The sequence below is a fragment of the Microcaecilia unicolor genome, chromosome 7 (genome assembly GCF_901765095.1).
Source record: "Microcaecilia unicolor chromosome 7, aMicUni1.1, whole genome shotgun sequence".
Classification (NCBI taxonomy): Eukaryota; Metazoa; Chordata; class Amphibia; order Gymnophiona; family Siphonopidae; genus Microcaecilia; species Microcaecilia unicolor.
In genome coordinates, this window is record NC_044037.1 from 199,200,001 (window position 1) to 199,443,793 (window position 243,793).

General features: G+C 43.2%; 2 protein-coding genes across 8 annotated transcripts in view; both read left to right on the plus strand.

Moving 5' to 3' along the window:
* The window catches only part of ANKRD44 (ankyrin repeat domain 44), a 477,800-nt gene extending 450,127 nt beyond the window's left edge, over positions 1 to 27,673 (plus strand). For 5 of the 6 annotated variants that reach the window (XM_030208682.1, XM_030208683.1, XM_030208686.1 and 2 more), the window contains 3 exons: positions 1,371 to 1,453; positions 3,335 to 3,426; positions 22,718 to 27,673. In XM_030208682.1, coding sequence (XP_030064542.1) covers positions 1,371 to 1,453; positions 3,335 to 3,426; positions 22,718 to 22,986 — 444 coding nt within the window. In that variant the 3' untranslated portion in view covers positions 22,987 to 27,673. The remainder of the gene's footprint in view (positions 1 to 1,370; positions 1,454 to 3,334; positions 3,427 to 22,717) is intronic. The other variant, XM_030208687.1, reaches the window with a different exon arrangement.
* A 20,840-nt stretch (positions 27,674 to 48,513) lies between these two features.
* On the plus strand, positions 48,514 to 243,550 carry PGAP1 (post-GPI attachment to proteins 1). Of its 2 annotated transcripts, XM_030209280.1 has the most exons (27): positions 48,514 to 48,711; positions 69,556 to 69,709; positions 74,003 to 74,178; positions 79,086 to 79,257; positions 85,921 to 86,081; positions 94,602 to 94,654; positions 94,830 to 94,896; positions 96,171 to 96,276; positions 102,633 to 102,688; positions 111,332 to 111,415; positions 137,701 to 137,750; positions 144,647 to 144,698; positions 164,804 to 164,881; positions 171,075 to 171,150; positions 175,484 to 175,557; positions 177,039 to 177,090; positions 181,568 to 181,634; positions 183,483 to 183,591; positions 192,070 to 192,108; positions 197,888 to 197,981; positions 201,515 to 201,605; positions 202,226 to 202,423; positions 207,923 to 208,058; positions 226,116 to 226,166; positions 228,509 to 228,750; positions 236,970 to 237,074; positions 241,581 to 243,550. In XM_030209280.1, exons 1-27 carry the CDS (start codon positions 48,580 to 48,582, stop codon positions 241,717 to 241,719), a joined length of 2,814 nt encoding a protein of 937 aa, XP_030065140.1. In that variant the 5' UTR covers positions 48,514 to 48,579; the 3' UTR covers positions 241,720 to 243,550. The 2 variants fall into 2 exon arrangements, with proteins under 2 accessions (XP_030065140.1, XP_030065141.1); XM_030209281.1 differs by lacking the exon at positions 202,226 to 202,423.
* Positions 243,551 to 243,793: the final 243 nt, after the last annotated feature.

The following is a 243,793-nucleotide window of genomic DNA, read 5'->3' on the forward strand; positions in this document are numbered from 1 at the left end:
ACTCATGACCCTCCCATTTCCACACCCCCTTTTTCAGATCGCTTGCAAATGCCAATCTAATTGTACCAATAATTGCTTGTTAAAAAGCTAATTATTGGCACTAATTAGCTTGTTATTGAAATAAATTGCATGCACAATTTCTGGCAACTTTTTATACGTGGTTCTGCTCAGCAATTCACTTTTGTGTATCTGTTTTTTTGTCACTCCCCCCCCCCCCCCCTTATGTTTTTACTTAGGGTTTAAAAGCTCCCCTCTTTCCTTTCCTTATATTATGACTATTTGTAACCTGATTTTCCTGTTGTGTTATTGCCCTTTATTTGTTTTATTCCACTTTTCTTATTTGCTATATATTAGCCGCTTAAATATGCATTGACTTTGTGGTACACTAATAGAACTGTAACTGTAAATTATTTATATGGTGGCCAAATGTATTGCTGTCTCTGGAAACTTTTTTAGTGCTGTCCTCACTTCACCCTCCCTCTACCCTTCACTTTCCAGATAGTGCTAGATCTGTATACCCACAGACAGTGGCGTTCCTATGTTGGCCACCTCCCGGTGCAGAGTACTGCTGCACCCCCCTCCCCCCAGTGCAGCACCTCTTGGGGGTGCAGAGAGCAGTTGCACAGCTGTTGGCTCCACCAGTTCCCTGCCCCAGAACAGGAAGTAATGTCAAAGAGAGCAGGAAACCGGTGGAGCTGACAGTGGCACGGCTGCTGTCTGCACCCCCTTGCAGCGTGCACCTGGGACAGACCACCCCTACCGCCACGCCCTTGGTACGCCACTGGCTAGAGATAAGTTATACATATGGAGGGTGGTTTTATAACAGGGCACCTTTAAGATGGTAGGTAGGCACCTACTTGGGCACTATTTCATAGAGACAACTTAGGTGCTTGTGCTTGTCTTTAGAAAATACTAGTATAAGTAGCAGAAATTGCAGCTACCTTGTAGGCATGGACACTTGTAGCTGCCCTGGAGCAGGTGTAAATATCTTCACCTATAATTTGTAACTGCATAGGTTAGTATATTTTAAAACCACATACGTACTTAAGTACTCTGCCCATACTCCACCCAAACATCTCGCCTGTACACACACCTACCAGTAAAGTATGCCCAATCATGTCTTGGCGCATCCTTTTAATCCAGTCAAAAATTCATAAGAGACCACTTAGCAGCATATGTGAGTACATATGTGCAAAGATGACTATATAAAATGGCCACCTTATTAGCTGATGGTGAGTAAGTAACTTCCTTTGAAAATTGTCTGCCATATTTTCAGATTTATAAAGAACTGCCCATTAAGGTGGAGATGCCATTTCATTTGCATAGGTTTGACTTAAAAGGGTTTTTGTTTTTGTGCTTCACATTCTCAGGGTCATGAAAAATGTGCCTTGTTGATACTTGACAAGATACAGGAGCAAAGCCTTATTAATGCAACAAATAATGCATTACAGACGTAAGTAGTAGCGGGCTTCTCTTTCTGTTCAGCTGCTTTTCATATGTGGATTTAAATGGAAATTCTATAACAAGTCTCCTACACTGACGCACAAATAGGGTTACCATATTTTGTCCCCCAAAAAGGAGGACACATGCCCCGCCACACCCCCTTTCACACCCGCCCTGCCCCCTTTCATGCCCTCATTTTCCCCTCCCCCCTGTCAAACACCCCATCACTACCCCACCCCATCACCCCCCTCCCCTTACCTTACTACTGCCCTGGTGGTCTAGTGACCTCTTACGCCTTCAGGGCAGGAAAGAGCCCTGCCCTGCATGCATCCTTCCTGTTGCTGATCTCGGCACCGATTCAAAATGGCCGCCGAGAGTTGCAGTCTCGCGAGGTCACTTCAACTTCGGCAGCCATTTTGAATCAGTGCCGAGATCAGCAACAGGAAGGATGCATGCAGGGCAGCGCTCCGGGCAGGAAAGAGGGGGCTCTTTCCTGCCCCGAAGGCGGAAGAGGTCACTAGACCACCAGGGCAGTAGTAAGTAAGGGGAGGGGAGGCTAGCAATCTGCCCATTTGTCCGGATTTCTGGACAAACGGGCAGGCTGATGGGCGGGCCTGCCCGTTTGTCCAGAAATCCGGACAAACGGGCAGATTTATTTATTTATTGTGAACATTTATATCCCACATAATCCCACCAATGCAGGCTCTATGTGGCTTACAATGTTAAGGAAAAGTACAACATAATAAGTCAAGTGCAAAACCCGCCTGGTTGCCCGGACATGTCCTCAAAAAGAGGACATGTCCGGGTAAATCTGGACATATGGTAATCCTACGGACAAATGACATGCCTATGTGTACAAAATACTGAAATTTATGTGCCTAAATGTACACTTACCTGTGAAAATGCCAGTAGAGCACTTAATTGGTATTCTACAAATATGCACTCAAATGGCATAGCATGTATTTGTAAAGTGGAGAGCCTTCATGTGAGTGGACAACTTATAGAATACTACTCTATGGCAGGTGTACATGTAGGTGCCTAAATGTAAACGCACCGATGCCAGGTTTATGCTAGTGTTCTGTAAGGACACTTCTGTGCCCAAGTGTCCATACAGAATAGGTTGTCACTGTGAGCCTAAATGATGACCAGTTGTAGATTTGCCCCCTTAATGTGTACTGCTGATAGTAACAATTTGAAGAGGTCAAAGTTTGCAGAATCTAAAATAAACCAAAACACTTTGTAAGGGTTTGCATGGCAGAAAACCTTGGGGTAACCCTGGTGATGGGGCATGATAAGTTCTTTCAATCCTTTTAGCAGTTTTGGTTGTGTGTCAGAATAACACGTTGTAAAAAGTTACACAGTGCACAACAGAGAGCTACATTTTAGGTTCATCTAGTTCCTAGAATGATCCAGTTTGAATCGAACTCAGGATTCTCTGACAAATCTCACTGGTCATGCTACTTGCTGACTTTTAGTCCAATTGGTTGAATCATACCTATGAATGGAGGGATGGATGGACAGACAGACTGTTACACTGATGACGGTGCTCAAAAAGACTAGATGTGAGATATCTATAGGGTGGATATTTCTAGGACTAGTAGTCTTCTAGAACAGTGGTTCTCAATCCAGTCCTTGGGACACACCTAGTCAGTTGGATTTTCAGGATGTCCACAATGAATATCAATGAGCTAGATTTGTGTACACTGCCTCCTTTATATGCAAATCTATCTCATGGATATTCATTGTGTATATCCTGAAAATCTGACTGGGTATGCCTCAAAGACTGGATTGAGAACCACTGTTCTAGAGCAGTTGAGATAGCAAGCCCATAACCCACTCTTCCCAGATGTGCCTCCGAAACCCATTTGAATGCACTCCTTTTGTTTTGCAGACCTCTCCATATTGCTGCACGGAATGGCTTAAAGATGGTTGTGGAGGTGTTGCTAGGCAAAGGGGCATGTGTCCTTGCAGTAGATGAAAATGGTAAGCTGTGATCTTCGCCAGCAGTCTCTAACGAGAAACACACCATTTGAAAAATGTTTATGAAACTATTTGCACAGTGTGTGAGAGAGCAACATTTTACAGCCTAGGTGATTAAATAAAATTGGCTTATTTCTGATTTAGGTTGAACAGACCAGGACTGATTATACAACCTGCTTACTGTGCATTTACATAGAACACATAGCACACCCTATATGGTTCAATAAGTGTTTTCCATTTGTTTTTACTAAGTTAAATCGCTCTCTCATGTTGTGTTGTAATTAGATGTTTTTGGCCATGAGCCCTAATTTAGCCCTACTAGAACCAGTGTTAAATATGATCCCTTCCAGCAGAACATATTTAACAGAAAAAATTTGTATCCCAGTACATACTGTGCAAAAAATTTCACAATGCATTTCATATTTGCTTGTGGAATTAAACATGTACTTTACGGTGCTGCTCAGAATGCACTAAGGAGTTTATGTGCCAACGAGCTTTAAAGTCTACATAATAACAGCCGATGTGCAAAAGTTAATAATAGTAAGACAACAACAAAAAGAAACCCCACAGCTTAAATAAATGAAATACCAATATTTAAATGAAAATCAAAAATATTTTAAGTGTGCTCAGAATTAATTGGAGAGATCAACACAGGTAACAAACCCTAGATCACAAGGTCCTCCAGTATTTCAATCCTTGCATACTAATCACCAGTGTGTAATTGTGCTGAAAAACTGTGCAACTGTCCAAATCAATTTTCAGTTTCAGAATTTTCCAAATAAACATCTTTTGTCACTTTTCAAACAAAGGATCAAAAGAACTAGTGCACTTACCTTGCAAAGATTTCAGGGACCTTTGTTTGGACAGTTGCACAATTTTTCAGCACAATTACACATTAGTGATTAGTCTGTAATGATTGAAATACTGGAGGACTTTGAGTCTTGTGATCTAGGGTATTGATACCCATGTTGATCTCTCCAATTAATTCTGAGCACATCTACTATAATAAAACTCACCGTCAACGTTCTGAGGACACTGACATCAGTGAAGCCAAGCCCTGACTTCTTTCAAAAAGGTTCGAAGGTTCGTGGTGGTGAAGCCACCAAAACCGCTCCGGGCCCCGCCCTCAAGGGCAGAGCAATGGCAGAACAACGAACGGGTAGGCGGGGGGTGGATGGGAAATCGCTCCGGGCCCCACCCTCGCGTCAAACGTCATGACGTTGGGGGCGGAGCAATGGCAGAACAACGAAGGGGTTGGCCAGGGAGGGAGGGGGGGTGTTGGCGACGAAAACCTTGCTAGCGCCCGTTTTATTTGCTCTGAAACGGGCCTCTGTTACTAGTTTTAGTTTAAACATTTTTTATTGACATTGCAGCAACACAAACATTGTCATACAGGCTCTGCATATAACGGCCATCCAGCCTCAATCCAAATATACAACAATTGCTAACTAACATACAGCATTTGTGAATTTTATGCCAACATTTATTACCCCATCAAATATACCTATCCTCCCCCCGCCCTCTCCCACTGTTACTAGTTTTAAATATTTTTTATTTTCATTTAAATTTTGGTGTTTTTGTTTATTTAAGCTGTAGGTTTTTTTGTTGTCGTAGTTTTGATAAATTTCTCCCAGTGATATTTTGATAGATATATTTCCCTAAAGATTTTGTTTTGGGGTCAAAATAATAGGCAGACTGCAGCAGTATTAAAATTACCTTGTTAAAGGCAGAGTGGCTTGGTAATGAAGGCTCTGTTGTGCATCAGTGTACCACTGTGCTGAGGGGCCAATTATTTAAGGAGCAATTATAACAGGACAGGCTCTTCATACCCCCCTCCACCTCACTTATCCCTACCCAACCAGACAACCTTTGGGCCGCTCTGGTTCTCTCTCCCTAAGAATTTACATGAGTCATCAGTACCTACCTGGATGAGATATGAGTCGTAGTCCCCTCGGGAGTCAATACCTTTCATAGGTCATCCATTATTTTATCCCCCAGATGCTGTATAGGTCTTTGTGGCCCACAGCAACTCTGTCTCAGAAGTACCCCTCCTCCCACCATTATTCATTGACAGGGGCTTTGTCATTGTGGTTAGAATGTCTGACACCATTTTGAATTTGACAACAATACTGGCTCCTTCCTGCATGCAAAGATTTCCAGAGGTCTGTGGAGAAAAGGGGTTGAAGAGGGCCACATAGCACAAAGGCCCTCATGAGTTCTGAGATAGGGGCGGAGATTATTATTTGTTACATTTGTATCCCACATTTTCCCACCTTTTTGCAGGCTCAATGTGGCTTACATATAACCGTTAACTGTGTTAGCCGATTCCGGTCTGAACAAATACATGGTATGAATGAATACAAAGTGTTCTCCGAGGACAAGCAGGCTGCTTGTTCTCACGACTGGGTTGACGTCCACGGCAGCCCCCACCAACCGCAAGAAAACTTTGCGGGCGGTCCCACACGCAGGGCACACCCACCGCGCATGCACGGCCGTCTTCCCGCCCGTGCGCGACCGTTCCCACTCAGTTTTTTTCCGTTCCGCGCTGGAGAGAGACGTGTTCCCGTCTCTCTCTTAGTCAGCCCCGGAAACCGGATTGCGGCCTAGCCGCGGTTTTTTTCTTTGTTCTGTTCGCATTCGCGTTTATTTTTTCTTTCAAAATAAAAAACGAAAAAGAGTTTTCCTCATCGTTCTTAGACGCGAGGGCGCGTCGTGCGGTCGTTTCTTTCTTTTTCGGGTGTGCTTTTCATCGCCACCATCGACGATTTTGATTTCGCCGACGCGATTTTTCCGTCGATGTCCTTGAAGGTCCCGAGCGGATTCAAGAAGTGTGGTCGGTGCAGCCGGCAGATCTCGCAGACCAATACTCACACTTGGTGCCTCCAGTGCCTCAGCCCGGAGCATAATTCCAAGACGTGCACCTTGTGTCTCGGTTTAAGGAGGCGAACGCAGGTGGCGAGGCAAGTTCTGCGGGACCGTCTTTTTGGAACTTGCGCTGGCCCTTCGACGTCGACCTCGACGGCATCGGTGTCGACGGCCGGGTCTTCGGTGCCAGTACCGATGTCGACGATGTACCTTTGGCCCGCCGCCCAGCCGGTGACGGCGGTGGTGAGCGGCCCTGCGGGCAGTCTGCCCCGGCCACTCCCACTGCTCAGGGCCATCGGGACCGAACCCTGTCGGATCCGTTACCTCGAGGCCGGGGGGGCTCCACCTCCTCCTCGTCTCTTCTGCGGAGCGCCGATGATGGACATCGTAAGAAAGCCAAGAAGCACCGTCATCGGTCGCCCACAGCGCACGGGACTGGCAGCTCCGGGACATCGAGGGACGACTAGACTCCCAAGAAGCAGCAGTGCCGGGAGGAGCGTTCCCCCTCGGTCGAAGAGGTGTCGCTGCGTGGGTCCGCGGGTATTTCGGTACCGTCTCCTGGACCCGAGCAGCTTCCGGCACCGGCACCCACACCGGCCCCCCTGCCTTTCCCGACAGCGGGCCTTGACGAGTGCCTCCGAGCCATCCTTCCCGGGATCCTGGAAGGGCTGATGCGCCAGGCTCTGCCGGCACCGGGTGTGCTTGCGCCCCCAGCACCGTTGATGGAGGCGCCGGTGGGCTACTACTACTACTACTACTATTTAGCATTTCTATAGCGCTACAAGACGTACGCAGCGCTGCACAAACATAGAAGAAAGACAGTCCCTGCTCAAAGAACTTACAATCTAATAGACAAAAAAAAAAATAAAGTAATCAAATCAATTAATGTGAACGGGAAGGAAGAGAGGAGGATAGGTGGAGGCCGCTTGCGGCACCGGTGTCGACCGCCACGCAGGTGGAGTCCCTGTCGACGTCGATGTAGGGAGCTTCGTCCCTCCGGCGCGGGAGTCCACCGCTCGACGCCATCATCAAGGACGTGGTTCCTCGCAGTCGAGACGGACCCGGTTGAGGTCTGAGCTGTGAGAGCTCATGTCCGACACCGAGGAGGAGGCCTCGTGGGGGGAGGAGGAGGACCCCAGATATTTCTCCTCAGAGGAGTCTGTGGGCCTTCCCTCCGACCCCACTCCTTCACCGGAGAGGAAGCTCTCGCCTCCTGAGAGCCTCTCCTTTGCCTCTTTTGTCAGGGATATGTCCATCAGCATTCCCTTCCCCGTGGTTACTGTGGATGAGCCGAGGGCGGAGATGCTCAAAGTCCTCGACTATCCATCACCACCTAGAGAGTCTTCCACGGTGCCGTTGCACAATGTCCTTAAGGAGACACTGCTTCGGAACTGGTTGAAGCCACTATCTAATCCCACCATCCCCAAGAAAGCGGAGTCCCAATACAGGATCCACTCAGACCCAGAGTTGATGCGGCCTCAATTGCCTCATGACTCGGCGGTCGTGGACTCTGCTCTCAAGAGGGCACGGAGTTTGAGGGATACCACCTCGGCGCCCCCTGGGTGGGAGTCTCACACTCTGGACTCGTTTGGGAGGAAGGCCTACCAATCTTCCATGCTCGTGACCCGCATCCAATCATACCAGCTCTACACGAGCCTCCACATGCGGAATAATGTGCGGCAACTGGCGGACCTGGTCGACAAGCTCCCTCCGGAGCAGTCCAGGCCTTTTCAGGAGGTGGTCAGGCAGCTGAAGGCGTGCAGAAAGTTCCTGTCCAGGGGTATCTATGACACCTGTGATGTGGGATCTCGAGCTGTGGCCCAAGGTATAGTGATGCGCAGACTCTCCTGGCTGCGTGCCTCTGACCTGGACAACCGCACCCAGCAGCGGCTGGCGGATGTCCCTTGCTGGGGGGGATAACATTTTCGGCGAGAAGGTCGAGCAGTTGGTGGACCAACTACACCAGCGGGAAACCGCTCTCGACAAGCTCTCCCACCGGGCGCCTTCAGCATCCACCTCAGCAGTTGGACGTTTTTCCCGGGCCCGGCAGGCTGCACCCTACGCCTACAGCAAGTGTAGGTACACCCAGCCGGCCCAAAGGCCTCCTCAGGCACCGGGACAGTCCCAGCGCGCTCGTTCCCATCAACAGCATGCGCCTAAGCAGCCCCCTGCGCCTCCACAGCAAAAGCAGGGGACGGGCTGGGACGGGCTTTTGACTGGATCCATGGGAACATAGCTGCCATCAAAGTATCCGTGCCGGACGACTTGCCGGTCGGGGGGAGGTTGAAAGTTTTCACCAAAGGTGGCCTCTTATAACCTCCGACCAGTGGGTTCTCCAAATAGTGCGGTAGGGATACACCCTGAATTTGGTCTCCACTCCACCAAATGCCCACCGGGAGCCCAATCCTTCAGCACCCATCACAAGCAGGTACTTGCAGAGGAACTCTCCGCCCTTCTCAGCGCCAATGCGGTCGAGCCCCGGGCAGGAAGAGCAGGGATTCTATTCCAGGTACTTCCTTGTGGAAAATAAAACAGGGGGGATGCGCCCCATCCTAGACCTGAGAGGCCCTGAACAGGTATCTGGTGCGAGAAAAGTTCAGGATGCTTTCCTTGGGCACCCTTCTCCCCATGATTCAGAAAGACGATTGGCTTTGTTCCCTGGATTTAAAGGATGCTTATACTCACATCCCGATACTGCCAGCCCACAGACAGTATACGCCGATTCCGTCTGGGGATACGTCACTTTCAGTATTGTGGTGCTGCCCTTTGGACTCGCCTCTGCACCACGGGTGTTCGCGAAGTGGTCTCGTGGTGGTTGCAGCGTACCTACGCATGCTGGGGGTGCACGTGTTCCCGTATCTCGACGATTGGCTGGTGTAGAGCACCTCAGAGGCAGGAGCTCTTCGGTCCATGTAGTGCACTATTCAACTTCTGGAGCTGCTAGGGTTTGTGATAATTACCCAAAAGTCCCCATCTCCAGCCAGTCCAATCTCTGGAATTTCAAAGGAGCTCTGCTGAATTCTCAGATGGCTCAGGCCTTTCTTCCCGAGGCGAGGGCTCAGAATCTCCTGTCCTTCGCTTCCCAGACCAGAGCGTCCTCAGCAGATCACAGCTCGGCAGATGTTGAGACTCCTGGGCCATATGGCCCTCTAGTTTATGTGACCTCCCATGGCTCGTCTTCACATGAGCTCTGCTCAATGGACCCTAGCTTCCCAGTGGTGCCAAGCCACCGGGAATCTAGAAGATGTCATTTGCCTGTCCGTCAGTTGCCGCAATTCCCATGCACTGGTGGACAATTTGGACCAATTTGACCCTGGGACATCCATTCCAAATTCCGCAGCCCATGAAGGTGCTGACGACGGATGCATCTCGCCTGGGGTGGGGAGCTCATGTCGATGGGCTCCACACCCAGGGGGTGTGGTCCCCCCAAGAACAAGAATCTTCAGATCAACCCTCCTGGAGCGCCGAGTGGTCTGAAACGCACTGAAGGCCTTCAGGGATCGGCTGTCCTACCAAATCATCCAAATTCGGACAGACAATCAGGTTGCAATGTATTACATCAACAAGCAGGGGGGCACCGGATCTCGCCCCCTGTGTCAGGAAGCCGTCAGGATGTGGTGTTGGGCTTGCCAGTTTGGCATGCTTCTCCAAGCCACATACCTGGCAGGCGTAAACAACAGTCTGGCCGACAGGCTGAGCAGAGTCATGCAACCGCACGAGTGGTTGCTCCATTCCAGAATGGTACGCAAGATCTTCCGAGAGTGGGGCACCCTCTCGGTGGGACCTTTTCGCCTCTCAGACCAACCACAAGCTGCCTCTGTTCTGTTCCAGACTACAGGCACATGGCAGACTGGCGTCGGATGCCTTTCTTCTCCATTGGGGGAACGGCCTCCTGTATGCTTATCCTCCCATACCTTTGGTGGGGAAGACCTTGCTGAAGCTCAAGCAAGACCACGGCACCATGATTCTGATAGCGCCTTTTTGGCCCCGTCAGATCTGGTTCCCTCTACTTCTGGAGTTGTCCTCCGAGGAATTGTGGAGATTGGAGTGTTTTCCGACTCTCATATCGCAGAACGACGGAGCGCTTCTGCTCTCCAACCTTCAGTCTCTGGCTCTCACAGCCTGGATGTTGAGGGCGTAGATTTTGCTTCGTTGGGTCTGTCTGAGGGTGTCTCCCGTGTCTTGTTTGCCTCTAGAAAGGATTCCACTAAGAAGAGTTACTTTTTCAAGTGGAGGAGGTTTGTCGTTTGGTGTGAGAGCAAGGCCCTAGAACGTCGTTCTTGTCCTGCACAGAACCTGCTTGAATACCTTCTGCACTTATCAGAGTCTGGTCTCAAGACCAACTCAGTAAGGAATCACCTTAGTGCGATTAGTGCTTACCATTATCGTGTAGAGGGTAAAGCCATCTCTGGAGAGCCTTTAGTCGTTCGATTCATGAGAGGCTTGCTTTTGTCAAGGCCCCCTGTCAAGCCTCCTACAGTGTCATGGGATCTCAGCGTCGTCCTCACCCAGCTGATGAAGCCTCCTTTTGAGCCACTGAATTCTTGCCATCTGAAGTACTTGACCTGGAAGGTCATTTTCTTGGTGGCAGTTACTTCAGCTCGTAGAGTCAGTGAGCTTCAAGCCCTGGTAGCTCATGCTCCTTATACTAATTTCATCATAACAGAGTAGTACTCCGCACTCACCCTAAGTTCCTGCCAAAGGTGGTGTCGGAGTTCCATCTTAACCAGTCAATTGTCTTGCCAACATTCTTTCCCAGACCGCATACCCGCCCTGCTGAACGTCAGTTGCACACATTGGACTGCAAGCGAGCGTTGGCCTTCTATCTGGAGCGGACACAGCCCCACAGACAGTTCACCCAATTGTTTATTTCTTTTGACCCCAATAGGAAGGGGGTCGCTGTCGGGAAACGCACCATCTCCAATTGGCTAGCAGATTGCATTTCCTTCACTTACGCCCAGGCTGGGCTGATTCTTGAGGGTCATGTCACGGCTCATAGTGTTACAGCCATGGCAGCGTCAGTGGCCCACTTGAAGTCAGCCACTATTGAAGAGATTTGCAAGGCTGCGACGTGGTCTTCGGTCCACACATTCACATCACATTACTGCCTCCAGCAGGATACCCGATGCGACCGTCGGTTCGGACAGTCGGTGCTGCAGAATCTGTTTGGAGTTTAAATCCAACTCCACCCTCCAGGACCCGATTTTATTCTGTTCAGGCTGCACTCTCAGTTAGTTGTTCTTCGTAGGTCAATTTCTGTTATGCCCTCGCCATTGCAAGGTACAATTGACCTGGGTTCTTGTTTTGAGTGAGCCTGAGAGCTAGGGATACCCCAGTCGTGAGAACAAGCAGCTTGCTTGTCCTCGGAGAAAGCGAATGATACATACCTGTAGCAGGTGTTCTCCGAGGACAGCAGGCTGATTGTTCTCACCTACCCTCTCTCCTCCCCTTCGGAGTTGCATTTTACTCATTCCTTTGCTTGTCATTCAACTGAGTGGGAATGGTCGCGCACGGGCGTGAAGACGGCCGCGCATGCGCGGTGGGCGTGCCCTGTGTGTGGGACCGCCCGCGAAGTTTTCTTCCGGTTGGTGGGGGCTGCCGTGGACGTCAACCCAGTCGTGAGAACAATCAGCCTGTTGTCCTCGGAGAACACCTGGAACACCTGCTACAGGTATGTATCATTCGCTATATTGTGGTAGAATGAGGTACATGTATGGTAGGTACAATTGGAGGGAAAGGGGGAAGAAGAGTTCGGTAATGTCCGTTACATTCTTTGGTTACATTGTGTCGCAAGTGTCCAGGTATTTTTATTTTGGGTCAGTGGGGTCTTCTCTTCTGAACAGGTCTGTCTTTAGTGCTTTCCGAAAATTTAGGTGGTCGAGCTTAGTTTTTACTGCTTTTGGTAATGCGTTCCATACTTGTGCGCCTAGGTAGGAAAAGCTGGATTTGAATTTGAGTCCTTTGCTGCTTGGGTAGTGGAGGTTTAGGTATGATCGTGCAGATTTTGTGGTATTTCTGGTTGGCAGGTCGATAAGGTCTGTCTTGTATCCCGGTACCTCGCCGTAGATAATTTTATGGATAGTTGTGCAGATTTTGAAAGTGATACGTTCCTTGATTGGTAGCCAATGCAGTTTTTCTCAGAGTGGTTTGGCGCTGTCAAAACATGTTTTTCCAAATACAAGCCTGGCTGCTGTGTTTGGACGATCTGAAGTTTCTTATGATTTGATCCTTGCATTCCGAATAGATTCCATTACAGTAATCTGCGTGGCTTAGTACCATTGAGTGTACCATGTTACGAAATATTTCCCTTGGGAAGAATGGTTTCACGCGTTTGAGTTTCCACATTGAGAAAAACATTTTCTTTAAGGTGGAATTCGCTTGGGTCTCTAGTGATAGGTTACGGTCGATTGTTACTCCGAGAATTTTCAGACTGTCTGAAATAGGGAGGGTGTATCCTGGGGTGTTAATGTTTGTGGGTTTGTATGTATTGTATTGGGATGAGATGATAAGACAGTGTGTTTTTTCAGTATTGAGTTTTAGTTGAAATGCATTTGCCCATGAGTTTATGATGTTTAAGCTTAGCTTGATTTCGTTGGTGATTTCTGCCAGATCATGTTTGAAGGGGATGTATAATGTGACGTCATCAGCGTAGATTAATAGGTTAAGGCCTTGGGTGGATAAGGTCTTGGCTAGTTGAGTCATCATGAGGTTGAAAAGGATCGGTGATAATGGTGATCCTTGCGGTATTCCACAGCCTGGTTTCCACGGTGATGATATGTTTGTTTTTGATTTCACTTGATATGTTCTTGTGTTTAGAAAAAACCCTTAATCCAATTGAGAGTGCCACCACTGATTCCGAAGAATTCTAGGAGTCCTAGCAATATGTTATGGTTAACCATGCTGAACGCACTTGACATGTCTAATTGGAGGAGGAGAATGCTCTTGCCTATTGCTATTTCCTGCTTGAATTTGTTTAGGAGAGTGAGTAGTACTGTTTTGGTGCTGTGTAGGGGTCAAAATCCTGATTGTGACTCATGTAGTATAGTGAATTTGTGTGTATGTAGTCATTGAGTTGTTTGGTCACCAGGCCTTCCATTAGTTTGACTACTAATGGGATAGATGCTACTGGGCGGTAGTTGGTAATGTCGTTCGTTTTTTTCTTGGTGTCTTTTGGTATTGGGGCGAACAGGATGTTGCCTTTTTCTTTAGGGTAGATACCCTGTTGAAACATGAAGTTTACGTGAGATGTAAGATCTATTATGAAGCGGTGGGGGGCAGGTGTCTAGTTGACAATGGCTGTTGAAGTATTGTTTTATCGCTTGGGTAACTGTGTCGGTGCTGAGGAGAGCAAAATTGGACCATATTCGGTCAGCAGGGTATTCACCAGGGGTTGGGTCTAGGCCATTAATGAAGTTTTCTATGTCCATGTTGTTCTGCGGTATGGTTTTGCGTAGGTTTACGATTTTTTCATTGAAATATTTAGCAAGGTTGTCTGCAGATGGAATGTCAGTGTTGGTTGTGGTGACCGGTGTTGTGTCTAGTGGTTTGTTCACAAAATGGTATAGTTTCTTCGTGTTTTTGTAGTCCGGCCCAATTTTAGTTTTGTAGTACGAACTTTTGGTCTGTCTTATTGCATATTTGCATTTCCTTTGTAGTTGTTTCCATGCGTTGAGTGTGTGTTCGTCTTTTGTTTTTTTTTCCATGAGCGTTCCATTTTCCTAGATTGTGTTTTTAGTTTTTCCAGTTCTTCGTTGAACCACGGTGTCGAGTTATGTCTACGTGAAGTTCTTATTTGTAAGGGTGCTATTTCGTCTAGTATGCGTCTGCATCTTTTGTCCCATTCTGAGAGGTAATATATGGATTCCGTTTGTGCTGTCCGATCGTTGTTGTATATCTGTTGCCAGAAAGTAACCGGGTCTATTTGGCCTCTCGTGGTATAAGTTGTGTGTTCTCGTGTGTGGAGAGAGCCCCTTTTTCGCCATTTTAGGGATAGGTTTAGCTTGTAATGGTCAGTCCATGGTGTTTCTGTTCATCTAGTTTGTGTTATGGTTATGTTCTGATCAGTGGACAGTTTGTATGAGATGAGGTCGAGTGTGTGACCCTTCACATGAGTTGTTTGCAAGTGTGGCCATGTAAGGTTACATAGATGAAGGAAATCCTTGCAATCTCGTGCGTTGGTAGAGTTTGGGTCTTCAAGGTGAAGGTTAATATCTCCTAATACTAGTGTATTGGAGTTAGATACACGTATATTTGAAACGAAGTCCATGAAGTCCGCCTTGCTTTCGTTCCAGTTACATGGTGGTCTGTAGAATAGGACACAATTTAGGTGGTCGAGCAGGGTTTTATGCTGGATTCTGATGGAGGCTATTTCGAGGTGGGTTGTTATAGATTCCGCAGTGGTTTCAATCGTGAGGTGAGATCGTAAGATGAGTGCTATGCCCCCTCCTCTTTTTTTCTTTTCTGGTCCAGTGAGTGATTTTGTATCCTGGAGGACATAGGTTTATGATTATAGGGTCCTTCTGATCATGGATCCATGTTTCAGTGATGAAGAGTAGATTAAGTTTCGCTGACGTGATCCAGTCTGTTGTTGTTGTTGTTGTTATTGTTGTTTTGTTTACTACGGATCTGGCGTTGACGTAGCCTATTTGAATTTTTTGGTATGGTTTTTCTACGTTCGGTGTTATGTGGGCTTTTGTTAGTTGTCATTTCTTGGTTTGTGTGGATTTTTTATGATCTATCTTTTCATTTTGTTGAGGTTGTACTCTTGTTGGTTCTTTTCCTTTATTTTGGTTTATGTCAGTTTGGTGTGATGTGTCTGATCCGCATTCGGTTATTGATTAGTACGGGTATATTGTTGATTTCTGTGAGTGGGATGGTCATTGTTAGGTGGATCAGGAATAAGGAGTAGATTGCAAGGAGCAGTTTGGTGGTGTTCATTATGGTATCATATCAGTAAAATTTTAGAAGAAGATTGTTGCTGTATTCAGTGTTAAAGGTTATTCTCTTGGAACCTTGTATTTATGTAACAGTCTTGTCCTTCTTAAAAGTTGCGAAGTCTCCGTCGTGCGCCTGACGAATCTTGAAGGGGTTTAATAGACTAGAGTGGAAGTGAACCTATCTAGTCCGTTGTAAGCAAGGAAGCCATAAGGTTAATCTCTGTTTCCAGATGATGATACAGTGTTGTAGTGGACTAAAGAGGTGTGATAGGCCTGTCCTGTCAGTGTTGTGCAGTAAATCAAGTCAGATTATTAACACAAAAATTAAAATATACCTTCTGAGGAGTAGATAAATTTTCTTGCATTAAATGGCCTGCATTAACCCATCTGGTATATCCAGTGCTAATACCTATTGAGCCCATTGGAATAAATTTTGATTTTACGGGACTCCTTTGCAGTTATGTTATATTAACTCATAGTAATTCTAACATACTAACAAATAACCCCCTGTTTACTAAGCCACGCAGCAGTGCCAACACAGCCCATTCAGAGTGTATGGGCTGTGTGAGCATTAGCGCATGGCAGCCGCTAGTGCAGCTTAGTAAACGGGGGGAAGGTAAGTTATGTAACGGTATTAGGTTTGTTCTTCTAGTCCAGGAATACAAGGCTTTTTTCTAGCTCGTATCTAGTTTTGTAACATTTAAGAAACTGCCCCCCAAAATTCCTGACTTCCTGAAGAGAGCAGAGGTCTCCTACAGTGACTTCAGAGTAGAAGTGATAAGCTTTGATAGTCTGTTTTTTTTTTTGTTTGTTTGTTTTTAATGAGACTAAAGTATTATATCAGGGAGCAAGCTTTCTGAAGCTGGGGATCTGCAGAAGCCCATCAGATTCCAGCAGCTGTGTGAGGCTAAGGACAAGAAAGTAGCTATTGGTAGATAGACCTCTGTCCTGACTACCAACTTCAGCACTATGGAACTGGAGAAGAGAGCCAGCAATGCTGCAACCCTGATAACTCGGGCAGGTCTCTCTTCATCCTCCATCACAATAGCTATTCACACATACTCCACACTTGGGACCTCTTGGTCCTTGCTTGCATGATGCTATCCACTGCTGTGCATTCTGGTTCTGATGCACGTTTCTCCTTTAACAAATCCATATGTGGCATTGAAGTCACACTTGTATGCCCCCCATGTCTCCTGGGGCACAGATTAGCTCGGTAGTTCTTACTTTGCATTGACCCTGACCACCAAAGGTCCTCCAGTACAGGTATCCCTTTGTCTTCCACTCGATGGGAGAGTTTCCAAAAAGACAACTTGAAGCAAGAAATAAGTCAACAACAATTCCATGATTCACACCAGCCGCATATCGCATACCCTTATTGTCGTGGTGTGCTTCCAGCAAAGCAGTAGAAGTTTCTAGAGCAAGCCTACCGCACAGCTGCATCTTGGTTCACAGTCTATTGATCACTTCCACCACCTCAGTATTGTTGAGCCAACAGTAAACTGCTGTTTGTCAAGTCTGGCCCCAAATTGAGAGTGTCGGCATTATTGGGAACAATTCCTGGAAGGCTGTGCTTCCTGAACTCCCCCTCCCTCCTGCTGTCCAGCCACTCAGCAATACCCAGTGCCCCGACTCAGCTTCCCATATGTATATGTCATTGTGCTGTCTTAGGAATGATCCCGATATATGGAGGTTTTCTCTGATTTCTCGTGTAGCTGTGCCTGCTGTCTCCCTTGCCATCCTTCTGAGAAGAAATCTTCCCATAGAAATCTCTCTGCCTATGGTGCTCAGTAGAGACTAACTGCATCTGCTTTGGTGTCATTTTCACAGACTCCATAGTATGGTCTTGGACAGGCACATCATGGAATCAGGTTCTATGCCAAGGCATGTGAGCATTATGCTTTTACCCTCTCTCTTGGCCTGTCCAAGACATGCCAAAGACACCTTCCATGCCCTAATGCTTCTTCTGTGTCCACCTTTGTTTCCACTGGGCCTACAAGTAAAAAGTCTTCTAGGTAATGGACAGTGTTAGCCTTAAATGAGCTTTGGGCCAAATATGCTAAAGGCTTCTGAGTATCCAGATGAGATTGGCATGTGCTTGCCTACATGGTACTGACCCTGGAACTTGAAACCTAGTAAATAAAAGATACCAAGGTGTACCATATGTAACCAGAAGCAGACTCAATGTCTTCCTTTGCCCCTAGCACCCTTTTCCAACACCCTCCCAAGGCTGACTGGGACTGTTGCATTAGGCATAATTGATTGACCACCACTTGGAACAAGTAGTCATTAACTGGTTCACCTACGGGCTCATTTTCAAAGCACTTAGCCTCCCAAAGTGCTTTGAAAATATGCCTCCTAGTCAGGTAAGACATTGTGAATTATCCAGAACTTTCCTAGTTCTTTCTAGGGCATTGCTGGCAGTGGGCAACCCAGGTTTGGATAAGAGCCATCTATGAATTGATACAGCCCAATCCTAGCTCAGTCTTAAGCCTTCCATACCCCACCTCCGCACTGCCTCCTAGGTTGAGCTCCTGCACTGAAGAGGGACAGGCACAGTATGAGATCCTGTAGCCATATTTTAAAGCCCTCGTACAACATTCAAGCATCTTCTACATTTGATAATTTGCTAGCCATGGGGCCAGCAGTGTAGTTCAAGGAGCTGCTACCTGTGCTATGGTGATTTGACCCCATCCTACCCTGGTGCCTTTTCATTGCATGTCCAGTTCCCCAGGCAGAGTACCATTGCTTGAACATGCCTGCATCTTGGCAAAGGCAAGTCACACTAATAAACTGATACTCTCATTATTTGACCTGATCCCAGTGCCCCTATCCTGATAATCCTACTGCTACATCTGTGTTATAATAAGATACAGGGTTATTACAAATCCACTGGGCGCAAGACCATGTTTACACCTGCCAGTTTCCTCCTTAACCTGCTATAAGCACAATGTCACAACATGGACTGTTCTCCTAGTAATGTGGAGCTGTGCTGAGGGATGGCAGCCCTATCTTGTCAGAGCTCAATGGGTCCCTTGAAGGAGCTTGAAGAAGATATATCAGAGCTGTGAAAGCCTGATGACTCACCACCTGTGTTACTCCTATTCCCAAACCTTGCAAAGCCGGACCCAAAGGGATCTTTTCTTCCCTGGCCTGGCCCTCATCAACCCCCTACCCTTCTTGTCCCTCCAACCTCCCAACCATGGAAGAACACTAACCCACTCCATGGCTTGTTGCAGTCATCATCAGACCCAGCATCTGGGAGTGACCATTTTTCAAAGATTCCACAATTCCTTTTCCAGGGTCCCAGCTAAAGGCAACCTCCTGCACTACGGCCCTTTCATGCCTTGTGCTAGTTGCCCCACACTAGCACCCATGTGAGTGCTATGTGCAATTAGGTACCTCCTCCCTTATGTGATCTAAAATATCCCTTAGGCCCTCTGTGGGCCAGTACAAGGATATTAGGCACCCTAGGCAAATCTTTAATCATGCACCACCTGTCAGTTAACTTTCAGACCCTTGAACCCCTCCAACCCCCAGCAAGATTTGATAATTAAACTCAACAAACCTGATCATATCAACACTATTCATCTCAGAGAAATCTGGTAAACACTTATTTGGATATCATTGACGGGGTCTATTGTTTTGCTTTGGCTGGAACTGTTCTTTGCTGCCCTCAAGATGCTGCTGCCCTTAGGCATCCACCCAGTTTGCCTAATGGTTGGACCAATTTTGGGTCATTCCCAAACAGCCACAGTGTGCATTCTGTCACCAGCAGATGCTTTCCCAGTGGCACTCAAGCTGCCTTCACCTTACCCATATGGATTATCCCTTGGCACTGAGGTTAGTGAGAAGGTACCTGGGTTCCTGAGCCACCATCCACCCCTCCCCCCACCAAAAAAAACCCCCAATTTGTTTTAGGGGGCTTACTGTGGAGACCACACTACTGGAATTATACTTCAGAATATACCTTTACAGCAAGGTGATCTGCTTAATATTCCCAGGGCTTAACTGTTTTCTCCTTCATCAAGCACCTGCATAGGAAAATGTTGTTTCAGTAGTCTGGTCATTTCAGTTACTGATTTGGGCCCTTATTTTACAACCATCCTCATGTGTAAATAGCAACATGCATTAATTGGCATACACATGTAAAACCCAATTTTAAAAGGGGATATTTACATGCAGTAGTGCTTACCACCTTTACATTGCCTGGAAGGTGTGGTAGGGGTAGGGAGAGGGAGTTAGGACATATTGATATGGATTCCCCCTGCATTAGGTGCCAGGTGTCAGTGCTGAATTCCTACTCCCTGATCTTTTTTCTCCAGGAATGGCTCCCCCTAAGATCATCCCTGCAGGCCCTCCAATGCAACCCCCCTCCCCCCCACATACACATAAATTATCTGCTTCCTTACCTAACAACCCACCAACCCAACTGTCCCCCTATCCTACCTAATGCCCTCCCCAGCAGAAATTCCTACTCCCTTGATCCCCATCCCTGGCCTCACCAGGCTCCCTGTTGTGTAGCAGGAGCCGAAGTGATCCCCTACTAACTCCACTATGATCCTCTAGTGGTAATCTTGCAGTATTATTGTTAGGGTCAGGCTTCTATTTCTGAACCTGAGACTGTAAGAACAAGTGAGGATAGCGCTTGTTCCCACTAGACACCAGAGACCCTGGTAAGGCCAGGAATGGGGATCTGGGAATAGGAGTTGGGGTTCTACCATGGGAAGACCTTGGAGGGGGTTCATTGTTGAGATGGGTGGCACTTGGGGGGATAGGATGCGTTAAGGGGTTCGTTATTTCCAGAGGAGGGGAGTTCAGGAAAGTGGATGACTTGGGGAGGCATCAGAAGGCCAGCAGGGGTGATTGGGGTAGAGAACAGGAGTTACAGGATCAGGGCACGTGGAGACAGCAGTGATTTTAAAAAGCTGCTCATATTCAGATGTGAGAATGGGGGTAGGGGTGGAGGTTTAAGACATTTGGTTTCCCCATGTGCAGTGTTGTCAAAAATCAATTGACACATTATTAAGATGGACTTGGGGAAAATCCACTGCTTATTTCTAGGATAAGCTGTATAAAACATATTGTACTGTTTTCTTGCCAGGTTCTTGTAACCTGGATTGGCCACTGTTGGAAACAGGATACTGTGCTTGATAGACCTTCAGTCTGTCCCAATATGGCTACACTTATGTTCTTACCTATTTTACAAGAGGCTTTACATTTGACTGAGCCTTTTCTGAACCACTGTGGGAATTCTCCACTTCCATACTTAGACTTCTGAATTCTCCTCTCCATGTCCTTTCTAAAATAGGGCTCTTGGACACAAAGGAGAGATTTTGTAGCTTCTATTACACAGGGCTAAGACAGAGCTGGGAAAGCACCGTATCCTTCATGCTATAACAGGCTACCTAAATTTAAGCAACATTTGCTCACTTAAATTTATAGAGTACTGCCATTTAAGCAAGTCTAACTGCTGTTCTGTAATTACCAGCTAAAATGGTTTAGTGTGTAATTGCATGGGGGGCATTCGCTGGAGAGGGGCACAGCTATGTCATAGGTGTGGCCAACATTTATATGGGCAGCTAATCGAATACTGTAAGTTACATGCAAAAATGCCACATATAGGCACACCTGTTTACCCCAATCATAGACCTGACCTGAATGTGTGCGCCTACATTTAGGCATGTCAGAGCTGGTTTATGCTTTAAGAACACTTGCATCAAAATTTGGGAACTTCTTACAGGATTGCCTCTTAGGAGACTTGACCACAATATCAAAGTTGGCTCCTTATTCTTACAGACAGTGAACTCAGAGCAAACCAAGTCAGGCTTGTTGCTGCCTCTCCATGCTTTCTACTGTCCTTCCAAGGCAATATAGACCATGGTAACAGAGAGCGTTTTGTGGTTGCTATTCTCCTCTTCTATCCTCATGCTTCCTGTTTACGGCAGAAGTGCACCAGTGTCAAGTCCATTTGGCTCTTGCTTCTGCTGTCTTCTGTGGGAGATGGGTGGGAAAGGTAGGAGAGGAATCTGGAAGCTGAGAGAGGAGAAGTGGGAAGATAAATCACAGGTGTATGGAGGGGAGGAAAATTGAAAGGAGATGGATCATGGGTGATTGGAGGGAAGGAGAAGAGAGAGGAAATAGAAAAAAAAAGGGTTGAGAGATGGGAGACAAAGCAGAGATGGAGTGAGGAGGCCTTGTTGAGCGACAGATAAAGTCATATGTTAGCACTTTGTATGCCCTCATTCGCAAGGACTGCAACAAGGCAGTTTGCAGACTAAATATATAAAGAATGGAATGGTATAGCTTAAGTCAGGAAAGGGAAAGAAAAATGCATAGGGAGAGGCAGAGAAATAGGCCAGGGAACCATAAAGATGTACTAAGACAAATGAACAAGAAAGGAACATATAAACAAAGAAGCTAAAGAAATGAAGAGAGGAAAATGAGAAAAGATGGAATAGAGAAGAAGGAATTAGGAGATAAACAGAACTGTAAGAGAAAATACCAACAAACAGAGAAGATGATAAAACCTACAGAAAATGAGATTTATACAATTGTGCAGCTGAATGCATGCACTTAAGTACATGTGCCAAGACCATGCATGCTTCTAAGTGTGCTGTGTCTAGGCATCCCTTGGAGTATAGTTTGGATGGAGTTGGGACAGAGTTATGGTGTGGACTCCATTTGGTAAGATACGCAGGTACATACAGGGAGTACATGCATATATTTACACCTTCAGAGCAGGTGTGAGAGAATTTGCACTGTATTAGGAATAGTTTTGAAAGCCTAATTTATAAATGAATAGGCATCTGTGTTTCCTTTTATACAATAGGCATATAAGAGGAACTGCTCTTGGAAATTTTCAATAGGCACCCTGTTATGAAATTACCCCCCCAACCTGTGTCAGCTCCTGGAACCCAGCTCAGCTATCAAACTTCCTGCCTTGCCCACGTTTAGTCTTAGGTCAGTTGCAGATGAATTGCAGTAGCCTTGCACTTTGACTGATTATAACTGCTGACCCTCTTCTTGCCCTTTACACATTCTCCAAAACACTAAACAGAGTCATTGTTCTCAGAATGAGACTGACTAGTGCACATTGAGGCTGAACTCTGCTTCAGGTTTTATGATGTCTTGTGCACTTGATTGCTCTTTTGTTAACATTTTATCTTTGTTCTGAGCTGTGTGGCAAAATGTTTTTATTTACTTTGTAAGACTGTACTGTATGCTGCTTTTCCAAATAGAGCCTGTTTGTGATTGTATTACCTGAAAACATTTCATAAAAGCTTCCCTTCCCCCTCCCTCCCTACCTCAGTCCCTACCTTAGCATGCCTGATCAAAAAAAAAAAAAACAAGTATCTGTCTGTTTGCCAGCATGATTCTAGCAGCATGCATCTCCTGCACATGGAGCCGTGTAGAGATGTAATGTGGAATGCTCACGCTCCATTCTCAGTTCCCGTGATACTAACCGTTGCCTTGTCTGCATTTGTGCCCAGGTCATACTCCAGCCCTGGCTTGCGCTCCTAACAAAGACGTGGCTGACTGCCTGGCTCTCATTTTGGCCACCATGATGCCTTTTTCTCCTTCCAGCACAATGACATCTTTCAACTTCGTTTGTTTTAAAAAAGACACTTTGAACAGGACGTACCTCTGCGATGACTCCAAAATGGGTGGCATCCTTAATTCATACAGTAAATCCCTGAATAGCAATGTAGGACCGGAGGACGGGTATAATGAGAATGATTCTGATTCAGAAACCTTTTGACTTTTGTACTGAGAAGCTTTTTATTAAATACTGTATATTAGTTACAGAAGAGAAAATAACAAACAGCTTGAGTCTTTGGCGGTTCAAGTATTGTTGCTTGTCCCTCAGTTCCAAAATATCAAAGTCCAGTATGGTACTGAAAGACTGCACCAGCCTAGGGCCCTTTGGAGCAGCTCTACTTTGTATGTGTAATGACCTCTTCAGCTTTCATCTGTCATGTTTAATTTGGGCCTTACGTGCACCTGCTGAATGCCATATAAAAGTCTACCTCCTACCTTAAGCAGAAAAAGAAATGATAGGGGAGGGGTCATTCTTTTCAGCTGCACAAGAAACCAGGAACTGTTGTGTAAGAGCTGTATATTAATGCACCTTTAGCTACAACAGTGATTATTCAGAAGCCTGACCAGCATGGCTTCCAGAGACCGTAGGGAAAAGAACAGGCGTCGTCTAGTTCTGAATTCCGGGTTACTGTACATGGGTTCTTTTGACGACCATAGGTCACAAGCACAAGAGCCGTCCTGTACTGCTTTATTTAAAGGGGAATGAACCTGTCATTTGCTGTGTGTACAGTCCTAAGCACTTGTAAAAATTAAAGGCCTTTTTTTCCCCAGAAAGGCCTCCTTTGCATAAATACAATTAGAGCTCAAGAGATGGATGCAAATTTTATATAGACATTTTTAATCAGCACAAAACTGTATGGTATATTTGCACTGCGGAGAAGAGTCATAAAGGACTTCTCTTCACCTGAGCCATTAACAACCAGCCCACGACAACTGATAGAAAATGCTGGAAGAGGAAAAGCATTCAGGATGAAGATTACTTCTGAATTTTGATGTTACTTGACAACTTAATTGATCACTGGGGTTTTTTAACTACTCATTTATTTCAGCATGCCCAAATCATGGCAGCTTCTTTCACAGTTGGCATCAGCAGGTTGAAAGCCTAGTGTAATTTTGCTTTGGAGGACATCAGTGAAAACAGGTTAAACTAATTACCTCTGAGCAAAAAATGAAAAATAGTGACACACACTACACAAACAGAACATTTAGGGCCTGATGCCTACAAAAGAAAAAGGTAACAGAATTAGAGAAAAGTCTTAGCTAAACAGACTCTTCATGGGCATTTTGTTAGCATTCTTAGACCCCGTTTTCAAAAGTTTATACAGTGCACTTTTTAAAATTCAAACCAGCATGCTCAAAAAAATCTTCTGTGTCCAAAAGTATGTGAAAATCGTTAACATATCCTCCTAAGTGCATTGCACATGCACAGATATCACTGTTGCACACCCAGATAGGAAAGACAAGGTATTAATTGATGAATTTGGGTCTAAAATGAAAATGATTTTATCAGTGTTAACTTGAAAAATTACATTATGTACAGCAAAATTATCTCCACAATGCACTGACTCACGTTTAAATTAATTTTAAGTCTCTATCAAATAATGTTCACCTTATTTTTTTCCACCTGGCATGAAGACTATATATTCTCCCTTTTTGGCATATTCTGTACTTTATTCATATCATCATCGTTATTCATGCTTGGGATTGGCAGTGTGCATTTATTTTAAACCCATTCTGAATCAGCACAAATTGTGTATTTGGCAAAACGCCTGTAATCCAAAGTGCACCTCTTGGCAACTTGCAGAAGTGTTTCTTTTTAAAATAAAGCCCATTATTCCCATCTGGGTGCAGAACAGCCCACAAGTGTTTAACCACCTCCACCATGAAACTGCAGTGCTGTGGCTTGCAGCATAAGTGAATCAGTTCCACCATAAACTTCATCCAGCAATGTCTGGTTTTTCTTTGTGAGAACCCCAGATGAACACCAGAAAGTTGAACCAGTGCAATAGCAGATAGGAAAGGCTTTGAGGTAGCGTAGTATACTGAGATGACCTTGCTTAGTAACTGTTGTACATTCAGCATTGTGAACATACTGTATCTGCTCCTTCTGCCAAAGTTTCTAGGTCCAATGGACCCCGTTCCACGCCTGCAATGGAATTGCTTAAAGAAGACTGAGAGGTTTTTGTACCTATGTATACTGTAGACTATGATCAAACCAGCTATCGCAAGGACCAAAATGTTCCAGTATCAAAATGGAAAACAGGTGGATTTTTTAATGCTTTGCGAATGAAAAAGTGACTGAAATGAAGATTTTTTTTTTATACAACAAACTTAAACAAATGTCTTTTTCATTTCTTAGGATATTGATTCAAACAGGAAAGCTTGACATTTGTAACTGATGTGTTGATCACAATTTATTTTTTTTTGATTAGAGAAAATGTTGATTATACCTTTTATGTAAATGTGTTTATATTTATTTGAAGTGAAACCAATTCCCAGGAATAATGACTGCAGTCTGCTCTCCTCTTTTTTTATAGGACATTTTTGGCAATATATAAAGTAGAAAGAAATGTGAATCTTTAGGATATGAAGTCTTTCATAAGCTCTTGATCTTTTCAAAATGCATTTTACAGTGTGCATGGGAACATTTAGAAACATAACATTTCAGCAAACAGGCAGAGTAATGATATATCCTTCGTGAGACCCGAGAACCACTGATGTTCTGTCAGTTGGCCAGGACAAGTAACAAGAGTTTTTTGTCATAAAGAATGAGGTTGTTTTGATAGTTCCACAACAATGCAGAAGAATTTAAGGGCTAAGAAAGGGATAAGTAGTGCAGGTTCTCAAAGCCTGTAAATGAGTTTTCAGGCACTCTAGATTGAATATTGTGGAGAGATATTTGCATACATGAGGTGTAAGAATCAGGTTCATTTGCATAGCTTGATGACAGAGAGAACCAAATCTTTTTGCAGTGCTTGAAGGATCTGCTGGGTGCTGTTAATTTGTTGTATGGATCAGTTCCAGGGCTTGTATTTTAGAAACTGCTTTACATATCATAGCAGTGGGAAAATGTGAAACTGGAACATAGCTACAGATCTCACAGGTGACAGACCTCGAATAGGAAAACTGTGGCTATCTATAGCATTCATTACAAAAGAGTGGAATTTTTAGAGATTTGAAGACTTAATAAGCTTACCCTAAAGCCTTATTGCACGACATTACATACAGGATGCTAAAATAATATTGGCTAAAAAGTTTTTAGCCTTTGTATTTCAAGAGGCCTATGGGCCAGGAGCAGGAGAACATGTTGTTGGTTGGTGGCATTGGAGTTATGCCTGTTAGATAGCGTCATACTGATATGGGGACCATTCAAGCAGAGAAGACACTAGCATGGTTGTACCACTGTGGAGGAAATGATCAATCCAAGAAACTTTGCCTGTTACTGATGTAAGCTTCAGTGTCCAGTTATGCTTTTTAATTGTTGTCCATGATTTCACACTCATACACTCATATTTTAGTTTGCATATTGCAGATATACATTCCCTTGTCAGTCCTCCCTATCCCTCTTTCTCTCTCTCTCTCTCTCTCTTTCAGTAAGTGACTACTTCCAGATTATTTAAACTCTTCAGGGCAGATTTAAAGCTTTTCGGTTGGCTCTGATCAATGGCACAGGGAGATTCATTCTCAACAAAATGCCAAATTGGCCACCAGCACCCAAAGTCCCACGTGGACATTATGCACTGACCGAAAAGAATTGAACCAGCTCCTTAGAGCTGTTACTCGACAGTAAGCTAGCTCAGGGGATCTCTGCTATTCACTCTTAATAGAGCACCGCAGTATATTTGGTACGTAGTGCAGTAAATAGCTGCCAGGTTTCTTATGTTATTATTCAGCTGGAACAAAGATGTTGAATGGATTGCTAATTAATTTTACTTTTGAGAAAGTTGGTTACATATCTGTTGGTTTGAGAATTTGTGATATATATATATATATTTTTTTTTTTTTTTTTTTTTTGTCCTGTAAGATGAAGGTTTGAGTGCCTTTTTATACATGTCTGTTCTGGAAACATTCTGTGAAATTTATAATCATGTTTTAGTTCCCTTCCTTCAAAGCAATAGAATACCAGTGGATTTCATTTCAAATGTTTTGTTTTAGAATGTAAAAAAATAAACAATGTCTTTATTGGGGGGGAGGGGTTCTTTATTTAAAAAAAAGTTTCACCTGCATTCAAATGAAAAATGTATATGCTAGATTTAGATAGGACTTCTCTAGTTGGTTTTTGCAGTGCTGAAAACACTTTTGTTTTCTACACAACTGTAAGTCACGGGTCAGTGTTTATAGGGGAGGCGTTATAAAAGTTGTCGTGACAATCTGACAATGTAGAAAATGTAATTCCAGTGAGCTACATATTAAAAGCCAATAACTTATGTTTGATAGGTGTGTCTGCATATCTTATGCTTTAGCATGTGCAATATATCTTGATAACGCACGACGATGCCGATCAGGTGCCAGTGTTATATTTTGTGTAACATATTTGTAACAAACGGCATAAAATATTGTTTGATAGTTTCAGTGAGATGTCGTCTGTAATGTTTTATGTAAACCGAAGTTTCTAACGACTTAAAAAGTGGTTGTCCTGCTTGTAAAAAGGAGTCAAAAATAAAAGACTTTTCCTACAGCAAATGACTCAGAGCTCAACTTTAGTCTTCTAAAGCACAGATCTGCATTCTGTTTTTGTAACTACTGGATGCTGTATTAATGTAATGAAGTACTTAATTGTAAACTAGTATTGAAATGCATTCAGATGGTTATTTTTACAAATAAAAACAGGTACAGCTATTGTTGAAGAGGTGACTGGGTTTTTTTTGCGTCTTATTTGGAATAATGATTAAAACTGGTTTTCTTCCTCCCACACACTTTTCAGTCCTGCCACTTTGTTGGCTGTTATAACCTCCACTGGAAGTCTGCTCCAGTGCTCGCCACTCAGTGGAAAAGTATTGTCTCATATTCCTTTAAAGCAGGGTTTCTCAACCCTAGTCCAAGCTAGTCTGGTTTTCAAGAAATATCCACAATGAATATGCATGGGATGTATTTGCATACAATGGAGGCAGTGCATGCAAATTTTTCTCATGCAGATTCATAGTCGAAATCTTGAAAACCAGACTTGCTGGGGTTCCCCAAAGATTGGGTTGAGAAACCCTACTTAAAGCAGCATCATATGATGACCCTTCATGGCCAGCATTAGGAAGTGGCAAACTGGACAGTTGCCCTAGGCTCCCATTCCACAGAAGGCCTCTTGATTGTCTCAAACTGAATGAGGCATGGCAGGTGAGTTTAGGAGCCCCCCAGTTTGTGCCCTGGGCCCCTGTGTGTCTGACACCAGCTCTGTAATCTTTTATCCTTGAGATATTGATTCTATGGAAAAGTGCTCAAGGTGGGTTTTCACTATTTATTTGTTGGAATTTGTAGAGAATCAGAATCACTTTTTTCCTTCTAGGGACACTTCCTTTATGCACACAAATATGTTATTAGCTTTTCTATGTCACTTTGGTTGTTTTGGAGAGTAATAATTTGCCACTGCTGAAATTATGCCTAGACATTGAATGCCAGGTAGGTACCAGCATTAAATATCTGGGTATGTGTGTCCAGCCAGTATATAACCAGATAACTGCCGATATTCAGCCCTTATTCAGTTAAAGATAGGCCTGCTATTTATGTGTCCCTATGTTATATCAGCACTTATCCAATGAAGTGCTGACTTTTCCCCCAGACCACCCACACAATAGCTGGTTTCAGCTTTAGTGGTTAAAGGGGAAATTCAGGGGCACTGTCTGGATAAGTGCCACTGAATGTGTGTACAATCTGTGTATACAATCTTCTATCCCCCAGTTATCCAAAAACACGTTTTGGTTCAATGTGGTTTACAGTTAATGGGATCGTGGTTACAAATTAGCTGATGGATTAGGGTCCGGACATTAGGCATTGGTGAGTTCTTATGGTGCTGCATTATAAGATCTCGTTGTGCTGTGTTATAAGATCTGGATCTTGCAGTAGAAAATATGAGGGCTGAGACACCATGTTGAGAAGGACTAGGAACCACGGCTGCCTTGGCCAATAGGGAGCAATGAGGATCATGTGTGCTTTCTCTAACTACGCTTTCTGCAACATTTTTGAAACAAGTGGTATGGGAGGACATGCATATAAGAGGCCTTGATTCCAAGAAATTTGAAAAGCATTCTTGGTTTCTCTGTTCTGACCAGGATACTTGGAGCAGAATTTGAGACATTTGTTGTTTTGAGGAGGTGCAAATAAGTCTGAGGATTTGCCCATTTGTCGAATAGGTAGTGAATAATTGTGGTCTTGAGGGACCATTCGTGAAGTGCTAGTTGTCAACTCAGTATCTGCTACCATATTCAATGATCCTGGAAGGTGGGACGCTGTAAGATTCGAGTTGAAGCTGATGGCAAATGTTCCATATCCTTAGCGTTTCTCTGCATAAAGTACACGATCCTGTCCCTCTTTGCTTGCTGACATAATACATTGCTACTTGATTGCCTGTGCATACATGTGTGGTGATAAAGTTGTGATTGAAATATGTGAAGGGCCAGTCTGGTCGCACTAACTCCAAATGGTTGATACTGCATCTTTGCGCCTGAAGAGCAAGTGCCTTGGGTATAAAGGGACGCCAAATGCACTCCCCAGCCTTGCTTTGATGCATCTGTAGTTAGTAGCTCCTTCCAAAAGATGTTGTGGGTACAGTGTACCACTGAAGAGATGACAGAAGGTTACATGTGATCTGTACCTTTGTTGACCATGGCTAAGAATATTGATCTTTTAGATGCCATTGAAGTCTCATATGGAGCCTGGCCAGAGAGGCAACTTGGACTGTTGTTGCTATGTGACCAAGTAATATCAGCAGAGTGTGGGCAGTTATTTACACAGCTGCAAGATGATGAACTAATGCCATGATTGCGCCCTCCCCACACAGAGATCAGCAGCCTGGCCAATGCTTGAGGCAGGATCAAGAGCGCTCTATGAATTCCACCATTTGCACAGGTACTAATTAGGATTTCTCTTGGTTGATGATGAAACAGAGATCTGTTAGAAGTCGAACAGTTGTTTGCTAACACTTGGAAGGTACTCTCTGCTGATGAGGTTGTTATTAATCAGCCATCCAGATATGGGAATACTAATAGACCCTGTTGGTGAAGATATGCCACCACCGTCAGTACACCCTTTGTGATTACTCTTGGTGTTGATGTGAGGCCAAAAGTAGAACCTGGTGTTGGTAGTGTTTGTTTCCCCATTGTAGAAACCGGTGTTAAAGTTCCAGTTCCTTGATTGCATTGACTGCTAAAGATGCCATACCTCTTCCTGCAGTTAGGCCCTCTGGAAAAATGGAACTGACATCGGACGAGGTGGTTTGAATGGTGGCCTGCAGATGAATTTGATGGTAGCCTTCTCTCACAATGCTTAATACCCAGGTATCTGACATTATGGAAGTCCAAGTGTGTAGAAACAACTGTAAATGGCTTCCTACTGGTATCTCTGTAGCGAGGGGAGCATCAAAACCCTGTACTAATTTTCACAGACTGGGGTGGTGCTGACTTTTGTGATTATTATTATTATTTTTTTGTCCTTGGAAGATCTATTATACTGCGCTATCTGTTGACGATTATTCCTTCAGGGCCTGCTTGGTGCCAGATAACCGAGCAAGAGGCTCTCTTACCCATTTATTTGGCTTTGAATAACAACCTCATTGAGGTCATTGGAGATTCTACTTCCAAAAAGGTATTTGGCCCAGGACCTGTTCATGCCAAATGACATTGTGGGCAGGAATGACACTGGTGCTTTCTTGTCATCTCTGGATTGGATTACGAGTTTTAGCTTCGAGTATTCAGTTTTCCAAATCCATTCTCAAGCAACCTCCATTTCCTTTTTTTTTTTTAATTGAAATTAGTTCATATAGTCGATGACAAGAAAAACAAATTTTTATTTGGATTTAGCTCACACCTTTTTCAATGGTAGTTCAAGGTGAGTTACATTCAGGTACCCCCTGTCCTCAGAGAGTTTAGTCAGGTTGTATCTTAGACAATGGAGGGTTAAGTGACTTACCCAAGATCATAAAGAGCAGCAGAGGGATCTGAATTGGCTTCTGTTACTGCCAGTCTGGTGTTCTAACCACTAGGCTGCTCCTCCACATGAAAATGGAAAAAGGTAATAACACAAATACACCATCCAAAAAAAAAAGAAGGATAAATCTATATAGTCTGCAAGTGGAAACACTGAGCAAGAATATACCCACACACAAAACCAAAAGCCAAATTGAGAACCGATAAAAGGCTCAAAGTTAAGGCTCAAAATCATATATACTATACCAGGACTAATTCTTTCAGTCACAGACTAGATAAAGGAAAAACAAGGAAACCTTAACTTACTGAGTAAGGAAATTTATCACAAAACAATTTGTCCAGCTGAATACAAATTAAAAATGTACAGTATTCCCTTAATACAGGATCAGACAGAGCCCCTTATACAAAGGTGTGCTAGCATTTTTAACATGTGTTTAAATATGCGTTCACTAAATGCTAGAGACACCCATATATTCCTATGGGTGTCTCTAGCGTTTAGCATGCGCTAAAAACGCTAGCATGCCTTTGTAAAAGACCCCCTTAAACCTTAAAAGGTTGCTCCTATCTCTAGAATCCAAGCTTTGGAGGGAAAAAAATTCTTCCAGTGAAGTTGTCACTCTAGATCAGTGGTTCTCAACCAAGTGTGTCAGGACACACAGGTGTGTCCCCCAAGAGGTGGGAAGTGTTTCACAAAAAATTAGGTGTAGACAGCAAGCCTGTGTTTCTTTTACAACCATCAGTACCAGCAATCTTGAGAGGTTCTTGAAATCCCTGTAATTGGTCCCTATTTCTGCTTCCCCATGACCCCAATAATAATTTCTGCCACCAGCCCCAATTGAAAATGTTTGAGGCATGATCATTTTGTATATTTAAAAAAATGTAGCTGCTGGTTGGTATTTTGATGTTGAAGCACAACCCCTGAAGAAGCCTAACAGTGAAACAGGCTGGGCCACCATCAGGGATCTGTGTATACTGCTGAGTGCTTCATTATTTGGTCATGCAGACTGGAGGTTTGTGAAGGAAACATGATCAAATATTGAAGCACTTGGCAGTATGCACAGATCCCCTGAAGAAGCTGTGAGAGGTGAAACAGGTCCCCGTATTTGCTCAGTGCAAGCATGCAAAGTTGAATAGAAACATTTTAAAATGTTTAGTGCGAGCATGAAAAGCTGAATTGTTAAACTGAAAATGAAAAAAGATTTTTAATTCAAAAACTGGATTATTGAAGCACAGAATAAAGATCATATTTATTTGGAGGTTTCTTTTTGGCCGATGATAAGATGGAGAGCTGTGAGCAGAGAGAAGCTGGGTTTCAGTGTAGTACCAGCCATTACACTGCATTAGATACAGTCTGAGTCAGTTGAGGTCTTTTTCCTCCATTATCAGTATCTGAAGGACATATTAAGTTCCACTTTAGTGTGTTGAGTATTCATATGATTGCAGTGGAAACATCTTCATTTTTTGTATGCTACTAAGATGACACTAAAATTTGTCCTACAACAAAGCAAATCTGGGACTGATGCATTACATACAGGTTTTTGATATGGGATAGGGAAATTCATACTAAGTTAAACAAATATTTAGGCATGCTTTGTTCAGTTGTGAATTTTAGTGTTTGGTTTGTCACATACATGAAAGTTGTCTGTCAGGTCTATCACAGTATAAGAAAGGTTGAAAACTCTGCTCTAAATACATCAGAAAAAACTGATATTTGTTTCACTCGCTAAAAGTTAACTGACATTTAAAATATTCCTTACCTTTATCACGTTCTTGTGTAAATGCAACTGAATGTGGCCCTTGTAGAAACATTATCAAGACTAAAATCGGAAAGCTCTATCTAGAGAGGCCACCAAATCCATGTCACCTTCACTAGGGCTTAGTGGCAAAAAGGTGCCTCTTTAAAAAAAGCTGCTGCCATAGTCTGGAGGTTTTTTTTATTGGAGCCCTATTAAGTTTTACCTTGCCATTGATTATGAGTATTTTGTGTGATGCAGTATGCTGGTCCCTAGTAAACTCAATCATTTCAGGGTGATTATAAGATGTTGATCTGATGATGTGGCTGACCTGCTGCAAAACTGTGTCTGCTCCAAACTTCTTCAAATTGATTGATTTACCTTTCATATGCATGCTATCTTTTGCCATAATTCCATTTTGCAAATTCCACCTAAACCAGAGACATGCAGTGCTGGACAGATGTGAATAATATTCTCTTTCAATATGTACTTTCCCAAAAAGGCCTAAAAGTTGAGATCTGTACTATTTCATTCTTAATGCAACCACAGGAAGCAAACCACTATGGTGAATCCAGATGGAGAGAGACAAGTAGAGGACACCCAAAACACGGCTCTACACTACGCAGGCCATTTTTCAGTACGCCTTTGTAAAAGGGCCCCTAAGGATTTTGTGGTTAGTTTAGCAGTTACCACCTGGTAACAAGTGCTTTTGTGTTAGGTGGTGTGGTATGGGTTTGAAAGCATTAGGTTGTGTACTGCACTTACCACACATTAACTGGTTAATGCAGGACTATTTGCTACCCATTATCGTCCCCTAGGGCCCGATTCTCAAAGGCCCTCCGGCACTAATAAATCCTAATAAATAAATAAAGCCAACAGCGCAGACCCCATAGCACAAGAACAGTGCAGAAGTTCAGCTCCCCAATGCTCAAAGGAAATGGTATTCAAATTATATGTGCACTGTGAAACCAAAAACAAAGGAATCTGCCTGGTGCATGTGCACAAGAGTTTTGTGGTAAGTGCAGCTCTTGTGTGCATTCCCAGGCAAGACCTGAAGTTCAAGCACATATGGGCACCATTCTTTTGTGCCTTTAACTATAAGCTTTTAAAAAATTGTTTTCATATTGAATGCTTATATTTAAATGCAGAAGAATGGCGTCCATGTGTGCTTGCACTTTCAGTTTTGCTCAGAATCTCGCACATTTCTCACTATTAGTGTTTATAGGCTGCACAGGCTGCCTTCCATTTCTAAAAGAAGACAAAACTGACAGTTTAAAGCGAGAAATTCTGAAGAAAGCCTCTCTTCAAAATCAACACCACCCCTGAACTGGCGGTAAGTGTCTAGTGTTAAGGGCACCATTTGTTTCTGCACTGTTCTCTGAGCATTGGCAATGGAATACCAAATGACTTAATTAACATCTGTTTGAGTACATTTAAATACAATTTGTAGCCCTCGGTGTGCACCTTGTTTCCTGCACAAGAGCCCTTTGAACATTCTGTGCACATTAATGCACGCACTAGTCCACTGCTAATTGCCTCTAACACTGGCGTTAGGTTTTGAACACATTAACTAAAGCCAGGTACTGCTAATTTGCATTTAATACCAGACCAGCATCTAAAAGTGCTGGTTCCTCTCCTACTGGTTGCCCCATAAAATTTGCAGTTACCATTGCAAATTTTACCTCAGTGGGCTCTTTCATATGCTATAAGACAGCAACTGCAGCTCTTGAAGGAGAGCAAAAAGCTTTTTCCATTTTGTTAAAGTCAAATCATCTGTTAAAATTTTACTAGCAATCATCAAAGGGTTTTAAATTTTTAAAATAAATACATTTAAATAGCACTAGTAAACATACAAAAGTTACAATAAAAACACACAAACATTAATTTTTTTTAAATATCATTTAAAAATCCATTCTCTATATGTAATAATATAAGAACAAAAAACAGACATACTAAGTCACATGCATTTAGACCTGTTTTCAAGCTCACACACCAAAGCCCCCTCCTCTCATGCTTGTTGAGAGGACAGAATATTTTTTCCTACTGTGCAGTTGATCTATTCTCCTGTGAAAGCCACTTGGCCTTCCCCAGAAAAAAAAACTCCCTCTCGAAAGTCTCTCACTACCAACAACCCACCAGACCTACCCAAATGATGTCCCAGTGATCCCCAGTCACTGTTTCCCGTGCTGGGTTCATGGTTCTAAATGGCGATCACAAACTCTCGCGAGAGGTTGCAGCCGCAATTTTGAGCTTTGGAGCTGGCATAGGCAGCAGCTACTGGGAATTGCTGCTGCCTAACCTAGTACTCTAGATCACCATGGCATTGTTTGGTTAGGTCTGGGGCAGGGCAGAGTCCCGAGAGCCCTTCAAGAGGAGGAAGAGGGAATGGCATAAGATGCCATTGGGGAGGGGAGGAGAAGGAGGGAGAGAGGTGCTGGACAGGAGGTCAGAGAAGAGAGATCCAATGAGGGGGATGAGGAAGAAAGAGCTGCTGGACTTTGTGGGGGGGGGGGGGGAGGACAAGGAAGATAGAGGTGCCAGCACCGGCAGGAAAAGAAAGAAGAGGCAGAGTGGTTCTGGTCCTGCAAAGGGAAGACAACACAGGCGTGAGGGAAGAGAGAGGAACACTTGTTGGACCCCTGGGTGGTGGATCCGAGGAAGGGAAGAGAGAGGGAGAGATGCTTGCTGGAAAAGGGAGACAGGAAAGAAGGAAAAGTGAGACATGCTGGCAGTGGGGGACACAACAGTTATGTTGGATAGGGCAAGAATAGGGACACAAAGATGGGAGATAACATGGCGGGAAGACGGGTGATGCTGGGTCAGATAGATAGGGATGCAGAAAGAAGATGGATGGTGGACATGGAGAGAAAAGAAATGTCAAATGCAGTGGTTTCCAAACCTGGTCCTAGAGGCACCACGGCTAGTCAGGTTTTCAGGATATCCACAATGAATATTAATGAGAGAGATTTGCAGGCAGTGCATGGAAATCTCTCATGAATATTCATTGTGGATATCCTGAAAATCTGACTGTCCAGGGTGCCTCCAGGACAGTGGTGTGCTGGTAAATGTTTAACATGCTCTCTCAAAAAAAAAAAAAACAACCCACCCCACCCATAGATATGTACGTAACTTGTATTATACATTCTATTGGTACAAATGATATGCGCGGGCAGCAACCAATTTACAAATAATAATAAAACTTTTTTTTTACTGTAAATTTTAAATGGCCAATTGGTTTTTGCAGAATGCTTTGGTTGATTTTTGCTGCACTCTTATTTCTGTAGGCAACCTATGTTTTCTATTCATCCCAATCTGCTAATTCTTTTCACAATAAATGTATTGACATTAAATTTGATATATGATCTACTATCGGACTATTTCTGATCCTATATACCACTATACCCACTACTGGGAAACTAGAACAAGCTGGACTATTACAGATGACTACACAGAGAGTACATGCCAGCAGAATCCATCACCTCAATCGCACATGCAGAACATGGACAGACCCTCAACTGATACAAAATAGGGGGCCACAAAAACATGCAGACAAAAAATGGAGACCCTCCAAGAAAGCTAGATTCTATACGCAGTGAAAATACTGGTAAAAGTAACAGAAATGCATTGTCTACCATAGTCCGCTAAATACAAAATTAGAACATAGTAACATAGTAGATGACAGCAGAAAAAGACCTGCACGGTCCATCCAGTCTGCCCAACAAGACAACTCGTGTGCTACTTTTTGTGTATACCCTACTTTGATTTGTACCTATGCTCTTCAGGGCACAGACCGTATAAGTCTGCCCAGCACTATCCCCGCCTCCCAACCTCCAGCCCCGCCTCCCACTACCGGCTCTGCTATCCAATCTTGGTTAAGCTCCTGAGGATCCATTCCTTCTGAACAGGATTCCTTTATGTTTATGTTTTTATTTTTATTACATTTGTACCCCACGCTTTCCCATTCATGGCAGGCTCAATGCGGCTTACATGGGGCAATGGAGGGTTAAGTGACTTGCCCAGAGTCACAAAGAGCTGCCTGTGCCGGGAATCGAACTCAGTTCCTCAGTTCCCCAGGACCAAAGTCCACCACCCTAACCACTAGGCCACTCCTCCACTCCATCCCACCCATGTTTGAATTCCGTTACCGTTTTCATCTCCACCACCTCCCGCAGGAGGGAATTCCAACCATCCACCACTCTCTCCGTGAAGAAATACTTCCTGACATTTTTCTTGAGTCTGCCCCCCTTCAATCTCATTTCATGTCCTCTCGTTCTACCGCCTTCGTATCTCCAGAAAAGGTTCGTTTGCGGATTAATACCTTTCAAATATTTGAATGTCTGTATCATATCACCCCTGTTTCTCCTTTCCTCCAGGGTATACATGTTCAGGTCAGCAAGTCTCTCCTCATACGTCTTGTTAGGCAAATCCCATACCATTCTCGTAGCTTTTCTTTGCACCGCTACGATTCTTTTTACATCCTTAGCAAGATACGGCCTCCAAAACTGAACACAATACTCCAGATGGGGCCTCACCAACGACTTATACAGGGGCATCAACACTCCCTTTCTTCCACTATATATATATATATTTCCAAAAAAAGCAAACAGGAGTCCACAGAAGTGGAGGAACATGAAACACTATGGACGCAGCAGCAGAAAGGAGAGTAGTGTAACCAATACACTTCCACAAAACACCAGGATGAAAATATATGTCCAAAATAGGTGACTTGATTTCTAAAGACTTAACATAGCACCATGTTTTGGTAATGATGCCTGCCTCAGGAGTCTAAAAACATATATTGCAACTTGTTAAATAACACAATAAGGGCCCTATTTTCTAAGCTGCGTTACAGGCGTGTTAACATTTTTAACGTGCATTAACCATGTACGCATGTTAACCGTGTATGTGCCTACAATATTCCTATAGGCACCTACCCAGTTAGCGCATGCACTAATTGTAGGCGCATTAAAAATGTTAACTCGCCTTAGTAAACAGGGCCCTAAGTTTACAATAAGACATACATTAAAACTTAAAGGATGCTACAAACTCAAAAAAGTCATAAATAAAAGTAAAAGATGACCAGAAACGTGGTGCACATGGAAAAACCTAGAGAAACAAGAATCTATATAATACTTCATTTTTCAAACCTAAAAGCCATGTGTGGTGTAAAAAATAAATGAATAAAATTACAATTAAACTTAATAAAAATAATAGTTAACATAAAAGATAAAAAGATTGAGAAACCAGTAAAAAAACTAAAACAGTGACCTTGTAATGTGAGTAATGATTAATCTAGGAATCTAAATGTTATGTCCAGGCAAATGCAAAATGCTGAGAAATAGTAGTCTGTAAGTAAATAGACAAAAGTAAACCATTAAACTAGAGGAGGATGAGCATACTGTGAATGAACATATGTATCCTAACAACAAAAAAGAAGGTACGTATGCTAAAGGCAGTATTGATTGGAATTGCAGCACTGATGGTTAAAGGGAGAAAGGAGTGAAGTAGGGTATAAAGTGCCTGCTTTTGTGAGAAAAGCAAGACCAAAGAAAACTAGGTAGAAAAAAAACAGGACAAAATGAAAAACAAAAATAAAAATGAAGAATAATAAATGATGGATATAGATACAATATAAAAAAAAAAAGACCAGAAACAAAAAAGTGAAGATACGAACCTGGATGGTATATAGAAAAATAACATATGGTGTAAAAAAAAAAAAGGATATACATATGGAAACATGCCATCTTGACTAGCCATATAAACATGGCGGTCCTTTTACTAAGGTGCGCTGAAAAATGGCCTGCGGTAGTGTACATGTGTGTTTTGGGCACGTGAAAAAAATGCCTGTTTTTGTTTTTGCCAATAAATGGACGTGCGGCAAAATAAAAAATTGTGGCACGTCCATTTTGGGACTGAGACCTTACCGCCAGCCATTGACTTAGTGGTAAGGTCTCACGTGTTAACTGGGCAGTAATGACCTACTTGTGTCAAATGCCACTTGGCGCGCGTAGCGGACCCACGCCAGAAAATAAAAATTATTTTTCAGATGCATGTATCGTACGCATGCCAAGAATGAAATTACCATGAGCCACGCGGTAGCTCCAAATTGGTGCGTGTTGGGCACGGCTTAATAAAAGGGCCCCATGGTGCCCACACAGAGAATGTAAATCTGTGAATGAAAAGGACATGCCACAGCAGGAAGTGCACTATATGGAATAAATTGGAATATGGCTAAATGTGCACCTAGTGATGTATAAAAAATTGTGTGAGAAAAATATAAATAAAATTATAAAGCCAGGGTGCCAAGGTATAAGGAAGTGAGGCAAACACAGCTTATAAGGAGAAAAACTGCAACACAAAAGGGCAAGTAAACAATGAATCCCAACAGAAATATGGCGAAAACTGAGTGGTAGTCAGGGAACACTCGTGAGCCTACCGTGAGTTCCCATGGCAATCTCGCGAGACTGCTACTGAAACTTATGGCAGTCACTTTTTCAGTACGGAGAGTGGAAATTACATGGGCAGGAGTGTAGGAGGATTGCTCCTGCACCAGCTGATCTCTTGCAACAACCAGCTCACAAAATTAAAAAATAAATAACTTACTCTTGTGAGCCGGTGCAAGCCGGCTTCAGCACAACACTACTCCAGGACCAGGTTTGGAAATCACTGTCCAAATGGACAAGGAGAGTCTGGCAAGACAGTTGAGAAGAAAGAGGAAAGCAGAAATTAGAGCCTAGGACCAACATAATAAGAAAAATAAAATGATTAGACGACAAAGGTAGAAAAGGAATTTTATTTTCTATTTATTGATTGGACTATGTCAGTTTTTGGAATGTTCATCTGCCAGAACTAGTTTTAGACAGGGTTGGGGCCCATGAGAAAAACCTCACTCATTGCGGTGGTAAATCTCCAGCTTTGGGATGGGCCACCCTTGGCATCTCTGAAAAAACTTTCATAATTGCAGTTTGCTCCTTTCTCCCTATACTTTTTATTGGATCATTATATAACTTTTATTAAGCATCCTCGAATGAGACATAAGTGACACAAAGCACCATCATAAGTTTAAAGCAAGGAGGTTTAATGATAGGAGATGGCAGGAGCCTACCTGGACCATTGTGTGGGTTGAAGTCAGTGGACTTGCTGCCATGTTGAGGGATGCAAAACATTTGCAAATGCGATTCAAAACAATAGCAAACTTGCGGTGTTCCTATTGTTTTATTAAACCTCCTTGGTTTGCATTCTTTGTTAGGAGGGGTTGGGGGAGTTTCTGAGGAGTCTGTGAAGTGGAAGAAGGGTTATATTCAAAATGTATTTGTCAGTGCTCCAGCGCTTGCTTTGTTATTTGCAGTGCTGTAGTGTGGATTTCAGTTCTACGCTATATGCCTTTATGCTTATGCTGACAATAAAGATATTTCTATATAAAAACAATAGCAAACACTTATGATTGCCTATGTGTGGAGTTTTTATTTCTTTGAAAGCTTCACATATGTACATATATATCATGAAATAACATTGGAAATCACTAAAACAGCATACACATTTTTAGGGTGGATAATGTTCACCGTAAACTCCTTTTATTATCTTTTTTTCCGTGTAAAGTTTTATTAAAGTTTTCAGGGTAATGCTCAAACAGAAGAAGTAGAAAAAAAACAATATGTAAGCATTACAAACCACTATTAGTATAAAAGATATAACATTAACAAGCCCATACCACACCTCCCATCCTGCCCCTCTCACAAAACTGAGAGAACTAAACAATCATAAAAACCAGATTATAAACTGTAAAGTTCCACGCAAGTCATTAACAGGAAGACAAGTAAGACTGCAATGGTGCCCATAAGTGAGCAAATTGTTGATCCTTGTCATTTTTATAGCTGTGAGTTTTTCCATCAGCAGAATGTAACACAAGTGAAACCTCCACTCTGCCAAAAGGCGCTTGGAGTGCGTTCCATAAACAGGCAATTTCACATCTGGCAGCAGTTTGGGAAAAAAATAGAATCCGTTGTAAGGTATCATCCAAAGATGGGAAAGGAGCATTTAGAAGGTACACTGCTGGGGTAAAGGACCAAATCTTAGCATCCAATATATGGTCAATCTCTCCTGACTACAGACCAAAATGGGCATAAAACAACGCAGTCCTACCACATATGGAGATAAGTGCCTGGAGAACCACACTGTCGCCAACATAAAGCAGAGAGATTATGGCACATACAGTGGAGTCAAGAGGAAGTGAGATACCACCACATCAAAACCTTGTAGTTATGCTCCTTAAGTTGCACAGAGACAGATATCTTTTTAGTTGCTACTCAAGACACTTTCCCAGTCTGATTGGTTCCAATTCTGGTTAATATCACACTCCTAAGCAACCATATAGCGAGTCCTCTGGAAAACAGAGGGCTGCAAGATATTATAGAAAGCAGAGATGAGACTTTTGGAAGAAGGATGATGTCAAAGCTGCTCCAGGGGATGCCATGCTTTAGATATAGTGCTTTTCCATGCTGCTACAGATAGTCCATGTCTAACCTGTAGATAATGGTAAAAATCAGAGGACTCCAAACCATACTCCTGCCTTAGCTGTTCAAAAGATTTCAAGCTCTTAGTATCAAAAAGCTGAAATACACTATGTAGAGCCTTGTGATCTTGGCCTTTAAAACCAGCCTTTTGCTGTGCAGGTACTCCTCCAAATATGAAACTCATGGGTGATACCCAAGAAAACCAACCCCTACCCCAAAGTTTAAATAACTGCTTATGCCAGATACGCAATACATTCTTAAAGTATGGATTATTAACCATGGGATATTTTGTACAAGACCCTGACATCCACGGTAAATAATGCAATGGCACAGTGGTAGAGAACGATTGTTCAATCTGCATATAGGGCTTTATCGGAAGTGTGGGTCACCAGTCCCATATGTGTCGAGCCTGGGCAGCTACATAATAAGAATATAAATGAGGAACCCTAAGACTATCCAGCTCTAGTTTATGAGTCAGAATAGCCCATGAAACTTAAGGTGTGTTGCAGCCCCATATAAAATTAAACAAAATCTTTTGCCAGCTAATAATATTTGACAAAGAAATTGGAATGGGTAGAGACTGAAAAAGATATAAATATTTTGGTTGTACGTTCATTTTAATAATGGCTGTGCGCCCAAACCAAGAAAACAGGCCTCATGACCACTTTCTAAGATCAGCTTTAATCTTATACAATAAGGCACCATAATTACCCTCAAATAGCTGATGAAGGTCATGCTTAAGGAGAATTCCTAAATATTTGCGCTTAGTAGACATTTAAAAGGAAAATTCTCCTTCATCCCCTCCAATCCGATTCCTCCATATTGATATTTATAGCCTGTTTTTTTTTATCCAGGTTAGCTTTAAATTTCAGAAATGTAAAGTGGCGCTCCGGCTGTATATTTCTCCCAGAAGGGCCTTCCATATGGGGCTCTCTCCCTGGGGGAGTGCCCTAAATGTCGAGAGCCTGGGGCCACCTTGGGACATATGTTTTGGACTTGTAGAGGTATAATGCAATATTGGAAGGATATAACACAGTATGTTTCAAAAATGTGGACATCAGGGTGGAAATATGATTCAGGTCTGCTATTGGGACACCCGATATTAGTCCACCCCATCCCGACAGGACTAACAGCTTTTGTAAATAAGTCTGTTATAGTGGCTAAACAGGTGATCCTCTCTGAGTGGCTTTCCCGACATTACCCTACATGCTCCCGATGGAGAGCCCGCATGATCACACTTGTGTGAGTTGAAAGTATGGAAGTTGCAGACTTCAAATCTAAAATAGGATTACAATTTCAGAACATCTGGAGCCCATTTCTTAATACGCTGTCCCCGAATGCTAGGAGCAGACTGTTGAACTTCTAATGGGACCTATATGGCTGGACTCAGAAAGACTGGAAGGGGGGAGGAGATTGAGGGGAGGGGGGGGGGAGATTTCTCAAGGGGGGGAAGGGAAGGGGGGATGGGAGGGAGGAGGAAGGTTGGGGGGGGAGTATTAAACGAAATAAGTTTTGGTCATTATGCTTCTGTATTTACAATGTTTTCTTTATTCAATAAAAAAGATTAAACATAAATTTCAGAAACCTGACCATAAGATGACATTTCTCTCATAATTACAGGCAGAGAGGTATGACAATGAGTGACAGATAAAATAATATCATTTGCAACCATAGAAATGTTGTGAGGTGTCCCATTGACTGTAATACCTGCTATATCCTCCAAATCTCTCACTCGTTGAGCAAAGGGCTCCATAACAAGAGCAAATAGCAAGGGGGATATAGGGCACCTCTGCTTAGTCCTACCCAGAAGAAAATTAGCTGTATATTCCCCATTCATTTTTAAGCACATCCTGGGATCAGTATACAATAATTTCAACCAACTTAAGTAGCCCGCTCCCATGCCTAGTTTTTCAGAACCTCAAACATAAATTGCCGGTGGACACGGCCAAAGGCCTTCTCAGCATCCACTGCCAAATACAACGCCGGTTGGGCCCTTGACTGTACCACCCAGTAGATATAAAGTACCCTTTTAACATCTGTGGTTTGTCGGCCTGATATAAACCCAGCTTGGTCTGGATGAATAAGATGGGGCGAGATTACACTCAAGCGATCTGCAAACACTTTGGATAAGATTTTGAGATCAACATTAATCAATGATATAGGCCTATACGATCCACAAGAAGTAGGATCTCAGCCCAGTTTGCACAAGATTGTAATGCCTGCTGTATTCATTGCAGCTGGCAAGGAACAACACACCTCTTTGCATTATTAAACACTTGAGCTAGAATAGGAGCCAAATAGCCCTGGAAAGTTTTGTAAAATGAATTAGAATAACCATCTAACCCTGGAGCTTTGCCTGCTGGTAAATTCTTTATAGTGGAGAGGAGTTCAGCTACCGTAATTTTGAGATCTAAAGCTGCAACCCATTTCTCCTGTAAACAGGGTAACTTAACCTTCAATAGATACTGAGCTATGCTATCAGGGGTTATAGTTTCATCCCTAGCACAAAGCTGTTGGTAGAAATCTATAAACCTTTTTTTTGTATCAGCTCCTTCTGATAAAGCAGTTCACCTTTGTCATTGCGAATTTTCAAGATATGATTGCATAATTGAAGCTTTTTGAGCTTAGAAGCTAAAACTTTCCCTGACTTATTTGCCAATTCATAGTGAGTTTGCAGAATCATCTGCAGCTGAAAAGCAATATTTGCCAGATGAATATCCTGCAAAGTTATTTTACATTTATCTGCCTCCAACTTGTAGGATCGATTCTTAGTACTGCAAAATGTCTCATCAAGAGCATTGATAAGTTGTAAAAGAGCTTGTTCTTGGGCCTCTTTATCCCTTTTAATACATGCCCCCCACTTGATAAACACCCCTCTAATTACAGATTTCAACCCCTCCCAGAGGGTAAGGTCTCCCACATTTCCTGTATCATTGAGTTCCATATATTCCTGAATATTGTATTCTATATCTTGTTGCACCTCTTTATTCTGCAATAAAGACTTGTTGAACCTCCAGAACGTCCTAGAGGGACCAGCTTCCTGCATCACGAAAGCCACCCAATACTGGAGCATGGTCTGACCATGTGATGGGTTCAATAAAACTAGAGGACAGTTGTGAAGCCAGGACTGATCACTAAAAACATGTCAATTCCTGAACAAGAATCATGCACAGCAGAATAAAAAGAATAACTCCTTGCACTTGGATAGAGCGCTCTCCAGAGATCTGTTAATTTAAATTCTTTGATCAGTTGTGTTGAAGCTTTCCTCACTCATTTAGCATGTGAAGGCCTAGAAAGTGATGTGTCAATCAAAAGATTGCAGACTAGATTAAAATCCCAACCCATTAGTAAATGGTCCTGGACGTGGTCCCATATGAATTCCCTAAGCTGCCCCAGAAAAAGTGCTGAATTCTCATTGGGAGCATAGACATTCAAGAGCGAGACTGCCACCCCATAAATTTCCCTATTAAGAGAAATCTACCCTCAGTATCTTTGGTGCTATTCAAAAACTGCCATGGCAAGTTAGATTGCAAAAGAATTACTACCTCCCCCTTTTCTTCTGGCCACCCTTATTTGAGCAGTTATAAACTCTGTATTTTCTGCTCATTTTTCTACACTGTTCTATACAATACAGATGGCCAATTTCAGTGAGGATATCCTGTTTCCTGATGGATTTATCTTAACTGTTGTAATCTGCCTTGGGAAGTCTGGTGTTATAAATATATTACTATATCACAAAAAACGTTCTTCCTTTAAAATATGTAATTTCTTTTATTACAATACATATATCATATAAAACAACTTATGCTATGCAAGTTCCGGAACTTGCCCAGTCACACCCTTCACTTCACTACCCATTCACATAAACCTTGTGTGGACACATTTCTATATATCCACAATCTGTGTATATGCTCCCCAATTGTTGTTTCCTCAATTTCAAATCTTCCACTTGTGTCTTAGATATTGTCCTTAAAGGTTCAAATTATAGTCCTTGTAAATCATGAAAATCTTCTAAATCACATCGAACAGGAGTACAATGTTCACAACAAAGTCTCTCCAGCACTCTTCTTGGAGTAGTGTTATTTCAGCAGAGTGAATCAGTGCAGTGTGTCAAGGGCTTCCTGGAATTTACATACTGTTTCCAGACTTTAAGCACCTTCTAACTCTTCACACCTTCTCTCTTTTGTTCCTCAATGCGAGAGACCGCATTTCGAACACTCCTTCGTCAGGAGGAACATTTCCCTATATCAAAAACAGTACATAGTTTATCTATAACATTTCCCCACTTTCATTCCTATCTATCTCTTTTAACCCCCCTATATAAACTTTTTCAATCTAAATCAAATTCAATAATGAAATCTTTAAACTTTAAATTTTAAGGCAGCCTTCCTTAGGAATCATGAGTCCAGCACAGGACCCTCTGTGAGCGTCTCAGCAACTTAAATTACTAAAGCAGGAAATCACACTGCTTCCTTATATCAAATTTCACTAAATCGTTTTCACCTGAGATAGGAATGAACCTTTAAGGACAAGAACGTTTTTTGTGATATAGTTTTGGGATCTGTTCTTCTAGCTTAAATATTTATCCACAGTAATATATATATAAATATATTACAACAGAAATAGGGTGGAGAGGGCCCAATGTCAAGAGATCAGTCACCTCACACAAGGGTAAGATGCTCCAAAAAACTTTAATCAGGACCCAACACGGTCCGTGTTTCGGCTATATCAGCCTTCCTCAGGGGTCAATCAATTGGGATTCAGCAATACATCAACTGAAGGAGCATTTAATAATCAATTAGTAATGATCACAAAAACCTTGACAAGCACTCCATATAATGCAAACAGACAAAGCTTGTCAGTGTGCGTTATATGGAGTGCTTGTCAAGGTTTTTGTGATCATTACTAATTGATTATTAAATGCTCCTTCAGTTGATGTATTGCTGACCCCTGAGGAAGGCCTTCTCCACCCTATTTCTGTTGTGTTCGATTGCTGTGGAGAGTGTGAACCCCGCTTTGTCTTTCTGTGGTTATAAATATATTGAAATTAAATGGTAGTAAAATTAAACTCTCCTTTCATTGGGGCACAGGGAATCACATTTTCATCTATTTTTAGAAGTTTACATTTTAGATCCACAAATGGATTATTCTGTTTTGAACATGTTTCAGGGACAAGTAGTTTTATAGGTCAAAATAATTTTTTTTCATGCAGATCTCTTCTAAATGGGCTATAAGTCCCTAATACAGTCCATTAGTTTTCTTATATTTTGTTTTTGTGATGACTTATACCGTACCAAAACTGAAAACTCTTATCTCTATCTGGTCCATAATAAAAGGAGCTCATTATGAACACTATCCACCCTAAAAGGTTGTTTTGTGGCTGTACATGAGGAACTGTGATATTGAATAAAGTATATATTTTTGGTCCTTGTCATGCAGCCAAAGGTTATATAATCCTTTCAAGAAAGTCAGTTAATTAACTTATTAGTGGAACATAACCACAGAGGCATGGCATGGCTGCATTTTCAATATTAGAGCCCAGCTAAGGAATGGGTTATTTTGAGTTAGTCTTCACTGGACCAAACTTGCTTTTCTTGTACCATCAACCATCTGGATAGGTAGTGTCGTAAAAGTTGCAGGGAGGATAAAGGATTTTTTAAAAACACTTATATCCCATATTATCCCAAGCAAGCTCAGGTTCAGCGTTGATTACATTTGAAAATACAGTCAAACAGAATAATAGAATTCAGTTATATCATGGGAGCAAGTAGATGGATATGTCTAAAACATTTAACAAAGTTGAGATTAGCATATATACCCAAACTGGCATTTAAAAGTCTGCCCTTTAATGATGCTGCATGTTCAGAAATCATAGCCATAAGTATAAACAATTATTCAAATATTATCACCTGCATACACCAGAATAGGCATCCATACACACATTGCAAAAGTAAACTGCAACTTCTACAGTGTACATCCAAAATTTAATTGTTATTTTCTCAGTTTCATCTTCCAAAATTCTAGACTGAAGATGTACAGATCAGCAGTACCCAAAGCAGTCGGAAACAAGACAGAAACAACAGTTTATACCTAATTGCTCAGTCACCCTTAGGATTTACCTTTGGGTTTAAAAAAGCAAAACCATGTACAAGTAAGAACTGGATAAACAAATTAAAACAAAGTTTAAAGCAAATGCCCTTAATATATAATACTTGGTAGCAATATTGAAACAGTACTGGAATCTTCACATAGCAAGCAGCCTGAGCCAACAGATTTATTTTCCATTGAACATAATTAACTTTGTATGAACTTAGTGGCTAATAGTGTGCTAAACTGGACAATGCTGGCACATTTAGACTGACTCAGAATGTCTACATGAAGGATGCCCATCCCTCATTATTCGAAACCTCTCTGTGAAATAGTAGTAATAAAAACAATGCAAGTGCATTTTTATAATATACCACTGCAATCCACAAAACAAAAGGAACAAGTTCCCATATGTCATATTTTTCATTTGATGTAGGAACAGGAAAACAATTGTTAAATGCGCCTAGGTTTCAACCTAATTGTTTTTTTTTTTAACTGTACTTGTACATTTATTACTATCATGTATTCCATTACCATGCAACCCAAAATCCCTCTGTAACACCAAATGCCTATTCTCTTCTTATTTCCACTATCCATGATGTTAGCCATATTGAGCCTGCAAAGAGGTGGGAAAATGTGGGATACAAATGCAATAAATAAATAAATAAATAAATAAATAGTAAGTTTGATTATTAAGCACCTGATTCTCATAACATGAATTCTGTTTTGGTGGCTCTTTACTAGGTGAAAACAACTCTGCACGAATATAAGGAGTCCCTATAACCAGCCCCTCCAAATGACACAATGATTTAAAATTTAGAACTAACTACTACTCTAACTGATGAAGCTAATACATCCTCTGTGTACATCCGTATGCTGCACAACAAGCCAGCATGTTTAAAAATATAAGTGAGATCAAATAAAAATGCTACCAACGATAACGTGGACAGAGCAGCTCATAGATTTGCTTGCTTTGTTTACAGTGAACAAGGATAACAGTTCCCCCGTTGGAGAGGGAAACGGAAATTAGCCTTCAATTTTTTGACGTCGTCCCGCCTCCAGTTTTCACCCCGCCTCCTTGAGAAAGGCCAACAGAAATTGAAGATCAATGCTGGCCAATCAGACGATGCCGTTGAGAGCTTGTAGAAGGTAACCAATGGGTGACTAGGTTACATGTCACCACCAGGAAGTGCCTGCTGGTGTCGGTGGAGGGAGTTGGAAAGGGAGGGGGTGTGAATATTGAACTCTGACTCAGAGTTCAAGATTTCCCAGCACAGACAAGAAGAGTATGAGGCCGGTCAGTGCCGTCTGCTGGGGTACCTTGCTATGTTTGGTGCTGCTGGGCGCCTGGGACTTGTTCCGGGGCAACGAAGAGAACCGCTGTAGCATGACCTACATGTTCGAGTACCCCGAGTACCTAGTAAGTCGTGCGAGCAGTAGGTGGGGGGTCGGTGGGTGGGGGTAATGACTCGTCGCGGGCAACTCCCCGCTTAGGTGATTCCTCTTAGTCTCCGCCCCTCCTCTCTCTAGGAGCAGGTTATAACTCGTATGAACATCAGACGATTGCTTCTTTTCCTAAAATTCTCCCATTCCCGGGTCTGCTTTTCTAAAATTAGTTCAGAGTAGGACTGAACCTTTTACGGCTCCACTTCTCTGTTGGCCTCGTGCTTTTTCAGCACCAGAACCAGCTGATTCTAGAGTCGACAGCGCTGGCAAAACATCGGGCAAACCAGATGCAGACGACAATATTTTTATTGTTGGAAAAACAAGTAAACGTGCTGGCCACAACTACCAAAAATTGAATGGGGGATGCTGTACATTCCTGCTACCAGCACATCTTCTAAGAAGACATCTGTTGCAGGAAGGATTGTGGAAGGCAGGAGAGCTAGACTGAATCCTGAGATTGTTGATGACTACTGATGAATAACAGTACTTCATAGGGCATATTTCTCCCCTCTAGGGCATTCAAACAGGTTGTGTTTTGTACCCCTAGACATTTTAATAGGGTGGATTAGGATTTCTTGGGGCAGTAGAAGTCCGCCATTGTTGGGGTTGAAGGCTAGAGGGTGGTGGTGGGAGGGTTTATTATAGCTGCTCATTGTTATTATTGTTTTCTATTTGTAATTTATACACAACAGTTGCACAGCATACTGTTCCTTTTTATACTTTAATAAAAAGATTTAAATATAAAATCATAAGTGTTTGAGGCTTCTGCAGATGAGAACAGAACCCGTGGGGATGGGGTGAGGATGGGAACAGAACCAGTGGGGATGGAGATGGAGATGGAGACGGGGCCTGCGAGGACGTGGTAGGGACGGAGACAGAACCCACGGGGACAAATTTTATCCCTGTGTCATTCTCTAGTTCTGACAACCTAAGTTAAAGCATCATCAGCGCAATGGGCAATTTACAGAAGTTTGGGGAATTTCTCATAATCACTTAAAGCATTTTTATTTCATGTGTAAACTTGTAGCAGTTCTTTGATCGTACAATGAATCAAAAATGTATATATGTATTGGGTTTTCACCATGGGATAACATTTATAGGTTTGTTATTGAGAATGACATGGGGGAGGCCACTGCTTGCTCTGGGATTGGTAGCAATGATTGGTGCTACTAATTAGGTTTCTGCCAGGTACTTATGACCTGGATTGGCCACTGCTGGAAGCAGGATAATGGATTAGACGGACCCGGTATGGCTATTCTTATGTTCCCTGCTTTCATAACCCATTTGCCTACAGTGAGCCTGCCCCTCTTTCTCAAAATATAGCCAGAGTCATCCTGGCTGCAAAGAGAAGCACATGTTTGAGCTTCCCTGTGTTCACTACATGGTTTTCTTGGACAATCTGGCCCTGTAATAGAGCTGATTTGTGATCACCCAATAATCCCACCACGTGTGAAAGACTGTCCCTTTTTCCTGGCAAGCCCTTCAGCAATCATCCACACTCCTCCTTCCCCAAACTGGATTTGAGAGTACCAGTCTCCAGTAAATCCTACAAATCAGTTTGTATTGCATTCGTCTACAGTTTGTTATCCTAGGGTATTGTTGACCAACTTTATATATTGCCCTCCACTTCTACTTTCCCAAGAGTGATCTAGCCATGCCCTTTCATGTGTCAATCCCTTTCTCTATATCACTTTATCCAAGCTCTTATATATTTGTGAGAGTAACCCTCTAAAACTCTCCCCATGACAGAGAAACTTCTTTAATTTGTTTATTAGTATTTTTAAATACAATTTTTAAGTACATCTCAAGAATACCACCTTGGTTAAGAAAACTAGCAAACTACAAAAGTAACTAACATTACCTTAGAGAAACAAACAACAAAAAAAAGTAAACCAAGTCTACAAGAATTAGGGCCACCTGAGAGTGGTAAAAAAAAAAAAAAAAAGCAACCCCAACAACAACAAAAAACAAAGAAAAAGATTTATTTTCTTTTTCTTTATTTCTTATAACAAACATACCCTCCCCCCCCTTTTACAAAACTGTGCTATTGATGACACAGCTCATTCACTTTGAATGGGCTGTGTGGCCATTGCTGTGCAGCTTTATAAAAGGGGGAGGGGGTTGGAATCGTAGCCTATCCATAGATACCCCTTCCAGTCCTAACCAGTCTCTGTTTTATATATTACCAGAATCTTCCTCAGTTGCAAAGGTTCAAAGAAGAAGTGGAGGGGCATAATCGAACGGTGCCCAAGTTTTCCTGAGGACATCCTCGCGAAGGGGTGGGGAAACCCATATTATCGAAACAAGATGGACATCCGTCTTTCGTTTAGACAATATGTTCAGGGACGCCCAAATCTCAACATTTAGGTCGACCTTAGATATGGTTGTCCCCGATTTTCGGCGATAATGGAATCCTAGGACGCCCATCTCAGAAACGACCAAATCCAAGCCATTTGGTCATGGGAGGAGCCAGCATTCGTAGTGCACTGGTCCCCCTAACATGCCAGGACACCAACCGGACATCCTAGGGTGCACTGCAGTGGACTTCAGAAAAAGCTCCCAGGTGCATAGCTCCCTTACCTTGTCTGCTGTGCCCCCCCCCCCAAAAAAAAACCCCACTCCCTACAACTGTACACCACTACCATAGCCCTTAGAGATGAAGGAGGGCACCTAGATATGGGTATAGTGGGTTTGTGGTGGGTTTTGGAGGGCTCACATTTACCACCACAAGTGTAACAGGTATGGGGGGTGGGCCTGGGTCTGCTTGCCTGAAGTGCACTGCAGTACCCCCTAAAACTGCTCCTGGGACCTGCATACTGCTGTCATGGAGCTGGGTATGATATTTGAGGCTGGCATAGAGGCTGGAAAAAATATTTTAATTTTTTTTTTTAGGGTGGGAGGGGGTTAGTGACCACTGGGGGAGTAAGGGGAGGTCATTCCCGATTCCCTCCAGTGGTCATCTGGTCAGTTCAGGCACCTTTTTGAGGCTTGGTCATAAGAAAAAATGGACCAAGTAAAGTCGCCCAAGTGCTCGTCAGGGACACCCTTCTTTTTTCCATTATGGGTCGAGGACGCCCATGTGTTAGGCACGCCCCAGTCCTGCCTTCGCTACACTTCCAACACGCCCCCCGTGAACTTTGGTCATCCCAGCAATGGAAAGCAGTTGGGGACGCCCAAAATCAGCTTTCGATTATGCCGATTTGGGTGACCCTGGAGAAGGACGCCCATCTCCCGATTTGTGTCTAAAGATGGGCACCCTTCTCTGTCGAAAATAAGCCTGATAATGTTGCTTTTGAAATCTGACAATACATTTTACAAGGAAATTGCAATCGAAAGAAAGCACCTAGAGCCAAAGAATCCTGGTGCATTGCAAGAAATAATTTCTTCTGCCCCTTGGAGGTTTTATAAGGATCAGGAAAAATCCATATTTATTGTCGAAGAAAACATGTCTCCTCCAAAAATTCAGTCTCATGAATCCAGCAGTGTTCCTGTCTCTAAAGCGTCATTAAACACCTTGTGATGAATGGAAGTCACTAGTTCTTTCAATACTGCATAGTATTCAGTGGAAAACCTTTCCTCACCCATTGCTTTTCCTAGATGGCCTCATCAGTTTCTAACTGAAATTTGTGTCCTGAAAATTGTCGTTTGACTCTAATCCACTTGCTTCAGTACTACTCCCTCCAATTACTTTTCATTAGTTTCCACACCACACTTGAATTTGGAAGTACACAATTTTTGAAAAAAAAAATCCCTGAAAACTTCTTATATTTCTTTTTTCCTCTTTCTCATCAGGCTAGAGCTGTGCGTTTTCCTGAGTTGCCAGTCCAACAGCTTACTAGCGCTCCTCTTATATTGTAGAAAGGCTCTGTTCACCAGTCTCAGCATAAATTCTGTTCTCTGTACCTCTATAACCCCAATTCTACTATAAACCCCCACTAATTTCCTTTTGCCATTTTCATCTTTTGTAAGTCTTCCAGTTTTGAGTATAATCTCTTCTATTCCTCCTCCCTCTGCCTCTTAAGCCTAACTGCTGTCTGGATTAGTTCCCCTCTCATCAGTACTTGTCTCCCATAGGAGTGCTGCACTAATCTCTTCTTTTGATATTTGAATTCAAGGAACTCTTTCCAACTTTATTGAAGTTTCTCCCTTCCCCTTTTTTTTGCAGCATACTATCATTTGCCCTCCACACCCATGCTGACCAACCAAACTCCCAGACTTATGGCTTCATGATGGTTACAAATGACAACTGGGCAAAGGTCCATGCCCACTGCTTTCTCCATGTTGTTCCGTTTGATCTAAAACGTATCAGCTTTGAATATAAATTTTTCTCCAAATAACATGTGTAGTCGCGCGCCCTCCCCCCCCCTCCGATTCTTCTTCCTCCAAATGTGCACCCAGCAAATTTAGGCACTCCCTTTTCTAAGATCACCCCTTCTTCTTTCACCCTTGACCAACAGCCAACTGATCTGTCCTTGTGCCTGTTGTGCAGTTTACATCTTCTCCCACAGTCCCTAGCTGTCAAATGTTTACTTCAAATTCCAGCAGACATATTTCAAGAAATGTTCATTTTGGCCCAATAAGAGCATATACATTTTGAACTGCTGGTTCCTTATCCACTCTCCAAACAAACTGTACCACATCTCCTGACTGTTCTTGCATCCTTATATGTACCCAGGGGTACTCTTTTATGAATTAAGATCTCCACCCTCTATTTCTTTTAATTGAATGTTTATTTTTAAAAAAATCCCTACTTCATCAGTTTAAATGCTAAACAACTACTTCTGTGTTTACGGAAGAAAATCCTGGAAAAGGAACTTGGTTCACTAGCAAAGGTATATATGGGAATGGAGTTGATATACCTTTCATGAAAAATGGAAAGTGGACAAAGCCATGGGGCCAGATAAGATCCATCCTAGGGTATTCAGGGAGCATAGAGAGATTCTGGTGGGTCCTATTAGAGATTTGTTAATAAATCCTTGGAGATGGGAGAGGTTCCTTGAGACTAGAGAAAAGCAGATGTGGTCTCTCTTCACAAAAATGGTAACGGAGAAGAAGTGGGTAACTACAAGTTGGTAAGCCTCACTTTGATAGTTGAAAAAGTATTGGAGGTGCTGCTAGAGGAAAAGATAGCAAACTTCCTGGAAAATCAAGGGAAAATCATGCCAAATAACTCCGATTTCTTTGACTGGGAGACTAGAGAATTGGATCGAGGAGACTTGTTAGATGTAGTCGGCTTGGATTTCAACAAAGCCTTTCACACAGTTCTTCATAGTAGGCTTATCAATAAGACTGAAGTTAGGACCCAAAGTGGTGAACAGGATTAGAAACTGATTGACAGATAACAGAGGGTGGTGGTAAATGGAGTTTGCTCAGAGGACAAAAAGAAGAGTAATGGAGTGACTTAGGGATCGGTACTGGGGCTGATTCTGTTTAGTATACTTGTGAGTGACATTGAGGCATATTTTCAAAGCACTTAGCCTTCCAAAGTTCCATAGGTTTCTATGGAACTTTGGAAGGCTAAGTGCTTTGAAAATATGCCTCATTGCCGAAGAGTTAGAAGTAAAGGTTTGACTTTTTGTGGACGACATGAAGATTTACAATAGGATGGACAACATGAGTAGAAGAAGTAGACAACATGAGCAGTGATCTAAAAAAAATTAGAAAGCCTGGCAGTTAAAATGTAATGTAAAGGGGGTGCGTGAGGGGCGGAGCTAGATGATGGTTGCAGTTTAGCTGACTGAGGATCTCCGCATTTGCCTTATTACTATTTTTCTTCATTCTTTTGCTTTTCTTCCACTCCATTGGGGAAGGAAAGAAATGGTGTAACCTGCCAAGCCAAGAGATCTCCAACATCTGAGAGGGTTACGGGTCCGATGGATACTTTTGTTACCCATGGCTCCAACTGGTTCAAATTAGGAGAGCGGGCCGCTGGGAGAGAGGCAGGAAAAGAAAGTTCTGGATTCTCTGGCCCATGGAGTCAGCTTAAGCCTCAAAGTAAGAAGCCAATCCCCTTGCTTGATTACCTTCTGGAGTATGTTACAGGAAAATCATCTGATTTGGACGATCAAACGGGTGACTAGCACTAACCTTCAGATGAATGTGCAAACACTGACTATTGCATTGGTTGCTGTCTGTGGGATGGTAGTTTTGCTAATGATTGGAAGAAGCTCTGACCAGGAACATATTCAGACCGCAAGGGAGGCAACAGAACTTATAGAGAAATCACAAGTAATAACACTTGAATTATGGCATGCTATTTCTGAACTATTTCAAATGCATGTTAACCAACTCTCTCAACTTTCTGAATCAGTGATATCAAATTTAACTGAGCATGGAAATACATTTCAAGATATCAATGTGAGACCGGAAAAGTTGGCGTCTTCTGATACAACATTAATAAAAGATAACTTGATTATCAACAGAAAACTGGAATTATTAGAAAATATTTCAAGGGCTAAGAATTTAAATTTATCAACTTTCTAAAGCATAAAGCAGTACCTCCTAAAGATATATTACTGAAATGTATGAATCAAGTTTGAAGATTCAGTCATCTTTGATAATTTCTTGGATGTATTATGTTTCACCTTCATCTTCTTTTGATACAGATCAAGAACAGTTAAACTCCTCACTGGACTTGCCTGACAGTTTGAATGTGTCACAAACAAATGAAGGGAAAACCACTGAAAATGTTTTAACTGCTACGCTGATAGCGACCTTTGGGGATATTGATGATAGAGACTGAGGGGTGCTTTTACAAAGGCGCGCTAGCGTTTTTAATGCATGCTAAAAATAAGTATGCAGTAAACGCTAGAGACACCCATATATTCCTATGGGCGTCACTAGTGTTTAGCGTGCGCTAATCAGTGCGCACTAAAAATGCTAGTTCGCCCTTCTGAAAGACCGCCTTTGTTATGAAAAGATTTTACTCTCACAGATCTGAATTATAATGTGAAAATATTGTTTATTTTTCTGATGTTGCGAGGGCAATGCAAACCCATAGAAGGCAGTTCTTGCTCCATAGGCCTAGGGTCCTTCAAATTGGAGCTTTGTATTATTTAAAATTTCCTTCTAAATTTTTTTGATCTAGTATAAGAACATTAAATATAACTTTCTTTTTGAGCCTTCACAATTTTCTTTCTCTCTTCTAAAGGCCTTGAATCACATATGTCAGAGGGCATTTATGTCCCCACTTAGGGCCCTGTTTACTAAGGCATGCTAGCTATTCCAGTCAATCTCAGCTCCCACCAGCCTCTCCTATTCAACCAACATCATCCTGTCCCCAATCCCACAAATGATTAATGCTCCTTGACCTTTCCCAGAGTCTTGATGCAGTCAGGCAGTGCATCTGGGCACACAGCTGTTCAGTTTTCTTTCAGCATCATGTGGCTCTTGGTAAGCCCGATCCGTGTGATGTCCAAACTTCTTCACTGACTACTGTTTTAAATTACTAGTCTTTTTACCACCTCCCCATATTAGTACTCACCAGCCACCCGCAATTTAGAGAGATAAAAGACTAGAAAGGCCATGTGTATGAGAAGAGCAATTCTTTAATTATTTACCAAGATACAGATACAAATTGGTATTTTCTCATATGGGAAAGCAGCACTGTTACATGGAAATGTAATCTGTGACTGTCTCTTCCAACGTACTGCTCTGGTACAGCTGTTTTTATACCTTTTGTGTTAAGCAATGCTTCACATTACTTCAGCACTTATCTTCCTCAGAGATCATTCTGTTCTCACCATCTATTTTCCCTTAAGTTGCTAAATCACATTCTTCTGTCCATCCATAATTGCACCTTTCCCACGCCAGCTTGCCCGTAAGGGTATCATAATAGATCATAAATTCCTGAGTTTACACAGGTTCATGTTCTTTAATAAATTACAGGGTTCTCAATCTGTGATGGATTCCAGAGTCGTACCAGCTTGTCAGCCTCTGCCCTTTTTGACGCGTGCTGGGGTGCTGACCTGTGCTCATGATTTAACACTACACAGTTGCACAAAAATAACATGAGCATTTGTGTTACATATAACTCAAACTTGAGAGCTGCACAGTCCCCTGAAGGAAAACAGAGCAGTTCTTTTGGAGACAGTGTCAGTAGCAAGCAAGGTGCAGAGGGGGGAGTATGTAATGAAAAAAGAGAAAACAATTAGGGAGCTACACTTGGGGTTAGTGAGGGCCTTCACTGGCTCCCAGACCATGCAATGAAGAACTCTCACTTGCATAGCTAACTTTTTCCTACACTCTTCTCAGTGACACTAATCAACTACATTTGTTTACGAATCCCTGAACATGCTGTGATGTACTTTCCAGTCAGCCTTGCAGCTTCTTGGTAGTATAGGAGTGCTGAGGCCCTTACCTATTTTATTTATTTTTTGGTGTATGCCAATTTTTCCAGACCTTTCGCCCTTTGCTCCTTTGTCTTGTTGATTGACTATAGTTCCTTTCTATATTTCTGTAATTTTTTATTCTAAACCTCTTTATCGTCTTATGTAAAGTTGAAATGCAGTATGTTAAGACTTCAAATAAAGTAAACTATAACAAAATATTGGCTATACAACTGGGACACTCTGCAGTGAGTTGAAAACAACGGGGACCCTCTGCAGTGAGAAGAAAATAATGAAAAAAGTCATTCATTCTATGCAAGTCCTGAACCCCTCTTTGCCTTTAAAAGGCAGTGAGAAGGATCATTCCTGGGGCAGAGACACTGTTTATACAGAATTTGCAAACTGATTTTAAAACAAAGTCTTTGTCAGCGAAATTTAAGCTTTCTCTTACTAATGCTAGATCAGTTAGAAACAAATTTTTACTAGGGGTGGGCATTCAGTGCACTATTAATGCGATTAATTTTTATTTTATTTTTTTACCTGCGCTTACATTTTTTAATCATGATCAAAATTTTTAACTCCCGTCTGTTGTCCAGCATTGCTTTCTCTCCCCTGCCTATCCTATTTCACCTTGCCATAATGTAGCAGATGGAAGGCATAGGCATCAGTTGCACGTGGCATGTGGGATTTGCTGCCAAAGACCCTATGATGAGCCAGATAAATGTTAAGATAAAATGGGGGAACTGGACTTGTAGGCTTAGGGGAGAAGGGGGTGTCAGGAGTAGGAGAGGAGAGAAATGGGTGTCTGCGTGTCAGGTTTAACGGTTTAATAGCAGAAGGGGAGACGCTTAGGTGTATGTACAGGGGAAGGATGGTGTAGTAGAGGAGAAAAGTAGGTTTCTGTATGGAGGGGAGGGGGAGCAATATGCTGTGGGAAGGGTGTGTAAGCAACTTTTCATTATACGCAGTGGGAATTTAGTAGTACCAAGCCACCCAGCCCAGAGGTACAACTAATCATATGATTAAAATTTTTAATACTACAATTAATTTTGATTAAAAGTTTTAATTGTTGTCCACCCCTAATTGAATAGGCTATTGTGAAGGATAATCAGCCAGGCTGAGCGTCTGTTCAAAAGGATATTTAGGTCAACATAAAAGAAAAAATTGGAAAAGCATGTTCCCAAAATGTATGCCGTGATTAAGTGCGATTAACTCAAATTCTTAATCGTGTAGCTGATTGCGATTAAACATTTTAATTGCTGCCCGCCCCTAATTTTTACTTTTATTCGATGTTATTCATGATAATTCCCTTGATATTATGTGTGTTGCTGAGTCCTGGTTGACTAGTGAGGACCTTGTATTAGTAAACCAGTTATGTCCTCCCCAATATTTGTCTTGCTCTTGACCACAGAAAGGTAAAAGAGGGTAGTGTCTCAACGATATGAGGGATTGGTTTAATTTTAGTGAAAGACTATATGGATCTTGATGGGATTGAAATCTTGATACTTCTAAGTTGATGAATATTGTAATGTATTGTGCCGCACCAGGTATGTTATACCAGGATTAGCACATAAGCACCGCCATACTGGGAAAAGACCAAGGGTCCATCAAGCCCAGCATCCTGTCTCCGACAGCGGCCAATCCAGGCTTCAAGAACCCGGCAACCCCCCCCCCCCCAAAAAAAAAATATATATATTTAGTAATGTTCAATGGACTTTTCCTTCAGGAATCTGTCCAAACCCCCCTTAAACTCCGTAAGGCCAGCTGCTGTCACTACATTCTCCAGTAACGAGTTCCAGAGTCCAACTACACGCTGAGTGAAGAAAAACTTTCTCCTATTTGTTTTAAATCTACCATATTCTAGATTCATCTTGTGTCCCCTGGTTCTATTATTTTTTGAAAGTGTAAACAAACGCTTCACATCTGTCCGCTCTACTCCGCTCATTATCTTGTAGACTTCTATCATATCACCCCTCAGCCGCCTTTTCTCCAAGCTGAAGAGCCCTAACCATCTTAGCCTTTCCTCATAGTGAAGTCGTTCCATCCCTTTTATCATTTTCATCACCCTTCTGTGCACCTTCTCCAATTCTTTTATATCTTTTTTGAGATGCGGCGACCAGAATTGGACACAATATTCGAGGTGCGGTCGCACCATGGAGCGATACAACGGCATTATAACATCCTCGTGTTTGTTTTCCATCCCTTTCCTAATAATACTCAACATTGTGTGCATTTTTAGCTGCCGCAGCACACTGAGCAGAAGTTTTCAACGTCTTATCAACGATGACTCCCAGATCCCTTTCTATGTCTGTGACTCCTAACGCGGAACCTTGCATGACATAGCTGTAATTCGGGTTCCTCTTACCCACATGCATCACTTTGCACTTGTCAACATTGAACTTCATGTGCCACTTGGACGCCCAATACCCCAGTCTCACGAGTCCTCCTGTAATCTTTCACACTCCTCCTGCGACTTGACAACCCTGAATAACTTTGTGTCATCTGCGAATTTAATTACCTCACTAGTTACTCCCATTTCTAGGTCATTTATAAATATGTTAAAAAGCAGCGGTCCCAGCACAGACACCTGAGGGACCCCACTAACTACCCTTCTCCACTGAGAATACTGAGCATTCAATCCTACTGTCTGCTTCCTGTCCTTCAACCAGCTCTTAATCCATAGTAATACCCTACCTCCGATCCCAATGGCTCTCCAGTTTCCTCGGGAGTCTTTCATGAGGCACTTTGTCAAACGCCTTCTGAAAATCCAGATACACAATATCCACCGGTTCCCCATTGTCCACATGTTTGTTCACCCCCTCAAAAAACAGTAGATTGGTGAGACAAGACTTCCCTTCACTAAATCCGTGCTGACTTTGTCTCATGAGCCCATGTTTTTGAATGTGCTCTGTAATTTTATTCTTAATAATAGCCTCTACCATTTTGCCCGGTACCGACGTCAGACTCACCAGTCTATAATTTCCCGGATCTCCTCTCGAACCTTTTAAAAAAATCGGTGTAACATTGGCTACCCTCCAGTCTTCCGGGACAACACCTGATTTTAGGGATAGATTGCATATTACTAACAGTAGCTCTACAAGTTAATTTTTTAGTTCTATTAATACTTTGGGATGAATACCATCTGGTCCTGGTGATTTACTACTCTTCAGTTTGCAGAACTGACCCATTACATCCTCCAAGTTTACAGAGAATTCATTTAGTTTCTCTGACTCTCCTGCTTCAAATACCTTTTCCGGCACCGGTGTCCCTCCCAAATCCTCCTCGGTGAAGACCAAAGCAAAGAATTCATTTAATTTCTCCGCTATGGCTTTGTCTTCCCTGATCGCCCCTTTAACACCACTTTCGTCCAGTGGCCCAACCGATTCTTTAGCCGGCTTCCTGCTTTTAATGTATCTAAAAAAAATTTTATTATGTATTTTCGCTTCTAATGCTAACTTTTTTTCAAAGTCCTTTTTTGCCCTTCTTATCTCCGCTTTGCATTTGGCTTGGCATTCCTTATGTTTTATCTTATTATTTTCAGTTGGTTCTCTTCTCCATTTTCTGAAGGATTGTTTTTTTGCTCAAATGGCTTCCTTTACCTTACTGTTTAGCCACGCCAGCTGATGTTTGGTCTTTTTTCCTCTTTTTCTAATACGCGGAATATATTTGTCCTGTACCTCTAGGATGGTGTTTTTGAACAGCATCCACGCCTGATGCAAGTTACTCTCCTTTAGTTGAATTTTAGTTGATTTAAATCTTCTAGGCCATAAAATGCTCATTATAGGAGATTTTAATATGCAAGTTGATACTAGTGGAACTGATGATGTGATTTTTAATTTTTTGGTGACATTTGAAGCCTTAGGCTGGAATCAACTTATTGAGGGGGGTCTTTTACTAAAGCTTAGCTCAAGTTATCTGCAGCAGAGCCCATAAGAATAAAATGGGTCCTCAAGCTAAGCTTTAGTAAAAGACCCCCCCCCCCCCCACAAGGCAGCTACTCACTCTAGTTACCTTAGACATATCTGTAGCTTCTGACATGATCATGTAATTTTGATCAAGCGGTTGAAATCGATAGGTTTGGCTCGATCGATTTTAAATTGGTTTTCATCTTTCTTCAGGATAGACAATTCTGTGTGATTAAGAATCCTGATATCTCAGAGGATTGTACTAATCCTATGGGAGTCCCTCAGGGATCCTGTCTTTCAGCTGTATTATTCAATATTTTTCTTTTGCCATCTATGTAAATTACTGGTTTGAATTTGCAGTTCAGAATTTATGTGGATGATATTCATTTTCTAATTCCTATTAATAAATCTGGAAATTTGACACTCAAAGAACTAGGGCCCTCTTTAAGCCGCTCTCTAACTTTCTAGCGCATGCTAATGCTAGAGACATCCATATATTCCTATGGGTATCTCTAGTGTTAGCGCACCTACAGCGCGACTTAGTAAACAGGGCCCTTAGCCTTGATTTATTTACAATCCTCTGGACAATTGATGAAAGCAAATCATTTAAGACTAAATATTGCTAAAACCCAAATTTTGATTCTTTCTTTTTTTTTTAATTACATTTATATTTTATTTCAAGTACAATTCTTGAATTGGAAAAGGTTGACTATGTCATTATAAATTCCTGAAGAAATTAGTTATTACAAACTTATTTTTAAATCTTGAACTATTGCTCATCTTTAGTCCACAATTTGGAGGCATTACACAGTACAAAGGAAAACATAAAATAATCTTCATTGAAGGGAAAAGGCGGCAAAGTGTAGAGCACCATGGTATTAATACTTATTACGGAGTAGAAGTTGTTACATTGCTTGGTTGTGGCGTAGGTGATTGAGCTAACCTAGTTTCCAAAAAAGATTTTAACTGTTTAGAGTCAAAAAATACATATTTGATGGAATTTAACTTTAAGACACATTTGCAAGGAAAATTCAACCAGAATAAAGCGCCCAGTTGCAAAGCTTTCAGGTGCAACTTAAGAAATTCTTGTCTTTTCTTTTGTGTAGTTTTAGAGACATCTGGATACATTCTTATTTTACAGTCCAGGAAATTTTTTTTCTTTATGAAGGAAAAATTGTTTCAGTATCCAGTCTCTATCAGGTTGTAATATGAAAGTTACTTTGTGTTGCTGTTGTCAATCCCACTTTGTCTTCAAGTATTTGAGTTAGATTCATATCTAAGGTCTCTACAGGCACATCCACTCTTTCTCCATGTTCTAAATCTTTCTTTATGAAAGTCAGAATATACTAAATTTTATAGGAGGATGTGACTGTTCAGGAATGTTTAAGACCTCCGTTACATATTTTTTAAAAGTAAGAAGAGGGGAAACGGGCGCGCATGACCATAAACAGAGCCGTCCTCCCAAGAGTTAAGGGGGGACTGGGATTGTTGGATATTCGCTTGTTCTCTGTGGCAAGTAACATGCGCCACTTATCGGACTGGTTTAGATCCACTGACCACTTCTCCCTCGTAGCGGCGGAGACTAGCTGGTTGGGTTCCCTACATTTTTCAAATTGGCTACATCAGGGTCAGAGACCACCCTTGAGTTTGGGAATGGCGGGCCCTGTGCTTTGTCCGTTACGCCAGGCTTGGAGATGGTTATGTAAGTTTTTTAGTCTTAACAAATCGACCTCTCCTTTGATATCATTACGGGGTAACCCGGAGTTCCCAGTGGGAGACACCTCTAGAACATTCCGTGAATGGGAGGCCAAGGGAATTTCCTTTCTGCATCAGGTGGTAACAGATAAGGGCGAGATTAAAACGCTTCCTGAAATTAGCAGAGAGTTTCATTTACACAGGAAAGATACATTTGCATTTCTACAACTCCAACACTATGTACACTCTTTGCCCAAGAAAGATTTATCCATGGAAGTGTATGAATGTTTTAATTTAATGTTTGGACTTGACGCACGACTACGGATCCCCTTGAAGTACTTTCATGCGCACTTGAGAGACCATCTGCACTCTTCGGACTTCGACCGGGTGGCACAGCAGTGGACAGTGGAATTGTCTACGCAAATAACCCCGGAGATCATTAAGACTATCTTGGCTGGAACTTATAAATTGACCGAAAATGTAAGCTGGTGGGAAATTCAGTACAAGTTTATTTTTCGCCTGCACATCTCTCCCAGGAGAGCATTCCGGGCCACTTTGTGTGAATCAGATCGCTGTCGCAAATGTGGGAAGGAAAATGCCCATTTGAGTCACATGTTCTGGTCTTGCCCTGTTATTCAACAATTCTGGATAGCCTTGGCGTCACACATCTCGTCTATGTGGCAGGTGAGATGGCGGCATACTCCCACTCAATTATTTGGAGACTATACTATACAAGGACAATCTAAACCAGGCTTACGTGCCTTCCTACATAGATCTTTATTGATGGGGAAAAAAACAATCTTACCGCACTGGATGACATCGGACACCCCCATGATAGCCCAATGGCGTTCATTCATGATTTATATGTGCTCATTCGAACGCAGTGGGATTGCAGACTTGGCAGGGACTAAGGGAGACCTCTTTTGTACAGCCTGGGCACCCTTTTGGGACACCTTGACTTCAGTAGCCCGCAGCAGAATCTTAAATTCCTGAAGGTGGGGAGGGGGGAGGATGGGATGGGAGGGGGGGGGGGAGGGGAGAAAATGTTGAAATCTTGGTACTTGTATAAGAAAAGACGGGCCATTCTCGTACTTGTTATTTTTCTTTCTCCACGATTTGTGTCCTGTTATTTAACTTTATGTTAATAAAGATGAGTTATAAAAAAAAAAAAAAAAAGTAAGAAGAGGTGAGATTGAAAGTTGCTTTGGAAAATGTATAAGCCTGAGGGTATTTGAACGTTGGTAATTTTCCAAAATTTCAATCCTGTTTTGCAGGTAAAGATTTTCTTTAATCATGTTGACTTGGATTTGTTGACAATTTTGTATTATCTTAGAATTATTTTCAATATCTTTACCCATGTTTGCTACCTTTTTATCCAATATGGGTATTTTTTCAGACATAGAGTTAAACTGTTGATTTAAAGATTTAAACTTTTGTGAAAAAGAAGCTTCCAGACCCACCAGAGCTTCCCATATAGTGTCTAAAGTTATTATCTCAGGTTTGTTAGGCAAAAAAGACTTACTTGGTAAGTCTAACTCAGGAGTGGAATCCACCAATAGCTGTCTCTCCAATGCCAGATGATTTTCTCCCAAGGCATTCTCTCCCCCTTCACCCGCCATTGCCAACGCGGGGAAAGTCGGCATCTCTGCTCTCTGGGGTTTCCTGAGCTGTCCTCGAGGTTTCCGCCGGTATAGGAGGGGCACTTTGCATTTCGGGACTGAAAGATGTCTCTGCTTCCAGCAGGGGAGTATGGCAGACCTCTCCCCAGACTCACCGGCAACTAAGAAGTTCTCGACAAAAGACCCGGTGTCAGGAAGCGATCCAGCGTCCTCACCAAAGGCAGGTCAGGTACCGCGGGGCTGGCGCGTTCTTTGCCTTGTCTTTTAGGGAAGGGGCATAGGAAACACCACCACAGTGGAGTGGAGAATAAGTCAGGAGCAGCTTCTCAAGTTCCTCACTCGGCCGCCATCTTGCCTCCCCCAAATTTTGATTCTTTCTGATTATCCTGATATACCTTTTTGTTTTACATTTGAAAAGGATAACATTTCCATTGTTGACAGAATCCAAAATCTGGAAGTAATTTTAGGGCCCTGTTTTACTAAGCCGCGTTATAGGCACATTTTAAAAAATATATCTTTATTGAATCAGAGAATCATAAAAATGCTTACAACAAAGTGCATCAAGAGCACTACAATAAAACACATTGCATATCATAGCAGAATACACAAAGGCAAAATTCAAACTGAACAGACTCATCCCAATCTTCCGAGGTGCCAAGACAAACATCAACTCCCCCCTCTGATTCACAATTTTTGATTTTATCCCCCCACCTCCTCTACCCCTCCCCCTCCCCCTCCCCCTCCTTCCACACGGACACTCAAAGAAGTGTATCCACCACAGCAGTCTCTGATACATATAAAGAAACATATCTGCTCCATATATCTCGGTACTGACGGTGCCCCAGTGAGGTCGAAAAGAGAAGTAAGCAGTCAACTTGCCATTTCCCGCATAAAACCATGCCAGGCAGCTATTGAAGGAGGAGCCGTATCAGCCCAGGACTGTAAAATGCATTTTTTGGTAAGGAAGGTTGCCAATAACACAAATTTGCACTGCGCCTCTCCAGGACCCTTCTGTAAGGGAGCCGCACTACCCATCAGCACTACTGAGTAAGATCAATCAAATGTACAACACAAAGTGTCTTCAATGACTCTCAATGCTCCCACCCAAAAACGAAGACAGCACCGGGCACTCCATAAAGGAATGCAGGAAGATGCCAACGCTCGCCTTGCATTTAACACACAACACTCTCCCACAGCCCCATGGCCTTCCCCTCTGCTTGGTGATGTGTACTCTATGTAAAACCCTGAACTGAATATTGTCAGCAAGCACCGCTCCGTGCTGTCCGCTCTCAACCCGCACCTCTCCGTGCTGTCTGTCTTCACCCACACAATTGGGGCTAATCCACCTCCTAAGAGGAACTGCTTCTGCTCACTTGCAAAAAGTAATTATTCACAGTAATAAATTTATCCTGCAGCGTACTTTATTCCACTGCGGTACCAGTGGGAAAAACAGTATGATCACTGTACCACAGCTGTTGGTCTCTGTGCACTTTGCTTCACTTTTCCAACACACCAAACAAATAACAGTTCAGTCTTAGAATTAGCTAAAGACTTGGGAAAACCTGTGGTTCAGTCTATTCCTCCATTCCTCTCTGCTACTGCCTAGGAGTTAGAGGCATTTTCACCACCCTCATTTGCCAGACACCAACACTCTGACAACCTCCCACAAATGTTCAGACTGACCTCCTTCAGGTAATTAATTCCCACAGTTCCATGAAGCCAGACCGCATCTAGGCATTGTCACTTAGCGGCCCCCAAATCTCTGGCTTCTCTCTCTCTGCAGTCTCTTCCTTTTCCACCTCTCTTTGTCCTGAGCAAAAGAACTCCATTTGCTCCTCCTCAACCTCTTTCCTTTCGCTTTCCTCTCCTAGTTCAATCTCCTCCCACTCCATGGAGTCTTCCCCCACCCTCTCTCCCAGGTGCTGCTCCTCCCCCTGATTATCCTCCATCTCCCAATCACCCCCTGACTCTACTACCTGCTGGGAGTTGTGGTACTGTTTCTCTTGTTCCCTCCTCCCTTGCAAGTGTTGCTGGGCTCTGTAGTTCTCTTCCCTTTTCATCAGTCTCCTACTCCCTTTTCCCCTCTGAGGGTTTTTCTCCTTTCCTCGTTTACTGTCCCTATCAGCTCTTCTCTGCCTTCCTTCTACCTCCTCCTTACAATATCTTGCAATGCCGCATTAGGTGTCACCTTGCCAACACTGTCAAATGCAGCCCCCAGCTGAGCCTCTGAAACACAATCCACCACATCCTGGCTCCACTCTCCAGTTAATTTTGCCAAATAATAGCCCTTTTGACTTAGATGGCAGGTTTCGAAAAAACAAGTCCGCACATTGGAAAGTCACGGGCATCCTGCAGCGTCGCTCAAGGGTCCGAACATAGTCCCGCACCTAGAGATACGCTTCTCTTAAACAAGATGGCTACTACACGCTGCCTGCTGTTATAGGCGGCAAAATAAAGATCCCCCACCCAGTCCCTTTTTAGTTTAAGGTGTTCTGCTTTCCCCAAATGGCTGTCTTGTAGAAACGCTATATCTGTGTGCAGTCTCTTAAGCGCCTGCAAAATGTTTGCTCTTTTCACCGGAGAATGGACACCATCTACATTCAGCGATACCACTTTAAGAGCAACCATGGAGCACCGTCAGCATTTGAGGATCGAATGAATACACTACTATCCTCAATATGCCCAGGAGACCTCCCAGCTGAGTCCCCCAGACAAAAGTGAGACAGACATCATGAAACAGAGACTTCCCCATCCAAACACTCTGTGGTAGCAATCCCCCCCATACCCTATAGGAGCTCAACAAACAAAACCACACTGATCTCTCCTAACACCCCGCCCCCTCTTCCTCCCTTCCCCCCCAGAAACTAAACCAATCCCTCCCCCTCCCTTCCAGCCAACCCACCGCAGAGACCAACACATAACCCATGGTGCACAACAAGCGTCCCCCTTCCTCCACACCACTAACCTTCCCATGCCCCCCATCCCCACCCCCTTCTATAAGCAGTAAAAGGAAGATTTTCCAAAAAAGTAGGAATTCAAAGGCAGTAACATACTTAGACAAACTCAAACAACCCCGATAAAATCGACCAACTAGGAAGAAAAGAAACAAAGTCCAGTATGTCCTTCAGGCTCACCCAAGCTCCAGGCCCAGGCTTCTAAACAACATCAGGCTCCTCAACAGTAGTAGAGCGCGTGAAACACAAACCAAACCCCTGATCAGCACAGGTGTGGCACAGTAGAGCAAAGTCACGCACCTCTGCCCATCATTGCAACTGGTTCACAAACAAGCCCAAATCTCCAGGCTCCGTAAAGAAGATAGTTTTGTTGTCATGCACCACACCTTCGCCGGATACAATAGTGCAAACTTTATCCCTTTGTCAAAAAGGTACTTACAATGCTGGCCCATCTGCTTCCTCTGATCAGCAACACGTGCCGAGTAATCATGGAACAGCAGCAGCTTATGTCCATTGTAGTCAATCGATTTCTTTCCTCTATATGTATGTAGCACTCGATCGTTATCTGCGTAATTGAGTATTCTAGCCAGCATAGGTCTTGGACACTGCTCCTTCTCATGCAAAGCCCCAACTCGGTGGATCCTCTCGACTCTCATCATCTTATCTGGAAACTGTATGTTTAAATGTTCCAGCAACCACCTCGATAAAGTTCCAGAGACCCGATTCTTTTACAGACTCTGGTAAACCTATGATTTGGAGATTATTTCACCGTCCTCTGTTCTCTTGATCATCGAGTTGCTGCATTAAAAGTGTGCACTGCTTCTCAAGCGCCAGAATCTTCCTGTCTGCCGAAATACCGCCTGCTAGATTCGTGCGACCTGTCGCTCCAAAGAGTCTCGGGTTTGATCCACCAACGATTGCAGCTTAGACAATTTGTCCTCAAGCACTACCGATATCTGCTGCACTAAAGCTTTAGTGGACTCCGCCAAGAGGTGGAGGACTCACTGGCGTCACCGCCAACTTGTGGCCCAAGTTCTGCACACAGAGCTTTCCTGTCTGTGGGGTCTTTGCAGGCATAACCCCTCTACTCCGCCATTAAAATGGGCTTGAGCTCCGTAACAGGGCGCACTGGGAATTAAATCTCGCTATCAGGAATCTTCTAGACCCGCATATGGAAAATCTCACAGTTAAATTTAAAGAATTTGGGGTGGCTGGAGCGGAGCTTTGCTTAGAGATGTCCGCTCAGCTAAAGAGCATCACGTGACCTCCTACAGGCACGTTAACATTTTTAACGCGTGTTAACTGTTTGCGCCTACAATATCCCTATAGGTGCCTACACAGTTAGCGCATGTGCTAATTGTAGGTGTGTTAAAAACACTAACTTGCCTTAGTAAACAGGGCCCTTAATATGAGATTTCAAATTCTGAAAATAATTAGGGATGCTTATTTTAAGTTAAGAAGGATTAGACAATTAGTTTTCAGTTGATAATCCAGAGCATTTTAACTCCTTGCTTTGATTATTGTAATGGTCTGCTTATTGAGATACAAAGAAATCAGCTAAATTCTCTTCAGGTAGTTCAAAATTCAACTTCTTGTTTTACCTCTATTTCTCCAATTTTGAAGCAACTTTATTGGCTTCCTGTAGAATATACAGGATCAAATTTAAAATTTTGTGTACTGTTTTTAATGTTTTATCGAAACAGGTATCTGCAGTTATCACTACTAGGTTGCATATTGATCAATCACTATGAGCACTAAGATCTGCAAATAAAGTTCTGTTGGAGATTCCATTGTATCATGTAATTAGATCAGAAGAATATCAATCATCTATATTTTATATTTTTGGTCCTTTACCGTGGAATTCATTGCCATTCAGAGAGTTTCAAAATGTGGGATAATTTAAAAAGGAACTTAAAACAGTTCTTTTTGAACAGGCATGTCAAGGAGTGTAGGCTTGAAATGAAATTGCTTTAAAGAAGAACTCAGGACTTTTTATTGATTTTGAAGAGGATAAGTTTAAGTAGTCCTAAAATTTGACTGTTATTGTTTGCTTTGTATCATAAATGCTTTAAATAAATGATTAAATAAATAAGGGCCCTGTTTAATAAGCTGCGCTATAGGCATGCTAGCGTTTCTAGCTCATGCTAAATTTTAGTGCATGCTAAAAACCCTAGTGCACCTTAGTAAATAGGGCCCTAAATGTTGCTGTCCTTTCTGGTTGCGTAACCACGTTGCTCCTATTAACTACTATTCAGAAATGCAAAATCAAAGGTAGGCTTCTAAAGGTTGTCTTTGATTTACTGTGTTTCGTATTGTAGAAGATCAAGCTCCCCAAGAGAATTTCCAGACGTTATCCAAGCTATGAGCTGTACCTCTATGGAGAAGGTGTTTATGCTAAAGAAAATGCTAAGTTGGAATTGACTGGGATTCCTATCCTCTTTCTACCTGGTAATGCTGGAAGTTATAAACAAGGTAAATGTTAAAGCATGTCTCATTCTAATTTTTGCATTCAGAGAATTTGGCCAAAGGTTTTGATATGATTTTATTTTTAAAAATGCGTTTATAATTAAAAACATAATTAGTTCAGAAATGAAAGAAGTTGTGATTAGGGATGTGCATTCATCTGAAACAACTTGAAAAATGTCAGACATTTCTCATGTTGTTTCATGTCATTTTATGCCCCAAATAATAAGACCCTCTCCCCCCTCTGAAATATCAGGGTTTTCCTGTGCTGTAATTAGGGCGCACACTCTCTGGAAAAAGTGCATATTATTTCCAATGTTGTCCCTGAAATGAAAAAGCAGCAGCAACAATAAAAAGGTAACCAAACAAATTCCGGTAAATGACACAGGAAACTAAACTAGAAAAAAGTTTTGGCTGCACATCTATAGTGGTAGCAACAGAGAAATAGTTTTAGATAAAAGTTGGCAGTTAAGATAATGAGTTCTGTTTGTTTTTAACTGCACTATAGGTGTGGTAACTTACCACGCTGGCATGACAGCAGGCACTAGTTCATATGTCAGCTGTATAGCCTGGGACTGGGTTCCTTCATTGTGTAATTGGTGAACTCTTGCTTGGGAACGGGTCTTGTTCCTCTTACATGGAAGAATGTGGTGATTTTAAAAAAGCAAAACACTCCTTTGATCCATCACTTTCTACCAACTATAGAACACTGTTAAGACTCCTTTTATTTCTAACTAGTAAAAAAGGCCCATTTCTGGAAGAAATGAAACGGGCGCTAGCAAGGTTTTTCTCAGAGTGTGTATGTTTGAGAGACTGTGTGTGGCAGTAACTGTGTGAGAGGGAGAGAATGAATATGCGAGTGTGTGTGTGTGTGACAGAGAGAGAGTGAGACTGGGTGCGAGTGTGTCTGTGAGAGAGAGAGTATGTGTGTGTGAGATAGAGAGTGTGTCCAAAAAGTGCCACACAAAGTGTGAAGGTACCACACAGAGTGTGGAGGTGCACTTAATCCCCACGAAACAAGTAGAGGGAAAACAAAGGTGGGTGGGGAAGATAGTCTGTTTCCAAACAATGGAGAAGACGTATGATTATAAGTAAAAAATAATGTTTATTACAACAAGTTGACTCAACACAGCTGTGTTTCGGCACCGTAGCACCTTCTTCAGGAATATAAAACATGAATAGTTCAAATAAAAGGCAATCAATAATAAATATTAAAAACATTTTATAAAAGAAATATAAAAAAAGTAATGGAAATCATCATGCATAACATATCAAAGATGCGAAAACAAGATATTAAAAATTAAAATACACTTAAAAACACATAAAACGGTGTTGCAAGGACATAAGAATGTTATATTGTATATAATGTACATATATCATAAATTTTAAACAAGAATACTGTATAATGGTTCACATGTCTAAAACAGTGCAGATGTTCTTCACATAAAAACAATATGTATATGTATTTGACAATATATGACAGCTAGGAGACAATACTTGCAGGGGTTTAAAGTAATTGATTTTAGGATGTGTAACAATAAAGGATTAAAATTCTCATGTCTAAAAAATACTCATGAATAAGAAAGCAATACAAATATTCCTCACATTAAAACAATGTGTATGTAGATTTAGCTGAATATGACAGCTAAGAGACAATGCTTGCTGGAGTGTAAAATCCACCCCCCTTTGTTTTCCCTCTATAGAGAGTGTGTGCCAGGGGCGCCCCCCTCCCCTCCCTCCCAGTTCCAGGGTCGTCAACCTCCCTCCCTCCCAGTTCTAGGGTCGTCCTCCTTCCGAGTTCCCGGGTTGTCCCTGCCCTCCCTCCCTCCGAGTTCCCGGGTCGTCCCCTCCCTCCCTCCCTACGAGTTCCAGGGTCATCGTCCCCCTCCCTCCGAGTTCCAGGGTCATCGTCCCCCACCCCCCCTCCCTCCCTCCGAGTTCCAGGGTTGTCCGTCCCCCCCTCCCTCCGAGTTCCAGGGTCATCCTTCCCCCTCCCTCCGAGTTCCAGGGTCATCCTTCCCCCTCCCTCCGAGTTCCAGGGTCGTCCGTCCCCCTCCCTCCCTCCGAGTTCCAGGGTCGTCCGTCCCCCTCCCTCCGAGTTCCAGGGTCATCCTTCCCCTCCCTCCCTCCGAGTTCCAAGGTCGTCCACCCCCCTCCCTCCCTCCGAGTTCCAGGGTCGTCCCCCTCCCTCCCTCCCTCTCTCTGAGTTCCAGGGACGTCCCCCTCCCTCCCTCCCTCTCTCCGAGTTCCAGAGTCGTCCCCCTCCCTCCCTTTCTCCGAGTTCCAGGGTTGGCCCCCCCTCCCTCCCTCCGAGTTCCAAGGTCGTCGTCCCCCTCCCCCCCAGTTCCAGGGTCGTCCCCCCCCCCCCCCCCCGTTCGAGGGTCGTCCCTCCCAGTTCCAGGGTCGTCGTCCCTCCCTTCCAGTTACAGGCCCCCTCCCTACGAATTTTAAAAGTCATCTTCGCTTACCTCGTTGGGGTTACGTCGGCCGCCAGCAGCAGTAAAAGGCGTGCAGGCTCAGCCCTTCTCTCTCTCTCAGCTGTGGTCCCGCCCTCATTTCCTGTTTCCGCAAGGGTGGGACCACAGCTGAGAGAGAGACAAGGGCCAAGCATGCATGCGTTTTACCGCTGCTGCCGTCCGTGGGCAGCGTGCCAAAGAAGGGTGCTTCTGCTGCTGCAAACCCTACACCAGCTCAAGGCTGGTGTTAGGTTGTGCCAAGGAATAGGGAAGGCAGCAAACCTCCTCATTTTCAAAGATCAGATGGCATCTGGTCAAAGACAAGAGGAAGAAAGATTTTTAGGTGCATTTTAATTGCTATACCTGGCACCCTTAAGTGACTGATCGACAAGACAACTTTTGATGCGACGGAACTGGTTGCTTTGTTTGGGGCTCTAGTTCAGATTCATTATCCTGTAGTCAGTAGTCCGTAGTCCGTAGGGGATTTGCAGCTGGTTAAACTTTAGGCTGCTTTCTATCCTTCATACACATTTGTGGCAGCATCTGTCCCAGTTTGAAGTTTTCTGTACTTGTAAAACGCTGTCGGTACCTGTTCCTTCTCCTTCCCTCCTCCCCTCTAGCGTTCTGGGCATGTGCTGAAGACCTGTGCTTAACGCACCAGACACCATCTTCTCACTGAGCTCCTTAATGCTCAACGCTTTGAGCGTGCCTATATTTGCATCTCATTAGCATTGAGCATTAAGGAGCTGTTGTTCTGAGCTGATCAACCAGTATTTCTCTGGCACTATTCAGTACAATGCCGGAGTCTTGAGCATCTGCACAAAGGAGCGGCAGTGGAATTTGAATCCCGACTTCCCTAGTTCTTAGCCTGTTGCTACAACTCTGAGGCTACTCCTCCGCTTGAGTGAATGTGCCAGTCTTCCTTTATTGTGGAACTCCAATCCACTTGATCCTTGTACTGAGACAACATTCTGTAAGTTCAAGGCTAGACTTAATTTTGCCCAGGGCTTTGGCGGACTGACTTTTTGGGTTAGCAGCTGCAACCATAATTAGGATTTTTTTTCTTTATTTATTCTTTCTATTATTTTCCCTGTCTCTTATTAACCTGTCATTTCTTGTGAAGGGTGATATAAAAATTTTTGGAATAAACATAGCTTGTTATGGAGCAGCGAATGGACTTGGAGTGTGCATTCCAGTTAGCACACAGTACTATATAGTGCACTGTCACTGATGATAGGTAGCACGGATTCATTGCATTTTCCGAATGCTGAACTACTTTTCTGTGTAGTAACTATGGGAAAATGCCAGGAACCCCTCCAGTTAATGCGCAGGCTTTGCACTTACATCACAGTAATTTAGGTGCTTAGGACATGGTTAAGTGTAAATCTTTACTGCACTTTAGCGAAAGAGTCCCCACAGTTTGTTAAGCTCTTCTGCTGAGCTGCTTACTCCTTTGTGGATCTAAATAAAGATCATCACTGTATCATCTTTTCTTTATCAGAACCCTATGCAAACATGATGCTGAGACATGTGACCTTTGAGTATAGGATTAACTATGGAGAAGGAATATTTCTAAAGAGGAGGTATGGCTACAGTGCAAAGTGTGTTCCTTTCCAGAGCTGTGCTGTCATGGTATAAGTAATAAAATGTTATGGCAAGAACAAGGGAGGCATACCTAGGAACAGGAGAATGGGGAAGCAACGTTGGCAAGTTAATTATATTCAGCATGTTATAAGCGTATATATGAAGGAGAAATCTCTTTCTGCTGTGTAAGTATAGACTCTGTGTCAAGTTAAAACGCAGCTGTACAGCGTTTAATCTTAGAAACACTTGCTTTCTCCTTTAGTCCGCTCCCTGGGGTCTATTGCTCTTAGAAAAGCCGAAAACATTGACCTGAGGTTCAACTTCAACTTCTTCAGTATCAGCTTTAATGAGGAGCTAGTTGCACTGTATGGAGGCAGCTTACGAAAGCAGACCAAATTTGTCTATGAGTGTGTCAAAGCAATCCTCCAGCTATACAAGGTAAGAAGTGATGTGTGCCAGTATACAGCATGCACTTCAATTGTTGTTTCCTCCCTTGTCTCTTCCTGTTCTCTTCAGATTGCACAGTGTTCCCTACAGTGGCCTTTCACCAGTGTAATCAACATTTTATAAGAATTCTTTAACCATTTTCCTTCTCCATAGGCTGTTCACCCCCCTCTCCCAGCCTAATTGGTTGCCCATCCCTAATTCATATATAAATATGAAAGAGACTCTTTTTTTTCTCCCACTGTTACAGTACTAATATATGTCTTTCATATAAAAAGTTTTGTGGGGTTTTTTTTTTGTTCCAGACCAAATGTTAACAGGGTACGCTATGTGTAAAGAGGGTGCACTATGTGAAAGAAGGCACACTCTTTTCCTGATAGTGTATTATGTAGGACATTATATATTGGAGTGGAGGAGAGGCCTAATAGTTAGAGAAGCAAGACTGAATCCCACTGCTCTAACTGGTAAGTCACTTTATCTTCTACTGCCCCAGTTCTAACTTAGGGGCCTTGTGCTAACAGTGGTGGCCGTTTTTGCTGTGTGCCAGGGTCCCTTTTACCGCAGCCGGTGAAAATAACCAAAATTGAAATGGCTGTGCGGTAAGTTCACACTTGCCGTGCAGCCATTTCAGGGGGGAGCACTTAGCGCCACCCATTGAGGTGGCGGTAAGAGCTCCCACGCTAAACCGGCAGTGCACAATGCTGCCTGATTACCACGGGTAACTCCTTGTGGAAATATTTTTTTCAATATTTCCACTGTTGCTGGAAATGGAACTACTTCTGGCTCACATGTTGGGCCAGTGGTAGTTCTGGGGTGCTATGCGTCAATCCTTTCGTAAAAGGGCCTCTAAATTGCAAACCTGCTCTGGGGTATGGATCAGAATTGTAACTCACCCGTACCTTGGGTTTAGAAAGGTGGGTAATTAAATCTAAAATCCAAATTCTAAATTGAGATAGGAAAAGGGATCCACTGATATAGAAATGATGCACTATAAAAATGAGGTTTAGATTCGGATAAATTTGTGGGCTTGACAATTTTACATGTGTTGCCAAAATAATACATTTTCTAGGAAAATTTAGAAGGCCTTCCCTTTGCATGTGTTGCTGTAGCCATAGTGCTCACTTCAGTTTGTTTCTGTCTGCTGTAAATCGAGGTTGTCAACCTCTCTCTGTGGCTGTGAATAAGTTTGTTCTTTGTTCTCCTAGGTGTGCCTTTGGCAAGTACCTGAGCTTTCTAGCTGGCATGCAGCGTTTTGTCTTCCTCAGCATTGTGAGCTCATATTGATCTGAGTTGATATTTTTCCCAGTCATTTCTGTGGTTTATCTGTTTATGTTGCAGTTTTCTCCTGGGCTCTGACATGATCTTTTATTCATAACTGTTTGGACGTTTTTCTTTTATTTTGTATCCCTTTCCATTTTACTGTAGCCCATCAATACAAGAGTCCTCAACCCAGAGGCTGTGGACTAGCACTCCTTCCAGTACCCTATAATCATGGGCCCTAAATCTGACCATCATGTTTCGCTGTTGAAGATTTTGGTTTTCCCTACTAGGCCAGTCCTGGTACTGTTCTCCATACTTGGATAAGAGAATTGAAGTTATTCTCACTCAGCACTTTAGGATTGGGGGACATGTAGTAGCCTCTTAGTTTTTTCAGTGATCTGTCCCTTGGAGTCTCACTTTGGAAATATGTGATCATCTCTGGGAATAGGTGACTAAAGTCACCGGCAACAAAAAAAGAGGTTTTATTGAGTCCTGTTAGAGCAAACAATTTATAATACAATGGTCCAAATCCCATCCTTTTATGTGAAAATTTTTTAAAAGTTGCAGAAGTTCAAATACATAAGTTTTTCAGAACCGTGACATGAAAAATCGTCCATTCTCAACATATTGGATCCGTTACTTTAGCCTCCTTTTCCCAGAGATGTTACATTTGCTACGTGCCTTTTACAAAGTGAAATTGCGGTATGACCAAGAAAAGGGGCCTTGAGTGCTTCATGCAAAGAATGGTTAGAGTGGTCCACTGTGGTGTTGGTCAAGCTTATTACCCACTCCCCATCCATTCGCCTGGGCTTCTCTCCCTTCACTCCTCCTACAATCCTTTAATACATTCTCGCATAACAAAGTCTTCAACTTCAAAGTGCTGTACTACCCTCTGGCTGGACCAGATGGGCTGAAGCTGAAAGGTGGAAACATACTTTAGGTACTACTACTACTACTATTTAGCATTTCTATAGCGCTACAAGGCATACGCAGCGCTGTACAAACATAGAAGAAAGACAGTCCCTGCTCAAAGAGCTTACAATCTAATACACATGGTGGATCCTTAGAGGATATTTACTTGACTAGATATTGGCAGTGGGGGTGTTCATCTGCGGTTATGTTACTATGTTATATTACTGTGCTCAAGACCAACTGGTCCATCCAGTCTGTGTAGATATTGGACATTTATTTATTTATTTGTTACATTTGTATCCCACATTTTCCCACCTATTTGTAGGCTCAATGTGGCTTACTGAGTACCAGAGAGGCCTTTGCAGGCTCCGGTGTGAACAAATACAGGGTGATGTGGTAAGATCAAGTTCATGTGGCACAGCCACATTAGGGAATTGGAGAACAGAAGAGTTGTGTTATACTACTACTACTACTACTTAACATTTCTAAAGCGCTACTAGGGTTACGCAGCGCTGTACAATTTAACATAGAAGGACAGTCCCTGCTCAAAGAGCTTACAATCTAAAGGACACATGAACAGTAAGTCTGATAGGGGCGGTCAAATTGGGACAGTCTGGATTTCCTGAAAGAGTTAGGTGCCGAACGCAGCATTGAAGAGGTGGCTTTAAGCAAAGACTTGAAGATGGGCAGGGAGGGGGCTTGGCGTATGGGCTCGGGAAGGTTGTTCCAAGCATAGGGTGAGGCGAGGCAGAATGAGCGGAGCCTAGAGTTGGCAGTGGTGGAGAAGGGTAATGAGAGGAGGGATTTGTCCTGTGAACGGAGGTTTCGGGTGGGAACATAAGGGGAGATGAGGGTAGAGAGGTAGTGAGGGGCAGCAGACTGAGTGCATTTGTAGGTAAGAAGGAGAAGCTTGAATGTTCATTACGTGCTTTAGTTTGGTTATGTTGTAGAGATTAGGCATTTAAGTTGGATTGGTAGGGTATGCCTTTTTAAACAGGTTGGTTTTTAGTGATTTCTCTGATTCTTTACCAACTTGGGTAGACGCACATATATGCCCACTGCTCAAACCAGCACCAGCTCCCTCCCATGTCCCCCACCTGACCTCTTTTCCTTGCTTCTGCCCCCACCCTTCACAACTACCCCAAGCATATCCCTCTGTTATACTTTGTACCAGGTACCCCCACTTACCCAAACAACTATGCTCTGTGTGTGCCCCAAGCAGTAGTAATCATTATTTTTATATACCATTTTAACACTGCTCAAAATGATTTACAGTAAGAGAAGGAAAAAAGTTGTTTTTAAATATTTATAAAAATCCATGGGTTTTAGATTTCTATGTATTTTGATAAAGATGCCAGTAACAATACTTAAAACTAAAATTTGTCATGGCTTTTGTTGCCAGTACCTCTTCCAGTTCGCCACTACTAGCATCAGCCACTCTCCTAGTAAAGAAGTGCATTTTAATGTTTCCTCTATACTCCCCTCACCACAACTTCATGTCATGACTGCCATTGCAGAATGTCCCCTGTCATGAAAAACTTGCCTTCTCCCACCCCACTGAAGCCTGTCGGACATTTTGAAGTTCTACTGTGTTCCTCATATAGCTTCCTCCTCCAGTGAGCATAACCTAAAGGTTCGTTTTCTTTCTTTCTCTCTCTCTCTCTCTCTCTCTCTCTCTTTCTTTATTTGTAATCACTATGTATGTGTTTTTTTTATTTCAAATTTTTATATTTCCCACCAGATTTTCAAGGTCTATGCACAGTAGGCAACCTTGTCTTCTCTACCCTGACCTTCTGTTAAAGTGGCTGAGCTCTGTCACAACCCAGTTTCTGTTGTCAATCTAAACAGTGCAAAACATATTTCTGTTTCAAAATGCTTACTGCTGTGTAATGTATTGAAGCATCTATTTGTCCTTTGTTGTCTCCACTGTTTTGCTTGTTGGGGATTTGCTATGGAATACTTTTCTTCTGTGTTGTTTCCTCTAGCTGTTCTGGTCAACCATGTTGCACTGCCATTTTAAAAACATCATAAGAATCCCATTTCTTATAGCTTCCATAGGGCTTTATTCGATAAAAGAAAATGTCTGTAGCCACAGAATGTTATTTTTTTAAATATGGGTCATAATATTTTCAAGGTTTGCAGTGGTGGGTAATCCTGATTAGAAATCTACAATTTAATTTTTAGAATATGTATAATTGTGTGTATGTGTGTTTTTGATATGTGAGCCAGATTAATTGGCATATTGTGGATATGCTGAAAATTAGAACTGTGTATGATATTCAAATGGCAAAATTGCTTATTTTATTTTATTTTTATTTCTTACATTTCTATCCCATATTTTCCTGCATAGCAGTAGGCTCAATGTGGCTTACAGGTTCCGGAGAGGAGAGTACCATATCCGGGAATATATACAGAGTGGAAAATAGAATAACAGTAGGTGCAAGGAAGCTGATAAGGTTCCAGAAAAGAGAATACAACTCTGGGACGAATATATAGTTGCATATAGAGAAAAGTAATTCCAATGAGGCTGATAAGTCTCCGGGGATGGGACTTACAGCTTCTAGTGAGCAATACAGAGTAGGATAAAGGTAGAAGTACACTTAATTATAACTGGAGTGGTAAAATTCGTACAGTTTAAGTAATAGTAATAGTAATTTTAAAGACAAGTGCATGAAAATATATTTCCTGAGGTGTGCTATTGGGTTTTATGTTTCTTTGCTTGTTTGCAGGGTCAAGATTTTGCCCCACACAATGTTGCAATAATTGGTCATTCCATGGGAGGTCTTGTTGCAAGAGCATTGTTCGCCCTTAAAAACTTTAATCCAGACTTGATAAACCTGATCATAACACAAGCTACACCTCATGTTGCACCAGTGCTACCTGTGGACAGGTTTCTCATTGGTAAGTTGTAGTTTTTCACGTTACCAACATTTCATGTTGGTAACTAATAACATAAACACTCGCTGCAATATGTACATAACTTTTTTCAAAAAACTATAAAATAATGGTACAACCAGAACAGTACAACAACATCATAGATCACCAAACTCTTTAGCTGCAGACACTGGAGTATCTGAGTCTTTTATTTGACACAGCAATAGAGAGGATCTTTCTCACAGAACACGGAAGATCAAAGGTGGTTCAACAAATTCGTCCTCTGTAGTTAAGGCAGACCCAGGATCTGGGACCACATCCAGGTTCTGGGGTCAATGATGGCAACAATGGAAGTGGTGCCATGTGCAAAGGCTTATATTAGGCCATTACAGGAGTCTTTTCTCAGCTGCTGGTTTCTGATGTTAAAGAAGTATGACTTCATGTTCCTTGGACATTGGTTGTCAGAGTATGCAACGGTGGTTTTTGCCCAGGAATTTGACTGTCTAAGCTCCTGTTCCGATAATACAATGGGAGGTGGTGACAACAGATGCCAGCAAGTCAGGTTGGGGAGCTCATTACAAGTTCCATCTGGCACAGGGCACATGGATGGAACAGGCATCTCAGTAGTCGATAAATCACTTGGAGCTCAGGGCAGTGTGGGATGCCTTATGCCAGTGGTTCCCAAATCTGGTCCTGGAGGCATCCCATAAGTACATAAGTACATAAGTAGTGCCATACTGGGAAAGACCAAAGGTCCATCTAGCCCAGCATCCTGTCACCGACAGTGGCCAATCCAGGTCAAGGGCACCTGGCACGCTCCCCAAACGTAAAAACATTCCAGACAAGTTGTACCTAAAAATGAGGAATTTTTCCAGTCCATTTAATAGCGGTCTATGGACTTGTCCTTTAGGAATCTATCTAACCCCTTTTTAAACTCCGTCAAGCTAACCGCCCGTACCACGTTCTCCGGCAATGAATTCCAGAGTCTAATTACACGTTGGGTGAAGAAAAATTTTCTCCGATTCGTTTTAAATTTACCACACTGTAGCTTCAACTCATGCCCTCTAGTCCTAGTATTTTTGGATAGCGTGAACAGTCGCTTCACATCCACCCGATCCATTCCACTCATTATTTTATACTTGGCCATCTAGTCAGATTTTCAGGATATCCACAATGAATATTCATGAGAGAGATTTGCATGCACTACTTCCACTGCATGCAAATCTCTCTCATGAATATTCATTATGGATAACCTGAAAACCTAATCGGCTAGGGGTGTCTCCAGAACCAGATTTGGTAACCACTGCCTTATGCAAATTCACTCCCTTTCTGGCAGGGGCCCCTGTCTGAGTTTTCTCTGACAATTTGATGATGTTGGCTTATATCAACGTGCAAGGTGGGACCCACATTCATCTGATGGCGGTGAGGGCAGCCTCCCTCATGAGTTGGGCAGAGAAAAATCTCTGCTTGTCCGCAGCTCACATCGCTGTGTCCTGGAATGTGGAGGCAGACTTCTCAGCAGGCACTCCGTGGACCTGGGAGAATGGGATCTATCCAGCCAAGAGTTTCAGTTGATAATGGCCGACAGTCACTCAAAAGCGCATGGTTCGGGATAAGGTATCTTTCAAAGATATCACCAAAACAGGGAAGATAGGGTATCCTGATAGTGAGGTTGCAAAAGAGACCGTAGTAGATCAGGTGTCCTTAAATAAAAATAAAAATCAGACAAAAGATTGCAAATTAATACTGTCAAGTACTAAGCATCATGTAAATAGGAGCCTAAGAAATAAGATGGGAGAATATATTGCACTAAATGAAAAATTAGATATAATAGGCATCTCTGAGACCTGGTGGAAGCAGAATAACCAGTGGGACACTGTCATACCGGGGTACAAATTATATCGTAGTGATAGGGTGGATGAATTGGTGGAGGGGTAGCATTGAGGCATATTTTCAAAGCACTTAGCCTTCCAAAGTTCCATAGAAACCTATGGAACTTTGGAAGGCTAAGTGCTTTGAAAATATGCCTCGTATATTAAGGAGAGCCTTGAATCAAATAGATTGAAAATTCTGCAGGAAACAAAACACTTCTTGGAATCACTGTGGATTGAAATTCCAAGTGTAAAGGGGGAAAGGATAGCGATAGGAAAGTGTTACCATCCGCCTGGCCAGGATGAACAGCCAGATGCAGAAATGTTAAAGGAAATTAGGGACGCGAACAAACTGGGCAACACAATAATAATGGGTGCTGGGGCCGCTTGATAACAGTGATCATAATATGATCGGATTTGATATTAGCTTTGAAGTTAGTATACATAGGAAATCAAATACGTTTAACTTTTAAAAAAAGAAGACTATGATAAAATGAGAAGACGGTGAAAAAAAAAAAACTTAGAGGAGCGACTGCTTGGGTCAAAAATTTACATCAGGCGTGGATGCTGTTCAAAAACACCATCCTGGAAGCCCAGGCCAAATATATTCCAAGTATTAAAAAAGGAGGATGGAAGACCAAACGACAGCTGGCGCGGTTAAAAAGTGAGGTGAAGGAAGCTATTAGAGCTAATAGAAAATCCTTCAGAAAATGGAAGAAGGAACCGACTAAAATAATAAGAAACAGCATAAGGAATGTCAAGTCAAATGCAAAGTGCTGATAGGAAGGCTAAGAGGGACTTCGAAAAAAAGATTGCGTTGGAGGCAAAAACACATAGTAAAAGTTTTTTTTTAGGTTTATTAAAAGCAGGAAGCCGGCAAAAGAATCTATTGGACCGCTAGGTGACTGAGGAGTAAAAGGGGCAATCAGGGAAGACAAAGCCGTAGCTGAGAGATTAAATGAATTCTTTGCTTCGGTCTTCACTGAGGAAGATTTGGGTGGGATACCTGTGCCGGAATTGGTATTCGAAGCTGACGAGTCGGAGAAACTTAATGAATTCTCTGTAAACCTGAAGGATGTAATGGGGCAGTTCTACAAACTGAAGAGTAACAAATCTCCTGGACCGGATGGTATTCATCCCAGAGTACTGATAGAACTGAAAAATGAGCTTGTGGAGCTATTGTTAGTAATATGTAATTTATCCTTACAATTGAGTGTGGTACCGGAAGAATGGAGGGTGGCCAATGTAATGCCGATTTTTAAAAAAGGTTCCAGAGGAGATCCGGGAAATTATAGACCGGTGAGTCTGACGTTGGTGCTGGGCAAAATGGTAGAGACTATTATTAAGTACAAAATTACAGAGCATATTCAAAAGCATGGATTGATGAGACAAAGTCAACATGGATTTAGTGAAGGGAAATCTTGCCTCACTAATCTACTACATTTCTTTGAAGGGGTGAACAAACGTGGCTAAAGGTGAGCCGGTTGATATTGTGTATCTGGATTTTCAGAAGGCGTTTGACAAAGTATCTCATGAAAGACTCCAGAGGAAATTGGAGAGTCATAGGATAGGAGGTAGTGTTCTATTGTGGATTAAAAACTGGTTAAAAGATAGAAAACAGAGATTAGGGTTAAATGGTCAGTATTCTCAATGGAGAAGGGTAGTTAGTGGGGTTCCCCAGGGGTCTATGCTGTGACTGCGGCTTTTTAATATATTTTAAAATGATGGGGGTAACTAGTGAGGTAATTAAATTTGCTGATGACTCAAAGTGATTCAAAGCCATTAAATCGCGGCAGGATTGTGAAAAATTACAAGAGGACCTTACGAGACTGGGAGACTGGACGTCTAAATGGCAGATGACATTTAATGTGAGCAAGTGCAAAGTGATGCATGTGGGAAAGAGGAACCCGAATTATAGCTACGTCATGCAAGGTTCCACGTTAGGAGTCACGGACCAAGAAAGGGATCTAGGTGTCGTCAGTGATACATTGAAACCTTCTACTCAGTGTGCTGCTGCAGCTAAGAAAGCAAATAGAATGTTAGCTATTTTTAGGAAAGGAATGGAAAACAAAAATGAGGATGCTATAATGCCTTTGTATCGCTCCATGGTGCGACCGCACCTCAAATATTGTGTTCACTTCTGGTCGCCGCATCTCAAAAAATATATAGTGGAATTAGAAAAGGTGCAGAGAAGAGCGACAAAAATGATAAAGGGGATGGGACGACTTCCCTATGAGGAAAGGCTAAAGCGGCTAGGGCTCTTCAGCTTGGAGAAAAGGCGGCTGAGGGGAGATATGATAGAGGTCTATAAAATGGAGTGGAGTTGAACGGGTAGATGTGAAGCATCTGTTTACGCTTTCCAAAAATACTAGGACAAGGGGGCATGCGATGAAGCTACAATGTAGTAAATTTAAAATGAATCTTGAGAAAAATTTTCTTCACTCAACGTGTAATTAAACTCTGGAATTCGTTGCCAGAGAATATGGTAAAGGCGGTTAGCTTAGCAGAGTTTTAAAAAGGTTTGGACGGCTTCCTAAAGGAAAAGTCCATAGACCATTATTAAATGGACTTGGGAAAATCCACTATTTCTAGGATAAGCAGTATAAAATGTTTTGTACTTTTTGGGATCTTGCCAGGTATTTGTGACCTGGATTGACCACTGTTGGAAATACGATGCTGGGCTTGATGGACCTTTGGTCTTTCCCAGTATGGCAATACTTATGTACTTATGTATGTCTCTTGCGGGTCACCCAGATATCATTTGATTCTTGCAGGGAGCGGGCTGCTTGTGGCCTCCCTTAATTTAGTCCTTTGGGCTCTTCAGAAACCTCCTTTTGAGCCACTCCGGAAGGCCTCCTTGAAAGATCTTACACTAAAGAAGGTGTTTCAGAGCTTCAGGCTCTCTCGTTGGGATTCCTTTCTCTGCTTTTCAGAGGCACGGTTTTCCCTGTGCACGGTTCCTTCCTTTCTTCCAAAAGTGGTATCAGCATTTCATCTCGACCAATCTGTTGAGCTTCTTTCCTTTTGCAGAGAGGATGAAGAGGCTTAGTATTCTTCCTTGAAGCTTGTCGATGTGCATAGAGTCCTAATATCTGGAAGTCACGAATGAGTGTAGCAAGTCAGACAGACCGACTGACTGACTGCTCTTTTGTAAACAGAGGCTTGACCTGATGGCTTTCAAGCCCACAATTGCTAGATGGCTGAAGGAGACTATCATGTCCACTTATTTGTTTGTCGGGAAGTGGGCTCCTCAGGCCTTGTGGGCTCAATTCCATGAGGTGTACAGTGACATCCTAGGTGGAGACTACCTTACTGTCTTTGCCAGATATTTGCAACATGGTGACGTAGTCGATGCTGCGTATCTTTGCCAAGCACTACAGGATGGGCATTGTGGCTCGCTCAGTTTTGGGGCTTTGGTCCTCAGAGCAGTGGCACCAGGATCCCACCTACTTTAAGGACTGCATTTGAATATGTCACAGGTCTGAAATAGTGGGACGCTGCGTAATGGAAGGAGAAATTAGGTTTTACCTGATAATTTTCTTTCCATTAGTCCTTCCCACTATTTCAGAGGCCCGCCCGAGGATTCTGAGATGTTCAGTCGGTGCGAAGTAATGACTGTCACCTTGCATGGTTCTTCATGCATGTCTCTTGTTCTCTATAAATCAGAGTTGAGGGTGGTCCACTCATGTTTGCTCATCTTGTTAGTGTTAGGTTAGCGAGTTGTTTAAGGTTTTTGTGTTTGTTCTCTCCTTACTGCTTGTCTACATAAATTCTGAGGAGCTGGACTGGATTCCAAGAGAGAGTTGTCTCGGCTCAGTTTTAAGTTCTCTATCTCCACCTGCTCGTTGATGAACACAACTATCCCACAGGTTCTAGAATAGTGGGAAGGACTAATGAAAAGAAAATCATCATTAAGACCTAATTTCTCCTTACTTCAGCAGGGTAAACTGAATGAATCATTTAGTCCTTATTTATCCTATCTAAAATTACTGTTTTTTGAAATGTAGTTAATATAGTCAGCAGGTTGTCCTGGGCATTCAAGCAACAGCAATATCCTTCACGGGGGTCATATCTTTTTGCAGTCTGGGCCCCCCTTCTTCCTGCTGCCACTGTTATATCCACAGTATTAATGTATGAATTAATCATGTTGGCTGTAACAAATGTATAAATAATAGGACAGAGTGCAGTAGATTTGTAAGTTAGAATAATAGAACTAGTTCTGCCTCCTCATGATGTAAAGCTAGTCAGAAATTCTCAGTAAAATACACACCTTATCTAGGGGGCCCTTCTAACAAGCTGTGGAAAGCACTAGCATGTTCTTATTGCAGCTTAAAAGGGTTTACCGTGGGGAGTTCTTAGGTGTGCTGTGGTAAGTTCCAGGTTAGCGTGTGGTAAAAAAATTATTTTAATTTTTACTGTGGAGGGGACATGTCTGCGGTAATCAGCACAGCTACATTGCCATCCGCTAACTGATTAGCACGTAAGCCCTTACCGCCTACAAAATAGGTGGTGGTAAGGGCTTACACAGTAATCTTTTTTTTTTTTTTAATGGCCATGTATTAATGGCAACATTTAGCGCATGGCCATTAATACAAAAATTCAAAAAATTGGCGTTAAATATGGCTTTAGTGCATAAAGGCGTGCCAACCTTTTAGTTCTACTTTGTAAGAGGGCCCCCAGGTCTTTTAAACAATGCACTGACAATGTGTTATCTGGTAATAGCATAATGCTACGTGGAGCATAGGGAGGTGCATATATTTTTTGTGACGCTATCATTTATGAAAATCGATTGTACTGTGTTTTTTTTTTTAATTTTCAGACTTTTATACAAATGTGAACAACTATTGGATCCTAAAGTCCAAGGAACTAAGAAATGTTACAATATTATCAGTGGCTGGAGGTTTTCGAGATTACCAAGTTCGGTCAGGACTGGCATTTTTACCAAGATCAAATTCCCAACACAGTGCCTTATCTGTCTTGGTAAAATTTCCCATTTTTTCCCAGTTTGTGTGTGTATATTGGTGTTTTGCTAGAAGTCTTCTAGGTACATATTTTGAACAATTGTAGTTTTCCCTTTGGGTTGGAAAGAAGAGAGGTGTGTTAGTCCACTTTTAGAGGTAATCAATAGAAATCAAACAAAATAAAACATGGAAAAGAAAATAAGATGATACCTTTTTTATTGGACATAACAATACATTTCTTGATTAGCTTTCGATGGTTGCCCTTCTTCGTCAGATCGGAAAGAATAAACAGTAGCTAAGTATCTATCTATATATAGATAGAATATATATATATATATATATATATATATATATATATATATATATATATATATATATATATTCTCATTCTCTCTCTTTTTCTTTATATTTATATATATATACTAGTAAAAAAGCCCCGTTTCTGATGCAAATGAAACGGGGGCTAGCAATGTTTTCTTCTGTGTGCATGTGGGAGTGTGTGTGTCCCTGCCCTCTGGCCTCTCTCCCCTCCCCCCTCTGAGTCCTTCACTGTTACAGAGCCAGCGATTTGATTTCGTGCTCTGCTGTTTTCCTTCACTGACTGTGTTACAGAGAGGGCGGGGCAGACACTCATAGGGAAACCGGATATCTCGCCCCCTTCACACTTCCGGCTGGAGGCTTCATAGAACGTTGGTGTTGCTTTTTATATAGAGAGATAAGTTTTTAATATTTAAGTGTGATGTCCAATTATGGATTTACATAGGATTATTCAGGGATTGAGGTGATCATGCTTGATAAGTTTATCAAAATAACTGAAGCTGAATATTTTAACCTAGGACACCTAATAACCATAGCCATAACCTTGCTTCAGAAGTGCCTCCAATTTCCAGATCTGTATGCAGAATGCTTTTTCCATATCATCAAGCTGATCAATCCATAGACTGGTGGGTTGTGTCCATCTACCAGCAGGTGGAGATAGAGAGCAAACTTTTGCCTCCCTATATGTGGTCATGTGCTGCCGGAAACTCCTCAGTATGTTCTCTATCTCAGCAGGTGGTGGTCACACACAGCAGCAGCTCTGGCTAGGCCTCCAAGCCTAATTTTTAGGTTTTGTTGAGTGCCTGGGGTTGAGGGCTCTTTTGAGCAAGTGCAAACCTGGTGGTGCCAGGTCCCTCCTTTTCTCCCCCCTCCCGCTGGCTCCGTTAAAAAAAAAAAAAAAAAAAAAAATTTTGAACGTCCTTAAAGGCGTTTATTTCGACGTTTATTTAAGCGTCTATTGCAGCTACTCACTGGGACACCAGGTCGTTACAACTCGGAGCGGACAGCAGGTAATTTTTACCTTTTTATAGCGGGCAGGGGGTTCCCCGATTCTTCTCCTCGTGGCATATGGCGTCGGAGGGCGAGGGCGCAAAGGGTCGCTCCCCGGGTCGCTTGAGCGCTTCTAGAGGGGATGCGGGGGTCTTAAAGCCTGATTCGCCCTTGTTGGGTGACAGTTTCGTGACCGATGAGTGTCCCGGTCCTTCCTCCGGCGTGGCGGTTTTTCCCGCCATAAACGCCCATCCCCCGCTCCTCGCCTCCGCCATCTTGGCCGGCCACGCGGCTCGGACGGCTTCTTCTTGGGCCGCCCTTGAGGTTGGAGACATTAATGCCATGAACGCCCTTAATTTGGGCGACGGCACAGAAGCGGCTAAAGTTAAGAGCCGTTCTTCCCGCGCGGCTCCTTCGCGGAGTTTCGCGCCGGACGCCATTTTGGATGCGCAGCATGTCTCTCCCCCGCTATTGCGAGCGCCGGTTGAGGGTGCGTCTAGGGCTGTTGCCCAGGCTGCGGAAGTGCACAGTCTGGGGGGTTTCTCCCCCGAGTTTGTTTTGCTGCTGCATCAGGCCTTCCTCATGCACAACGCTGCCCCTGCTCCCTCGTCTGGTAAAGAGGTTGAGGTTCCCAGAGGTAAACGCCCTCGGGTTGATTCCCAGGCCTTGGAGGAATTTGTCTCCTCCGATGTAGATGAGGGCAGCGTGTCTGAGGTCTCCCAACGGTCCTTTGCGGATTCCTTGGAGGAGACGGATCCCCGCTCGGATGGAGCGGATGACCCCTCTGCAGCGCGGCTTTTTAGCCCAGAGGATTTGCCCAACCTGTTGTTACAGGCCATGGACACTTTCAAGATTTCCTCTCCGGAGGACGTCTCTCCCTCAGCCCCTGTTGGTTCTGCCATTATGCTGGGGACGAAGCGCCCGCCTAGAACCTTCCACGTGCATGATGCCATGCACACCTTAATTTCGGCTCAATGGGATGTCCCAGAAGCGAGCCTTAAAGTGGCTAGGGCTATGTTCCGCCTCTATCCTTTGGCTGTGAGTGAACGTGAGGCCTATCTGTGGCCTACCGTGGATTCTTTAATCACTGCGGTGACTAAGAAAACGGCGTTGCCGGTGGAAGGTGGCACGGCCCTAAAGGACGCCCAAGACAGAAGATTGGAGGCGGCCTTAAGGTCGTCCTTTGAGGCGGCTGCTTTAAGTTTGCAGGCCTCAGTTTGCGGCTCCTATGTGGCCAGGGCGTGCCTGACTATGGTGCAGCGGGCTTCCCCCTCGGATCATTCCTTGAGGGCTGATTGGCCGGCCCTGGAATCGGGCTTAGCCTATTTGGCAGACTTGCTGTATGATGTCTTGAGGGCCTCAGCGAAAGGCATGGCTCAGACAATCTCTGCGCGGCGGTGGCTTTGGCTGAAACATTGGTCTGCTGACCACGCCTCTAAATCCCGCCTGGCTAGGTTGCCTTTTAAAGGCAAGCTGCTCTTTGGGGTCGAGCTGGACAAAATCGTGACCGATCTCGGCACGTCTAAGGGCAAGAAATTACCAGAGGTCAGGGCTCGGGCTAGTACTCGTCCCGGTACCTCCAGAGGACGGTTGCAGGAAGCCCGTCGGTACCGCCCGGGCAAGTCGGGTTCCTCTGCCCCCTCTTCCTTCAAGAGGAATTTCTCCCCCAAGCAGCATTCCTTTCGCAGAGACCGCCGTCCCGGAGGTGCTCCCTCCGGTCCTCCCCCAGGGTCTCGTACCCAATGACGGGGTCTTGGTCCACGCCCCAGTGCAGATTGGAGGACGGCTGTCCTCATTTCTGGGCGAGTGGACCACAATAACTTCAGACGCGTGGGTGCTGGAAGTCATCAGAGACGGCTACAAACTAGAGTTCTGCCGACCCTTAAAAGACGGGTTTGTACTCTCTCCCTGCAAGTCTCCGGTCAAAGCTGTGGCAGTGCAGCAGACCTTGGACAATCTGATCCGCCTGGGCGCGGTCGTTCCGGTGCCAGAAAGTCAGCTTGGCAAGGGACGTTACTCCATTTACTTTGTGGTACCAAAGAAAGGAGGTTCTGTCCGGCCTATCCTCGATCTCAAAGGGGTCAATCGGGCCTTGAAAGTGCGGCACTTTCGCATGGAGACTCTCCGCTCTGTTATAGTGGCAGTGAAGGCAGGAGAGTTCCTGGCATCCTTGGACATCAAGGAAGCGTACCTGCATATTCCCATCTGGCCTCCTCATCAACGCTTTCTGCGTTTTGCAGTCCTGGGACGACACTTCCAGTTCAGAGCCCTCCCTTTCGGGTTGGCTACTGCTCCGCGGACCTTTTCCAAAGTAATGGTGGTCATCGCGGCCTTCCTACGAAAGGAAGGGGTACAAGTCCATCCTTATCTGGACGACTGGTTGATCCGAGCCCCCTCTTATGCAGAGTGCGGCAAAGCTGTGGACCGGGTAGTTGCTCTTTTGAGCTCCCTGGGATGGATCATCAACTGGGAGAAAAGCCAGCTGCGCCCGACTCAGTCCCTGGAGTACCTGGGAGTTCGATTCGACACCCAAGTGGGCAGAGTGTTCCTGCCAGACAATCGGATTGTCAAACTTCAGGCTCAGGTGGACCAGTTCCTAGTAGCCTCTCCCCTTCGGGCTTGGGACTATGTGCAGCTGTTGGGCTCTATGACGGCCACGATGGAAGTTGTGCCCTGGGCCAGGGCTCATATGAGACCACTTCAACACTCTTTGCTGCAGCGCTGGACTCCGATGTCGGAGGATTATGCTGTGCGCCTTCCCTTGGACCCAGCAGTGCGCAAGGCGCTGAGCTGGTGGATGCAGATAGACAAGTTGTCTGCGGGAATGCCTCTGGTGACCCCAGAGTGGATTGTCGTCACGACGGACGCCTCGTTGTCGGGCTGGGGAGCCCACTGCTTGGGAAGGACAGCGCAGGGGCTCTGGTCTCCTACAGAGGCAAAGTGGTCTATCAACCTCCTGGAACTCAGAGCCATTCGGTTGGCGCTTTTGGAGTTCATCCCGGTACTGGTGTTGAAGCCTGTACGGGTCCTGTCGGACAATGCCATGGCTGTGGCCTATGTCAACCGTCAGGGAGGTACCAAGAGCGCCCCTCTAGCCAAGGAGGCTATGAATCTTTGCCAGTGGGCGGAAGCGAACCTGGAGCAGCTTTCAGCGGCCCACATTGCCGGAGTCATGAATGTCAAGGCGGACTTTCTCAGTCGCCATACCTTGGAGCCCGGAGAGTGGCAGCTATCTGCTCAGGCGTTCTTGGACATCACGAAGCGCTGGGGCCAGCCGAGCCTAGATCTGATGGCGTCATCGGCCAATTGCCAAGTGCCGCGCTTTTTCAGCAGAGGACGGGACCCTCGATCCCTGGGAGTAGATGCTCTTCTCCAACAGTGGCTGACACAAGAGCTTCTCTATGTGTTCCCGCCCTGGCCCATGTTGGGCAGGGTGCTAGACAGGGTGGCAAAGCATCCCGGCAGGGTAATCCTGGTGGGTCCGGATTGGCCCAGGCGTCCCTGGTATGCGGACTTGATCAGGCTCACAGTCGACGATCCTCTGCGGCTGCCAGTGGAGCAGGGCCTGTTACATCAGGGTCCCGTGGTGATGGAGGATCCCTCCCCCTTTGGTCTTACGGCCTGGCTATTGAGCGGCAGCGTCTGAGGAAGAAGGGCTTCTCAGACAAGGTCATCGCCACTATGCTGAGAGCGAGGAAGCGCTCTACTTCTACTGCTTACGCCAGGGTTTGGCGTATCTTTGCAGCGTGGTGTGAAGCAGGCTCACTTTCTCCCTTCACTGCTCCAATTTCTTCAGTGTTGGCGTTCCTGCAAGAAGGTCTGGAGAAAGGCCTGTCGCTCAGTTCCCTTAAAGTCCAGGTAGCGGCTCTGGCTTGCTTCAGGGGCCGCCTGAAGGGTGCTTCCCTGGCTTCGCAGCCAGATGTGGTGCGCTTTCTCAAGGGAGTTAATCACCTGCGCCCTCCTCTGCACTCAGTGGTGCCTGCGTGGAATCTCAACCTGGTACTAAGAGCATTGCAGAAGCCGCCTTTTGAACCCTTGTCGAGGGCATCTCTGAAAGACCTGACGTTGAAAGCAGTCTTTTTGGTGGCTATCACTTCAGCCAGAAGAGTTTCCGAGCTCCAGGCGCTCTCATGTCGAGAGCCTTTTCTGCAGTTCACTGAGGCAGGAGTGACTATTCGCACAGTGCCTTCCTTCCTGCCCAAGATTGTTTCTCGCTTCCATGTGAATCAGCAGCTCTGTCTCCCTTCCTTTCGTAGGGAGGACTACCCAGAGGAGTACTCTGCTCTTAAATATCTGGATGTGAGACGAGTCATCATCAGATACTTGGAAGTGACCAATGATTTCCGGAAATCGGATCATCTGTTTGTCCTGTTTGCAGGTCCTCGTAAGGGTCTGCAGGCTGCTAAGCCTACAGTGGCAAGATGGGTCAAGGAAGCCATTGCAGCGGCTTATGTGGCCGCGGGGAAGGTGCCGCCTATCCAGCTGAAGGCTCACTCCACGAGAGCTCAGGCGGCCTCGATGGCAGAGGCCGGATCCGTCTCCTTGGAAGAGATATGCAAGGCGGCAACTTGGGCTTCGGCTCATACATTCTCCAAGCATTACCGTTTGACTGTGGCTGCACGGGCGGAGGCCCGGTTTGGAGCTTCAGTGTTGAGGTCAGGGATTTCAATGTCCCGCCCTGGGTGAGTACTGCTTCGGTACATCCCACCAGTCTATGGATTGATCAGCTTGATGATATGGAAGGTAAAATTATGTATAATCATACCTGATAATTTTCTTTCCATTAATCATAGCTGATCAATCCATAGCCCCTCCCAGATATCTGTACTGTTTTTATTCTGGTTGCATTTCAGGTTCAAGTTTAGTCTTCAGTTACTTCAGAAAGACTTCGGGTTCAAGTTTTTTCACTTGGATTCTTCAAGAGTTAAGACGAGTTTGTGTTACAGTGAGCTGCTGCATTCCTCTCCCCTCCGTTTTACGGGGCTGGATTGAGACTTAAAATTCTGCCGGCACTCCCTCCCGCTTCGTGCGGCTGTAGGGCAGCTTTGTACCCCTCCCGCTTCGGCGGTGTTAGGGTCAGTCAGCTCCTCCCGCGGTTGCGGTTGCAGGATAAGCCAGATCCCCCCGCATCGGCGGGTGTGGTGTCCCTCCCCCGCTCCGCGGGGATGAGCTGGACGGATTCCCCTCCCCCACTTGTGTGGGGATGAGCTGGGTTAATTCCCCTCCCCCGTTTCGGCGGTGGTGAGCTGGGCAGAGTGTCCCTTCGTGGGTGTAATTCTCTAAGTGCTGAGTCCTGCGGATGGAGCTTTGATATCGACATACTGAGGAGTTTCCGGCAGCACATGACCACATATAGGGAGGCAAAAGTTTGCTCTCTATCTCCACCTGCTGGTAGATGGACACAACCCACCAGTCTATGGATTGATCAGCTATGATTAATGGAAAGAAAATTATCAGGTATGATTATACATAATTTTACCTTCTAACTCTGGGCTTACTCCAAGGAAAATCAGGATAATATAGTCCTTGCTGTGACTGAAATCATCTGTGAGAACTAAGATCAGAAAAAGTATTAAAGCTTTCCAAGCTGGTACATCTTTCTGATGTGAACCATGCATGTACTAGTCCTACCATCATTGTGCTAGGCCACCACAGTTCCTTTTCTTCTGTGTCCAACAGCTGCATGTTACTGTGTGTTCAGTGAGCATAGATTTTACACATGAGTAAAACTATCTTGTATGTTAAAAACACCTTACTCTTCACCCACTGTCTTTTCTTACCGAGGCCTCGGATGCACAGAGATGAGCAGACCTTGAACATAGTGGGCTGTAAAATGGTGCTGGCTTATTATAAGAAAAGAAAACAACACATGGCCAGTCAGCTCAACTCTGTGTATCCTTCGATCCTAAGACTAGGAGTTGCAGAAGCTTAAAAACTCCATCCAGCTGTTAGCTTACTGAATTTACCATTGCTGTGGTCTAGCAGTATTGCAGAAATAAGAGTGCAACAGGTTAAAGTCATGGCATTGTCAAATTGTCTAGTTTAACTCATCTTTCAAGAAGTATGTGGAGCTGCAACATGATCATCAGTTCATACCTTTGTATCTCATTACTATCTAGACCAGTGCTTTTCAGCTCAGTTCTCAGGGCACACCCAGCCTGTGAGGTTTTCAGGATATCTACAATGAATACGCGTGGGATTTGGTATGCAAATCTATCGCATACATATACATTGTGGACATCCTGAAAACCTGACTGGCTGGGCCTGGGTGTGCTCTAAAGACTGGGTTGAGAAGCTCTGGTCTAGACAACTGAGGTTGTTTTAGAAGGTTAGTTTATACACATAAATAGGCATACACACGTAAGCACTACTATTTAAACTAGAATGCCCCAAGTGAATCCACTGTTCTTTTTTTTTTTTTTTTTTTAATGTGTATATTTTATTAAATGGCTGTTTCTGCTGTACAGCCTCATACATATTTCACAAAATACATTCAGAAAGCCTTTTTTAAAACATCTTGGATACTTTAGACATCCCCTTTTTGATCTAAGTGTCATATGCAAAATGGGGCTTTATGTGTTTGAAAGAGATGGTGCATTTAGACAGCAGTTATAAAATGTATTTTCAACTAATAATCCACTTCCCTTCCCCCCCCCCAACAAAAAATAACTGTCTAGGTTGCCCTGAGAATCCTAAAGCCAAGCAAAAACATGTGATCTTCAGCTATGAGATTCCTCACTTGTATGGTTAATCCCCTACTTGTTGACAGAGAAAGTAAAGTTGCTCGTCTGTAACAAAGATTCTCAGTAAACATCAGCATAAATCACGCATACCCATCCACCTTCCTAGGGAGTTAATGACTACGCTCCGCTTTAGGCTGAAGGGGCTCATAAGGTTACAACTCGCATATGTTCAGAAAAACCACCTAGATTTTTCTTAGCTTTGAAAGCTAACTGTGTTGATACCCTCGGATGGTGTTGCTCATTTCTCATTTGTCCCACTCTCTGTGGAGAACCCCTATTAAAGGTAAATAATTTTGACTGACTTTGCTTTTTGGTCAATCCTCTAGAATAGTGGTTATGTCCTTAAAAGTGCAGCTACATGGAAAGTTAACATGGAAAGCAAAATCTTTCTACTTCTGTCCAAGCACACATTTGTTCATGTGTGTTCTTGATTGCATTTCTTACATGGTAATCACTGAAGTAACCATACTTCTGTCTTTCTTTCACAGAGCTCTTCTGTGCCTAGATGCTGGGCATCCACAGACCACCTGTCCATTGTATGGTAAGGAACTAGAACAGTAGAATTTGCGGTCACCTCTCTTATTCATTTGTTTTCAGTGACATTCATTCTGAAACTCCTCTTCTTCCAAGGAGGATGACAGGATTGCCATTCTAAATTACATTGGCAAAACATAATGAAATCAAGTTTTTCTTATTTTTGTTTTGTTTTGCTGCAGGTGTAAAGAGTTGATCTTGGCAACCATAAGAGCTTTCTTTGACCTTATTGATGAAGACACTAAGCAGGTTTGCTATTTTTCCTATTTTTAAAAGAACAACATTTTCGTGGTATAGGTACACCTCTTAGATAATTTTGTTTAAATGTATATATTTACATAGCATGTGCTGTCTCCTAGATTTATGCGGGTAATATTTAACCAGTGACTGTTCTAAATTATTTTGATATTGGCGCTGGGTATCGGGTATTTGCTGGCTACCGATGTTATCATGGGACCGCTGATAGAGCTATCCTGGCAAGTTAGGACAGCTGTTGGATTGAACCCCAGTTAACTTCTGGACTGTCCTGTCGAACATTGTCTAGTTTCCATGTCTGTGTCACCTTCGCTGCGTAGTGTGGATCAGATATGATATTCAACGGTATTATCCAGATAATACTGTTTAAATATCATTGCCTGGGTATGCACTGTTTATCTTGATAGCAAGTGCTGCTACCTGAGGGGTCCTAGCGTTTTTAGAGCATGCTAAAAATTTGAAACGTTAAGAGATGCCCATATATTTGTATGGGCGTCTCTAGTGTTTTGCGTACACTAAAAACGCTAGTACGCCTTTGTAAAAGGACCCCTGAATAACCAGCTTTAAATAGTGTCCCCATAGAACAAGCCTTCTTAAACTATGGATTGCAAAACCCGCATTTGGGGTTGTGATCAGGGCAGGCCCTCCATAGAGACGACATCAGCCCATGCCTCCGGAGGGTCACATTGCAACACAGCTTGCTTTATTTTGGTTATATAGTTATCGTTGGTTTGCATGTAGGAATTTGTAGGCTCGTAGGGAACCAGGAAGATGATGGTGGAAAGACTGGATGATCCGGTTAGTCCTTGGTTGCCGTTATCTACTATGTTCCTATAACTGTACACCCTGAATACTCTGAATATCTTCTGTCTAGACCATGGTGAATATTTTATTTTTTTCAACAAACGCTGCCCAAATGGGTCTTTACAAACTTTGCTGTTTACCCTGTAGAGGCAAAAAACAAATTTTACTACACTCAGTAGAGCACAGCATGAGCTGTAGAATAATGATGGAGGAAGAACATGAATACAAGCCTTTATGATGCAAAGATAGCAAGGGCTATGTGTGTGGAGTATGTAATCCATAAATGCAAAAATGGGGGAAACTGTTTAAGTTACATGACTCTAAATTACATCTAGATGTTAGTTTTGTAAGAAATGTTTACCAACAAAGATCAGCTAATGTATAGTAATACAATCAAAGCTGCCAGGTAGTTCTGTGATCTTTTTTTTTTTTTTTTTTTAACTTAGTCCTGTATTCTATTTTAGATAAGTGAAGATCCAGAAAGGAGAATGGCTGTACTGAACCATCACTTTGTGAGACACCCTGCAAAATACTTTGAGGAAAAGGATGATACTGTCATTACATTATCAGGTTTGCAGTTTTAGCATCTATCTTTGTTAACATTGTAGTTTTAAAAAAATCTCTTTCTTAATCTCATTCGTTTCTAGTAGATTTTATCCCTAGCCCTGTACGTGGTTCTTTGAAACATGATGTTTCTCTGCTTCAGGTGACAGTTGTAGGAGAACAGTCCAGGTAAGACCCACATTACCCATGGTTTTCTCCTCTCGGTACGAGACAGACTGTCAGAATTTTGAAGATTTCCATGTATAATCTCTTGCTGCTCATCTAGGCGCATCCTACAGAAATTGTCAGCATTTTACTGCATTTTGAAGCACACTCATTGGCAGTCTTAGGGAACTTTAATTCTTACATATTCCCACGTCATTAGCTACTTAATTGAGAAATCACCAATTATAAGATGCAGGCAGCAGCCTAGCAGCAAGATGGTGGCTATCCAGTCTTTTGCACCGAGTGTCACATATTTCATTATTTCCCAGTTGGTGAGAAGCCATATGTGTTTACAGTGCAAGGAGTTCCTAGCATTCAGGGAATGGGTCTGATCTCTGGAGGCTAGAATAGCAGTCTTGGAGGAGCTGAGGCAGACAGCCTACAGGGACATAGTAAAGTCCCACCTCCAATCTGGCAACCTCTGTGCTGCCATGGAGGAGAAAGGTCTCCTGAAGGGAGAGCATCACCATAGAGAGCCAGGGGCTTCTGCCCAGGAGAGAAGGGTTAGAACAGCCATTGTAGTTGGAGATTCGATCATTAGGCATGTAGATAGCTCAGGGGTTCGTCGGTGTGAAGATCGCTTTGTCACTTGCCTGGTGCAAAGTTGGCAGACTTCACGTGTTACCTAGATAGGATTTAGTGCTAGAGAGAAACCTACTGTCTTGGTACATGTGAGTACCAATGGCTTAGGAAAATGTGGAAGGGAGGTTCTTGAAGCTAAATTTAGGCTCTTAGGTAGAAAGCTGAAATCCAGAACCTCCAGGGTAGCATTTTCAGAAGTGCTCACCATTCCACATGCAGGACCCAAGAGATAGGCAGGGCTCCAGAGTCTCAATGCATGGATGAGGCAATAGAGCAGGGAGGAGGGTTTTAGATTTGTTAGTGACTGGGCAACATTCTGGGGAAGAGGGAACCTATTCCAGAAAGATGGGCTCCACCTTAACCGGAGTAGAACCAGGCTGCTGGCACCAACATTTAAAAAAGAGAGAGAGCAGCTTTAAACTAGAAACTGGGGGGAAGGCTGACAGTCACTCAGGACTGCATGGTTTGGATCAAGGTACCTTTAAAAGACATCACCAAAATAGGGAAGGTAGAGCATGCATGCCGATAGCAAGGTTGCAATAGAGACCATAGTAGACCAGGTGTCTTTTAAATACAGAGCAGACAGGTTTTTTTTTCACTTTAAATATTTTTATTAATGAAGCAACTTACAACATTCAAGACAGTACAGATAATGCCAAGTTGACCTAAAATATTGGACATCCATATAATATAACAGAAAAGAACAAAACAACAACCCAGTCACCCTTATGGTGAAAATTGAACTATCAACTCCCAATCACTATAAACAAGGGCCTACACCCTGAGCTCTGTCCTACCCACTTAAATTTGTTCAAGCATATAATTGCCTCACTTCCCCCTCTAGCCCTCCTCTTCCGTTCCTCCCTTCCTTACCGCCCCCCTCCCTCCCTCCTTCCCTCCTCCCCCCCTCCGAACTATCACCCGTTCCTATCAAAGTTTGATTGTCCCCACCCATTCTTGCAGTTGAGACCGAGCAGACAGTTTTTACAGATTGCAAATTATCAATATCAACTGCTGAACAAGTTGTAAGTAGGAACAAACATTGTTTGAAATGTCTGTATGCAAATGCGAGAAGCCAAAGAAATAAGATGGGTGAGTTAGAATATATTGCACTAAATGAAAAGATAGATATAATAGGCATCTCTGAAACCTGGTGGAAGGAAGATAACCAATGGGACACTGTCATACCAGGGTACAAATTATATCGCAGAGATAAGGTGAATTGAATTGGTGGAGGTGTAGCATTATATGTTAAAGAGGACCTTGAATTGTATATACTAAAAAATTCTGCAGGATACAAAACACATCTTGGAATCCCTACAAATAGAAATTCTATGTGTAAAGGGGAAAAGGATAATGATAGGAGTGTACTATCATCCGCCAGGCCAGAATGAACAGACAGACAGATGCAGAAATGTTATCAGAAATTAGGGAGACTAACAAACTGGGTAACACAATTGTCACAAAATGCCTAGCCATCCGCCTGGGGTTACCCAGCAGCCACGTAGAAGGTCTAGACCCAGCACAGCTCAGGTTCGCCTTCATCTGCTGCTCATGCTCTACACTAGCACCCTCCTCCCACCAGCTAGGTCACAACCGCCTCTGGCAAGTCCCCTGTACTCAAATTATCTCTAGTGATTTCTAGGTTGCTGGCGCCACACTCCCAGTGGTCCCACAGTTTCCAGAAAGCACTCACAGATCCAACACACTAACCGGCAGGATTCTTTATCAGTCCATTGAACAATAAACAGAAAAAGTGCAATCAACAAACAATAACAGGTAACTGAAATATGAGTCAATTATAAAACTAAACATTTGTTTACTTTCTAAAAAGTACCTGGGAAGATCAGGACATATAACTGTTCACGGAGCCTCAGCAAAGAGATCCTACTTTCATTTCTTCCTGGCTAAGACTGGGGCAAAAGCCAGTACATTTCAAATGAAATTATGGGCCAATCAGAGCCCAGAACAACAAGCTTAAAAAAAAAACTGGCCACATCACTGCCAGTTTTTTCTCTGTAACAGCTTTAATCATAAATATGCACCACCTGCTGGCCAAACTAGAGAAATACACTTCAAGAATTAAGGCAGATTTACAGGCTTAAAAAACCCACTGTTCTGTCACATATATTAATGAGACAAAGCCAACATGCGTTTAGTCAAGGGAAATCTTGCCTTACCAATCTATTACATTTCTTTGAAGAGTTGAATAAACACATGGATAAAGTTGAACCGGTCAATATTGTGTATCTGGATTTTAGCATTTGACAAAGTACCTCATGAAAGACTCCTGAGGAAATTAGGAAAAAAACAGATAGGGAAAGAGGAAGGGAATGGGATTTGATATACTGCCTTACAGGTAGTTAGTTTGTATCTGGGACAGTGGAGTGTTAAGTGACTTGCCCAGTCACAATGAGCTGCAGTGGGAATTAAACCTAGGTTTCGGATTCTGCAATCAACATCTGGTGGTTATTCAGTGAACACAATGGCAGGAATCGTGACTTAGTTGTGCCTCCATATATTTATAGGACTGGTATTCAAAACCACATACAGTGAGCACTGTTGCTTTAAGTATGCATTTTAAATCCAGCAGCATTATAGATCCAGCATTTTACATAGAGCAAAAGGGATGTGTCAAGGTTGGTGCTGATTATATGCGTAATCTATACGTATACATTTTGATAGTTGGCTAGACATATAGAGAAGCATAGAAAGTCATGGGATTGGAGGTAATGTCCTGGTTAAAAGATAGAAAACAGAGAGTAGGGTTAAATGATCAGTTTTCTCAATGGAGAAGGATAGATAGTGTGGTTACCCAGGAGTTTGTGCTGGGACCGCTGCTTTTTAACATATTTATGAATGATCTAGTGATGGGAATAACTAATGAGGTAATTAAGTTTGCTGATGACACAAAGTTATTCAAAGTTGTTAAATCGCAAGAGGATTGTGAAAAATTGCAAGAGGACCTTGGGAGACCGGGCATCTAAATGGCAGATAACATTTAATGTGCAAAGTGATGCATATGGAAAAGAGGAACCCAAACTATAGCTATGTGATGCAAGGTTCCACATTAGGAGACACCACCAGGGCTTAATTTGTGCTATAACAATGTTCCAGCACTACTTTGGGCTCAGGAAGTGAAGTCAACACCCATGACTTCCTCCCCCCCTTAAAGTTGTTCTTTTCTCCCTTTTGCTATTTCTTTAATGCCCAATGGTATCCTTCTCTTCCTCTCCCCATCCCACCCACCATACCTTTTCAAAACTGTCTTTCTGTTTTGTAGGTTGCCAGCAGTGAGCAGCAGTTCCCAATGCGCTGCTCGTGCTGATATCGGATCCTTCTGTCTGATGCAACTCTTCCTGTTTCTGCATAGTTGGGAAGGTTAGACAGAAGGCTCCGATATGGGCATGAGCAGCGTGTTGTGAATTGCTGTTTGCTGTCAGCAACCTGTAAACAAGAAGACAGCTCCAAAAAGGTATGTGGGGTAGGAGGGAGGGATGCCATTGCTCATTAGAGAAGAAGCAAAAGGAAGAAAAGCCTGATTGTGGGGGGAAAGGGGAGAGAACAGTTGCAGGACTTAATGGTGGGTGGGAAGGAGCAAAAGGAAGAAAAGCCTTATTGCGGGTGGGGGGGGGGGAGGAGTGAGAGAGAAGAAATGCAGGACTGATGGTGGTTGGGAGGGGGTAAGGAGAAAAGCTGGACCAATGGTGGGTGGGGGATGGCTGCAGGGAGAGAAGAAGGGTGAAGAAGAAATACTGGACCAGTGGTGCGTGGGTAGGTAGGTAGGGGAGGGAGAAGGAGAAAAGCTGGACATATGGTGGGGGTGGGGTGGGGAAGAAGGAGTAAAGCTGGACCAATGATGAGTGGGAGAGGTAAAGGAGTAAAAGCTGGACTAATGGTGATTGGGGAGAAAGGAGAAAAGCTGGACCAGTGGTTGGTGGGTAAGTGGGGGGTGGGGGGGAGAAGGAGAACAGTTGTACTAATGGGTGGGGTAGAGGAGAAGGAGAAATATTGGGGACCAGATTCTTTCAGAATTGAGTTTATCTGATCAGTTCCTGCAAAAAATATTCTTTTTATAATTCCTAGATCCAACAGAATTAATCACATCATGCCACATGGCAACTCTATCTGCTCCTGTGTGTTGGGACCGGGTTATCCTGTTAATGCAATCTCCTGGGTCCCGACACACAGGAGCAGGAGAGAGACAGAACCTGGTGCTGGGCCCCCTTGGAGGCTGGGCCCAGGGAATCTTGCCCCTCTGCCCCCCCCCCCCCCCCCCCCTTCTCGGTGGCCCTGCTATCAAGATGGTAGAGCACAAAGGAGGAAGACAGAAGTGGGTTGCCAGATGGGAAAAATATTTGCAGCCCAACCTGCACCAAAAAGGAGCCCAAAAATAGCCCAAGCTGACGAAGGGCTGAGGAGTGGGGTGAGGGGAGGGGGCGCACTTGCAATGCCTCCTCTCCTCTTAACACATGGCTACTCTGCTGTAACTGTTGTGCGCAGCACTCTCTCCTCCCAATGCTCTGCGCCTGCTCCCCAGTCTGCTCCACTCTGTCCTGCCCTCGCTCCTCCTCCTCCAGAGCATGATGAATCATAATCAGCTGATGACCTTATCGTGCACCTCGCCTTATTGGCCAAATTTGGAACCAAGTCTCATTCTGGCTCCAAATTTGACCAATAGGGTCACAGTAGAGAGAGCCGGAAGAAGGAACCAGCAGTGGCCGCCCAAAAACAGAAAACTGGCTCAAACATTGGCAACCCGCGACTTCCAGAAAGTTCCCATGGCCAGCAGAAAAACCCCGCCCAACTCCATGGAAAAACCAAGTAGTTGGCAACCCTGATGGAAGACAAGATAGTCTTTGAAAAGGGAAAATCTTTCAGGTAGCAACACAATGTCTGGTATCTGGGATGCATCCTTAGCAGTGTAGACAAAATAACTGGGCAGACTGAATCAGTTAGGTCTGTTTTCTTTCCAATACACGTTTACCTTCTCAATATGTTTTTAACATTCAGTAACAATTGTGATTGCCAGATATTTGGTTTAGCTATACAATATCTGCCCATAAAAAAGATGCCAAGTGCTGTTTTTTCCAGAAAGATTTCAAAATGAAGTGCCTCTTAGTAATCTTAATGTTCAACCTTAAAAATATTTTTTGCAGCTAATTTTATGGACATGTTTTTCGCAGTTCCTAATAGGTGTGAAGTACTAATGTAATAGGTTAAACAGAGCCCTGAGCTCTCTGAAGATCTGCTGCACACACCACACAGTACTTCAGTAAACATTAAGTTTACTTTAATTATTTCAGCCAGGACTGAATGGCATGAAGGAGTAGCCTGGTGTTTAGGGCAGTAGACCAAGAACCAGAGAAGCTAACATTGAAATTTCCCATTAATCCTCCTTGTGATCTTTGGGCAAGTCAGTTTGCCCTCCGTTGGCTCAAGTACAGCTTAGATTGTAAGCCCTCTTGAGCACAGAAATAATTACAGTACCTGAATTGTTACTTGGAACCTGGGTTTGGAGAAGGTGTGTAATTTAAATCAAAATCCAACATGAAACATTATTACTACACTTTTAGGGTCATCCATTTGGATTCCTGTGCAGACACTGAAGTGGACCTACACTGTCAACAAGGTAAATATTGCAGTTTTTGGGGGTTTTTTTTGCTAGAGAAACAATTTCAACATGTAGCATGTGGCTTAATTTGTACTAGCCTAATGAACAAAGTTGTGAAGTGAAGTTATAGAAATGATTTCCTTTAGCAAGCAGGATAGAGTCAGGCACAGAAATGAGTGATGTCTTCACATGTTGCTGGGACAAGACATAGTAACATAGTAGATGACGGCAGAAAAAGACCTGCACGGTCCATCCAGTCTGCCCAGCAAGATAAACTCATATGTGCTACTTTTTGTGTATACCTTACCTTGATTTGTATCTGCCATTTTCAGGGCACTGACCGTAGAAGTCTGCCCAGCACTAGCACCACCTCCCAACCACCAGCCTCGCCTCCCACCACCGGCTCTGCCACCCAATCTCGGTTAAGCTTCTGAGGATCCATTCCTTCTCAGCAAGATTCCTTTATGTTTATCCCACGCATGTTTGAATTCCGTTACCGTTTTCATCTCCACCACCTCCCGTGGGAGGGCATTCCAAGTATCCACCACTCTCTCCGTGAAAAAATACTTCCCGACATTTTTCTTGAGTCTGCCCCCCTTCAGTCTCATTTCATGTCCTCTAGTTCTACCGCCTTCCCATCTCCGGAAAAGGTTCTCCCAGAGCTCAGAAGTTTACACTGAAGTCCTGAGCATATCTGGCCCTTCCCACATGCAGCAGTCTCCTCAACTACTCAGTTTTTTTTTTCCTGCTGTGAATGGGTGCTGTATAAATCTCTCCTGATATTTTTTTTTCTATAAATTGCTTTTTTTCTTCCAGTATTGTTTTTCATTGTATTCGTTATTTTTGTTTACTTTCTTTTGTTTCCTTCAGTATGTCACTGAGGTCAGGGTCAGACCCTGCCTGAAGTGTAACAGAAATGACTTCCAGAGCAGGACAGAACTTCACTGGTAAGTTATTTGCTTGGAAATTGCTTTTAAACTTGAGAAAAGGTAGACAGAGTTAAATAGGTAATCTCAATGTCTTTATTTTAAGTTACTCTGCTTATTTAGCAAAGGCAGTTTAAGGAATAGGGTTTTGTTTGTTAGTCTCTATTACAGTTTCATAGGCTAGCAGTTAAGGGACTTTTTTGCATTGAGTGTCACATGTTTGATTATGTGTCAGTTGGTGAGAGGTCTCAGGGCCAGATGCACTAAACTTAACGAGCCATTAACGAGCAAGTAGTAAAACCTGGCATGCACTAAAGGCCATTTTCCGATCGATCACGGTAGCAGCTAACAAAAACAGAATGCAAATGATCCAAAGGAGCTGCACTACCGTTGCAAGGCTATTATAATGAGATGCACTAATGTTTACCAATTCCCCTTACCGTGGAAAACCTAATGTGAGGTCTGCACCTCTCGTTAGGCTGGGGCTGCTGTGAACGGACCCATGGAGACCAGTGGGAAAGCGCCTGTAAAAAAAAAAAAAAAAGAACAAGCTGCGTGTCTCAAGTGCTCGTCAGGGACGTCCTTCTAAAGTGCCTAACATGGACGTTCTTCAAGGACGTTTCTGACGTGCACTTGGCTTTTTTTTCCCCTTCTGACGCTGCCACTCCCCCCTGCATTGAAATGACAGCTTCCCGCAGCCCCTGGCCTCCCCGTTATCCTCCGCACCCCCGTGGCCCCACCCCCGCCGCTCCCCTGAGGTTGTCGCCGCCGCTCCACCCGCCCCCTCCGTCTGTCACCAGGCCGGGCCCTCACAGCGCCTCTCATTTCCGTGTGAAGGCGCTGCAGCAAGCAACAGCTGATCGCCTCCCTTCAGACTTCCCTCCTTTCCTCCCTGGCCCGCCCTCGTCTAGAGCATTAGATAAAAAGCTGCAACAAATATATTTAGAGGAAAGTACAATGGCGCTGAAGGACGTACAATCGACATTGCAGCAGAAGGTGGCGTATTTCGAGGCAAAATTGGATGATCTGGAGAATCGCAGTAGAAGGAACAATTTGCACTTAGTGGGACTCCCGGAGACACTATTGGATTTATTTTATTTTATTTATTTTTGTTACATTTGTACCCCGCGCTTTCCCACTCGCTCAATGTGGCTTACATATTATATACAGGTACTTATTTGTACCTGGGGCAATGGAGGGTTGAGTGACTTGCCCAGAGTCACAAGGAGCTGCCTGTGCCTGAAGTGGGTATCAAACTCAGTTCCTCAGTTCCCCAGGACAAGAGTCCACCACCCTAACCACTAGGCCACTCCTCTTGCCCTCTTTTTTGGAGGAGTGGATTCCGCGGGTGCTGCAGCTTGGAGATCAGTTTCAGCATTTTTGTGTGGAAAGAGCACATCGGATTGGACCAATCAGATCGTCAGCGAACCGACCAAGAGTGGTAATTTTTAAAAGCCCAAACTTTAGACATAAACAGCAGATTCTGAATGAGAAGCGGAAAGGGCGCCAACTTACATATCAGGGACACAATATATTGTGCTTCCAGTACTACTCGCAGCATGTGCAACAGCTACTGAAAGCTTTCACACTGGTGTGCACCGAATTATACAAGAAAAAGATCCGCTTTGCACTCCTTTATCCAGCTAAACTGAAGATTACGGACAATGGCACGACCAGACATTTCGACCAGGTGACGGAAGCAAGAGCATACCTGCAGCAAATTAATACAGAGGCGAGCTAGGAAGAGATCGGGCCGCAATTGCTGCAAAGGCAGTAGGACTGTATGAAACTACATAGGCCTGTTAGGTCATCAGAAGAGGTGGGGTGGCTGCTGATTATGGTAGGGATAATAAGGTGGGAAAGAGATGTGTGTGGGGAACGTCTGATTTCAGGATTACCTATTGAGTTCTGTATTAGAAGACTGTTATATTGGGTTTAGGCTTTACGGAGATAGGAACGATGGGATATTTATGGCATATCACAGTGAAAGAGATGAACATATATGATTTTTAAAAAAGGCATAGAAGGAGAGGAGGTGTGGGTGACGGAGGGTGACTTGTCCTGATGTAGGAAGGGGAAAGACAATGGGAGGGGGGAAGGGGGGAGAGGGAGGGTGGGCATTCGATACAGAGCAAAGAGACGGACATGGAGGATGGATGATGATATGCAGATTTGGGTTTTGTGTGGGAGTGTGAGCGGGAGTATGGGAAGAAGCAGGTGTTCGTTGGATGTATGTGCGGGGATGTTGGAGCTGGGGCAACATGCTCGCTTAATGATGATATATATACTGTTGACAATCAGAGTGTGTGTGGCGATAACGTAATGGGACTGAAAATATACTCTTGGAATGTGAGTGGTATATAATTGCCCATTACAAGAAAGAAAATACTTCAGAATTTGAAGAAGAAGGGGGCGTCAATAGCTATGTTACAGAAGACGCATATCATCTCTGGAACATAAGAAGTTACAAATTTGGTGGATAGGCAATATGATAGAGGCCCCTGTGGTGGGGAAAAAAGCAGGGGTAGTGATCTTATTCCATAAGACTCTTCAGGTGGAAAAACAGCATATATATGTGGATCCCGAAGGGAGATATATTGTGGCTCGAGTAATGATAAATGGAGCATCTTTTCTTCTGGGTAATGTGTATGCCCCCAATGTTTACAATAAGCAATTTTACAGGAACATTATAAGCAAGCTGCGGTCGGCTAACCACACGGAGCTGATCATAGGAGGAGATTTCAATATAGTAGCGGACCCAGTCATGGATAGATCTCACACAGTTCATAGAACATCCATTGATGTTACAAAGGGCATACCGCTGTTATGTGATGTGTTGGTAGTAGATGTTTGGAGGATGCTGCACCCGGCAGTTAGAGATTACACTCATTGCTCTAGGGCACATCACACGCAAGCTCGTATAGATTATATGTTGGTAGATGAGGGGAGTTTTGCTAGGGTTCAGGCAGCGGTTATAGACCCAACAATTATATCGGATCATGCAGCCATATTTATAGAATTGAAAGAGCGGGGTTCACAGATCGCACAGAGAAGGTGGAGATTCCCCCCAGAATTATATTATGATCAAGAATTCCTAGCATTTATAAGGGATAAATGGATGGATTATAAGGTTCATAATGGATTATAAGGTTCATAATGGGGTACATAGCCATAATACAATTCTTTACTGGGAAGCAGCGAAGGCTGTTTTAAGGGGGGAGATAATTGCATATTGTAGTCAAAAAAAGAAACGAAGAGACAAGGATATAATTAGGCTGGGACGACAATTGACTACCTTACGGAGAGCATATGATATAACTTCAACAAACCAAATTCGAGAGACACTTTTGGCTACTCAAGCAGCTCTCAATGAACTGTTGCATCAAAGGGCGATTAAATCGGCTGCCTATTATAGGTATCAACTTTATAGATATGAGGATAAACAGAGTAGGCTGTTGGCCCAAATGGTGAGACAAAAGACAGGCATGCAAAGAGTGCTGGCCTTATGTCAGCCTTCGGGAAGATTGGTACACACTGATGAAGAGATTCAGCAGATATTTTATGAATATTATAAGACACTATATGAGTTAGATTCAGCAGATGAGTTGGACCCAGGGATGTATCGTAGTAACTTAGAGTTACCAAAATTGTCAGATCAACAGAACATGATGTTGAACAAAGCTATAGACCCTGAAGAAATTCGAAGGGAGATAAAGAGAAGTGCATTGAATAAAGCACCGGGCCCGGATGGGTATCGGGCTGAGTTCTATAAGCTTCTGGAGGTAGATATAGCAAAGCCACTGGCAGATTTTTTAAATACATCTGTAGAAGCTGGTAAGCTGACGTCATCATTAAGGTTAGCAGATATAATGGTATTTCTTAAGCCACAAAAAGATCCGACTAGGCCAGAATCATATAGACCTATATCGTTAATTAACTATGAGGCTAAGTTATTTGCAGGGATTATGGCCCAGTGTCTGGCAAGAGTGTTGTCAAAGCTTATAGCGTTGCCCCAGGTGGGTTTCATCAAGGGTCGACTAATACTTAAAAATGTGTGGATGATCTTGGCATCATTAGAGTGGGTACATAACAAGCAACAGGACTCTTTACTAGTAAGCTTTGATGCCAAAAAGGCATTTGATAGGGTTAAGTGGGAATTTCTATTCCAAACATTACGCACATATGGATTTGGGTTTTTTTTTTTTTTTTAAGGCAGTCTCCACCCTTTATAACGGGCCCATGGCTAGGGTATGGGTCAATGGTGTCTATACACAGGCATTTCCAACAAACAGGGGAACGCGCCAGGGCTGCCCACTGTCCCCTTTACTATTTGCTCTAACATTAGATCCATTGATTCGGGAGATTTTCGGGGACCCTGAGATTCCTGGGATCAAAATGGGAATTTAAGATTTCAGCTTTTCTGATGATTTATTCGTCCACATATCTAACCCATGTCAATCTCTGCCGGTGTTATTGGACAGCTTTGCTGAATATGGGGCATTTTCAGGGTTTAAATTAAAAATTCAAAAGTCGGAGGGCTTGCCCACTAACTCTTCGTTGCGGAATCGATGGGGGGGGGGTTCCATTGAGATGGACAGCAGAGGAATTTACTTACTTGGGAGTCCGGTTGACTGCAGATTCTGGTCTATTGTATAGGAAGAATATAGATAGACTTATGCGGGATACGAGACAGCAGCTACTACAATGGCAGCATTTACCATTATCTCTGAGTGGGAGAATTAGTCTATTTAGTATGATAATTTTTCCTAGATGGCTATATGTCCTTAGACAATGGCCATTATACATCTTACAGAAAGATCTTAGACAACTTAGATCAATGTTATCAATGTTTGCTGGGGAGGCAAGAAGCCTAAACTTAAAATAGAATATGGAGGATGGAGATTGAGGGGTTTAGGATTACCCAATATAAGATGGTACAACTGGGCATGCTTGTTGAGACATTTGGCGGATTGGGTGTTGGGTACGGAGATGTTTACACCTTGGGCTTTGGAGAGAGATCTTTTCAGTCCCCTTCACCCACATTTCTTGCTCCACGTGTCTAATAGACGTATACCTAAACTGTGGAGAAAACACATTCTTTTACAGGCCATGAGGCGTACCTGGCAATCCTTACTTTTGATGTTGCATAAGAACCCTTATTGCACTGATATGATACCATGTTGTAAATATGACATGGACGTGTCACTGCTTCATATGCTTTGGACGTGCCCATATATAAGAGACTTCTGGAATAGGATAATGAGATATTGCGGATGCTTACTACATAGCTTCATTTGGCATCCAAGGATATTGTGTTAGGAATGGTGGGGGGTAGGAGCCCACTTAGACGGGCAGAGCGCTCGCTGATTTATAAAGCCAATGTCATAGGGAAGCAGTGTATCCTATAATATTGGACACAGGAGATGGTGCCTTCCTTTTGGCATTGGAGGAATGCCTTTCATGCTATTTTTAAAAAGGAATCCAGGGGTGATCTGGGAAATTACAGACTGGTAAGCCTGACATCAGTGCTGGGCAAAGTAGTGGAAATTATTAAAAAGAATAAAATCACTGAACACATAGACAAACATGGTTTAATGGGACAGAGTCGACATGAATTCAACCAACGGATGTCTTGCCTCGCCAATTTGCTTCATTTCTTTGTGTGAATAAACATGTGGATAAAGGTGAGCCACTTTGATGTAGTGTATCAAGATTTTCAGAAAGCAATTTGAAAGAGTCCCTCGTGAGAGACTCCTGAGAAAATTAAAAAGCCATGAGATAAGAGGCAATTTTATGGATTAGGAATTGGTTGATGAATAGAAAACAGAGGTGGGGTTAAATGGCCGATTCTCTCAGTGGAGGAGAGTGAATAGTGTGGTGCCCCATGGAGCTGTCCTAGGACTGGTGCTATTTAACATACTTATTAATGATCTGGAAATGGGAACGACAAGTGACGTGATTACATTTGCATATGACACAAAACTATTCAAAATTGTTAAAATGCATGTAGATTATGAAAAGTTGCAAGAAGACCTTAGGAAGCTGGAAAGACTGGGCATCCAAATGGCAGATGAGATTTAATGTGGACAAGTGCAAAGTGATGTGCATTGGGAAGAATAATCCAGAGCGCTGTGAGCAAGTAAATAAACTTTGAAGCTAACTGAGGGCCTAAGGAGACGATTGTTTGTGAGAAGTATCATACATGCTTAGACCATTACACTTAACTTCTGAACTCAGGGAGTACTATTCTGTCCTGGCAATGTATTATGACATCACCCACTTGTGTGCCTGATCAATCCTTCTGGCTGTGGAAAACATCCGTTACAGGTCAGCAACGGTGTCTTTCAGCTGAGTTCTTAGGGTCAATATTGAGCCTGTATCAGAACAGAATTTATTTATTAGGATTTATTTACCGCCTTTTTGAAGGAATTCACTCAAGGCGGTGTACAGTAAGAATAGATCAAACATGAGCAATAGACAATTACAGCAGTAAAAATATTCAAAAATAATACAAAGAATTGGCATAACAGTTACCAAAAGACCTCTAGCAAATTGGCTGTTATCTTGCATCCAGCTCTATCATGAGCAAATGAGTACTATGTTAAACACTAAAGTTAAGTCTCATCAAATCAGAGCTAGTAGGGCTGTCCTAAAGTCTGCTTAGCATTGTAAAGCGGCAACTTGATCCTTATTTCAAATCATTTGTCACTACTGCTTGGACTAAGTGACAAAAATAAAGAGTTCCTTTGGTCAAGGTGTGCTGGCCGGAGTGTCTAAGTGATCTGGCAACTCTCAACCTGATTTTTCAGTGGGGGCTGCTTCTGAATATGAAACATTGTGTAAAAACATGAGCTCCCTAAGCTTGAATCACCCGTTTGTATGCCTGACTCAGTGCTGCTTGTCAATGAAAAAAGCGTTGCTGCTCATCTGTAACATGTTGTCCACAGACAGCAGGATTGATCAGGCACACAGTCACTCCCACCTCCCTGAGTGTTGCCTTAATTGTTAAAATTTGAAACTAACTGAGGGCCTAAGGAAACGACTGTGTGTGATAAGTATCATACATGCTTAAACCGTTACACTTAAGTTCTGAACTCAGGGAGAGCTATTCTGTTCTGGCGATGTATTATGACATCACCCACTTGTGTGCCTGATCAATCCTTCTGTCTATGGAAAACACCTGTTTAGGTCAGCAACAGTGCCTTTCAGCTGATCTCTTATGGTCAATATTGAGCCTGTAACAATCAGTGTTTTATTAAACACTGCTCATTGTGGGCATTTTATACCTGGATGTTCAGTGCTGGGCCATACAGCACAATGTATTCTGGGTATAATCTGCCAGGGATTATCTGAGAACTGGTAATATACAGACGAGTAAAACTGCCCAGATAAAGTTAGAGCAGCCTTTTTGCTGTCCTAACTTTATCTGGATAGTTACCCTCTTAGTGGTCTGAGTATCGCCACTATCTAGGTAAATCCTGGTTTCACCCAAACTCCATCCCAAGACTGCTCAGCCCTACTTGTATAGTACTGTGGAAGTCTGGCCAGATATTCAGTAGCACTATCCTGGTAAGTGCCACTGAATATCCAGGTTTGGCCCAGTCAGTGGAAATTATCTGGGTAAGAGCCTCACCTACCCAGATAAGTCCCACTGAATATTGACCCCTGAGCTTTTAAGCCTTTTTTTTTTTTCTTAAACGGTTCTAAATTGAATTGTTTGTCTTTCTTTACACAGGAATCCAATGAAACATTTTTCACTTTTCTTCTCTCAAGCTTCAGAAAGAACTATAGTCATTTCCACTGTCAAAGCAACTTCATGGTAAAAGCAATTCTTTTTTTTTTTATTTAAAAAAAAAAAAAAAAAAAAAAAAGCTTTTTTCAGTGTATAACCTTTTTTCCCCATTGTTCCCACCCTGTATTGGAAACTGATTGCAGCCAGTTCTCCAGTTTCTAGTGTGAAAGGTCTCTGTTTCAATAACCCTTTTGTGGCTTATTGCAGCATGCTTTCATCCTTTTAACCTGTTCTTAATGTTAGTAGTATTGCTAATATCTTTTATTGTTTTTTTTAAGGGGTAGGTAAACTTTTTTGTGGACAGAATTATTTGTAATGTACTTACCAATGGTGTAGCCAGGGTGGACAGGGGCCCATTCAAAATTGCCAGATCATGTCTCAAGCTCGGCAGTCAATGGCAATGTTTCTGGGCTGATACCACGGCCCCCTGTGCATGCTCAGTTTAAAGGTAAGGGCAAGGCAATAGTGTATAAATCTGGGCTGTATGCCCTCAGTGTCATCACTGTTCCTGTGCTCAAGCCTAGCACTGAAAATGCTGGGGAGTGTAGGAGATATCACTTCACAAAGACCAGTGTCTATTGGGGAATGGTCTTCCTCCCACACAGGGTCCCTGAAGCTTTGGTACATCCCACTCTTCTGGACTGGTCTAGCAATTTAATAAAGTAGGTGAAATTTGTTCTTATTGTTAATTTCCTTTCCTTGATTCCTGCTAGATCAAATCAAGGACATGCCTGGGAAGATTGCAGGTGGAGGTTGCCTTTCGATATCACCTAGTGATGTAGGGATCCTTTTACACTTATCCTGGTGGTGATTTCAGAGAGAGTTTCTCAGTCCTCAGAAGGCTATGAGCCTGATGTTTTCTTTATAGTGTTGTACTATGATGTTCTATAATGTAAATCTGAAATGTGGATTTATAGTATGGGTTTATAGTGTGGACCCCTAATGTTGATCCATAGGGTTGATCAAGGGTGCTGAACATAAGAGTAGCCATACTGGGTCAGACCAATGGTCCATCTAGCCCATTATCCTGTTTTCCAAACAGTGGCCAAGCCAGGTCACAAGTATCTGGCAAAAACACAAATCATGGCAACACTCCATACTACAAATCCCAGGGCAAGCAGTTGATTCCCCTGTCTGTCTCAATAGCAGACTATGGACAAAACTGGAATTTGTCCAAACCTTTTTTAAACCCAGATGCGCTAACCACTGTTACCATATCCTACAGCAAAGAGTTCCAGAGCTTAACTAAAGAGTTCCACAGTGTTGATGATCCCTAATATGGTTTGAGTGTTTCAGATTTGCTTTGACAATAAATAGGAGTCCTGCAAGTATGGAAGAAGTTGCCATGGGAATTTTACAGGGATGGAAGAAGTTACTGTGGGATTCCTGCGGGAGTGTAATCAAAATCTCTGGTGGCTGCAGAATGAGGCTTGAAGTGCACTGAGAGAAGCAATTGGAGCATCAGAATGAGGCTTGGAATATATGGAGAGAGGCAGTTGGAGCGCCAGAATGAGGCTTTGAATGCCCACAGAGGCAGCGGGAACACTCATTGGTTGTATACTGATGATCTCCAGGCTTCAGCGCTGTATAATACTGGTGGTGATATCACTCTGCATCCTCCTGCTGATTGAGGTGCATAATCTGCTTATTTGGACTGGTCTAACAGGGCTCAAGGAAAGTAAATTAGCAGGTAAGAACAAATCTAACCATCAAAGTTAGACAGATTAAATATTCAATTTTAGCAATTAAACTTTATATCTATATATACACACACTATATTTAATACAAAAAATTGACAAACACTACATTTAAACTAGTTGCAGTATAAAATGAATGGACAAATAAATAATAGCTTCCAGGTCTACCAGGTTCATTGCAGTGGAGCACTAAGAATACGCACTGTCTCATTTGAAAGTTCTGATTTCTACATTTCAGCATAGTTAAATCCATTAGTAAAATCTAAGGGACCCTTTTACCAAGTTGTATTAAGCACTGACACGTTCCTAAAGCAGCTTAAATTGGCATACTTCAAGTCGCACTTTGACATCCTGTGGTAACTTCCAAAGTAGCGTGCACTGATCCACATACTAAAAAAAATTTAATTTTGGGGGGAGGGGGCAGAGAGTGGGCATTCCTGCACTAAACAGTACATCCATATTAGTGCATACTAACTTTTTATCGCAGGATTAAAGGGTAAAGGTTCATGCATTAACAGTGTTGTGAATGAGCGTAAACTAGCTTGTGCAAATTAACACCAGTGGCAGACATTGTTTGTGATAGTATTCATTGGTCACTATATTATTTTATTTGCATTTAAAAACAATACATCAGGCTTTCTGGGCCAGGCGACCCCGACCCTCCAAGCACCCAGGCTACAAGCGATGACTCCGGTTTCAGTGCTAAAAAATAAAATGGTACTGGAAGATGACAGACAATTTTTTTAACAGACTTGGAGAGGACTGTTTCATGGACTGCCTATTTAGGGAACCTTCTAATCGGTAGCAGCCAGACTACCTTTCAGGATGTCAACTCCGCTGGGAAGCCACCTATGTGGAAGTGAAAGCTGCAGTTCTGGAGAGAGCAGGCTGCACACCCAAAGCCTATTGACAACAATTTCGAAAGGAGTATCTATTACCCCTTGAACTGTTTCCAGTTCAAAGAAGTGGCCTGGAGATGGCTCCAACCAGAGGGAAAGACTTGCCTAGAGATAAGAGTGGTTCTCCTCGAACAGTCCTGGAGGGGCTACCCCAGTCCATGAAACAGTGGGTGAGATAGCACCTTAAATTGACGCCAGAAAGCTCTGTGGAAGCTGCCAAAGCCTTTTATCAAATGTAGCCAGAACCTGAACACTACAAGGAGAGCAAGCAAGCTGGGAGTCCCGGGAAAAGAAGAGAGAGTCAGATCTGAAAACCCAAAGGAGCAGAAATCTCTGGGAAAAGGGGTCAACGATGGAGACCTTCATCCCCACTGTTTATTTATTAGGTCTGCCATCTCTGTTGCGCAACGGAGCCATGGCCCTTTTACTACCCTGGACAGATTTGCCTATCCCCTCTAGATACCCCAACCTGGTATCTGCTGTTTTACTTGAACCCCTCTCCACGCCCCGGGGAGACCCTTTTCCACGGAGGTGTGCAGAGGGTTTGTGCCTCCACAATCTGTTTGCGGCGTTGTGGAGGCATCAGAAGGCTCTGTTCCAATCTAATTCCCATGACCACAGCTTTCTGTCTATCTGGATTTAAATGATTCCTTGGCCATTTGTGTTCCCACATATATTCTATTAGAATCTAACAGTATTTTGTACACAGAATGAGTGTCTGGTGTGTGTATAGCTTAGTTTGTAAAGTAAGTAACAGGTGAGGAATACTTGAAAATAAAGACAGAGATAGGTTTCAGAAAGAAGGCTTTAATCTTACCAAGTGTTCAATCAAGTACAGACATCTAACAGATTCTGGATTCAATTGCACAGAGCTCTGCCGTCTGAGAAGTGTCGGGGAAGACTCCGAAATTAAGCCAAAATCTCCCTTCTTTTATACCCACAGATCTCAATAGAAGTCTATGGCAGGACCTATTTTTTAATAATATTTCACAATTTCTGAGATCATACTTTCGCATCCGGCCAGGTGCTTCCGTTCTTGTAAACAACTTGTTCCTTAATACCAAAAATATCTGTTCTAGCTATTACAAATTATTGTGCAACTTCCTCTTTTGTCAACATGTTTTCTCCTCTGCCAGAACATCTTATTCTTAGCATATCAGTTTCACTTCCCCTTTTTCTATTATCTTATGATCTAAGTTTCATCTTATAGAAAGACAAACTCCATTTTAATAAGTGCTACATTCAATTTGTACCTGATTTTGTTAAGACTCATCTATAAGGCCATTAGTAGGTTATCAGGCCTAGTCAGTTCTTTTCAGCTGCACAAAGCTATGTAGCTTGGCCCACCACTATTCCAGTGGATATATCTTAAACTAGAACGCATATTAACTTGCAGGAAAAGCAAGTCCTTGCTCAGCCAGTCATTGATTTTTAAATCCAGCTGGTATTTTTACAGCCTGAGTCCTAAAATCTGGCCTTCCACCCTTCCGGTGGGCATCCAGTGAGGGCCTCTTGCTGTAGTATAATTATACATTCCCCACTTGTCACCCCCTCTGGAGAGGGGTGACACAAAGCTCGTCAAGCTCGTCATCATCCATTCCAGAAGGTGGCAAGCTATCAAACGAGAGGGGGAGTTTTACTCTTATGGATTGCTAGCAGATATTATGCAAGACAGAAAACTTCATTCTTAGGTGGTATATTTTGGGCATATGGAATTCCCTTTATATTACCCAACCCCTTGGGCCTTAATCTTGATGTTACCCCTCTTGAGGCTTACTCAAACCTGTAGTGAGAGAGGTTTTATGAATGGGACAAATCCATGAGTTCATCTACAAAATCTCATGAAGTATAGGTATGTGGGTAATAGCAATTTAAGGTGGATCGTACTAATAAACACTTTCAGGTCTTTCTATGGCTTCTATTGTATCTGTAGCGTAGTGCATGGGGAGATAATCTAATGTATCTATCTCAGTGGTCTTGGGAAGGAATAGTGGTTTTGATTAAGCATTGTTATGGTGGCTCAACAAATGTATGGTTAGTACTCTGATTGCAGGCTGTTTTAGGTTGTAGGTATTCAGAATCCTTAAATAAGTATGAGGTTGTCTTATACAGCAAAAAGGGTCAATCCTAGGAAAATTTATATTAACAAAGGTCATGCATGTATCTTGACATATGCATAATGACCTGGAAGTATGGGAAGCATTTTATATATCCGTTACCCCACTTGGAGCCCAGTCAAACCTACAGAAAGACATGCAACTTAAGTAAGCCTACACCAGAGTTAAACAATTGCATAACTGGTTGATACTAACAGGGTTTACACCTACATTATGATATCATAGCCAGTATTAGGGTTTGATGTTACCCTTGTATCTGAGCAATATCAACTTCAATTTAAATTACATAAACAGAAATAACGGGGAAACTCTTAGAAAAACAATTAGAACAATAAAGGACATAATAGGAAAATAAAAATAAAACCTTTTCAATATATAGACAGGATTACTGCTAAACTGAAAATAAAACAAAATATGAATCTATAATGTCCATAAACAGCAACAGTAATTCTCAAATTAAGTATCAGTTCTAAAGTCTCTTTCATCGATCATGGTTGAGACGGTGGAAGCGCTGAAGAATCTGGACGGAGATCTGGAAGATCTAACAGGGCTGGATTTTCAGGCTGGCCTGCTGAAGGGAGTGGCTGGTCTTGAGATGGTTAGGCTGGTAACATCTGGTTCTGCGGCTGAGTAAACACGTATATCTTTCACATGGACCCAAGACTTGTGGTCCAGTAGTTTGCAAGGTGTAAAGATTATTGCCACAACCTTAGGGGATCTAACATCATTTGGGCCTGGATAGATCTTGAAGACGTACTTGTGGTGTACAAACTTGGATCCTTCCATGTCTTTATTCTAGGCATGCACCATCATAATTAGTCCATAATCAGAAATGAAAGACAAGGTAAACATGGAGAAAACAGTGCTAATGAAGTGCAAAAGCAAAAGGGAAACCAATTTACATAAATAGCAATAGTATATATGAAAGTATATCTCCTGATTGGTAGGGGTCAACTGCAACCCTCTTAATACTAGGAATTGGGATCTATATAATATATCCCCACTTCTGGCTTGCATAATGTGCGAGACAGATTGGTAATTTTTACGAAGACATGATCAAATAACAATGGTTAAGTATATGGAACAAAAGAAAAGAGTAAAAATTAAAATTTAGAGATGATGTTGATTGTTCAAGTTATTGAGGTATGGAGGGTCAGGATTATGGTGCACAAAAATAGTCAATGCATTGAAATCGATCGCCAATAGGTATGGAATCTTCACCTGCGATGACTAACATTCACCAAGGGTTGAGCCCTCAGCTGCAGGAGGCCAGCAGGACTTACGAGTTAGATGATTCAGAAAGAAGGGTAGAGGCCAAAGCTTGTCCCAACTCCAGTCATTGGAGAGCCTGTCTCTTTCGTTCATGGACCAATTGATGCATCTGTTGAAACTCACACTCAATAATGTCTCGTATCTCACACCGGGTAATGTTGGGGTCTGTGCATCTGCCTTTTAATCTAGCGATTCTTTGCTGTAACATAGCCTTCAGATCAGATATATGATCGGGTAGCTCTTCTTTGCTAGCAGTCTCCTTGGTGAGGGACGTTGACGGAATTCCTGTATCCATTTGGGGAAAGGCAAAACTTAAACAGACCAGCAGTGCAATTTATGTGGTTAATTTATTGAATGAAGTCATAATGCTAGGAGGCGGGTCGTGGGTATAAATGGGGGCCAGGAAGGAGGGATGGTAAGAAACAAAGCATCGAGAATGAAAAAACAAAAAAATTAAAAAAGCACCCTGAAGGGTGTAATGGAAAAAAAGAAAAATAAAAAAAAATAAAACAAAATATGATACATCTGAATTGCAGCAAGGCATATTCAGAAGGCAATGCCAGAAAAAGGTTCCTTGAAAAAGACTAATGAAAAAAAACATTCAAAAGTGCAGACACCATTGATTGACCTTCACATAGAGTTTAAGTAACCCTTTTCAATCAGACAAAGAAGTAGGAAGAAGCATATCGCTTCAAGACAAAACCACCACGTGGCAAGAGTTAGTTGAAGCAAGGTGTTAGTTAAATACAGAAAGCATAAATTCCAGGACCGTTGCACACAAATAATCTACACCAGTTTTTTTCACTAGCACTCGCAGTTAAAGACAGAGAGATAAAAAGTGCAATAGTTGGCATTCAAGGGGTTATTGTGATCACTTGTGTTAAATAGAAAAGAATCAGAAGGTGGAGTGCATAAATTTCCTTATTTATGTCTGAAAGCTTCACCAATTCTCTGTTCAAGAATACTACAAAATCTATGATCAGCGCAAAATGCTTCCCCCAAATGGCCAGTTCAAGGGAGTATTTCTCGCATTTATTCCATAGAACGGATAAGGGCTATTAAATATTGCTTCTTTCTCAGACAAGGAAATAATGAAAAGCTTTCAGATATCACACATACCATAAAGAGATTTCAAAAATAAAGGCTTTATATTCATGGAAAAAAACTAAAGAAGTAAATGTTACATCAATTTAATGAGCAATACATAGCATTTATTTAAAAGGGATCCCGTATAAAGTAAAATGGCATAAATAAGTCAGTTAAGGTATTTTATAAAAAAAACACAAAATGAATATCCTCTGGGGATCGCTCATCCCTGCAGTTGATAAGAACTCCCCAGGGAAGGTATGCATAAAAGCAAATAAAGAACTTGCTGACTCAGTTAGGTCATTTGTATGGTACCATAAATATACACATGCAATTAAACCAAGAGAAATATAAAATAAAAACATGTTACCTGCAATAGAAACAGAAACATCACACCAACACATATACAGAGAAATGGTTTCTGGATACTAAATGAGGAGCTGAGTACTATGAGTAACTGTGAACTACAAAATCAGATCGGGTTCGGAATACGCCTAGTCATTATGGACGGGTGGGGTGGGCGATTTTGATTTCTGGGCCAATGTTGAACTGGCAGAAGACATTTAGATGCATAATGTCCAATTTGACGGCAACGGAAACATGCCACACTAGCACGGCGATAGGGACTAGATTGGGAATCCTGGTTTCCAGCTTTAAGGCCTCTGCGATTGTCAGCATACCTGAATTGGGGGTTATGTTTTTCATAATCTGGCAAATCAGGGTAAACACGAGGGCAAGTAGTAGGTGAACTGGAACTAAGGATAACAGGGTACCTAGTGCCATGAGGAGAGGAAAGCAAATATAGGGTGGACGGGGTGCTAGAACTAGAAGGTGTGGAGGGGCTGATCTTAGAGGACATCTTAGCCTTCAAATCAGCAATCTGCAACATCGTGAGATTCCTGTGCAAAACCTGGTCCCGGCGGACCTCTCTTTGCCTATTCTCAATTAGTTGCCTACAATAGTGAAGGATATGTTCCCGAACCTGTGGCCATTCCATGTGTTGTAAACCTATCGTCTTATCTAGGTTCTTCCTGACCTTAGAGGGTAAGGTCTGTTTAAGTAAGTAATAGAATACAGGGAGAGCATTGTCTGAGTCAAATCTTTCCTCAATCTCATCATGAAACAACTGCTGCATCCTAATTAGGTAAGCTTCAATCAGTTCTGACCCCACCTCCCATCGTTGTGAAGTGATGACGGAGAAATCTTTCTGGGCAGGGAAGGAAGTACGTATCTCTTGAAACAATTTTTCTTTAATCACTGTCAAGGGGGCACTATCATACTGATTCTCAGTCACAAGTTCAGCATAGCCTGCTTGTGTGAACAAATCAGTGATGCTAGCATGGGCGGTCCTGCCCAATATGGCCTTCATATTTCCTACTGAAAGAGCTGTCCCTAGAGTGGCCTGTTGTAGTTTTAGTAGCCACTTGTTCCCTCCTTTAGTAATATTCGGGAGTCGCAGAACAAGGCCATTCAGCTCAGTTGCAGACAGGGGAGTAGTAATATACTCTGTATGAGGAAGACCAGCTGACATTCTATTCAGCAGGGGGAAAAGATTTGCAGCTCGGGAAAAGTTTAGCACCCTCTCCCCAGGAGGGGGTGGTGTGAGGGTGATCATATTGATTAAAATATCCAATGGTGGAATTTCAGCAATGATCTAGAACGTAGGTAGATAACTGTGGGCTAGAGCAAATATACATGAAACCCAGGCCTAGAACCAGTGGTTTGAAGCCATAAGTTAAGGACGGGACAAAATAAGTATCAGTGATAGTTGTATAGTTGTATAATAGTGAAAATAAATTATATAATAATTTTTTTCAGAGCCGCTATAGAACCCGATTTTGAACACAGTCCTAGGACCAAGGTTTCAGAGAATACAGTAGAATTATGAAAAGAGCTAGGGGCGGTACGCCAATAGTTTACAAGAGCATGCGATACTCACGTGTCTTCTATTATACTCAAATTCTGTGTAGGAGGTCTAAAATATAAATGATCAGTCGGCATAAAGATCTACATACTAGTCGACATACAGAGGAGAGGTATAGAGAATTCATATTAAGATAAAGGTAAAGATAAGAATATACGCTAGTGTGTATGCAACTATGTATAAATACTGCCTTCCAGGGTAAGCCTCTGGTCAAGAGCCAAATAAGCGCCTCATCAACCACTCTAGTCAAGAGCCCACTAAACGCTTCATCAACCACCAGGAGCCAAAATACACGCATCCCCGGTGCCAGGAGCCACAATACACGCTCACTGGTAGAGCCCTAAATCAGGGAGTGCACCCATCAAGGGATTCAAGTACCCGTGAAAAAGGTACAGTGAATCCGGAAGGCAGTAACCCAATGAGTTTTCACGTGCTAGGAGCCTTAAACGCATCAAAAACGCATCAACTGTGACAAGAACCCTAAACGCTTCAACCAGCTCCCACTGGGTTTTCAATTAATCAAACTATAAATTTACGACCTCTGATTAGACTAGCTAGTAGGAAACGGTACAGAGGCGTCCCTCAGGAGTACCGGTGCTACAGGTTCTAGCCTAATTGGAAAAGAGGCAAGTGTTATAGACTGGGGGGCCGGGCACACCCTGAAAACTGGGTGGTATTAATGGCCCAATCCCTAACAATTTAGGTACCGTCATCCATCCAAGGGACAAAAATTTTGCCCCGTAGAGGGGTGTAAGCCCTTCCCCTTACCTTTCGCCGGGCATCGGTACGTAAGCCAATGGTTCTAGCGTAACACAAATAGGAATGAGAGTAAGGGTATAGTATGTATCAGGGAAGAGTCCCTAAAATATACTTCAGAAAAGGAAAAGAGGGGTGGGTGTGGATCATTAAAAGGAGTTTAGCCTGTAACAGGAAAAAAACTTTTGGGCACCTTATGGGCGGCGGCCGATCCAGAAGACTTTAAGGATCCAGCCACGAAATAAAAATAAAGTGTACATATTATATGGTAAAAACTGGGCCTACCTAATTTGTAATGTAAGGCCAAAATAAGCTGTAAGGGTAGGTTGGGAGCTGTATATGGAATCAAAATATAGACTTTAAACAAGACATGAAACTACTACATACTATAATAAGAGGAACAGGGGAGAACCATATATGTAACTGGAACACCGATTTCAACAAAAGGCAAGAAAATGTATATTAACAAAGACATTATAACATGTGTAGTCCGGAGCTATACCCCTAGAATAAATGGAATAAAGGCAAATACATATTAAATGCTTTTGGGGCTGGTATCGGATAGGTTGGAAGTAGCATCTAAACAGGAAAATATAAGAGAAGCATATATTATAATAAATTCTCAAACAGGATGCCAGAATCGTGGTGCAAATATGACAGGTTAATTACCCATAAATATGACAAATTAATACCCATACACTCCGAAAAGGAACATAGTAAATAAAATAAACCCGAATGCGATGGCAGGAAGCTTTTGTGGTTAAACAGGTGAAAGGGGAAAAAAAACAAATTAAAACATGTGATTCTTACACCAAGAACTTCCAATGATACGGCATAAAACATACATACTAATCAGTGACTGAAATGATATGTCTAAACGATGACAAGCAGGACAGCTGCAGCATTAGAAGGAAAGAGAAGGTTGGGTTATAAAGAACCAACAGGAAATAACTGAAGAAGTTAAGCAACGCTGTATTCTCATGGTACGCAGCCATCATCTTCTCAACCGGAAAGGTAAAACATATTTTATATGCATCTCTGTTAAGGTAAAAGCAAAGAAATGCTGCTATATAGTACATAATACTTCTACTATCATATAAGTTATACAAGGGGTTATCTAGCTCTTAATGAAACAATACACCATTGTAATTTCATATCTAAGTTCACAATGCTGTCGAGTAAAAACAGAAAACTTGTTATAAAGACTTACACAATTTAAAAGTGATTGTTATTCTCAGGACGTGGAAATTATTCATTAAGAAACATTATAACATAACTCATTACTGCAAGTGTTTAAAATAGGCCAGTCCAGGCTGTATGCACTCGGAGGACGAAAACCACAATGCAAGCGAGGAAGTGCAGTATTTCCTGTAGATAACGTTATAATATAGTCAGGCTCACCGATGATTAAAAAGTATTAAAAAGCATCCTGAAAAAAACTAGTACGGTGCAGGGGCTGTTACTTATATTTCTTTTAAACGAGTACACCATTAAAACAGAGCACAAGAAACCAGAATTATATGAGTATCGGAAATGCAAAGCATATGAGAATCTTATCTAGAGAGTGAATAAGATCCCCCACATATCTAGCGCAGTATAACACAAACAGTAAAATGTCCATATATAGTACAAGCAATAGAAGCTGATGGGCGGGGACAGCATAACCCCTAGCTTATAACGGGAGCAAGATATAATCTATATAGCGTCTAAACAGCAAACTGTAAAGGTATGTTTCCTAATTATGTCACAATAAATACCCATTTCAAACTACAAATTCATGAAAACCTCAGCAATCACATATGAAATTATGCACAGCTTGGGAGAAAGAAACATCGGCTGGCATTGTCAACAACAGGAAACCTTAATATAAAAGCAGTGCTTTTTTTGTGCCGGTACGCAACGGTACGGCGTACCGGCACCTTTTTTTTTTTTTGCTCCCCCCGCCCCGTGAGTCCATGTCCCGCACGCAGTGCCAGCCCCCATTTCCGGCCGCTGCTGCTTCTCCTGTTGAGCAGCAGCGGCCGCTACACAAAGAAAAAGATTTTTTTTAAAACTTCAAACCTGGCTGAAACGCGGCACCCTGGCACTGTAGACAGCCATTAGGCATTGGCTGTTGCCCCGCAGCCGCTCCTCCTCTTGCCTCTACGTCACTGCGCTCCTCCGGGGTCTTCCTCCAGGGGCAGTGACGTAGAGGCAAGAGGAGGAGTGGCTGCAGGGCAACAGCCAATGCCTAATGGCTGTCTACAGTGCCGGGGTGCTGCGTTTCAGCCAGGTTTGAAGTTTTTTTTTAAATCTTCTTTTTCTTTGTGTAGCGGCCGCTGCTGCTCAACAGGAGAAGCAGCAGCGGCCGGAAATAGGGGCTGGTGCCGCGTGCGTCGCGACTTCGCGCCGTTCGCGGGAAACTTGGCAGGGAGAGAGAAACCAACAGAGGGAAGGATTGGGGAGAGAGAGTAAGAGGGAAAACAACAGAGGGAAGGATTGGGGAGAGAGAGAAAGAGGGAAAACAACAGAGGGAAGGATTGGGGAGAGAGAGAAAGAGAGGGAAAACAGAGGGAAGGATTGGGGAGAGAGAGAGAGAGGGAAAACAACAGAGGGAAGGATTGGGGAGAGAGAGAAAGAGGGAAAACAACAGAGGGACGGATTGGGGAGAGAGAGAAAGAGGGAAAACAACAGAGGGACGGATTGGGGAGAGAGAGAAAGAGGGAAAACAGAGGGAAGGATTGGGGAGAGAGAGAGAGGGGGGGAAACAACAGAGGGAAGGATTGGGGAGAGAGAGAAAGAGGGAAAACAACAGAGGGAAGGATCGGGGAGAGAGAGGGGAAAACAGATGGAAGGATGGGGAGAGAGGGGAAAAACAGATGGAAGGATTGGGGAGAGAGGGGAAAAACAGATGGAGGGATGGGGAGAGAGAGAGAAAGAGGGAAAACAACATGGAAGGATTGGGGAGAGAGAGAAAGAGGGAAAACAACAGAGGGAAGGATTGGGGAGAGAGAGAGAAAGAGGGAAAACAACAGAGGGAAGGATTGGGGAGAGAGAGAGAAAGAGGGAAAACAACAGGGAAGGATTGGGAGAGAGAGAGAAAGAGGGAAAACAACAGAGGGAAGGATTGGGGAGAGAGAGAAAGAGGGAAAACAACAGAGGGAAGGATTGGGGAGAGAGAGAAAGAGGGAAAACAACAGAGGGAAGGATCGGGGAGAGAGAGGGGAAAACAGATGGAAGAATGGGGAGAGAGGGGAAAAACAGATGGAAGGATTGGGGAGAGAGGGGAAAAACAGATGGAAGGATGGGGATGGGGAGAGAGAGAGAAAGAGGGAAAACAACAGAGGGAAGGATTGGGGAGAGAGAGAAAGGGAAAACAACATGGAAGGATTGGGGAGAGAGAGAAAAAGGGAAACAACAGAGGGAAGGATTGGGGAGAGAGAGGGGAAAACAGATTGGAAGGATGGGGAGAGAGAGGGAAAAACAGATAGAAGGATGGGGAGAGAGAGGGGGAAAAACAGATGGAAGGATGGGGAGAGAGAGAGGGAAAAACAGATGGAAGGATGGGGAGAGAGAGAGGGAAAACGGAAGGACAGGGAGAGAAAGAGGGAAGACGCTGGATGGAAGAATGCAGAAAGAAATAGGGGAGACACTGGAAGGATGGGGAGAGAAAGCAGAGCTGCTGGATGGAAAAGGGGAATAGAGAAAGACTGGAGAATAAGAGGAAGGGGCATGGGGAGAACAAGGGTGAGGAAAAGATGAAAAGCCACAGGTAGATGAAGGAAATTAAAGAATGGATAGTAAGAATGAATTAAATCTGGACAGAGAGAGAGCCTGAAAAATATTGAAGAAAGCAAAGAAAAAGGGAGACAAAAATGACAAATGGCACAGAAGAGTTAAGCGAAAACAAAGGAAAAGAGAATCACAGACTGGGACCAATATGAAAAGAAAAACAGTCACCAGACAACAAAGGTAGAAAAAAATCATTTTATTTTCATTTTAGTGTTTGTAATATGTCCAATTTGAGAATTTACATTGGCTGTCTTATTTTGCACTGGGTATACTGGAGCTGTAAGAGCTTACAGAGATTATTTATAATGAAAAAAAAAGCACGTTATTTTTTTCTCCTATAGTACTGTAATATTTTCAACTAGTAAAAAAGCCCCGTTTCTGATGCAAATGAAACGGGGGCTAGCAAGGTTTTCTTCAGAGTGTGCATGTGAGAGTGTCCCTGCCCTCCCCTCCCCCCTCCGAGTCCAGTCCTTCAGTGTTGTTTCCTGCTGTGCTGTGTTTGTGTTACAGAGAGAGTGAGGGCATCTCTCTCCTCCCCCCTCTGAGTCCTTCACTGTTACAGAGAGAGGGATTTCGTGCTGTGCTGTTTTCCTTCACTCATGGGGAAACCGGATATCTCTGGCGCTTCACACTTCCGGCTGGAGGCTTCATAGAACGTTGGGGTTGCCTTTTATATATATAGATGATGTCTGTTTATCTGCGCCATGGCTGGTATAGGGGGTGTGGTTAATGTGGGTGTGGCTATCATAGGGGTGGAGCCATATGTGGTGACCCCCGCCCATAATGAGTACCGGCACCTTTTTTTCTACAAAAAAAGCACAAAAAAAGCACTTTTATACAAAGTGAATTTAGAATCGATTACACAACCGAAAGCAAATGTCAAATAGGAAAATAAATGACAAACCTTAAGCATTATTAATTAAAAGTATAACATTGTCCCAAAACAAATTGTAAATTAAAAGGGTGTGATAACAGCTACTAGGACAAGTACAAAAAGATAAAATTACAACTGAAAATAGTAGCCAAGAGACCGTTTGCAAGGAGAAAGTATAGGTGGAAGTGAGATAAATTGCAACAGAATATAACAGTCTTACAGCCGAAGCAGGCAGCTTAAGGGAGACAACAGTCAGGATCGGTGCAGGACTTTTGGGACTTTTAGCAAAGACAAAATAGAACGGTAGAAGACTTAGAGCGCAGTAATAGTTGCATATATAGTGAGTAGGACAAAAAGGTGTCGAAAGTGGCAGAGACGGGGTTTATGCGGAGAAAAGTTAACCCGGAAGTGTAGCTAAAGTGGCTACGGGGAAACTATGCACTTATAAATTGAGAAGGCAAAGATACAATAGTAATTATCTGTGGTTTCCTGTGGTTTCCGGTGGCTATGGAATTATTCAAAGTCAGATCAAGACTAGCAATCACTTGGAAAAAGCACATAAGTTAATGTTTTGTCCGTTTCCAGCTGTACGGCCCTTGTACTGAAATGCTTTTATAGCTCTGAATATGGTTCCTTAATAAGGCTGTGTTATAACAACAGTTTTAGTTAGTAAGTAATAGAAACTTGCATGTTCCTGTTTGACAGAAAGGCTGTTTCAAAGCAGGTTAGAAAAGCAATTTATAACGTGTCATTCTTTCATCATAAGCCTCAAGTTTACAGTATATAACATATTAAATCGAGCAGTCCAAATATAATGCTTAATGATTCTGCTAAGTAATGATTACGAACAGAACAGGCTCGGCAGTTGAGGGAAGGGGGGGTGAAAAGTTACCGTTTTATCCAAAGGCAGAAAACACATTACTGCGAATAAGATTCCGTTTCAGCATGGCTAGTACAGGAAGTCAGCACAGTCTGAGGAAACATTGTGGTTAAAAGACTGCTTCTGAAAAGTAAAGCTTTTAATATGATTTAGCAATAATACTGTAGAGAGTTTAAGAAGAACCAGAACATATTTCAAAAATCAAGGATATATACGGGTTTACAGAAAATTGTTATAAGGATTTAATGTTGATGTAGATGTTATAGGAAAAGGAAAATAAAAACCAAGAGGGAAGAGTGCTTCCTGTGCTTAATTTGAGTTTTACTGCTCACTGCAAGCATTGGACATTACGGCTACTGAAAATAGGACTATACAGCACACTGTAAGTTTAATTTTTCATATTAAAACTTTATGCTGGTATAATTAATCAGGATAGGATTTTATCAGATCAAACGTATTGCAGTTCTTAGGAACTATTGTGTAAGGAACCAGGGAGTTAATGTTTGAGAAAGTATGACAATTCTAACTGCGTTATTACTTTACTTACTCAGATAGACAGCCGTAATCATTATGTGTTCATATGAAAGCTGAAACTGTCAATTCTACACTTAATACGACAGCTCCTTTAAGGCAAAATTTTTTTAATGTCTTCTACTATGTCTTTAAAATAACGGCAATCTAAATTTCATTACTACCAGTATATCGCTTGATTCTGTTAAGTAAGGGTTAATTTTTAGTTTCCGGACTAAGGCTTCCTAGACGATTACAACTGAATTTATGTGCTAAGAAGTATTTTGTTTTGGCACTCTCTTGAGCCTCCCTCTGTTATAGAAGCAGAACAATCAAACTTAGCACGATTTAAAACCCATTTTTATAAAGAAAATGCTTTAAAAGAACAGACACTATAGCATTATAGAATTCTGTACCTTATTCAAAGGGTTAGAAAGCAAAGGTCTAGGGATGAACGGAAACTGTGACATAATCCTAAAGATATAAGCGAGGAAGTAGAGAGAAAGAGAGGCATTTGAGACAGCCGTATTTCTCTTAAGAGAGGTCTGGCCACCATCAAAATCTAAAAAGGAATTCATTACACAGTTGCAACTTATACAGGAGCAATTAAAAAGGACAAGCCCATAGGATAGCGCAAACAGTACAGCAAGGGGGGGGGCCACAGAAATATGGGATAGCAGCCAAGCACACAAAACAGATCACAAATTGTGTAACCTCAGGTGACACAGACACAAATCACAAACACAGGAATATACAAGGAGAAAAGTATATTAAAAGTGTGGAATTAGAAAAGGTGTCTTATCTAACAGCGTTGACCCAGAGGGGGGGGGGGTCACATTAAGACCACAGCGGAGGTTCAACACCCGATTTAAACAAACAGCAGCCGTTGGGACGCACTCGCGTGGCCCAGCCGGTATGCGTCAATCACTCAGCAACCGTGCAGTTACACACACCATGCAAATCAAAAAGGGATAGCAAATAGAAGAACAGTATAGGGACCAGTAATAATTAATAGACCATATCACAAAAGGGACAGAGCAACAGAAAAATATGACAGAAGAGAGAGTGGACATCCGTTCTGGGACGCAACTTAGAAGCTGCGGCTAGAAGAGCAAACCACAGGAAAGAGTGAGACATAGAAAGAGAAAGCAGAATGCTTTAAAGATAGAGAAAAAGTGACAGGTCAATTAGGGACATGAGACACCAGAGAAAAACTTCTGGATCGCAGTTAGCCCACGATCAACAGAATATCACAGAACAAAAACCTGTCTCTGAGTTTAAACGAAACCGGGCAACAGAATAGATTGCCGAATAAAACATCTTAATTCTGAAAGTCTCAGAAACAGTTTTTAGGAAGCAAAAATAAAACAGCAGTTTATAAATTCGACCAAAAAAAATTATGCTATGCAGCGAAAATTAAACTTGGAAGTACAACTAAGGTGGCTACGGGGAACAGAGACAGAATACAGCCCGGGACTTCTCAAGCGGAGATTTAGAATGTCATGAAAGTTTCAGACGTATAAAGCTGCATGACAGGAAGGAAGGGGGGGTTCCGTGGGCTGTCAGTTTTACCAAAATGATTTTAAAGGAAGATACCCTCCTAGTGAACAGTCTCTACAGAAACAAACAGACAGAGGACAGATGGGGCAATCTGTGAGTGCAATGCCGCACAGAAGTTTACCAAGAATAGAACCGATCATAAAAACAGATAAGTAGGAAGATAGACCCTGTCACAAGAACAACAGATAAAGGTGGACAGGAGAAAGAAACGGGCAACCGAGGCAGAGAGTACAAAAACCCCAAATGAGGGCACAGGACGAGAGGGCGGACAGAGTTCACTGACTGCGATAGGAAAGAATAACGGAAGGGAAAGTGACAGTGGCTTAACCACAGGAAAGAGTGAAAACTGAGAGAGAGAAGAGCAGACTGCTATAATAAGGGACATGAGATAACGGGGAGGAAACACTTGATCTTAGTTTTTCTTCCCAAGATCTACAGACAGATAAACATGGGGAAGGCGGCACAGAGAGTAAGCACTGCACAGCCCTAATACAGGTGCATTGGGAGGAGAACAGCGAATAAAGAGACAGAGATAGGGCATCATAGAATATTACAGACAAGAAAAGAACAGGAAAAGACAGAGAGGGCAAGTAGGAAAAGTAAGAACTGCAAGAGTCAGAGAGAGACCTGGGAAGGAGAACAGGGAATAGGACGTGGACAAGAACGCAGCCAGAATGGACAGAGTAGAAAACAGAAAAGGAGAATACTCAGAACAGAAAGGAGGGAAAAGAAAAAAGTAGATCTTGGACGCATAGAATCACCCCTCTTGCGGCCAAGAAAAAACATAAAAGAAAAAGAAGGGGATAGGAAAGCGGCGTGCAGGGAACAAAGGAAGAAGGCAGAAAGATAGAAAAGTATCTGAGGGAGGGGTGAGAAAAAGAACGGACAGAATAATAGTGCCCAATACCCCTCAAGTGGGCAATGTCCGTGAGAGGCAGAAGGAGAGAGAAGAAGAGATAAAGGTCCCCTTCTTGCGTTCAAAGGAAAGAGAATGGGAAAAGGATAAAAAAAAAACACAGGGACAGGTGTCTTGAGAGGAGGTCAAAGAATAAGGAAAGACAAAGATGGGACCCCATAGAACCCTTACAGGTAAGAAAAGGACAGGGACAGCTAGGGGAGTACAGCGAGAAGCAGGAAAAGTTAGGGTGAAAGAGAACAAAGAAAGGAATGGGGAAGGGGATTCAAAGAGGAGGGATTAAGACAGAGCATAGGTGAAAGAAACGAGGCTTTGGACGCACAAACGTATCCCCACTGCGTCCAAAAAGAAGTAGGAGAAGGACAGTAAAGCGTTGGACAGGGAATGGGGCAGCAGACGGTGGTCACCACTATTACAAAATTCATATACTTTCCACAATGTGATTTTCCGGATTTAATTTGTGATGTGCTATCTCTCACTGTTACCAATAACCTACCCTTCAATTATGGGCTGCTCATGTCTTTGTCAGTGGGCAAACTTACAAAATCAGCAAGGGATCAAATACTTATTTCCCCCACTGTAAAGAAACATAGTTTATTAACATTGATATCTCACCCAAATGTAGTACAAGCAAATCAGGCAGTCGTATGGTGGAACAGCATTACACGACATGTCCTCTCTCTCTCTCTGGCCTTCTGGAGTCTTCTGATCTAATACCCCTCAGACTGCACCTTTTATTCTATTCTGGCCCCATTGATTCCAGTGGACCCCAGCGTTCTCACCAGGGCTCTTGGCCCTTATCAGTTGATAAGAAATGACTTCACAAGTTCTCAAGCTCTTAAGTATAAACAAGATATGCTCAAAGCGCATCTTGTGAGATGACTTCACAGGTCATCTCGCTCTCTTCAGCTCGCCCCCTCCCCTTGGGTATTCTTATCCTACGTACATCTAACCCTCTATCAACTTATATTATCCAAAACAATTTGCTCATGACTTCTCACAGGTGCCAGTCCCAGGCTTTGTTTACAAGAGCAAATGCCCCCTCCCTTGCCAGCTCTCTGGGAACTCACTTCAGCAAGAGCTGCAGTGAAATGTATTTTGTATCAGAGATTATTTTGATTTTTAATGGCTCTTTAGCCTGAGCCATTGGTCTGTATTTTACTGAGAGCAAGGGCTAGCATATTTCTACACCACGAATCCTGCACACTCCACTGACCCTGTTGCAAAAAACACACTTTCTCACCTGTTTCAGATGTGGAAAGAGAGGCCACATAGCCAGAGAGTGCCAAGAGCTAGACGAAGAGGCCATGGATGTGAACATGGTAACTACACATTCTTGCAACTTTGTGGAGGCCTCTCAACTTGAGAGCAGGAACTGTGTCATGGAAGTTGAACTGAATGGGAACCCCTACCAGGCACTAATAGACTCCAGCAGCACCAAGACCCTCGCTTGGATAATTACTTGACTGCATGTGAACTGTGAGCAGATTGTATCATTATCGTATGACATAGGTTCGCCATCACTGTTCTAGGCTCTGTTTGGCCCAGGAGCTCAAAATTCAGCTAGGATGTACTGGCTTTTTCTACAGTCTCGACTTGGAAGTAGAGCAAGAAAGACCTCTTTACTGAGACCCTGTAAGCAGTTATATTCTGTAATCTGTGAGCAGCAATATTTCCTGTACTTCCCAGGTACTATTTAGATAGTAAACAAATGTTTAGATAGTCTTATAATTGATCCATATTCAGTTACCTGTTATTTGTGCTGTTTTTTTCCATCTGTTTTTATGGTTCACTGTTCATTATTTTTCATGAGAATAAACAATTTGAGTTTATTGCCTCTGCTTGTCTGGACTGACTAAGAATTCTGATGGTTTGTGTGTTGCATCTGTGAGTGCTTTCTTGGAACTGTGGGTCCACTGGAAGTTTGGCCCTAGTAACCTAGAAATCACTGGGGAACACCTTGAGAGCAGGAGACTTGCCCAGAGGTGGTTGTGACCCAGTCGATGGGAGGAGCGTGCTAGTGTAGAGGACAAGCGGCAGGTTCAGGCGGACCTGAGCTGTACTGGGGGTAGACCCTCTAAGTGGCCATGGGGTAGCCCCAGGTGGGTGGCTAGACATTTCATGACAAGGACTGTCAAAGCAAATGCTGAGGAAGTTTGTGGTGTGGGAAGAACTGGGACACCCTGTTCCCGTACATATTGTTTGTTGCCTAGGAAGTGCTTCAGAGTTCGACAGGTCTCTCCATTTCAACTGATATGGCTGGAGACCTAGAGGAAGCCTGGGTGGAAGAACCTAGCCCAGGAAACAGTTTGCCTGAATAGGTGCTCACCAAGCAGGGAGGGCTGGAGAAAGCAAGCAAGGCAGCCAAGCTGTGCTTAGAGAATGTTCTGGCAGGGCAAGCCCGAGCCTACAACAGAGCAGAGAACCTTCCAGCTGGTAGACAGAGTCTCAGTTTTGCCCTCATCAGAAATGGCATGGGCCTTATGAAATGGTAGAGAAAACAGGACCTGTCAACTATAAGGGGGGCCCAACCAAACAAAAGAGACAAGGCCAAGACTTTCCATATCAATTTGTTCAAGAAGTGGATCTCGGTGACTGCAGCGCTGGTCAAAGAATCCACCAGTAATTGGTCGTCACCCATTGTGCTGGTACTTAAGCCAGATGGGAGCCCCCAGTTCTGCATTGACTTCCATTGCTTACCCGATGCCAAGGATCAATGAACTCATTGAAAGGCTGTGAGGAGTTCAGTTCATTTTGACCCTTGACCTGACCAAAGGGCAGGTACCTCTCACTCTAGCTGCCAAGGAGAAGACAGCCTTTTTGATACCTCAAGGCATGTTCCAGTACTCTGTATTACCTTTTGGCCTTCAAGGAGTTCCAGCTACCTTATAACATCTTGTTGACTGCCTACTTGGACAACATCGTTATCTACAGTAAAGACTGGTAGAAGCAGTACTGGATAATGTGTTGACTGCAAATCCTAAAAAAGTGCTTCCTAGGAGGACAAGAGGTCCAAGCCTGGGGTACTTAGTTGGGCAAGCACAAGTGAGATCCCAGGTCCAGAAGGTCGAAGCAGTTACATAAGTGCTGGTGCCCCAGACCAACGAGCCTTCCTGGTGCTCATTGGGTACTACCGAAGATTTATCCCAGGGTATGCTGAGAAGACGAAACAATTGATCCGCTTGCAGAAGAAAGCCCCTGAGAAGATGCTATGGATGTAAGACCTGGATATTGCTTATCAGATCCTGATGGAGAGCATTTTCATCAAAGCTGGTTTTGGCGGCCTGGATTTCAGCCAACCCTTTGTAATGCAGACAGATACGTCAGATGTTGTGGTCAAGGCCATCTTTGCTCAAGAAGAGGATGGCAAAGAACAATCTGTGGTCTTCATTAGCCATAAGCTATTTCCTAGGGAGAGGAATTATGCGGTGATAAGGATGCCCTGCCAAGTGGGCCTTGGAGATGTTTCAGTATTATTTGCTGGGACGCCACTTCTTGGTCGTCACGGACTACGAACCCCTCAAGTGGATGATTTGCTACAAAGAGACAAATGCCTGCATCATGCAGTGGTTTCTCAGCCTCCTGCCCTTCAGTTTTGAGGTTCAATATAAGACAGGCCAAGACCATGCCAATACTTATTTTTTGTTATAGGAGGTGGACCGTGACATGGCAGGTGCTGAAGTTGGCATGGTTGAGCTGAGGGGGGGGGGAGGGTATGTAAGGCAGTCTCTAGGACACTTCCACTTCCTTTTAAGGACACTCCCACGCACTGTCAGAGCCATCTTAAAACTCTTAGTCCCATTCCAGGGGGAAGTGATATAGGAGGAGTGGAGCCAGGAGGGCATGGTCTAGGAAGTATAAAAGGCTGGGCCAGAGCTAAGTTAAGGGGGGCCCAGAGGGAAGCAACAATACCCACTGCAGATGTCTTTACTCCAAAGCTGAGAAGCTGCAACCAGGTAGACTGGCTCAACTTGAAACCTTGAGTTTTTATTTTGACCTGGCCAGCTGCAGGCCAGTTGACCAGGCTAGAGACCAGCAAAAATTGTTTCTGAGTGGAGAGGAATCCGTGCATAATGTGGCCCTGCAGGAGCAGGCGACCCAAAGACAAAATTATGCATACAGAATTAGCTTGGAATATTGTTTTCTCTCCTCCTGTGGAATGAACAGGAGCACTTCCTGGACACCTTGAAATATTATTTGTTTTCACCATAACTTGTGGAGCGTATGTGGCTTGTCTTATCGGGCTCATGGTACCACCTAAGTTTTTAAGAGAATCTTAAATTTTGGACAGGAGCAGAGATAAGGGGACAGCTCATTCCATAATTTTGGGACCAGAAAAAAAAATAAAGCCATATGCCTAGTAGATTTGTAGTGTACATATTGGGAGGAGGGGGAGGTTAAACAAGGCAATAGATATCCAATGAGCGAAGGAACAGGTAGGAATGTAAGGGATTGTTAGTATGGGCAGATAAAAGTGGGGGGACCCTAAGTAATAGGTTTTATGGGCCAAGCATAACATCTTAAATCAGATTTTAGATATTGAAAGAGAATCAGTGCAATTTGAACAATAAAGGGAAGGGTGTCATGTCCTGAGCATCACATAGAAACAAAGCTGCAGAATTTTGTAGCATCTGAAGACACATAAGCAGGTTCTGAGTCAGTATTGAGGAAAAGCCATGTGATATGCTTTACAACATTTGCAAAGAAACTCATAGGGGACACTGCACACATCTGGGAGAAGGTTGTCTGATAGACAAAAGTGTAACTTTTTGGTCTTAGTGCTAAGTACCATGAAAGAATTATGTGTGGAGGAAAACAGACACAGCACATTACCCAGCCAGCATCATCCCTTCAGTAAAGCATAGTAGTGGCAGCATTACCTTCTGGAGACATGGAGGATTTTGAAAATGAAGGAAAAGCTGAATGGTAGACTGGACAGGCAGGTCTGCCATAGACCTGGGGCTGAAGAAAAGATTCATCTTTCAGTGGGACAGTAATGCTAAGCACAAAACAAATGCAACAATGTCATGGCTCAGCAAGAAGAAAGTGAATATCTGTGAGTGGCTCTATCAAAGTCCATCCTGAATCTAATAAACAATCAGCAGCAACACTTGAAGTCTGTAATACACAGATGATCTCTATCAAACCTAGAAGATCTTGAGCTAGTCTGCCAAGAAGTATGGGCAAAATCTTCACCAACCTGCTGTGCAGAGTTGATGGGTATTTAAGCAACTCATGGATGCTGTAGTTGCAAAAGGGGCTTCAAACAAGAATTGAGTCAAAGGTTGTGAAGACCTTTTGGTTTCTTCATTACTTTTTTGATTCTTTCCAAAAAAAGTTTTTATGTGGAAAGCTTAGATGGTGTTAAGGTAAGTGAAATAAGTTCCTGCATTACTGCATTGCATTAGCGACTGTTAGCTCTTGGGAAGGAGAATGTCCTTTCCCTTTTGACCTGCCACACAATCTTGATGATGCAACTGTTGACTCCTGAGAAAAGTAAAGAGTCCAGGGATAGGAGGCAAGGTTCTGGGGTGGGTTAGGAATTGGTTATTGGACAAAAAACAGAGGGTAGGGTTAAATGGTCATTTCTCTCAATGGAGGAGGATGAACAGTGGAGTGCTGCAGGGATCAGTACTGGAACCAGGGATGTATCCAGACCTTGCGGTGGGAGGGGGCCAGAGCCCGAAGTGAAGGGGCACATTTTGGTCTGCTGCCGCCCCCCCACACCGCCTCGTCACCGCCCTGCTGCTCCCCACCCACTGCTGCAGTAAATGCCTTGGCTGACAGAGGTCCCCAACCCCCACCAGTTGAACCTTTCTCCAGCTGCGCTGGAGACTGGCGCTGGACAAGGCTTCAGCTGTCAGGGGTTGGAGATCCCCGCCAGCAAAACCAGAGGCCCAGAGGAAATTTGGGGGGCCCAGGCCCCTCTGGCCTCATGTAGCTATGCCACTGACTGGAACCGGAGATATTTAACATACCGGTATTTATAAATGATATGGAAATCAGAACGATGAGTGAGGTGATTAAATTTGCTGATGACACAAAATTATTCAAGGCTGTTAAAACGCGTGCAGACTGTGAAATATTGCAGGAAGACGGCACATCCAAATGGTAGATGAAATTTAATGTGGACAAATGCAAGGTGATACACATTGGAAAAAATAATCCAAATCATGGTTACTTGATGCTAGGTCCACCTTGGGGGTCAGCACTCAAGAAAAAGATCTAGGTGTCGTTGTAGATAATACGCTGAAATCTTCTTAGTGTGTGGTGGTGACCAAACAAGCAAACAGGATGCTAGGAAGTATTAGGAAAGGGATGGTAAGACCAAAATTACTATAATGCCTCTGTATCGCTCCATGATGTGACCACACCTTGAGTATTGCGTTCATTTGTGTTCTCCATATCTCAAAAAAGATATAGTGGAATTAGAAAAGGTTCAAAAAAGGGCGATGAAAATGATAAAGGGGATGGAACTCCTCTCATGTGAGGAAAAGCTAAAGAGGTTAGGGCTGTTTAGCTTGGAAAAGAGACAGATGAGGGGAGATATGATTGAGGTCTACAAAATCCTTAGTGGTGTAGAATGAGTAGAAGTAAATTGATTTTTTACTCATTCCAAAAGTGTAAAGACTAGGGGACACTCAAGGAAGTTACATGGAAATACTTTTAAAACAAATAGGAGGAAATATTTTTTCACTCAACAATTAAGCTGTGGAACTCTTTGCCGGAGAATGTGGTAAAAGCGGTTAGTGTACTTGGGTTTAAAAAAAAGATTTGGACAAGTTCCTGGAGGAAAAGTCCATAGTCTGCTATTGAGACAGATGTGGGAATCTGCAGCTTGCCCTGGAATTTGTAACATGGAATGTTGCTAAGATTTAGGTTTCTGCCAGGTACTTGTGACCTGACTTGGTCACTGTTGGAAACCAGATACTGGGATAGATGAACCATTGGTCTGACCCAGTATGGCTACTCTTATGTTCTTATTTTCTTATGATCTCACACAGGATTTGCCACTCCCCACTCTTTGGTGTTTCCCAGCTCCATGCTAGTGTTGCTACATGGGAGATGGAAAAGTGATGTCTGCTTTCAGCCAGCCTGGCTGCAACACCAGCTTAGCCTCTGCATATCTGACAGTCCCAGTAGCCCCAATAGATAGCAGGAGAATGGAGCCATCATTGGGGGTGAGAGGAGAAATCTCAAAGTCCTTTCAAGTGGTGGTTCCCACATCTATGTAGGCACCAGATACCACGGATTACTGTCCGAGACCTATAGATGTCTTCTCTAGGATTGAGGCTTAATGCAAAGATTCGACTGTTGTGAGTTGGGAGGGTTGCCCCTAAATCATGCTCTTCCATTTCCCCATAGAAACCTTTCAGGAAACAAGGTGAGAACAAGGTGGAGCTCCAAACTCTGTGACTCGTCTGTGTTGCCATGGTGGGCTGTTGGTACCATATAAGAACTTTGGCTTATTGGCATTTTCTCCTATATATGTATATTTGACGAATTTTCTATAATCATAGCATTCTAAGCACCATATTTATTTATTTTAGTATAGTTTTTCTGATACACAGGTTAACTGTTTTATACTTGTGGACCAAGATGACATGTTTTGCTTTTAGACCTTTGTTCTCTCACTTATGAATGAGCAAGCTACTGGCTGTGTGTTCATTTTGAAAAGTTTCTTCTTAGGCTGAATTCAAACATACAAAATATCATGTAATTGTTGGCTCTAGCTATTTTTGTCAGCCAAGTGTATTCTAGCTGAGAGCATGCATTGAGCTGTCTACTGTACTGTAGCAGTTCTCACTGTACTGTGTGTGGAGCAGCATGTGCGGGCCCCCTTGAGCTTTAGAGTAAACCTGTGTTATTTATGCCTCCCGCTTCCTCTCACCAACTTTGAGTAAGCACACATTATTTGAGTCAGTCCATTGAAAGAAGGCTCTGTCTACTTGCTATTAAACTTCTAATTTCTTTTACCATTTACTTGATGTATTTTAAACCATTATAGTATTGTAACTAATGTTCCTTGTTTTTGCTTTTAAATTGGCAGTACACAAATAGCTGGATTTATGGCTGTAAAAACAATGGTTCTTTTAAATGGTAAGTGTTTTGACTGTGCTAATGCCTATCAGTGTTCCGTACTTCCATTCTAACAATCCCTTGAAAGACATTTTGGTTTTTCTTTCATTTTTGTGTGAGAAGGAAAGTAGTGGAGGAGGAGTGGTGGTGGAGGAAGAAAATGAAAGAGTATTCTGTTTACATGTGTTCCTAAATTACCCGTAGATATATACATATAAGGTAGGTGGTTTTGCTGACCACTGCCAGCATTAATGCTGGAAATTCAGTGCCGGGCCATGTCTGGGCTCTGGCATTGGATTTCTCGGTTTGCAGAGCCAGTTAATGCAGAGCCGGTTAAGTGCAATATTCAGCACCCTAACCAGCTATGGGCTACCACATAAAGATAGGATTGACTTTTATGAGGTCCTCTTTATGCAGTTACCTTGGCCGGTTAAGTGCTGAATATCTGCTTTTAACCGGTCAAGTTCCGACTCTGCCCCAAGAATGCTCCCAAAATAGCTGGTTTTCAGTTTGGCAATAATCAGTTATTTTCAACAGCACTAACCAGTTAAGTGCCACTGAAAATTAGATGCTAGCTCTGAACAGGCAATTTAACCAGCCAGGAGCCATTTCTAGCCAGTTAAATTGCTTTGAGCATTGACCCAATAAAATATAGTAGCAGGTGCAAGCAAGTAGTTTCTTGTGGGCTGGTTGTTCAAGCACCAAAACTTTTATTGAAGAATTTTTTTTTTTTGCAAAGCTTCTTTATTAAGTTTTATAAACCATAAAATACAGAAGCAAATGGTCATAAAGAGGCAGTAATGAAAAGAAAACCCCAACCCTATCCCTCCCTCAAGCAAATGACATAGAGTACAATAATTAAATCACTATTCACTACAACACATGGAAAGATAATACTAGGAAAGTGGTGCCCAGTTCCACGTGTCAACATTGTTACACATTTGAGAGTCCACTGCATAATCTAGGTGTCATCATAATATCCTTCTAGACCTCCTTGACCATTACGGAATCGGTGGAGCTGTTTTCAAATGGTTCTCAGATTTCCTGAGGTCTAGATCATACCAAGTGAAACAATCAGGTACAATTTCATCAGTATGGTCCCTGTTTGTGGAGTGCCCCAGGGCTCTCCATTGTCCCCCATACTATTTAACATAATATTAATTCCATTAGGCAACTTACTGGAGAAAAATGGTCTGCCAATTTTTGTTTATGCCGACGATGTTACCATCTATATTCCATTCAATAAAGAAATAAATGAAATTACTCATATCATCAGATTAGGTATCTCTCTAATGGAATCTTGGGCATCCAATTTCAAATTAAAACTCAACACTGATAAAACTAAATTGTTAATAGTTACCAAACCTCATCACACTATAAATCTTAAATCATGGGTCAAAGAGATATGTGATGTTCTCAATGGTACCATTGAGAACATCACATATCCGTTTGACTCAACTATGAAAATCTTAGGAGTCAGAATCGATCAATTTCTCACTCTAGAAAATCAAATTTCCAAAGTGGTCTCAAGTGTCTTCAATTCATTATGGACATTGAGAAGACTATGACCATTCTTTGCAAAATCAGTCTTCCGTACCCTAGTTCAATCTGTAGTCCTAATAAAATTTGATTACTGCAACTCTATTTACGCAGGACTTAAATGGATCTTCTCAAAAAATTACAAACCACTCAAAACACTGCTGCACATCTCATATTCAGACTGCCACACTTTCTAAAGCAACCCCCCCTTTTGAACAATTTGCATTGTCAATTAAAGGTAGAATATCATTCAAGCTATGTGCCTTCATTCACAAAATTTTGTATGATTTGGCCCCAGTATACATGAACAACCTCATTGAATTACTCTCACATAATGCCTCTATACAGTGGGGGAAATAAGTATTTGATCCCTTGCTGATTTTGTAAGTTTGCCCACTGACAAAGACATGAGCAGCCCATAATTGAAGGGTAGGTTATTGGTAACAGTGAGAGATAGCACATCACAAATTAAATCTGGAAAATCACATTGTGGAAAGTATATGAATTTATTTGCATTCTGCAGAGGGAAATAAGTATTTAATCCCTCTGGCAAACAAGACCTAATACTTGGTGGCAAAACCCTTGTTGGCAAGCACAGCGGTCAGACGTCTTCTGTAGTTGATGATGAGGTTTGCACACATGTCAGGAGGAATTTTGGTCCACTCCTCTTTGCAGATCATCTCTAAATCATTAAGAGTTCTGGGCTGTCGCTTGGCAACTCGCATCTTCAGCTCCCTCCATAAGTTTTCAATGGGATTAAGGTCTGGTGACTGGCTAGGCCACTCCATGACCCTAATGTGCTTCTTCCTGAGCCACTCCTTTGTTGCCTTGGCTGTATGTTTTGGGTCATTGTCGTGCTGGAAGACCCAGCCACGACCCATTTTTAAGGCCCTGGCGGAGGGAAGGAGGTTGTCACTCAGAATTGTACGGTACATGGCCCCATCCATTCTCCCATTGATGCGGTGAAGTAGTCCTGTGCCCTTAGCAGAGAAACACCCCCAAAACATAACATTTCCACCTCCATGCTTGACAGTGGGGACGGTGTTCTTTGGGTCATAGGCAGCATTTCTCTTCCTCCAAACACGGCGAGTTGAGTTCATGCCAAAGAGCTCAATTTTTGTCTCATCTGACCACAGCACCTTCTCCCAATCACTCTCGGCATCATCCAGGTGTTCACTGGCAAACTTCAGACGGGCCGTCACATGTGCCTTCCGGAGCAGGGGGACCTTGCGGGCACTGCAGGATTGCAATCCGTTATGTCGTAATGTGTTACCAATGGTTTTCGTGGTGACAGTGGTCCCAGCTGCCTTGAGATCATTGACAAGTTCCCCCCTTGTAGTTGTAGGCTGATTTCTAACCTTCCTCATGATCAAGGATACCCCACGAGGTGAGATTTTGCGTGGAGCCCCAGATCTTTGTCGATTGACAGTCATTTTGTACTTCTTCCATTTTCTTACTATGGCACCAACAGTTGTCTCCTTCTCGCCCAGCGTCTTACTGATGGTTTTGTAGCCCATTCCAGCCTTGTGCAGGTGTATGATCTTGTCCCTGACATCCATAGACAGCTCCTTGCTCTTGGCCATTTTGTAGAGGTTAGAGTCTGACTGATTCACTGAGTCTGTGGACAGGTGTCTTTCATACAGGTGACCATTGCCGACAGCTGTCTGTCATGCAGGTAACGAGTTGAGTTGGAGCATCTACCTGGTCTGTAGGGGCCAGATCTCTTACTGGTTGGTGGGGGATCAAATACTTATTTCCCTCTGCAGAATGCAAATAAATTCATATACTTTCCACAATGTGATTTTCCGGATTTAATTTGTGATGTGCTATCTCTCACTGTTACCAATAACCTACCCTTCAATTATGGGCTGCTCATGTCTTTGTCAGTGGGCAAACTTACAAAATCAGCAAGGGATCAAATACTTATTTCCCCCACTGTATCATCTAGAGAATATTTATCCAACATTTCCTGAATTGTAAGAAAGTAACATACAAAACGATCCATACTGCTAACTTTTCATATCAATACTAAAATTTGAACTCCTTACCTAAAACCATCAAATGCGCCGATGATTATTTGTCATTCCGAAGTCTATTGAAAACTCATTTCTTCAGTCTAGCCTTTAAGGAAATAAGCACTCTTCTCAAATAAACTCATGGCATTAAATTTTACCTCATCCCACCTCCCACTACTCCTGTCTATCCTAGTTAATCCTAGCCCTTTGCCTTTTTCCACCATATTTCAAATATCTAGCTTAAATCACTAAGGGCCCCTTTTACTAAGCAGCAGTAAGCCCAACGCGGGCTTACCACTCGCTAAACAGGAAGTACTGCCAGACTACCACAGCAGCCCGGCGGTACTTCCCACCCCTAGTGCACGGTCATATCCAGCACTACAAAAATAAATGTGTAACCAGCAGTAATTGGGCAGTTCTGCACGCTGCCCAGTTAGCGCGGGAGCCTCTACTGCCACCTCAATGGATAGCAGTAAGGGCTCCACCCCGCCGAAATGGCCATGCGGCAAGTGCTTTACTTGCCGCAAGGCCATTTTCTGCAGGAAAGAGAGACTTCCCTTTTACTCGCTGTGGTAAAAGGGGGGTCTTGGCGCCTGAAAAACATGCACCAATGTCAGCACAGGGCCCCCTTTTGCCACAGCTTGGTAAAAGGGGCCCTAAGTATTTACATCTGTTCCTAACTCAAGTTTTACTGGTCTAACATTTTATGATGTATTTTACTTTCTATTAATATATTTAAACATGTTCATACTTTTTTAATTGATATGTTAGCCACATTGAACCTGAGTTCTGCTCGGGCAAATGTGGAATATAAATGTCATAAATAAATACATTTAAAAAATAAATAAATTAAATTTAAAATGTGTGTAAAAATGTAACCAGAATGTACAGGCCTTAAGACAATAGCACTATGCTAAGAGACAGAAGAGAATTTTGGGTGCCTGCCTCAGCTTGGGCCATTAAAGCCTTCAGTCCTGCTGTCTGGACCATGAGGGACTACTTCAGTCTGAGACCACTCCTTCCTATTTTAAGATGGAAGTAGAGAAAAAATAACTGGAGAAAGAGGAAGGAGAGAACAAAAAAAAAATAAAACAGAAATAAAGTACGGATATTGTTTGTTCATGGGGGGAAGAGGGCGTGGAGATAACTTTTGTATAAAAGAAAAATGTTGGAGGTTACAAAGTTCTTTAAGAATTTGACAGTTCTTCATAGCATTTTATTCAGTGTAGCTTTTTGATGTATGATGTACTTTCAAGTTTTGATAATAAGACTTAAAATAAATGAAGTATAGAAACATTTTGCTAACACTAGGGGTATGCAAGACAAAGAATTTTGTTTGCATTTCATTATTTTAAAATTCTGTTCTGATTTAGTTTGTGTCATTCTGTGTTGTTTTGTACTACATTTTATACTGTGTTGTTTTTGCAGTAAATTGAATGAAATATCATATGCTACTGGGGTTCATTGTACAAGCCTATTTTATATGTTGCCTGTATAAAGGCACCTTTTGGACATTTTTACATAGGATCCCTGTTGAGATATTACCCCTGGCTAGCCTGCAAGTTTATATACTATTGCTACAATACTTATTTTTATTTTCTTACTTTGGTGATGGGTTCATTTGTCTTTACAGCCCTAAATTTTGCAGAGGCACAAACGAATGAAGACTGTACGGTTTTTGTTAGTCTGCGAACATTTGTTCATGTTATGTGTGTCTGCATAAGACAATGCACCTGAGCAATTTTATTTTTTATTTTTGTTACATTTGTACCCTGCGCTTTCCCACTCATGGCAGGCTCAATGCGGCTTACGTATACAGGTACTTATTTGTACCTGGGGCAATGGAGGGTTAAGTGACTAGCCTAGAGTCACAAGGAGCTGCCTGTGCCTGAAGTGGGAATCGAACTCAGTTCCCCAGGACCAGAGTCCACCACCCTAACCACTAGGCCACTCCTCCACACAATGAGGATGCAATCAGATGCTCTTCAGCAGGTCAAGTACTTCTGCTGAAATAAGTTGTTTTCCAGAGTTAATGACAGCTAGCAAGATGACTAGATCATCTTCTTTCTCGGCAGACTGATTTTTAAGCAGTTTAGGGGACTTCAGTTACTGCTTGCATTTTGTCTCCTATACAGGTTGCATCTCAAATTGGGGAGGGGGGTCTTCCTTTTTTAAATTATCCCTAGAAGAAAAGGATTGAAGCTCTTTGTCTTTTTCCCTAGTTTTTAGTTGGAACCCAATATGGTGGCCCTTTAATATGAAATTTTGCAACTTCTAATAACTGACAGTTGTTTTTCTTCTTATTTCTACCCTGGACCCCATATTTGAATTTTGCTACCTTTTCCTATAAAATACCTGATTGATTGTATACAAAGCATGAGCAATAAACTATTGTTCACCTGGTTACAAATGTTACATTCTGAGACTGGATTTGAGCATTTGCCTACTTTTAAAAATGAGCTTGAAGTGTTAATAAATTTCTTACTTACTTTCTTAAACATAAGGATACAGTTTTCAGTATTACCACTACATGTGTAATTCCTGTCCTTTGGCCTTTAGAAGGGGAAAAACACTTCAGCCTTAGAGAAAATCTCTTTGCTTGGAGAAAAATTCCTTGGCTGGTATAAGAGAGACAATCAGACTCAGATAAGGCGCAACCAAGTAAAATCTTTTTTGGTATTTCTGTAAGTCAGTATAAAAGTGATTGATCCCTCTGGAATAGTGTTTTCACACAGCCAAACAAGACGCTAAGGCTGAGCAACAAGTCTGCTCAGCTAGGCTTTCTCATTCTGCACTTATATACTGTTTTAAGTTTCATTTCTTCTAAATCATGTGATTTCTTCTATTCTAACTTATTGTTCATATAAGGGAATTTCCTGTTCCTGTTTTCTTACCAACCTCTCCTGCTCCAATCACATGCACACTTAGTGGTCATTGGCTAATCCCTTACCCCATACACGTGATTCCAGCAACAGCAAACAGTTGCATGAAACACCTGGTTCTTCTTTTCCCTAAACACTTACTTGTGGAGGAACATCTCCTTCTTTGGAGGGTCCTCAGTCTTACTTCACCATCAAGGTTATATCAATTTTTATCTGCCATATATGGGCCACATAGCTTCAGTTCCTCATGTGTTTCTCCTTGTCTTGTGATTTACAAGAAGTGTATAACAATATTTTCTATTTACTGATAATCAAGGCTCATGCACTCTGTATACAGGCCGCAGTAGGGAAAAACAAAACTTATGCTGCAGGCCAGGCCTGCAGACCAAGCATAGAGAGGGAGGAATATGCACATGCAATATTTTAGTATACAAATTTTGAACTATCTATAGCTTTTTGATAAATATGACATCTTTTGCAGCCTGGAAGTTGATGATTTATCTTGGAAAACAGAATTACTGCCAACAGTCAAGGTAAACTATAGAATGTTATTACAGTAAATACACAGGGCAGCATTAGAAACTAAAAATGTTGCTGCTGGTTTTATAGATTAATTTGCCATTACGTTTGATATGTATAGAACTAATGACATTTACTAGGTAATTCTATACAGTTTACCTGCCAGTTATATGTGTAAATACTAACATGTGTATGTGCCCACATATATGCACCTATGCGCTATTCTGTAAATACACGAATATCTGCGTGCCACATATTGTACCCGGGGGGGGGGGGGGGGGAGATGCACATGTGCGAGGTGCACATTTACGAGCGTAACTTACAGAACACTATAAGTTACGTGCGTATCACCAGAACTTCAGTGCACACACTTGTGTAAGTAATCGCCCCTAAGCGTGTGCCTGCATATGTAACCAGTTACGCTAGTATTCTTTAAAGTAAAGTAGGTGTCTGCCTTTCATCATAGAATATTCACCAATCAGATGCCCAGTTATATCACATTATGGGAGTAATTCTATATCCCAATTGTAATCCGTTGGGTTGGTCGTGAGCCCTTGGGCCCTGGCCGAGGCCAGCAGGGCGCCGACCCAGGCCAAGGGAAGACCGACCCACCACCACATACCCCAGCTACACAATACCCCTAAGCTACCCCTCCCTGCAGTCCCTCAGGAAGAAGGGAAATAGGCAAACAGGCGGGCCTCGCGGCCCGAACCGGAACCCACGCACACAGAGCCATTCGTGCGGGCCTCACGGCCGAACAGGAACCCAGACACACACAGGAGGGGGTGAAAGAACCCAGAGGGCCCCCGGGACCCCAAGATGCCAGGAACACGCTGAACACCAGCGATAGGGCAGAGGGAGAAACGAAAGAACCAAAGCGGGCCACGCCAACCCAGGGGACTAGCGCAGGACAGGGGAACTAACACAGCAACCTGTAGGAAGCCCCAGGCAGAAGCCATAGGAACCAGACACAAATAGAAAGGCAGAAAGCCTTTGCCTCCAACTCACTGCAGACAGAGGCAAACAGAACACAAAGGGTTAAGCTTGTAGAGCCAGCCGGCACACCAGGGAGAGAGAGAGTTCCATAAATCAACAAACAGAGAGAACGCTTCCCCAGAGGGAGCAGGGCCGATAGAACAAACACACTGGCAGAGGCAGGAACACAATACACACAGTACACAAAGGGTTAAACTCACTGAGCCAGCAGGCTGGGACACTGGGAAGAGAAATCCTTAGAGTAAACAAACAACCGGAGAGGACGCTCTCAGATAAGCAGCCAAGCTGAGACGAGAGCTGAGCAAAGCCCAGCCCCCACTGAGGAACAAGCAGCCGGCTTCCCACAGCCAGCAAGGGAAGCCCAGCTGGAGGCAAGAGAACTAATTATACACACACACCCACTCTGCCCCCAGCTAACCCAAACAAAGGGAAAGGAAAGAAATCCCTGAACAGGGAACTCAGATCAAAGTCAGAGCACAGAGCACATTCTGACCAAGAACTGCGGCTTTTAAGTAGGTTGTTAGGCTGTATAGAGAGAGGTGTGACCAGCAGAAGAAAGGGGGTGTTGATGCCCCTGTATAAGTCATTGGTGAGGCCCCACCTGGAGTATTGTGTTCAGTTTTGGAGGCCGTATCTTGTTAAGGATGTAAAAAGAATTGAAGCGGTGCAAAGAAAAGCTACGAGAATGGTATGGGATTTGCGTTACAAGACGTATGAGGAGAGACTTGCTGAACTAAACATGTATACTCTGGAGGAAAGGAGAAACAGGGGTGATATGATACAGACGTTCAAATATTTGAAAGGTATTAATCCGCAAACGAACCTTTTCCGGAGATGGGAAGGTGGTAGAACGAGAGGACATGAAATGAGATTGAAGGGGGGCAGACTCAAGAAAAATGTCAGGAAGTATTTTTTCACGGAGAGAGTAGTTGATGCTTGGAATGCCCTCCCGCGGGAGGTGTTGGAAATGAAAACGGTAACGGAATTCAAACATGCGTGGGATAAGCATAAAGGAATCCTGTGCCGAAGGAATGGATCCTCAGGAGCTTAGTCAGGATCGGGAGGCGGGGCTGGTGGTTGGGAGGCGGGGATAGTGCTGGACAGACTTGTACGGTCTGTGCCAGGGCCGGTGGTGGGCAGCGGGACTGGTGGTTGGGAGGCGGGGATAGTGCTGGACAGACTTGTACGGTATGTGCCGGAGGCAGGGCTGATGGTTGGGAGGTGGGGATGGTGCTGGGCAGACTTGCGCGGTCTGTGCCGGAGCCGGTGGTTGGGAGGAGGGGCGGGTGGTTGGGAGGCGGGGATAGTGCTGGGCAGACTTATACAGTCTGTGCCCTGAAGAGCACAGGTACAAATCAAAGTAGGGTATACACAAAAAGCAGCAAATATGAATTATCTTGTTGGGCAGACTGGATGGACCGTGCAGTTCTTTTTCTGCCGTCATCTACTATGTTACTACTATAAGAGTGTAAGTAACGCAAAAGCAGAGGAACTCTTCAGCTGCAGGCTAAAGTACTATCCCCTGACGTCAGCACAAACCCTGGCAGCCAATCAGAAGAGACGTCCCCCCCTCTCCCTCAGCCAAACCGGCAGAATCATAACACCAATTTTCATTGAGCAAAGCCTCAGCCCATGCTTGAGGGCCCATTAAAGAAGTTGATTTGCTTCGACTCTATAGCCAGCTGGATTATTAATTCCTTGGTCTGTGATAATTGATGTTGTTCCTCCCACGTTGACGGAGCTATGGCATTATAGGAAGAACATAAAAATCAGAGAGATTTAAGCTAAAACATGGTTAAGATGGTTGTCATAAACAAAGGGTTGAGTTACTTCTGCTCACTAATGTCTAATGCAATAAACCTATCCGAGCATAATTTCTCCCAATAATTAGTTAATTAGTACATTGCTTGGTTATATAAGGTTTTTCCAAGATTTTGTTACCTCTATTTGAAATGACTTGCTTTTGTAAACAAGGTTTGTACTGCATCAAAGAACAAATATAACATGTTTTTTCTCTATCTAGACCAAAAGGTTAACAAAATTTAAAAATACTGTAATCTGTATGGCAGAAAAATATGTTTTCTTCCCAAGTCTTGCCGAGTATCTTTACTTGGTGACCCTATTGTATGACATCTGTACCAAATCTCAGTAGGGCGACATTACTAAAAAAAGTAGGAAAAAATAAAGAATGATATATACTAGCCACCCACCTCTGGCTTATGTAATAGGGCTAATGATGGCAGTAGTGATAGTGCTGATGCAGTCATAGGCCATGTTGAACTTGTTTGTGAAACCACTGCAGCAGGAGATAAACCACAGAAACTATTGAAAAAGTTGAGAGAACCAAAAACTGTTTGGTGGGTTCCTGAAGATGAAAAGGAGGTAATATCCTCTCTTTTTTTTTTTTTTTTTATATTTAAACGTTTTTTATTGAAATTGCAAGAACATAAACGGTGCCATACAAGGTTCTGCATTTAACATTCATCAATCCTCAAACTAATTATACAATCATTAGTCAATAAACATGTATCATTTTTGCTTTTTTAAAATACAACCTGTTTATTATTACTCTCATCAGATTAAACTTATCCAACCCCCACCCTCCCCCCAACCCCCCTCTTCTTCCCCCCTCCCTCCCTCCCTCCCAGACCTGGAGATCTATTCAGTATAATCCATGGAATTATCCTTCATTTAAGAGTAAACTACGACCTCTATGGCTTAGACTTCGCAAATAAGGACCCCAAACAGCCAAGAACGTGACTCTCTTGTTCTTTGAGAGCCGAGATTCTCTAGCCTCCCAAGAAGCCAGCTGGTGCAATTGGTTTCTCCAGTGCCAATATGCTGGAGGATCTTTAATTGTCCAGTACTGTAATATACATTTCCTGGCCAGTAAACTCATCTTTCTAAGCAATATTGTTTCAAATTTATTCAGCCCTCTAAAGGACCCCGGGATATCCAAAAGCAATTGTTCAACTGTCCCTGAAATCCGAAGCCCCAGTCGCTCCTCCCAAAAGCCTCGGACCTGTGTCCAAAACCTTTTCAATACAGGGCAGCTCCAAAACATATGTAGCATTGTGCCAGGATCCTTTCCACATTTAAGACACTCTGGGCTCCGATTCTCTCCCATATGAGCTAGTTGTACAGTAGTCACATATCCCCTATGAATACAGCGGTAGGCACATTCTCTTAAGCGAGCATCAGATACTAACAAAGGTATTCTTGCTATCGATTTAGTGATATTCCATGATATTACTTCAACCCCCAGTTCTTTTCCCCATGCACTCTTCAATTTGCTATAATCCCTGGGGGGTCGCCATCCTGATATTGTTTTATGGAGCAATGATATCGTAAGTTCGCCCTCACCCAAAGAGTGAAAGAAATCATGTACCTTATCCCCCAGCCGGGATCTCAAAGGGTCTCCCGGGAGAGAGGCAATGTAGTGTTGCACCTGTCTTATAGCAAATCTGTTACCCCAGGAATTGCCTACTTTCCCCAGTATTTCTTCTACTGTAAGGGGCTGCCCATCTCCATCCGCCAGGTGTGCCAGACTAAAAATCCCCTTCTTTGCCCAGTCTACAAAATGTCGGCTTGACAGGCCTGGTAAGAATTCACAATTCCCACATATTGTTAACAGATCTGTTATTGCAGGATCCCCCCCTAGATGTCGTATGAGCACTCTCCACACCTCTCTAAGCGGCCGCAACAGCACATTTTTACGTATTCCTTCCGGCAGATCACATGCTTTGTGGTGTAAGAGCGAAAATAGTTGATAAGGTTCCCAGAGTGCCGCCTCCAACACAGTAGGGGTGTATCGCTGTGTTTCCAAGCACCAGTCTCCTAAGTAACGCAATTGGCATGCCTGATTGTATAGTTCTAAATCCGGCATACCCACCCCTCCCCGACTCCAGTTACCCACTAAAGCCGAGAAGCGACTCCGTGGTTTTTTGCCCCTCCAGCAAAACTTTGATGCTAATTTATAAAAATTTTGTAAGTCCTTTCGTCGAAACCACACCGGAATGGTTTGCATCACGTAAAGCCACCTAGGAAATAACACCATTTTAATCAAGTGCACTCTACCTAGCATTGATAACGGTAAATCCTGCCATCCTTGTAACACCTTCTGGGTCTCCTGCAACAGCCGATTTATATTAAGGTCATACAACCGTGCCGGGTTCATAGGCATCAAAATTCCTAGATATTTAAAGGAAGTTTGTGCTTTCCTCAAGGGAAATTCGCCTCTCCACTTATTCCATACGTCCTCCGAGGAGGCCAAGGCCTCTGACTTCTCCAAATTTAAACTAAGGCCCGCGTAGTCTCCGTATTCGGAGAAAATCTCCAACAAAGCCTCCAAAGATTTCTGGGGGTCTGACAAGTGGACCAATATATCATCGGCAAATGCCGCCACCTTAAAGACCTCTCTCCCTATCGGTATCCCCGCTACCGCCCTTTGTTCCTCAATGTCTCTCAGTAATGGATCCAATGTTAGTACAAATAACAGAGGCGATAGAGGACAGCCTTGTCGGGTTCCCCGGCTTATTTCAAAATCCCTTGTTGTTATCCCATTGACCGATATTCTGGCCTTCGGTTTTGCATACAGTGCTTTGATCCCTGACAAAAATCTATCCGTGATTCCAGATTTCTGAAGGACAGCATATAGAAAATTCCATTTTACTTTGTCAAAGGCTTTTTCAGCATCAAAGCTGATTAACAAAGAGTTTTTATTCCCTCGCTTTCTAGCTTCTAATGATGTTAAGACCTTGCGAACATTCTTAGTAATTTTTCGTCCCCTTACAAACCCCACCTGAGAACTATGCACTAGTTTCGGCAAGAATCTCGCTAATCGATTTGCTAAAATCTTAGCCATCAATTTCACTTCATAATTTAGGAGCGAAATAGGCCTATATGATTCAGCTAACTCCGGATCCTTCCCTTTTTTGGGGAGTACTATAATACACGCTGTATTTAGATCCGGAGGCATCCTCTCCTTCTCTATTAAGGTGTTAAACATTGCGGCCAAGGGTTCCGTTATTTCTTCTCCCATGATTTTGTAGAACTCCGCCCGGTACCCATCTACTCCCGGCGCTTTAAGCAGTTCACTTTGGCTAATCGCCAGATATACCTCATCCGGCGTAATAATAGTATTAAGCCCTTGCACTTCTTGAGGGGATAGTTTTGGTAATCTGATCTGATCTAGGTATGAGTCTCCCGACAGGCCGTTATCAGGCGGGGCCTCGTATAACCTTTTGTAATATTGGTAGAAATTCTCACTAATCTCTTTATCCGTATGGATTTGTTCTCCCTGCCCCTTCTTCATAGTCAAGATCCTAGCCTTGCCTTGTTTGGCTGCGATTAGACGCGCCATTAGCCTACCACATTTATTCCCGTGTTTATACAATTGATATTTGTAGTATGTTTGTGATTTCACTGCCTTATAATGAAGTATTTCATTTAATTTCGTCTGCAAAAGCATTAAATGTTGTCTGTTCTCGGTAGAGGCCTGTTGGCCATACCTTCTCCTAGCTTTGCACACTAATTGACTCAGCCTCATTAATTCTCTATTCCGAGCTTTGCGTTTATGTGCTGTATAGCTGATAATTTCTCCTCGAAATACTGCCTTAGCCGCCTCCCAGTACAAGACCGGATTTTCAACATGCACTGCATTGTGTTCTTTGTACTCTTGCCAACTCTGATGTATAAAGGCCTTAAAACCCTGGTCCCGATATAGCTCTGCAGGGAACACCCATCTCCCTTCCGCTCCTTTTTCTTCCTGGGGCGCCCAACTCATCTCCACCCAGGCATGATCAGATATCGCATCTGTTCCTATAATCGATTTCATCACTGAACTGAGCATCTGTTCTGAAATCAACAAATAATCAATTCGCGCCTGTGTGCCATGCGCCCGCGAGAGGTGTGTATAGTCTTTTCCCTGCGGATTAAGTATCCTCCAGACATCCACTAGCCCCACCTGATGGCAAAGATTAGGCAGCCCCCTAGTTCCCAGATTAATCTCTTGCCTCCTAATCCCCGTGCTGTCCATCATGGGGTCCATTACCATATTAAAATCCCCCCCTACTATTATGGGTAATGCATTACTTATTAATAGTTTCGAGGTGATCATCTTGTAAAACTTCCGCTCATATTGGTTCGGAGCGTATACATTGCCAAATAGCACATTCTGGCGCTGTATATGAGCCTCACAAAGTATGAATCTACCACCTGGATCAGTGAAGTGCACTTTCACATTGTCCGCTATTCCTTTTCGAAACAGGATGGCAACCCCTCCTTTCTTCCCCTGTGCTGCTGCATATTCACATTCCCCCACCCACCAAGTTCGTAATTTAGCGTGTTCCCCGGCTGATAAGTGGGTTTCTTGGAGCAGGGCTATGTCAACTTTGTGTCTTTGTAATTGTTGCAAAATTTTTGAGCGTTTTATAGGGGACGAGATCCCTCCCACATTCCATGTAACTACCTTTAGGGGTCCCATTTCATAATCATTGCCTGTTCATAAGATGTATACCAATTATTCAAGGAAAAGGGGTGTCCCAGCCCCCACCCCTCCTCACTCGCCATCCTAAGCCATGTAATATCCTTCCAAAATCCTAATAGTCGTGTCCCCCAGGTCTCCCTCCCTCCCCTTCCTCTAATCCCCCACGCTTCTCCCCTTCTAAATCTCTCTACTCCCTTTAACCCCAACCTCCCTTCTGTAGAGACTAGGTCTCGAAATGAGACCATCACGTATAACGCCTCCTACCCCCTCCCTCTCGTAAGCTAAGGTGTACGAAAGTACTCTTTCTGTCCCCCCTTTCCAGTGTATCTCCCACTTACAATCGCTTAATTTATCAACTTAATCTTGCTAACATCAACAACAACTTCAAAGAGAGACAAAGAAAAGAAAAAAAAAAAAAAAAACACCTCATTTCAAAGACCTCATTTCAGAGTTCTCAAATGTCGCTTCAATCTGCAAGAGGGCTCCTCCCCGTCTCTCTACGGTGGCATCTCAGGGGCTGTCTCCAGCACCATCACTCTGATAGTGCTCCAGGCCTTTCTAGCAAATTGTCACTGCTCTTCAGTATGAAATTATTTTAAAGTCTCTCAAACATATATCTCAATTTTCTGTGATATTCTGTTCAATTATCCCGGTCTTCTCTCAGAATGCGATCTATTACAAATCCCCAAAGGCTTTTAGTTGTTCTTCTAGTTCTCCTAGGAGTTCTCCCGGGATTTTGTCCCTCTTGCCAATCCAGCAATTCCAAGCCCTCAAATTGGGTTCTGAGATCCTTCAAATCAAGTTAACTCTTTGTAATCCAATTCCTTTTGTGATTTACCTTCTGCAATCCCACCTTCCATGGGATGTCTGTATATCCTTCTTATGCCATCACGGTCAGCGATGTTCCACAGAATTCAAAAAAGCTTGTGCCTGCTCTACTGTATTATACACCTGCGTGGTCGCTTGGTAGGTGACTCTTAATTTAGCTGGATACTGCAGTGCAAATCGGATTTTCCTTTCAAAAAGTTTTGAACATTTAAGAGAAAACTTCCTTCTCTGCATCGCCACCGCCGCGGAATAGTCTTGAAAACATAAAATCTTTTTATTCCCATATTGCAGTTCTTGTTCTTTCCGCAAAGCCTGTAGTATGCAAAATTTAAGATACGGCAAATCACCACTCTCGGGCGTGTTGTTTCTATGCTTTTGGGCCCTACACGATGTGCTCTCTCTACCTGAAGAACTCCAAGGTCCTCTGGGAGTTGTAGTTGTTCTGTCAGCCATTTTTCTAGGAACACTCGCAAATTTGTTGTTTCCAGTGCCTCAGGTAGTCCCACAAATCTTAAATTGTTCCTCCGGGATCGGTTCTCCAGGTCTTCAAGCTTCCCTTCATAGCCTTCCACCATGGTTTTGAGCTTAGCGTTTTCCTCTTCCATCTTGAGTACTTTATCTTCAAGGGCCCCGTGTCTTTGCTGATATTCCATCAGGTCTTTAGTAAGTTGCCCCAAATTTTCTTGTACCAAAGTTATTTTGCTGTCTATGGGTCCTAATCGTCGATCTAGCATGGGTTCCATAGCGGCTGTCACCTCCGCCGCCACTTCCGCCACCCACACTGAACTCAGGGCTGTCGCGGCCGGGCTCGATGGAGCCGCCATTTTTTCTTCGCCGGCTCGCGTCTTTTCTTTTTCCCTGCGAACGTTCTTCGCCGCCATGGAGTCCCGTTATGATTAGCGCCGATTTTATACCTTGGCTTCTTGTGTAGGATGGTGTGTTCAGCGATCTTTTTTATCCTGGCAATTTCCGCGATTTCGAGGGTTTAGCGGCAGGCTGGCAGGAGCGGAGGTTTTTTCAACCGCTCCTCGTCATGGCGTCACGTGATCTCCGGTAATATCCTCTCTTATTACACTATAAACCCTGTATTTGATTACAGGGGATATAAAAAGAGGGCTTGCCGGAAAATAGAGGAAAGAGGAAATATATCAGGAAAAGCGGAAAAAGGCACTGATTCCCATCTAAGATTCCTGATTGGACAAAGCTGCAGTACTTACCTGTAGCAGGTGTTCTCCAAGGACAGCAGGCTTTATATTCTCACAGGTGTCACCCGGTCCGAGATTTATAAAAGTATAAATAGAGCTTTATAGAGTGCGAAGCACACTCCACCACTCATGTGCAAGTGTCTTCCCACCCGCCGTGAGAACACTGTGTCCTCATTTTTATACTACAGCAAAAATAAATTAAAAATAACAAAGGAGACAACTCCAAGGGGATGTGGGAGGGATTGTGAGAATATAAAGCCTGTTGTCCTCGGAAAACACCTGCTACAGGTAAATACCTTAGCTTTCTCCAAGGTCAAGCAGGCTTATTAATTCTCACAAGTGGGGAATCCCTAGCATCCTCGCTCACCAAAAACAACAAACATTGGTCAATTGGGCCTTGTAACTGCGAGGATATAACACAGATTAACCTAAAACTATATGCACTCTGAATGAGAGTACAGCCTGGAACAGAATAAAACAGGCCTAGGAGGATGGAAATTGGATTCTAGACCCCAAACAGATTCTTCAACACTGGCTGCCCGAACCAACTGTCGCATCGGGTATCCTGTTCAAGGCAGTAATGTGATGTGAATGTGTGGCCTGAAGACTCGTCGCAGCCTTGCAAATTTCTTCATTGGAGGCTGACCTCAAGTGGGCTACCGATGCAGCCACGGCTCTGACATTGTGAGCTGTGACGTGACCCTCTAGGGCCAGTCCAGCCTGGGCATAAGTGAAGGAAATGCAATCTGCCAGCCAATTAGAAATGGTGTGTTTCCCGTTGATGACCCCCATCCTGTTGGGATCAAAAGAAACAAAACGTAGGTCGGGCTGTCTGTGGGGCCTTGTCTGCTCCATGTAGTAGGCCAGTGCTCTCTTGCATCCAAGGTGTACAAGCTGCTTATGCCAGAATGGGCATGAGGTCAGGGAAATAATGTTAGAAGACAATCAACTGGTTCAGATGGAACTCTGACACCACCTTCGGCAGAACTTAGGGCGAGTGCAGAGGACAACTCTGTTGTGATGAAACTTAGTATAAGGTGCATCCACCACTAAGGCATGAAGCTCACTGACTCTATGAACTGAAGTAACAGCCACCAAGAAAACGACCTTCCAGATCAAGTACTTCAGATGGCAGGAATTCAGTGGCTCAAAATGAATTTTCATCAGCTGGGTGAGAACGATGTTGAGATCCCATGACACTGGTGGAGATTTGACAGGGGGCTTTGACAAATGCAAATCTCTTATAAAGCTAACAACTAGAAGCTATCCAGAGATGGGCTTACTTTCTACACGCTGAAGACAAGCACTGATTGCACTAAGGTGAACCCTTACAGAGTTGGTCTTGAGACCAGACTCTGATAAGTTTAGAAGGTGTTCAGGCAGGGTCTGTGTAGGGCAAACAAGGGGATCTTGGGCCTTGCTGTCATACCAGACGGCAAACCCGCCTCCATTTAAAAGACTAGCACCTCTTAGTGGAGTCTTTCCTGGAAGCCAGCAAGACCCGGGAGACACCCTCTGAAAGACCCATGGAAGTGAATTCTAAGCTCTCAACATCCAAGCTGTGAGAGCCAGAGACAGGAAGTTGGGATGTAGAAGTGCACCCTCGTCTGCATGATGAGGGTCAGAAAATACTTCAATCTCCATGGTTCTTCAGAGGATAACTCTAGAAGAAGAGGGAACCATATCTGTCGTGGCAGTGTGGCGTGATCAGAATCATGGTTCTGCGGTCTTGCTTGAATTTCAACATTGTTTTCCCCACTAGAGGTATTGAAGAATATGAAGATCTTGCAGGCAGTGCCCATTTTGAGAGACCACTCATGTGGTTGTGTTATCCTGCTCACTCTGTCAGGGTGTTGTTTTTGGTCGCCAGATCAGTGGCTCGAAAGAACATACCATGTTGTTGAGCCCAATGCCACATCCAGACGGCCTCCTGACACAGTGGGTGTGATCCGGTGCCCCTCTTGCTTGTTGATGTAATACATTGCAACCTGATTAATTGAATGAGTATAATTTGATGAGACAGCCAATCTCTGAAAGCCTTTAGAATGTTCCAGAAAGCCCAGAGCTCCAGGAGATTGATGTGAAGATTAATTTCCAGGGTGTCCGAAACACCTTGGGTGTGAAGCCCGTCTACATAAGCTCCATATCCAAGGAGAGATGCATCCATCGTCATGGGTGTGAAGCCCGTCTACATAAGCTCCATATCCAAGGAGAGATGCATCCATCGTCAGTACTTTTTGTGGCTGAGGAATTTAGAATGGAAGTCTCAGAATCAAATTGGATTGAATGGTCCACCACTGAAGAGAGTGTACAAGCACTGGGGACATTTGGATGACATCGTCCAGGCTCCCCGTTGCTTGATACCACTGAGAAGCCAGGGTCCATTGAGCTGATCTCATGTGAAGACATGTCATGGGTGTAACATACACTGTGGAACCAACAGTCTCAACATCTAAAGAGCTGTGACCTGCTGAGAGGCTCAAATCTTGGAAGCAAGTGTGAGAAGAGTGTCCGCTCTCGTCTCTGGAAAGTAGGCTCGAGCCCTTTATGTATTGAGCAGGGCTCCTATGAACTCCAGTCGCTGGACAGGGCGAAGATGGTACTTGGGGTAATTTACAACAAATCACAAAAGAGTACAGTATAACTAGTGTCGTAATGTGGTAAATCTATACAAAACAACCTGTGACACTAGTGAAGAATGGCTAATCCACTGTGATTTTTTTTTAAGGAGAGAATCCCTCAGAAACCTAATAGACGTGAAGTCCTAGGTTTACAACGGGTGTTGCTGAATACATGAGACCCGTTGATAAGTTTCTATCATAGGGATTCTAGAAATCTCCTTATTTTTTAATTTTATAGAGTGCTCTATTCTACACGTCAAAAGAATCTTAAAGGCTTGAATCTGGATAGGAAAGCGCCAATGCATAAAAAAGCAACACTTAACTTAGGTCCAACGGCGCCACCGTTTCACCTTAGCGTGGCTTCCTCGGGGACCGGGTGTTGCAGATTCAGCTCTCCTTTTTTCAGGTTTAAATCTCTCAAACAAAATGGCACCAGCCATATGGAAACACATGGACTCCCATTCTGCATAGCGCTGCTGCTGCTGCGACTACTGCTAGACATTTGGTGAAGACTTTGGTAGCTGATGCGAGGCCAAAAGGCAATACACAGTACTGAAAGTGAAGTGTTCCCATCCAAAATCGAAGGTACTTCTGTGGGCTAGAAATATCAAGATGTGAGTATATGCATCTTTTAAGTCCAGAGAGCATAGACAATTTTTTTCCTGAATCATTGGGAGAAGGATGCCCAGGGAAACCATCCTGAATTTTTCTCAGACTAGGAATTTGTTCAGGGCCCTTAGGTCTAGCATGGGACTCATCTCCCCTGTTTTCCTTTGAACAAGGAAGTACCTGGAATAGAATCCCTGCCCTTCCCCCCCTGGTGGAACATACTCGACCGCATGGGCCTTTAGAAGGGCTGAGAGTTCCTCTGCAAGTATCTGCCTTTGCTGAGAGCTGAATGAATGAGGTTTTTGGTGGGCAATTTGGAGGTGTTTGATATCAATTGAGCGCGTAGCCAAGATGGACTATTTGAAGAACCCACTGGTTGCAGGTTATAAGGGGCCACCTTTCGTGGAAATTTTCAGCCTCCTCCAAGTCATGTGGGATGGACATTTTTACTGTGGGTATGCTCTGCTGGAGCCAGTCAAAAACTCGTCCCTTGCTTTGACTGAGGTGCAGCAGGGGCCTTAGGCATACGCTGTTGACATGAACGAGCACGCTGGGGTACTCCTCCTTTGTTTAACAAAAGTCCTCCTAGCTGAGGATGCAGATGTAGAAGGCACCCAGCGAGAGAGAGAAAAGATGGTATCAGTATGTTTTTTGATTTGGTCAGCAACCACTTCAACCTTCTCTCCAAAATGGTTATCCCCCCAGCATGGGGCATCCGCCAGCCTCTGCTGAACAGAATGTTCTAATTCATAAACGCGCAGCCATGAGAGTCTGCTCATTGTTGTACTCTGAGCAGAAATCCTGGATGCCACATCAAAAGTGTCATAAGTGCTCCTGGCCAAGAACTTTCGACACGCCTTCTGCTGCTTGACCAACTGGCGAAGTGACTCTGCCTGCTGTGGAGGGAACTTCTCAGCCAGGTCCGACAACTTGCGCATCGAGTTTTGCAAGTGGATGCTTGTGAAGAGCTGGTATGATTGTATACGGGAGATGAGCATTGAAGCCTGGTACATCTTCCTCCCAAAAGAATCCAGGGTTCTAGCTTCTTTACCTGGGGCACCGAGACATAGTCAGTGGAACTCCTGGCTCACCACCATGGAATTGTGAGGCAACCGAGGCTTATCAAAACAGGTGAACTGTGGATCCGATACTGGGTGCCGATCTTCTTGAGCATGACTAGGACTGACAGAGGGGATTCCTAGTTCCTATCGAGGACTTCCTGGAGTACCTTGTGGAGAGGGATAGTCACAGCCTCCCTAGGAAGTGACGTGTAGTCCACGACCTTGAGCATCTTGGCCCTGGGCTCGTCGTCCACTTCCAAAGGAAAGGGAGTAGCATCAGCCGTTTTCTTAACAAAAGAAGGGAAATAAAGGCTCTCCGGAGGAGACTTTCTCCTTTCAGGTGGAGGGAAGGGTTCAGAGGAAATTCCATAGGACTCATCAGAGGGAAAAGTACCTTGGATCCTCCTTTGAATCCCATGAATGCTCCTGTTCAGTGTCAGACAATACCTCCTGATGGGAGTGTCAAGACCAAACCTTCCTCAACGTGGCGGAACCATGCCCTCGTGAATGGCGTTGAGAAGTCCGTTCCCGCCTCAACTCTGGCGAAGCTTCCTCCATTGACGTCGAGGGAGTGCTGACTTGGGTGGCAGTCAACACTGGATCCGCGTACGGCATTGATGTTGGAGGCCGTATCGCAGGCTGATGGCTAAGCAGGGCCGCAAAGGTAGGCATGGTAGGTGCAAGCACCCCCGTTGCCAATGCAACCCACTGCATGAAGCCACCCAGCAGCTCAGGGAGCAAGGCCCGGATGTGCTTATCAAGAGCCAGCACCGGGAAAGGCTGAGGTGCCGGTGCAGGTTGCAGAACCACTGGTGTCGATGCGGGAGCAGAGTCTTGGCTACTGGGAGACCAGTGCATCAGCACCTCCTGTATGGAGGGGGAGCTGTCCTTCCAGCACCAACACTTCTCGGGTGCTGAATCTTCTGACACTCCAAAGCTCCCGGCACCATGCGTTGAGGGTGATCAGTGACAGTGCTTCTTGGCATTTGCCGAAGTGGGTCACCGCTCCTTGATGCCGATGAGGACGACTTTGAATCCACACGTTGCCTCTGGGTCAGCTCCCACAATGCACAGTCCCAGGGGCCCTGCACAGCAGGAGTCCTCGAGATAGGTGGAGACCCACTCAATGCTTCACTGCTCCCAGTGACTAAGGGCATAGCAGCAGCCATGGTTATTGACACTCCTGATGCCGGTGTAACGCTCGACGTTGATGCCGACGTTGAGGAACCGGACTTGGCTCCAAAACTCGGCTCCAAAACTCTTCTCACTTTGAGCCTCTCTGGAAATCTGGGTCCTCTTCTTCATGCGAAGACAGAGAACACAGTTAGTGGGGCTATGGTTGGGCCCAAGACACTGTAGACACCAAGAATGGATGTCTTTCCCAGAGATTGTCCGATTGCACTGGATACAGGGCTTAAAGTCACTGCTTTTGAGGACATGGAAGGAAAAATTTCCTCAGCTAAATTAATGAATGAAGCAAATGTGCCTGAAAAAGGGACAAAGTACGACAAAAAAGAAAGGGAAAGTTCCCGGCTGAAGTCGAGGCCTAAAAGCAGCCTGATGATGATGAAAAAGAAAGGAAACTTAAACCTGGGGAAAATAAATTAAAATCTTAAGGGAAAACAAAGAAAGGAGGTTCCACAACAGGAACACAATAATGAAAGAAAAAAATTAACAAAAAATAGCCGAAAGGACCGAGCGATGCAAGGAGACAGCAAAAAAACACGCTCTCTCCTCACCATGGTAGTAAAAGAACTGATAAGACCATGTTCTTGTGACAGGCGGGAAGGCACTCATGCATGCATGGTAGAGCGTGCCTCACGCTGCACAAAGCTCTATCCTATATAATAATTTGCACCTCCAACGTTCCATGTCTGGCTGCCTGGGTTCGTAACATCTCCTGGCTGCCTGGGTTTGTAACATCTCCTGATGTCAGCCAGCCTCCAGCATTCCATTCCCCCTCACTGTCCCGCCCTCGCGTCATGATGTCAGAGGGTGGAACAGTGAGAAGAAAGGGAACGCTGGAGGCGAGCTGACATCAGGACGGATGTTATGAACGGAATGGAAGCCAGCACCAGCCAGCCAGAGAACGATCAGGTACAAATCGAGGGGAGGAGAGAATTGCGGGACATCGAGGGGAGGAAGGGGAGGGCAGAGGAGAATTGATGGACATGGATGGGATGGGAGGATAGTAGAGGAGAGAATCGCAGGACACGGATGGGAGGGCAGGGAAGATGAGAATTGCTGGGCATGGAGGGGAGGGCAGGGGAGAGAGAAAAAAAAAAGCTTACATGACAGCCTTCCTAGGGCCCGTTTCATTGTTGAGGAAATGGGCATGGTTCCACTAGTATTTTTATAAATCCTGGACCACAAGAGGCGGGTCGGTGTCACCTACTTGTGAGAATTAATAAGCCTGCTTGTCCTCAGAGAAATTAAAGAACGATACCTGAGTGAGGACTTTTAAAACAGTTGAGCGATGCCACAGAAAGGGAAATAGGGAGAAAGGGGGGAACAAGGAGTATAGAAAGAGATGTGCCAGTAGCAATTGGAAACAGCAACAGGGAAATGATCTGTTCTGGATGAAATGAAGAGAGGAGTTCCAGATATGCAAGAGAGCATGATAAATGAAGGACAAGAACAGAAGTCAACTGAGGAGGAAGAAAAATGCAGGCGAAAGACCCAGAGGTGGAGGAATTAGCAGTTCAGCTGCTGTCCTGTTTGGACATAGACAGATATGCTGGTCTTCAGGAGGTTACCCAAGTTGAATGTAACATCTAGAGCAGGGGTTCTCAACCTAGTCCTTGGTACACACACATCCAGTCAGGTTTTCAGGATACTTACAGTAAATATGCATGAGATAAATTTGCATGCACTGTTTCCATTGTATACAAATTATCATGCATGTTCATTTTGAATATCTTGAAAACCAGACTGGCCAAATATCCCAAGAACTGGGTTGAGAACTCATGTTCTAGAATAAAGAGTATGATACTAAAATGAATAAGGCCACAATCTGTACATAGGGACAGACAACCTCTAGATCGTATAGAAATAAACCAAATGCAGTACTATGTGGCCAAAATTATTGCTGTGAGAGTTTTACCAATGAGGATTCAGGGCCAGAGGAAAACGAGAAATAACTCCTCTTTGGAAAAATCATATTGAAGGAAAAATAAAATCATTGTGGGCAGAGATATCCTTGATAAATAGGGATCTAAAGGGATCAAGATCACCAAAGATAATGAGAACGATCCAGGATATCAAATTGAAGCATACTGCATTAGCGGAAGAAGATTTTAAATTCATATGTTCCAATAATAAATTGAAAATAACAGCTGAAACACACTTTCAAGCCTGCTTGATCTTCATGGCACAGCATACCAAGTTTCTTAAAGTTTATTTATTTGTTGCATTTGTATCCCACATTTTCCCACCTATTTGCAGGCTCAATGTGGCTTACAAAGTTGTCATATTTGCTAATTGTTGGCCACTGGCAACTTGATGGTGAAATGCCAGACAATGTACTTTAAACCAATGGTTTTTGGGCTTCTGGTGATGTCATCTGCCAAGATGGCAGCAGCAGCCTGAAGCTCTGATCAATCCCTGATATATAAAGGTGTAATTTGAGCAGTTATCAAACTACTCAGCTTACCACATTCGGAGCACCAGTACTTCTTGTAACTGAGCACCCAAATAATGTCTTCGCTGAAAAATACTGGTGAAATTGAGCTTTATTTTCTGGCAGCTTCTCGTCCAGATGGTGGAAGAGCACGTGGCGAACCCAGCTTGGAATTGGTCCTCCAAAACAGATGATTCAGCATCCATTATCAAACAAGATCTCTGAGCTATACCTCAAAAAAATTAATAATAATACAAGGGTTACAATTAGCTGTAATTAGTCGCGCTGTATCATCTACTCACAAAATCCACTAATTATATATGTTCTAAACACCTAACACTAATTTCTTCTCTGAGCTATACCTCAGAGATTAATGATGGTGTTACAGAGGGACACAGCAGCAAGGTTTAATGAACTAAAATCTATTCAAGTTGTCTTTGGGGGACTGGAGAATTTGGTCTTCCGTGTTGAATTGACACTCCTTGCAGCTAGATGCTGTGGTGAAACAATTTGACCATACAAATGTGACTTATGAGGCTTTACAAGAAAAGATAGATGACTTGGAAAACCGCATGCAAAAAATCTAATCTACGGATACGCGGTCTCCCGGAACCTGAGGGTGAGGAGGACTGGAGCGCCCTTGTGCGAGAGATTTGTTTAAAAATTCTGAAAACGGATCCCTCTGCCACCCAGAGGATATCCATTTAGAAGGGCATATCGTGCTGTCGGACCACAGCAACCAAATAAGTCTATGGACATTGTTTGTTTCCAGTCCTATGCCCTTAAAGATCGCATTTATAATCTAGCACGCAAATTTGGCATGTTGAAGTATTAGGGCCGTGTAGTGGAGATCTATCAAGACCTTTTTGCACAGACCCTGCAAAAGAGGTGCAGCTTCCATGAGGTGATTGTTCTCCTCCGCAGGGAGCACATCAGATATCACTGGCTCTACCCTTTTGTGTTGATTTTCCTATTTAGTGGGAAGCAATACTGAGTGAAAACATTACCGGTGGCTCGTCCACAATTGTGTGCCGCTGGACTATGGAAGGATCCAGAACATGAGGCCCCAGCAGATCCCTCATTGGTCTCCACCATACCAAAATGGCACAATAACTGCCTAAAACGTCAATCTGCGGAATTTAATGTAGCAGGGGCCCTGCCTCATTGAACTTTGAACTTCTAAGCATTTTTTTTATTTTGCTGGAATATAGTTCATTGCACAGTATTTACATGAGGTTTACAGGGACTGGCCTTTTTGGAACCATGGGCTATCTGTGCTCTCATCAAATTCCTTCAGAGACTAAGTTTCTTTCTGTTTGCTTCAGTGATTTATATTAAAGTTTATATGCTGGTTTGAATGTATGTTAGAATTCTTTAACTATTCTTTCTTTTGCAGTTTATCATTTAGATTGTTTTTTGGCATTAATCTGAAGTTCTTTCCAATTGACGATGGGATTTTTAGGGAAGAGGAGGGTGGGGGGTTGGGTTTCATTTGAGGGAGGGATTGCACTGTTCTCTCAGTGTTAATATATGCTGTTATTCAGTAGCAGGAGTCATGGGTCTAACATATTTCTCCCTTCTCCCCACCCCAAATCCACTCTCTCCCTCCCTTCTTTACAGATCCTCTAAAGTTGCTTCATCCCCAGCGTCAGCTGCGATTAAGGCACACTGCTATGGCCGGGATCGGAGCCTTCCCTCTGCCGGTCCTGCCCGTGTGGAAGATCGGCAGAGGGAAGGCCAGATGCTGGCCACAGCAATGTGCCTTAATTGCAGCTGGTACCGAGGATGAAGCAACTTTAGAGGATCAAGGAGGGAAAGACGCTGGATTTGAGGTGGGGAGAAGGGGAGAGAGGGATATGCCAAGGCTACCACCGCAGGGCCCCCGGGAGGGCAAGGCCCTGTGTGACCGCCGCTGCTTAAGACTGCTCCTGTCTGTTCCCCCATGCCTCTACATGTGCACAGAAAACTGTGCTTTACCATGGCAGTCCTCTTACTCTTTTCCATTTTCTCTCACTGCTGCTGCAGCCCTGTTGTCTCCCCCTCAGTTCCAAATGGAAATTGAAGAGAGTATCCCCCTCCCAAGATCTTTGGATCACAGCCAAAGATAATTTCTTCCTCCTTGGTCCCCATTCTTTGTCATTAGTTGTGAAAATCCATTTGCCCCAGATGAGTGGGTGAGTGGATTTATAAAACCTGGATTATGATGATGACAAAATTTGTGCAGCTCTGATACCTTGTTTGGAATTAATATGTAATTAGTAAAAATACTACTACTACAATTTACTACTATTTAGCATTTCTATAGCGCTACAAGGCGTATGCAAACTATGAATGCAAAAAAGAAAATGATCTAGAAATAATATTAAACGGAGAATCGGTAGAATCAAGAAACCAAAAAAATATGCTGAATCCTTTATGGTATTTTTTAAAACTTACTTTTAGAAATATATAAAACACCACAGTCCTACAACTGGCTATATCACAAGTAACATCATGTAGAATCCTATTTGGTTCCAGTTTTGAGTTCTTAAACTGAAATGGTCTAGAAACTGGGTGGATATAAAATGTTGGTTTAGTTGTAGACTGCATATATATGTTTTGTGGTTATTCTATAAAAATAGTTCTAGACAACATAAATCTTTTTATGGCCCTTTCACATGGAATTGATGGATGTTTGATATCTGTTTCTTTAGGTTGTAACTTTGAAACTTGAAGACTACTCATCCTTCTCCCATGTAGTGGTTCATGTGCCCACAACCAATGGCACTAAGGTAACAACACCAAGACCTGAAATAAATGTTTTTTTTTTTCACTTCATATATTGTGTGTTTGGAGTTTTCAAATCTATAAGATACTATCTGTTCCGTATTCAGCTGGTGGCAGTCAGCATTTCTTTAAATGCTGACCTCTTCTGTCTAGGTTAGAGTTGGATATTCACTGCCAAACCCTATCCATTTTTTTGAAGCACCCAGCAGCTCTCTGGGTATGGTCGATATTCGGTTCTGTATGCGTATAGCAGTGCCAAATATGTTTCTACATCCCTAGTTAGCTATGTGGGAACTGGCACTGAATATCACTGGTGCCTCCATAACCCTTGTCTTCCCTCAGACCATTCCTAAACTAACCAGATAGTGCCATGGTGGTCAGCAGCACTGTCCAGTTTAAGTGCTATTGAACATTGGTGCTCAGCCTACTCAGGGCCTCTTTTGTCTGCTTAAGTTTCACTGAATGCCCATGCCTTTATTTTTAATCAGAATATTCAATAGAGGATGAAACATTTTATGTATGTAATATAGCAGTGGTTCCCCACCTGTTGTGTGACATCACAGATGATCCATAAGACACAGAAAAGGCTAAAAAGAAACATCCTCTGCATAAGACTATAGCAAATTATCTGGATGTTTAGCAGGATCACTGGTGCAGGAACAGGAGTAGCTGGACAGCCCAAAATAGTAGTAGCTAGGACAACAGCAGCTGTACGTTCCAAAGCACTAGGAGCCATTTGACCCGGACCAGCAGGAGCTGTGGTGGTAGTAGTGAGACCAGTGGCAGCCTATAGGGTCAGGTACAGCAGTGCTGCTGCATTGGGCGGGTGGGGGGTCAGAGAAAGGCTGATGGGGCTTAACTTGGAGAGTGAAAAAGAAAGTTGAGGATGGAGTATAGAGGTTAAGGGGTCTGCATATCTAAAAAGGTTGGGAATCTAATATACTGTGTTGTATTGCATATTAAATCTCTTCATACACAAGATTACACATTTTTTTCTGTAGTTCAGGTACATCATCAATCACAGAGCTATGATATTGCTGTTTGGCACATATTTGATCTTTAGAGCTTTCTGGGAAATTTTAACATGTTTTTGCTCCTAGGGGCAGGCAGAATATAGCCATCATCAGACTTGTTACAGTTGTTGGGGGAGTATTATAATTTGTTTGTAACATCTCACAAAGAGCAATCAGGATACACAAAATAAGTATATTGCCTTAAAAAATAGGTCCAGTGAACCAAGGACTAAGCAGATGAACCAGGCTTTGACTCTTGAGCATGGAACTGAACAGCCATGACAACAGTTAAAGGGGGCAGAACACTGGCACTGAATCTTTTCACTTAGAATATCTTGAGAGCAAGGTATTCTTCATTTTAGTTTGATTTTAATTTTGGTTACTAAAGTGTGCCAAGCAATTAGTATGGGATTTATAGCATGCCAGCCATAAGCACTGACCCATGTCAATAGGTATTGTGTGCTGAAAACAGACAGGGTGCCACAAATCTCATGCTAGCTGCATAACATGTTAGGCAAGCTATCATTTATTCAGGCTTAATATACCACCTAGTATGCAGGCATGTCAAGGTGGTTTACAATACGTTTAACTGAATGAAAAGAACTCCATAAATGAATAGGAAAGATCGTAATATACATAAGAGCACAGCAATGTTACGATCTTTCCGTTTCATTTATGGAGTTCTTTTCATTCAGTTAAACTGGCTGACACTCTGGGACAAAGATCCTGAGCTCATCTAGTCAACACATGTCTAACCACTTCAACCATTCTTTTTCTGAAATAATTGGGAAATACTATTTGAAAAAAATGGGTTTTTAAAGCTGATCTAAATTGTATATAAGAGGACTCAGAACATATGGAAAGTGGCAGGGCATTCCGTAATGATGAATGCAGTTCGACTAGTGGACTCCCAGCAAGCTCGGGCGGGGTAAATTAGCACTAGTCTAAAATCATTTATAGAATGAAGAAAATGGGTAGGAACATAGGGGATGGTAAGGGATGATAGGCAGCAGTATCTGTATGCAGAACTTAGTGTGTTGGTGATAATATTTTAAATTTAATTCTGAATTCAATGGGTAACCAATGAAGTTGTTGAAGTAATGGTGAAAGATGATCTCTGCATTTGGCATAACATAAAATACATGCCACTGTGTTTTGCAGAGTCTACAGTCTCTTCAAGTTGCTCTTAAGAAGTCCAGCATAGATAGAATTACAGTAGTCAAGGCAAGATGTGATGAAGGCATGGAATAGATTGTGTAGAAAATTATTGTCCAAGTAACTGCAAACTGATCACAGCTGTTGTAGGGCAAAAAAAGCCATGGGTATGAACATCACATTGCAGTTAGCACACTATACTTACCATTCACTGTCACTTGTACAAGTAGTATGCGTAACATAGAGGGGCATAATCGAATGGGGCCGGCCATCTGTAATGACGGCCCCGTCAAGCGGCGTACCCGACTGTATTATCGAAACAAGATGGCCGGCCATCTTTCGTTTCGATAATACGGTCAGGGCCGGCCAAATCTTAACATTTGGGCCACCCTTAGAGATCGCCAGCGTTAGAGATGGCCGCCATTGGTTTTGATAATGGAAACTAATGGCGGCCATCTCAAACCCGGCTAAATCCAAGCCATTTGGTCGTGGGAGGAGCCAGCATTTGTAGTGCACTGATCCCCCTCACAAGCCAGGACACTAACCGGGCATCCTAGGAGGCACTGCAGTCTACTTCACACATTGCTCCCACTGCATAGCTCCCTTACCTTGGGTGTTGAGCCCCCCAAAACCCACTACCCACAACTGTACACCACTACCATAGCCCTTAGGGATGAAGGGGGGCACCTACATGTGGTACAGTGGGTTTGGGGGGGGGGGTTGGAGGGCTCCCATTTACCACCTCAAGTGTAACAGGTAGGGGGGGATGGGCCTGGGTCCGCCTGCCTGAAGTGCATTGCACCCACTAAAAACTGCTCCAGGGACCTGCATACTGCTGTGATGGAGCTGGGTATGACATTTGAGGCTGGCATAGAGGCTGGCAAAAATGTATTTAATTTTTTTTTTTTTTGGTGGGAGGGGGTTGGTGACCACTGGGGGAGTAAGGGGAGGTGATCCCTGTTTCCCTCCGGTGGTCATCTGGTCAGTTTGGGCACCTTTTCGAGGCTTGGTCGTGAATAAAAAGGGGCCAAGTAAAGTTGACCAAATGCTCGTCAGGGCCGGCCTTCTTTTTTTCCATTATCGGCCGAGGCTGGCCATCTCTTAACCACACCCCCGTCCCGCCTTCGGTACACTGCCAACACGTCCCCCTTGAACTTTGGCTGGCCCTGCGACGGAAAGCAGTTGAAGCTGGCCAAAATCGGCTTTCGATTATACCGATTTGGCCGGCTTTAGGAGAAGGCCGGCCATCTCCCGATTTGTGTCGAAAGATGGCCGCCATTCTCCTTCGAAAATAAGCAGGCTAGTAACGTAGTAGATGATGGCAAAAACCTGTCCGGTCCATCCAGTCTGCCCAACAAGATAGACTCATTGCATATGGTATGTGATACTTCATATGTATACCTGGAAGTTGTCAGACTGTGCAACTGAACCATTTTAAACAGAACAACTTTAAGGGATGAAAAAAATTCAGGAAGACACGCTGAGTTGCCAGGCAGCAATGACATCACCCATTTCACAGGATACCTATTGCAGGCAGGGTACTTTGCTTTCACTTCTGAGACCCCAGTGATAGAGTAGTGCACATAGTAAGTAAGGACTTTATTTCATAATTTTGACATGACCTATCCTTTATGTAGAAGAATGGTAATTGCTGTCACAAGAACATATTGCTTATAGGACCATTTATTTCACCTAGTTTCAAAGATATTCTTAATAATTTGGGGTACTGTTGATTTTAATCAAAATAATGTCTATGAATATATGTTAGAGAAAGTATAATGTTTATTTATCATTGTTCATGTACTACTACTAGTTCTAGTCAAACAGTGCAGCAGGGTTGAAAGAGCAGAGTTGTATGGTACTAAACTGGATGGAGGTATATCTTTACCTGATTTTACACACTTACTATAAGGCAGCCCAGCTTGTATATGGGGGGAGGGAGGCAGCAGCTTCTCAAATGAACGAGTCGACAAGTGGACAGCTGTTGGGCAGGGGGAATGGGGGATATACTACTTAATATATGTCCTGTGGTTGCCAAAAATGGTACCAAAATGGGGTAACACTCTTTTACATGTGACTCCGAGTATGGTCTTTTGCTGGGGAGATTTGCCTCAACATTAGTACTGCTAGATTTCTTGGCAGCTTTTGACACTGTAGATCACAATATTATGCTAGCATGACTGGCAGAAAAAGTTATCGGTGGTACAGTACTTGCTTGTTTCACATCCTATCAGATAGGCAACAGTCCATATTGTTTGGCAGCACCTCAATGCCACCATGGGTTTTGACCTGCAGGGTACCACATGGATCAATGTACTGTTCTGTACTGTTCAATATTGACCTCAACACACTAGCCAAACTAATTCGGTTGATGGATACTCTGTTCTACATCTATGTAGATTTTGTATAGCTACTCATACCCATCGAACCAGACAAACTTGCATCCAATTAAAGAATGGGTTAAAGACAACAAACCTTGCCTGAACCCAAGTAAAACTGACCTCTTGTAGGTCCTAAGTACAATTGGGCATAAACCTAATATCAAAATCTCTTTTGGGAAATATGAGCCCCCTCTTAAATCACAAGTCATATAGCTAGACACAGCATTTACACTGATCCCCTAAGTCCAAGCAATCTTCAGGAGCTGCTTCTATCATTTGCAGCAACTATGCTGCCTTTCTCCATAAATTGAGAAAGCAAGTCTTGTCACAGTAATTCATGCCATGATAACATCGACAGGATTACTGTAATGCACTCTCTAGTGGTGTGACTGTAAAGGGTTTGCACTATCTCCAGTTGATTCAGAATGCTACGGCAAGACTGATAGTATGTTGTAAATGACATGATCGCATCACACCATTTCTGAAAAAATTAACTGACTACCAGTATAATAAAGGGTAAATTTAAAACTCTGTCTGATCTTCAAGGTCCTTAATGGATATGGTCAGTGGTGTGCTGGTAAATTTTTAACAACAGGCTCTCTCCCTGGTCCAGCTCTGCGCCCCCACCGCTGCGCCCCCCACCCCCAAATTGCAGAGCTGGCTATACCTGGGGAGAGAGCCTGGGGAGGGGGGAGCAATGCATTACTCTCTCCAGGAAAAAAAAATGCTCCCAGGTTCCAATCTAATTCATGTTTAATGTGGGATAAAATGCCATAAATAAGTAAATAGATAGAAACTCTGAATGTTGAGCACCTGATTCATAACATGATGTCTGTTTTAGAAGCCCTTTACCAGGAGAAAAAAAAATATCTCTGCACCAATATAAACAGGTTAGGGTGTCCCTATATTAACCAGCCTCTCCAAATGACACACCAATTACGATTTATAACAAATTACTACTCTACCTTTGAAAAGTTATTCACTTATACTTCCTCTGTGTACATCCATATGCACAAGCCGGCATGTTTGAAAAGTTAAAGCTTTTTTTTTTTTAACAGCATCCTCCCCACCCCACCCACCCATTTCCCCCCGGACCCCCGAGCCGCAGGGTCCCACTCCCAGTACATACCTGAAGGCAGCCACCGTAGATTCTTCGGGGCAGGAAAGAATCCAAGTCTTTCCTGCCTTACGCCGGCGCTGAACCTCCTCCTGCCGCATCTTCTTTAAAATGACTGCCGAGACTTACAAGGGCGGCCTTGCAAGACTTCAGTGGAAGTCTCGCGAGGCCGCCTCTGGAAGTCTCGGCAGCCATTTTTAAAGAGTGATGCAGCTGCAGGAGGGTCAACGATGTAACTTTGCCTTACATCTCCTCTGTATATCATCAGAGCATCAAAGGGCTTTGAATGTATTTTTAATTGTTGGGAATAATACCAGATTGTGGATAACATTGTAAGCTACAAAGGTTTATTGGAAAGTACAATTAGTTATCTAGAGATTAATTATGTTTCTAAATTTGTTGACAGCTTGTTAATGAGATTGAAAAGTAGATTAGAAGGGTAGTGGGAGTTCAGCTTGAGTGAGATCCCACTGCTCTTGTCTCTTTCCCCAGTTACTTTTGCAATGAGTGAATATAATGTGTGTGTCAACAGTTTACTATCGACTGTGAATTCTTTAATGAGGACTCCAGGACCGTACATGTTCCTGTCACGCATCTCCTTTCATTTGGTATGTATAGAAACTGAAAATAGCCATTAATTGAAAGTCTTAATCCCCTTTCTGTCTTTTTTTTTTTTTTTTTGCTGTTTGTTTGTTTCTGTATCCAACCCTGTGTTTTCCATTATGAAATCTCCACCATAGATTCCCTTTCTTTATATCTTCATGTGCCATCTGCTGACATAACTGTACATATGGTTACCTTGAACAAAGGATCTGTGAAGAGCAGTGGTTACAAGTGAGTGTGTTGTTTGGACATAATTTCCTTTTATAGATCACGTTGTTTGCGAATGGATGCTTTTAGTATCCACAGGTACTGGTGACTATAAATAATCCTTAAGTATAGGAGAGGATAACAGCCATGATAGTTGCTTTCTCATTTTTTGTTGTTCTGCTATTTGTAATTTTGTTCTTATAAGGTATATTATAAACTGTTCAAACTGCTCCATCCTGGCAGATAGGTTCATTTTAGAGGTGACTGGTTCGCTCTTTCAGTTGCACTAGTTCTTCCATTCAGGGCCGGTCTTAGGGCGAGGCGACCGAGGCGGCCGCATAGGGCCCCGCGCTCAAGGGGGCCCCGCACGGCGCGCCTGGGGTCGCCCCGCCTGCTGCTCCCACCCCCCACCCCCCGACGATCGATCGCTGTTCTGTAATAAAATTGAGAAGCACCGAGTAGCAGGCAGTGCCTCGCATCTGCCCTGCTAGTAAAAATCTCCTGCACGTCGTTGGGCCGGCCTTCCCGCCCTCCTTTGAGGTAATAGGCTCTTCCCGCATTGTCCCGCCCTCCTCTGAGGTAATAGCCTGCTACTCGGCGCTTCTCAATTTTTTTTTAAAGTTAGTGGGTGCAGCAGGAGAAAAGAGTTGGTAGGTAGGTCGGGTCAGGGGGGGGGACTCAGATGTGAGAAGGGTGTGGGATGGGGGTTCTCAGTTGGGGGGAGGGGGTAAGGGGGACTCAGATGTGAGAAGGGTGTGGGATGGGGGTTCTCAGTTGGGGGAAGGGGTAAGGGGGATTCAGATGGGAGAAGGGTGTGGGATGGGGGTTCTCCTTTGGGGGTGGGGGTAAGGGGGACTCAGATGGGAGAAGGGTGTGGGATGGGGGTTCTCAGATGGGAGAAGGGGGCTGGAACTGGGGTTTGAGAAGGGGCCATATGGGAAATGGGGGCCATGCATGGGGCTGTGGGAAAATGGGGCATGCGTGGGTCAGGTGGGAGAATGGTTCTGGGGCTGAAAAAGGGGGGCTCTAATACAAGACATGTGGATGAAGGGGGCTGGAACTGGGGGCTGAAAAGGAGGGTAGGTGGGATAAGGGGTCTAGTACTGGGACTGGATGCTGAAAAGGGGCAGGGGCTGATACTGTGGGTACTGGGGGCTGATAGGGAGAAGTGGCTGGGGCTGAAGCTTGGACTGGTGAGAGAAAAGGGCTGGGGACTGGGGTTGAAACTGGGGGCTGAAAAGGGGACAGGGAGGAGTGGCTGGGGGCTGAAGCTCGGGACTGGTGGGAGAAAAGGGCTGGGGCTGAAACGGGGGACTGGTGGGATAGTGGGGCTGGAACTGGGGGCTGAGATCCTGGATGGAAGGGGGAGCGAGAGGGAGGGCAGACCCGGATGGATGGGAGAGGGAGGGTAAATGGTGGATTGAAGGGGCAGAGAGAAAGGGCAGACAGTGGATGGAAGGGATAGAAAGGGCAGACAGTGAATGGAAGGGGCAGAGATAGAGGGCAGATGTGCACGGAAGGGGCAGGGAGAGAGGGCAGACATTGGATGAAGGGGACAGCAGAGAGGGCAGACACTGGATGGCAGAGAGAGAGCGAAAACAGATGCTGGATGGAAGGAAGACAGTGAAAAGAAGATGAGGAAAGCAGAAACCAGAGACGACAAACTGTAAATAAAATATATATTTTTATTTTTTTGCTTTAGGATATAGTATTGTAGCTGTGTTAATAAATGTTTATAATAGAACATGTAAATAAGGTAATCTTTTTATTGGACTAATTTTAATACATTTTGACAAACTTTCGGAGAACAAAGCCCCCTTCCTCAGGTCAGGATAGGATACTGTAACAGCTCTATACTGTATTGACCTGAGGACGGAGGTTTTGGCCTCTGAAAGCTAAATGTATTAGTCCAATAAAATGCTATTATTTTATTTTCTATATTTGTTTTATTTCTATTTGTTAATTTGTAAAGTGGTGATTGGTATTTGTTAGTTTTTTTTCAAATTTACATCTGTTGTCTTTATACTTTGCACAGTACTCGGGCACATTTTCTGTTTCTGTGGTGTTGTATTGTATGCAGAGTCTGGCATCTTGGGGGTTCAGTTTAATTTTTGTCAAAATAGAAAGTTTAAATATTGCTACTTATTCTATAGTGGATTAGGGTGTATCTGTGTTTGTGAAAAAGACATGGTTTTCAGTTGGCATTGACTGTGTAGGATCGACAAGCCCTGGAGCTGGGGGCCTTGGAGCTCGGAGGGAGGGGTGGCCGGCTCTGGAGCTAGGGTGGGGGTGGAGTTAGGGTGGGGCGGGGCTAGGGTGGGGCCCTGTCAAATTGGTCTGCATAGGGCCCCGCACTTGCTAAGACCGGCCCTGCTTCCATTCACACTGATTTTAGGTGTGATGACTTTATTTGATTCTGTGCAGTACAGTACTTAAAATACACCTCATTTACTGTGTTCAGAAAATAAATCTCCATTTAGGGTTTTCTGGAATCCTTTTCTTCTCCCCTAACAGGATGAAGCTTATTTTGGCAGCCATTAGTGTGTTAATTAATTTAAATTCCATCCTCTATTTTCTAATATCTCTTTCTTTGATATAGGGGCTCATTTTCAAAGCACTTAGACTTATAAATTTCATAGGTTAATATGGGACTCCTTTTTGAAAGAGAAAAACATCTAAAAAAGTGTTATGAAGCAGCATTTGGGCACATTTCTTTTCAAAATGTCCAAATTGGTATTTTCAAAACCTATTTTGCAGGCATTTGTGCAATTTGCAGTGTGTCCAAATCACAAGGGATCATATTGGGGCATTTTGGGGGCGGGATTAGGGCAGGCTTAGGGCATTCCTAACACTTGGATGTTTTATATCCATAATGGAACAAAACAAAAATGTCTAGGACTAAAACGTCAACATTTTGAATTGGACCTGTTTTTAGAACGAATAAGGCACAAAAAGGTGCCCTAACTGACCAGATGACCACTAAAGGGAATCAGGGATGAATAAAAATAGTTCTTACCAGTCTCTAAGACAGTTTCAGATGTTATATCTAGTTCTATTACAGCAGCAAGCAGGTTCCTGAAGTAGTATAGTAGTTGGTGCAGTGCACTGTGGAGAAGGAGACCCAGGCCCATATCTCAGTCTACCTGTCACACTTGTGGTGAAAACTGTAGCCCTCCAAAACTCACCAAAAACCTACTGTACCCTCATATAGGTGACTCCTTCACCCATAAGGACTATTGTAATGGTGTACAGTTGGGGGCGGTGGGTTTTGGAGGGCTCCATTGCTCTCCTGGGATGTCTGTGTGGCCAGTCTACTAAGGTTTCTGGCTCCTCCTAAATCCCAATCGCTTGATTTTGTGCGTTTTTCACTTGGACATTTTTCTTTTTTTTTTTTTTTCAAAAACGGACTAAAAAGATAAACACACAGAGCATAAAACCATCTAGCATGTGGCCTCATAATATACTAAACAATAGTATCTTCCGTAATCAACTTGTCCTCTGTTTTACTTTCTAAGTGTACCTGCCAATGTCATTTCTTGTAAATGTGGTTATTGTCAAATGGTATCTGCTTTTAGGGGCCACTGCCTTGGCTGAATCTCTTCATAAAGGCGGTTAATAAATCCCAATAAATAAATAAACCAAATATTCGGAAACAGTTGAACATTTAATGTTTTGCACTTGCTGCTCAATTTGAATCATGTAATTATCCAAGGGAAAATGTTCCCATGTGCTTTCCACTCTCCGCAGCATGCTGGAGTTAGAAGCCATTTTGTGCAGGATAAGTTGACATAATGGAGCAATAATGTACACTGTAGAAATTTAAGTTCCTTCCAACCCCATTTGTAAATCTGTGGCTATCTGATGCACCTGCCAGTTTCTGTTTATCTGTCTGCTCCTTATTGCTGCATATCCCATCTTTACACCCTAAGTATGCATCCTGCAGTTTACATTCACGATCTCTGCTGTTTTAACTTTGTATTGAATGAGGTGAAAACCTAAATTAGGGTTAAATTCTCACCTGTTTATGAAAAATTTAAAACACAATATAGAAAAGGGTGGCATGTGCCAGGATATGCACATGTTTGGCCCTTGTTTGCTCAACAGATACTTTAAAGTTACTTTGTTTTCCAGGACTTTATTCAAGCAAGGTGAAATTAAATTCATCTGGTCTAGTTCATAATGTACAGCTTCAACATTTTAACCAGGTAAAGCGTGAAGAAATTTTTGTAAATATAGTCGTTACATAGTTTTCAAAAGCAATAGAGGCCTCTACTTAGCTTTCTTTTGAGTACTCTTATTGCTTGTTTTGCTCTTGATGGGGATGGTTTTCAAATAGTACATGTAATTGCAAGATGTAGGGGCAGGTCTAACACACATGTTTTTTTCAAAGAAATGTTTTCTGTGTAGAATGCAGTTCTATAAAGGGTGCTAAAAGTTACACACCAAAATTCTGAGCACTAAGCTAAGATTCTGTAACTGCAAATTCACATGCCAAATCCATTGTAGAATCAGCAGTTTTCGTGTCAACATTTAGGCACACCCATTTACGACATGTCAGTAGGGGCATTCTGCACACATAACTGACAGTATTCTATAAGTTGCATGTGTTGGTTGGCGACACGCTGATGGCCTGCTCCTGTCCCTCCCACATGTATGCCCCCCTAGGTGCCAAATTACAGAATAGCATCTAAGTGCACTTGTGTGCTTACCTGTCATTTCATCCCTATTTTGGCCAATTTAGCATGGACGTTTTGCACCAAATTGGCACCTAAACCAGTGGAAGTATGCATTAAAAGCACCAACGTAATTTCACTCACTAGTTTGGACATCCGAAGAAGGTGAAGTAGCGTGGATACTTCTTGAAAATATCATTTAGCTGTGACTGTTTTCCTCCTTTGATCTAAATTCCCTCCTCTTTTCACCCCTTCCCCCAAGGCGTGTCTTTTTGCCATCTAGCAAAGAAATATATGCTCTGTGCAAGCAAGCTACTACTTAGCCAGCATGTGGAGGGCTGTTTTCAGACAGGGTGGAGAACAGAGGTTCTCAATTCAGTCCTCGGGACACACCTGGCCAGTCCGGTTTTCAGGCTATCCATAATAATTGTGCATGTGATAAATTTGCATGCATTACCTCCACTGTATGCAAAGGGTATCCTTAAAACTGGACTGGCTAGGTGTGCACCACGGACTAGATTATTTTGACATTTTGTCCTTCCTATATCACTGATAATCTGACAGTTAAAACTGTTTTTGGAAGACTTTCAAGTTAAATCTGATGCTAGATTATTCCAGGGACTAAGTATTAAACGCACCGCATCATCCTAGCATGTTTCTCTTGATTAGTCTTGCACATGGGTAAAGTACTAATTTAGACAAAGGTGTGGGCATTATAAAATAAAAGCTAGTTTAAAATACAAATTTATTGTGGCATTAAAATGAGTAAAAACATAAACTTACATAATCACATAAAACCTGAAATGACCATGTTTTGGCTTGTATTTCAGCTTGGCTTTCATTTTTTTTTTTTTTTTAATTTTGTTTTTGCCCACTCTTATGTCTGCTTTTATTGTGTCATTTTTTCTTTTGTATAAGGTACTAATGCTAGCTATTGTGTAACATAAAGCATATACACTAAGGGTTCCAAATAAGAACAAATACTGATTTTTTTTTGTTTGTTTATCCTGTAGATATACCAGGCTTTTAACATCTTGATTGAGAGACACTGCCAGTCAGTCAAAGGTAAACAACTTTCTGCAAAGTATATATAGAGTTATGCTAATGTGTTTTAGACTGAATAGTTTGACCATACAAATGCTGCACTTTCACCATTGATTGGACAGATGAATTTTTATGCAGGTATTTTTGTTTGTTTACAGGCCAGATATTTAGCCCATCGCAAACACCAATTCTGTTTGGTGGCCTGATACATTCTGTAGATCATTGTAAATATCTTGGGGTCCTGCTAGATTCCAAATTAACGTTTTCTAAACAAATTTTAGCAGTTTTGAAGCGGGATTTTTATGCCTGTTGAAGGACAAAAACTATAAGGGATACCCTCGACTTAGAGCATTACATACTCTGTTCCATGCTTTTGTTTCCAACTTGACTACTGTAATGTCATCTAAGCTGGTCTCCCTAACTTATCTTCCTGTTTACAAAGCCAAGCAGCAATTCCGACAGCCCATTTCCGCACCGGCAGCCACCAGCGCAGCTTTGTAAACGGGGGAGGGGGGCGGGTTAGTGATTAAGCAATTGCAAACTCTGCAAAATACAGCAGCCCATCTTCAGATCATGTTACCCCGCTCTTGGCAAAATTATTTGTTTGCCTGTACACTTAAGGATCCAATTCAAAATCCTCGACTTTACTCATAAAGTTGTCCATACTGGCCTTCCAGATTACCAGGCATCATTAACAGTTCCCTACACACCGGTCTGGTGTTTGCGCTCCTTTAACGATCACAGGCTTGTCCTTCTTAACCCTACACAGGCCTATTATGAAGCTACACGCAAGTGTGCTTTTTATTTTATAGCACATTTTCTCTGGAATGGCCTCTCTATAAGCATTAGGTCATAACCTCTATTGAAAACTTTTGTGGTTGCTCTAAAAACGTATTTTCTTTAAATAAATTTGTGTCCAAGATGTGTACCTGTTATGCAGAATAGTTGTGCTGGACTGATATGCAGTAGTACTGGTTGATCTCTGGTATGACTGGTTCTTTCCTGTTGTCATTGTCATTCTTTTTATATTTTTAGCCCTTTTTTTACATTTTTGTACATTGCTTTGATTTATTTGTTTAAAAAAGCGATTTATCAAGTTCTACTAAACATTTGATTAGTCAGCTGAATGCTAGAGCCCTGAATAAATATATCAGAAACCAACTAGCCTCCCAAACAGTTCTAAGAGTCAGTCTTTCACAAGTGGTTTGAAACATAAATCAGATTAATACACTATGAATATGGGCTTGATTTTTACCTTCTTTCTTTCTCCACTACATCAATTTTGAATACATTGTGAGGCCTAGAATCTTTAAAGCTCTTTGTAGACGGCAGTTCAGGTGAAGAACATGCAGATAACAAAAGGGGCAGTCATCTTTCACTTGACTCTTTCCCAAAGATAAATCTGTTTCTTCAATCCTTCAAGCCTCCATTTCTGAATTAATAGTCTGGTTATCTTCTCAAAACATAAAGCTATTGAGTGGTTAAGTGTGCCTTTCCCACCTTATTTTATAACACTCTCATTCATTCTCAGTCCCATTCATTATTCATTGCATAGACAAGAGGTTTTCAACCCAGTCCTCGGGGCATACCCAGCCATTGAATTCAGTGGAGAGATCCTGAAAACCCCAACTGGCTGGCTGTGCCCAAGGACTGGTTGAGAACCTCTGGCATAGACTAAGAAGTTCTAGGACATATTTGCCTTTCCTGGGCCCATTATTGAGAAGGTGATGGAATTCAACCCATCTTGCTCTCTCACAACCAAAATGCACAATGATCCCAATATAGTCCAGGGACAGGAAGATTAGGTGAATGCCAAGAGTCTAGAAACTTGGAGAGACTTGTGCTTTGTTACTCATGAGCACATAGGGCATTGCTTCATGACTCACTTGGCTTGTGCCCTGCATCACAGGCAGCAGTCTTGCTTCTGCCCCTCTCCTTCTAGGCCATATGCATTGTGTTAATTAGAAAAGATACTGACATATTGCCTGGGGGTATGGAAAAACTCCTTTTTTCCTGGCACTAGTATTCTCCCTCTACACTGAGGATTCCAGTATTTTCCACCTCTTCCCTTTTACCTTGTCTTCATTGGAAAATAATCACAAGTATAAGCTGCAGGTTCTTCTCCCTTGAACCCTGGGCTTTTCTGGATCCAGCTCCAATTACAGTCCTTGAATATATGGATCCTGATGTCCGATGTAGTTGCAGGCACTCAGTTCTTTTGAACCCTGACCCTTTTGCCTCAGCTCCTGGGATTATCCACTGATTCCTTTTCTTCTCTTCCAGAATCAGTGGAAATCTTTTCTTCTCTTTTCTTAGTATACCTAAGTAGTATGGCGCTGTGAGGTACCATTGCATAAGCAACCCTTGTCTCTACCCTTATGCTAATTCAGAGGCAGATGCAGCAACCAAACGTAAAAAAATCAAAATCGTTAAAATCCCTAACGATTTTTAAAAAACGAAGAATGCACCAAAAAAAAAAAGTCACACATGCTCAGATCGGTATTGAAACGTACAATGTATCAAAGAATCACAATACACATCAGTAATCGGCCCCTAAATCATGCGCAGAGCAGCCAAGCGTTTTGCTGGCTGCTCTGCGCATGCTGCAAACGTAAAAACAAACAAACAAAAAAGCCACAACACATACACGTGGCTACCCGGTCAGCAAAATCCAAAAACAAAGGATCAGGAGGGGGCAAGGGCGCTCGTCCGGAGCGTCCTGTATGGACGGCCTTGCCCCCCCCCCCCCCCCCGCTGCTCCCCACTTTCCGCCACTTTCCCACCCACCACGAAAAAGCAAAATTCTAGCTGCCCCGGTCCCCCTCCCTTCCTGTTCTTGTGTTTTGCAAAGCTAACTCCGCCTCCTGTCATTCTTCTTACTTACGTCAGAAGGAGGCGGGGCCTAGGCCAGGGAAGAAGAGACGTCATGGAGACTCTGCGACCAACACAACAGATCTTCCTGCCCGTGCAGCGCTTCAGAAAGAGGTGAGAGGCGCTGCTCGGGTCGGTAATAGGGAGGGGGGTCTCGGTGGAGGGGGGAGCGGCGTAGTCGACCTCAGGGGGGCGGGGCACGGGGGCGGAAGAATGACAGGAGGCGGAGTTAGCTTTGCAAAACACAAGAACAGGAAGGGAGGGGGACCGGGGCTGCTAGAATTTCGCTTTCTCGTGTGGGGGGGGGAAGCGGCGGACAGCGGGGGGGGGGGCATGGTCGTCCATACAGGACGCTTCTGATGAGCGCCCTTGCCCCCTCCCGATCCTTTTTTTATTTTTTTTATTTGATGTGTTTTCTGACGTCCTTTGGACCAATCACAGCGCTTTTAGCTCTGCTAATGCGCTGGGATTGGCTCAAAGTTTCACTTTACGATTTTTCCTGGCACAGCTGTCCTAACGAGAGGTCCAGACCTCTCGTTAGATTTCCTGCCTTTTTCCTGCGTAAAGGCAATCGGAAAAGGTTAGTGCATCTCATTTCAATGGGGTTTTTACACTAATTGCTCATCTCCATTCCGTTTTCGTTAGCTGCTAGCTTCCTCGGTAAAAGCCCTTTGATGCATGCAACTGATCAAATTTTCCTCGTTGGAGGGTCATTAAAGGCTCATTAAGCTTTAGTGCATCTGCCTCTCAGTGGCTTAGCTAGCTAACGAGTATCTCTTTTATGGTACAATGGTTGAGCAAACTAAAGACAAAGGACTGGATATTTATACCATTCAGTTTCTCTCCAGGTGAGGTCCCCTCCTACCATTATCTCACTGATGGAACTACTAGAGGACCTTCTATCCTATATGGGGCAGAGCCTTAGGGGGTCTGTACATTTATTTGGTGATTAACAGAGAGAAACTTTTTAGATCGTCTCAATCAACTATTTCAGAGGTCACCTTCAGCCAATATGGTCTGGAACTGTTGAAATACGTAAAATTATTATTTCTTTTTGTGTGTTTCCAGAAATCACAATCATCGGACACTGTGGCATGATTTTTGGAACATATTTGTATTATGTATATCTATGCTAATCATAGTTTAAAAGTATGCTGTAAAGTTTCAAAACTGTACATTTTAGTGCAAAGCAGATAGTTGCTTTTACCTGTGGGCTTTGAACAAATTTATTAAAGGAAAGTATAAACAAGGTTGTATTCCTTCAGGTGCTTTTAGGCTGGGCAATTTTCAAACCGTCTTCATCCCTATGTAAATTAATATTTCCCTGTAAAGGTCTAATGATGTTTTTCCAGATGGTTCTGAGAAAGGTAGAAGTATTCTCCATTACAATTGTGGAATTTAAACAACAAACTCGTGGGAGATTAGCAAAGGGATGATCTATGGGCATGAATGTTGTTGTGGGAGAAAGGGTGCATGGCTGAGAGTTCATTTAGGGTGCCTCATACCTTTGTACTGACCCTAGCATGGTTTAAAGAATGGCGATTAACATTACCCAATTATCATAATTCTTTTTGAGACCTGGAGAAAAAATGTATTTAATAATCTGTATTGATTTTCATTGTTGTAGAAAGAAAGCTTAGTGTTTATAGGCTTCGTGTACCATGGTCACTTGAAGATTCCACAGTTATATCAAGGTAAACTTACTAAAAATCTTCTCCTTAGCAAAATTAATCCATGTACATTGAAGGAAAACCTTCCCATAAAACTCGTTTCTTTTATTAAATGTATTTGAAAATATAGTTGGTTTCTTATCCCAGATGCTTGTGGGAACCTCTATTTTAGTTTTAAATACATGTAGTAAAGTATTGTAATAGTTTTATGCTGTAGCATACCCAGACCTCAATGTCTGGGTGGGCCTGGGGATAAACTAAGTGGGTACGGCCCACACATTTCTGCCCACTGACCCACCTCCCCACCACCACCTCAAGCAGTAAAAATGAATTACCTTGGCTGGTGAGGATCCTCAAGTCCTGCCAACTGAAGAGTCTTGTCCAGATCCCCCCCCCCTCCCCCCAACTATCTAAACCCTGGGGCAAACCAAGCAGATCGGAGGGAAAACAGCAACACAGTAAATTGTGGAGCAATGAATATGTGTGAGGCCACAGTTAGAACAATGAAGAAGAGCCAAATTCCAGAGGAAGCAGTTTTATTCAGAGACCCATCAAGGCCCGTGTTTTGGCAATGTTAGGGGTCAGTCAGAAAAGTCATAGCAAAATATGTCTTCCTATGGATGGTCTTCAGTTCACAATACCAAATGAGAATACAAAGGAAAATTTTTTTCTGTATCATCTGACAAACCTTCTGGTGTCGTGAGCAAATAGCAAGAAGGTATGTGGGATGATACAGAACTTGCCGAAAAACAGGCTGTATTGAGTTTGAATAAAACTGCTTCTTTTGGAATTTGGCTCCGCTTTGTTGTTCTGTCTGTGGCCTCACACATTTTCATTGAACCCTGGTACAGTCAGGGGCGGGTTTCTAGCTGCTGACGCCAGCACCCCCAGATATGCTCAGTTCAACTGGCACAGCCTCCCCCCATCCCCCAAACTGAGCATATGCGGGTATGCTGGTTGAACTGAGCATATGTGGAAAGGGGGTGCTGGTGTTAGTGGCTGGAAATGATCTTCTGACTTCCTTGGGGTTGAAATGGGGGGGGGGGGGGGGGAGGGTTCCAGAGAGGACACTTCCATTGGTGGGGCTTGGAGATCCCTCACCTGGAACACTGATAATGTGTGCTGCAGCTGAGTGGGCCTGAACCTGGACCCACCCATGGCTGTGCCATGGTTTTATGCATGCAGTTTTGTTTGGAGACATGTATTACCACATCTATGGTTGAATTTGCGCTTTGGATCCCAAGTCTAGATAGAGGTGAGAGTTAAACTTTTATCTGTAACTACTGAAGTTAAAATGATTGTAAAGTTTAAAAAAAATTGTTTGCTTTTTTTTTTTTTACTTTACTGCTATTTTACTGGCATTTGTTTGCACTGATTTTTCGAAAATGACCAAGTGTAGGTCATATCATAATATTATTGTATTACATTAGAGCTAAACACTGTTAGTGTGATAGTTGAAAAATCAACATTCAAAACAGCACAGATTTGAAGTTAACGTGTCATCTTAGTAAGTGAGCAAGTGGACACCTTGCCTGTGCTTGTTTATACAGAAAGGAAGAGTGAATTGTATTAATTTTGGCTCTGAGTATTCAAGTTATGCATGTTTGGCAGCTGGGTCAAAGCTGGTACAGAGCTAAGAACCTCTTGAGGGTCAGTTTTATTCAGTATTTATTCATAAAGTGGGGGGGGGGGAAACTATCATAGAAATTGTTATGAAAAAAAAGGTAATGGCAAAGCAGAAATCGGAATATAAATTTACATTTTGGTGACATAAAGGTATATTAAAATCATGTTTCCAAGAAGTTTACCTGTCAGAAATATCCTTGTTAGTGTATTTTTCCTTGTTTAAAATAATAAACAAATTGATTTCAGTGATGCAGTGTCCACTGGGATTCCTGCCAAACTTCATGTTGCCCAGTCAGTTAATGACAGCAGTGTTGTAACACTAATCCTTTATTCATCTCAAGATTGCCAATTTGAGGTAAGCAATAATATGGTAAGACCAAACTTTTTTATTTTATTCATAAATGTATCAGTGGAGCGTTAACCCATTTTCTGTTGATCTTGTATTGAAGATGCATACTGAATTCTGCAGTACTGTCTAGACAAGTTTATTATTAATCACTTGTATAGCACATAGGGGGACAATTCTATAACTGGGCATCAGAGTGTAGGCACCTAGATGCCATGTGCTGAACACGAATTCTATAATGGCATTTGGGTGCCAAGATTCTGCTAGTGTAAATCAGCATCAACATGCCTGCATGTAGGCACACCCACTTATGTAATGTCACTGGCAGGCATAAGTGAGTGTGCCTAAATGCACAACTTACAACGTTCTGGACATTACTTGTATAAATGACGGTCCTGCCCATTTCCCCCCCTCCATAAATGCCGCTTTGCATTTACATGCTAAGCAAGTTGCACACATTTACCTCCAAATTCTATATATGGCACCTTAAGTTGTGTGCGTTAATTTGGCCGCATGACCAAATTGCATAATTTAATTGATTAACAAGCCAATCAGCGCTGATGGTACTTAACTAATTAGCAGCACTAATTGGCTTTAATTAGAATTTGTGCGCACAACTTTCTAGGTGTATTCTACAATGTAGTGCACGTAAATTCTAATGCATGCAGTTGAAAATGGAGCATGGGCGTGGAATAGGTGAGCTGTGGGCATTTCAAAAAACAATTCGCACTATTATGATATACACCCGATCTGCCCCTAACGTAGGCACAGGTATTTAGGTGATCTAAATGGGTGCATCTAAATTTTAGTCACAAGACCGGCACATTTGCATATTCTATAGACTACACCTAATTTGAGGCATAGTTTATAGAATCACTAATTGCTGGTTCCTCAGCAATCCTCCAGACCATTCAAGACGCTTGGGTTATGCACTCCTACCAGCAGAGGGAGACTGAGAACACTAAAACTTCTTATACAAGTAGCCTGTGCAGACCTTTTACTAACCAGTATTTTCTCAGTCTCAGCAGAGGGTAGATGTGTGCAGCCTGTGCAGTGTACTCAGTCTGGTAGGCCCGTTTGGGGTTTCTAGGTTGGGTTGTAAATGTTAGAGAACCCACACTTGGATCTCTGTTCCAGGGTGTAAGTCCTAAGGGGCTTCTTATTCCCTGTGGGGTGTCACACCCGGGTGGCCGGGTCCCTCCCCCTGTGCTCTTCCTCTGGAAGACTGCTTGACCTCGGCTACAGACCTCGTTCTGTACCCTTGAGGCATTTAGGCATTAGCAACGAGGTTTAAAAAAAAAATAAACGTTTTTAAAAGGTGGCTATTTTGGCCATTCTTGTGGCAGTCCAGAGATAAAACGTCTTCAAGGACGTTCTTGCCTTAGGCGGTTTTGCCTATTAGTCTGTCAGAGCACAAAGCAACTGTTTGTTTTTATTGTGTTCGCGGCCATTATGTCTAAGCCGGCGAGGTGTTGGTTTTGCGTGAAGCGCGGAGTTGAAGTGATAGGTGGCCAATGTAAATTTTGTGGGGAGCCTATGTTGTCAGCGCTCTTGCCCCCGTGCTTTCCCCTGAGTTGGCAGAGGTGTTGGGCGGCAATTTGACCGCACATTCCGGGCTGGCAATGGCGGGAAACGCGGCCATTTTGGCTGCGCATCCCGGGTTGGCCTCGACTGAGCCATTTTTGGCGGAAAGCACGGCCCTTTTGGCCGCGCATTCCGTACCAGCACTGGGGGACCCATGTGTGGCGGGAAGCGCGCCTAGTTTAGCCACGGATCATGCGATGGACCTGCCGCCTTGGGAGTGAAGGGGGTCCGTTGCGAAGACTGCGGGAAGGGTTGTTGGGGCTTCAGCAGCGTCGGGGGGGGGGGGAGTCTGGTTTCCCCACTGAGTTTGTTTGGTTTCTGTATAATGCCTGGAGAGCTGGCCCCTCTCAGGCTGTTTGTTCCCCGGAGGCTGCTAGCTCAGTGGGAGTTAAGCGCCCGCGGGTGGATATTTCGGAGCCTATGGAGATACTTTCTCTGCCTGGGTCGGAGGTTTGGAGTGACCCAGGAGAGGAGGCTCTCTTAGATGAGTCTGAGGATCAGGATGGGCTAAGGCCTGGGGAAGATTCTTCAGTGGTGCGCATTTTTCATAAGGAGGAGTTGTAGAGCTCAGTGATCAGGTGATCTCTACTTTGAAGTTTGCTCCGGCGGCCACTCCCTCTGCGGAGGGACCCCAGGTAGATCCCTTGGTTAAGGGGATTCGGAGAGCCTCCCATTCCTTTCCCATGAATTCAGACATTAGAGACATGGTTTTTCAGGAATGGTCTGTGCCGGAGGCTGTTTGTAAGGTGTCTAGGGCTATGGCGCGGCTGTATTCCTTGCCTCCGGAAGATTTGGCCCTGCTGAAACCACCTACTGTGGATGCTGTGGTTACGGCAGTTACTAAGGCTACGGCCATTCCGGTGGATGGCGGTACAGCCTTACGGGATCCTCAGGATAAGAAGCTAGAGTCCTTTCTGAAGCGCAGCTTTGATTTTTCGGCTTTGGCCTTGCAAGCCTCTGTGTGTGGGGGCTTGGTAGCCAGAGCTTGTTTCCGTTGGGCGGAGAAGCTCTTGGATGAGCCTGCGTTAGATAGGACTGGTTTGGTTCAGGACTTGGCCAAATTGGAGATGGGGTCTTCGTTTTTGGCAGACACCCTTTATGATTTGCTAAGGACTTCGCCTAAGAATATGGCTCTGGTGGTGACGGCTCGCAGGGCTCTTTGGCTTAGGGGCTGGGTGGCAGATGCGGCCTCTAAAGCAAAGTTGTGTTCTCTACCTTTCAAAGGTTCTATGTTGTTTGGAGAGGACTTGGATAAACTGATGAGTGGTCTTGGGGATACCAAGGTCTCAAGGTTGCCGGAGTTACGGCCTAAGGCAGCTAGTCGAGGTGGTTCAGCTAGAGGTCAGTTTAAGGACGTGAGGCGGTACTGGCCGGGCAGATTTGTATCTCCTTCTAAAAGCCGTTTTTTCCAGCAGACGCAGTCCTTTCGAGGGGGTCGTCGAGGAGGTCAGAACTCCTCCGGAGGTGCCGGAAATGGTAATAAGTCCTCCTTATGAAGGTGTGCGGGTCCAGCCTCTGATGAAGGTTGGGGCACGCCTTCATCTGTTTTATCAGGGGTGGACCCAAATTACTTCAGATCAGTGGGTGCTGGAGGTCGTTCGCGACGGTTATGCGCTCGAGTTCGAGCACCCGCTGCCGGATCTGTTTCTTCCCTCTCCTTGTCACTCTCGAGTCAAGTTAAAGGCTATTCAAGAGACTCTGGGTCGTTTAATCCAGTTGGGAGCTGTGGTACCCGTTCCTCGGCACGAGCAGGGAATGGGTTGTTATTCCATTTACTTTGTGGTGCCGAAGAAGGAGGACCAGTTTCGACCCATTTTAGATCTCAAGAGGGTCAATGGGGCGCTCAAGGTGCCGTCCTTCCGCATGGAGACTCTGCGCTCAGTCATAGTGGCTGTTCTTCAGGGAGAATTTCTCACATCACTGGATCTCACGGAAGCTTATCTGCACGTGCCGATTCGAGAAGCCCATCAGCATTTCCTTCGTTTTGCTGTTTTAGGGAGGCACTTTCAGTTCTGTGCTCTGCCTTTTGGTCTGGCAACGGCTCCACGCATCTTCTCCAAGATAATGGTGGTGGTAGCAGCGGCTTTACGGAGGCAGGGAATTCTGGTGCATCCATATCTGGACGACTGGTTGATCCGGGAGAAGTCTCGAGCTCAAAGTGTTGCGGTGACGGCTCAGGTGTTCGCGTTTCTGGAATCGCTCGGATGGGTAGTGAATGTAGTCAAAAGTCAGTTGATCCCATCGCAGAGTCTGGAGTACTTGGGAGTGCGGTTCGTGTTTTTCTGCTGGATTCTCGAATCGCCTCTCTTCAGCAGCAGGTCCGGCTGTTAATGTCCATTCAGAGTCTGACGGTTTGAATGTACCTTCGGGCTCTGGGCCTCATGGCAGCGACAGTAGAGGTAGTACCATGGGCCAGGGCGCATATGTGTCAGCTTCAGGCGGCTCTGTTGTCCCGGTGGTCTCCCCAGGTACACAGTTTTGAGTTGCGGTTGCCATTGAGGGGGGCTCCTTGGCACAGTCTCCAGTGGTGGCTGTGCTCGGCCCATCTGAAAAAGGGCATGCGGTTGGAACCTCCTCAGTGGGTGATTCTGGTAACGGATGCCAGTCTGCTGGGCTGGGGAGCTCTGTCTTGGTCAGTCCACGCAGGGGCGGTGGTCGACGGAGGAAGCTCAGTGGTCTATCAACCGGTTGGAGACGCGAGCGATTCGGCTAGCTCTGTTGGTGTTTCGCTCAAGTGTGGTCGGAAAGGCGGTAAGAGTCATGTCCGACAACGCGACAGCGGTAGCTTATGTCAACCGGCAGGGCGATACAAAGAGTCCGCAGTTGGCAATCGAGATGGCTCTGCTCATGAGTTGGGCGGAAAGGCATCTAGTGCAGATTTCGGCGGCGCACGTGGCCAGGATGGACAACATGAACGCGGATTTTCTAAGCAGACACATGTTGGACCCTGGAGAATGGTCTCTGCACCGGTCGGTGTTCGACCAGATAGTTCTAAAGTGGGGAATGCCAGTAGTGGATCTCATGGTGTTGGCACAGAATGCTCAGGTTCCTCGGTATTTCAGTCGGCGTCGGGATCCGCGAGCGGAAGGGATTGATGCGTTGGTCCTTCCGTGGCCTCAGCGGGTGTTGCTTTACATGTTTCCCCCGTGGCCCTTGATAGGTCGAGTCCTACAGAGGGTAGAATGCCATGCGGGTCTGGTGTTGTTGGTGGCTCTGAATTGGCTGCATCGGCCGTGGTTCGGGGATCTGATGCGCTTGTTAGAAGGCGAGCCTCTGCGGCTGGGGGGCTCGGTGCTGTTGTGTCAGGGTCCAATTGTCATGCCGGATCCGGCTCAGTTCTCTTTTACGGTGTGGCCCTTGAGAGGGAATGGTTGAGAAGGAAAGGGTTTTCCCCTCAGGTGATTCAGACGATCCTGCAGTCTTGCAAACGTTCAACGTCTTTGGCCTATATGCGTGTGTGGCGCATATTTGAAGATTGATGTGGGGACCGGGCGTGTGTCCCTTTGACAGCTTCTGTGTCGTGCATTTTAGATTTCTTGCAGGATGGTTTTGAGAAGGGCCTTTCATTGTCATCTTTGAAGGTGCAGCTGGCTGCTTTGGCGTGTTTTCGGGGTAAGGTACAGGGCAGGTCGGTTGCGTCTTCCCCGGATGTGGTCCGTTTTTTTGAGGGGGTGAAATTGCTTCGTCCTCCTCAGCGGCCGGTAGTTCCTCAGTGGGATCTTAATATCGTTCTTGACTCTTTGGCGGGTTCTCCTTTTGAGCTCTTGGAGTCTTGTTCGATAAAATACCTTACTATGTGTCAGGTTCTCAGGTTCAGAGCCCGCGGGGCTGGGCTCTGGAGCAAACGTGAGCCCTTGGACTGCTGACGAGGAGCGACAGCAGCAGGCAAAACCCACCAACCAACGCTGGGCAAGCACACCGGCACCGGCAGGGACTGCAGGCACCGCCCAGCGAGCCGGAACACACGGACTGGAGGACACAGGACTGGAACACTGGACTGCAACACTGGACTGGAATCCCCTGGACTGGAGGACACAGGACTGGAACACACACCAGACCGGAACACACTGGACTGGAGTGCACCAGACTGGAACACACACCCGACCGGAACACACTGGACTGATCCGTACAGCTTCACCTGCACTTGGTCACTGCCCCCCAAGGGTTGAGCCCTTGGGTTCGAGTGGCCGGCAGGACTTACCGGATACCGAACGACACAGGGACCAGGACTGGAAACAGAAGTACTCCTAAATCCTAAACTGACCTAAGTGCTCCCAAGCCCTAAACCAGCAGAAGTGTTCCTAACAGTAATCTAACAAAAGGACTTCCTAAGCCCTATACTAACAGGAGTGCCCCTAGGCACTAAGCTAACAAGAGTGCCCCTCACAGCACCAAAAGGGAAAGCAGGGGAGCCACAAGGAAAAAGCAGGGTAGCTAAACACATAAGCCAAAAGTGCTACCAAAGCACCAGACCCAACCGTGCTTCTAAAGCACCAAACACAGCAGAGCTTCCAAAGCCCTAGACACAGAAATGCTTCTAAAGCACCAAGAGGGAAAAGCAGGGGAGCTACAAGGGAAAGGCAGGGAAGCTAAACACATAAGCCAAAAGTGCTTCCAAAGCACCAGACCCAGCCGTGCTTCTAAAGCACCAAACACAAACAGCAAAGACTGCAATGCTCCCAACAGCACAAACACCAGAAGTACTTCTAACAGCCAAATCTGCAGTGTTCCTAACAACACCAAACCCTGAAGTACTTCTATCAGCAACAGAGCTTCCAAAGCCCTACACACAGCAATGCTTCCAAAACCAAGAGGGAAAAGCAGGAGAACCACAAGGGAAAAGCAGGAAAGCTAAACACACAGTTACCATTGCACACTGCACTAACACTAACCTGGACCTTAGCAAAAGCAAGCAGGGAAACTAGACACAAAGTCAGAAGTGCACACACCACCACCCTACCTAAAGCAAACGTTGCCAAGGCCCTGAAGGGAAGAACACCACTTCCTTATCAAGGCCCTCCCTGATGATGTCACACTCCTAGACCCAGGCAGACAGCACACTGAAACCCAGAGAGGCCCAACCCACACCAATGCAGCACCGTGAAGCACTTGAAGCCAGTACACCCAAAGAGAGGTAGAGCTAACTCAGTCCACACACACAGCTGTAGTAAAGTGAAACAATTAGAGTCATGCTGCTGGAAGCTGCCAGCATAGAGAGAGAGAGAGCTAGCTCTGAAAGGACAGACAAAAGAAACAGAAGCCAGCTAAGAAGCTGACCCCCAGGAAAAAGGTAAGTTTGAGAGGAGTTCTGACCACAATCATAACACTATGAAGGTGGTCTTTTTGGTAGCTATATCGTCGGCTCGCAGGATTTCGGAACTTCAGGCTCTTTCATGTAGGCCTCCGTTTCTGTGGTTTTCTAAGGAAAAGGTTTCGCTGCGTCCAATCCCTTCATTTTTGCCTAAGGTGGTATCCTCCTTTCATGTTTTTTTTTTTTTTAGTAATCTGTTTTATTCACGATAACAGTAACTGAAAGTATAACAAAAACTCTATATGACATTAGTCCAACTTTATTTCCAACAACATTGCAATAATTGTAGTCACTTATGCATGCCATCGTTTCATTTCCCCCCCCTTCCCCCCCCCTCCCCTCCCCCCCCCTCCTCCTTTCTCACCAGGTCCTCCTTTCATGTTAATCAGGTGATTTCATTGCCGGTCTTGGGGGACCGGATGGAGGATGCTTCTCAGCGTCGTTTGGCGAAATTGGATGTGCGCAGAGTGTTGAAGGTTTACTTGCGCAGGTCGGAGGAATTCAGGTCTTCGGACAGGTTATTTGTCCTTCATGGGGGGCCCAAGAAGGGAGCGGCTGCTTCTAAGGCATCTATAGCTCAGTGGTTGAAGGATGCCATCTCTTCGGCTTACATATTGCATGGCCATACCGTGCCGGTGGGGCTCAAGGCACATTCCACTAGGGGGATGGCGGCTTCTTGGGCAGAGAATAGTTTTGTTCCACCGGTGGACATTTGTAGAGCGGCGGTGTGGTCCTCCCTGCATTCTTTTGTCAAACATTACAGAGTGGATGTACAGGCAAGGGAGGATGCCAGTTTTGGAGCTGCAGTCCTGTCCTCTAGGCTTCGCAGGTCCCACCCTTAGATGTGTGTACTGCTTTGGTACGCCCCAAGCGTCCTGAACGGTCTGGAGGATTGCTGAGGAAGGTGAAATTAGGCCTTACCTGCTCATTTTCTTTCCTCTAGATCCTCCAGACCGTTCAAGAGCCCACCCAGTGTATCGGACAGTTCAGTATGATATTTTCTTTAGACTTCAGTTGCTGATATTTCTAGTAGCTCCTGTGATTTGGGTCCTGGAGTTTTACTAAGGGCAGTTTGTGGTACCATTTGTGCCCATCTGCAGTTGAATTTCCCCGTCTTAAGGGTAGGGGATCTGAGTGTGGATTCAGTGGTTTTGTTTAGGTGAAGGTGTTTTGTTCCTCTGCTTTGTTACTGTTTTACTGGTTAGTAGAAGGTCTGCACAGGCTACTTGTGTAAGACGTTTGTGTTCTCAGTCTCCCTCTGCTGGTAGGAGTGCATAACCCAAGCGTCTTGAACAGTCTGGAGGATCTAGAGGAAAGAAAATTAGCAGGTAAGGCCTAATTTCACCTTTTTCAGTGCCGATTTTTAAGATGCCATTTAAAGAATTTGGCCCTTATTGAATAGCATTCAGCACATATGTACATAAGTGTACAATTATGCAATCAGTGTGTAAATTTATGAACCACGCTCTAGAATGAGGGGTGTAAAGTGATGTAGTAGTCATGATAATTTTTAGTAAAAGGGGCCCCATAACCAAGCAGATCAAATAAATTATCAGAATATTTATTTTTTTTACAATTTTGTTTTCAACTAGATAAGTGTCAAGACCTCATTCATGCAAATACTTGGACAGGTAAGAAAATACTTTCTCTGATTTCATTGTATGTTTGTATTGGGAGTTTGGCCCCAACCATTTGTCCTACCAAGTTGGGGGTGGGGGAGGAAACCCAAAATTCTTTACAAAGCTGAAAACTGATCCTCCAAACTATGAAGAAATTAAAATTTTCAGGTATCAATTTTACTGCTATATTTTGAAAATAAACTTCATTGTACACTTCTGAAAAGATTGTAAGTTAAACATACCTCAAATCGGAATGCATTTTACTCGTCCCTACACATAGAACTAATAGAGGAGTAAATTGCTGTAAAGGTTTCATCAACTACAAGGATAAATTTGGAAGCTACGTGGGTACTAGGTAGGGTGGCTCAACACAACTATGTGTAAATCAGCTGTGTTTCACAACATGCATACTTTTTAGCCATAATGAAAAGGTGCTACCAGGGCCGGTCCTGGGGTCTCTGGTGCCCCCCCCCCCCCCCCCCCGCGGGGCCATTACCTGGCTTAAAGAACTTGATTGAGAAGATCCTTCTTCTCTTCAGCTCTGCCGAGCGAGTCCCGACTGGTGGCGTGGCCCGTGGACGGCAGGGGTGGATGGAGGAGTGCAATAGCCAGTGCAGGAAAGGGCAGGGGCGGAAGCTTAGGCAGTGAGGCAGTCAGCTGGGAGCCTCAGCACCTGGGACGGAGGAGCAAGCCGGCTGGAGGAGGATATGAGACATGAGATGCTTAGGCAGTTAGGGTACTCACTTGCCGCAACCGCAAGGCGCACTGGTGCACACGCAGGGTGCCGCAGGGGGAGGAGGCATCATCTCGTGACGTCGAGAGCAGAGGAGCTGCTGGCCAGGCTGGAAGGAGACGAGCAGTGCCGCGGAGGTGTAAAGCGCACGCGCTGCCGCGTGTAGCATTACAGCAGGAACTGGAAGAGGGAAGGCCGTCGAACAGCTGGGCGGGCCATGTGAGCCGGCATCCTTGAAGGCAGGCGCCCTCCTGCGGTGCTTACCCCACTTACTGGGTTGGACCTGCCCTGGGTGCTACCTTTATTAGATTCCAGGAATTAGTAGTAAGAATGAAACAATGCAAAGAGTTACTAATAAGTCAGAAAGTCAAGCTAATTCATATTTTAGTACAATACTCAATTACACTGAAACCAAATTACAAATTTATAGTGACTCCAGATTAATACAGAGAATAAATTTAGGTATGTGCTCCTGCTAATGCTCACTTGAGATCCCCAGAAAATATATGCAGCAAAAAGCAAGATTTCCACGTTTTTGTGAAAAGTAATGCTGATATTCAAACACAGAGTGAAACATAAGATTCTTATGTTTCAGTGTGGCTGGCAAGATAGGAGTAAGTTGCATCTCTTAATTTACCTCAAATGAATATAATTCAGAATTTGCCAAGAATTCCATGGCTTAGTTGTAATTTTTTAGTATTAAATTGTACATTGCACCTACAATACCTTTTTCCTATGTGAACAGAGGTGGTAAAGGATTAAATTTAATTTTGTGAAAAGGAGTAGCTTATCAAGTAGATCAGAAGTGGGGGTGGGTGGGGGGATCACTTTGCAAGAAACTGGTAGCACTTCACTGATTGTCTAAGACAGTGTGTCTCAGTCCTGGAAACACAGCTAGCCAATTGGGGTTTCAAGATTACTAAAATGAATATGCCTATGAGTGATTTGCATACAAGCGGTCTCCAGTATATGCAAATTTCTCCAAAACATGTTCATTGTGGTGATCCTGAAAAACCGAATGGCTAGCTTTGCTTCCAGAATAGGGTTGAGAAGCACTGATGTAAGAAACAGCTAATATGTTTCATCTTTTTGGCTCTTCAAGTTTGCCTGCCAGTATAGTTGTTGCCCATTATAGGATAATTGCAGTACCGTACCAAACTTTAATTGTGCCCTGTGCAGTTTGTGAACCTGAGCCCATCATCCCCTTATAATGACACACCAGACTTTATCAGTTGCTTGTTTAGTACTTTTAGTCAAATAGTATTTCCAGTTTCACATAGGCCTACTGGTTAATGCAACCATGTTAAAAACACCGGTAGCTAACAGCCTGCAAAGAGCATAGGTCATGTAGATGTCATCTTAATACCAAATGTATCTGATATTTAATTTAGTACAGTAATGATCCCAGGATAATTAGTCGGGGATAGCGGATCATTGAACTGGAGTACTGATAATTGCTCCAGAGTAATGACAGTTTTACCTCAGGGTAATTATTATTTCATACCTTTATTGTTGAAGTGACTAAATGGAGGTTTTGTTTAGACAAGCATGAGTCCTTTTTGGGCTCTGGAGGGTGAATACATGAGAGAAACTGAGTTTTGCCAAATATCAGTTCTTATCAAGATGTAGAGATATGCAGGATGAACATGAGAACATTCAGAAGAGCTACTATAGGTTTTCTCTTAACATTCTTTTTTACACCCACACACACATTTTGTGCAACACCTCGAACCCAAAATCCTGAATAAATTTATGCTGGCTAATGCAGGTCCCTTGCTGCTCCTTCATTATTAGACCTTTCATGTCTAGGTATTTATAAATTGCAAATTTTGGGCCCTGTTTACTAATCCGCGCTAAGGGTGTGCTAGCGTTTTTAGTGTATGCTAATGATTAGCATGCACTGAACACTAAGAGGGGCATAATCGAAAGGGACGCCCAAGTTTTGCTGAGGACGTCCCCACAAAACGTCCTGGTGGAGGGGCGGGGAAACCTCTATTATCGAAACAAAATGGACGTCCATCTTTCGTTTCGATAATACGGTCGGGGACGCCCAAATCTTGACATTTAGGTCGTCCTTAGAGATGGTCGCCCCTAGACTTGGTTGATTCTGATTTTCGGCGATAATGGAAACCAAGGACGCCCATCTCAGAAATGACCAAATGCAAGGAGGAGCCAGCACTCATAGTGCACTGGTCCCCCCTCACATGTCAGGACACCAACCGGGCACCCTAGGGGCACTGCAGTGGACTTCAGAAATTGCTCCCAGGTACATAACTCCCTTACCTTGTGTGCTGAGCCCCCCAAAACCCAAGCCCCACAACTGTACAACACTACCATAACCCTTAGGGGTGAATGGGGGCACCTAGATGTGGGTACAGTGGGTTTTGGAGGGCTCACATTTACCACCACAAGTGTAACAGGTAAGGGGGGATGGGCCTGGGTCTGCCTGCCTGAAGTGCACTGCACCCACTGAAACTGCTCAAGGGACCTGCATACTGCTGTGATGGACCTGAGTATGACATCTGAGGCTGGCACAAAATATTTTTAAAGATGTTTTTTGAGGATGGGAGGAGGGGGTTAGTGACCACTGGGGAGAGTAAGGAGAGGTGATCCCCGATTCTCTCCATTGGTCATCTGGTCAGTTCAGGCACCTTTTTGTGCCTTGGTCGTAAGAAAAACAGGACCCAGGTAAAGTCGTCCAAGTGCTCGTCAGGGACACCTTTTTTTTTTTACATTATGGGTCGAGGATGCCCATGTGTTAGGCACGCCTATGTCCCACCTTCGCTACGCCTCCGACACGCCCCCGTGAACTTTGGTCATCCCCACGACGGAAAGCAGTTGGGGATGGCCAAAATCGGCTTTCGATTATCCCGATTTGGGCGACCCTGTGAGAAGGACGCCCATCTTCCGATTTGTGTCGAAAGATGGGCGTCCTTCTCTTTCGAAAATGAGCTTGAAAGTTGCCCATAAAAACATATGGGTGACTCTAGCGTTTAGTGCACGCTAAAAACGCTAGCACACCTTTTACAAACTTCTTTGAGAGTACCAAAAATGTGGTGTTTATCAGTGTTTGCATGGCTCAGGTACTATTGTTGGGTACCATTTTAGGCATGTTTCACATCCATTGATATTGCCTGTTGAGCATAAGTCAATCCATCTGTATTCAAATTTTATGCATGCACAAATGGTTTTATGTACAGAATAGTGCTAATGTCGCTGAAGCACTGCTGGTGGATATGTTCAGACTACAGCCATGCAGAAAAGTGACCCTCCAGTGGCTGAGATCAGGCCATCCTGTCAAAAAGGTGCAGGTTTGATGAGCATCATGTCAGGCTGGGGAGCTTGGGCCTTGCTGCAGTCTGAAATCACCCCTTCTTTTCACTCATAGTTCCCAGAGCTGCACTTTCAGCTCTCCCCTATATTCACAAACTTCATCCCGATCTGTTCAGTCACTCAGTCCCTCTGCTATTAGTCACCCCATCCCATCCACACACTCGGATTTCGCTTCTGATACCCTCATCCACTCAATCTGCTGCTCATAACCTACATATTTACTCAATCATTAAGCCTGCTCTCCCCTGACTTTCATAGCCCCTCATACACTTAGTCACTTGACCTTCTGGCGTTTATGACCCAGCATCCTCTCACTGATTTACTTTGCTGCCATTTATAACTCCCCATCAACACAGTCTCTAAGCCTCTCCTTGCCACTTTCACTCTTAACCTCTACATTTGTTCACTAAGCTGTCCAACAGTGATTATTTCTCACTTGCTTACTTCCCCCTCCCTACTGCTCCTGATAATCCACTCAATCATCCACTCTCCCTGCCAGTGTTAATCATTTCATCCATGCAGTTTCTCACGTATTTTTAGTGAAATATATCTTTGTGCAGTGCTTAGAGCATTCACTTTAAAAACTTTTTTCAGTTCAAACATGCATTTTCTTACAAATGTTACTGCCATTACAAAACAGTACTTTCCTGCCCTACCCCTCCTAGTAACCAAAACTCATTTTTGCTTAGCCACCAGCACTTTCTCCCTACTAATCTATTTATTCATTATGAAAATGTGACATACCACTTCCTAAAATAAAATAAATTCACACCCTACCACTATTTATTTATTTGCTGCACTTGTATCCCACATTTTCCCACCTATTTGCAGGCTCAGTGTGGCTTACAAAATGTTACAACGACATATACACATTATAGAATAAGAATTTCAGAATATAGATAGGTGCATAAGAATATCATAGCAATCATTTATTTATTTATGTATTGCATTTCTCTGGAACTCCTGGTCTGATTTGGCTTATTTTCACTCAGGGTATCTTTACTGTTTTTTCCCACATAACCATATTTCTTTTGTACTACAGAAGCTGGATCTCCTTCTCTCATGGAAATGTATTGTCATTTGTTTGGTTGGGGGGTGGGGCATTATATCTCTGGAACCCCCAATCCATTTTGGCCTATTTTCAAACTCATGATTTTGTTTTTACCAGTTTTTCCTTCACATGCTATGTTTTTATCCCATTCTGTTAAATTTTCGGAGTTATTTTGCCCCCAGATGGACAGACAGAAAGAAAGAAAGAAAGACAATCAGAATTTTGTTGGGTTGGAAAGAATATAAAATGTTAAAATATCAAAAATGATTGATAAAGTTTTAATATAAGCTATATGAGTTTTGTTCAGAATTAATTTTCCACTTAGTTGTGTTGCTTTTACTTTCATTTATACTTTTCATAATGTTGCTTTTGTGTCAGTAGAACATCTGTTCGGAACTGAGGTGTGACCTACCAAACTTGTCTGGGTTTATTTTCCTTATACAATTAGAATAATATGGAAACTGTAGAAGTTAAACATTGGTTTATCACACTGTACTTATGAAATATTAAATGTGATTTTTAATTCTGGTTTTTTTTAATCTTACATATTTAAGTGTTTTGGGTTTTTTTTTAAATTCGTAAACAGCATTTTATTGTCATGAAAGAATGGGACAAAATACCAGAATTTTTCTATTACTTTTGCCTGCTTACTTTATAGCATCTTTATTTTTCAGGTAATAAGGTTTCATGGTCCGTCCCTGCCTGTGTTCATTGTTTCTAATATCCTTCTTGCCTATGGAGGACAGTTAAAAGCCCTCATTTCAGAAGGTAATACAGTTCTATTTAGAGATATTTTTGCACAAATATGTAGTACCGATATGCTACTAGATATGAATTGTGTTAGAAACCAACATTTCCTTGATTATTTAGGTGCAAACAGGTAGATCAGAGGGAAGCAACAACACAATGGAACATGGAGTAGTAAAAGTGCAGAGAGCCACAGATGGAATCACAAGGCGGAGTCAAAATTCAGTGTGTTTCGGCAAATGCCTGCGTCATGGGTCTATTGTATGAAATCACACCACAATGTGTAATCCCTTAAGAGTCTTCACTCAGTAACAACCATGCTTTATAAAACAAATGATATTAGAAAATTTAAAAAATACCATAGGATTCTTTTCCTAGTGGTACCTTATCTCTCACCTGAGCTCCTTTTCGGATTATATAGCGTTGATATTCAGATCTTTTGGAATTGAAGATCACAAATGGGAGTGAAACGAAGTTAACGCAGTCTGTATTTTGAGATAAGTATTTATGGAATCATTTTACTAAGCTGCAGTAAAAATTGGCCTTAGCATTTTCTTACTGTGTCTTCCTTCCCTCTAAGGCCAATTTTATAATATAGCGGTAAAACCCCCAATTTTCTAATTTTTCCATTAATGGCCTTGTGCTAATGTTACCATTAGCACATGGCCGTTTTTAAAAAAAATTATCACGGGAGCACTTACTGCCACCTATTTCGTAGGCGTTAAGGGCTCACACATTAACTGTGCGCTAACCAGTTAATACATGTTAATGTAGATGCACTAACTAGTTAGCGCAGGAACACCTACTCTCCACCCGTCACGCCCACCTCAAAAAATATTTAGCACGTGGTTAGCCCACACCCATGGCAAAACTAAATCTAGGCACCGCTTACAGAATACGCTTAGGCAGAAATTTATTCCACGTGGCTTTTTTAGGCGCCATATATAGAATGGCCTGTATACATGAAAATACAGTATTTGAAAAATGTACATGATAACATCCCAGAATCACTTTAAAATACCCTAATTATAAATTCTAAAAATCTGCTTCAAATATTAAAACCCACTACCTGAAAAGAAGCATTTTAATAGCTCATTTGAATTCTAATAATTTTATTTATTAATTTGGATTTTGCTCATACTTTTTTCAATGGTATACTAGGTATTTCCTTGTTTATAATGAGGATGAGTGAAAAAAGAGGAAACAAAAGTAGAAAAGGAAAGGAAAATATAAAGTTTTTCTGACTCCTGCAAAAAGTAAAAATTCTTAAGAATATCTAAAATCAGATTTTGTAATAGAATAGATATTTTTTTAGTACACAAGAGTAATGTAATTTAGTAAAACACATGCAAATATATGCAGAGTTGTAGATGTTTCTAACCTTGGCTGCAAAGTCCAGTGTACCTCTGAATATTACAGGAAAGCAGGAGCTGTAGGTTGTAACTGTGAGAATGTTGCACTTTTTGTTTTGTAAACTGATTACATTTAAACAAGCTATAATAATTATTTAACATTTATGTGATTTATTTATTTGGATTTTGGTCACACCTTTTTCAGTAATAGCTCGAGGTGAGTTACATTCAAGTACACTGGGTATTTCTCTGTCCCCGGAGGGCTCACAATCTAAGGCCCTCATGATCAAAAGCCCCGCGCTGTTCCAAACAGCGCCCTAAAAATAGTGCCGGGACAGCGCAGGGCTTTTCTGCATCAATGATCAAAGATAATGCATGCAAATCCAAGCAGCGCTATTATCTTTGATTATCATGTTTTAGTGCAGGAGAATTGCGCCTGAGCATGCACTCAGCACAATCCTCCCGCATTTGTTTGACAGGTCTGGGCTGTCAAAAGCCCAAACCTGTCAAACAGCCTGCCAAGGCCCGAACAACGAGGGCTGGAGTACCGAAAAACGTGTGTCTCCAGCCCCCCCCCCCCCCAAACCCCCAGAAAACCTCGAGGCCGCCGGCCAAACCCTCTCCCACCCACCCACCCAGCGACAGGGGGGCTGGAGGTCCGGTGGACCTCCGGTCCCCCCAATGATCCGATCCCCTCCATGCCCAGGGAGGGCTGGAGATCCGGTGGGTCTCCAGCCCCCCCCCCCCCCCGAACCCCTGGAAATTGTGGTGGCCGCCTCCGACCAAACGCTGTCCCACCCAGCGACGGGGGGGCTGGAGGTTCGGTGGGTCTCCAGCCCCCCAAACCCCCAGAAATCTTTGTGGCCGTCTCCGGCCAAAGGCTATCACACACTGTTATCCATCGACGGGGGGGGCGGGGGGGGCTGGCGTTCTCCATTGAATCCCTGGTGGTCCATGGTGACCCTCCCGGCAGGCACCCCTACCTTTCGTTGGAGGAGGGACGCAGCCTACCTGCCTCCCTCCCCTTCCTGTCGACGCTGCTGCAAAATGGCGGCGCCCTGCCCATTGCATCCTGGGATGCGCTGGGCAGGGCTACAGTCCATACATGGTCTGTAGCCCCGCCCAGCGCATCCCAGGATGCAATGGGCGCGGGGCTGGGCGCCACCATTTTGCAGCGGCGTCGACAGGAAGAGGAAGGAGGCAGGCAGGCTGCATCCCTCCTCCAACGAAAGGTGGGGGGGCCTGCCGGGAGGGTCACCACGGACCACCAGGGATTCAATGGAGAACGTTGGGGTGGGCTTGGAGGTCCGTGGACCTACAGCCCCCACCCCCCAGCCCCCCGTCGATGGATAATAGTGTGTGATAGCCTTTGGCCAGAGGCGGCCACAACGATTTCTGGGGGTTTGGGGGGCTGGAGACCCACCGAACCTCCAGCCCCCCCGTCGCTGGGTGGGAGGGTGGGACAGCATTTGGCCGGAGGCGACCACTACGGGTTCGGGGGGGGGGCTGGAGACCCACCGGATCTCCAGCCCTCCCTGGGCATGGAGGGGGTCGGATCGTCGGGGGGACCAGCGGTCCACCGGACCTCCAGTCCCCTGTTTGCGTTTGCTTTGGGGGGGGGGGGGGGGGGAACGGGAGCCTGCCAGCATGCAACTGCATGCTGGACAGGGCTCACCATTCCTCCCCAATGATCCGCAAAGTCTAACGCCAGCTCAGAGCTGGCGTTGATTTTGCCGCAGCCAGCGACCCAATCTTTGGCACACTGGCCGCTGATCATTGGGGATGAATGTGTTAAGTGCTGATTAGCATGCATTTGCAAGCTAATTGCGCTAGAAGCCCTGTTTAGCATGCATTTGCATGCTACTTGCACTAAGAGCCCTCGAGTGCATTGTTTCATGCGCTCAAGGGCTCTGATCATGGGTCGGCAGCAGACTCTGGCGCTAGTATGGCGTTAACAGCCTCTAGCGCCGGAGTTTGCTTTTGATCATGAGGGCCTAATTTTGTACCTGAGGCAATGGAGGATTAAGTGACTTGCCCAAGATCACAAGGAGCAGCAGTGGGATTTGAACCAGCCACCTCTGGATGTCAAGAGTGGTGCTCTAACCACTAGGCTACTCCTCCCTTCACATGTTAGTTTTTCTTTGACAAATAATTTAATACATTTTAATAAAAGCAAAATGATTCTGTTCTGTTCCGTTCCAGGTCACTGCATTAAATATGATTTGGCTCTAGAAAGGACAGCTAGACCCTACAAAATTGAGCCAATAATTAATATTTGTAAATTTCTGTTGGGGTAAGTCATTTTGTGGTATTTCTTTGAGCTTTGGCAAATGTTCTTTCTGGTTGTTTAATTCATTATCAATGGGGCCCTTTAACAAAGCGTCGGTAAGCCCAACGTGGGCTTACCGAACGCTAAATCGGAACTACCTCTGGCCCAATGCGGCCACCAGCGATAGTTCCAGCTTGTGTGTGTGCATTTCCTGTATGCTGGAAAAAAATTATGTTTGCTAACGCAGTGGTAATTGATCATCACCGCGTGCTTCCTGGTTACTGCCAGGTTACCCTAGGAGCCCTTACCACCACCTCAATAAATGATGGTAAGTGCTTCCTACTGCATGGTCACACAGTAAGAGCTATCTTGCCGCATGGCCATTTTTGGGGGGGTATCTTTTTACTCGCGGCGGTAAAAAGGACCCTGGCGCAAGGGAAAAACAGTCCCTGCCGCTACCACAGGGCCACTTTTCCCGCAGCTTTGAAACGACCCCAATGTGATTTTGTAAAGGAGTATGTTATGTTTAATAATTTTTATTGATGAATGCAGAGATAAAACAATTCCATGTTAATTGTAAAGGAGTATGTTAATTACAGAAGATAACTGAATTGGCAGATTGAGAGCTTTTTTTCCCCTCATAGGTTTAACTGGTTTAGAAGTTTTTGGAATGTATTACTGCTTCCTGAACTTGATACCATTATACAGACTTCTCAGGGTGTGTGGTTTCCTTTGGCATCCTTGTTTCTCCTCGTATGTGGGACCGGAATTGCCTACTGGTTTGGTATCCTTTTCTCTGCCTTGTTAAGGCTTTTCTCCTCCCTGTGGATAGCTTTGAAAAGGTAAAACAAAATCATATATGACAGTACATTAGTACAGCCAACCTTTCTGTTTTGTGTGTTGTCAGTTATCTAGAAAACGCATTATTGTTAGGTAACACTTTCTTGTTTTAGATTTTGAATGCATCACTGCCTTCATTTTTAAACATATTAGATTCTTGGGATGCTTACTGAAGCTGTTATTGGTGTAAGCAGATATGTTGCTGGTTCTGTATTCTCTCCCCTCCTTCTCGTCACACACCCATCTCAGTCTCTACTCTCCTTTTACAAATTGCTTCTGGGACACAGTCCTGATTTCTTTCAGCTTTACTCAATTATCAGGGGCAGATTGACCTATACCAGCAACCGGGCAGTGCCTGAATGCCCAGATACTCTCTTTCCCCACCCACGCAAACTACAGCTCCCCCAGTCCCACCCTGGTAGTATAGTGGCCTCTTTGGGGGCAGGAAAGATTCCCCACTCTTTTCCTGCCCGCTGCTGCTACTCTCCCTGGTGCCACTGCATTTTCAAAATGGCTGCCGAGACTGAGAGCTGTGAGACTACTGCAGGAAGTCTTGGCAGCCATTTTGAAAACACGTTGGCATCGGGCAGAGAAGCGGCACTGGGCTCCTGAGTGGGGATCTTTCCTGCCCCCAAAGAGGCCACTATATCACCAGGGTCCTTCAAGGTAGGACCAGGGAGGGTGCACTAGGGAGAGAGTGGCAATGGTGTGCAGATAGGGGGTGCAGGCAGTGCCAGGGATGGCCCAATGACCCTTACTGCCCAGGGGCCCAGATTACTGTCAGTTCGCCGCTGCAATTTCTTGGCCTGCCCCTGTTCACACACCTCCAAGATGTGTGATGATTGGGATGTAGAAAAGGCCGATCAGAAACAGCTTTATATGAGAATACTCTGTGAAACATTTCTAGACACCTAACATTATGCCTGATGATAATCACTTTAAGTCCACCTACCTTTGCTGTCAACTCAAAGCCACCTATTAGTTTTGTCATCCTGTTTCCTGTCTCTCTTGACTAGATTGTAGACTTTGAGGATTAGGGACTGAACATTATGAGGGTAATTTTATAAGGGTCGTGTACTTTAAGTAGTAAAGTAGATGCCCACTTTGGTAGTATTTTATTCATTTGCATGTGGCATATAAATAACCTCTTATACCAATCATCTGATGAACATGCTTAGGATGAAGTTTAGCAGAAAGTACAAGTTTATGCAAATTCTAAAATACTTCAATTACACTTGTACTTGAAAAATATTCGTGCAGACATTTATGCCAGCCGTAGAGTTGGTGTAAATGTTCATGTCTGCAGTGTAGGCGGGTGTTATGCCACTTATACTATTATTTTATAAAGACAAGTAGGTATATTCGTATTTATAAAATAAGCTTAACATAGGTGCCTTAAAAGGTTCTTTAACTAGGCAATAGTTATGAGGGCAATTCTATAAAGAGGTACCTATTTTTAGGTGCCAGGAAGACATCCATTTAGCGCCTATTCTATAAAGAAAAAAAACTAGCAGCCTACTTTTCTTTATAAAATACTAGCATATCTGGATTATATATGCGTGTATATTTTCAAGTATGAGCTCTTAGAGCAACCATAGAGCTGATGTAAATGTTCACTTCTAAATTTGGGATATGCACATATAAATTATAGTATTCTATAACCACCTACAGTTCGTAAGTCTGCACCCCGCCCATGTGAAAACCCACCTGCAAAGTACTCACCATCGGTTGCATAGTTACAGAACAGTGATTAGCCAGACTGTCATTTATGCATGTACTAGCCTTTGAGCCCGTAAAAACGGGCTATTAGAGGAAGGGGGGGTTGAAGGGCCCGCCCCCGCCACCGAGTTTGCCGTTGCCTCCCCCTCCCCCCCCCCCCCCCCCGAGCCGTCACCACCCACCTTCCACCCGGCCAGGCCCTCGCTCCGCTATTGAAACAGCGAGGGTCCGGGAACGCAGCACTGAGCTCTGCTGAGCTGCCGACGTCGGCCTTCCTTCTTCTTCTCTGCCTGTCCCGCCCTCGTGTGACGTAACGTCGTTGAGGGCAGGACAGAGGCAGAGAAGAAGAAGGAAGGCCGACGTCGGCAGCTAGTGCTGCATTCCCGGACCCTCGCTGTTTCAATAGCGGAGCGAGGGCCCGACCGGGTAGAAGGTGGGTGGCAGCGGCGACTCGGGTGGGGGGAGTGTTAGACGGCGGTGTCCCTCCCTCAGAAATGCGCAGTACAGACCCTCTGTGTTCCGCCCCCCGTCATCACGTATTGACGCGGGGGGCGGGGCAGAGAAGGTCTCTACTGCGCATTTGCGAGTGAGTACGGTCACTCGCCGTTTATATGTTTGATGGGTTCATATATGTGCATAAATTATTAGGCTACCTGCATTTACTCATGCATTTGCCACCTACATCTATTCGGCTCCTTAAAGAATTACCCCCTACACGTCTCTGTTTAGCGCTGCATACATCTGATATGCACTAAACAAATAATGATGGTGAAAATATATGTATATCAAACAAAAAAAGAGGGAATCAAAGTACAACAGAATAGACCAACAGGTGAAAAAGCACAAAGGGTCTTCAAGAATAGATTAGCATCGAGATGTGGCTTTATTAAAAGAACCAACCGCCAACCTTCCTGCATCAGGGGTCTTGGCAGTACATAATTGTCATCTGTTATGATCCAATGGGTCAATAGAAAAAAAAATCAATCTTTCAGAATTATAATTGTGTAAAAACATTCACATCTAATGTTAAGCTAAGGCAGCTCACGGCATCTTGTGTCGTCAAAAGAACAAATGTTTTAATCAGAAGTCAAAACCGTGTCAGGTCTTTTAATAAACGAGTAATTAATGGGAGTTCTTTAAATTCAGTTCCTTTATATGTCAAATATATATAGATCAGAAACCATGTTAAATTCAATAAAATAAACAAAAGATTTATCAATATAAATATATGTGATTTGTGCTCAGTTTTTTTGGTGTATATACAAAGACTCTGGAACTGAGATGTAATTACACCTTCAAAGACATATGTTGTTTCTATGGCTAACCCATGAGTCCACTGAAGTTGGTCTCATCAATCCCACAAAATACAAACAAACAACAACAACAACAAAAAACACTGTGGGAATGACCAAAAGGATAAAGCTGGGTGAACCAATGTATAAAGCCATCCATACATTTCCAGTGGCTAATCATGGTAGGTCCTCAACTGTTTTGCATGTACTCTGCTATTTTTTAAGATGTAGCATGATTTCTATCCAGATGTAATGTTAAAACCATTTTTCAAAATATTTCTTGAGCTCAAATTTACACCTTTTCCTCCAACAGCTATTCTGTCTTGGATGCATAACTGCAAGTTGTTTCATGAAATAGCTGGCATAATTTTTTTTACTATACTAGAAAGCATTTTTATAGGTAAAATACATATAAAAATTTCATATTAAGGACATGTGATGCATACCCTACATGAATTATAAAACAGGAGAGCAAAAGCCAAGTACATTCAGTACTTGAAGTAAACTGAAAATGTTTGACCTGGAGAGCTTTATTGCATTCCTAAATATTCCAGAAGAAAAACAACACAGACAATGTATTGTTATAGCAAAAGCAATTTCTAATTCAGCCTTTACTGCTTGTTTGCTGTACTTGAAGTTATAGTGAGTCTAGAAGACGTTGTGGTAGCATGAGGAATTGTTAAAATTGTTTTTCAATTGTCCAGGATGAAGTATTCCCAGACCTGGTCCTTGAGAGGCACAAACCAGTCTGGTTTTGGTTGGAGGAGTGGCCTAGTGGTTAGGGTGGTGGACTTTGGTCCTGGGGAACTGAAGAACTGAGTTCAATCCCCACTTCAGGCACAGGCAGCTCCTTGTGACTCTGGGCAAGTCACTTTAACCCTCCATTGCCCCAGGTACAAATAAGTACCTGTATACAATATGTAAGCTGCATTGAGCCTGCCTTGAGTGGGAAAGTGCGGGGTACAAATGTAACAAAAAATAAAAAAATTTACAATGACTATCAGCTATACTAGTTTTATATTTAGTATGAGGACATGGCTAAATTTTTCATAGGATGGTTATGCAGCCAGTTTGAGGCCATTAAAGGAGACTGAGTCAAATAGTTATTTGGAAAGTCTAGCTGATAAAAACAGTTGTTCAGAGCTGAAATAGAAGATGTGAAAGAGGCACAGTCAGGTAAAAGGGTGTACATATCAGGAAGCATTTTGGCTTGCCTTTTTCCAAGTTAGGAATGCATTAGCTGCTGCTTTTCTCTATGCATGAACCTCATTACACTTTGCACACCTACAAGTTTGCATTGGTGAAATCAGTCTCCTATCAATAATAATAATAATAATGGAATCCATATAAAGAATGCCCAGGCCATTATGTTAGTATCATCCAAGAGGAAGGTGCCAAAAACACCTAGCAAAACCTTTCTCAGCACCACCTCATTTGTGGCCTTTTCTCAAATGCTTATTTGGCCCAGCAACATAGGAATTAATAGGGAGAAGCTCCACTCTCACACAGGCAGTCCCCCCCCCCCCCCCCCCAAGTTTCTTAACAAGTTAGGTTGCGTTGGAAGCAAAAACACAGAATAATAACTTTTTTAGGTATATTAGAAGCAAGAAGCTGGCAGAATAATCAGTTGGACTGCTACATGACCAAGGGATAAAAGGGGCAATCAGGCAATTGCCTATGTTGCAATGGACCAAAGTGCTGGAAGAGTGAGATGTTCAGACTTTGGAAGAGAGCAGTTAACATATTCTATAGCACTGACCCCTTAAAAGGCAAGATTTACTGAAAAATGCTCCACATTATTGCAGATCCCATTTAATGCAACAGGATCTATTAACAGCATTAGTACACTAATGTATTAGCTCAATTTAGTAAGTGTAGCCCAGAGAATGCATTACGTTCAATCCAGAGGAATATCAGAGAATCATGAGTCTATGCTAACTTACGTTTGGTAAATTTTTAAAATCTTTTTTAAGCAAATCCAAAGCTTCTCAAATTCTTTCCACTCAGAAATTTAACATCTAACTACATTTCCTGTGTCCTTGTGATTTTTCTTGTGCATTTCTGATACCAGTTGCAGCAACTACATGCTTACTTTCTGAGGCTTTTAAGTATAGCTGGAAACTTTTGGGTTTTGTTTACACCAACATTATTGGAGGTTAGGATAGCTTTACCTGGCATTTTCTTGTGTACATGATAAATAAAAGATTTTACAATTGGTCATGCAAAAGAAGTGGGTTTAATTTTCCATGCCATATTTTTGCTCCCTGTACTGGCCAAGCATGGATATATTGCAGAAGCATTGCGCTGTGCCCCCACATGGAGGGACCATAAGCCATTGCTTAACAGACACCTATATAATTTGTGGGGATGAGAAATGGCCTTGGGTCCATGCTTTGAGAGCCACAGGTCTAGATGCAACCTTCTAAAATTAAACATTTTTATATATTTTACTTGCATTTTGGTGAGATAAACAATTTCTTATTGTTTCAGATCCTGTGTCCTTCCTGAAGACAATAAAATACTTACACTAAGAAGATTATGTCTGTGCGTGCTCTTGGTCATACTTAGTATGATGACTTGTGGGGCATTTGCTCTCTTACTTGTCTACCTTCACTATCTTTTTAAGGTATTGTGCTAAGTGTTTTTTGTTTTTTAATATTTTGCGTATTTGTACGACCTTATACAGATGTTAGAGGGAGAAAAGTGGTTGCTCCTTGACAAGGAACAAGAACATTCAACCTTTATTTTGATTGAACAAAAGAATTGTTTTGCTTTACAAAATCCTTCAGGTCAATAAACACACTCAGCAGCATTTTAAAAACATCTGTATAGTCAGCACCACTATACAGATAGGTGGCGGCACTCAATATACATATAGTACAGACTCCACTGGTGGTTTTGTTTATGACTTGTTTGCAGGAGGCCAAAAGTAAACTGCTCAGCTATATGGATAGTGTGCTGAATATTACCACTGTTTGTATAGCTAGATGTTACCACCCAATCCGCAACCTAACTCTGCCCTGGCACTGTATGGATAGTGTCAGAGTGGTTAGAGGGATTTTTGTATCAGAGTCCTTATTTTGCTGTTAAATACGAAAGTGCCAAACCCCTAAGAGAAAAGCTACACTGGCTCCCACTTAAAGAACGTATTGCGTTCAAAATCTGTACCCTGGTTCATAAAATTATTCACGGCGAGGCCCCGGTATAAGTGACAAACCTTGTAGACTTACCAACCAGAAACGCAAAAAGATCAGCACGCATGTTCCTGAATCTTCACTACCCTAGCTGCAAAGGACTAAAATATAAATCAACATATGCATCCAGCTTCTCCTACATAAGCGCGCAACTATGGAATACCCTGTCGACTGCCATCAAAACAATACACGACCTAACAAACTTCTGAAAGTTATTAAAAACCAACTTGTTCGAAAAGGCATACCACAATGATCCATCCTAAATACCAGACAACGAAACCCATACCAGAACGGGACAAAACCGAACTCTCGACACTGGATTGCTTAACTGTACTTTGGCACTAATGAGCTTTATCTTTATACCACTCTACTTCTCATTCCAGAAACGAACTCTCTACACTTGATTGCTTAACTTTCCCTGTCACTCATGAACTCTATAGCAATACCACTCTATTTCTCATGCCAGAAATGAACTCGCTACACTTGTTTGCTTTACTCTGTCACTTAAGAACCATTTTGTATTTCTCAATCCGGAAATGGCAATCGCCATTACGGCATTATGTAAGCCACATTGAGCCTGCAAATAGGTGGGAAAATGTGGAATACAAATGCAACAAATAAATAAATATCCATGGATAGTGGTCACCAAACGTTTCTCCATTTGAATATCAGGCCCATTATGTTTAGCTGATGCATTGATTGGTAGTATTAGTATGCTCTGCTGTGCAGAAAAGGTCTCTGTTTATTAACTAACAGTTATAGCATAGGCTACTATAAAGTTAGACATCTGTGGGCAGCTCCTTAAAGTTACTGGAGTTGGCAATAGATACTCGGATTGTCTCCAGAAATCTGCAACTTCTTAGACAAATTGTAAGCTCTTTGAGCAGGGACTGTCTTTCTTCTATGTTTATGCAGCGCTGCGTATGCTTTGTAGCGCTATAGAAATGCTAAATAGTAGTAGTAGTAGTAATCTTAACTATATGATGAAAATACTCATAATGCTACATAGCTGGTATATCTACATATAAAAAAGGAATTGATGCTTTAACAGAGTCATGCAGTATTTTTTGATTTCTGTAATACATAAACAAGTTAATGTACTTCGGGGCCATTTTATTAAAGGGCTTTAAGTAGTTTATTTGCAGTTAACACACAGAAATAGGCTACCGAGTGACCGCATTATGGGATGTTGCAGTAGTTTGCTCGTTTCCGCTCACTAAACTATCTGCTACTAATGAATCACCTTTACCCAGGAGGACAAATATTTAAAAACGTAAGGGGGAAAAGGGTCTGCATTCCATGTTTCAGTTATGAAGACCAAACCAGGACCTGTATCTCCAATCAGGTCCCTTATTATCTGAGCTTTATTACATACAGAGCAACCATTTAAAATAAAGGCATTCAATGACAGTACAATCTTCTACCTCTGATATCTAAGAATTGGTAGGATTGAAATTAATAGATTCCCTTAAATTATTTTAATTAAAAGAACGTTTAACAAGAGTAATTTTTTTACTGTTTCAAAAAGTACAAAGACTAGGGGACACTCAATAATATTACATGGAGATACTACTACTACTACTACTACTACTACTTAACATTTCTAGAGCGCTACTAGGGTTACGCAGCGCTGTACAATTTAACAAAGAGAGACAGTCCCTGCTCAAAGAGCTTACAATCTAATAGACAAGTGAACGGTCGGTCCGATAGGGGCAGTCAAATTGGGGCAGTCTGGATTCACTGAACGGTAAGGGTTAGGTGCCGAACGCAGCATTGAAGAGGTGGGCTTTAAGCAAAGACTTGAAGACGGGCAGGGAGGGGGCTTGGCGTAAGGGTTCAGGAAGGTTGTTCCAAGCATAGGGTGAGGCGAGGCAGAATGAGCGGAGCCTGGAGTTGGCGGTGGTGGAGAAGGGCACTGAGAGGAGGGATTTATCCTGTGAACGGAGGTTACGGGCGGGAACGTAAGGGGAGATGAGGGTAGAGAGGTAGTGAGGGGCAGCAGACTGAGTGCATTTGTAGGTAAGAAGGAGAAGCTTGAATTGAATGCGGTATCCGATCGGAAGCCAGTGAAGTGACCTGAGGAGAGGGGTGATATGAGTATATCGGTTCTGGCGGAATATGAGACGTGCAGCAGAGTTCTGAACAGACTGAAGGGGGGATAGATGGCTAAGTGGGAGGCCGGTGAGGAGTAAGTTGCAGTAGTCCAGGCGAGAGGTAATGAGAGCGTGGACGAGAGTTCGGGTGGTGTGTTCAGAGAGGAAAGGGCGAATTTTGCTGATGTTAAAGAGGAAGAAGCGACAGGTCTTGGCTATCTGCTGGATATGCGCAGAGAAGGAGAGAGAGGAGTCAAAGATGACTCCGAGGTTGCGGATACCTTTAAGGAGGAAATATTTTCTCACTCAATGAATAGTTACACTCTGGAACACTCATTGCCAGAGGATGTGGTAACAGTAGTTAGCATATCTGAGTTTTAAAAAGATTTGGACAAGTTCCTGGAGGAAAAGTCCATAGTCTGCTATAGGGAGGCCACTGCGTGCCCTGTGATTGGTAGCATGGAATGCTGCTGCTATTTGGGTTTCTTTAGAAAGATAAAGAGGAGTGTCCAAACCAAGCAAAAGTGGTGAAAATCATATAGAATTATCCAAACAAAGCTACCCAACAAAACTTTCTGGAATAAATACAGCTTGGAGGCATCATAGAGCAACTGGGTCGGCTATGTGATCTCCTATAGCACAAAGCTATTCCAGATCTGCAGCACTTTATACATACTAATCATCTGCCTCCTACGCTGAAATAGATCTTCTATTTTTTTATTTTTATAATAAGCAAGTTTTCACACTCATTTAAAATCAAAAATCAGCAAACCCAGTACTTAACTGACACTGAACTGGCATAGCGCTGAAGATAAGCAGAGCCCTGCCTTGGGCTGAGCCTGGCTTCTGTAATAAGCACCTTAATGAAAAATTCCCCTTACTTTGTCTATTTTCTATAGCCCTTTACCAGCCTACTATTTGTGTGATCAAATCTCAGCAAGACCAGTTAGCTCTTTTTCAGGATCTCTCCCATTTCTTAGATTCCTTTCTTCTTGTCTCTTTATTCCCACTTCTTTTCAGTGATATTAATACTAGCCATGTGAAGGTGGTTGCCAGATCTCCCCCCCCCCCCCCCCCCCCCCCCAGCAATCTAAGGAATTTACATGGGGAAACTGCTGTCAATGAACAGGGAATAAAATACATGCTTCTTTTTGTTTGAATCCCTGATTTTTCGTTTACTTTTACACTAGGAAGCAAACTTTACAAATAACATGTTTGCATTACAATTTTGTCCATTAGTTTATATAAATCTGAATTTAAGTGTGTTACATTTTTTTTTTACATTTGCTTTCAAAATTAACTGCTGTAGCTACCCTGTTTTGGATTTTTACTGATACATAGCTATTTCTAATTTCATTTTAAGATCTAAATCCCCCCTCCCTTTTTACAAAGCCTTGCTAGTGGCTGCTGGTGTGGTGAATGGGCTTTGTTGGCATTACCGCATGGCTTTGTACAGGGGGGAGGGAGTAAATTTCTATATATTAGGTTGCTTTTCTGTAGCTTGGTTTTCTATTGAATTAATGTACTCTTAAGGTACACACTATTGATTTTATTTGATTAGCTCGTAAGCCAGTTGATGACTTGTACAACAGAGAATCAGTCCTATCTTCTCAGCTGCTTTTCTAAGCAGAAATGAATTTTCATATTTCCCTTTGTTTTCAGCTGTAAGCACTGAATACCTGCCCAGAAAATGCTAGTGTAAAACTATTCCACTTAGATGTAAAAACAGCACCAATTAATACCAACATTAGATACACCTGCTTGTTCTCTGATTTAGGTCTGATCTCTAATAATACATGAAATCCTTTTTGGCATGATTTTCTTTGTTTCTTTTTGTTTGGAGTGTATGAGAACTTCACACAGCCTGTTGTCCTAAGGCTTTTAAATCATTTACAACTGTTATACTGCTAATAGGTTGATAAGTTGGTGCTGTAAACGCAATTATCCCAACCATTTGGCACCATTAAAACACATTAGACAGATTAGAGATTTACATTAAAAACTGTGGACTTCTAATGTGGGGACTACTTTTTCAAAGTCACTTCAGTCAGTGTTTGCCGTATTGCCACCATTACAGTTAGAAATTGTTGGCTCTTTTCTCTGTCCTATCTGGTTCAGTAGTAATTCAAAACAGCTCCGTCTTTTATCAGAATTTTGTTTCTATCTAAAATTAATGCAGAAAGATACCTTGTCAGATGACAACTGTATCCTTATTTCTTCCTCCTCCACAAACATTCTTTCCCTATCATGTTGAGTATGATGAAATGCAATAACAGTTATTTATTGGGATTTATTAACCATCTTTTTTTTTGTTACATTTGTACCCCGCGCTTTCCCACTCATGGCAGGCTCAGTGCGGCTTACATGTTGTATACAGGTACTTATTTGTACCTGGGGCAATGGAGGGTTAAGTGATTTGCCCAGTCACAAGGAACTGCCTGTGCCTGAAGTGGGAATCGAACTCAGTTCCCCAGGACCAAAGTCCACCACCCTAACCACTAGGCCACTCCTCCACTCCTTTATAAAGAGATTCACCAAAGGCAGTGTATAACAGGTACAGCATGACATAAATTTTGTTGCCCACATAACAATAGTAAAATTACCAAATATAAGCATAAATACAATCAGTGAGGTAAACTTGGAGATGACACATTCAATCCTAGTAATAGGACTAGGATACAGTATCAGAAATATAAACATTTAACTGCACTGTAGAAGAACCCTATAACAGAAATAAGATAAATGTCAGTAGAATACAAATGATACCATAAGCAGCATGGAAGAACATTCATATAACATAGATAAGATTCTCACAATGTCAGCAAAATACAAATGAAGAATCATAATATGCACAAATTTGAACATTTAGATAACATTGATATGATGCTAACGTTGTTCATACAATAAAATGAAACACCTTAATAGGTAGTCAGGGGGGCAAGTGCCATTGAGAAAAAGACAAAACAAGATGGGTTGTTCAAAAGTCATTAAGATAAATAGATCGGTGGCCAAACTGAAAGCAAATTATATTGTTGGATGAATAAGATATCAGAAACTGGCCTAAGTCACAGGGTGTGCAGCTAGCTAGTCCAAGTGTGGAGAGAGTGGCTAGTCAGTTACCACATCTGTTAAAGGCTTGGGAGAAGAGCCAGGCTTTCACCTGTTTCCTGAAGTAGAGGTAGTCTTGAGTTTCACATAGTCTCTCTGGGAGCTTCGTTATTTTACAGTAAATGAGAAGATAATTCTTTATATATATATATATATACTACTACTACTTAACATTTCTAAAGCGCTACTAGGGTTACGCAGCGCTGTACAATTTAACATAGAGGGACAGTCCCTGCTCAAAGAGCTTACAATCTAAATGACAAGTGAACAGTCAGTCCGATAGGGGCAGTCAAATTGGGGCAGTCTGGATTACCTGAACGGTAAGAGTTAGGTGCCGAAAGCAGCATTGAAGAGGTGGGCTTTAAGCAAAGACTTGAAGATGGGCAGGGAGGGGGCTTGGCGAAGGAAGGGGCTCAGGAAGGTTGTTCCAAGCATAGGGTGAGGCGAGGCAGAATGAGCGGAGCCTGGAGTTGGCGGTGGTGGAGAAGGGTACTGAGAGGAGGGATTTGTCCTGTGAACGGAGGTTTCGGGCAGGAACGTAAGGGGAGATGAGGGTAGAGAGGTAGTGAGGGGCAGCAGACTGAGTGCATTTGTAGGTAAGAAGGAGAAGCTTGAATTGAATGCGGTATCTGATTGGAAGCCAGTGAAGTGACCTGAGGAGAGGGGTGATATGAGTATATCGGTTCTGGCGGAATATAAGACGTGCAGCAGAGTTCTGAACAGATTGAAGGGGGGATAGATGGCTAAGTGGGAGGCCGGTGAGAAGTAAGTTGCAGTAGTCAAGGCGAGAGGTAATGAGAGCGTGGACGAGAGTTTGGGTGGTGTGTTCAGAGAGGAAAAGGCGAATTTTGCTGATGTTAAAGAGGAAGAAGCGACAAGTCTTGGCTATCTGCTGGATATGCGCAGAGAAGGAGAGGGAGGAGTCAAAGATGACTCCGAGGTTGTGGGCAGATGAGACGGGGAGGATGAGGGTGTTATTAACTGAGATAGAAAGTGGAAGAAGAGGAGACGTGGGTTTTGGTGGAAAGACGATGAGCTCGGTCTTGGACATGTTCAGTTTCAGGTGGCGGTTGGACATCCAGGCAGCAATGTCGGATAAGCAGGCTGATACCTTTACCTGGGTCTCCGCGGTGATGTCTGGTGTGGAGAGATACAGCTGGGTGTCATCAGCATAGAGATGATACTGGAAACCATGAGATGAGATCAGGGAGCCCAGGGAAGAGGTGTAGATTCAGAAGAGAAGGGGTCCAAGGACAGATCCCTGGGGAACACCGACAGATAGCGGGATGGGGGTGGAGGAAGATCCATGAGAGTGAACTCTGAAGGTGCGGTGGGAGAGATAGGAGGAGAACCAGGAGAGGACAGAGCCCTGGAACCCAAATGAGGACAGTGTGGCAAGAAGTAAATCATGATTGACAGTGTCAAAAGCGGCGGATAGATCGAGGAGGATGAGGATAGAGTAGTGGCCTCTGGATTTGGCAAGGAACAGGTCATTACAGACTTTAGAGAGTGCTGTTTCTGTCGAGTGTAGAGGGCGAAAACCGGATTGAAGTGGATCGAGGATGGCATGAGAGGAGAGAAAATCAAAGCAGCGGCTGTGAACGGCACGCTCAAGTATTTTGGAGAGGAAGGGTAGGAGGGAGATGGGGCGGTAGTTGGAGGAACAGGTAGGGTCAAGTGATGGTTTTTTGAGGAGAGGTGTGACTACGGCGTGCTTGAAGGTGTCAGGGACAGTTGCAGTGGAGAGAGAGAGGTTGAGGATATGACAGATGGGAGGGGGTGACAGTATGAGAGATGATGTTAAGTAAGTTGGTGGGGATGGGGTCAGAAGAGCAGGTGGTGCATTTCGAGGAGGAAAGAAGGCAAGCGGTTTCCTCCTCGGTGATGTCAGGAAAGGAGGAGAAAGAGGACTGGGTTGGTTGGTTGAGGGAGAGGGTTGAAGGGTGAAGAGGAGGAGATGGCTTGGTAGTGAACTCAAGGTTGATCTTTTGCACCTTGTCGCGGAAGTAATCGGCGAGTGATTGAGGAGAGAGCGAGGGGGGGGAGCAGAGGGCACTTTGAGGAGGGAGTTAAGGGTGGCAAAGAGACGACGGGGGTTGGAGCTGAGAGAATTGGTCAATTGGGTGTAATAGTCCTGTTTGGCAAGGAATAGGGAGGAGTGGAAGGAGGATAGCATGAATTTGTAGTGAAGGAAGTCTGAATGGGTGCGAGATTTCCTCCAGAGGCGTTCAGCAGATCGGGCGCAGGAGCGAAGGTAACGGATGCAAGGGGTCAGCCAAGGCTGGGGATTAGTCCGCTTTGTGGGACGGGAGGTGGATGGTGCGAGGGTGTCCAGAGCAGAGGAGAGAGTGGCATTTTAAGCGGAGACAGACTCGGAGGACATGATGGGAGGGGAGGAGATTAGAAATACAAGAGGATAGGGTGGGAGGGTCAATAGCCTGGAGATTCCTGGAGGTAGTGGTTAAAGTTGGACGGGGCTGAGGGGGGGGTGAAGAAGTGTGAAGGTGATCAGGTGATGATCGGAGAGATGAAGAGCTGAAGTGCGGAAATTGGAGGGAGAGCCGGGAGAGGAGAGGATGAGGTCAAGACAATGGCCGTCTCGGTGAGTAGGGGTGGTGGAGCATAACTGGAGGTTGAAGGAGGATGTTAGAGTGAGGAACTGAGAAGCGTGAGGGTCGGATTGGTCATCAACGTGTATGTTAAAGTCTCCGAGAATGAGGGACGGAGATGAGGGTTCAAGAAAAACGGAAAGCCAGGCATCGAAGTCGGTGAGGAAGGAAGAGAGGGATTTATTAGGGGGGCGGTAAATGACTGCCACTCTGAGTGGCAATGGGTAGAATAGCCGGATGGAGTGTTTGTGTGTATATATATATATATACACTGAATACATAAATAAACAAACAGATGTTTCTAAGGAAAGGGCTATTTTATGTAGAAAGTAAGCTTGTGACAAGTGTACATCACTTGGCCAAGGTGGTTATAGAACAGCTGGTATGGGGTATAATATTCAGGCCAAGAATTAATCTGATGGAAAGTGTCCTCCTGAGAATGTGTGTTTGGAAGAAAGTGTATGAATGTGCGTGTGTGTGTCTGTGTCTGCATGTTAAATTTAAAATTATATGTTTAATCTTTAAATCAATTCTGTTGGCTAGTTGTATTGATAAGAATTTGCTAATGTAGAGCTTTTTGTGTTGTATCCTGAATTTGTTCCTATTAAAATGATTTCATAAATAAATCTTTAAATCAATTTATGGATTGAATTCAGAGGGCTTTGGAGAATTACTAGTGATATCTCCTTCTGGGCGTAGTCTTTGCTTCTATTGTACTTTACAAATAGGCTATCCTACTTTAAAAATGTACGCCTAAAGTCTGTCTACAAACATTCCTTTCCGTTTCAAGGAGCAAAGCTGTGGAATATGTTGCCCTTGGAAATGAAATATTTACCATCAAATTTTACTTTTAGAAAGGTTTTGAAAAAATATTTATGCGAGGTGTGATATGGATGATGAATCACTGATTATATGCTTAGTAACTGCATATCTAACTGCTGTTAATTCCTTGTTGGAGAAATGACGGTATCCAAAACACGCATAGAATAGAATATAGTATCTGTGTGTATCTCTTCCTGAGCCCCTGTGTTTTTATACATGAAAGAATTGCAAGTCCGTTCTATTCATTCCGGATTCCCTGCAAAGAGGCTTTTGATCTGGAGACACCTTTTTTCCAAATAGGTGTGATGTCCTTTTGAAGACCCAGGTTTCAGAAATTTGCTTGTCTGTACTGCTGAGGAGAGAAATATGATTGAGGTCTACAAAATCCTGAGTGGTGTAGAACAAGTAGAAGTGAATTGATTTTTTACATGGAAGTACTTTTGATCAAGATGGCAGTGTGAGCTGGTAGTGCTGTGCCTGGACGGGAAAGTTTTACCTGTTGTTTCCCCTTCAGGTGGAATATGCCTCATACCAAATGTAAGGGGCTTATTAAAGCTGCTCCCCCAGTGACCAAGACTTAGTCTCCCATTCAACAAGTGATCCCGAGATATGCTGCCAGGATCCAAGATCAGGAGCTAAGAAGGGAGTGACCTGCTGTGTTACCAGATGAAGGAAGCTCTGGTTTCTTGTAGCTCAATGTCTCTTTGTTGTTCCCCCCCCCCCCCCCCCCAGCAAGCATTCCTTCACCTCGGCTGCCTGCCCCAGCTACTCCGGAAGGAATCCTGATAGCGGAAGGTGCTATTGAGATAGATGGAAAGATCATTGGAAGTTCACCTTCCGTTTTTGATGGAGGGATTAAGAAGCCCAAAGTGGTTACTTTGGAAAGCATCTGGTCTGCTCTTTGAAAGCTGGAAGGATCTGTCAGCAAATCTACAAGTGGCATTGCTGCACTTGTGGGTGCTGTAGAATCTTTATCTAAAGGATTGGAAGGGACTAAACAAGAGTTTGCCACACAGATGAAGGGTGTTAAACAGGAATTAAAAACTGTTCAAGAAGTTACATTGACAATAATTAAAGATAAATTGATTTTACATCAGAAGATGGAACAATTAGAGAATTTCAATCGTAGGCTCAGTTTGCGCTTACCGAATTTTCTTAAGCCCTTGGGAATGTCTCCAATTGATGTCTTTAGAAGGTACCTTATAGAAGTTTTGAAATTCTCACCAGAGAATATGCCTCCTGTGAATAGAATTTACTTTTTACTGTCTAATTCACCAAAGAAGAAGGGACAAGGGCAAGAAGTTCAGGATAACAACCAATGACAATTAAATATATCCGAAATATTGGAGTCATCTTTATCTAAAGATACTGATAGAGCTACAGTAATAATATCTTTTGTTTTTGAACAGGATTTAAATGAAGTAATGAGACCTTTTTTTTTTTTTTTTTTGTAACTCCCAAGTGCTGTTTTATGGTAGTAAAATATGGATATATCCTGATGTTGCTAAACAAAGCCAGGTTTGTTGTAAAATGTTTTTGCCTATGACAGTGGCGTACCAAGGGGGGGCGGTGGGGGCGGTCCGCCCCGGGTGTCAGCAGGTGGGGGGTGCTCCGCGAGAGCCGACAGTTTTTTTTTAAATCCATGCAGCGATCGCCGATGCAGGCAGCACCTCGCGTCTTGCTTGCATGAACTGAAAAGAGGAAATCGCTTTGCTGACATCGGGCCTTCCCTCGCTTGTTGTCCCGCCCTCGAGGAAATAGGAAGTTACCTCAAAAGAGGGCGGGACAACAAGCGAGGGAAGGCCCGACGTCAGCAAAGCGATTTCCTCTTTTCAGTTCATGCAGGGCAGACGCGAGGCGCTGCCTGCATCGGCGATCGCTGCATGGATTAAAAAAAAAAAAGCAGAGTGGTGGCTTTAGGGTGAAGAGGGCTCAGGCCTCTCGACGGAGGGGGGGCTCAGAGGGGAGAAGGGGATTGGTGAGGTGCTCAGAGGGAAGAAGGGGATTGGGGAGGGTGGTCATAGGGGAGAAGGGGATTGGGGAGGGTGGGGGTGCTCATAGGGGAAAAGGGGATTGGGGAGGGTGCTCAGAGGGGAGAAGGGGATTGGAGAGGGTGGGGGTGCTCATAGGGGAGAAGGGGATTGGGGAGGGTGGTCATAGGGGAGAAGGGGATTGGGGAGGGTGGGGGTGCTCATAGGGGAGAAGGGGATTGGAGAGGGTGGGGGTGCTCATACCGTAGGGGAGAAGGGGATTGGGGAGGGTGGTCATAGGGGAGAAGGGGATTGGGGAGGGTGCTCAGAGGGGAGAAGGGGATTGGAGAGGGTGGGGGTGCTCATACCGTAGGGGAGAAGGGGATTGGGGAGGGTGCTCATAGGGGAGAAGGGGATTGGGGAGGGTGGTCATAGGGGAGAAGGGGATTGGGGAGGGTGGGGGTGCTCATAGGGGAGAAGGGGATTGGGGAGGGTGCTTAGAGGGGAGAAGGGGATTGGGGAGCTCAGAGGGGAGAAGGGGATTGGGGAGGGTGAGGGTGCTCAGAGGGAAGAAGGGGATTGGGGAGGGTGGGGGGTGGTCATAGGGGAGAAGGGGATTGGGGAGGGGAGTGCTCAGATGGGAGAAGGGGTCTGGGGGGTCTGACAAGGGGGCAGGAGGGAAAATGGGTCCATGCCTGGGGCAGGTGGGAGAATGGGTCTGGGGCTGAAAAGGGGGGATGCAAGGCATGTGGTGGATGAAGGGGGCTGGAACTGGGGGCTGAAAAGGAGGGTATTTGGGATAAGGGGGCTAGTACTGGAACTGGGGGCTGAAACGGGGCAGGGGCTGAAACTGGGGGCTTTAAAGGGGACAGGGAGAACTGGCTGGGGCTGAAGCTCGGGACTGATGGGAGAAAAGGGCTGGGGACTGGTGGGATAGTGGGGCTGAAAAGGGGGGCAGGTGGGAGATATGGGCTGGGGCTGGAACTAGGGACAGGTGGAATAAGGGGGCTGAAAAGAGGGGGCAGAGAGAGAGGGGACAGACCCTGGATGGAAGTGGGGAGCATGAGGGAGGGCAGACCTTGGATGGATGGGAGAGGGAGGGCAGACGGATTGAAGGGGCAGAGAGAAAGGCAGATGGTGGGTGGAAGGGGGGGGAGAGAGAAAGAGGGCAGACTGGGGTAAATGGTGGATGGAAGGGGCAGAGATAGAGGGCAGATGTGGATGGAAGGGAGAGAGAGAGATGGCAGACTGGGGCAGATGGTGGATGGAAGGGGCAGAGAGAGAGGGCAGACACTGGATGGAAGGGACATTAGAGAGGGCAGACACTGGATGGCAGAGAGTGAGCGAAGACATGCTGGATGGAAGGAAGACAGTGAAAAGAAGATGAGGAAAGCAGAAACCAGAGACAACAAACTGTAAATATATATTTTAATTATTTTGCTTTAGGATATAGTATTGTAGCTGTGTTAATAAATGTTTATAAGTAGAACATGTAAATAAGGTCATCTTTTTATTGGACTAATTTTAATACATTTTGACTTAACTTTCAGAGAACAAAACCCCCTTCCTCAGGTCAGGATAGGATAATGTTACAGCACTATACTGTATTGACCTGAGGAAGGAGATTTTGGTCTCTGAAAGCTAAATGTATTAGTCCAATAAAATGATATTATTTGTTTTATTTCTGTTTGTTAATTTGTAAAGTGGTGATTGGTATTTGTTAGTTTTTTCAAATTTACATCTGCTGTCTTTATATTTTGCACAGTACTAGGGGACAGTTTCTGTTTCTGTGGTGTTGCATTGTATGCAGAGTCTGGCATCTTGGGGGTTCAGTTTAATTTTTGTCTAAATAGAAAGTTTAAATATTACTACTTATTCTATAGTGGATTAGGGTGTATCTGTGTTTGTGAAAAAGACATGGCTTTCAGTTGGCATTGACTGTGCAGGATCGACGATCTGTATTATTCTGTCTGGTTTCGTTTTACAATAGGTGAATTGATGTTCTAGTGCTCACTGTAGTGTTTAAGATGCTTTCCTTTTCCTTGTCTGACTCGTAGAAATTACTGCTTATGGTATGGTAGAATCGCTCTAGAGGTCCTGATGTTTTGTATTCTCGGTATGCCTAGTACTGGATTTGGGGGGGGGGGGGGGGTGTTAAAAAATGACCGGCCCCGGGTGTCAACTACCCTAGGTACGCCACTGGCCTATGAAACAGGAAGTATTAATGGCAGCTACTTACTGTACTTGCATGTCCCTGTAAATATTAAATATCTATGGACAAAATATGTATTTTATGTTCCTGATCAGTTAAGAGCTTTCCTTGATTTAAAAAGATAACTAAATGATTGTATTGTATGATTTGTTGATTCCCTTCAAGCTTTTTCAAGTTTGAAGATTAAGCAGCTTTCCATTTAGGATTGCTATCAAGAGGACTTTGTTTTGATCACGTTATTGCTTATACCTTTGACATTATTTCTTTTAATGGAGCTCCTTATCCTTTAATTAAGGTCACTCCTTCAGATTTGTGGTCTAAGGAGGCTTTGTGATTTTTCTTCATATGTATTCTTGTTTGGAAATATTCTTATCTGTTTTGCCAGTTTGAGTGTTATGCTTGTCAATTATTCATGAAACTATAAATAAAGAAAAAAATATAAATACATAAATAGGAGGAAATATTTTTTTCACTCAACGAATAGTTAAGATCTGGAACTCATTGCTGGAGGAGATGGTAACAGCGTTTACCATGTCTGGGTTTTAGAAAGGTTTGGACAAATTCCTGGAGGAAAAATCCATAGTCTGCTATTGAGATAGACATGGGGAAGCCACTGCTTGCCCTGGGATTGGTAGCATGGAATGTTGCTACTATTTGGGTTTCTGCCAGTACTTGTGATCTGGATTGGCCACTGTTGGAAACTGGGCTAGATAGACCATTGATCAGACACAGTATGGCTATTCTTATGTTCTTATGTACGGTCTTTGTTATTCAAAACAATGCTCCTACAACCTGTAAATGATCAGCAACAGTTTTTCCTTTTATATACAGTGGCGCTTCTAAGAGGCTTTCTGGTACAATGGATAGATTGCTTGCCTACTGTGCCCTTGATCTGAGTTCTTATCCGACACTGGAATTTCTTTGAGGTAGCTGGCCCCATATTAACTTTTGGTCAGTAAATGAGTGAGTACCCACCTTTTGGGGGAGGGTGGTTAAACATGAATTGGAAAGACAATGGCAAACCACCCCACCCCACTAACTGTAACACAACCATCATTGAAGTGATGGCCCTCATAAGTCGTTTGCAATTTGGTACTTTACAGTGACTCTGAAGTGTAGAAATTTAGCAGCATGCATACTTCAGGAATTAAATGGAAATACTGTGGTCAATAGTTCACTGTCAGACCCTTGGATATTTTTATAGAATATATACTTTGCATGGAGGTACGTGATATGCAGATATTTTCCTACTAAATAAGAGTAGCTTTCAGAAAATCTGTTGTCTTCAGCCTAGTTCTGATGGGGATTGAAGTAGATATTAAAGCTTAGAGTCTAGGAACTGATCTTGCTGCCCTGTTTTCCCACAATCTTAAATCAATCACACAGACTAGTAAGTGGTTGTTCATTGTAAAATTACTTGGCTCTTAAGCATGGCTATTTTAAGTGGTTTAAACACTGTAAATAGAAAGCAGTAAATTGTGGAAATGTCAAAGATTTTAATGGATAAAGGCTAATTTTTAAAAAGCTTTTGACCTAATGGTTGTATATTTAAATTATACAAGATTTGATAATGGCGTTACTCAGTCTCCTACATTATGGCAACAACTACACAGATATGATTGTTAAATAAAACTGCAGAGATCTGAATGTTAAATTTCCTCCTTCATGACAGGCTTGGATGAGATTTCCTGAGCTGCAGCTAGAAATAGAATTGTGAAGCAGTACTAATTAGGCCGTGGTGTCTTCAGTATTATCTGGGCTAATATGTTGTGAGTCAAAAGAGAGAGCATATCTAAAACTATTTCAAAATGAATTGTAAAACATTAGTATGAAATTTTAGATAGTAATAAAGGTCACCAGACAGATAGAGATGGTGCCATTCATTAGTAATGTCGGTTTTGTAAGTAGGCTTTTTTTTTTTTTTTGCCAATGATGGTTGTAGCCCTGTAGACCAAAAATTGGTCTTAGAAGGGTTGTTTAAAAGTCCCTTTTTCACTATTTTTATTTTATGGTTTTTTATATTCTTTTTTTATTTTTGGATATTTTATTTTTTTATCATCACTCTATCGTTTTAGCAAGATTTATGTGGAGTTGTGCCTTTTTATTAGACCATATTCATTTAGAATTAGCTTTCAAGCCTTACGATTCTTTTATCAAGTCAGCTGAAATTGGGGTAAGGTTAGGGTCCTCTACATATATAGTAAGTTGCAGGTTGAATCACAGCAGCAGTATTTTATTTTCAAAGTTTAAAAAAATTATCTTAAGCAGTTGGGAGCAGGGGTGCTGAATGGTGTTTAGGTATGCAATATTCTCCAAGGACAAGCAAGATAACAAGTCCTCACATATGGAACCTGCCAATATCAAGCTATAATGTATATCCCAAGTAGTCTTCTCACATAAATCAAAGGTGCTGCCCTCATCCACTCAGGATCCAAATAAGCTCTTAATCCATTACTGACAGACCTCAGCAGCACAGTTCCAAGCTCCAAACTTTCATTGCTCTAAGCTTTGCATGCTCACTCATCATCGGTCTTTTATCAAGTCGTTATAACAGCACTGATAACACAGCCCCCTTGCCATTTATTCTTAAAGAGATACTAAAAGAGCATTATTAAAGATAAGTTAAATTTTTATGAGATAGTGCTATTATTACAGTTTGATCAACGACCGATGACGAGTGAGCACGTAAAGCTTAGAGCAACTTTGATTGATGGAACCTATGCAGTAAAGCTTCAACAGTATGTACTACAAGGTTTTGAGTCTCTTCACCATGCATGTGTGCCACGTTCACCTGCTGCTATCCTGTGAGACCACCTCAGTCTTCGTTTTTTCATGGGGCTAGTTGGATATGTATCACCAGAGCTCTCCTCAAAGTAGCATTTCTTGATCTAAGTTTTATTTTGTAAGTTCTTCTTGTGTCCTGTTGCAGTTGTACAGTACTTATTCCCTATGAGCATCTTCGGGGCCTGCGAGGAGGTTAACAGAACACTGCCCCTCACTGTTAAGAATAGTCCCTCAAATAGCCTGAGCCACCTTAAGATCACTGGTCCTGCCCCGGGAGAGGTGAAATCAGAACCAGTAAGTATAAAAGGCAGGGCCAGACTGAGGTTAAGGAGGCCCAAGGAAGGAAGAACGGAAGTCTCAGCATATGCCGCTACAGCTTATGTCTGAGGAAACTGGATTGTGACCTCCAGGGCTCTGGACCTATCAACAGTACTATGCCGGGACATTGGGCAAAAGGGGTTAGCCTTGCCCTAGTTAGGAGGAGGACGTATAGCTAGTGCCAGACAAGATGGCCTTCCAATAATCCATAAAGCTAATTTCTGCGAGGAGGCAAAATCCTTAGCACTCAGCAGATTGGAAACAATGGGTGTTGTAAGAAGAGAATTATTCTACCACAGAAAAAAAGATTTTGGAGTGATTGGCAGAGTTAACTGCTTTCGAATTGTGGAAGTGTTGCTGCTACTTCTTCTAGAGCTGTAATGTCTTGGAGGTTCTGTGATTTCTCAGCTCCCCTAATTAAACATGTAAATAGTTGAATACCCCAAGATGACAGTGTTGGGACCTATTTGAAAGATGTCTAGAAAGCACCATGGAATTCAGGGCTAAGTACAGAACTGAACCCAGATATTAGATTTATACTACTGATACACAGAATTGAAAAGCAAATTTCAATTGCCTATATAGCAAAAGCATTCCAGTTTCTTCAGCAACAGGCCAAGAGATTAGAAATCCTGGTATGTGCTGACTGCATGATTTATACTTTTCAAAATGCGTGAATCTCTTCTGAAATTTTAACGTAATATCCCCAACATAGCTCTGTAATGCTTCAAAATCATTTATGCTGGATGATTAGGTAAAATTGTTTTGCTACAAAACTCAAATCAGCCACATCCCAAAATCAGATAGGCCATATATTGCCCCTGGCTTATAGATTGCAATGTCTGCATAACTTTTTAGATAGTTATAATACTTATCTTTTTGTAGTGTTACTAGATATATGCAGTGCTGTATACAACATTGATAAGTATTCAGATATGTTAAGTGTGTGCCCTAAAAGGGGAGTGGAGGAGTGGCCTAGTGGTTAGAGCACCAGTCTTGCAATCCAGAGGTAGCCAGTTCAAATCCTGCTGCTGTTCCTTGTGATCTTGGGCAAGTCACTTAACCCTCCATTGCCTCAGGTACAAACTTAGATTGTGAGCCCTCCTGGGACAGAGAAGCATCCAGAGTACCTGAATGTAACTCTCCTTGAGCTACTACTGAAAAAGGTGTGAGCAAAATCTAAATAAATAAACAACATGAGTTGCTCACATTACAAGGACTTTCAGTAGTAGAAGTGGCATTTGAAACCTGGTTTGTCTGGTTCCTCAGCCTAATCACTAGGCCACTTCTTCCTTCTAATGGCTCATGGTACATAATGCCTTCCTGGACAAGATTAACCTTTACAATTGATTTAATTGGAATACATTTATATTTTGCTGACTCTCAACAGGTTGTCTACAGATGAAAAAATGTTTTTATGAATCTTAACTTCTAATTGGAATGGCATCTTTATGCCTTAGAGGATTTGCTGAGTTTGCAACATAAGAAAATGCCTTTTAATTTTGTTCATGATAGACAACAGTTAAAACCGTTGATGTTTTATGGATCAAAATTCATTTTTTTTTATTTGCAGGTTATTAAATTGTATTCTGCAGTGAGACAATCCAGAAGTTCCTTTAATTTGGTAAGCCTTTTCCAAACTCTTTCCCCAATATTCAGCAGTGGTTGAATTTGACCAGATATTCAATTTTGGGCCTAATCCAGGAACCAGTATTGAATATCCAGGTGTTGGCCTGCTGGCCGCTGGAAGTTATAGAATCCCGCTTAGCACCGATTCCTGTTCCCTAACTTTGAGCACCAGACTTACACCTACTGAAACCTGGTGCAAACGCTGGCACCCGAGTTGAGCATGCTGATCCATTAGTCACTAACAATACGCACAACACTTTGGAATGCCCCTCCTGTGGTCCTGCCCCTTTTTGAGGTATGGGATATAGGCACCCAGTGTTATAGAATAGTGCACAGCCAGATGCATGTGCAAATCCTAATCGGTGCCAGTTAACGTCAGTGATTGGTTGTTAGCACCCAGTTATTGATGGGTAAGAATTCATTAGCCAGTTAAGTTGAGTGTGCATCTCGGGAGTGTGCCAAAATCTGGCCATGTGTGACACTGTTATATAGAATAAAGGGATCTGTGGGGATTGAGGAGCAGTGAACAGAAGAGCTTTAAGGTGTATGTGAGAGTATATGTGACTGGATCAAAAGGGGTATGTGGTTGAGAGAGTAAGTGGATCAGAGGGTGTGAGTAAGCTGAGGTATTAGTATCAGAGAAGAGGTGTGAAAGGATCTCATTCTTTCTGTCCCCTTTTCTCCATCCTCTCCTTTTCCCTTGCTTTTGGTTTCCCTGCTCTTCCTGTTATCTCTCTGCCCTTCCCCGTTAGAGGAGGGAGATGAAGGTGGCATCTCAGTTCTCCCAGAGTCCCTCCCTATCTTTATTCTTTATCCCTTTCTTGTTCCCAGTAACAATCACTAAAATCCCTTTTCCCCACATAAAGAGGAGAAAATTAAATTGTCCACCCATAAGTGATGCACTTAGGGAATAGAAATCCACGGGAGACGTATGTGTTAGGCGGGGAGAGTCTGATAGGTACGGGCGGAGAGAGGGATCTCGGGGTGATAGTATCTGACGATTTGAAGGCGACGAAACAGTGTGACAAGGCGGTGGCCGTAGCTAGAAGGTTGTTAGGCTGTATAGAGAGAGGTGTGACCAGCAGAAGAAAGGGGGTGTTGATGCCCCTGTATAAGTCGTTGGTGAGGCCCCACCTGGAGTATTGTGTTCAGTTTTGGAGGCCTTATCTTGTTAAGGATGTAAAAAGAATTGAAGCGGTGCAAAGAAAAGCTACGAGAATGGTATGGGATTTGCGTTACAAGACGTATGAGGAGAGACTTGCTGAACTAAACATGTATACTCTGGAGGAAAGGAGAAACAGGGGTGATATGATACAGACATTCAAATATTTGAAAGGTATTAATCCGCAAACGAACCTTTTCCGGAGATGGGAAGGTGGTAGAACGTGAGGACATGAAATGAGATTGAAGGGGGGCAGACTCAAGAAAAATGTCAGGAAGTATTTTTTCACGGAGAGAGTGGTGGATGCTTGGAATGCCCTCCTGCAGGTGGTGGTGGAAATGAAAACGGTAACGGAATTCAAACATGCGTGGGATAAGCATAAAGGAATCCTGTGCCGAAAGAATGGATCCTCACGAGCTTAGTCAAGATCGGGAGGCAGGGCTGGTGGTTGGGAGGCGGGGATAGTGCTGGGCAGACTTATACGGTCTGTGCCAGAGCCGGTGGTGGGCAGCGGGACTGGTGGTTGGGAGGCGGGGATAGTGCTGGACAGACTTGTACGGTCTGTGCCAGAGCCGGTGGTTGGGAGGCAGGGCTGGTGGTTGGGAGGTGAGGATAGTGCTGGGCAGACTTATAAGGTCTGTGCCAGAGCCGGTGGTTGGGAGGAGGGGCAGGTGGTTGGGAGGCGGGGATAGTGTTGGGCAGACTTATACGGTCTGTGCCCTGAAGAGCACAGGTACAAATCAAAGTAGGGTATACACAAAAAGCAGCAAATATGAGTTATCTTGTTGGGCAGACTGGATGGACCGTGCAGGTCTTTTTCTGCCGTCATCTACTATGTTACTATGAGGCATATTTTCAAAGCACTGGGAGGCTAAGTTCCATATGTTTCTATGGAACTTTGGGAGGCTAAGTGCTTTGAAAATAAGCCTCTAAGTATGTTACTATGTTATAAGATAAATCAGAAGATTATTTTTATAAAGTAAAATACAAATGTACTTTAATAAGCACATTTAAGCAGATGTACTATAACTTCTGCACCCTTGGCAGTAGTTTCTAGTAGTACAAAAGTCCGTAACTTGGACATCTCCCGCTCCCAAGTCACATCGCAATCATGTTTGTTGACTTGTTCAACCATTGTTTCTGATGACATGTTAACTTTTTTGTTTTGATAATAGGTTGCAAAAGCTGGAGAAATGTTAAATCATTCCAAAAAAGAAACTATTGAAAACTGTGGTTCGGCCAACATCTCTGCAGCAGGAGAGGGGCAACATCTTTCAAGCAGCTGTAACCTGCCATCCCATTCAGACATGGACAATGCTGTGGACAACCTAAATATGCATATTACAATTATGAATTTACTTACATGGATCATACTACTCAGTTCACCATCTTTAATTTACTGGTTAAAAAATCTCAGGTACACTTTTTATTTTTGGAGTATCTGCAGAAAGAACTTTCAGCAGTGTATTTGAGTTTCCTGCACAGTGGAGCAAGGTTGTCTGCGAAAATTAACAGTGCTGAAGGAGCCTAAAGGCCTGTGGGAATTAATGGGACTTCAAACTACTTCCATATATTTGTAATCATTGTTTAGGCAGTTGGTAACCTTATAGTGTTGCTGTTTGGTTTCATTCATTTGTGTGCAGATTTTTGCAGTAGAAATTACGGTTGTCTTTGGGTTGCAGTAGCATGATTCCCTCCCAATCTGTTTCTTACCACTGTCCTTCTTCCTCCTGGTCTTTTAAACTCTTTCCCAACCTCGGCAGTTCTCAAGACCTTCCACTCCTTCAACCTTCCTCCTCCTTGGCTGACCCCTGGCGAGCACACCTTGTTAAACACCTTTCCCATCCTCTCCTTCCTCTTGACCTTCCTCTTGTCCTTCCTCTCCTGCAGGCTGACCTGGAAACATGCCCTGGTTACCCCCTCCTCAAAAAGCCTCATCTTAATCGTATCCTCTCTTCCAATTTTCGACCTATCTCCAATGTACCATTTTTGCCAGACTCCTCGATAAGCTAGTTCTGCATCAACTTGGCTCCTTCATAGAACACTCCAACGATCTGCATCCTTTCCAAGCTGGTTTCCGGGTTGGCCTTAGCACAGGAACCCTGCTTCTAGCAAAGTATGACACTGTTAGGGTCAACCTTGGACCAATGGCACTCTGTCATCATTGTCTCTTTGGATCTTTCTTCAGCCTTCGATTTGGTCGATCATTCACTTCTTCACCATCTCCCTTCTATTGGCATATCTGGGCTCATTCTTTCCTGGTTTTCTAGCTACCTCTCTAACCTTTCCTTCCAACTTTCACACTCGAACTTCTTCTCTCCCACCTTCCCCCTCCACTCTGGGGTCTCCCAAGACTCCATTCAACATTTTTCTTGCCCTCCTCACTATTATCTAAGAACAGGGTTGTCTACTATTCTGTTATGCAAGTGGCATTCAAATTCTATACCATGTCTCCGATCCCTCTTCCCCTCCTTCTGTCTTAAATTCTTGCCTTAATGCCGTCTCTGCCTGGCTCAGGGAGAACGATCTCTTCTTCAACTTATCCAACTGCAAATCCATCATCTTTCCTAACCCTTACTCCCCCCTCCCCCCCTCCTCCTCCTGTCTTAGACAATCACTCTTTCAGCTTCTGTGAGTCTGTCAGAATTCTGAGTGTTATTTTCAATTCTAAACTCACCTTTAAGACCCAGATCGACTTGTCCGTTCCACCTTCTTTGTCCTCTACTGTATCCACACTGTTTATCTCTTCGCTCACTGCTTCTTGCACTGGTTATAACCCAGATTGACTACTGCAATTCACTCTATGTTGGCTTCCCACTTCACTCACTAAAATGTCTTCAGTTAATTCAATCCACTTCTGTCAAACTAATTTATTGAGCACACTGCTTTGATCACATTACACCCCTACTCTGTCTTGAGCATTGGCTTCCTGTCTCTTCCTGAATTTACTACAAATTCCTCTTACTAGTTTTTAAGAGTTGCCTTCCCTCTGCCCCAGGCCACTTGAGCAAGCTATTGATTCATTATGCTCCTGCTCGTCTCCTTCACTCCTCTTCTGACAATTTGCGTGATCTCTGACCCTCTGCTTTACTTTTCACCATCTCTCGTGATACCACCTTTAGTTACCTTGACCCCAAGCTTTGGAACTCTCTTCCCTCAGATCTGCTCTTTCCCTTCCATCATTCAAAGTCCTTCTCAAAATTCACCTCTTCTCCTTTAGCTTTTTGACCTCCGTCCCACCTAGTCTCCCTTTCACTTCACCCCGCTATCCGCTCTACCCCTCCATAACTTCCTTTTTCTTTCTTGCTTTTGGACTCTCTTCCCCCCTTCCCTCAACTCTGCTCTTTCCCCCCTATTCTTCCTAACCCTCATCATCATTTTCTTTCTCTTTTGCCTCTGACTCCTCTTCCTTTCAGGCTTTCCTCCTTTCCGCTCTGCTAACTCTTTCTCAGTCATCAGCGTTATTTTACTTGTTTTTGTAAACCACTTAGTCACCTGTTTGGATCTATTTGCAGTATATCAAGTTTGAGAAATAATAATTATGCGAACAGGGCCGGCTTAACCATTGGATCAGGTGAGGCACTGGTTCAGGGTACCGCCATAAAGGGTGCCGAAATCTCTCAGCCACTGACATCGCTGCTAGTACCTTACCTGGTGCAATAGTTAAGCGTTTCTGCCCCTCCCCTCCTAGCGGGTTCAACATGTTCAGTCTCTCTGTCTGTCCCCCCTACGCTCCAGCATTGCTCCTTTGCCCCCTCCTCCCCACCCACTGCCCTGCAAACCTGCCGGCAGGAGCAACATAAAAAGACAGCCTCCAGCCAGCCCCTAGGTGTCCCCTCAGCCAGGGTCCCACCTATAAGAAATTGCATCAAAAGCACCTAGGGGCTGGTCGAAGGCTGCCTCTTTTCATTTTGCTGCTGCTGGCAGGTTTACAAGACCTCGGGGGAGAGGGAACGATACCGAACCACAAGGTCAGTAGAAGGGGGCGGGGCGCCAGTTCGGATTAGAAGGGAGTAAGGCACTGGTTCAGGGTGCCATGATCCATTGAGCCTGCCCTATATACAAACAGGAAATAAATTGGGCCAGAGTGAACATTTTGTGACAAATACCTGGACACTCAAAGACATAAGACTGTGTTTTCATCCTTTACTTCAGTGCAGAAGTACAAATTAGCAACTTAGTGACCATCAATCATCTGGTCACTATGTTGACAGCCCTTAAAGAGAAGGTGTGTGTTAGCTTTTATGGTCTCATACCTGGCAAGAAGAAGCAGCCTAGCCCGTGTTGATTTTGAACCCCCATTGAGTAGTCCCTGGATTATAAAATGGCAAAGGTGATAATTTTCAAGTGGGTTAAATTGAAGGGGACTCTGTAGTGACAGTCCTTAACAAGAAGGTATCTGTTTTCTGCTGAAGAAGCAAAACAGAAAGCTGTGTAACCACATATACAATCTTTCTTCTCTCCAGCTATCCACTATTTCTCCTGGTAACCAAGCACCACACAAAGTTCAGACAGGACTGAGGTTCTGTGCATCCAACTGGCCAAGTTTAGTTTGAATCTTTTGGTGGAAAGTGCCATTGCAGATACCTCATCACTTTGCCAAGCGTGCATTCCCAGAATTAGGGCACTTTTTAATTTTCAACTGCATATCCCTCTTAACAGGTTGAGTGGCAGGTTCTGTGTGACCCAAGGAGGTGTTTCAAATTGTGCCCATTCAGAAGAAGCAAGATTGATCGTGCAGAAGAGGAAACTGTTCTATTAAGTACCCTCCTTCCTGCTGATCATGGGGGCTGAAATGCTGGAGTTGGGCCTCTAGTATGGAGGAAATTTAAAATACCTGTCCTCTGCCTTTTGCTGTCCTTGGAATCTTGGCACTCTAGGCAACTACCTAGTTCACATAGAGGCATATTTTCAAAGCACTTAGCCTTCCAAAGTTCCATAGGTTTCTATGGAACTTTGGAAGGCTAAGTGCTTTGAAAATATGCCTGATAGTAGACATGTTGGCCCTGCCCTGTAAACCTAGTGTTTCTTTGGATAAGCATGCTATGTTGAATAGGCTGGAAGATTTCTTTGTTCTTTGTTATGGCCTAGCAGGCTTGAATCAGGTGGGGCACATGAAAATTTAGATTAACAAAAGAATATGGCATTCTCCCAGGACAAGCAAGCATAATTTTCTCACATAGTTATTTATTTGTGACATTTATATCCCACATTATCCCAAACAAGTTTGAGTTCAGTGTGGCTTACAATAAACAGTATAGGATACATAACAAAGATTAATGCATAAGAAAGTAATTTGTTGTAAGAATCCAATTTTATAATACAGTATCATAAACATACAGGGATAGCTATGGATGTTTAACATTTAGAAAATCTATTATGAATGAGAAATTGAACATGAAGCAAAGAGAAAGTTAATGGTAAATAGAGTAATAACCAATTCAGGTAATAATTAGTTGTTTGAGATATGGTTGTTCTTTGTGAGGGTTTGTTTGAATAGGAACGATTTGAGCCTTTTCACCTAGCATCGGCTATTTTTCCCTCCATGTCATCAAGGGTGCCAAGTGGATTTAACAAGTGTACTCGAAGCAATAGGACTATTTCAGGCAAATACCCCCATAACTGGTGCGTTCAGTGCCTAGGTCTAGAGCACCAGGACATTAATTGTAACGTCTGCCAGTGCATGCAAGTACGAAAAACATTGGTTCTACATTGACATCCGCATCGAGCATAGCAGGAGATTCAGTACTCCACATCCTCATTTCACAGTGAGAACCTTCAAGATCTTAGAGATCTCCTTCGCCTGCACAGGTTACATCTCAGGCTACGTCCACATCACTTTCTCAGCCGGTACTGACGCCTACCCTTCATGAGGAAATCCAGGCTATGCTCAAGGAGGAACTTTCTGGGTACTGCATTTGCAGTCTATACAGGCTTACAGGGTGCTTGCACCAGCCTAAGCCCAGGCCTTGGATACCTTGAAGAGACAGTCACCAGAGAGGTCCCATATACCAGCTTGACATTAACTGTTGGGGGCAGCTTGCACTCAACTGATGCATGTGTCATTGTCAGCAGAAGAGCTTTCTCAAACTTCAGAAGCTCATATACCTTGACACGGAGCCATCGTTCTAGTTGATACTCTCGTCCACGTACTTTTCATACATAGTACTTTGAAGAATAAGACCTCAGATCAAGATCCACAGGATCTCTCAGATGAGGAGTCCTATGGCATTCCATGTGAGCCTTCTCCGCCACCTCAGAGGCGTAAGTCTCCCCCACAAAGTTATCCTTTCCAGGCTTTGTCCATGAAATGGCTCAAGCTATACCTTTTAAACTAGAAATGGAGAAGGAGCCTCATTTAGAACTTTTTTAAGTTCTAGATTATGAATCTCCACCTAGAGAGGGTATTATGGTTTCCCTCGATTCTATCATGAAAAGTACTTTACTAAAAAATTGAGAATCCCCTCTGACAGTTCAGATTGCCCCAAAGAAAATTGACATACATGTGCAGGATTTGAAAGAACACAACTCCCACACCATTCCGTAGTGGTAGAGTCTGCTTTAAAGCACACTCGTAGTGCCAGATCTTATGCTTCTGTTCCTCCAGGCAGAGAAGCGAGAACCTTAGACACTCTTGGCAGAAAAACTTTTCATCAAATTTCTAACCAATCGCATCTTGGATTATCAATTTCATTCCACCGTTTACTTAAAATCTCTTATACAGAGTACTCTATCCTTTGCCCAATTCCTTCCCTCTGACAAACAAGAGGAATTCCATAAACTACATAGAAGATTCATAGACTGTTGTAAATATCTTGTTAGGCAGGCCTTTGACGCTTTTGATGTCTCTTCTCATATCTCTGCCTTAGAAGTGACCATGTGCCAATTATCCTAGCTCAGGGTCTCTCAACTATTCAGTTTACATCCTTTTCCAACCCTAATAAAACAGAACGAGGGATCCCTCCTTCAACCAGACCCTCACTCTCTGGCCCTGACATCTTGGTACCTGATGACGTAGATTTGCATTCATTAAACCTTCCACATGCACTCTCTCAGATACTTCTTGCCTATAGGAAACCTTCCACAAGAAAATGTTACCAATTAAAGTGGAAAAGATTTTCTCTCTGGTGTTCAGCTAGGACACTCGACCCTACTAAATGCTCTCTGCCTGCCCTTATGGAGTACCTCCTTTATCTTTCAGATTCTGGACTCAAAACTAACTGGGTCAGAGTACGTATAAGCGTCATCAGTGATTTACATACAGAAATTGATAATAAGCCAATTTTAGTACATCCTTTTATGGTTACATTCATGAAGAGTTTATTTCATACCAAACCTCCTGTCAGACCTCCTCCAGTCGCATGGGATGTCCTCACAGCTCTTACGAAATCTCCATTTGAACCACTTCGTTCTTGTTCTCTGAAGTTCCTCACGTGTAAAGTAGTGTTCTTTATAACTCTTACTTCTGCCAGAAAAGTCAGTGAGCTTCAAGCCCTTGTGGCAGATCCACCTTACACCAGGTTCTACCATGATAGGATTGTAGTAAATTGTGGCAGATAAAGACCTGAATGGTTCATCCAGTCTGCCTAACAGTCACACTCATTATCAAGTCAAGAGTGTGACTGTTGGGCAGACTGGATGGACCTTCATCTTCTTCCTTAACCACATCCTAAACCACCTACCTGTCTTCGTTCCTAAACCACATTCTCAACCTGGAGAAGCACCTTAGACGTCAAGTGTGCTCTAGCATACTACCTAGAATGAACAAAACCTCATCTGAAATCCTCCTAGCTTTATGTATCCTTTGATCCAAACAGGTTGGGAATTCCCATAATAAATCGTACGTCTCTACTTGGTTGGCTGACTGTATCTTCTACACATATACTCAGGCTGTGCTGAACCTCCAAGGGTGGGTCACTGTTCAAAATGTGAGAGCCTTGGTGGCCTCAGTAGCCTATTTCTGCTCTGCCTCTGTTCAAGATATCACAGTCAAGACATTGCAGTGTGGCTACATGGTCTATCCACACCTTCACTGCTTGCTACTCTCTGGTGCAGTATTCCAGGCAGGATAGCTGGTTTGGACAAGCATTCCTGCAGAATCTGTTTACTTTTTAAAATCTAATTCCACCCTCCAGCCCATTATTTCCACCAGGCTCACTATCTACTTAGTTACAAAAATTCATCTTTCCTGTGAGCCTGGTAGCTAGTGAGTTCCATATGTGAGAATATTATGCCTGCTTGTCCTCGGAGAAAGCTAATGGGTCCTTTTACTAAGCTGCAGGAAAAAGGACCCTGTGGTAGCGGCAGGGGCTGTTTTTCCTGTGCGACAGGGCCCTTTTTACCGCAGCGGGTAAAAAGCCCCCCCACCCCAAAAAAAAAACACAAATGGCCATGGGGACCACTTACCACCACCCATTGAGGTGGCGGTAAGAGCTCCTGCAGTAACCCAGTGGTAACCGGACAGTGCGTAGCAATGCCCAATTACTGCCAGGTTAGTGCCACACTAGAAAAAAATATTTCTGGCAAGCTGGAAATCGCAAATACTAGAGCCAGAACTACCGCTGGTGGCCACGTTGGGCCGGCGGTAGTTCTGGGATAGCATGTTGTAAGCCCGCATTGGGGTTACCACCGCTTTGTAAAAGGGTCTCTAAGTTACTTACATGTAGCAGGTGTTCTCCAAGGATAACAGGCATATATTCTCACATCCCTCCCGCCTCCCCTTGGAATTGGCTTCTTAGCTTTAACACTGTACTCTTGGTCCTGCACTCACGCGTCAGGCAGGAAGGCACCTGCATATGCATGGTGGGGGCACGGCCTCAAAGATTTAAAATAACTGTGCCTGCTGTCCTCGGAGAACACATGCTACAGGTAAGTAACTTAGCTCTATTGGCTAACCTTAGATTGGCCTCTTAATGATGTGCGCAGGGTCAAAATGTGATGTTCAAGCCATATATCTAACAAACTCTTTGTCTAGATTGGTGGGACATACCCAGCCTATCAAAATTTCAGGATACCCACTATGAATATACATATGAAAGATTTGCATACATTAGATTGTATATACTGCCTCCAACATAAATATATTCATTTTTAGCGCCCTGAAAACCTGACTGGGTGGGGTTGTCCAGAGGACCGGGTTGAGAATCATTGATCTAGAACGTTTTATATTGTCCGGACTATAGGTTTTGCTTGAATGTATTCCAGTGGTTGTTTCTGAAAGAATGCCAAACTTCACCCCTCCCCCCTGTTTTTTCTTGCATTCATTGCACTGCATTTTATTTTAAAAATCAAACAAGATACTTAAAACATAGCGGCGATGTCTGTCATGGCACATGTACTGCAACCAAAAGCAATGAGTATGTGGCCTCCCCTCAGCTTTAGTCTATATTGCAGTATAACTTTCCCAAGTTCAGTCCACCAAGCTTAGTAGAGTGCATGCTTTTTCACAGAGAAGTCCAAAATGCAGTGCTTCTAGTTTCCATATGTTCCAAGAGCAAGTATCCTGAAGATAAACCACCTAATAATTTGTTCTTAAATGCTTAATGAACTGGAGCATGTTTTAAGTAATCTTTTGTACTAGTTATAAATAAAATGTGTGGCAATATTTGCAAAATATAATATCTTTATCTCTTATAGGTATAGTATACAGCTTGATCCTGATCCATGTGGACCTGTGGCTATAATACTTATATTTGCTTTAGAAATGATCATGAATTCAAGTATTACTTCAGTCAAGTCAAGGTACTTTAATTATTTTGGAAATTTGATCCAGGCTTAATGCAATTGTTGGTAAAAGTTTTAAGACTGCTTTTATAGGCCTCTTTCAGAATTATATACCAGCAAGGTTTCCTTAGTTATTTTCTGTACTGTATAAAGCTGTGGATACGGAGTACCATCCAAATCAATAGACCAATGTAACAGATTATTTGGGAGGATGTGAAGAAGGTGGTTCTTCTAATTGCATTCTTCTCCACCTGGCAAATTCAAAATAGAAATGAATTCAAATAGAGCATATATGAAGTCAAATATTGGCTTCATTCTCCTATTTACGTAGAGAGGTGTGGTAGCCGTGTTAGTCCACTCTTAAAGGTTATCAATAGAAATCAAACAAAATAAAACATGGAAAAGAAAATAAGATGATACCTTTTTTTATTGGACATAACTTAATACATTTCTTGATTAGCTTTCGAAGGTTGCCCTTCTTGTAGAGCATTTGAATAAACCATCCCCTGGTTACTGAACATTAGAGGAAATGTACTGTATCTGCAGATAAGGACTATAAGGTCCATTAAGGGGGAAGTTATCAGCGTGGGTTACCATTAAGACGGGTCATTCTACCACATCGTGCTATTTTAGCACAGGCTCTCATTGCATAAAATGGGACCCTGTGCTAAAATGGCAGAACTTGTAGTAAACTAACCCGTCTTAACGGTAGCACATGGTGATAACTTCCCCTTAAAAGAGCCCAGATTAGTTTTATTTTGCAGTGTCAGACTCCAGCTGTTCTCTGGCCTTCCCTTCATTTGTTTGCAACTAAAAAATTCCCCAGGTTTATCCTCTGTTTATACTGAACAGAACTTACATATTTTTATTGTTTATACCATACCACTCCCTGACTATTGACAGGGTACATTTCCCACTAGAAGCGTCTTTAAAAATCTTAGGAGTGGTATTAGATTCTAATATGAGCTTAGATATACAGGTCAACACTTTGATTACAAAGGTATTTTTAAAATTAATCCAGGAAAGGAACAGGCACAGAAAAGCCACAGCAAAAGTCCAAATGTCATAAAGAAAGTAGCCAAAAGAACCAACCAGTGGCTGACAAAGTAGAAGAGATTTATTAAAAGAGCAGTCTTTAATGGTGAAGTGTGCTTGTATTGTCCTACCATATAGGCATTCTAGTAAAAGCCTAACATGTTTCAGAAGTGGACTGCCTGCATCAGGGACACATTCTGTCCTTGTAATAGGGACATGTAACACATCTTAAAACAGGATACTCAGTGCATAAAGGGTGCGTGCCTATACTGGGCTCCTCAAGGCTAGCATGAGCTGCTTCAGTACAGCAGCCATATTGATATGTGGAGCAAGTTGCATTGGCTCCCAATTAGAGCATGCATTATTTTTAAATTTAGCACATTGGTTCATAAAATACTTCATGGTCGGGCTCCATTTTACATGAGTCAGTTACTAGTGTGGAATCAGGCTACTTCATTAACATTTCCAAGCAGAGTGTTCATTTAATTTTCCTTTATTCAGAGAAATAATTTTCTAGAAAGAAGGTTCATGAGACCGACTACTGACAATCATGCCAGCTTTATGAGCTTCTTGTCTGTCTAAAAGAGCATACAAGATTGTATTGACATTAAAAAAAAAGCTTACATCAGAGGATCAGCTAACATTCAGTTCTATTCAAGAAAATCAATAGGTCAGCAAAATAACAAAAGAAAAATTTTGACCATTAGCTAAAACAAATGGTTTTCAAGACAGAAAAACGTGTCTTAGATCATTTATTTTATTTTTATTTATTTTTATTACATTTGTACCCCGCGCTTTCCCACTCATAGCGGGTTCAATACGGCTTACATATTATATACAGGTACTTATTTGTACCTGGGGCAATGGAGGGTTAAGTGACTTGCCCAGAGTCACAAGGAGCTGCCTGTGCCTGCAGTGGGAATCGAACCCAGTTCCCCAGGATCAAAGTCCACCACTCTAACCACTAGGCCACTCCTCCACTCCATTGATAAGAGAAAGAGAACAATTACTGATGTCATCTTATCTAACTAAATCATTCTTTATGCAGCATGTGAACTGGATAAGAAAATAATTGTTAATAGCACTTTGCCTTGAGAAGTTTATTCATAGGCCTCTCAACTACAAATAAACAGTTCAGTTCACATTGATTTGGTCTTCTTCTAAGGTCAGTGGAAAAGCTGAGAGCTAAAAGTTTGTCTCATGTAACCTAGAGACAATGTCTACCATCTTTCAGACTAAAGATATTAACCTTAAGTTTTCCAAATCCACAGTACATTTTTTTTTCTGCTGGGTCATCTAGCAAATTGTAGAAGGCAGTGTTAACAATATTTCCCAACTTCCAAATGGATTAAAATATAAAAAGAATTTTGCGATGACTTTTCCAGATCAGGCTGCAAAAGAATGGAATAATTTACCAAGAGATATTAGAATATTATCGGATCATTTGGTATTCCAAAAATTTGTTTCAAAAATTTTCAAGGGCAAAATAAGGATTTTTTTCTTTATTTTTATGTATATGATTCTATTTTACTTTAGAGCCTAGTAATGACCAGTTATTCTTTTGTACCCTGCAGTGAACCATTTTTTTGTTAATGCTGTATATATGACCTGAACTGTATTGTATTATATTCTAACTGTACTCTGTTTTGTTGGTTTATTTTTTTAAATTATATGAGTACTTTTTTAAAATTGTTACCCACCTTGAATCCATGTTGGTAAAGTGGTCTATAAATGCCAGATTAAAGTAAACTAGCAACAGATCCAACCTCTAGAGCTTTCCACTGATTAACCCCTCTTTCATTGGCATGACATGTATTTACCAGTACCCTCTGTATCAGTCAACTAGTTTCTAACCCAGTCAACCTCTGTGAGGTCCACCCCTTGGCTGCTACTAATGACCCTTTTATGTGATATGGTGTTAAAAGCTTTTCTGAAATTCAGTGCTTGCCCTAGCTTAGGGCCCCTTTTATCAAGCTGTGGCAAAAGGGGGCCGGCACTGGCATCAGCACAGGTTTTACACATGCGCCGAGGCCCCCTTTTACCGCAGCTGGTAAAAGGGAAGTCTCACTTTCCTACAGGAAATGGCCATGCAGCAAGTAAAGCAGTTGCCGCACGGCCATCCGCTGGGTATACTGTGATGCTACAAAAATAAATAAGTTTTTTATAGCGCTGGAAATGACAGCGTGCTAGAGGTGGGAAGTACTGCCGGGCTGCTGCAGTAGCCCAGCGGTACTTCCTGTATATAGAGCAGTAAGCTCACGTTGGGCTTACCACCGCTTAGTAAAAGGAGCCCTTAATTCTTTGATCACCCAATTTAAAAAAAATGGATCATATTTTTTAAGGTAATCTTGTTAAGACAGAACCATGCTGCCTTCTTTTAATGCCCCCCCCTTTTAAAGGGTAAGAGGGGGAGGGAAAAAAGAGCAAATAAATATCCTTAAAATGGTAGGGAAAAAAAACTTTGAAGTTCCATATGCTATATATTTTCTAGCCTTTTTTTCTGTCTTGAAATAACTTTGATTTGTTTTATAATGAAAAGTAATTGTTTGCTTCACTGTGCTCTATTATGTTTAAAAAAAAAACTATGCTGCCTTGAATATCAACATGAAAGGACCACAATATGATGAACCTACCCATCTTCCCAACCTCCACACTGATTAGCATCCCCACTTTCCAAACATAAATCAGATCTTCTGGACTGATACCCCAACCACAGGGCCTGCCACATCTCTTACAACACAGAATGCTCCATCCAGGCCCTCCTGTGAAGTGAAATCTTCTGGTCCCTCCTTTCCACTTGCCCCTCCAAGGGGCCTTTTTACTAAAGCTTAGCACACGCTAACAGACATTAGCATGCTGTAAATGCTGCGTTACTGCATGCTAAGCTTTAAATGTCTTCTAAATCTTCACTGGCAGGCGAGAGTCTGTTTCTTTCCTCCTGTCAGTAGCACAGGTACCAAATGAAGCCACTGGTGCTCTGGCCTACATGCCAAAGTACTTTGATATGCAGGTCAGTGTCCACGAAGTCTAAAGCAGTTGGTTTCAGCCCATTCCTCAAGGCTCTCTTCCCCTAGTGAGCCAGACTTGTTTCAGGTTAAAATCATAAATATGCATGAGAGATATCTTGAAAACCAAACTGACTGGTTGATTTCAATGGATCAGGTTGAGAACAACTGCTCTGAAGATCATTTAAGAAATGTTACATATCCTTCCTGATGTAACATGTTAACCCTTTTCTAAAATTTTATAGTACACAATGGGGCCCTTAAACTAAAGCTTAGCGCACGCTAATAGACATTAGCCCATGCTAAATGCTGTGCATCCTATTATATACCTCTGGACTACATGGCACTTAACACACGCTAATATCTATTAGAGCATACCAAGCTTTAGTAAAAGGGGCCCAATGTATTTTACTGTAAATATTCAAGTTGATTCTTCCACTGTGTACCATGCACATTTAATAATCAAAGGCTCTTTTTTTCACAGTATCTTGTTGAAGACTGCTTCAAGACTTCAGCTCCTTTTGGCAATTGCTACTGTGGCTTTTGGAACAATGCATTTATACAGAGCATTGTATTTTGTTACTCTCTCCCTGTTTTTTCATGTATTGTGTTGCTTTGTGTAATTTTTTAGTGCACCACATTATTTTTTTATCTGAATTTGTGGCACAGGCTGGCACTTAAAAAAAAAAAAATAAATAAGAGAGTACAGATACAAGACACGTCTGAGCAGCAAGAACTGCGTGTCGACTATACATTGGTAAAAACAAAATTGTGTTTTATGCTCAGATGTAAAGGGTTTTGTAGTATTTGGAGGAATTGTTTAGAGAATGTTTAGCATACTAGACCAAGAGGAAACTGTATGTTGGAAATCACATTACCAATAATTCATACAAAAGAAAGAGCCATTTTCTTTCTTGACAGCTGTGTTGAATTTTAAGACCATCTATGGATGCATTAGCATTCTCACCAAAACCAGCAGGTAGTTTTATATTTTAGATAATTTCATTTTAATGCTGAAACTTGTGTTTTTTCCTGTGTTGGCTTCCATTTTCTTTCAGTGAAAGACAGCACTTGTAGCTATGTCAAAATGCTGGGTCAGATTGTTGTTTGACTATACTTAGCCCAGAATACAGCAGCTTGCTGTGTGTGTTTTTTTTATTATTATTATTATTCAGAAACTATTGGGAAAGATGTTTCAAGTACATTGCAATTTATATTGTGTGGTGGTGAAAAAATTGATTGAACAATATACAGTAAAGTATGTAGTTTTGTACTTGGTAGCTAAAATTACTAGAGAATCCACATATTATACTATTTTGAGCAATTTACAACGATAGCTGTTCATTAAAGAGTGCTAAATAATTTTAATGTATAATAACTGGTCTTATCGATTGGTAAAAATATCACCTTATTCACTAAAGAGCAATAGTGCAAAAATGTCATGCAAAGACTATTTTAACCCAACAATCAGAATTAACATGAAATATTTTCATGTCCATTCGAAATGAAACTCAGAGAGAGTTTCTTTATATACATTAGGCAACGTACGTAACTTATAATTACGAAATGTTTTATCTCGATTTCTAAGAAACAAATGTAATATCCAATCCTTATCTGAAGATAATGCAAAAGATACTATTAATATTGCATGTTGAGCTTCATCAGTAGCTGAGGTTTCTAATAGAGTAGAAACAGCTAGATGCTCCATATTTTCGGTTGCTTGTATTGGTTTAAATGAGATCCCCCATCCACTCTTCTTTGAGAGAGAAGATAAACTTTTGTAATAAGGGGGATAAGATCCAGCGAAACATTCAAAATTTCTTTCAGATACGTGTGGAATAAATCACTAGGAGCCACAGCATTACAGCACTTCAACCGCTAGTGCAGCTTTGTAAAAGACGGGGTTAGATTGCAACTTCTGGTGACATTTTCCAAAGATTCAACTTTATTCCTGAGAGAGAAATTATTCTTTAATAATGTTGATTCCAAAGTTTTTATTGTAAGTGTTGACTCTTCCAGTTTTCTCAAATTAGTATTAGTCTGCATGCAATATGTCATTCTCATTTTTAACTATTCACTTTTCTATTGTCAACATAGATTGGTTCAAATTTTTACTCTTCAAAATTCCATGTTTTACCTAAATCAATGATAGCTTGCCAGCTCATCTCCAATGTGAGTTTCATATCTAGGTAAATTGAAGCCACTATGTGGCTTTTTACTAAAGAGTGAAGTAATTGCCAGTGATAGTTTAGCCGAAATGTTTTTCTGTTTTATCTCAGTGGCTAGAGACTGGTGTTAAAGACCCAGAAGTAAGAAATTTGTACTCTCTTAGAAGAGTAATGACCTTTACATTCTTGATTGAATATAAAAATCTATGTATGCGTTTTATACTTTAATATTAAATATTATTCTTTAATACCTCTTTTGGCATTTTATTCATTGAAGGGCCCTTTTACTAAGCCATGTAGGTGCCTATGCATGCTCAACGCACACCAAAATGGAGTTACCACCCAGCTACTTTGTTGCTGTTGAGGTAATTTAATCATCCAAAAAATATTTTTTATTTTCTGTCGTGCATAGTGGACGCGCATAGGTCATTACCACCCAATTAACGTGTGAGACCTTACCACTAAGTCAATGGCTGGCAGTAAGGTCTCAGACCCAAAATGGACACGCACCAATTTTGATTTTGCCGCA

Coding starts and splice junctions, on each gene's coding strand:
- PGAP1 (XM_030209280.1), top strand. CDS start 48,580: ATGAGGCCGGTCAGTGCCGTCTGCTGGGGTACCTTGCTATGTTTGGTG. Junction 79,258..85,920: donor TGTGGACAGGTTTCTCATTG/GTAAGTTGTAGT, acceptor TTTAATTTTCAG/ACTTTTATACAAATGTGAAC. Junction 226,167..228,508: donor CCAGAAGTTCCTTTAATTTG/GTAAGCCTTTTC, acceptor TTTTGATAATAG/GTTGCAAAAGCTGGAGAAAT.